The 275,308-nt window shown below is 46.1% G+C and overlaps 17 protein-coding genes across 45 annotated transcripts in view; 7 read left to right on the top strand and 10 right to left on the bottom strand.

Moving 5' to 3' along the window:
• Nucleotides 1–11,992, top strand: part of CFAP251 (cilia and flagella associated protein 251) — a 14,040-nt gene extending 2,048 nt beyond the window's left edge. The window contains exons 3-22 of the mRNA XM_026719453.2: nucleotides 1–535; nucleotides 693–833; nucleotides 912–1,021; nucleotides 1,904–2,012; nucleotides 2,541–2,621; nucleotides 3,300–3,377; nucleotides 3,808–3,852; nucleotides 4,819–5,030; nucleotides 5,377–5,568; nucleotides 5,739–5,986; nucleotides 6,664–6,815; nucleotides 7,155–7,328; nucleotides 7,740–7,924; nucleotides 8,261–8,375; nucleotides 8,475–8,638; nucleotides 9,437–9,527; nucleotides 9,980–10,123; nucleotides 10,610–10,838; nucleotides 11,304–11,405; nucleotides 11,680–11,992. The exon at nucleotides 1–535 is cut by the window's left edge and continues 8 nt beyond it. Of these exons, the coding sequence (XP_026575238.2) occupies nucleotides 1–535; nucleotides 693–833; nucleotides 912–1,021; nucleotides 1,904–2,012; nucleotides 2,541–2,621; nucleotides 3,300–3,377; nucleotides 3,808–3,852; nucleotides 4,819–5,030; nucleotides 5,377–5,568; nucleotides 5,739–5,986; nucleotides 6,664–6,815; nucleotides 7,155–7,328; nucleotides 7,740–7,924; nucleotides 8,261–8,375; nucleotides 8,475–8,638; nucleotides 9,437–9,527; nucleotides 9,980–10,123; nucleotides 10,610–10,838; nucleotides 11,304–11,405; nucleotides 11,680–11,846 (3,274 nt within the window). The 3' untranslated portion in view covers nucleotides 11,847–11,992. The remainder of the gene's footprint in view (nucleotides 536–692; nucleotides 834–911; nucleotides 1,022–1,903; nucleotides 2,013–2,540; nucleotides 2,622–3,299; nucleotides 3,378–3,807; nucleotides 3,853–4,818; nucleotides 5,031–5,376; nucleotides 5,569–5,738; nucleotides 5,987–6,663; nucleotides 6,816–7,154; nucleotides 7,329–7,739; nucleotides 7,925–8,260; nucleotides 8,376–8,474; nucleotides 8,639–9,436; nucleotides 9,528–9,979; nucleotides 10,124–10,609; nucleotides 10,839–11,303; nucleotides 11,406–11,679) is intronic.
• Nucleotides 11,993–13,421: 1,429 nt separating this feature from the next.
• On the top strand, nucleotides 13,422–24,911 carry BCL7A (BAF chromatin remodeling complex subunit BCL7A). The gene is made up of 6 exons (XM_026719315.2): nucleotides 13,422–13,785; nucleotides 18,858–18,939; nucleotides 20,047–20,143; nucleotides 21,099–21,266; nucleotides 22,272–22,393; nucleotides 22,844–24,911. The coding sequence occupies exons 1-6, from the start codon at nucleotides 13,694–13,696 to the stop codon at nucleotides 22,916–22,918; spliced, it is 636 nt and encodes a 211-aa protein (XP_026575100.1). The 5' UTR covers nucleotides 13,422–13,693; the 3' UTR covers nucleotides 22,919–24,911.
• Nucleotides 24,912–28,430: 3,519 nt separating this feature from the next.
• MLXIP (MLX interacting protein) lies at nucleotides 28,431–49,429 on the top strand. The gene is made up of 15 exons (XM_026719310.2): nucleotides 28,431–28,933; nucleotides 36,277–36,383; nucleotides 36,901–36,980; nucleotides 37,383–37,472; nucleotides 38,023–38,064; nucleotides 39,205–39,349; nucleotides 39,783–39,866; nucleotides 40,721–40,803; nucleotides 41,772–42,417; nucleotides 43,537–43,664; nucleotides 44,355–44,456; nucleotides 44,868–44,995; nucleotides 45,270–45,393; nucleotides 46,424–46,553; nucleotides 46,655–49,429. Exons 1-15 carry the CDS (start codon nucleotides 28,494–28,496, stop codon nucleotides 46,774–46,776), a joined length of 2,451 nt encoding a protein of 816 aa, XP_026575095.2. The 5' UTR covers nucleotides 28,431–28,493; the 3' UTR covers nucleotides 46,777–49,429.
• A 14,413-nt stretch (nucleotides 49,430–63,842) lies between these two features.
• On the top strand, nucleotides 63,843–76,390 carry LRRC43 (leucine rich repeat containing 43). The gene is made up of 12 exons (XM_087912993.1): nucleotides 63,843–63,960; nucleotides 65,058–65,339; nucleotides 66,034–66,144; nucleotides 69,112–69,251; nucleotides 70,497–70,735; nucleotides 71,504–71,679; nucleotides 71,822–71,945; nucleotides 72,813–72,955; nucleotides 73,481–73,642; nucleotides 73,813–74,004; nucleotides 74,282–74,384; nucleotides 75,059–76,390. Exons 1-12 carry the CDS (start codon nucleotides 63,874–63,876, stop codon nucleotides 75,193–75,195), a joined length of 1,896 nt encoding a protein of 631 aa, XP_087769119.1. The 5' UTR covers nucleotides 63,843–63,873; the 3' UTR covers nucleotides 75,196–76,390.
• On the bottom strand, nucleotides 76,097–80,647 carry DIABLO (diablo IAP-binding mitochondrial protein). The gene is made up of 6 exons (XM_026719312.2): nucleotides 80,505–80,647; nucleotides 79,382–79,502; nucleotides 78,628–78,759; nucleotides 78,334–78,444; nucleotides 78,041–78,137; nucleotides 76,097–76,814 (listed from the first exon to the last, which is right to left on the bottom strand). Exons 1-6 carry the CDS (start codon nucleotides 80,552–80,554, stop codon nucleotides 76,594–76,596), a joined length of 732 nt encoding a protein of 243 aa, XP_026575097.1. The 5' UTR covers nucleotides 80,555–80,647; the 3' UTR covers nucleotides 76,097–76,593.
• A 1,456-nt stretch (nucleotides 80,648–82,103) lies between these two features.
• LOC113448603 (uncharacterized) lies at nucleotides 82,104–83,917 on the bottom strand. 2 transcript variants are annotated; one of them, XM_087913325.1, is made up of 2 exons: nucleotides 83,709–83,917; nucleotides 82,104–82,422 (listed from the first exon to the last, which is right to left on the bottom strand). In XM_087913325.1, exons 1-2 carry the CDS (start codon nucleotides 83,781–83,783, stop codon nucleotides 82,240–82,242), a joined length of 258 nt encoding a protein of 85 aa, XP_087769451.1. In that variant the 5' UTR covers nucleotides 83,784–83,917; the 3' UTR covers nucleotides 82,104–82,239. The 2 variants fall into 2 exon arrangements, with proteins under 2 accessions (XP_087769451.1, XP_087769452.1); XM_087913326.1 differs by having other exon boundaries at nucleotides 82,104–82,418; nucleotides 83,691–83,822.
• A 1,369-nt stretch (nucleotides 83,918–85,286) lies between these two features.
• VPS33A (VPS33A core subunit of CORVET and HOPS complexes) lies at nucleotides 85,287–96,176 on the bottom strand. Of its 4 annotated transcripts, XR_015739624.1 has the most exons (14): nucleotides 96,040–96,176; nucleotides 95,003–95,068; nucleotides 94,668–94,795; nucleotides 94,020–94,209; nucleotides 93,796–93,912; nucleotides 92,981–93,155; nucleotides 91,961–92,154; nucleotides 89,298–89,424; nucleotides 89,022–89,089; nucleotides 88,446–88,583; nucleotides 87,827–87,964; nucleotides 87,542–87,710; nucleotides 86,212–86,456; nucleotides 85,287–86,086 (listed from the first exon to the last, which is right to left on the bottom strand). XR_015739624.1 is itself a non-coding variant. In XM_087913323.1 (13 exons), the coding sequence occupies exons 1-13, from the start codon at nucleotides 95,847–95,849 to the stop codon at nucleotides 86,263–86,265; spliced, it is 1,728 nt and encodes a 575-aa protein (XP_087769449.1). In that variant the 5' UTR covers nucleotides 95,850–96,176; the 3' UTR covers nucleotides 85,287–86,262. The 4 variants fall into 4 exon arrangements, 3 of the variants coding, with proteins under 3 accessions (XP_087769449.1, XP_026575096.1, XP_087769450.1); XM_087913323.1 differs by having other exon boundaries at nucleotides 85,287–86,456; nucleotides 95,826–96,176; XM_026719311.2 differs by having other exon boundaries at nucleotides 85,287–86,456.
• A 1,472-nt stretch (nucleotides 96,177–97,648) lies between these two features.
• On the bottom strand, nucleotides 97,649–149,309 carry CLIP1 (CAP-Gly domain containing linker protein 1). Of its 11 annotated transcripts, none has more exons than XM_087913313.1 (29): nucleotides 145,326–145,669; nucleotides 141,686–141,809; nucleotides 140,933–141,091; nucleotides 139,105–139,670; nucleotides 136,711–136,835; nucleotides 135,804–136,020; nucleotides 132,365–132,562; nucleotides 131,533–131,636; nucleotides 131,002–131,062; nucleotides 129,280–129,315; nucleotides 126,759–126,863; nucleotides 124,718–125,662; nucleotides 123,604–123,720; nucleotides 122,872–122,929; nucleotides 122,650–122,733; nucleotides 121,803–121,959; nucleotides 120,878–121,043; nucleotides 119,934–120,149; nucleotides 115,602–117,887; nucleotides 114,131–114,268; nucleotides 113,015–113,121; nucleotides 110,946–111,060; nucleotides 109,569–109,621; nucleotides 107,431–107,451; nucleotides 103,696–103,813; nucleotides 102,686–102,827; nucleotides 101,859–101,908; nucleotides 100,282–100,406; nucleotides 97,649–99,647 (listed from the first exon to the last, which is right to left on the bottom strand). In XM_087913313.1, exons 3-29 carry the CDS (start codon nucleotides 141,024–141,026, stop codon nucleotides 99,425–99,427), a joined length of 6,627 nt encoding a protein of 2,208 aa, XP_087769439.1. In that variant the 5' UTR covers nucleotides 141,027–141,091; nucleotides 141,686–141,809; nucleotides 145,326–145,669; the 3' UTR covers nucleotides 97,649–99,424. The 11 variants fall into 11 exon arrangements, with proteins under 11 accessions (XP_087769439.1, XP_087769438.1, XP_087769440.1 ...); XM_087913312.1 differs by having other exon boundaries at nucleotides 141,675–141,809; nucleotides 145,326–145,448; XM_087913314.1 differs by lacking the exon at nucleotides 145,326–145,669 and adding an exon at nucleotides 144,398–145,070.
• Nucleotides 149,310–150,861: 1,552 nt separating this feature from the next.
• ZCCHC8 (zinc finger CCHC-type containing 8) lies at nucleotides 150,862–159,827 on the bottom strand. 2 transcript variants are annotated; one of them, XM_026719384.2, is made up of 14 exons: nucleotides 159,453–159,827; nucleotides 158,135–158,177; nucleotides 157,771–157,845; nucleotides 157,303–157,408; nucleotides 157,024–157,101; nucleotides 156,599–156,702; nucleotides 155,849–155,914; nucleotides 155,063–155,123; nucleotides 154,813–154,955; nucleotides 154,092–154,234; nucleotides 153,681–153,802; nucleotides 153,086–153,169; nucleotides 152,844–152,958; nucleotides 150,862–152,648 (listed from the first exon to the last, which is right to left on the bottom strand). In XM_026719384.2, the coding sequence occupies exons 1-14, from the start codon at nucleotides 159,613–159,615 to the stop codon at nucleotides 151,843–151,845; spliced, it is 2,109 nt and encodes a 702-aa protein (XP_026575169.1). In that variant the 5' UTR covers nucleotides 159,616–159,827; the 3' UTR covers nucleotides 150,862–151,842. The 2 variants fall into 2 exon arrangements, with proteins under 2 accessions (XP_026575169.1, XP_087769436.1); XM_087913310.1 differs by having other exon boundaries at nucleotides 150,862–152,474.
• Nucleotides 159,828–160,754: 927 nt separating this feature from the next.
• RSRC2 (arginine and serine rich coiled-coil 2) lies at nucleotides 160,755–169,472 on the bottom strand. 3 transcript variants are annotated; one of them, XM_087913311.1, is made up of 11 exons: nucleotides 169,335–169,472; nucleotides 167,183–167,339; nucleotides 166,757–166,800; nucleotides 165,958–166,035; nucleotides 164,395–164,607; nucleotides 163,390–163,533; nucleotides 163,133–163,255; nucleotides 162,733–162,812; nucleotides 162,244–162,476; nucleotides 161,820–161,909; nucleotides 160,755–161,399 (listed from the first exon to the last, which is right to left on the bottom strand). In XM_087913311.1, the coding sequence occupies exons 4-11, from the start codon at nucleotides 165,963–165,965 to the stop codon at nucleotides 161,217–161,219; spliced, it is 1,074 nt and encodes a 357-aa protein (XP_087769437.1). In that variant the 5' UTR covers nucleotides 165,966–166,035; nucleotides 166,757–166,800; nucleotides 167,183–167,339; nucleotides 169,335–169,472; the 3' UTR covers nucleotides 160,755–161,216. The 3 variants fall into 3 exon arrangements, with proteins under 3 accessions (XP_087769437.1, XP_026575137.1, XP_026575136.1); XM_026719352.2 differs by lacking the exon at nucleotides 165,958–166,035; XM_026719351.2 differs by lacking the exon at nucleotides 165,958–166,035 and having other exon boundaries at nucleotides 164,395–164,585.
• Nucleotides 169,473–170,031: 559 nt separating this feature from the next.
• Nucleotides 170,032–203,566, top strand: KNTC1 (kinetochore associated 1). Its single transcript, XM_026719345.2, has 64 exons — nucleotides 170,032–170,149; nucleotides 171,181–171,331; nucleotides 171,864–171,984; nucleotides 172,561–172,676; nucleotides 173,239–173,311; nucleotides 173,629–173,706; nucleotides 174,217–174,251; nucleotides 174,792–174,902; nucleotides 175,188–175,281; nucleotides 176,449–176,501; nucleotides 176,725–176,837; nucleotides 177,269–177,326; nucleotides 177,444–177,542; nucleotides 177,834–177,877; nucleotides 177,973–178,038; nucleotides 178,362–178,437; nucleotides 178,727–178,843; nucleotides 178,932–179,021; nucleotides 179,116–179,184; nucleotides 180,006–180,067; nucleotides 180,170–180,281; nucleotides 180,513–180,653; nucleotides 181,043–181,099; nucleotides 181,204–181,305; nucleotides 181,475–181,591; nucleotides 182,483–182,626; nucleotides 182,733–182,831; nucleotides 182,923–183,026; nucleotides 183,833–183,938; nucleotides 184,061–184,195; nucleotides 184,597–184,719; nucleotides 186,033–186,099; nucleotides 186,216–186,283; nucleotides 186,399–186,685; nucleotides 187,065–187,237; nucleotides 187,872–187,969; nucleotides 188,370–188,511; nucleotides 189,062–189,118; nucleotides 189,384–189,547; nucleotides 189,790–189,894; nucleotides 190,373–190,501; nucleotides 190,610–190,726; nucleotides 191,031–191,140; nucleotides 191,909–192,110; nucleotides 192,502–192,591; nucleotides 193,420–193,591; nucleotides 193,738–193,796; nucleotides 194,468–194,681; nucleotides 195,296–195,369; nucleotides 196,130–196,340; nucleotides 196,626–196,735; nucleotides 197,341–197,390; nucleotides 197,813–197,891; nucleotides 198,443–198,561; nucleotides 199,009–199,144; nucleotides 199,274–199,369; nucleotides 199,981–200,037; nucleotides 200,204–200,258; nucleotides 200,411–200,474; nucleotides 201,196–201,325; nucleotides 201,484–201,573; nucleotides 201,660–201,802; nucleotides 202,580–202,670; nucleotides 203,214–203,566. The coding sequence occupies exons 2-64, from the start codon at nucleotides 171,200–171,202 to the stop codon at nucleotides 203,247–203,249; spliced, it is 6,642 nt and encodes a 2,213-aa protein (XP_026575130.1). The 5' UTR covers nucleotides 170,032–170,149; nucleotides 171,181–171,199; the 3' UTR covers nucleotides 203,250–203,566.
• A 278-nt stretch (nucleotides 203,567–203,844) lies between these two features.
• VPS29 (VPS29 retromer complex component) lies at nucleotides 203,845–209,339 on the bottom strand. The gene is made up of 4 exons (XM_087913309.1): nucleotides 209,189–209,339; nucleotides 205,604–205,795; nucleotides 204,651–204,886; nucleotides 203,845–204,251 (listed from the first exon to the last, which is right to left on the bottom strand). The coding sequence occupies exons 1-4, from the start codon at nucleotides 209,189–209,191 to the stop codon at nucleotides 204,134–204,136; spliced, it is 549 nt and encodes a 182-aa protein (XP_087769435.1). The 5' UTR covers nucleotides 209,192–209,339; the 3' UTR covers nucleotides 203,845–204,133.
• A 365-nt stretch (nucleotides 209,340–209,704) lies between these two features.
• On the top strand, nucleotides 209,705–217,035 carry RAD9B (RAD9 checkpoint clamp component B). The gene is made up of 11 exons (XM_087913306.1): nucleotides 209,705–209,813; nucleotides 210,709–210,779; nucleotides 211,295–211,438; nucleotides 211,685–211,799; nucleotides 212,781–212,880; nucleotides 213,075–213,181; nucleotides 213,744–213,850; nucleotides 214,147–214,211; nucleotides 215,404–215,526; nucleotides 216,253–216,376; nucleotides 216,656–217,035. The coding sequence occupies exons 1-11, from the start codon at nucleotides 209,780–209,782 to the stop codon at nucleotides 216,782–216,784; spliced, it is 1,119 nt and encodes a 372-aa protein (XP_087769432.1). The 5' UTR covers nucleotides 209,705–209,779; the 3' UTR covers nucleotides 216,785–217,035.
• A 2,662-nt stretch (nucleotides 217,036–219,697) lies between these two features.
• PPTC7 (protein phosphatase targeting COQ7) lies at nucleotides 219,698–235,205 on the bottom strand. Its single transcript, XM_087913308.1, is given in 7 exon segments — nucleotides 219,698–221,572; nucleotides 221,920–222,049; nucleotides 222,793–222,916; nucleotides 225,645–225,843; nucleotides 226,937–227,116; nucleotides 234,554–234,709; nucleotides 234,712–235,205. Coding segments are annotated over 7 exon segments (891 nt in total). The 5' UTR covers nucleotides 234,755–235,205; the 3' UTR covers nucleotides 219,698–221,513.
• Nucleotides 235,206–241,104: 5,899 nt separating this feature from the next.
• TCTN1 (tectonic family member 1) lies at nucleotides 241,105–251,405 on the top strand. The gene is made up of 14 exons (XM_026719337.2): nucleotides 241,105–241,525; nucleotides 242,391–242,511; nucleotides 243,958–244,088; nucleotides 244,632–244,804; nucleotides 245,022–245,106; nucleotides 245,887–245,996; nucleotides 246,224–246,244; nucleotides 246,945–247,070; nucleotides 247,798–247,923; nucleotides 248,233–248,315; nucleotides 248,633–248,773; nucleotides 249,146–249,299; nucleotides 249,667–249,792; nucleotides 250,095–251,405. The coding sequence occupies exons 1-14, from the start codon at nucleotides 241,231–241,233 to the stop codon at nucleotides 250,236–250,238; spliced, it is 1,836 nt and encodes a 611-aa protein (XP_026575122.1). The 5' UTR covers nucleotides 241,105–241,230; the 3' UTR covers nucleotides 250,239–251,405.
• Nucleotides 248,218–260,725, bottom strand: HVCN1 (hydrogen voltage gated channel 1). 10 transcript variants are annotated; one of them, XM_087913301.1, is made up of 9 exons: nucleotides 260,592–260,710; nucleotides 257,566–257,719; nucleotides 256,052–256,187; nucleotides 255,878–255,949; nucleotides 255,031–255,263; nucleotides 254,032–254,136; nucleotides 252,984–253,215; nucleotides 251,632–251,744; nucleotides 248,218–251,204 (listed from the first exon to the last, which is right to left on the bottom strand). In XM_087913301.1, exons 5-9 carry the CDS (start codon nucleotides 255,223–255,225, stop codon nucleotides 251,139–251,141), a joined length of 711 nt encoding a protein of 236 aa, XP_087769427.1. In that variant the 5' UTR covers nucleotides 255,226–255,263; nucleotides 255,878–255,949; nucleotides 256,052–256,187; nucleotides 257,566–257,719; nucleotides 260,592–260,710; the 3' UTR covers nucleotides 248,218–251,138. The 10 variants fall into 10 exon arrangements, with proteins under 10 accessions (XP_087769427.1, XP_087769424.1, XP_087769428.1 ...); XM_087913298.1 differs by lacking the exons at nucleotides 255,878–255,949; nucleotides 260,592–260,710 and adding an exon at nucleotides 259,645–259,734; XM_087913302.1 differs by lacking the exons at nucleotides 257,566–257,719; nucleotides 260,592–260,710 and adding an exon at nucleotides 259,645–259,707.
• Nucleotides 260,726–261,310: 585 nt separating this feature from the next.
• Nucleotides 261,311–274,977, bottom strand: PPP1CC (protein phosphatase 1 catalytic subunit gamma). Of its 3 annotated transcripts, XM_026719340.2 has the most exons (8): nucleotides 274,636–274,977; nucleotides 266,821–266,952; nucleotides 265,969–266,199; nucleotides 265,076–265,180; nucleotides 263,863–264,086; nucleotides 263,232–263,366; nucleotides 262,486–262,546; nucleotides 261,311–261,709 (listed from the first exon to the last, which is right to left on the bottom strand). In XM_026719340.2, the coding sequence occupies exons 1-8, from the start codon at nucleotides 274,688–274,690 to the stop codon at nucleotides 261,696–261,698; spliced, it is 957 nt and encodes a 318-aa protein (XP_026575125.1). In that variant the 5' UTR covers nucleotides 274,691–274,977; the 3' UTR covers nucleotides 261,311–261,695. The 3 variants fall into 3 exon arrangements, with proteins under 3 accessions (XP_026575125.1, XP_087769423.1, XP_026575124.1); XM_087913297.1 differs by lacking the exon at nucleotides 262,486–262,546; XM_026719339.2 differs by lacking the exon at nucleotides 261,311–261,709 and having other exon boundaries at nucleotides 262,381–262,546.
• Between the last annotated feature and the right edge of the window lie 331 nt (nucleotides 274,978–275,308).

The following is a 275,308-nucleotide window of genomic DNA, read 5'->3' as shown; positions in this document are numbered from 1 at the left end:
AATCAGGACCCCGACACCTGACGATGAGGAGCCCAAAGAGCAGGAGCAGTCGAAAGAAACATCCCCATCTTTAGAGGTTGCTGTAGAAGACAATCTCTTTGAAGCTGGCAGAGAGGATGACCGGAGTCCTGGCACCAGGGATGATGAAGGAGGCCCAGCTAGCACTGAAGAACTCCCAGAGGCCAGAACAGAAGAAGGTAGTCCTGGACCTGTGGAACCGGAACGAGCTAAAAGCGTCTCCCCAGAACCAGCGTCCTCCAAAATGAGGAGGCCCAGCAGCAGGGCAGGTTCAACAACTGCCTTGGAGAGTGAGAAGTCCAAGATGTCCTTCAGAAGTCAAGAACCACCGAGCGATAGTGAATTGACCAGTCTAGAAACAGGGATGGAGACTTCCCAAAAAGAGAGCGAGACGTCCAGGACTCAAACCACCGCCAGCAGTGCGACTGGGTTCCAGGAGGAAGATTCTATGGTCTTGTCGGCCTTCCCAGGGATGCTGTTTGAGGAGAAGACTCAACCGCTCTCCGATCACCCTCTTGTGAGTCTGGGTGAAGGACAAGATGGCACTAGAACCTTTCAACATCTGGATTCCCGTACAAGCCCTCTTGTGATTTGTAGTTGGGCAGGCCTTCTGATTGGGCTAGTCTGGAAGGGATGTCTTGGGACAATGATTTTGACTTTGACGTTTCTTCCAGAGCTTGTCCTGGGTCTTTGGCTACAACAGCCACCTGCCTGTTTTCAACCTTCTGGATGAAGATCAGCGGGTGCTGTTGTACGTCTCTGCTCACACCGCCGTGATCCATGACATCTTGAAGAATAAACAGTACCTCCTGCAGGTAAGACCCAAGTTCTCCAGGTGGTGCAAAGCAACCTCAACTACAAGGATGCCTCCTGAGGCCTCCCATGTTTCTTAGGGACATTCCAGTTGCATCTCCTGCGTCTGTGTCAGCGATGACCGGCGGTGGATTGCCACGGCCGACCGAGGTCCTGACAGCCTGGTGATCCTCTGGGACAGCTACTCTGCGTAAGGTTCTGGCGTCTGCAGGATGAGTTTCCCCTGCTCTTGATAGCAGGCCATGGTAGCTCTTGATCTTCAGGATTGCGTTGTCTCCTTGAAGCCCCCAACAAAATGTTGGTCAAGTGCAGTGACCATGAGAGCAGGAATTCTTTGAACGGAAATCTTATTTCTTGCTGTAGGACAGAGGCCTTCAAACTCGGGAAATTTTAAGACTTGTGGCCTTCAGCTCCCAGAATTCCTCATCCAGCATGAGGAATTCTGGGAGTTGACATCCACAAACCTTAAAGTTGCCAGGTTTGGAGACACCACCTCCCCCTATTATAGAATCAACAAGATTCACCTCAGTTTTATCTTGTTAATAGACTTCACCTTCAAAGGCATTTGCTGGTCCAAAATTAGCTACCCGATGGCTTGATTTTTTGGCCGCCCAGTTCAATTAATTGTTCCAACAGAAAGGAATATTTGTAGCTCAGGATTATTCTGTAGAGTTCCTGGTGCTCTCTGAGCTTGGTTGGTTTCGTGTAGATGTCTCATTACCCAACTAGGTAATAACATCAGTGGTAGAAAGGAGAGGAGTCTGAGGACTGGAGGAAGGAGGAGGGAACGGGAGGAGGAGGAAGAAGAAGAGGTGGAAGAGGAGGAGGACTGTTGGTTCCTCGATGCTCTCTGAACTTGGTGGTTGGCTTGTAGACCTTTCATGACCCAACTAGGTTACATCATCAGTATTCAAGTAATCATGTTCAGGTACGTAATAAGGGCTATGCCAATATCTGGAGGTCTCTAGACCTAGTCTGATAGCTCTACTGAGTTCTCCTCCCAGTTCAGATGTTTAAGTTGGCACCCACAAAATTGACTCCACTTAGCCACAATGACAGATGTCTTCTTCAGGATTCCTGTCCACACCATCTTTGATAGTCACCCTGAAGGAGGAGTCGGCGCCATCACCCTTTCTCACGACTCCAAGTTCCTGGCTACCGTTGGAGCCGAAGAGGTGCAGGTAAAGGAAGCCTTTGCGTGTCTCAAATGTTGGAGAGCAGTTGCGAGCAAGGCCAGTCGTAACCTGTGGGTAGGAACACCGATCTCCTTGTTGTCAACTCAAAAATATTTCTCTGGGTCTTTAGAGTTGTCAGCGGAAAGGGAGTGCGGAAAAGCAATGCATACCTTAAATATTTACATAGATAATTGCTAGGCGGCCGAAGCTTCTGGTGCGCACGATTATTACTGGAGAGCATGATTGGTGACTCTTGGCTATGGATGTGTCCCATTGGAGAATATACATCGAGGGGGTGGGAGGAAGACCAGGGTCAAGGGGGAAATGAAGGATGCGTCCGAGTTGGCTGCAACCGGGAAACGCCAACATGTCAACTCCTAATCAATCAATCTTTTTTTACTCTGAAAGATGTGGCTAGAGACTTAAAATTTGAATGGGGCCGCATGACGGAGTGCTGACACTCGTCTTTAAGAAATGTACTCTGTCCTCCTGCCCATCCGCCAACCATCCATGGGGTTGTCTTCCTTATCTCAGAAAGTTTCGATTTGGAAGTGGACCACGCTGGAAACCAAGCCATTCTGCAGTGTGGAAGTCCCACCTCAGTTTGGATTCCAGGTGAGACCTTTCTGATTGTGGGCGTGCAAGAGAGACACAGAGATTACCATTATTATTTTTTTCCTTTTTTTTTTTTTCCCCCCTGTGCAAAATTTGGCAACATTTCGGCAGGGCATAAATACAGGTTTGTGGGTCAGAGGAAGGTGGATAAAACGATTCAATATATTGTGTTTTGGTTCTAAAACATTTTTTTTTTAACCAAATTAGCATTGGCTTCATTCTACTTTTTTTTGTTTTTTTGCTCCTGAAATTCCAAGCGTGGCAAACTTAACCGACGTTTCAACACAGCCGCTGTTTTCACTTCCCAAATGTTCAGCGATAACATTCCCTGAGTTGCTCCATTTATGGATCTTATTTGGTGGAGTTTTTTTTTACCTGACCCATGAAATGTTGGCAGGGGAGGAAAAATCTCTCCGCCCTCCTCCTAGAACTCCGTTCCAGCTTTATTTTGACAGGAATGGAAAAGCAAAACAAGGGCAGCTGTTGGTCCTGGCAAGGAAGAGCTTAAAAGGCATCTCCTGCCCAGCTGGGCGAAGCCACGGTTTGGTGCCACCCAAGTTTTGCCTTCAGCCAGAATGGCTAAAGACTCGGGAAGCGAAACTGTGCGGGTGTCGTGGTGTGTTCAGGTACGCAAGGGCATTTTCGACGGGGATATTCAAGATGGTGTCTTTCTTTCAGAATTACATTGAGTTCAGTCTCCAAACTCCGAAGGAGCTGGTGAGCAACAGCCAAAGCCAAGTCGTCTTCTACTTGTGGGTAAGTAAAAGTGACTGAGTAAGTGAGACACACACACACACACACACACACACACACACACACACCCTGCTCTCTTTGGGTATCTTACCTTCTTAAACCTGTGTCCTCCAGGGAGGATGGGAGGGAGGACCCTCCCTAAAATTCCCAGCCCGCAGGGTCGACAGAATTCTTGATGGTCTGGTTCGGGCTTTGAAGGATGAGGTCTTGGAAGGATGTCCTTGTGTCTTCCATACGTTGGCGAGGAGGTGGCTTCTCGGGGGTTAATGAAACATTTAGAGCAGGGGTTCGCAACCGTGAGACTTGTGGACTTCAGCTTCCAGAATTCCCCAGCCAACGTGGAGAAGTCCGGGGAGTTGGAAGTCCACAGCTGTTAAGGTTGGACTGCTTCGATTGACAGGTTTATCCTTCTCTTCTCTCTGTGTCTTTCTAGGAGGATAACACTCTGCTCTATCACGCTCCTCTCTTGACAGACAAAGTAAGTCCCCCCCCCCCACAAAACAACCTGAGATTCTGAAGTGCTTGGGATGGAGGGTGTTCTTTGCAGGATCTCAGCGGAGAGGGGAGCAAATTGTAAAGGGGGTTTAAAGACCCCTGGAAGCCAAGACGACCTTCTCCTTCTCCTCCTCCCCCTTCCCCCTTCCTCCTTCTCCTCCTTCCTCCTCTCTCCTCTTTTCTCCTTCTCCTCCTCCTTCCTCCTCCTCCTCCTTCCTCCTTCCTCCTTCTCCTCCTTCTTCCTCCTCCCTCCTCCTCCTCCTCTTTTCTCCTTCCTCCTTCTCCTCCTTCTTCCTCCTCCTTCCTCCTCTCTCCTCTTTTCTCCTTCTCCTCCTCCTTCCTCCTCCTCCTCCTCCTCCTCCTTCCTCCTTCCTCCTTCTCCTCCTCCTTCCTCCTCCTCCTCCTTCCTCCTTCCTCCTTCTCCTCCTTCTTCCTCCTCCTTCCTCCTCCTCCTCTTTTCTCCTCCTTTCTCCTCCTCCTTTCTCCTCCTCCTCCTTCCTCCTCGGCTTACAACGGTTCCTTTAGTGACCAAGCTTGCAACTACACTGCAAAAGAGTGACTGACGACCGTTTTCCACACTTTCGCAGCATCCCCATGACCACGAGATCAAAATTCAGACGCTTGGCAACTGGTTCATATTTATGACCGTTGCAGTGTCCTAATCCCCCTTTTGTGACCTTCTGATGAGCCTATGGGGCAGCCAGGTTCACTTAACAACCATATGACTAATTTAACAACAGAAGTGATTCACTTAATGGCGGCGGGAAAGGTTGTTAAAATGGGGCAAACTTGCTTAGTAGCCATCTTGCTTAGCAACAGGCATGTTGGGCTTGATTGTGGCCGTAAACCGAGGACCACCTGTGTATACACCTGGTCGAAGTTGCAGACCCAGGTTTTTGGAGTGGCTGTTTTCAGGGGCCTGATTCCTGGATCGGTGATCCCCCTGCAGACTTTCAACAAGGCGGTGGGATTCTTCAGCCAGTCCTGTTTCCATTTCCGCACTTCCCAAGCGTTGACCGGCACCTCGGAGGGGAAGTTAGTGGTCTGGGACACCATTTGCACGCCCTTGCAAGCTAGGTGTGACCGACTGTACAACATGAAAGCCATCAAGCTGGTGCATCTACAGAAAGATGCTATCACCGTCCTGGTCATCATGGACGAGTAAGCGGGTCACGACATAATGAGGGAAAGAAGTGGAGGACGTACCCTAAACCCAGGGGGAAACGGCGGTATAGTTAAAATGCTATTTTCCTCTTTTGGCCAGCAGAGGGTGCTGCAGCTAAGCTCACCATCCCTCTTTGCACCTGTTCTGCCTTTGGAGAGCAGGCGCCCCGTAAAAAAAAACCCTGCTCAGTGCAATTCACAGAACTGAATTTTTTATTTTATTGTTCAATATTTATATTGTCAAATTCCAGCCCCCAAACAGGCGGTTCTTGAGGCCTGGTGGGCTGGAAAGTAGGGGGTAAAAAAAAAACCTGACTTCTTTATCCTTTGATCTTCTTCCCAGGTTGTTCGTGACCTGCGACATCAAAGGCCACATTAAATTCTACGACGGGGACCTGCAGCTGACGCACTGGTACAGCCAGTTCAAACTGGGACCCATCCAGTCTTTCTCCTTCTCCAAGAAACCTGCCTCCCCTGAAGACGTCACCAAGTACCCCGAATCGTGCACTTTGTCTGGAAAACCCTTCATTGTTCGGTGAGCGGATCTCGGCGCCCCGTAGATATATATTTTTAAAAAATCCCGTTGGCCATGATGGGGGTTGAATGAATGGAACACCCCCCCTCCCCTGCAGGTTTGGGAAAAAGACCCCAAATTTCTTTTGGGTTGGAGGTCCAACATTTGCAACCTTTTGCTCCCTGAGGCAGGAATTTCATCCTGGCGACCTCGGATGCGTTGGTGATTCACGTCAAGACAGAGGGAACTCAAGTCACCAAGTGCCTGGAGGAACCCAAGGACCCTGTCCACACTGTCGTCTGCCACCCTTGCAAACCTCTGCTGGCCAAGGGCAGCTACTGTGGCCTTCTGAAAGTCTGGAGCTACCTCCTCAACAAATACCTGGTCAGCCGGATCTTTAAGGGTGAAAGCATCAGCTGCCTCTCTTACAATCATGATGGTAATTGTCCATCCGTCCTCATGTTTTGGTTGTCAGGGTTGCAAGTAAATACACCCCTAGCAAAGAGAACTCGGAGGCAGGCAAATTCCTCAAAGAATAATATATTAGGACATATCATATTGGCACAAACCGACTCTGGATATTCCCGCGGTTAGGGTTAGGCATTTATTTCAAGCTTAAAACTCCCTTGCAGCTCAAATCTTGTCTACTGCTGATTGCCAAAATGCCACAGCAGAGGTCTCCAAGCTTGGCAACTTTAAGACTTGTGGATTTCAACTCCCAAGAATTCCTCGCTGGCGGAGGAATTTTGGGAGTTGAAGTCTGCAAATCTTAAAGTTGCCAAGTTTTTGGACCCCTGTGCTAGAGGATCCTTTGGAGAGCAATGGTACCTTTTAGGCAGAAGCTACCTGCCTGTAGTTTTGTCCTTTGATGGTATCCTACCTCAGGATGATGCTTTCATGGGCCTGTCCTGCATCAACGATCGGTAATGGTCTACTAAAGAAGGACCATCCCGCATGGTGGACACTCAAAGTTGTTTGAGGTCGTTTTGGAGAAACTTGATGGAAAGATTTGGTTATGAGGACTGTCACGGCTTATGAACAAACAGCCTCTCAATAATGTCCAGAACTTTATCGGATTTTGGACCAACAGGTTCTTTTTTTAAATGTGCATCTTAGGTTCTCTTCTAGCTGCTGGATTTCTGAGTGGATGTCTTTATATTCTTGATTCCATCTCTTTGGAAAACGACCATCCGGACCCTTTCCAGTACTCAAAAGGACCCATCACCATCATGAGCTTCTCCCACAATTCCGAATATCTCGCCACTGCTGTGAGTAGTGACCAACTTCCTCTGTGTCCTCGTCCCACTTCTGTATCCTACAGGCCACCCGTGGTTCTGGCTCTTAACCTCGTGGTTATTATTACCTTTATTGTCAAAGAGTACAGCATGCACAATGAGATTGGCTGAGCCTCCCTTTGTGCACCCCTCCCAACGCAACTCCCAGGGAGGACAGAAGCCCCTAACTCAGTCCCAATCTTATTACGCTATGTGACCTTGTAGCTGTCGGCGAAAGAAGGGTTTTCTCAAAACGGGCAACTTGAAAATGTGTGAACGTCAACTTCCACGATACTGATTTTTCTTCCTGGTCGGCTTTTTCTTGTCTTTCAGGATGAAAACTTGTCGTTGAATGTTTACAAAAAAATTGCCGTGGACGAAAAGAAAGTCTGGGACCGCCTGGCTGCCCTCCGCTCCCACTACAAACCGATTCGCACCCTTCTTTTTGGGGTATACCTAGATAGTAGTGAGCCGAGGCTCTTAAGTCTCGGAGAAGACCGGCTCTTGGTAAGTCCAGGGGTTGGGCACACCTGGTAAAAATTGGAACACCTGACTGGAGTCTCTGCCTGGAAAGGTTTCAGGATCAGGCAATCCTCGGGAGTTGTTCATTCAGGTTGGCCTAGAGTCAAAGGAGGAAGGTGGGTTCCAGAGGACAAGATGGGAATCAGGAGGATTCTGGATCCGTAGCGAGATATGGCCACCAAGTCCCAACCTCAGCAGGAAGACTTGGTTGCCTTTTGAGTTGGGTACAAGTGGCCAACACCTAGGTCAACATGTGGGCCAACTCAGTTGGATGAGTGGTGGTCCATTTGCCAGATCAACAGACCCAGTGATGCCACTGTGAAATGTCTCCCTGAAGAACAACCAAGCCAAGACTAGTTGGTGTGATTGTTGGATCTGCATTGCTTGGTTTTTCAGGTGGAATACAACTTGGCGAATATCGTCAAAGACAAACTGGAGGTAATCCGAAGAGACCGGATTGAGCAGAGCGCGGTCCCTACATACATCGCTTGGTATCCCCCAATCACCACCGAGTACTTTTTCCTCACTGCCAACAATCACTACAAAATGAAGCTTTATAACGTGACCACCAAGTTGTGCAGGTGAGGAGAACTCACCTGGGGAGAATCCCTGCATGGGTGGATGTCTGCAAAGGGTCAGGCTCTGTCCTGTAAGGAGGTGGGGTTGGACTAGGAGTGGGAGACCCCCTCAGTCACAGACACACACAGTGAGTAACTTTGGACTGGCATCTCCTCCGGGCAGTAGACCCCCATGGGGTTGTCATTGTAGAAGAAGAAAGAGAACTGGAAGTCTACCAACCATGACTTAGGGAAGGTTCTTCCTTGGGGCGGTACGGCAACAGAGCCAACGGGAGAAGGGTCTGTGCTTGGAATGCATTGGTTGGGCTGTCAGGCTTTTTCATGACATGCTTGTTTTAGGAAGACTGCCTTGGGACCTACCTATGGTTCTCCTCTTCAGAAGTTTGCCATCCTTCCTTTAGGGGAGGATCAGGAGCCTCAGAAACGCTACATGGCCTACATCACAGAAGACAAGGTACTGGAGGTGACATGAAGGGACCTTTCCTTTGCGTCTTCAAATTCCTCCAAGCAGGGCTGGAGAGAAACTGGTCTTCCTCTCCATCTTCTCCTCTAGGTTGGCCTCCAGATCTTGCCCGTCGATGGGAACCCGCACAAGTCCTCGGCATTCATTTGCCACCCTACAGGGGTGGCTGACCTCACCTGCTCCTACACCGGACGCTACCTCTTCACGGCAGGGGGAAGCGACTCCACGGTGATGAAGTGGGACGTGAATCTCGAGTAAGTGTGAGGGCTCCTTTGAGGGGAGGGAGGTAATCCCTGGTTGGCTGGGGAATTCTGGGAGTTGAAGTTCCAAGTTTCCAAGGTTGAGAAACACAGAGCTAGAGATTAGGTTTGCTCAGTTCCTCCAAGGTGGGGAATGATTTGATTTCTTTCTGGCAGAAGGGAGGCAGGTGAGGAACCAAGAGCTTCTCTGCAGGGTTATTTATTTGTTTGTTTGTTTATTTATTTATGAATTTATTTATTGAATTTATTTATTTAGTTTATATTGCCACCTATTTGCCCATGGTGACTCGAGGTGGCTTACAGAATGTAAAACCATCTTTAAAACAAACAAAACTGTCAGTGTTCCAGAAAACTTCCACTCCAACCAATAACTCCAAGAGACAGAAATCCTCTCAAAAGTTCTGTTTTATTTGGGGAAACCTGAATCTGAAAGTTCCGGGCTTCCTTGTAAGAAGTCAAAACTACAAATCCACCCCCTGCACCCACCATCGCATCACATGCCCCAATCACCATCCATCCCAACTTGAGACATTCCCTCACTCAGGTGCAGAAATAACATGACCTTGACTTAGGAAAAAAATGTTGTTATGTCTAACTACATAGACTCCAAGGAATTCCCCCCCCCCCCATTTTCCCAGGCTCAAAATGTGGCAGTGTGGGAGCAACTGTTCTCAATATGGCTTCCAAAGCTGACACAAACAAACAAACAAACAAAAACAATAAAAGCTAACAGAATCAAATAAATTTTGACCAGGGTACCCCCACACACACACACCCTGCCTCTTTCTCCAGCGCTCTGGATGCTGCCGTCTTCCTGGGTGGCAAAGACCTGGTCCCATTTTACAACCTGTTGGAAGGAGGCAGGGATGGTGCGTTTTTCAAGGTAAACCTGCTCGGTTTGGCTTGGTCCAGGTAACGCCCCCCCCCCCCCAAAAAAACACACACCCTGGCACAAACAAGCGGCCGTAAAATAGAGGGATTCAGAAAATAAAAACCTTTCTGGGAGGATGGGGGGAGGAAAGGGACACTAAAGGCTGATAGAGACAGGCGCCAAATGTTGTATCACACCTGTAAAACATCTCATAAAAGTTTTCCTTGTATGCAGTGGCCAATGTTAATTTCCTGTTGGTGGTCCAGAGCTTTTGCCATTTAGGCAATTCAATATAATAACTGAAATTGTTTTTTTGCCCAAGCCACCCTAAGGAAACTGCTCACTTTTTAAGACCCGCCTCACTTAGCAACGGAAGGTTTGGGCTCTATTGTGGTCGTAAAGTGTGGACTCCCTCTGTTGCACGCTCTCTGGTTGCACACTCACGATCCTTTCTACACGTTCAGGAGCTGGAAGATTATTTTTACTACGTCCAGCTGGTCCATCAAGGCATCAACACCATGGAGCCTCGGGAGGTTTCTACACGCATCCCCTTGGAGCAGGTCCCCTTTGTGATCCGGGCGATGGGGTTTTACCCCTCCGAGGATCAGGTCAGTGGGTTTTCAGGGGGTGGGATGGGGGTCTCAGGGAGTGGATCCTTAAGCGTCTTGTTTGACCTCTGAAACCCAACGACTTCTTGCTCCTGACTTCTAACAGTTCCTCAGCCCTAGTTCCTCAATCTTTGGTTTGGAAGGATGTCTCCAACCACAGTTTGGAACTTGTGGGAATGGTGGGTTGTTGTTTTTTTAACCAGGCTGGCCAGGATTGCAAATTAGATGAAAAGGGAAGTGGCCCTGTTCTGCAAACTGGGTTTGAAAGATGGTCAAAGGCCATCTTTCTTACGATATTAGAAGGAATAAAACAATACAGAAAAGCGAGACAGATATGCTAAGAATGCTCCAAGAATAAAACACTAGGAAAATAAAATGAGCAGCCGATGAAATCTCCTTGGGGCTCGGCATCCATCCTACACGGCCAGGTTTTGAAAGATTCCCCCGATCTGATGAAGGTGGCACCTCGTTCTTCCCTCGTTTTAGATTGAAGACATGCTGAACGAAGTCAAATTCGGTGAGTTTTTGGATACTGGGAAGCAGGTCACCCATATTAATTTAGGGGACTTCATCAAACTCTACGTGAACCATCGGCCTGCCTTTGGGCTGGCCTCGCAGGAAATCCAGCAGGCCTTCGAAATGTTGGGCTATGAGAACAAGGACCACGAAGCCACCATCAACCGAGATGACCTGCTGTTGTTGCTGCAACACAAAGGTGTGTGTGTGTATGTGTATTATCGACTAAAAAAATACTTCTTTGGTCTTTTTAGTTGCCAGCAGAAAGGGAGGGGGGAAAGCAGTACATTCCTTAAATGCTTCAGATAATTGATGGGCAGCCAAAGCTGTTGGCATGCAAGATGATTACTGGAGAGCCCGATTGATGACTCTTGGCCTATGGAGAATATACATCCAGGGGGTGGGGGGGAAGACCAGGGTCAAGGTGAAATGAATGATGGTTCTTAGAGTCGGCTGCCCCCAGGTAACGCCGACATGGTCACTCCTAATAAATAATTTTTTTTTTTACTCTGACAGATGTGGCTAGAGACTCGTGATTTGAATGGGGGTGGTTTGTCGGAGCCTTGACATGCACGTTGAGCATGCAAGACCTTTGGAAGTGGATGGTTCTTTTCAGGTCAGGTGACCATTGTGCTTTCTTGGTTGTTTTTATTTTTTTGAGCAGGGGAGCATTTCACCGAAGAAGAGCTGGCCGAGTATCTCACCACACTTCTGGGCTTCAACCCCGAGGGTGGCCGTGTGGAGCTGGGCAGCTACGATCCCTCAGGTGCTGAACCCCAAACCCCTCTTGTAAAAAAAAGGGGGGGATCCTTGGCGCTTTGTGGGTACCTGGTCTGATTCCACACCTCTGCAGGCAAAAGTCCTCAACTTAACAGCCGGTAATGGAACCTTCTCCATTAGAGTTGTAAATTATGACAAAAAACGTGAAGACGGGCCACCCCCATTGACCGACCTGATTCGGGGACCTTTAAAGTGGTCTTGTAGATTCCTTGCATGGTTTCCAGGTGGCACCAAATCCTAGCGTCCATTCTCTTTTGCAGGTTCAGAGGACATAATTCAGGAAGAAATCCCCGAGGAAGTGACAGCAGCTTACTTCACCAAGGAGATCCTGGCTTTACCGTTGCCAGAACCGACGGAGGTGGTGACGGAGGCGCAAACCCCCGACGAGGCCATGAATGGCAGTTTATCGTCCCTGAAGGCTTCGTGATTTGCATCCTCGGTCTTTTTTGCCTTGGATTGTCTCCCGTCCTCAGATTTACGACTGATCGTTTTTGAAAAACAAACGTTTAGTTTCAATGTCATGGAAAATAAAGTTTTGAGGATTTTATTTATTTATTTTTTTAAAGAAAAAACACTTGTTGCAGACTTTGTATTTATAAAGCCTTGGGAAGTTCTTGCCACTCATCCCAAATGAGAGGTGCCGAAACAGGCTTCCCAGATCTTTTGAGGAGGTGGTCCCTGTCTTAAAAAACATTCATTTAGTGACTGTTTAAAATTACAGCGGTCCTGAAAAAAAGTTGCCTAGCAACCACCTGGTTTAGCAATAAAATCCATGCTGGCTGGTGAATTCTGGGAGTTGAATTCCAGCCATCCTAAAGTTCTGGTTGGGAAACACTGTAAATTTCATAAACAAACAAGAACATCCCTATCCTGAGGAAGGAATCCCTGCTTCTATTTTCTTTCCTCCCCTCTCTCCCTGTCTCTCTCATCTATCTCTACCTACCTACCTCTGTCTCTCTAATCTATCTGTCCTTAGATATCATCTAATCTACCTATCTCTCTAGGTATTTCTCTTTTAATCTCATATTTATCTGTATCTATCTCTACCTCTAATCTATGTATCTCTCTAATCTTTATCATCTATATCTACCTACCTCTATGTATCTCTCCCTAATCTCTATCATCTAATCTACCTTATCTCTAAATCTTACATCTATCTATCATCTATCCCTATCTATCTCTCTTTAACCTCTATCATCTATATCTAACTATATGTATCTCTCTCTAAATCTTAACATCTATCTCTACCTATTTCTAATCTATAGCTCTCTATATCATCCATATCTACCTATCTCTTTAATCTATGTACCTCTCTCTATAAATCTCTTATCTCTAGTCTATTTCTCCCTATCTCTCTAATCTCTATATCTACCCATCTCTCTCTAATATCTCTAGACAGTGAGATCAATCAACCAATGAAACTTTCGAAAAGAGATTGGACTCCCATCTGTCAGAAAGGGTGTAGGGTCTCCTGTTTGGGCTGGCGGTTAGACTAGATGACCTACAAGGTCCCTTCCAACTGATTGTTATCTGATCTCAAGTCTATCTCTACCTATCTCTCTCTAATCTGTCTCATCTATATCTACCTATCTCTCTTTAATCTATCCTATGTATCTAAATCTCTTACGTCTAGTTACCTATCTCTATGTATCTCTCTCTAATCTCTATCATCTCTTATCTACAATCTCTCTCTCCTCTCGTGTCACGGCTAAAAACCAATACAAAGAAGCCAGAGTCTTTTTATTTTCAATAATATATTTATTTTTTATTTTGTTTATTAAACTTATATGCCGCCGCGGAGGGCATCGGCCAAGGGAGAGAAAGGTGGCTCAGGAGGGACCACGAAGCCCATCTTCCACTCCGCTCTCCCCGTCGGCTGCCGCGCTGACAGAAAAGGGCGGGAACGCCCGGGCCCCTCCCCTCCTCCAACCTTCACCCCCACCAGCGCGAGCCGGGGCGGGGATCGGCGCCTGCGCGTCGTGTCCCGCGCCTGCGCAGTGCGCTCCGCCCGCCTCTCCCGCCCACCGCCTCGGCTGGCCTCCCTGGCGGCCTCGGGGCCTTTCTTCCCTCCTTCGAGGCGGGGCGGAGCCGGCCGGGAGGCTTCATTGTGCGTCCGGGCGCCGCCGCCGCCGCCGCCGCCAGCCAGGCCGGGCCTCCCTCTCCTCCTCCTCCTCCAGCTGCTTCTGCCCTTCCTCGTCCCCTCAGCTGCCGAGCAGAGCCGGCGCGCCGGCGCCTCAGTCGGGGTCCCTCCGCCGCCGCCGCCACCTCAGCAGCATGTCGGGCCGGTCGGTGCGGGCCGAGACCCGCAGCCGCGCCAAGGATGATATCAAGCGGGTGATGGCGGCCATCGAAAAAGTGCGCAAATGGTGAGGAAGGGGCTCGGGGGGCTGCGGGGGAGTCTCCGAGTCTCCCCACCACGGAAGACCCCCGACCCGCCTCAGAAGGGGCTCTTGTGGGCCTCGGGAGCGGCGACCCGGGGCTCTGGACTACAACTCCCATCGGCCCTTGGCCGGCTGCGAGGGACGATGGGAGTTGAAGTCCTGCTGTTTCTCCCCCCACTTTGGAAGCCCGGATTCCGCCTCCATTTGGGGCGGGAGGGGGGAGGTTTGTTTCTCTGTTCGTGCCCCCTTCTGAGCCGTTTTTTTGGGGGAGGGGATGCCCCCCCTCGTGGCGTGGCCCCACCCCCACCCCGGCCACGAATCCACGTGGCTTCCCCTCTGGTGGGAGCCCCTCCCCTCGCCTTGACCCTCCCTCCTGCCCAGCTGAGGGTCCAAGGGTCTTGCTCCCTGGGCCCTTCCTGAAGGTGCTGGACAGCAGTTGGGCGGCCTCTCAGGGACGGAGTAGCCGGGCCACAGTGGGCTCGCCAAGGGTCCCAGTGGAAGAGAAGGTCAGCAGCTCTCAGGGCTGAAAGGCCTGTGGGGTCCTTGGTGGGTTTCAGGCGGGCGTCTCCTGACCCGGCTAGGTCACATCATCAGTGCTAGAAGGTGGTGGGGGGGCTTTGTGGAGAGGAGGATGAGGAGGACTATGGGGGTCCTTAGTGCTTTCTGCACTTCTTGCTGACTGTCTCATGACCCAACTGGGTAATATCACCAGTGCTAGAAGGGAGTGGGGTATGTGGAGAGGAGGAAGGAGATGAGGAGGAAGAAGAAAAGGACTGTGGGGGCCTTGGTGGTTTCCTTGCAGACGTCTCCTGACCCGGCTAGGTCATATCAACAGTGCTAGGAGGGCGGAGGGTTGTGGAGAGGAGGATGAGGAGGACTATGGGGTCCTTAGTGCTCTCTGCGCTTCTTTTCTTGCTGACTGTCTCATGACCCAACTGGGTAATATCACCAGTGCTAGAAGGGAGTGGGGTATGTGGAGGATTGTGGGGTCCTTGTTGCTCTTTGAGCTTAGTGGTTTTCTTGCAGGCGTTTCATTATCCACCTAGGGAGCATCATCAGTGCAAGGGATTGTAGCGAACCTCACTCCTCTGCACTGATGATATTCCCTAGTTGGGTCATGAAATGTCTGTGAAACAACAACCACAGGACACCAAGGGCCCCACTTTATATAAAAGTTGTTTTTGGGGTGGGGTACCGCCCAGGTATATTGGGATATTCTCAGCTGCCAATGCTGAATAGTGAATGTGTGGTTTTCACCACGCAAGACATACTTTGTCATTAAGGTGTGACTTCGCTGTGTTCTCTAGAAGTTGTCCTGCTTCCTTCCATTGGTGTTCAGGATGCATTTCTCTGGTGTGTCCTGTTCCTTCTCCCACCCCTTTAATTGTTAGCTTAGGATATTCTTTAAAATGTCCAAAGTATTTATGATACAATATTCTTTTGAGAACTGCTTTGTTCTTTTAATTCTGTGCTTCAAGTCAAAACTTGCATTTCTTGTATTGTTCTGTTGATTTAAATTCTGAGCAGAACCAGAAAGAAGCTACTTGAATTTGTCTGATATAATTATATTTTTGTAACCTTAGTAAATCCATCCTTTTTTATTGAATGTTTGCAGCATGTAACAATTGCATGCTTTTGAGAAAGGTTGTGTGACTTTTATTGTGGAATTTTGTATGGCATAATTGAACATAATACAGTGAAATGGTTATTCAGACACAGTAAGCAATCATTGTGCAGTTTGGTCTTTCTGGATCAGATGACATCTTAAAATGTTCTTCAAGAGAAGTTTAAACAACTTCATTCAGTTGCATTATGCCTTTGCACAATCCATTCCAGTTCTTAAATTGCAATTTTTCTAGGTGATTGTTAAAAACAAGCAGATCTTGAAAGAAACACTTTCTCTTACAGAACAATTGATTACAGGTTTTTTAAAAAATATGTAATTTAATCGAGAGAGCAATCTATCTTGCGTTCTGCAAGGAATCAAGATGCCTTATCGCCCTCCCAATAGAGAAATTTCAAACAAGAAAAACAGACACTCAGTGAGCGTATTTAGAAACGAGAGAACTGATGCTTTGCTGGTTTTGCATGGCCCTTGATTCCCCGTGATAAAGGGAAGGAGAAAATACCCATCTTTCTTTCTGCTTAACAAACAAACCTGGAAAACTTTTGGCTAGTGTTTTCAGTTGCTATAGTAACTGAGCAGGTGATCCTAGTATAGTAGCTCATTCCTTCCAAAGGAGATTGTTGATGATCCTGACATTTGAAAAAAATTGTTCAAGCCAGTAATTTCTCTCTCTCTGCAGGGACCTTGGATTTATTTCTTCCTAATAAGTCAACCAAACTGTTCAGCTTGTCTTCTTGGAAGACAAAAGACCAGTTAGCTGCTTGTAAATGTATAACGATGAATTGATGAGAACATCAATGTTCCGATTTCGGTATTTTTTAGTGGAAATTTTGGCATGAAATTAAAAGCTACACCAAATTGCATTGAAAGTCTGTCTGTAGAAATGTGCTATTATGTTAAATAGCACAATAGAAGCCAACTTGTACCAAGTATTCCAGGCAATACAAAATGTGATTAAATCAGAACTGAAGAAGCCCATCCTTCAGGTTACTCAGAAATTCAAACATAAAATTGTGAACAATTTCGATTTCTGAAGTTGTGATATGGCATCATTTCGTTTTCTTACTGGACGTGATGAATTTTAAGTGTTTCCTGTGGTGGCTTATATTGATTTCTGTGTGTTTAGACATTTCCACGAGCATAATATAAGTCAGTGTGTACAATTTTCAAGATGAGGTTCAAGCACTGTAAGTGTTAGGATTGCTTGGATCAAAGCTGTATTTAGTTGCAATTAAAATTGCAGAGTGTTTGGGTCTATTTTTTTTGTAGGTGATGAATTTTCCATCTGTAATAATTAGAAAAATATTTTAATTACAGGTGGAGTGACGAGTTTATGGGTAATTCTTGTTCCCCCTCCAATTATTTTGATCAACTGGGTAGCAACGTAAAAGAGTTGGGGATTGTGCATATGCTAATTTTGTGGGGGGAAATCCTTGGGACTTGCTAATTAGTCTAGCTAGAGTTTGGGCTGTTGCCACTATTTCTTATTCACTTGGCAGAAGCAGTCCAAAATGTTTCATAGCTCCGGGGCTTGGGCTTTACAGATCCAAAATAAGATGATTGTTTCATAATTCCAGTCGTTCCCAGGGGAAAAGTTAAAGGCAATGGGTTTGAAAACAATACTGTATAACAGACAGCCTTCATGGGAAATATTTATATCTGGCAGCAGTTCACTTATCTGAAAATTTAGGAACCAAGAAACCATAAATTTTCTCATGTATTTTTTCCCAGTACCCTTCTACATGCTGATTGACAAAGCATGTGGTTTGATTACTTAGGATGGTGTATCAAGATCATTCTTTAAACTCTGATTGAACAGACCTAACTCCTCCTAAGCATCTAAAATTCATTTTAGACACTTACTTTAAACACTTGTCTATAGTGTGTTTTGAATTAAAACATGTGACAGAATATTCCTATTAAATACAGAAAACTACGGTCTGTATCATATATAAGGCAGAAATCCAGTTTGAAGAAGAAAGCCCTAATGCCTGTTTTGTCCTCTTCTAAAATGGAGCTTAATCATTAGGATGTATGTGATTTGTGTAATACCTGACACATTGCAACCATCAACAGGGAGATTTAATTTAAAACGAGCTGTGGGCTGGTCATGATGGCATGCTTTTGTTTGGCATCATCTCAGACAAAAATGATGCAGGCTTTGCTTTGTATGCATAGCCTGGAAGCCTGAAATATTGAAGCTTAGGACTTTACCACTGGTGGTCTAGGAAGTTGCCGAAGACCCGAAAAGTGAAGTGGTTGAATGTGTTAATAATGTTCTTCCATGGTGACTGGAAAACATACTGAGTGAACGCTGGCAACTTTGGATACCCAGAAGATTCCGCGGCCAATGTTTCTTTGAGATGTTGGATGGCTTGCTGTGTTTGCTTTAGATCAACTGTTGAGAGCAGATACATGTTGCTTCCTTCCTTGAGCTTCTGCTGCTACGAGAATTGGGAAGGCTTTCAGCAAAGTGGCTTCTTCAACACTTAATCTAGCCCAACCTCTGGCTGAATCCTACAGATTTACGGTGTCATCTTCACGGGGCTTGGTTAGATGGAAGATTTTTGGGGTCTTTTGGAAGGCGTTCTGTAGAGATTTCTTCTGGATCCGTGTGCATTTCTGGAGCTGAGTTTAGGGGGGCAGGGCGGTGCTGTACAGCCTTCTGTTTGCCAGATGGCTCTTTCCCCCTTTATTAGATTTATTTATCTGCTTAGCACATCGTGAAATGGGAATGTGAAGTCCTATCTTGCAAATATATTTTTTTTTACCCAGTGTAGATGCTGATTGGGCATATTTTGAAACATGTAAGTTTGATAATATACCAATATATCATCTGCAAACCCAACTGTACTGGGGAAGCTGTGTATTTAAGTCCTGTTGAAAGATCATGTTTAATATCTGATTAAATAATATTGATATGAGTGGTAGTTTGATCCAGGAAATTAGAAATCCTTAGCATTGTCTGTTAACATGTTTACACAAGAGATGTTTACCACGATTCACCTTGTGCCAGAGGTGAAAAATTGCTTTTATAAAGCAGAGCCGCTTGCATTAATGCACCTCTAATCTCCGAATTAGTATTTCAACAATACTGCTGTAGGTGATCTCTTAGAAAGACTCAGAAGTCCCTGATGGACTCTTTGTTGCTTCCTTCATTTTCCTGGATCAAAGAAATGTCCTTGAGTCTCATTTATTGGTCTTTGACAAAACCAAATAGTGTGGAAAGAAAAAGGTAATTTAGAAAGAGATGTAACTCTTTTTAAGCAATATATATATTTGCAGTTTAAATCCCTCCTGCTTTACGTCCTGTTTGCCTGCCCCTGTAGGCGTGAGGCTTATTCTGTGCCTTCTCTTTGTTGCCTGTGTTTTGCACAGAGGCTTTGAGACCATCCGTGTAACCAATATTTATAATTTTGCCACCTTCCAGGGAGAAGAAATGGGTGACAGTTGGCGACACATCCCTTAGGATCTACAAATGGGTGCCAATAACCGAGCCCAAAGTAGATGACGTAAGTATTTCATGATGCCCCCTTAGTATGAAAGTTTAGAGAAAATGATTATTTTGCCATCGTAAATAACAGTGTGTTTGAATGTTAAACGTCCTTTCCTAAAACCTTTGTCTTACGTGAAACTTTGCAGTGAGCCCTCGGTTCTCTTGATGGCAAAGGCCTTAGGAAAAGATTCCCTCTCCCCTTGTGGGAAGCCACACTTTTCAGCTCACCCTCAGCCTCTTGGGAATTGCCGGTTACATCATACGAAAGAGTTCAGCAACACCTGTCTTTACAGTTACCCTAGAACAGTAAACGTTACCGTGCACCTAGGCGCAGCTGTTGTGTTTCCACCCATCTCGCCTGCGGAGGTGCCCTCAAAGCGGGCATCCTTGGGGCCTGTCATCTGGCCATCTGCCTCTGATTTTGATGGCGTTCGCCCAGCCCTCCTGCTCCTATTTCTGAGCTCCCTTTCGATCGTCTGGGTTTTCTTTCCGCTCAGCAGGCTCGGTATATTGAGAGCGCGGTGCAGCTGGCACTTTCTCCTAGGAGACCAATTACGTCACCTTCTAATTGAAAGTGCTGCATCCTTTTTTCATCCGTGGTTTCTCTCCCTCCCTCCCCCCGCACAACGGATGCTATTGTCTTTCTCCGCTGCTTTATCTTTTGTAATGGTACTGGGGGGGACGGGGGGGGGGGCAGAAGCTGGCCCTTACGCATCCAGCAAGGTTTGTGGTTCTTTGTTGACCCAGTTACTATCACGACTAGCGTGGATATGAGTAAGTGGTATTAAAACCAGTGGACAAGACTTGACACAAATTCAGCCCGTCCTTCAGATCGTATCGCCATGTATAAAAACTTGCGAATGTCGTAAAATGAAGATGTAGAAAGAAACATAAGTGTGTGGGGGGGTATTCTTTGAAGCTGTGTGATGGATGATAGACGCTTAAAAAAAAAAGTTCCACCTTTCTGTTTCAAATCAAGTTTAAAAAGGCAGACAAAGTAGCCAGCCACAAGGTGGCTTAGACCACCAGCCCAGGGGTGACAGTTTGGAGGCTCAGGCTTCATGGGAAAAGGCCTCCCCTTCAGTGTAGCCCAAACTTACCGTCTTCCTCTCCCGCCTCTCAGAAAGCCAAGAACAAGAAAAAGGGCAAAGATGAAAAGTGCGGTTCTGAGGTGACGACCCCAGAAAACAGCTCGTCCCCTGGGATGATGGACATGCACGGTGAGTGGGGGAGGGGCGGGAGGGGGGACACGAGTGCCGAGGGCAGCCAGCACGACGGGAACACCAAGCCGGCCTTAGGAGCAATTTCAGGTTTAGCTTTGAAGAGCAGCAACTGACGAGGGGCAGAGTAAAAAGGCACCATCGAGGCCAACAAGTCTGCTGATAATTATGGCACTTTATTTTTCCATAGTGCGGTAATCCAAAAAAGCTGTTTATATAAACTAATAAATAAACATAGACTTTTATTTGGTCTTTTATGTAAATCTGTATCCCTGCATGTCTCCCCCCCCTCTCAAAAAAAAAAAGTATAAGTCCAGTCACCAGCATGATGAGAAATGGGGAATTAAACCCTCTGGGATCTGGCATCTTGTCCCTTGTGTGGCTCTATGAAATGAAATCGTGCTGATTTCATTTTGGGCCCTTTTAAAAATAAAAGTTTTTCAAATTTTCATGTCATCTAAGAGGCCGCTTTGAGATCCGGGGCGCCTATGTCCCTGGGAAGCCTCCAGTCTGATAAAGTTGAACCTGAAAAATTAAGATCTTTCTCCCTCCTGAAGCATGTGTTTAACATTTAAAGTGAATCATTACAGGTTGCCATGGTTACCCTCCGTTGAATCTGTAATTTTCCCACTCTTGGATGTCTCTCTGAGAGGACAAATGGGTGCAGTGGTAGCTTTTCTTATCCTCCTTTGGCAAGTGCCTGAGCGAATACTGTGCTGTCAGCATTCGTGCCCTGGACAATTTTCTTATCAGGGCTTACCTGTTGGAGTTCAGCTTCTGTAATCAAGCACCCTGGGCACTGAATGGCCCCGCATTTCTCCTTTAGTCACGCAAATTTGTGAAAGGCAGGGGGTATTTATTTCGGCAAGTGTTGGGTTGAAACCTCATCCCCTGGATTTCGGTGCGTGCTGATCTTCAGCCTCTTTCACTGAGCCAATTGCTCTTCTGTTTGCAGATGACAATAGCAACCAGAGCTCTATAGCTGATGCTTCTCCCATAAAGCAGGAGAACAGCAGCAACTCGAGTCCTGTGCCCGAGCAAAACTCAGCAGGGCAGGTAGACGGTCCTGGCTCAAAGTCAGACGATACTCCGACGGATGCAAAAGAAGAAGCTGGCTCAGAAGGTAACGATGGGGCTCCTGGGACTTCTTTTCCTACAAAGAGGTTGGTAGACAGGCCGCTCTCCGTTTTGTAGATGATCACCTCTTGGTGTTAACTCCCTACCTTTTAAAAGCAACCCTCACCTTCCTACCACACCAGAAACCGGTTCTCCATTTAATGCCTTCTTTATTCTTAAGAGACAACTGGTTGACCTTGTGTTCTTCATCAACTGGCTCACGGAAATTGCATCTGCTGAGCCACTGGAAGAGATCAAATATTGGGTTGTCCCTCTGACAATTACTTAGTTATCAGGTTGAAGAGCAAGCTGGACTTTTAAGGCCGGGAAATTTATTAAAAATGGAGTTTCACAACAGCTCTTTTCTCAACCATGGCAACTTTACCAAGCAGTTTCGTTTTCTTTTTCCTCCAAAAAATCTTGAAAGACACAACAGGAACTTTGTCCAGCATACAAATTTGTCATTATTATTGGGGCTTTGAATTCTGGATCACAAATTACCAGCTTGAAAAGGAGTTACATTCACACCTTGCATCTCTCCCACAAATTATTTGTGACACAGAAACACTGTCCAAATGTTTCCAAAGGGTTCTGAATCGGGCTGGTTGTCTTTCTTTCGCATTGTCTAAATTAAAATACTATACCTCCCTCTAGTGGTGGATCAAAAGTCTTTAATCAGCTGAATTCTATATAGTTCTGCTTTTTTTAAAAAAAAAATCTGGATAAGAAGTTCTGTGAGCGTTTATATTAGATGAAAAGTACAGCTTCAGCCTTTCAATTAAAAGTTATTTTAAATCAAGAACCTCTTTTTAAAGTGCTTAGCGCTTGCCATTGGTAATTTTTGTGTAATCTTCAAGAACAAAGCAAAACTGTCTGTCTTCAGAACTGCAGTGGCAGTAAAACTCAACCAAGTTCTCTGTAATGTCTCTTCAATCTGGTGATAGAAGCAAATTGAGAGCACCAGAAGGTCGAAGGATTTGAGAGCTGTTTTCTTGCCATTTTTTCCCCCCAGATGCATCTGATGAACAGAATTCACAGTCTTCAATGGAGAATTCCATCAATAGTTCAGAGAAAGTTGAAACGGAGCCTTCAGCGGAAAATGACACAACCACAGAGACATCTAAAAACTCTCAGGTAATGAAAAAGAAAATCCCTCCTCTTTTTTTATCCTGCTTTTCTGCGTCTCTTGTTTCAAAGTTAAGCTGTAATTCTAAATCCATGGAAGCCTGAGACAACCTCTTAGCTAATTTCAGGTCTTTGGATTGTTCATAGCCGACATGGAGTGTAAGTTTCAAGGATGTTCTCTTGATACACTTTGCAAAATTTTCAAAGATTTCTTTAAATACCCATCGTGATATAGGGAAAAGCCACACAAATGGCTGTGCACAATGATCTTCCCATGTGATATTGTACAGAAATAAATCCTGCAATTTGGAAAACTATAAAATTAATTGTGGTCACACCTTTTTAATAGTGGTGTTATTTTTGTCCTGAGATACAAAAAATAATCAGTTGATTTTATTCGTTGCTAATGCTAATACTTCTTCCCCCCCCCTTTTTTTTTTCCTCTTTCCCTGCATTAAGGACTCTGAAGGAGTGCCACCTCCTAAAAAGATGAAAGTGGAGGCTCCCTCTCAACAAAATATGGATGAAATATAAACTTTAGATTTTTCCTGGGCGGTTTTTATGTAAAGGTACATCAGTGGGCTAAATTGTCGAACAACTGTACATAAGCATCTTCTCTTGGACAAGGAGGGGACTCCTTTAAACTTTTCCAGGTTACCAGGCGAAAATCCAAGGAAAACCAAGCAAACGTTTAATCTCTTCAGACACTGAAAACTTTTTTTTTTCCCCCTGTGAAGCAAAACTGTTGAGCATTTAAGTTACTGTCTCTGAAATGGTTAGAGTAAACACTCAGGAGGGGTCGACGCACTGTTTCTAATGTCAGAATTACAATTATGCTGCTGATGTATTTTTTTCCCCATTCTCTATTTAACATTATAAGATATTTAAGAATGGTACAGGTCAGGTATTCTCTTCACATGTGAAGTTCACTGTTCTGATGTGATGTCTCTTGTTTTGGGGTTTGGGGTTTTTTTTTTTTTTTGTGTGTGTGTGTGTGTGTGCCTTGTGTCCCCAAAATGGAAAACAAAAGCAAAGCAAGGCTAATTTTGCAATTTCTCCTTTGCAAAGTGGCCTGTTTGTACAATGCCATACAAAATGTGTTCCGTTGTTTTTTTAAAACAAATATTCTGGTGCTTACTGTCCTGAAAAGAGATAACATGAGAGAAATTAAGAAGCCATTTTCACAGTTGGAGGACGGGTGGATCCTCACCAAGGATGCTTGATTTTCCTGTACCTCCAGGGCTCACTTCCTTTTTTGAATGCAACATTTCAAGGATAAATTTTCCTAAATAAGTAAACCTCTCCTGCACACTGTCTTGTGTGCCTCCCAAACTTTCTTGCTTTACAGACTTTTCGTAGTGGAATAATGCGTCTACAAGGCTGCCCGATGTAGCCTTCTTAAAATTGGTCGACTGGTTTCTGACGTTCACTTAAATTAGGGTTTATTTGGTTACAAAAGCAAATTATGCGTTTTAAGTGCTTGAATCCTTCTTGTGGCTTCGTTACAAATGGATGCACGCTGAATGGCAGGTGCAAATTCTGAATGGATCTATTCTCCGATCATTTTTAAAGATTGAACTGGATTTCACCGTTTTGTTCTTTCACGGGATGTTGACTGTTGTCCAACATTTGTGTACTTGAGGCTCCTTTGTCTCAGGATCTGCTTGTAAATACGGCTTTGTGATTTTCGGAATCTCTCGTTCAAACAGCTGTGTCCCCTGCACACTTGACTTGGCCACAGAAGCTGGTTTAATAGCAGCTGAAAAGGGCAGAACGACTTATACATTTGGGGTGCTTTTATGCCAGTTACCGGGGGCAAAATTCTTGTGAAATCAACGGATCTTCAGTCGCAGCAGATTTGCACTTTGTCATTTTCCAATGGGGCTACGTTGCGGCTGGACTTGCTTGATCACACACCGTGCTTTGCACACTTAAGGCCTGGATAAGCTCCTACAGCATCGTTGGGTAAGTGGGGGAATATTCTCTGCCTGTAGGAGAAATGCTTACAAAAAGTAAAAGGTGGCAAATGAGAACAAATGCCTTTCGTCAGGGCAACTATCAAACAGTTACGCCTAGCTTGCTATGAAATTAGTGGGTGGCTTTTTTTAAATAAGCTTCCAATCCAGACACTTCCCTTAATAATTGCTCGTTTGAAAAATATGTATTTCTGATTTCTCCGACGGTGAAAATGGCTTTAGTTTTGACTACTGTATTGCATTTGCAAATTATGAAGAAGAAGGAAAAAAGGGTTGGGCGAAGGGAAGGTGTCAATTCTGGCCTTCCATCAACTGTTTGTAGAGGCGTTAACTGCATAGAAAGAGGCCATGCATTCAAATTTGGGAAGATCTTCTCATTTTTGTGTTGAAATAAATATTTGCATCTCATCAAAATTAAATTTTTCTTGCAAATTATTCACGGCAGCAGTGTGCTCCTTAGAAAGTCTCTTCGTGCCCGGATCACAGATTCATTAACTATCCGAAAGAGACATTATTATTTGCACAATATACAGAATTAAATGCTAAAGTGATAACGTTTTTTTCCCCCTTTTCTCTCATTGGTGTATCTGCTTCAGACGTGGCGATGACCGGTATGGACATGACATCCATGTGTAACCAGGGTTTGCGGGGGTTTTCTTGGGGGGGACATGTCAACTGATCTATGAAATAGACAAATATATATTTTTTGAAATTAAAAATAATGTAAATTATGTAGCTTTTAATTGATCACTCCAACGGTCCATGGGTCTGAAACCACCCTGTCCAATAGGCGCTGTCTATAGAAGCTTCGATTTTTGTGGTTGTTCTTTGATGGTGGTTTTTTTTTTTTTACAGTTTCCAAGGAAGCGAATAGGCTTTTTAAAAATTTTAAAGCTGAATCCTGTACTTAAAATGGATAAAGGATATATAGATATATAGTTATATAGATATAAGAATAGCACTAAAATACCTCAACTCTTTCATTTGGTAGAAAAGATCTATTGGCGTTGCTGACATTTTGATAAGCTTGGTGATAAAACTGATCTTCTTGATCTCTTCCCCTGGCCCACTGCCTCTGGTTTTACATGAGATGGAATTCTGCAGCAGGGGAAAAAATATGCTCAGGAGTTGAACTTTGAAAGCAAAGCGCGCTCATTTTGTCTTTCCACGGCTCAGAAAAAAATAAAAAATCAACCCCAAACCCAGAGCCCTCAATTGGGCGATTTGAATCTCCATCCCCAACGCAGGCAGCCGGGTGGAGGCTGAGAGAACTGAGAAAATTGTACGAATTATTCCTGTTAATGTCTGTGCGTGCCCCATTGGAACAGCTGGGGAGGGAAGGGGAGGGGTGGGGGTGGGGTGGGGGGAATGATAACATAGACCAGATATGCAGAATTGTACAACGGGGTCTAGGTTGTGCTTTGTGTTTTCTTTCGAAGTGCCTAATGACACAAATAGGCCCTTCGGTAGCGCAGCTTCTTAACGCTTTGAACCCGTTGGAAGGTTTAGCGTTTGAGAACCAGCTGTTCGGGGGGGGCGTGGGGCGGGTTGGGAAGGTCTCCTGTCTCTTCAGTCCAGGTCCCAGATCCAGCTTCTTGGCCTGCCTTTCTTGGGACGCAGTTCCAGCAGCTGGTTTTGATTGCGTATCCTAAGTGGTGGGAAATAACTGAGATTTGGCATCACAGTGACTGGGAATTCTCATGTGAACAGCAGAGTCCTCCGCCAGGCCTGCGGAGTGTGTGTGGGTGTGTGTGTGTGTGTGAAATTGTGCAGCCCCCACCGTATCCCAACATTAGTCAGAAACATAGCTTCCTAGCTTACATTCTGGTCATTTGTCCCTCGAAAAGCAGGTAGACATAATACTAGCAAGGTAAATGAACTGACTTGGATTCTAGATGGAAGCTATACGAGCAGGCAGGTTGTTTTATATATATATATATACTGTTCGTTTCTGAAATTCATAACATTTTGGGGAAGAATTGTTAAAACATTCCAAAGGGGAAAAAAAAGTGCAGGCACTTTAAGAACAACCAATAACGAGGCAGCCTAAGAATTACTGGCTTGATGGGTGGGTGGGAGACGGGTGCCACAAGGGGCGAGCTTTCTTCCCCCCGAAACATGGATATTTCTTCATACGGTATCTCAAGGCCCGCTAGCAAGGTGTAAAGAATTTGGCGGGTTTCATTTTTTTCCCTCCTTTTTCATTTTTTTTTAAACACCTAATCGTTTTCCCTACCCCACCCCCACATCTCCAATGATTTTGTGTGTGTTGTACAGCAATATAATTTTTTTCCACTTATTTATTCCATCGGTAGCTATGGTTTGTACAATGTACAATGATTTCGTTTAGAAAAATAAAAAAAAACTTCAAATTCCGACACTGCAGCGTGTGACGCTTTTTCATTACGACCGTGGTCGGGTTCGCTTCCGGCGTCGAGCTTGGGAAAAAGTGGGCTCCCTTTTGGGGGCGGAGTTTCCCCCCTCCCTCCGTGGGTCAGAGTTTTCTCGTGATCATTTATTTAATTATATTTGGGGTGGGGGGGACTTTCTGCAAAATTTCTGCCCTTGAATAATCGTAAATCCTTTTGTGAGGTTTAGAAACCGGCCATTGCTCCCCGTGACCATTCCACCGAAATAAGAGTTGTGTGTGAAATATCTTGCTCTGCTTTGCTCTTAAACCTGTAGAATTTGGGGGGCCTGGGGAGGTGGCCTTGCAGGAGGGTTGCTTGCCTGGAAACCTGGGCAGGGCCCCCTTTTTGCACAGCAGGACTTGAGGCAAAATGGGGAGTGTAGAAAAGGAGGGAGCACCCCCCCCCCCAATGCTTTGATATGGGTTCTCTCAGTACGTATTGCATTGGAAATAAAAAAAATTGGCCAATGTTTAATAAAAATCACTTTTGGGGGGGCCTCGCAGAGTCTTGGGTGTCCCCAGGGCCACATTTTGCAAACCGCTGCTTTAGTCAACCTAGAGAACCAGCTGAGATTGAGGGGCTTCACAGCTAAAGAATCCTCCAGAGCGGAAAAGCTTTCGCTCGGCAGCCCCCTCCTCAGTTTTCAGGGGGTCCAGGGGGACCCCGAGCTGGGCTGCAGAGAGGTTGAGACGGAGGTTATGGGGGTCCTTTATTTGCCCAATGGGGGAGGCTGGTCTTTTGGGGTGGGGGGCTTTGCCTCCAAGTCTGGCCCCTGCAGGGGAGTCTGAAGAGCCCGAAATGGATCCCTTGTGTGGCACTCTGTGTGCGTGTGTGTGTGCATGTGTTTTGAATCTATCTCACCGTGTCTATGTGTATATTTGTGTTTTGTGTATCTATATTACTATGTCTATGTGTGAGTTTATATGTTTTTGTGTCTATCTCTGTGTTTTGTATCTGTATATCTGTTTTGTATCTATCTTTGCTTGTGTCTGTGTGTATATGTGTATCTGTTTTGTGTATCTGTGTGTGTGTTTATCTCTGCGTGTTTGTTTGTGCCTCTGTGTATATCTGTCTTTTGCATCTGTGTGTGTGTGTATGTGTGTGTGTATCTATATATATCTATATCTGTGTGTTTTGTGTTTGTATATCTATTTTGTATCTATCTCTGCTTGTGTCTGTGTATGTTTGTGCCTCTGTGTATATCTGTCTTTTGCATCTCTGTGTGTGCATCTGTTTTGTATCTATCTCTGTGTTGGTGTGTATTTTTTTCTGTGTTTTGTGTAGCTTTGTGTGTGTGTATCTCTGTCTCTGCATCTGCCATCATCAGGCTTCTGTATTGTGTCCGTCTGTGAGTCAGACTTTTACAGCTGTTTTTGTAAACACACAGATATGTATATCTCTGGGTGTTTTGTATCTGTGTGTATTTGTGTGTGTCTGTTTTGTGTATCTGTGTCTATGCCTCTTTTGTGTCGATCTCGGGTGTGTGTGTGTGTGTGTGTGTGTGTGTGTGGTGTCTGTGTTTGCGCGCTTGTGCCTCTTTCTCTCTGCCCGGGCGGGATTGCGCGCACCCTCCCGAGGGGCTCAGGATGCGTGGCATGGGCGAGGGGGCGGGGCCGAAGGGGGCGGGGCGGGGCGGGAGGACGTCGGGGGCGGGGCGCGGGGGCCCAGGCCCCGCCCACCCGCGAGGGCAGCAGCGGCGGCGGCGGCGGCTGAGGGGCGGCGATGGCCTCCGGCGTGTCTCTTCGGGCCGGGCCGGCGGCTCCCCTTCCCCGGCGACCCGCGGCGCCCCGGCCGTCCTCGCCCTCGTCGTCGTCGTCGGGCGGCAGCGAGGAGGACGAGGCGGCGGCGGGGGCGGCGGCGGCGGGGGGCGGCGGGCAGGGGGCTCCGGGCGGGGGCCGCTCCTGCTGGGGCTCCCGGGGCGCCCAGATCATCCACTCGGGCCACTTCATGGTCTCGTCGCCTCACAGCGAGCACCCGCCCAAGAAGGGCTACGACTTCGACACCGTCAACGAGCAGACCTGCCAGACCTACCGCTTCGGCGCCTGGGCCCGCCGGGAGGCCGCGGCCGGGGGGGCGGCGGCGGCGGGAGGGGCCCGGGACGGCCGCCTCAGCATCGACGCCTCGCTCACCAAGCTCTTCGAGTGCATGAGCCTGGCCTACAGGTGGGGAGGGGGCGCTGACGGGGGGGGGCTGCTCCGGGGAGGGGAGGGGAGGCAGGAGGGGCTGGTTAGAGAGGCAGGGGATGAGGGGCTTTGGAGTACCCAGAAGTGAGGAGGGGTGGATTTGGGGAGGGGAGAGAGGCAGGAGGGAGGGAGAGAGGTCAGGGGGCAGGGAGAACCCCGGGAGGGGATGAGGGGCTTTGGAGTACCCAGAGGGGAGGAGGGGTGGATCTGGGGAGGGGAGAGAGGCAGGAGGGAGGGGACAGAGGTCGGGGGCGCAGGGAGAACCCCGGGAGGGGGATGAGGGGCTTTGGAGTAGCAACAGCTGGTGGGGGGGGGGGAGATGAGACAGGAGGGTTGGTTAGGGAGGGGTCAGATCACACGGAGAAGGGGATTCTGGGAGGGGGATGAGGGGCTTTGGAGTAGCAAGGGGTGAGGTGGGGCGGATTTGGGGAGGGGGAGGCGAGGCAGGGGACAGAGAGCAGGCAGGCAAGGGGGAGGGGGCCCTTTGGAGCAGGGAGGGAGGGCTGAGGGATTTGGGGAGGGGGATGAGGGTCTCGGGGAAGAGGAGGGGAGGACAAGGGGTAAAAGGAGTTCCTGGGGAGGGGGAGGGGGCTGCAAAAGGCCCAGGGGTCAGAACTGGGCAGCAGCTGCTGGGACCTAGCAAAGAAAGTACCTGGGAATTTTGGGGCTCCTTGGAGGAGAGTCACCCCCAGATAAATCGGTAGCAACAACCACAACACCCTTTCCAGCCCCGATTGAGGGGCAGCTTCCCCCAATAATTATGGGATGGTAGAACTCTGCCACGGTGAGCCAGTGCCAGCCTGTTTCTGAGCGCCCCAAATGAGGCCATGTGACTCAGGTGTGTGCAGCTGTCAGAACTGGGTCGTAAGAAGCTTTGGAGGGGAGTGTTTTGTTATAACTTTGAACAGTCGCTAAGCGAGGACTACTTGCATTGCTGAAACAAAGAACAGGACTTGAAACTGGCACCTGGTGGCTCTTTTTCCCCTTTGGGGGGGGTTCGTTTTTTAACATTTCTGGGTTTTTTTTGCTTTTAAACTTCTTTCCGTTCCTTCTGCCTTGGGAGTTGCCTGTTTACTAGCTTGTTGTTTAAGGACGGGCTTATATTTTAAGTTGCATTTACGATCATCCCAAACAAAGCATTGGCATGCGCTAAAAAACAACAACAACTCCTCTTTGCATCATAATCGTACCTGTAAAATGCAAGGCAACAATTACAAACCGAAGTCTTGTTTTCTTTTTATTAAAAAAAATAAAAATAAATGGGGCTGGATCTGTGGTTGCCACAGGGCTGCCTGAAGTCATGTCTGTTTTCACCCAGTCACAGCTGTTAAGTACAGTTTTCCGCTCTGGTTTGAAGCGGATCCCATATTAGGAAGTGCAGTTCTCAGAACGGGCTTTAAAAGCGTATTATTTATAAGGTGGGATTCATCCCCAGAGGAGCGATTTGGCAAGGAACATTTTACGCTTCAGCGATTTCTTTGCAGGCTGGTTTGCTTTTGTGAGTCGGGGTGAGAAAATAGGATGAAAGCATCGTTGGAGGGAGAAGTTTGCTGGATCAGACCCAGAAGCCAGTTTGGGGTTTGTTCCTCCTGTGGCTACTGAGAACAAATATTTACAGCAGTTTGTTTAGTGACCGAAGTTGCAGTGGCACAGGAAAAAGTGAATTATGACCATTGTTATTCAGATTCAGGTAGTCAGAGTCGGCAGGGACCTTGTAGGTCATCTAGTCCAACCCCACCACCCAAGCGGGAGGCCCTACACCATTTCTGACAGACGGCAGTCCAATCTCTTCTTGAAGGTCTCAAGGGATGGCGCTCCCACAACTTCCCACAATTACCCTTAGGGCAGCGTCCCCATGATGATGTGGTTTATATTCGGCTGTTTGGGACCTGGTTCGTACTTACGACGGTCGCAGCATCCCCTGATCCCTTTTGCGACCTCCTGAGGAAGCCAGATTCACTTAGCAACGCCATTACTAATTTAACAAATGCAACGATTCACTTAACTCTGGCAAGAAGCGCCATGCAACGGGGTCAAATTCAGCTGCAGGAATTTTGGTGTTCGTATGTTGAGGGTTCCCTGTCTTGCAAACGGTGAGCGCAAGGATTTTGCAAAAGTCGGTCTGTTCGGTTATTACAGGGAGGGGGAAAGTTTTCCCTCTTGGACACATGAATCACCGCCCGGTGGGGAGGTTAGGTCGGTTCAGGACAGGTGAAAAACGCAACACGGGATGTGATTGTAGTTTTTATTTATCTTACATTCAATTTATCTGCTGTCCAATCTCTGCTAGAAGCAACTCTAGAGGGGTGACCATTAGCCTGATTCGCCTTCTGCGTGGTTATATTTTCATATATTTAATATTTGTCGCTTACTGGAGATCACCTGTTTCTGCAGATTGTTCTCTCTCTCTTTTCCCCTTTCTCCTGCCCTCTTTCCCTTTATCTCTCCTTCCCTCTCCCTCCCATTCCTCTCCCCCTCTTTCCCTCTCTTTTTCTCTCCCCCACATTCTCCTTCCTTCCTTCCCTCTCTCCCTCTCCCTCCTCATTCCTCCCTCCCTCTTTCCGTCTCGTTTTCTGTCCTTCCCTCCATCCCTCTCCCTCCCATTCCTCTCCCCCTTTCTCTCTTTTTTCTCTCCCTTCTCCTTCCTTCCTCCCCTCTCTCCCTCTCCCTCCCATTCCTCCCTCACTCTTTCCCTATTTTTCTCTTCCTTCCTTCCTTCCTTCCTTCCTTCCTTCCTTCCTTCCTTCCTTCCTCCCTCCCTCCCTCCCTCCCTCCCTCCCTCTCCCTCCCTCCCTCCCTCGGAAGGCTGTGCTGCTTTTAAGCTGGCCAAGTGAGATCTTTCAGGAGATAAGGTGTGTGAATGCTTTCTGGGGAGGAGGAACAATGCCGGGCCCCGTGAGGTGTGACCTCCAATTCCCGACCTTTGTTTTGTGTCACTAATGTACTTCCCAGCGAAAGCTCTTTTCCTGCTGGCGGCCCACTTCGTTTCCTGTTTATAGAAAGGGTTTTTTTGGCCTGTTGTGCAATACGAGGCCCTGCTGGGTCGCTGTAGCCGATTCCTACTAGAACTGGAGTAAGGCTCATTTCACTTGCGCGTCTGTTTCATTTTAAACACAGGCACAGCCCAGGGTTAAAACGGTTGAGAAATATTGCCTGGAAAGGCCGACCCGCCTGCAAGCAGGGCTGCCTTTAACCTCTTTGTTGATGTAGAAAAATGCAGTTCTGGACGGGCTGAAAGTAGGTGCCACACCTTATAGCAAACAGGCCAGGAGAGCCGGTGAGCTTATTTTGTCCTTGCTGTGAATAAACAAAAGTGCGAAAGAGTTCAGGTGCTTTCGCGGCTTCCCACGTGGGGAAAAACACCTGGGCGTTCAGGTCAGAATGAAAACAGATTTTTTAAAAAATCGCTTTCTTCCTTTCCTTCTCCCTCATTGGACTTGGATCCCTTGAATTTGGAGGAGCCTCTGATCCCTGTTGTACGCCCCCCCCTCCCCTTCCTCTGGGGTGTGGTACGAAAGGAAATCAGCATGGCCTGTTTAGGCTGGGGTGGAGGGTTGGACTGGATGACCTACAAGGTCCCTTCCAACTCTCGGTTGATCTGTAAATCTCTGCCCTTCCGTCTGCTTTGCTCTGTTTCTCATTTCCACACCCAAGTGGCCTTTTTTTGGCATTGGGGAGGGTTGGGGGGAAAAACCCCCCACCAGGGAGGGAAAATGCTGTCTTTCATCCAGTTATATGCCCTTTGTTTAGAAGACGAGGGAGAGATTTGGCTCAAATTGTCGAGCTTGTCAACTCTTCTGCGTTGCAGGATAAGAAAAGTGCCCCTTGATAAGACGGGCCACTCCAAAGTATTAAGTGGAGGCTGTTTGAACTATCATCGCTGGATGCTGTGCAAAAAAACGCCTGCGGTTTAGATAGCTCCCTGGCACCTGGTGGGCCGGGCCAGGCCGGCCTGGCTTCTTGGTAAGCCACTCAGGGCTTGGTCTCCTGCTGATAAGGGCCAGCCAGGAATCTGGGGTTTGTCCTACAGTGGATGCCTGACGGGGTGGGTCAGAGGCCGTCCCTTCGCCTCCGAACACAAGTGGGATCTTTCAGCAGAGATCCGTCGCTGGAGGAGACACTGAACAGACCAGACAGCCGTTGGTCGGATTGGTATAGGGTGAGGGTCTCCCACCTTGGCCCCTTTAAGGCTTGTGGGCTTCCAACTCCCAGAATTCTGAGAGTTGAAGTCCGCAAGTCTTAAGAGTGGCCAAGGTTGGAGACCCCTGGGATAGGGTCTTGTTTGGGCAGTGGGTTGGGCTGGAAGACCCCCAAGGTGTTTTCCAACTCAGAGAGAGGAGAGGGAGGGAGGGAGGGAGGAGGAGAGGTGGAGAGAGGAAGATGGAGTGGGGGAGAGAGAGACCGAGGGGGGAGAGAGAGAGAGGCGAGTGGGGGACAGAGATGGGGAGGGAGAGGAGGGGAGGGATGGAGAGGGGAGGGAGAGCAAGAGAGCAAGAGATATGGATGGATGGATAGATAGATGATAGAGATTAGAGAGAGGGGGGGATGGATGGATGGATAGATAGATAGATGATAGATAGATGATAGATAGAAGATAGATAGATGATAGATAGATAGATAGATAGATAGATAGATAGATAGATAGATAGATAGATAGATAGATAGATAGATAGATAGATAGATAGATCGATCTAAGGATTTTGTCTCTGGTACATAACCTCTCAGTGTACATGCAAAACAGCAAAGCAATAATAATCATAACAAGGACACCAATAAGAAAAGGTAGAAGAACAGATGAGATATGTGAATAGAAATTAATTAACTTCTGCTTTAACATATTAATTAAGTAATTAAGTAATTGAGGTCTGTTAAAGCAGAGCGGGGCAACTGTGGCACCCATTACAACCCGCGGACTTCAACTCCCAGAATTTCTGGCTGAGGGATTCTGGGAGTTGAAGTCCACAGGTCATAAGGGGTGGGCTTTAACACTGGATAAAGACAGGGGAGAAACCAGTGGAGGGATGGCTTGGAGCCCCCTCTCTTCATTCATTGCCACCCTATTACTGGCTTCTTGGTCAACCCAGAGAGACTTTGCGGCAGTGTGTGAGAGGTGAGCTGCTGCTTTTCCCGACCATTTGAACCAGATCCTCCCTTGCCTTTGATGTATTTATAGGCCGTCGGCTTGCATAGAGGACCTGACGTAACCCCGCAGTGGCAGAAACCGGTTTCAGGTTCCTCCACCTGTCGTATGTCAGAAACCTCTCCTCGGTCACGAAGCCGCCGGCCTTCCCCAGCTTCCTTTCCTCCCGTCGGAGAGGGTCGACTAATGAAAAATCGGGCCGTGATTGTTTTGCAGAACTGCCCACACCAGCCCTCTTCGAATGTGGAATCCACCCGGAATTGCCACAAACCCTGAATGTTAAACCTAAAAGGGCTTGGACGATTCGTCTCTTGCTGCTAAATCTTGCCCACGATTTACTTGGTTTCCCAGGAACTCGGTGGTCGCAAACTTTATGTGGGAACAATTGTAAGCCCCATCCAGGGCTCCTTCTCCACCTTCCAACTCCCTCCTGGCCCTCCGATCTGATTTCCTTTGCTCAGAATGGCCTGGAGGGGGCTGGACTAGAAGACCTTCAGAGGCCCTTTTCGCCTTTTCACTGATGAAACGTTTGCTTGAAGAAAGGTGGCTTAGTCTTGGATTCGTACGTCTGCTTCCCCGGAAAAGAAATTAGGCTTCTCTTAATCTGCATGGTGGCTAAGAGACGCTGAGCTTGTCGATCAGAAAAAGTCGGCGGTTCGAATCCCCAGCGCCGCGTCACGGAGTGAGCTCCCGTTCCTTGTCCCAGCTTCTGCCAACCTAACAGTTCAAAAGCACGTAGAAAAATGCAAGTAGAAAAATAGGGACCTCTTTGGTGGGAAGGGAACAGCGTTTTGTGCGCCTTTGAAGGCGTTTAGTCCTGCCGGCCACACGACCACGGAGACGTCTTCGCAGAGCGCTGGCTCTTCTTCGGCTTTGTGACGGAGATGAGCAGCGCCCCCTAGAGCCGGAAACGACTACCACACAAGTGCGAGGGGAACCTTTACCCGTACACAGTAACCTAGGAGGAACTGTAAATAGGAGCCAAAAATATATTGCTTATTTTGGGTATGGAGACCACGCACTGGTTTTAGTTTAGGCCTTGACCCTGGGAAAGATTTCTAGCAAGTGGTGTTTACCATCCAGGAGGAAAGGGAAGGCGCGTAGCTTTTGAAGTAAAAAAATTGGGACCCTGGCAGTCAGTTTTCTTTTCGTGCGTTGCCCGTTTTCCAAAGCCGAGCCCGGACTGAGCAACCCCTGGATAGGACCCCTATTCCACCCTGCAAGCTTCAAAGGAGATTTTATGCCCGAATGATGGAACAGAAGTGGAGGCAGCTGTCGCGCCCGCCCTGTCTAGACTTAAACCCCGTCACGCCTGTGAGTCCTTACAGGATTATTTCAGGGATAATGTCATTAAAGAGAGGAGCAGGCGGGCGAAGGAGCTGACAGCCGAACCCAGAAGAGAGCAGTGGGGTGGGGTTAGTTGGGGGGGCTGCTGAACTGGGAGACAGCCAAGAAACCCAAACCAGGAAGGTTGAATGGGAAGTGGGAATTGATGGGGTCCGTCGGGTAGGAGAAGGAGGGACGTTACGGCCTTTCCCAAACGTGCACATTCCCACCTTGGGGAACATCCAGCTCAGAATTCCTTTGGCCATGTTACCTGGAGAATTTGGGGGGTTGCTTTTCCAGCCTACCTGCTGAACAAAAGCTTGGAAAGAGAAGTACCTTCCTGATTTTTCAGGACCTGGAACAGGGTTTCGCCCCCCTGGGCAGCTTTAAAAGGTGTGGACTTCAACTCCCAGAATTCCCCAGCCAGCTTGCTTGGAGTTTGAAGTCCCCCCATGCTGGCTAGAGAATTCTGGGAGTTGAAGTCCACACCAAGGCTCTTGCGAAGGGTGAGAAACCATCCTTTGGCTCAAATCAAAATAATCTGAAAATAATTGCTGTCCACATTTGAACAACTCGGTAGCACAATTCTTTTTCTTGATGGAAGCTGCAGGGTTTTTTTTTTTTTTTCATTTCCAAACCATAAATGCTTATTTTCCCCCCCCTTAGAACAGGCTCAAGCTTCGGAATACCTCCCAATGGTTGAAGAAAATGCGACTTAATTCCAGAAAGCAATCATCTCTGGGTGTTCCAAAAGTGGGGAACTTTTAAACCTTTCTTTCAAAGGTTTAGGGAGGGCAGACTTCAGAGCTAGTGACTCGTCTTTGTCTTCATGCAAATCTGTTCTGTTTTGTTACAGCGGGACCTTGGTTTCCCCCAAGTGGAAGAATTTCAAAGGGCTGAAGTTATTGTGTCGAGACAAAATACGACTCAACAATGCCATCTGGAGGGCTTGGTACATCCAGTGTGAGTAAGGCGCAACGTCGTCCCGGGAGAGCTCTTAAAACGAGCCGCCTCCGTGTCCCGGTTAGGGCCAGAAGGAGTCCAGTTATTTCCAAACCGCTGTCGTTTTGGAAGGGAAGGGAATTTTTAAACCTGGTTTTGCAAACAGCAAAGGGGAGGACTGGTAAAAAGGAACTAAATCTTAATCTGTGGTCGGAACCCTGGGAAGAATTTGTAGGAAAGGAAAACAGTCTCCCTCAGTTGATCAGAAGGAGAAGCGATCTCCCGGTCTGTTTTTGCTTGGATTCCAGGAGAATTGTAGTTGGCCTCTCTTTCTGACTCACTTCCTTCCCTGGGCATAATCTTTTTGGTCCTGGGTTGCTTTTTGTGGAAGTTTTATTCTTGTTCTAATATTGTTTTTAAAAAAATGACTAGGAGAGGCGTGCGTTATTAAATCCTATGGAAGAGAATGCCTGAAGTTGGAAATATCAAACGTGCCCACCAGGACCCCACCTGGAAAAATCCTCTTGCTCTCTTTCAGATCTAGAGAAGAGGAAGAACCCCGTGTGCAATTTTGTGACCCCTCTGGATGGTTCTGTGGATGTTCCTCAGGTAGACCAGGTGGGCACATGGGAGCCACTTGTCCCGATCTCCCTCCTTCTGAACCAGTGGGGTGCTCAGGTTCATGGCCTTTAGTGGCTTCCTTCCTGAGACTCTGCCATTTGGGATTTCTGGGTGGGGGGAGTTTGTGGGGAGACATCCATGGACGATGCAAGTGATCTTAGACTTCCACCTTAAGCTGGTAAAGAATTGAGCTGGTTGCATTTGGTTGTGTTGAGTTGAGTTGAGTTGGTTGCATTGGGTTGAGTGGATTGGGTTGAGCTGGTTGCATTTGATTGGGTTGGGTTGAGTTGAGTTGGTTGCGTTCGGTTGGGTTGAGTAGGTTCTGTTTGAGTTGAGTTGACTTATCTGAAATTACTTTGATATCTCCTGTTCCTACCATATTTCTTCTTTTCCTTTTAGGGTAGCAGAACAAATGAGAAATATTGGAGGAGGCGTATTGACATAGTCATCCGAGAATATCACAAGTGGCGAACGTACTTCAAGAAAAGAGTATGTCTTCTTTAGTTTTTGAACGGTTGACATTTTGGGTAAAAATAATTCCGTTTTGCCAGGGAGTTGCCTTCTGAGCTCAGCTCGTCAAGGAGTTGAACAGAGTTGGAAAACTTTACTCTTTGCAACAATACAAGCTGACCTTCTGACATAGCATCTTCTAACTTTCCCCTGTCTGCTGGGTTGGGACTTCACATTGTCGAATTCCCAGCTAGAGGCCACACTAACTGAATCGATTCTCTTGTCAAACAAACAGGCCAGGCTCAAATCAGGCAGCTTAATCAAACAGCGGATAATATAATAGAGTAATATTTTGGGAGGAAGGGTCTTCGAGGCCCGAGAATAGCTGGTCTTGTTTTGTATCTGGTCTGCATAAATTTGGGGTATCGGCTGTGGCTGGTAGCCCTGTGCTAAATCAATTGGGATTCTATGAAATGGATGTTTTGAATTCTGTTCCAGGTTGGAAAATTTCAACCTCCGTTCCTTCCTTCTCTTCTTTTAGTTTTGGTTTCATTTTCAATTATTTCCATTTCCTTCTTTTGTTTTCCAGTTACAAAAGCACAAAGATGAAGACCTATCCAGTTTGGTCCAGGTAAACATTATTTTGGCTATCGCTTTTTCGGTTCAACCTCCCTAAGTGTTTCAATGAGCGTAAGACTGGGAAAAAAAAGCCCAGCTTTTATCTCTAATGGATTGAATACAGGATCTGCTCCTCCTGAATGCTCAGGTAGAGCACTCTGGAAGCTGGAGGTTTTATAAAAGAGCCAAATTGGAGGGAGGAGGGAGGATGAAGTCTACCGTAATGAGCAAAAGAATCCAGTAAACCTCTTTATTGTTTGAGTGGAACACTTAATGCTTTTCTTTTGACTCTTGGCTGGTTCTCTTTTCCGTTCCAATGGGTAGCCAGGATGTTCATGATTTTAAGTCTATTCCTTTTTTAATTTGAATTTTACACAGTTAAAAAACAACGCAGATATAAAATAACAGAACACAAATACAATTTTTGCAGTGTTGTGACATCTACTTCCTTTGTTTTGTTAACTATCTACTATATATGTATATATATATATTTGTTTATTTATACTGTTTTTCTTTTATTCTTACTATCCTATCATCTGACCAATCATACCATTTTTTCCAGACTCTATAGTATTCCTTCTCTTCCCTTTCTTGTAATTCAAACGTGAGTTTTGCCGTTTCCGCACAATCCATAGTTTTCTTTAAGATCATGTTGTCAAACTGTCTAGTTTCCAGCTTTGAGCATCAATTATTCTTGTTGCAGTTAGGATGTGTACAATGAGGTATTCGATTTCTTTTTAAAATGTCCCTCTAATTATCCCCGGCAAAAAAACACTTCAGGCTTACATTCTATTTGGGATCCATTAATTTCTTGCAGCCATGTTCTAATTTAACTCGACTCCTAAGTAGGTATCCAAGCCATGTGTCTTGGATACCTTGGCAATTTTTAAGACTTGTGGATTTCAACTCCCAGGATTCCTGACCGGGGAGGATTCGGTGCTAGCTGGGGAATGCTGGGAGTTGAAGCCCACAAGTCTTAAAGTTGGACGCTCCTGTTTTAAAAGATCAAAACCAAACTTAGCCCTGGAATTCGTTTTCAGTCTCCTTTCTCTCCTCCGAGGAGCCGCGACTGTCCCCCGTCCTGCAGGACCCCCCCCTCCCAGTTCCTCCAATTCCCCTTTTCCTGTCCTTTCACCTCCCTCTCACCCCGCAGGACGATGGCTTCTTCAAGAAAGACAGCCCCATGGAACTGGAAGAGTTCTTCACCACGGACGATTACATGTCGGGATCTTCAGATACCCTCTTCTCCACCCTGTCTAGTCACCAGCTGGTCACCTGGCCAAGTTCGAAGGAGAGAGGTAGAGCTTTGCTAGTGGCTGCCAGTCCCAAAGGCGTTTTTATTCGGGAGGCAACTGGACTTCCCTGTTTGTTTTTCCTTCGACATTTTGCTTCTCATCCAAGAAGCTTCTTCAGCTCTGGGAAGGGAAGGGTTAATATTCCTTGCAGGCAGCTGGTCCTCTGCATCTTTTGAGATAGGGTCGTTGAGGCCACTTGGAGATGAACCTCCAAGTGGCCCCCGAGGATTCTCTAAAAGGATGCAAATGACCCCCAATCCTCAAAAATTGTCACAAAATATCTCCCCAAGCCTACATAGATCATTCTCAATTTACACCAGTTTGTTTAGTGACCCCTGAAGTTATAATGGCACTGACAAAAAGATGGTTTTCATACGTTGGCCCTGCTCCCTTCATGCGCCACACATCTGTGTTTTGGTTTTTCACATGTTTCTAGCGCACCTGGGCAATGCCGACATGATTCAGCCGGGACTTTACCCTCTGCAGCCCAACTGGATGGACACTTGGGAGTTTTTCTCAGGTAAGCGCGAACGGTTCTGATTCGCCAATCTGTGCCAGCAGCGGCAAAAAGATCCCCGTGGAATTGAACTGGCTGAAATATTGTCTCAGTCACCAAGTATTATGGGGTCCTGGGAGGTCTCTGAGCTTACTGGTTTTCTGGCAGATGTTTCATGACCCAACTAGATAACGTCATCAGTGCACCGAAGGCGTTACCAACGTAGAAAACGAAACGTTTCAAGGAAACTACTAAGCTATGAGACCACCAAGCACCCCAGAGTTCAACCCTCGGCTATATACGCAGGATACATACAATGAAATTCACATAGAGACCAGACCCAATACATGCACACACATGACAATCCCCAAACAACCCCCCCCCCCGCCCACCAAAATTCCACGCGTCCTAAAAACACACAAGCACCCCCACAACAGACCAATAATACTGTCCAACAGCTCAGTGATGGTTGGTCCTTAAGTTCATTGTTAAGCGCAATTATAGCTCTGGAACAAAAAACTGTTCAGGAAACGTGTGGTCCGAGTTTGAATTGTTCATATCTTCTGCCAGAAGGCAGCAGTTCACAAAGATTGTGAGCAGGATGGGTAGAGTCACTGAGACTGTTGTGCAACTTCTTCAAACTTCCTCAAAGGGCGAGATGCGAAGATGTCATCCAGGGCTGGTAGCTGGAGCCCAATGATCTTCTGGGCAGTTTGCGTCTGTAGTCTAGAAATTTGAAATGTAAATAATCCACCGGTCAGCCTGCTGAGGTTTGGCCCCTATGGGCATTTCGTGCTTTCTGACTGAGCTGGCTTGTTCCAAAAGAGCAGAGGGGATATAAAATGAGGATCTGATTCTTTTCCTTCTGTCTTGACCAGATACCTTCACCTCTTCGGCCATCACTACCTCCAGCCTGACATCCAGTGCCTCTTTGCCAGGGGCCATCGAGAATTGTCCCCAGGTGAGAAAGGGATGAGGTGGGGCAGGACATCCGAGCTGACTAAGGGTAGCCAGTGTTTTCCCCTCAGTTCTGCGTGACTCCGCATGAGTTTTCCATCCTTTATTTATTGCAGTATTTTTCAACCTCGGCCAGTTGACTTCATCTCCCAGGATTCCTCAGGGTCTGGCCTCTCTAGAGAACAGGCTCTATGGTTGCTGGAGCTCAGTGGCTCAGTTTGGTCAATCCGGGTAGATTTAAGGGTAGATTGCAGGAGTGATAAATACAATTTTATGTCATTTTATCCTCTGATTTATATATTTATGTATCAAATTATTATATTTTATCCTATGTTTTATATATTTATGTATCAGATTATTGTATTTTATCCTATAGCTGTGGTATTTTACCTTACTCTCATTTTAAATTATTTAGAATTGTATTGGTAATTGTGTTTGAACCTATATGCTGATATGGCCTATAGGCTAATAATCAATCAATACATACATACATACATACATACATACATACATACATATAAATATATATATAATATTTTAAGGTAATGTTTCTCAAACGTGAGCACTTTAAGAGGGGTGGACTTCAATTCCCAGAATTCTGCTGGCCAGGGAATTCTGGGAGTTGAAGGTCCACCCCTTTTAAAGAGCTGAAGGTTGAGGAACACGGGTGAATTGCACTTTTGTTACCCCTGAGTGTATCATAATTCATATTCTCCAACGGGACACCTCCATAGCCCAGAGTCATCCATCCTGCTCTCCAGTTAGAATTTTGCGCGGCAGAAACTTCGGTCGCTTAGTTACTATCTTTGAAAACATTTATGGAATGCACTTTCGGTTTCCAACCTGCCGCACTGCTCCCCCTTTCTCCCTTTCTGTTGGCCGCTCTAAAAAGACCATAGGAATATTTTATGAGTTGACAGCATTGATATTTATATCTATTGGATCCTTAACAGGCCGCCTTTCTCTTTTCAGGCCCCGAGCCTCTCCTCGGCCTCTTTACGCAGCCCACTTCCGACGGTGAACCTGGGAGAAGAGCTGGTGCCCCCTCCGGGGCCTGACTCCATCCTCTCCGCTGACCAGTGCCTGGGCCTGAAGAACGAGGACCTCTCCTGCCTGCAGACCGCCGGCTTCCCCTCCGACCTACCCCTGAGCGGCAGCCAGCCCCACTTCCTGCCTCGCTTCCCGACTCTGGGGCTGCCTCTCCAGGCGGAGGTCCCGTCCCAACCGCCGCAGCAGAGCCTTCTCTCCTTGAACCCGGAGCTGGCCCTGCAGGTGCCGCTCTTCCCTCCGGCTGAGGCAGCTCCGAAATTCTGTCCCAGCAAGCCTTCGGTCATCACCCACACCGCCTCAGCCACCCCCACGCAGAACGTGCCAGCCACCACCTTCAGCCACGGCCCGGCGGGACTCTTGGCCCCCCAGCAACCCGGTCCTGGGGGGCCATGCACGATGGCCACTCTCCAGGCGATGGTGGTCCACCCGCAAACTGTTCTGCAAGCGCTGACGCCCTTCGTCCTGCCCGTGGCGGGCCCTGGGCTGCGGGCCAGGAAGCCCCAGCAGATTGCGCCCGCCCCCACGGAGCCCGTGCCTTTGATGTTGAATAGTGCCTTCCTTTCCACAGGTGAGGAGGGGCTGTGGGCTTGGTGGGGCTGCTCCTGGCCCCCTGCAGGTGGTCTCAGGGCTGTGGCACTGAACCCCAATTAAATCACGAGTCTCGAGCCAAACTTCCAAAACTTCCAAAGGATTTATTGGGAGTAAACATGCCGGCATTGCCTGGGTGTATCCTAATTCATATTCTCCAATGGGACACATACATAGCCCAGAGTCATCAATCACGCTCTCCAGTTAGAATTTTGCGCGGCAGAAACTTCAGTCGTCTAGTTACTATCTTTGAAAACATTTATGGAATGCAGTTTTGGTTTGCAAGCTGCCGCACTGCTCCCCCTTTCTCCCTTTCTGTTGGCCACTCTAAAAAGACCATAGGAATATTTTATGAGTTGACAGCTAGACCACAATTTCTATTACCAGGGGAGACCTTTGTTAAGTGAATCCTGCCCTGCTTTATGGCGGTTATTAAGTGAGTCACGGTTAAAAGAGAAATAGTCTTTTAGCTCCTGAGCACGTACAAAGGGACTGTGAATTGAATTCTGCATTCTTTCTTGTCATTGTACGTATATACACAGTATACACACAACGAAATTCAAATTCGCGTATTGAGCGCAGTAGCCACAGTTAATACAAGCAGGTCCTGGACTTGATGACCACAGTTCAGCCCAAAGCTTCCGTTGCAAAGCAAGACGCAAAATTTCTCTTGCTAAAGCAAGGCGGTTGTTCCGTGGGTTTTGCTGCATTTTACAACCTTCCTTGCCACTGTCGTTAAGTGAATCAGTGCAGTTCAGTTAGTCACACGGTTCCTAAGAGGAATCTGGCAAGCCTCTGAATTTCCGATCCGACCCTGGGGATACTAACAACGGTCGCAGGGGTGAAAAACGACCCTAAGTCAGTTTTTTTTTTTTCCGTAACTTCCGACGGCCACTAAATGAAGCGTTGTGGGTGTTGGGACTGATTTCATACTTCAGGGAAGAGAGATTGGTCCTTTTTCTGCCACTTTTCGCTCTGCAGGAAAAGGCAGGCTAGATAAGCAGCGATTAAATCAAATCTCTCGTGCCGCTGTGGCTTAGCTGACGAGCTCTGTGTGTGTGTGTGTCTGTGTGTCGTTGTCGTTTCTTCTCTTCCCAAGTCCAAGACTGCCAGCCGTCCAGACAGGCCTCTCCCCACCCGTCCGAGCAGGGCCTCGGCCCTCCGTCCCCACAGAGCAGCAGCCGGTCCAGGAAAGGAACCCCTGAGCCTCAGGTGTTCCTCTTCAAGGTGAGCTGAAATCTTTGTCGTCGTTAGTTGCGAAGTTGTGTCTGTCCGACCCATCGCGACCCCCTGGATCCTGTTCCTCCGGGCCTTCCTGTCCTCTACCGTCCTCCGGAGTCCACTGAAGCTCACGCCGGCTGCTTCAGGGACCCCATCCAGCCCCCTCTGTTCCGACCAAGGCTTCCTGAGGTGCCATAATTAAGCACACGCTTAGTCCAAGTGACTCTTGTTTTATTTCAACGCTGGGGACGCGTCCAACGTTTCAGCACCGTCCCTTTCCTTCCCGGGAGCGAGGATCTCTGGATTTCTTGGCTGCCCTCCCCGTCTACGGTGATCTTGGAGCCCAGGAAAATAAAACCTGTCCCTCCCTCTCTTTCTTCAACCATCTATTCGCCAGGAATTGAGAAGGCTGCGTGCCATGACCTTAAGTTTTCTTAATGTTGAGCTTCAGGCCAACTTTTGCACTCTCCTCTTCCCTTTCTGGTGGCAGAAGGTTCCGAAGGTTTTAGATTCTAAAGATCGGGGAATGGAGACTAAAGGAAAGTCAAGGACTGCTTTGAAATGAAACGAAAGTCAAGACAGATGGGTGGGAGGAAAGGGAAGCCCAGCTGTGGAATTCTGGGAGTTGAAGTCCACCTGTCTTAACCAGGTTAAAGTAACGTAATGGAGTGGGGGATTTTGTTTTAATGGACACAGAGTCGCAGAATGAAGCATATCTCGGCCGAGCAGAAGCGGAGGTGTAATATCAAGATTGGCTTTGGCACCCTCAACAGCCTGGTCTCCCCAAACTCTAAATCGGTAGGTCAGTTCTTGTGGGGCAAGGGGTGGAATTCCCAAAAAGTTTTCCTTTCCTTTCCTTCCCTTCCCTTCCCTTCATATCTGCCAGGCATTGCATCCTTCAAACAAAGGTCTGTGTTGGGAAGAGCTGCTTCCAAATACCAGCCAAAATGAAGATTTTATGGGGTGTTGACTTCCTCCCTCCCTCCCTTCTATCCATCCACCCTCTCCTTGTTCTTATTCCTTCCTTCTGTCCATCCACCCACCCATCCTCCCCTTCGTTTCCTTCCTTCCTCCTCCTTTTCCTCCCACTCTTTCCTTCTCCTTTCCCCTGAACGATTTCAGGCCCAGGGTGGTATCCTTCCCCCCTGCCCCTCCCTCCACCCCACCCCTGAGCTCGGTCTGGACCCTCTTTTTCGGTGGCCCCCGCAGATCAGCCACGCCCTGACCCTCCAAAAGACGGTGGAGTACATTGGCAAGCTGCAGCAGGAACGTTCGCAGCTGCAGGAGGAAGCCAGGCGCCTTCGGGAGGAGGCAGTGGAGCTGGACGCGACCATCAAGTGAGGACTCGGAGTAGCTACGTATATATATAGAGAGAGGGGGGGGTCGGACTAGAAGACCTCTGAGGTCCCTTCCATCTCTGCTATTCTATTCTGAGTCCCTTTTTTCAGTGGCGTTATAACTTTTGAGTGGTCACGTTTGTAAACTGAGGAATTCCCGTGAAGAAATTCCACCTGTTTTTGTCCGCGCGGCCACTGTGACTTTGGGTTTTTCGGTTCTTCCCTCTGGTCCGAAGGTTTTTTCCGGCCTTTTCTCCCCTCCTTCCTTCTCCAGGTCCTGCCACCAACAGTTGCCTGCCACGGGGGTCCCCATCACCAGGCAGCGCTTTGACCAAATGAGGAGCAAGTTCGAAGAGTACGTCCGAAACCGCAGCCAGCAAAACTTGAAGTTCTGGATCGTATCCTGCTTCGGTGTGTGTGGGCGAAACCAGGGGAGACCCAGAGGCCGAACGTGGGAAGAAGAGAACTGGGGTGTAATTTTTGTCGAGGGAGGGGAGAGCCCGTCGAGGTGCCACAGGGGGAAGTGGGAAGGGGAGAGGACTGGTCCTTTTGGAAGGTACACTGCTCCTGAACCTGGAGTCTTTATTGGGCTCTGCCGTGGCGCCCGCCTTGTCAACTTAGCTTTCCTAATGTCCTTTTTTAATCCATTTTTAAAGCTGGCTGGATCCTTGCTGTGGATTTTAAGCCGTGGATTTTACAGCTTTCATTCTGAGAGGCCCGAATACTTTTTTAGAATGGTGGGGGGGGAAATGGGATTCGGAGCAGTTCAGGTTGGATGGGTGGAAGGAAGGAAAGAAGGAAGAAAGGATGAAATGAAAGGGTGGATGTAATGGGTGGAAGGAAGGAAGGATGAAACGGAAGGATGGATGTAATGGAAAGAAGGAAAGGAAGGAAGGAAAAGAAGGAAGGATGAAATGAAAGGATGGATGTAATGGGTGGAAGGAAGGAAAGGAAGGAAGGATGAAATGGAAGGGATGGATGTAATGGGTGGAAGGAAGGAAGGATGAAACGAAAGGATGGATGTAATGGGTGGAAGGAAGGAAGGATGAAATGGAAGGATGGGTGTAATGAAAGGAAGGAAGGATGAAATGGAAGGATGGATGGAAGTAAAGATGACATGGAAGGATGGATAAAATGGATGGATGGAAGAAAGGAAGGATGAAATGGGTGGAACTGGAAAAATAGTAATTTCTATGGACCCTCCCCAGTTTGCGTTCTTGGCTGACAGCGCTCTCCAACTCCCGATAGTTCTGGAGAAGGTTGAGGCGGCCCAGAAACTTCATAAACCAGTAAAGCTGGCAGGAGTTTTTGCCTTGATTTAACCTGCCCCGTTTCCCGGGAGCTTCCCTGCGTTCCAGCCCCTCGACTGACTGCCCGGAAATCCCAACCTCTGTTCTGTTTGCACCTTGACCCCTAGTTTTCCTGCAGTTCAGCGCCATCATTGAGCCTCTGTTTGAAACCTTCAACGAGATGGTGTCCACCACCAGCCTGCAGGAGCTGAACCGGACAGCCTTCTTATGGCTGGACAAGCACTGCTCGCTCCCGGTCCTGAGGCCCAGTAAGTTGAGTTGCTCGCGAGACCTTGTCAGTTGTCTCTCTGGATTGCCGTGGTAATTAACTGGGCCGGTTGGCTTGTTTTGCGTCCTTCTTTCTCCCCAGTGGTTCTGAACAGTCTCCGGCACCTAAGCACTACAACCTCCATTCTCTCCGACCCGTCCCTCTTGGAAGAGCAAGCCAGCCAGGCCTTGGGCAAACTCCACAAAGCGTCTGGAGAAACGTAGGAGAAGATGCTGTCAACCACAGCGGGCCATCCCTGCCTCCATAGAGACCTTTGTCATCTTCTCCAGTCGGGGGCTTCCTCCAGAGGTGTAGGAACCACCTTCGCCGGGCGTTCCTGGCCCACCTGCTGGCTGACAATACAAGGATTCGCTTCCCCATCTCCCCCCACCAAAGTTGAGGGCACCCAGCTGTAGAAGGAGGCCTCGCAAGCTTCCTTGTGTTGACACCACCCTCAGAGACAAGAAGGCATCCAGACGGGGAGGACAGAAAGTTGAGGTTCTCCCAACACCACCTTTGGGTTTGGCCGAATGTGAAAAATGCAACTCAGGGAAACTCCTTCCAGCAATAGATGCCCCCCTTCCACGCAACCTCTCTGAATATATGCAGTAGGAATAAGCTTTCTCTCCATGCTAACCTCCGTTGCAAGGGGCGTGCGGTGGTTTAGAACGCAGCGTTGCGGGCAAAACTCTGCCCACAGCCTGGAGTTCGATCCTGACAAGGCTCAAGGTTGACTCAAGGCCAAGATATCTCCTGGCTTAACTGAGATGGAAGCTGGGATCTGGAGAACGCTGAGCCTGCCAGATGTTGGGCAGAGCAAACACTCTTGAGAATGGGCAGGCAATTTTGGAAAGAGCCTTGGGGACAGAATGGAGGCGGCTAAAGGAAAATTCTCTCTCTGTTCTCCCCCCAAACTCCACCCCAAGACTTGAGGTCTGCAGAAGAAATTCTAGTCAATCGATAGAAGTGGGGTAGAGAGAGAGAGAGAGAGAGATCTATTTTAATTTAACAATTTTATTTTATTCAAAGGGTTAAAATCCAAAAGAAAAAAAAAAATTGAAGAGCGGCAAAACAAAACTGAACAAAATCGTTGAGGAAAAAAAATGTGAATTAAAAAAAAGGACAAAAACGCATGATTATTATCTCCCGTATTTTTAACCATGATACCTGTAATAGCGATCAATTTTTCCCCCCTCCTCTTAGACAATAATGGTTCATCAGAAACTTGGCAGCAGAAGAGACTGTTTGCTCTTTGACTCAACTCTTGGGCTCTTGAGTCTTGACTCAACTTTGGACTCAGCCCCTTCCCCATAATCCAGGGTCTTGGGGGAGGGTCCCATCTGCCTTAGAAATGCCCAAATGTCTCAGGCTTTATAGTGGAGCTTGTTTCCATGGCTGTACTTTTGCACCCAACAATGCAATTTTTCCCCTTCTTTGGGGAAGAAGAATAATTGGAAAGTGCAGGAGAAGAACAAAAACGCATCGTCAGCTAGAGAACATAAGACAACCAGGTTGAATTCTAGCCAAGATCTCTCGTCCGGGCTCGTCTTCCGGCGGTAGCCATCCCAGTGTCTCTTGGAAGCTCACGAGGAGGACACCTCGTGGGAATGTCCTCTCTTCATATCTCCAGTCTCACTTCTTTGTATGTGTATGTGATCCCTACAAATCTTGGAAAGTGGCCTTCAAAGGAGCAGTTCTGAATTTCCCACCGGGATTGTCCCATCAGAAGTTCTTGAGTTTTGGCTTCAAGTAAGGAAGATGCCCTACGTCAACCACTCCATACGATACGTTCTACCAGCCTTGAGGGATGAACCACAGTGACTTTCCATCCACGGAGTAGAACAAGATCGGTAAACAAATCTTGATAGCACGGAGGGATGCCGTTGACCCAAACTTCTGAACTTCATGGAGGCAGAGATCATCTGGGTTAGATGAGATGGTTCTCTCAAAGCACAATAAAACAGCGGGCTCTGATGTCCTTCAGATCACAACTGTTGAAAAGGGGTATCTTGATTCAAGCTCAGAAATGGCCCTCGGTTGAACCAAAATCCACCCCATCTCCAGGCACCAAGGGAGAACAGTGTTCTACCTTATAACCGGTTCATCTGGACAACTCTACCGCTATCTACAACAGTCTTTCTTGACCTTGGGAGCTTTAAGATGGACGGACTTCCAACTGCCAGATTTCTCCAGTCGGCTATGCCGGCTGTTGAATTCTGGGAGTTAAAGTCCACTAAGCAGCTGGAGAATTCTGGCAGTTGAAGTCCATCCATGCTGGCTGGGGAATTCTGGGAATTGAAAGCTGCATCCAGGTAGCCTTGCCTTGGCTCAACTTCACCTCTTCTCTCTTCTACTACAAACTCCACAGTCATTTTGATCACCTGGAGGGAACAGAAGAGAGGTGATAACTGAGTGTGCTTTGGAACAGCTTTGTAAAGTTATTGCTAATGCAGTTTCAATATCGTTCTGTGGGGGTTTGCGGTTGATTTTAATCTACAACAAGTTAGCCAAAAAAAATGCATTTCTTTTTAGCAATGCAATCAGGATTTTTAGCCTCTGGGGAGATAGTTTTACCTGCATTGTGCCTGAAATCATTGTCTGGACAGTCTGTGCTCCCATCTGCAAGCCAAGAAAAAAGAAAAAAAAAAGATGAAGTTTGTGTAACGAATATATATTTGTTTCTTCCTCGTTTTACCAGTCGACTTTTTGGGGAGGCTGCAGAGTTAAGCCGCTGCCTTGTTATCTACATTTATCATGCATGAAACTTCAATTCTGTGGCAATTGCTTGCGTTTCGATTTTTCGATAACGTCACTGCATTTTTGGTTTTTTTTTTTTTATGAGACAGCAGAAATAAAATGCTATTTTTGAAGAGAAAAGAGTGGTTTTCTTCCAAGCTTTAAACGTAACTTTGTTTTTCCCCCATCAGCTCACCTTAGAATTCTAGTCGATCAGGTTCCGAAGTGTGCAAGGTTTGGAACCCAGCTGCAGAAACATCTGGGGCCATCTTCCATGTAAGCCACCCCCGAGGTGGGAAAGTCGGGGAGCTTTCACACCTGAGCCATTTCCCCTCACACAGTTTTTTTAAAAAACATGGTTTATTGAGTTACAGAGTATTGTAAGAGACAACATAGAAAAGTAATTAGAAAAGCAGTAGGAAGGGGAAAGGGGGAAGAGAAGTGAGGAAAGAAAACGAAGCATTGACTTCCCACTCTCTTGCAGTAAAACAAGGGACTTCAAAACTTGGCCAAGTTTAAGACTTGAGGACTTCAACTCCCAGAATTCCTCCTCCTCCAGTCATGTTAGCTCAGGAACTCTGGGAATTGAAGTCCACAAGTCTTAAACATGCCAAGTTTGAAGAGCCTTGTTTTAAGATATTTGAACTTCAACTCCCAGAATTCTTCAGTCAACATGCTTTAAGATGCGTGGACTTCAACTCCCAGAATTCCTCCTCCAGTCATGTTAGCTCAGGAACTCTGGGAGTTGGAGTCCACAAGTCTTAAACTTGCCAAGTTGGAAGACCCTTGGTTTTAACTGCTTGATTGTTGGCCTAGTACAAGGGTCTTCAAACTTGGCCAAGTTTAAGCCTTGTGGACTTCAACTCCCAGAATCCCTGAGCTAACATGACTGGAGGAGGAGGAATTCTGGGAGTTGAAGCCCAGAAGGCTTAAAGCTGTCAAGTTTGAAGACCCCTGCAGTAAAATAAGGCATTAGCATCAAATCACAGCTTTTTGCTTTTTCGTCATAGTACGAACAAGGCATTTCTGTAAAGATCTATCCGTCTAATCTGTAAAATCTAAAATCAGAGTTTCATTCTTTTCCATTTCGAGCACGAGGTTCAGAAGCGGCTTCCATGTGGAAACAAAAGTATTTCTGTTCTTTTCTTTAAATCAAAATGGTCAATTTCGCCGTTTCCACCAACTCCATCCACTTCAACCATTCTTCCATGGTAGGAATCGAAGGGACCTTCCAATTTTGCGTGTGCAATCGTCTTTGCTACCATCAACATACATAGTAACAAAGTCCCGAATTTTTTCTCCAACATTTTTTTTAAGCCATTTTATTTGGGGGGCCTTCCACCAGGATTCTAAAAGAGAGATTTTGGAGACCCTGTGAACTTTCTCGCATTCATGTGGTAGACAAACACATCCTGTTTAGATCAGCTCAAAGGTTTCAGAAGTCGCTGAGTGACAAGAAGACAACTTAGTGTGGTTCAGATGCGCTGAGCCTGTGAGGTGTGTAACCCTGCCGGCTGCCTAATTTCTCAGCCTTGTAAGATGCACATAAAATCCACGCTTGATGGACCCCCGTGGCATGTTGCAGAGTCTTCTGGTCTTAATTGCCAGGTGGGTTATGAAAATGGCTTGTCCAGAGACCTTGAAAGTTCCTTTTCCTTCTCTGGAGACTTGTAAGTAAACTTGGGCTGGGCGGATAAAATCTTTGAATGAAATTTTTAGGATCTGAAATACACGGGAGATGTAATTTGTAAAACTGGACCCGTTGGCATGATTTTTGACAGCAAGAATGGCATGAGATACCTGTGGGCAGAACTCTACCTCGCCCTCGATTGTGAGTTGCTAAAAGTCACTTATCTGGATGTTCTTCCCTTACGGGTATTCCTTGACTTACGACTGTTGTGGTTCGCTGGCAGCCTGCACAGATGGCAGTGGAATTGGACAGTGGGGAAGAAGGGGGACCAGTCAGGGAGTCTGGAGAGGAGTTGTGTGCTAACTCCAGAGCCTCCGGAGTCTGGGAGCAGCAAGGCAGAAGAACAAAGGGAGCCTGTTCCCAATGCGCATGTGCACAGAGCTGCTAGAAGGCGAGGGCAGCTGAAACAGAAGGGGCAACTCTGGAATAAGGCTGGGAGGTGATTGTCCCTCCCACAAGGGATAAAAGTCAGGCCTAGGTGACAAAACCTTTGCAGGAAGCAAAGTCGTTTGATCGGTTCCGAGTCTTCCTTGAAGCTCTGTGTACTTTGGTTGGTTTTTTTTCTCGTACTTTGGTTGGTTTCTTTTATAGTTAATTGGATACTTCTGTACTGGGCAGCGCTTCACAGGAAAGAAAGGTGGGTGCTTATCTCGAGGGACTGTGTGAGATTCATTCCCGGCTGGGAATGCAAATAATTCCCAGTGTTTGCAATAAAAGAAGACTTGTTTTTAAAATAAGCATGTGCGTAATTACGGTCTCGGAAGCCTTGGTCAGAACATGTTTGTTTAGTGAATGTTCGGAGTGTACAACAGCACTTTGTGTGACTTAATTGTCTCTTTGCAGCTTAGCCACAGAAAATTGGGGCTCCATTACAAGTTTGTAATTTTTATTTTCGCTCATCAAACTTCATGGGGGAGTTAGTAGTGGGTTCCAAGCTTCTGGAATGATTTTCAAGAAGGTGGAATTTAAACCCAGAATCCAATTTGAAATGGTTTGGCATCTTAATCGACGAGAATAACTAAAACCCTGGGAGGCAGAAATAAAATAACTGAAATACTGCATTCAAACTGCAAGAAGGAAGCATTCTGTTTTTGCATAGAAGTTTATTTATTACATATAGATACTGTTTTTGCTTTTAAGACATGATTCACTTAGAAGTAACACATGTTAATTGAAAACAGTAAAGTTAATCTTCAGTAGCACCTTAACAGCATTCCTTAAATTAAAATACTCCCACTCAAGAATACATTCCTTCAGTTGATCATCCAAACATTTTAAATAGATTTAAATAGAATAAAATAACTGGTTTCTCTGTGGAACCAATGGAACCGATTCTCTAATAAATAGTAAATGAATATTATTCACTATGATTTAATTTAATATAAATTATGTAAAGTTATAAATATATAAAAATAGCATAAATATAATAAATTACATTCCTTAATCTAGTAAAATCCAGGTGCAGGTTTTTAATCCCCTTTAGCTTTACACACTTCAGTTAGGCTGTCCTGTTCTAGCTGTAATTTTGAACTCAGAAGTTTGTGCATGAGAGTTTTATATAGTTCAAAAACGTAGTGAAACATGTTCTCTCTTGAGGGCCCTTCGTTCTCTTCGCTGTACTTGGGACAGTTGAACTCCGGCGCTTTGCCTGATGGTCTTTCCGAGCAGGTGCGATTCGCGTAGTTCTTCTGAAGCTCAGTCAGCAGCGTGAAGGAGCCCATCACGGGTTTCAACAGTCCATCTTGCCGATGAATGTCCTTCAGCCAGACAAACAGCTCTTTGAACTCACAGATGATTTGATATTCTTCTGACAATGTGGTGAAATTGCAGCTGGCTTGGGAAAACTCAGTTTCCATTTTTGACCTCGCTTCCGAAGACAAATGTTTCTTGTCGACCTACAGAAATGGAAGCAAAGATTTGCATCGGTTAAAGTTGGCTTCCCCCTGCCAACGGCAGCCTACATTTTATTGTCCTTCTGAGTAAAGTGGCTTCTAGAGAATTGTCTCTCCAGATGTTCCCCTGGGCTTCATGTCTGTCCCCCCGAACCAAACTAGAAAGAAGCGAATATTTTGGAAGAAGTTCAGAGAAGAGCAATTAAGACGATCAAAGGTCTGGAGGCTAAAACATACGAAGAATGGTTGCAGGAATTGCATTTGGCCAGTCTCAAGAAAAAAGAAAGACTAGGGGGGACATGATAGCAGAATTCCAGTATATTTGAGGGGCTGTCACAAAGAGGAGGGGGCCACCTTATTTTCCAAGCCCCAGAAGGCAGGACAAAATGGTGGAAACTAATCAAGGAGAGAAGCAACCTGGGATTGAAGAGAAACTTAACCATGAGGACAATTAGCAAGTGGAACAGCTTGCCACTAGAAGTTGTGGGTGCTCCAACGCCGGAGGTTTTTAAGAAGAGACTGGACAGTCACTTGTCTGAAATGTTATAGGCTCTCCTGCTTGAGCTGGGTGTTGGACTAGAAGACCTTTTAAGGTCCCTCCCAGCTGATTCTAATGGTTAATGTCTGAAAGCCACTCTTAAGAACTAAGGAGCTCTGGGCTTGCACGAGAAAGAGACGGATGGAAAGACAAGACATCTCAGTTTGGCCTGCTAAGCGGGAAGGAGGAATCTGCCCAGGGTTTAGGGTCTCTACTTCTAACAGCCAACCAGGGCAGGGGGCATCGGTCCAGCGTACTTACGGATTTATAGTCTTGAAGTAACGCTTCTGCTTTACAGTACAGTTCACTCAACTCCCGAAAACCTTGCTGTGGTGGGGGTGTAGTTGGCATTCCTTGGCTGCCCCACAGGACAATCACCAGCACGGTCATTTCTGTCGGGAAAGCAGATCAGTGAATTATGAGTCAAGGCCGTGATTTAAAACGGTGGGTTTCTCCCTTCGTCCTGAGGGAGCCCAGGAATCCTGCGGGTCCTGTAGGAATCTATCAGAAACGCTTCCTCCGAAAATGGATCCCTTTGTCCTTCTCAATTGCTTCAGAGCTGGATCTCCAGGAAGTGGAGGTAAAGTCCAGCTAGAAATCTGTCCATTCCTTATTGCTGATGATCAGGAGTAGAAGACTGAATGGACCGTCCCAATCCTGAAAAACTCCAGAGGGCTTTGACCGCCATAATTTTCCCTACGGCCTTTCGCTTTTTTTTAAATAATGAGGCATTCGAAGGAAGGACCCTCTTGGTACCCCAGGCTTATGAAAAGATTCATATTTGGTTAGTGGTTTAAAAATGCTTTCTAATCACCCATATTAACCCCTGGCATGGAAGTTAGCCTTTGGCAATTTTATGACTAGTGGACTTCAGCTTCCAGAATTCCCCAACCAGCATTCGGGAAGTTGAAGCTGTAAAGTAGACAAAGGGGTTGAACCGCAGTGCCCTGGCTGCTTCCATCAAATCGATCCAGGGTCTTCCCTGACTTTGGAAGCGTTCTGATCCAAGTTCTGGATTGGCTTGGAAGAGGTCCAGCCTTGGCATAAAAACAAAGAGGCCAGGAAGATCCCTGCTCTCCCCCATCAGCAGTGGGGCAATTCTGCAGTCGTGGCCATTTTGTATTGCGAAAACCCTACTTTGTAACTGAACTGGGCATTGGGCCGCAAATCTTGATGTGGGCTTACCTTTAAGCATGGTGAACGAAGTGCAAGGAGTCAGAAGTCTTTTTCGGCTTTGGCTGGCCTCTTCTGAGTTGGCTTCTCTGCTTCGGCTGTCGGTTGCACCGTATTTAAGCTCCCTCCTGAGGAAGATAACTATCTCGTTTCCTACCCCCGACAAAGCGCCTGCGACTCATTGCGATCAGTTTCCTAAGATAATCCTTGATCGATTTCCCACGTGGGACGTGTCTGGGGACACTTGCTGTGATGATGTCAGTCTGACAGATTTGCTGGAAGTCCAAAAGGGACTTTGACGACCCTTGGATGGTTCTGTCCATCATCTTGGTTGGGTTGACCCTTCCTTGCAGAGACCCTCAACCTTGGATTCTGCTGACCCCAAGCAAGAGAAGAGCATTTATTTGAACTCATTGATCAGATAAAGGGGAAAGGACTCCATTAGACCCTAATGTCCATTTTATGATGTTGTGTAGGCTTACATTGGGCATGGGTTTTGGCCACTCCATCCAAAGTCGGCTAAGTTGACCTCTAGTCAATTGAAGGTTTATTATAGTATCTAAACATTATTATAATATAATAATATAATAATATATTATAATATTACAAGCTCTAAACATAGTTCATCTTTTTTTTTTTAAAGTCCTCTCTTTCTCTTTAGGCCACGGAAGTTACTCAAAGATATACTGATAATGTAAGAAATCAGTCAGCCTTGTTGTAATCAGATCTGGGTATTTCTTTTCTCTCATAAAGGTGACTGACTGATCCTTTCCACCCACCCAGGAATTATACCGTGGTGCTTTCATTTAATTTCCATTTGAAAAAAAATTCCATTTTACTTTCTAGAAGTGGAGAAAATCAAAGACGCATGACATGGCAGATCCCGAAACTTTCTCTTATTAAAAACAGAGTCAAATCTTGGTTTCTTTGTCCAAGGCTGGATGTAGTACGCTTATGGTATATTTACGTTGAATTGAAAAAAAAAAAAGTTCCTATTATTAACATTGGATCTTGCAATTAAGCAATCAGTAGGATCTTATTGGCTTTTAGAGTTCCAAGCAATATGTCCATAGCAAGCAGAACTCCGAGGCAGGTCGATTCCTTAAAGAACAAGTTTACTGGGTAGATCATATTGGCACAGAACGGTGAAAACTGACTCTTAATGGTTCCCACAGTTTTCACCTACTTAAAAATAAAAGTTTCTCCCCTTTTCCCAGTCAGTCAGTCACATGGTCCAATTGAAATGCTCTCCGGTTGCTTGGTAACTTCACTCCTCCTCTCTCCAGCCACCTGTGGGAATGTCCTTGGTTCCCAGAGGAAACTATTGTCAACTCAAAAAACATTCCTATGCCTGTTTTAGTAGTTGCCATAAAAAAGGAGGAAACCTGGAAGCGCAGGGCAGCATTTTGAAAGCGAAAGAACATTCCGACTCTTCTCTTTAAAAAGATTGTAACTAAACTACCAGACCTTTTGCCCAGGAATATATTCAATTGGAGAATCTGATTTATGACACACCCAGAGGGGAGGGGGGGAACAGGGTCACAGGGGATTGTAAATGACGTAGGTCAGAGTTGGCTTCATACAGGGCAGTGCCAGCAATTAAATCCTTTGAAGTTTCTTGAAGTTTGGCTCAAGAATCATGATTTAATTAGGGCGATTGCTGGAATCCTGACAATCATTTTGTTTTGGCTACAATCCCCCCACTGCCAGCTATCTCTATTCCCCCTTCTCTAACCCTCATCTCCATTGTGGCAACACTGAAGCCTCAAAGATGGCCTTGGTCAGGCCAGCTTCAGAGTTGACCAATGGCCCAATGGTGTCCATCTCACGTCTTCCCTCTTTTTCCCAAAATCATTTTAAGGTCGCCGACAGAAGACAATATTCGTTGCTCGGGGTTGAACAGTGGGGTCCTTGATGCTCTCTGAGTTTGGTGGTTCTCTTGCAGATGTTTTATGACCCAACCAGGTCACAACCTCAGCAGCACCTAGCAAGAAAACCAACCTCAGGGAGCACCAAGCACCCCATGGTGCAGGTTCAGATATGGGATGTGTGTTTTTTTAAAAGTAATTTAAATCATTTTTCTAGAGCCAAAACTAACTTCATTATCGCAGAAGGTCAGCCGGGATTTCTCCTAGACCACCTGCACAAAACCTGAAATGCATGGATTTATTTTTGCACATTTAATTTCTTTAATAGAAAAAAAAAATTCTCTCCTTGAATCAGGCAGTGAATTTCGAAGAAACTTCTGGGGTGGCTGCGTTTTTGAAGGCAGCTAAAGCCGCTTCTTTTCTTTAGTGGATTAACTTGTACCTCAATAACTGCATCATCTGCAAAGCAATACATTTTCTCAACTGTTTTATGAAGATTCAGTTATTAGAAATTCTCCCATTTTTATTACTTTGGTGGTCCTTCCTTCCTTCCTTTCATCTCTCTCCCTCTCTTTTCTTTCTTTCTCCTTCCCTTCTTCCTTCTTTGTTTCTTTCTTTCATTCATCCTTCTCCTTTCTCCTTTCTCTTTTTTCTTCCTTCCCTCCTTCCTCTCCCTTTCCTTCTTTCTTCTTCTGCTTGCTTTCTTTTCTTTCTTCCTTCCCTTCCTTCCTTCCTCTCATATCTCTCCCTCGCTTTCTTTCTTTCCTTCTTTCCTTCTTCTTTCTCCTTTCTCTTGATCTCTTTTTTTTCTTCCTTCCCTCCTTCCTCTCTTTCCCTTTCTCTCCCTCTTTCTTCTTCTGCTTGCTTTCCTTTCCTTCCTTCCTTCCTTCCTTCCATTTCTCCTTCCTTCCTTCTTTCTTCTGCCAACACCAATGAACTCTTGGGGAGTTTACTCACACCCCAGACTGGAAAAACTGTTCCTAGCTTCAGTCGTCCGGCCCTGCAGAAATAGGAAGAGAGAAAGAGATATCAGATGGATGATAAATGTTCATTTGCCCCATGAAACCAACATGACCACAAGCTGGGGAAGGAGGGGGAAATTCAGTTATGCATTTCTGCCAGGGACGCGAGCAGGAAAATCCAAGGGCAAAAGTCGAATTTTAAGAGAGCCAGCATGGCACCCAAGCATGAATGAGGTTGCAATTTGAATATTCCATTATCGACTTAACAACCGTTAATTTGAATGACCCTTTGAAGTTAGGATGGCACTGAAAAAAGGTGCCACTAAACTTGATTTTCACACTTAAGTGTCCCGTCCAACTTCCGACAGGGAAAGTCAGTTTGGCAAGCTGATTAGTTTAACGACTGTGGGACTCACTTGACGGCAAGTGATTCGCTTAACGAAAAGGGCCACAAAGGGTCGTGAAATGGGGCACAACCCCCTGAACAACCCCCTTGTTTAGCAACAGAAATTTGGGGTGCGGTTGTGGCTTTAAGTCAAGGACTGCCCTTCTTCTCTACCCTCAAACGATCGTAGGAAAAGAGACCCCCAAAATGTGATTGTGGTGCTTTGAGACAATCCAAAACACACACAGAGTTCATGAACGTCTCCTCAGGAAAATGTGGTTTGCCAGCAGCAGGTGTGGACGGCTGAGGTGTCGGAGAGCGAGGACTCCGATGAGGGGCCTGCGTGTGAGGCAGGGATGGGGCCAGGACCATCAGGGAGTGGAGTGCGGCCTTCGGAGATTGTGGAGGCTGGCAGCAGTGAGGAAGAGGAGCCCGAGGAGCCTGTGCCCAGCGTGTCTGCGTGCAGGGCTGCTTGAAGGAAAGAGCAGCTGCAGCAGCACGGGTGACTCGGGAGTAAGGCTGCAAGGTCATGGTCTGTCCCTTAAGAGATAAAAGCCAGCTGAGAAACCGGAGTTCTTTGCAGGAAGCAAATAAGTTTTTTCACTCAAGCCTGGTGGACATTTGGATTCTCTTAGTTGGTGTTTGGAGACTTTTTGATTTATTGCTTAGTAACTTTATCTGGTGTTCTTGGCAGCCTTGCAAAAATTATTAGTTATTGTTTATTATGAACTATCAAACCTATTATCAAATGTAATAGAAAGTAATATATTTACTGTCATATTAGTATGTGTACTGTTTTTTTTATTTCTGTATACTCGTAGGTTTATATCTTTTTAATCCATTGCAAATAAAGTTCATTTTAAAGCTCAAAAAAAAAAAAAGGAATATCTGAGTTGGTGTTTGGAGACTTTTTGATTTATTGTTTCGGAACTTTATCTGGTGTTCTTGGCAGCCTTGCAAAAACTTAGCCAGGCTCTTCCTTGTCGGGGCTAATGAGTTGGAAGCAGCCTTTGATCTGTGAAGAAACGGGATTCGTGAACGAAACATTAAAAGGTTGTGCTGCTGCCTTTGTCTCGTGTTTGCTCTCGTTGGAACCAGGTTTGGGTCAGAACACAATGTCAGGGCAGCTGGGATGGTCTCACCGCAGCCACACCAGAAGCGATAGGTTGGTTAGCTTGCTTAGGTATCTTAACTACAAGGTCCATCGTTGGCAAGAACCACGTCTGGAATACAGCATCCCGGTTTTGGTTGCCAAGATGTTGAGACTCTGGAATGAGTGCGGAGAAGAGCAAGATGATTAGGGGACTGGAGACTAAAACATACGAAGAACGGTTGCAGGACCTGGGCCTGGCTAGTCTAGTGAAAAGAAGGACCAGGGGAGACAGGAGAGCATCTTCCAATATTTGAGGGGCTGCCCCAAAGAAGAGGCGGGCGGGTCAATTTATTCTCCAAGGCACCAGAGGGCAGGAGAAGCAGCAATGGATGGAAACTCATCAAGGAGAGAAGCCACCTAGAACTAAGGAGACATTTCCTGGAAGGAGGTTTTCAAGAAGAGACTGGATAACCATTTGTCTGAAATGTTGTAGGGTTTCCTGCCTAGGCAGGGGGTTGGACTAGAAGACCTCCAAGGTCCCTTTCAACTCTGTTATTCTGTTATCCCACTTGCAATTCGACCGCTCCATTTTTGTTATGGTTTTACCTTGATTTTGTGTTATGGTATAGCTCTTGATTTATTTTGATTTAGTGTTATTGTATGACACCTAAGGTCATTAAAAAAGCACAGCAAAGAAGGTTCCTTTTGCGCCAACTCAGGAAGCTCAAAGTGCCCAAAAGGAGCTGCTGATCCAGTTCTACAGAGGAAGGATTGAGTCCGTCATCTGCACCTCTAGAACTGCCTGGTTTGGTTCTGCAGCCCAACAAGACAGATAGAGACTCCAGAGAGGAATTAGGACTGCAGAAAAAGACAATTCCTACCAACCTGCCTTCTTCCATGGAGGACCTGTATGCTGCACGAGTCAAAAAGAGGGCTGTGAAAATATCTCCACACCCCTCACATCCCGGACATAAACTGTTTCAACTCCTTCCCTCAAAACGACGTTATAGAGCCCTGCACACCAGAACAAGTAGACACAAGGAGAGTTTTTTCCCTGAATGCCATCAACTAATGCTAAACAACTAATTCCCACAACACCGTCAAACTATTTACCAAAACTGCAATACTATTATTATTATTCTCATCCTTCCAATTACCTATCTCCTCCCACTTATGATTATAACCTTGATGCTTGTATCTTTATTATTGTTTTATTTGTTTCCTAGTGTGATTTGATTGCTTATTAGTAACCTATGACTATCACTAAATGTTGCATTTTACGATTCTTGATGAATGTATTTTATTTTTTCTTTATGTACACTGACAGCATTTGCACCAAAGACAAATTCCTTGTGTGTCCAATCACACTTGGCCAATAAAGAATTCTATTCAATTCAATTCTATTCTATTCTATTCTATTCTAGTCACACATCTTAGATATATGCTAAATAAATAAATGAACGAATGAGGGAATTAATGAACTGCAAGCTTCTGGAATGATTTTCAAGAAGATGGAATTTAAACCCAGAATCAAATGTGAAATTATATGACAACATAAGCAGATGGGAATAAGTAATATCCTGGAAAACAGAAATAAAATAACAAAAAATATAGTTTCCAAATCATGATAAGGAACCATTTTCTTTTTTTGCATATTTGTTTATTGCATATAGATTAAATACATTAAATACATGACTTACTTAGAATTAACATATATTAATTTAAAATAATAAATTCAATGTTCAGTAGCACCCTAACTGCATTCCTTAAATTAAAAATACTCTCACCCAAGAACATATTTTAAATACATTCATTCAGTTAAGATAATTCAAATATTTTAAATAGATTAAAATTTAATAAAATAATTGGTTTCTCTGCCAAACCAATGGAACTGTTTCTCTAAGAAATACACAGTAAATGAATTTTATTATGAAATTATATTAATTCATTTAGTAAAATTCAGTTGCAATTCCTTAATTAATGCATAACTCCGCACACTTCAGCTGCAGTTTTCTGTTCCCCCGGTAATTTTGAACGCCAAAGGGTGTGAGTGTGGTTTCTGTAGAGCTCAAAAACATAGTGAAACTGGTTCTCTAATTCGGGCGTGTCACTGCTGTATTTGGGGCAGGTGATCCCTGGAACGTTGTCTGCCGATGCTCCTTCCGGACAGCTTTGTCTCACATGGCTTTCCTGCAGCCTAATCAGAAACTGGAAAGAATTCTTCACGGATTTCAGCAGCTCCTCTTCGGGATAGTTGCTCTGCATCCAGAGAAACAGCGCGTTAAATGCCCGGAGAATTTGGCATTCTTCCTCTGCTTCGGTGAAATTGCAGCCCGGTTGGGAAAACACAGAGGCCAGGACTGGTCTTGTTTCAGGGGGCAAAAATTTCTTATCGACCTACAAAAATGGAACCAAAGATTTGGGTCAGTTCAAGTTGGCTTCCCACCCACTGCATTTTATTGTCGTTCTGATGAAGGTGGAGAGATGGCCTCATCTCAGCTTTTGAAGGGAAAAGGGGAGTTTTGTAAGGTCCCAAAGCCACTCTTAAGAACTAAGGAGCTCTGGGCTTGCACGAGAAAGAGACGGATGGAAAGACAAGACATCTCGGTTTGGCCTGCTAAGCGGGAAGGAGGAATCTGCCCAGGGTTTAGGGTCTCCACTTCTAACAGTCAACCAGGGCAGGGGGCATCGGTCCAGCGTACTTACGGATTTATAGTCTCGAAGTAACGCTTCTGCTTTGCAGTATAATTCCATCAACGCCCGGAGACTTCGCTGTGGTGGGGGTGTAGTTGGCATTCCCTGGGTGCCCCACAGGACAATCACCAGCACGGTCATTTCTGTCGGGAAAGCAGATCAATGAATGATGAGTCAAGGCCGTGATTTAAAACGGTGGTTTGGTTCTTCTTCCAAAGAGCCCAGGAGTTCTGCAGATTCCACTTTCCTCTGAAAACTGATCCCTTCCTCTGCTTCTCAATCTCTGGAAAGCTGATTTAATCCAGGGATCACATCCAACTAGATCTTCTCCTTACTGCTGATGATCAGGATTAGAGATTGAATGGATCATCCCATCCTGTTTATCACACACCCCTTTCCCAATCCTGAAGCTCTCCAGATAGGTTTACCCACCTTAATTTTCACTGCGGATTTTTTTGCTTTTTTTAAACTCCCCAAATCAAGGCCCCCAAAGGAAGGACCCTCTTGGTACCCGAGACCTATGAATATCCCTATTTTATTTGATTAATGGTTAAAAGGGCTTTCTAATTACCCATGCACAGGGATGTCCAACTTTGGCAACTTCAAGACTTGGGGACTTCAACTCCCAGAATTCCCCAGCCAACCATGTCGGCAGACCTTACAAATTGCCAAAGTTGGACATCTCAGCATCTTCCACCAAATCATCTCTGCTTCTGCGCTTATTTTGGGAGAGTTTGAAACCAGATTCAAAGCCTGGGGTTGATTTTGGTAGAAGTCTAGTCCAGACGTATTTTAGCTGAAAAAAATAGAGTGCGTACGGATGAAACGATGCCATCCATTGAACTCCAAATCTTGATGTGGGCTTACCTTTAAGCATGCTGAACGAAGTGCAAGGAGTCAGAAGTCTTTTTCGGCTTTTCGCTTGCCTCTTCTGAGTTGGCTTCTCTGCTTTGGCTGTCGGTCGCACCGTATTTAAGCTCCCTCCTGAGGAAGATGACTATCTGTTTCCTATTCTTGACGAAGCGCGAGTGATTGTGATCAGTTTCCTAAGATCACCCTCGACAGAGGTATCTGGGGGCTGTTGCCATGATGCTGTCAGTTTGAAAGACTTGCTGGAAGTCCAGTTTCCACTGGTCCGATATCCCGAGATGGGTCTGATTGTGGTGGGCATAGTGTCCAAAAGGGACTTTGACGACCCTTGGATGGTTCTTTCCATCATCTTGGTTGGGTTGACCCTTCCTTGCAGAGACCCTCAACCTTGGATTCTGCTGACTCCAAACTAGAGAAGAGCATTTATTTGAACTCATTGATCAGATAAACAAAGGGGAAGGGTCTCCATTAGATCCCAGTGTCCATCTTGTGAAAATGGAGTGTTGTGTAGGCTTACTTTGGGAAGGATTTTGTCCATTCCACACAAACTTGGCTAAACTGAAGGTGGATTATAGCATCCATTGGGATTACAAGTAGTCCTTGATTTACAACATTCATTTAGTGAGAAGGAGAATTCATAGCATGGGACAACACATTTCTCACTTAGCAACAGAAATTCTGGGGTGAATTTTGGTCATAAGTTGTGACCTATACCGTTTAACGTATATTGTGTTTGAATCTCTAATCATGGTTTGATTTGATGCCTCTTCATTGCATCCTATGTCCTCTTTGCCTTTTCCTGCTGTACGTTCTGTAAGATTTAAAAAAAAGGACTAAAAGTTTGGAGGCAGGGGAGTTAAGATAAACTTATCTGAATATATTTAAGATAAACTTCAGACAATTAAGTTTATCGTTATCTAAACTTAATTCATCTGCCTCCAAATTCCAGAATTGTATTTTTCCGGGTACTTTTCCCCACACGCACCTAAAGAGGAAGAACGTTGTTGAGAAGGGCATTGTGTGACATCAATCCGATGCCTTCCACCAGCCAAGTCATTTTCAGAAGGGTTCGTAACGGAAAGAACACCACAGAATGATTTTATTTAAATAAAAAATAAACATCTATCAGTTGAAAGTACAGTGAGGAGAGCGCCAACTGCTGGCGTTTATCTCTAGTAAGCTCTCCTGCCAACCCGGTACCAGGATAGCCTCTGAAATGGGCCAAGTTGGGTAAAATCGGCACAGATCGTGGCTGTTTTAAAACCCAGATTGGCAACCTGCAGGAGAGACCCCCCCCTCTGACCCCGGCCCCTTTAAGACCAGCATCTCCCTCCCCTGGCGTCGCTGGGCACCCCTAGCAACCAGATCCCATATCCTAGCAACCGAAGACGCTGTCCGGTCCTGCAGCGGCCGCCATGCCATGGAGGGGCTGAGTGCCTCGGCTGCTTTTTGGGACCACCTGCGCACATTGTGCCTGGACCAGTTTCCTTGCGGGGTGGGGAGCTGGGTAAGGGGGCACCCTTGAGGGTATCCCCCAGGAAGAAAGCCAGGGCAGGGTCTCGGAGGGGGGCTGGAATCTGTTATCCTTCCCCCCTTTCCTATTACCTATTTCCTTAGCCTCTTAAGACTATAACTTTGGTGGTTTGTGTCTTATAATTTATGTGGATTGCTTTTATTTCGTATCTTATGGCTATCACTGTATCTGATGATTTATAAAGATTGTGTTTTATAGAATTCTTTTTTTAGAATAGAAGAATAGAATTCTTTATTGGCCAAGTGTGATTAGAGGCACAGGGAATTTACCTTGGTGTAAATGCTTTCCGTGTCCATAAAAGAAAAGAAACATTCGTCAAGAGTCAAGAATCCTCAGGTTCAACACTTAATGATAGTCATAGGCAATCAAGTCACACTAGGAAACAGTCCATATAAATCGTAAGGATACAAGTGACAAAGTTACAGTCATACAGTCCCAAGTGGGAGGAGATGGGCGATAAGGAGTGATGAGAAGATTAGCAGTAATAGTAGGGCAGACTTTGGAAATAGTTGGACAGTGTTGAGGGAATTAATTGTTTAGCAGAGTGATGGCATTCGGGAGAAAACTCCCCTTGAGTCTAGTTGTTCAGGTGTGCAGTGCTCTATAGTGTCGTTTTGAGGGAAGGAGTTTATCTCCAGGATGTGAGGGGTCTGTAGATACTTTCACAGCTCTCTTTATGATTATGATCGTGATTTATCGCTTTATCGCTCCGTGTACATGCAAGCAATAAGTGATAAATCATGATCGCACACTGCACACTGCAGCGAAGACAAATTCCTCAGGTGTCCAATCCCACTTGGCCAATAAAGAATTCTATTCTATCAAGAATTCTATTCTGAGGGGCACTGGAGATCTCACTGCCCATTATCCACAGCCAAGCCCTTTGAGGTTTCATGCCAACGTTTGGCTGATCATGGCTTATTGCTCAAACCACGGTTAGCCAGGCCAATAAGAGGCCCTCTTAGGGCTTAGCACCAGGAGGCAGATGCCTGCCATCTGCAGCAACTCTGGGCATCGTCCATGTTCTGCCCTTCAATGGCTTCCCCCCTTCTGTGCCCCCCTTTCCTCAGAACAAATCCCGCTTTCCACCTCGCCTGCCTCCCCGACTCCATGGTCTGCCTGCTCCCCGACCGGTCACTCTCCTCCGGCGCAATGGCCTCCTGTCGCCCAATGAAGAGACAGTGGAAGCCCTGACGGAGTTTCTGCGCTGCCCAGACTCCCCCTGGGCCTTGCCCCCCGACTGCAACCCCCCCGAGCAGCAGCTGCGGGAGCTGGCCGTGCAACACCCCCAAATCGTCCGTACTGGCTTCGTCTGCTGCTACTTCAGGTCTCTCCGGATCGTGAACAAAGGGGTAAGTTGGGAGGGCTCTGCTGACCCTCAAATCTTTGGGGTGAAATGTTCCCCTTCTTTAAAATAGGTCTAATGTGCTGGCAGCCCCTGCCGAACACTGGATTGATGGCTGGGAGGGTTTTCTCCTTTGGGTGTGTGTGCTGGCTTGCCAAATGAGAGAAATGCTGGTTAGATTTGATCTCATCACCTGAGACGAGTACATGGTGTCAGCTTTGGAAGCCATATTGAGACCAGACGTTCCCACGCTGCCCCATTTTGAGCCTGGGAAAATGGAAGGGGGGGGATTTCTTGGAGTGTATGTAGTTAGATAAAATAACATTCTTTTCCTAAGTCAAGGTCATGTTATATCTGCACCTGGGTGAGGGGACATTCTCAAGTTGGGACGGATGGGGATTGGGGCATGTGATGCGGTGATGGGTGCAGGGGGTGGATTTGTAGTTTTTACTTCTTGCAAGGAAGCCTGGAACTTTCAGATTCGGGATTCCACAATTGTGTCAGTTTACTAGGCAGTTAAAACAGAACTTTTGACAAGATGTTTCTCTGTCTCGGAGTTATTGGTTGGAGTGGAGGTTGTCTGAAATGCTGACACATAGCTTGAATTGGAAAGCTGGTCTAAAGGGTTGCTTGTGGGAATATGGGTCATCCGAATTGACCTCTGGGTGTCCCGAGGCACATTTTGTCAACTCCCCTTTCAGGTGACGGAAATCGATGTGGGTTTGTTAAAGTTCCCCAATTTGGAAGAGCTGATTTTGACGGCCAACCATATTAGCACCATTCCTGCTGCTAATCTCCCTCCAGGCCTGAAGGTAATTCAAAAATTCCTTTTCTCTCTTGTGTGTGTTTTTGTAAATCAGGTCATGTGGGCTGTGATTCCTAGTGGAGAGAGCACAACCCTTCGCCATTAGACCTTTATATCAGCACGATCACCTTCTCCTCTAAAGAACCGAGGCGAACAAATTTATTTCATTTAAATGAGACAGTCCTCAACTTATAGCTTCACTTAGCGGTCTTTCCAAGTTACAATGGCAATGAAAAAAAAGTGACTTGCGACCAGTTTTCATCCTTATGTCCGTTGCAGGATCCTCACCTGGACATGTGATCCAAATTCAGCTGCTCGGCAACTGGCATGTACTTTTGACTGTTGTAGGGTCCTCAAATTATTATTATTTGTAACCTTCCCTGCATCTGACAAGCACAATTCAATGGAGGGAAAGCCAGATTCACTTAAGGACCTCCTGATTAAAAGAAAAGGTTCGTAAAATAGGGAGCGACTCCTTAAATGACAGAAATTTCAGGCTCCATTGTCTGTCTGTATTTGGATCAGAACATCAGAATTTTTTTGGTGCGGGGAGAGATACAGGCAAGACCAATATCAGGACTTCCAACCATAGCCAGATTTAAGCCACTGAGACTCGCTTTTAGAGTGAGGTAGATGGCATATAAATTTAATAATAAATAAATGTATTTATTTTATTTTATTTGTCAAGCAAGTATTAGATAACAGGTATAAGAATAAACATAGTTATGAATACATGAAATGGAATCAAATAAAAAAGAAACAGTAGGACAGGGACGGTAGGCATGTTGGTGCGCTTATGCACACCCCTTACAGCCCTCTTAGGAAAGGGGTGAGGTCCATAGTAGACAGTCTAAGGTGAAAGTTTTTGGGGTTTGGGGAAGAAACCACAGAGTCAGGTAGAGAATTCCAGACATTGACCACTCTGTTATTGCTGAAGTCGTATTTCCTGCAATCAAGTTTGGTGCGGTTTACCTTGAGTTTGTATCTATTGTTTGCTCTTGTATTATGATTAAAGCTGAAGTATTCATTTGCAGATAGGACATTGCAATGTATGATTTTATATACTATACTTAGATCAGACCGAAGGCAGCGTAGTTCTAGGTTGTCTAGGTCTAGAATTTCGAGTCTGGTGGCATAAGGTCTTCTGCAACGGGTAGAGGAGTGGAGAACTCTTCTTGTGAAATATTTCTGGACTTCCTCAACTGTATTATTATCAACTACGTAATGCGGGTTCCAGACTGATGAGCTGTATTCAAGTATTGGTCTAGCAAGTGTTTTGTATGCTCTAGTTAGTAGTGTAATATTACCAGAGAAAAAGCTACATAGGATTAAGTTAACGACTCTTAATGCCTTTTTGGCTATATAGTTACAGTGGGCTCTAGCACTTAATTGCTACTCCCCATGCAATCCTTAGTTACACAGTGGGGCAAAAATTACACAAACCCCATGACCTTATCCGAAAGAGCGTAATAAAGGTGAGATACATGCCAATAAATAAGATAATTTTTTTAAAAAATAAAATTTCCCAACTTTTGTGAGTGGGTGAGTGGGAAGGTTTTAAAATTAAACAGAATTGGGCTTGATTCATTCCTGGATGGATGACGAGATCCTGGCGGGGAAGACAGGCGAAAACCCTTGCGAGATCTTCCGGGGATAAAAGGCTTTTCTCTCAAGCGTGGAAAGTGATAAGAAAGTGTTTGCGGAGTCCAGAGGAATTGAAACACCCTTTTGGAGTCTCCCTTCCGTCACCTCACCGTATTTGGGCATGTGGTAAGATGAGGTTTCCTGTCGGTCGGAGAGAGGAGATAAAATGGCTTTTATCGCCGGCTGGCCTTATCTCGTGGTTAAAAAATGCAACATTTCGACTGGAATGAAGCTGGCCCAGCATGGCCATAACTCTGATGGTCGTAAAAACAAGTCGATCACAATTTTGAGCCCATGGTTTTTTGTTTTTGTTTTTACAGTAGTCATTAAGCAAAGCGACGCTGCCGTTGGCACCCTTAGTAATTGATTTATTGTTTGCCATAGTTGTTGAGCGAGTCACTGCAGTTGTTAAGTGAATTATGCAGTCATTAAACGAATCCAACTTCCCCCCTCTTGACGGTGCTTGTCGGAAGCCAGCTGGGAAGGGTGACAAATGGTGATTAGGTGAACCCGGGATTCTGCCACCGTCAGAAGTCCATGCCAGTTGCCAAGCCTCTGAATTTGGATCACGTGGCTGCAGGGATGCTGCAAAGATGAAAGCCAATCTTAAGTCCCTTTCTTCCGTGCCGTTGTAACTTTGAATGGCCACTGAATGAATGACTGACGTGGTGGTGTAGTTGGTTAGAACGCAGCATTGCAGGCTAATCCTGCTGCCGGCAGTTCGATCCTGACCGGCTCCAGGTTGACTCAGCCTTTTGTCCTTCTGAGGTCGGTAAAATGAGGACCCAGATTGTTGGGGGGCAAGAGGCTGACCCTGTAAATCGCTTAGAGAGGGCTGTAAAAGCACTATAAAGTGGTATATAAGTGCTATTGCTTTGTTCTGCCTTCCTTCCTTGCTTTCCTCCCTTATAATCTTTCTCTTTCTCCTTCCTTCCTTCCTTCCTTCCTTCCTTCCTTCCTTCCTTCCTTCCTTCCTTCCTTCCTTCCTTCCTTCCTTCCCTTCCCTTCCCTTCCCTTCCCTTCCCTTCCCTTCCCTCCCTCTCTGGAAGCACAGGGGTTAGAATGCAATATTGCAGGCTAACTCTGCCCACAGCCAGCAGTTCGATCCTGACCGGCTCAAGGTTGACTCAGCCTTCCGTCCTTCCGAGGTCAATAAAATGAGGACTTAGATTGTTGTGGGAGCAAGATGCTGACTCCGTAAACCACTTAGAGGGAGCTGTGAAAACACTGCGGAGCGGTCTATAAGTCTAGGTGCTTTTGCTATCGCCACTGCTCCCTTTACTTTTCACGCCTTCCTCCCATCCCTCCCTCCCTCCCTCCTCTCTTCCAGGTGCTGGAGCTTTGTGGCAATGAAGTGCAGAGTTTAAAGGACCTGTGCACATCTCCCCCAGCCGGACTTCAGCATCTGGGTCTCGGCCACAACTGCCAGATTGGCTCCTCGGAAGAACAATTTTTGGCAGCTGCTTTCTGGTAAGCACGAAGGGAGCCGATTGCAGGGAGGGTCAAAAGAGATTTCCCCACCCACCCTTCTTTAAAAAGGGGCCGTTTCCCCCAGATCTGGATCCTTCTAGTCACCCTGGAGGAAGGAGGGCAGGGGAGGAGGCTTCACACAGGATGGAGGGAGCACAGTGCGGGAGATGAGCCGTGTCTCCCCTGCAGTTTGAGGTTTCCCTTCAGGCATCTGGAGGTGCAGAGAAGATGTGGCTGAAATTCACCCTCAAACGGAGGGTGGAAAAAGGGCCTCTGTTTTCTCCAAGGGATAATAAACATTCAAAGGGTTTGAGATGTGATGAACAAAGGAGATTATATTTTTTTTAAGCCTAGCCCAAACTCTCTTTGAGGGATTGGGAGCTTTAAGGGGTCCTTGGTGCTCTCTGAGCTTGGCGATTTTCTTGCAGACGTCTCATTACCCATCTAGGTAGCCTCATCAGTGCTGCAGCGATATTGTCACCTAGTTAATTAATGAAACGTCTACAAGAAAACCATCGAGGTCAGAGAGCACCAAGGAGCGCTCCTTTCAACCCCGGGCTACCAACTTTTGTCATGCCCCTGTTGGAATCTGATTCTGAGGGGGAGTTGAGCAGCTGACAGGGAGTGGGAGTGGGGCTCCGGTGGCTGTGGAAGAAACTGGGGAAGGGCACAGTCCAGCTGGGTCTTCAGAGGAAGACCCAGGCCCACCCTCTCCTCATCCTAGGGTACGCAGGGAGGAACAGAGAAGGGAGCAACGTGGTTTATGGGGGAGGAAAGGGCCCTGATCCCCTTCATGCGCTGCAGCTGGGAAAACAGGATTTAAAATGGGCGTTTGCGCACAGCGCCTTGCTGAAAGCAAAGCATGAATTATTTTGGTTTGTCAAGTCTTATTTGGGTTCCAGCGTCCTCCCAGCTGTGTGTGTTTTGTTATCTTTTGAAGGCTGCAATTCCTTGTCCTTCCCTGTCTCATTAATTGTTGCAGTTGTGCTTTGTGTTGGTTTTTATTTATAATTTATATGTACTTTGAGTTCTGATGGAATTTCTTCCCTTTAAAGACTGTTCTTGGGAGGATTTTTTCTCCAGCCGATGATAACTGGACATTGGGGGTCAAGTTGGAAGGTATTAAAGTGACTTTACCGACTTTGGGGACTTTGTTGCTTTTGTGCCAGGCCCCTTTGGGTCATCACACCAATATTCTCCTTGATGAGGAGCTGTGTTGTACCTACCTATTTTCCTCCTCCTCAGGCCCAACCTCGTCTCCTTGGACTTGTGCTACAACAATTTCACCAACCTCTTGAGCCTCCTTTCCACACTTTCCACCTTGAAAAAACTCCGGGTCCTCGTGCTGCAAGGAAACCCCTTTGCTCTCCTGCCGGGCTACCGAGGTTTCACCATCGACAGCCTGCCCCACCTCTCCGTTTTCGATGATGTCATCATCACCCCGGAGGAGAGGCACAATTTCCTCAACCTGGCCACCTTCCCAGGTGAGTTTTCCTCCCGTCCTCAATCCCACCATGCAAAGTTCTGCTTGTGTAAACCCAAACAGGAGCATCGTTGGCCAGAAACAACCAGGACTTCTCCCTGGCCTTTCGGGTCACATCTCCTCGGGGTTCCTTTCCTACCCATCAGGGATTTATATTGGTGAAGAGAAAGTCCCACCAAGGGGTTGTATTTCCCCCTGCTAAGGCATCCTCTTTCCTAGCCTTCCTTCGATGACTTCTCCTAAGGTATGGAGAGGAGATTGGCAGACTGGACTGCCGAGAAATTCTGCAGATTTTTCGCCTCATTTGCCGATGGCGAATTTCTCCTCTCCTGTTTCGCTGATCTTTTTGCAGTTTAGGAGAGTTTTCTTACGGTCTGGCAGCATCTTTTTCTGACAGGCGGATTTTATTAAACCCTTTTAAGAAAGGTTTTAGCTTTTCCATACGTTTCGTGGAAGGTTGTTTTAGGCGGCTGGAAACAACAGCCTCCGTAATTGAACGATAGAATTCCATCTTCTTGAAAATCCTTCCAGAAGCTTGGAGCGAACGAATTCCCTCATTTGTTCATTCGTTTAGCGCCTACCTAAGATATGCGAACCGTACCATATAGAAGATAAAACACTAAATCAAGGTTAAAAAATATTGGCAGACCGCTATCCTGTCAACTCCAATCTCCCCAGTTGGCTAAACAAATTCACATGACGACTCCTCCTGTCTGGAGCTTGGAGAAATTCAGACTTTTTTTTTCCCTTCCCTCCCCGGCTTTTCCAGAGATCTTGCTGTTGGATGTCCAGCTGATAGTCACCCTTGGCAAAATGCGAGGGGTCCCCAACCCATTTAACCCCGAGGACTTGGAAAGCAGCTCTGGCTCCCCGATTGTAAACTATAGTTACTACGTGACGTATGAATTTGCCAAAGGAGAAAGAAAAGAGAAGGCAGCCGGGAAGGTAAGAAGTCTTTGGAACTTTTTAATCCTTTGTTTCTAAGTTATATCAGGGTGCGTGATTAAAAACAGGGATGCCCTGGCTTAAAATAAAAATAAAAATAGAAAAAGCATTTGAGGGCACCACAGGGGTGTTTCTGCTCCAGCACAGAGGCACGTTGTCTGGAAAGGACGCGGCGACCTCGCCTGGGGTGATGGTGGCTGGAGAGACAGTCGAACCCGTGTCTTCTAAGACTTCGCCCAAGTCAGACCTGCAGCCTGAGCCGGAAGGTGCGTAACCCTCTTGGTAGGATTAAACACAGCAGGTAGGAAAGAAGGATCTGCTCCTTGGACTCTTTGGGGTGCCAGGAGCCCAGTTTTTGAGAGCCTCACTGTGGCTGCAGGATACACAGAGGTGGTTTTCAGCAGGTTCTGACCAGTTCTGGAGAACTGGTAGCGGAAATTTTGAGTCGTTCGAAGAACCGGCAAATACCGCCTCTGACTGGCCCCGCCCCCATCTATTCTTTGCCTACCAAGTCCCAGCTGATTGGCTGGGTCATTATTGGTTGCCCAGCATAGGAGAACGGAGCTGGAAAGCAGGTTAGTGGAGTGGGGAAGGAATGGGGATTTTGCAGTATCCTTCCCTGGCCACGGCCACAGAACCAGTAATAAAAAAAAATATTTTTTTTTGGAATCCCACCACTGGAGATACGTGATCCATTGACCGTCACAAAATGAGCAAGGTTTATCCAGCAAGCCAGGCCGCGAGAACGAAGCAAGGTTAGCAGCCTGGCTTCCCAGCCAGTTCAACCGGTTGTGGGAAAAGACTATTGTTTTTTTTTTTTTAAAAGGCAAACAAAACACCAAAAAATGTTGTGGAAGGCAGAGCAGCTCACATTTCCCCATAGTTTTCTTTCTGTGTTTTTCACACCTGTCAGTTGCTGACCTTTGCAGAGAAAAACATCTGGTTTTCAGTCTATGCGTCGAAGACTTCTGAGTAACTGAGAAATTTGGAGAATGAGGAGGAGGGTGAATCCCTGGTTGGTGGCTTCAGCTCTCCCCTTACCAAAATGCGTCTGCAACCCAACGGTGGACGGAATGGAAAGCTGGTAACCGTCGCTGGTTGGACGGCAGGTTTCTTTCTTCTTGCCCACTTAGCAAATACACACTCTACCGCCAAGAAGGGCTGGACGGAGACCGCCGTCGACTGGGACTACCGAAAAGAGCACCTCACCGAAGATCTGGTGTCTCTCAAGGCTTATCTTCTGGCCGGAACCACCGTGTCGGTGGTTCAAGAAAAGGTGTAGTAGTGCACTCCCTTAAGTTTTGGCTTCGAAGAAACTCCACCTTGGGCTGGTGTGGGTGCGAGTGTGTGTTTTCTTAAGTGCCTCCTGCCATCCCGTGTGTTTCTTTAAACTTGGTTTTCCCAACTTGGACCAAGTTTTTGTCCTTGTCTGCGATAAGAGACATTTTTGTCTTCAGCTGCAAGGCTTCCTACTGTCCTTTCCTTTCCTTCCTTTCCTCCCCCCTCCCACTACTCCCTTTCCTTCCCTTCTCCTATTTTCCTTTCCTTTTCCTTTGCTTTCCTTTTTATCTTCCTTTCTTTTCCTTCCCTTCTTTTCCTTTCCTTTTTATCTTCCTTTCCTTTTTTTCCTTCCCTTCCTTTCCTTTTTATCTTCCTTTCCTATTTCTTTTCCTTCGCTTCCTTTCCTTCCCTTCGCTTTCCTTTTTATCTTCCTTTCCTTTCGTCTTTCGTCCCTCCCTCCTTTTCCTGTCCTCTCCAACTCTCTCTTTCTTCCAGAGCAACAAAAACACTCATTTCGCAGGTTGTCTCCTGGCCCGTCATCCCAACTCTTGAAGAAAAGCCAGGCAAGAAAGGAAAAGGAGCGAAAGAAAAAGCCGATTCGGGAAAGGCAGAGAAAGAGAAGGAGAAGGAGAAAGAGAAGGAGAAGGAGAAAGAGAAAGGGAAAGGGAAGGACTCTGGAAAGGTAAGGCTGTGAGAAGCAGAACATTGTGTTTTGTGTCACTTCCAAGATTGGCGGAGTGAAAGAAACAGATCCAGGCAATCAGCATCCACGGTGTGTTTGTGGGAGGCAAAAAAAAAGGCCAAGAAGGTGCACAGAATCCTGCATTAAAATCCCCTTCCGTGTCCAACTAGGCTGGGAACAAAAAGAAAAAGAAATCCCTTTCCCCAGAGCTCCGAAGCGACCCGCCCATCGTGAAGATCCTGGGATCCTTTCACATCAACTTAGAAAAACTGCTAGCAGGGGACTCGGTGGTGGAGACCGTCTGCAATTTTGGGGTACAGATAATCGAGCGGAACGTCACCCCACCATCACCCAAAGACAAGGTGAATGTGCCTTTTCAAAATCCTGTTGCATTGCGTGGAAAGGTACTTATTTCCTCGGTTGGTGGAGCTGCTCAGCTCAGCAAGCAGTGGCGAGCTACGTTCAATAAAAATGAAGAAAAAAAAAACCAACCCAATATTGAATGAACAAAAAGCAGCATCAAATAAAAACGGGGAAAATGATATGAAAGAAAAACAATATGAAGGAAAAATGAAAGCATGAATTAAAAAATAACATAAACAAGGAATGTTATGCTGAAATCCGTCTTCTATTTTGCAGGAGGGTAAGAAGGGTGCAAAAAAGGACCTCAAAGCCAAACCTGGGACTGACAGTGTAAACTCCAAAAAAACACCCCCGCCCCCAACTCCGTCCCCCGTCAAAGGTAAGCTAGGAAGCTGAAACTTCTGGAGTATTTGCACCTGTGAACATATTTTAACAACCAGAATGACACAACTCTACAAGTTCTTTGGATTGCAAACCTCCTGGACTCTCACCCAACACTGAAACATTAAGTGTATTCAAAAGGGGTTAGCTTCAATATTTGTCTTTTTTAACTCCTGTCCTTCCACCCCCGTAGTGGTGTACGAGATCTCACTGGCAAGTTTTTGCTGCCATCCTATGGACTAGAAACTTTAAAAAGACAAGAGAGAAACGACGGGCAAACCACCGTGCCCTGAACTCCTGTTGCCTGCCTATTATACCTACCTCCAGGTTCTAGGATTCTGTTGACCAACCTTTCTGGACCTTGGCCGCTTGAAGGTGGTTGGACTTCAATTCCCAGCGTGCTGGCTGGCCGGGGAATTCTGGGAGTTGAAGTCCACTCCTCTTCGAACGGCCGAGGTTGAGAAAAGCTAGGGCTGGTTTTCTCCAAACGGTGTGCCTCGACACTTTTGAGAGAACCTCAGCCTGTCTTGAGAGCCGGCCGGAGGTTGCCTTGAACGTTTCTCCACATGGTTTCGTGCACGAGAACGTTCACACGCGACGCACAGGTCCAGAGAGGAAGCGGTGAACCTGGGCAACCGCTAACGGCGGGATTGATTTCGGATCTTTTTGCAGGAAAGGGGCGGAAGAAGGATTCTTCAGAGGGCCCCGACCAGCAACTTGGCCAGCCTCTGACTGTGGAATTTCAGATGCAACACATCAAGTGGGACTCCGCTTCCTCCGCCTTAAAAATGCTGGAAGCCTTGGAATAGGCTTGAAGAGAGCAAGACCGGTTTCCCCTTCGAGGCTGCTCCTTTCTTGAGGGCGATGTTGCTTTACTGAAAGGGATAGAATCTATAGAGCAAGGGCAGACTTCTTTTGCTCCTCCATTGGACCAGATTTTCTGTCGGCCGGGGAATCCTGGGAATTGAACTCCACCCATCTTACGGCTGGCAAAGAGCAAACCTAGGAGCTGACGGGCTGTTTCTCTTGCTCAAATCAGCACCCACGTTTATGCATGACCGCATAAGGCCTTGCATAAATTAAAGGACAAATGCCAGGAGCTCAACCTACAAGCAGACATAATGCACCTGTTTTAGCTCAACGCAAACTTAACTCTGCTAAAGTGGTTCCAAAACCTGGCATCGTCGGAAAAGTCAATAAAATAATTAAAGAGAGGCGTCCTATCTGCTTGACAACATTCCAATTGTTGTCTATTTCACACAGCCCCCGGTCTGAATTCTGAACGCAGCTGCTTTAAAGAGTTTGTCCTAAGTTAGGGGTCTCCAACCTTGGCCACTTTATGACTTGTGGACTTCAATTCCCAGAGTTCCTCAGCCAGAAAGTTTTCCCACCTCCACTTTGCTGAAGTCAAGATTTATTACATCTACCGCATTACCACCATCTATTATTAAGTTTATGAAAGAAATGTGATAAAGTTGCCTATTGACATTTCTTCTTGTCCCATCCATGCTGAATTTTGGGTAACTCTTTGCTGGCTGAGGAACTCTGGGAGTTGAAGTCATCCCCACGTCTTAAAAGTGGCCAAGGTTGGAGACACCCCTGTCCTAAGTGACTCCCTTTGGCTACAAGCCAAGCCTGGTCCCTCAACCATAACAACGGATGTGTTTCCCAGTGCACTTTTCGCCCTACTGTTACCACAAAGGAGTCAAGTTTTTGTTCCTTGGATTTTTATTTTAAAAATGGGTTTGGGGAGAATGATCCCCGAGTACATCACTAGAAAAACAACCAACCACACAAAAATGACATTTAGGCTCCAAACGGTTAAAATTCTCCACAACTAATCTTTGAAATTTCAGGTAGAGCGTTTTGTCCTTCACAACACAAGCACCTGTCGCTTTTTTCCTAAAATAAAAAAGGCAACACAAAGACACAGCCCTTAAGTGATTACAACGTGCGATTACCTCAATATAGATTCTGGCGACGGATGGATCATCTCAAATCAGCCCTCAAGCCCCAGAAAAATCACCCCCTTGGTAGAATTATCTCGCATTTGCATAGCTGTGAATTTAAACAGACAGGAAACAGAACCACCTCGGGCTCAAAGCCGAGGGCCAACCAGGCTGGGGAAGCCAGAGAGCCACTGAGCGCGGCATCTTCTCCGTGGTGTTCTTTCCCGCCAAGCAGGATCGTGTCCATGCCAGCAACCCTCAGTCTTCACGAAGGTAGGCTTCCTCTGTCTCTGTCTCTTCCCTGACAGCCTGCTGAGTGGTTGCCAGCATAGGTTCCTCTTCCTTCAACTTCAACAGCTCCTCTGTCTGAGCCTCGGCCAGCTTGGTTTCGGCCTTCTGGGACAGCTGCCGGGCTTCGTGGACTTGGGTCTTGACGAGCTGGATGTGGTTGTGGGTTGACACCGAAGCTTGGTCGGCCCCTGAAGAGGAGAAGGTTGACTCAATGACTTTGGGTTTTTGTTACAGAAGCTGCCTGCAGAGTTTGTGCATTTTTTAAGGCCACTCAGATGATAGTAAACCCAACGCATATTAAAGAGGATAGGAATCCAGCCATGCTAGACCTACTGATGCTAACGGGAGTAGGATTAACAACTCCCACCGATTTAAGTGGACTCTCATGTCTACCTCTAGATTTAACCTCACAATATGTACACCTCTCTTGGTGGTATAAAGCTAGATTGGTCTTGTAGCCCTCATTTCTCCATTAGGGGAACGATGATTGCACATTTTAAAATGAATACTGTCACGCCCCAGTTGGAATCTGATTCCGAGGGAGAGGTGGAACATCTGATGGGGAGTGAGAGTGTGGCTCCGGTGGTTGTGGAGGAAACCGGGGAAGGGCACAGGCCAGCTGGGCATTCAGAGGAAGACCCAGGGCCACCCCCTCTTCATCCTAGCGCACGCAGGGAGGAACGGAGAAGGGAGCAATGTGGTTTACGGGGGAGGAAAGGGCCTTGATCCCCTTCGTGCACTGCAGCTGGGAAGACTGTTTAAAACAGCAAACTGCGCATGGCAAAGTTGCTGGAACAAAGCGTGCATTATCTTTGTTGAGGCTTATCTGGGTTTTGGTGTCCTCCCAACTGTGTGTGCCTCATTATGTTTTGGAAGTCTGCAAGTTATTATCTTGGTCTATTGTGTTAATTATTTCAGTTTGGTTTGTGTTGGCTTTTTTATTTCTACTTTATCTGTATTTTGGGTTTGGACTGCATTTCTTCCTTTCGTAGACTGTTTTTGAAGAGTTTGATCTCCCGCCAAGGATAATTGGACATTGTGGGTGAAGTTGGAGGCATTAAAGGGAAATTTATCTACTTTGGTGACTTTTGTTATTTTTGTGCCACGCCCCGAGTCATCACAAATACACACACACCTTTATATCACATGCATGAGTGCCTCCTCAAGACCACCAGGCCAACTGGAATTCCTAATATGCTTTTAGGAGTTAGTGAAATGTTAAGGCGTATTTCTGAAAGTCTGAAGGGATTTATGTAACTCCACTATAGTTCCAGTCTTTTGGAGACTGTCCAGTGTTTCTTGATAAAACATTTTTTTTTTTGACAGGTGGAAAAATGAAGAGAGTATTTGATTCGGTCAACAGTTTGAAGAAGGGGGAAAAGAGTTAAAATTAAGAGGCTTGCACATATCTCACCTGACTGATATGCTGCTTCTGCAGCCATCTCTGAAAGGCGCAGGGCGGTCATCCACCTGGATTCTAATTTGAGATATTCCTGCTGCTTCGACGTCATCTGAACAAAGCCAGGATTAAACCATTAAATCTGGCGCACCCTTTGCACAGCTTCCAGATCATTCTCCTCTGAGGTTCCTTAATTATGGTCACCCCACTAGATATTACCAAGGATTTGACCCTCTTGGGTCCATACACAACCCTGTTCAGATGCCCGAGTCCCTGAAGGGCAAAAAGCACAAGATCACGTCGCTCACCTCCACTCGGGCCCCGATGATTACTTGCCAAACAGCGTCTTCTTCTTTGGAATTCATTTTCCCCAGGAGATGCGTGTATTTTTGGTACAGGGACACCAATGTGTAAACCGCCTGTAAATAACCCCAGCCTGTTAAGGTTGTACTTGTCTAGAGTTTAACATTCACTTTTTACTTTATGTTTGGTAATTGTAGCCCACTTTTTTGGAACCAAGCTTTCTTTTCTAGAGTGGCTTAAACATACAGTTGTATTTGCACCACCCTGCTGGATGTGGCATGCTGAAGGCGTCTTCTTACCGTTGTATATTCTGTTAGCGCATCAATTAATGCGTAAGTGGTTTGAGAAAGGAGCGTCCCGGTGCTGTCAGTTACTAAAGAGACTGCTCTTCGGATCAAGGATTCATTGCTTAGAGAACCCGGATCGTGTTTCTGAAAGACAAACATTATGTGTCGCTTCAGAAGCAGAATGACTTTTCCAAACTGGCAGAGAAGGAAAGAATGTGTGTTGTCATTTAAAAAACATACAAACCTAGGAACTGTTAAACAACTGGAATCTCATGTCAACTGTAAATGTTAAGAACATAAGAAATCGAAAGGTTTTGCTGGAAAAATATAGGGAGCAACCAATAGCAAAAGAAATTTCAATGAATCTGGGGGTTCTTACTGCTTTTTAGCCTCTTGGCTAAGATTAAGTGATGGATTACTATACATTTTAACTGCATAATTTCAGTAATTTCTGCATGCAACTTGGCTATTGCTGAAACTGATTTCTACTGGGCTCTATGTAGCTGTCCCTCACAAAAGAAAGCAATTTCTCAGTAAATAACCAGCAATATTTTTAAAAAAAGTTCCATTCTAGCATTACAAGTATGTGTGTGTGTGTGAATAACCTTTTCAGTCTGAACACCTGCAAAAGCTGTTAAAAAAGGGAAGAAAATAACAAAGACTTAGGATACAGTGACAGATTTACCTAAAGAAGGCAGCAAAACTAAACCTAAGGAGCAGCTCATATTCTGGCATCAGAACAAAACGGGGTTTCCCAGGAAGCTACCTGTGCAATGGGAATAGCGGCCAAGGTCATTCCAAAGCCCAGAGTGGCCATTTTCTTCCATGGCGCCCTCAGTCCAGGCACGCACTGTGTCCTCACGCTGGAGAATAGCGGAAAGTTCCGTCTGGAGGAAAAGACACGCAGCACGTTAAGAGAGCGTGCGGGGGGGGGGGGGAGAGGGGGAGAATAAACCAACAGCCCGAATCCAATGTTTCGAACGCCTCCTTGCAGCAACTTGTGTAAGAAAAGCGGGGCTTCAGAATAGAATAGAATTAGAATAGAATAGAATTCTTTATTGGCCAAGAGTGATTGGACACACAAGGAATTTGTCTTGGTGCAAATGCTCTCAGTGTACATAAAAGAAAAGAAACATTTGTCAAGAGTCAAGAATCATCGGGTCCAACACTTAATGATAGTCATAGGGTACAATAAGCAATCAAGTCACACTAGGAAACAGTCCACATAAATTGTAAGGATACAAGCGACAAAGTTACAGTCATACAGTCACAAATGGGAGGGGAACCGTTGATAAGGAGTGATGAGAAGATTAACAGTAATAGTAGTGCAGACTTTGGAAATAGTTGGACAGTGTTATAAACTAATTTCAAGTGGCACAATTGGGAAAGTGGGGCACCTCTCTTGAACCCACAGCACAGTTTAAAAAAGCAACATATAACAACAACAACGAGAGAGAAATCTGTCTAGCAACGGAGGCCAGTAGGTCCAGGCCTTTCTCTTTACACCTGAGCCGACTATGAACTTTTGTGCAGGGGGAGCTGCCTCTGGTTTCCTCCTCCAGCCCCACAGGGTGGGATAATGGGGGGCAGTTTCCTATCCTAACCCGCCCCCCCAACCCCCGAGATCCACATCAAGCCCCCTTTTCGGGCCCCCTTCTGCATCCACAGAGCCACCCACCCACCCCAATAGGGAGGACACCAAGCAAGGAGGCCTCGCACAGCAACCCCCAATGGAAAAGCCAGGCGAGATAGGGCTGCGGATGATGGGAACTGAGGCCCCCCAACCCGGAGAGGCCGCTCGTCAGCCGGCGTAAGGGGCCCCCAAGAGCCCGGAGTTCCCAAGGAAGACGAGCCTCGGCCTAGGAGCTCGGGGAAGAAAGAGAAAATACCCGAAAAAGGCGCAGCAGCGCCATAGCCAACGGCTCCTCGCCGACGCCATCTTGACTCTCTCTCTCTCTCTCTCTCTTTCAATGGCAACAAGGCGCGCAGGAAATGACGTCTTCTACAACGCCCAATAACTACAAGAGCGGGGAGACAGTTTAGCCCTCCTCCTTTTATGTGCCCACCATTACGTCATTCCGAGTTTCCTTCCTTGGCCCCTCCTCTTTCTGACCACGCGCACTTTATTGTGATGTCATCGTTTTCTTTGTGTTCCGCTCTAGGAAGGAACGTGTTTGCTTCAACTTCCAATGGAAAGCGAAGGTCTGCATCATAGAGCTATCGAGATCTAGATCGTCACACCATAGTCGGAAACAGAAAAAACTATTTTTTTAAAATTGAGGGGACGTGCGCATGCGTCCTAAGGACGTGTATTTATTGGAGAGCGCGCATGCGCCCCTTCACCCGTCACTTGAGTTTAGTACAAATTTTAATGTTACTAATTTGCTCCTCTTAACGCCAAAATAAAATTTTCCAACTTTTCAAAGGGGTTAAGCAGTGGATCATCATAATAAAAGCGAATTTTCAGAATGTTTCGAAATTACTTTTAATAATTATTTTGATTTCTATAATTATTTTTATTATTTGCACATTCCAATATAAGGCGTCTCAGGCATTTCACTCATTATTAATTGGCTCGCAAGATCTAATTAATGTATATTTTGCTGCTGATAAAAACTAACTAAGTCATTATTAACTTGATATTGAGGTCAGAATTAAACTCTTCTAAATCCTATGATTTTACACACTCATTCACACATTTCAGTTTATGCTTTGCACAAACAAAAAACAGGCATTGATATTAATCAAGTCAACAAGCTGGGTGGGAATTTGTGCTAAATCAGTCTGAGCTAAAACCTGCCAGTAACTCAATTATTGGGCAATTAATTTCTCGTGAAGTGAAACTGAAGCATTTAGAAGTTTCAGACAAAATACCTGTATCTGTACTTTTGTCACTTACATAAAGGATTGGAGTTAAAGCGTATGTTAAACTTTATTAATAAGAAACGTAAAACAGTAAAAAAGCAGCTTTGCTGTTACTTAACTTTTACCAAGTAAACATTTATCCACCTCTCAGAATGCGTAGGACTGTGTACACGTTCAAATCTCCCATTTTCCAAAAGCTTAGACATTGTAAGATGTAGCAATGTGAGTTGTTTCGCTTAATTTTTTTTCAGCGTTTAACATAGACAATCCTAGACTTGTAAATAATTTTATTGAGCTGTTTTTGGAAGAGGAAGCTGTCTGACACCGGAAATATCAAAACCTCATTTGAAAAAAAATAAAATAAAATTCAAAAGTGAAGATCAGGAGTTAAATTTCAGTGTTCAATCAAAGCGAGGAAAATAAGTCGAGAGACATCAAAGCGTTTTTAACAATATCAGGAAATAAAAGGCATGATACAACTTGCCAGCTTTTAATACGGATATCCCCACGAGATTATATAAAAGGAAAAAAAGATGGATTGGAGAGAGAAAGTGCCTTAATAAGTAACCGTCTGAGATTCTGATACTCAAGGAATAGATTTTAAAAAAAGAAAACCTTAGACTGAAACTGAGTAGTTTCTTTAAAAAGCGCCAGGATTATCACGAAACAAAATTAAAGTCTGGCAAAACGCTGGAAGAAGGAAGGGATCTTTTGTCCAGCTGAGGTCTCCAGGCTCCAGGCAGAACCACAACACGGGGGTCACTTTAGCACCAGGAAGTAAGTCGTCCATCCAGCCAACAACAGCGCTCCAAACAAGACGGTGTAACTGAAAAGCACGAAGGCCAGGAGTTCCTTCAGCACCTTCAGGAAATGGAGAGTAAAGGATTCTTGAACCATCCTGGATTTCAAAGGTGGCGGGGAAAACTGCATGGGAACAGCTGGGTTTGGAAGAAGGGAGGGGACAAAAGAGAAGGACAGAATGAAAGAGGCCAACGAACGGAAGCTGGCTGGTGATCTAAACAAGGATTTGAAGCAAGATTGCAGACAGAACTACGGGGTTAGTTCTGCCTAGGATCCTCGACGGAAGACCACCATCGAGCCCATTTCTGTCGCTAAGCGAGACTTAGCTGAATTGAGAAAGAAGCTTTATTGGGCATCGTGTTCTGCCTGGTGAGTAAATTGCCTAGGGTTAAAATATCGGTCTGTTTGGGAGTGAAGTCACTGGAGCAGCCGCCTCCAACCTTGTCAACTTTAAGCCTGGAGGACTTAACTCCCAGAATTCCCCAGCCAGCAAAGCTTGACAAGGTTGGAGGTGCCTGCACTGGAGGATAATTTTGCAAGCTTTGCTCATAATTTTTAGGAGAGCTAATGCAAGCGGCCAGCCTGATAGGATTCCAGGCTGTGCAGCCACAGAAGCTCAAGATATATAGCTAATATATCCATTAGTACCAACTAAACCCAGTCATCAAAGCAGTCAATTTTTCCAGAGGGAGGCCCCTTTAATATTTAATGTTATAATTGCATCTAATGGATGGGCTGCCGGGAAAACGATGTTTCTGGTTTAGCGATTATCTACAAATAGTTTGTCCTGCATCTTTCCATCCACCCAAAATAAGGGCAGGGCTTTAAAATCAATCTCCCCATCGACATGACTGCAACCCTGTAATAATTAGATAGTGCCTAAACTTTATAAAAAGCTCATTTTCAATCCCCCAATTTTTAGAAACATATGGTCGGGAATCTAATAAATGCCTTAAAGATGCTGCCGTTATCTTTATGAAGATTTGCAATATTTCGCTCTGAGCCCGTTAATTATACTGAATTTTCCTTTTATAAGGAGAAACCTACTGACAGGACAGCTAGTAATTAATCTCAGTTTGGTCCCCAAGGTGGAAAAAAAAAATCAAGCCAAGAGCTTGCATGCTGCTAATTGAGATTATTATTATTTCCTTCCCCAACAAGGTACATATTTGATAGCCAGCAAACCAAGGACCTGCAATATATTTTCTTTAAAAATAATAATAATAATGCTTTCAGAGAATTTCCTGAAAATCCCCAGAGGTCTGCTTTTTTCAGTAGCAGTGCATGTAAACACTTGTTTGGACGTGAACATTATCTTGCATAAGATTACAGTTCTTATAATTAAAATGCCACACCTATTAAAAAATAATCAAAGTTAATTATATTTCGATGCAGATTAAATTTCTCACCTTTTTTGGGAGGATGAGGTTAGAGGATCTTTTTTGTGGGTGTTTTTGAGCGGGTGTTCTTGAGCGAGCGGCTTCTGGAGGTGGCTGGACCATCTGAAGAGGCAGCACAAGGATGCGCTCTATTTATACACCAGACGAGCGAAGTACTAAGAGGTGTGGTCAGAGAGTAATTCTGCAATGGGATACACAGATCTTCTTTGTTCTTCGCTGCACGGAAAAATATATATATATCCCGAGGCTTTTTAAAAATGAAAATAGAATGGAAGTAATGAGGAAAGTGTTTTTTTTTTAAAAGGATGCTTCAATACTCGCCGCGATGAAATACACTTGTGTGCAAAAACACACAGTATAATAAGTTTGTTATCCTTTTAAGATACTATTGGAGCTTTCTACTTTTCCAAAATAGTACAGGGTAGGTTTTTAATCTCTAGCCACTGGGTAGTATAAATCTAAGGATCCGTTGTTGAGAATGTGGGAGTAACTTTCTTCCCACTGTTGCAATGATAACTTTTACTACGAAAGGGAGAATTACATGCTGAGCTGCAATCTTACCCAGATACACTATGCTTATTAAAAGAGATGTGGTTGTTCAACCCAAAGCGAATTATGATGACAGTTAAATATATACAGAGTTAAAAACGGCATGTTTTCCAATTCAACATCTGCTTTAAATCTTACATCATTTGGTGCTCAGGTCCATGTTTTGCTCAGCCACTGTTTGTGTGTCTGTGTGTATTTGTGTATGTGTGTAGCAACAGTCACTGGGCTCCAATCCCAGCAACAGACCGAAATTCAACTCTGCTGCTCCTGTCAGTGGGAACCATGTGGCCAAGTCCTTCGGTGACATTTTGCAGATGTCTCTGATTTGGGGGCTATCTTCTCTCTTGGCTATTTGAACATCCTTCGTAAATTTATTACGTGTATGTTGGTTCCCTCAGGCTTAAAATGAAGAAAAAAGGCAAAATTCAGAGGTGCTGAAAGTAACATGGGGGGGAAGGCAGGAAAATGGCATAAGGCACACAGGCACTCTAGAGAAAACTTTGCTTCTGCTTATAACCAATTTTTTAATGGTTTTTTTGTAGTAGAAATCTTTGCATTACGCCTGTCTCTAACCTGAAAAATATCTCACTGCTCTATTTAAAGTTCTATTTCCTTCTGCTTAGCTGGCTCTTCCTGGCTATTACACTCAAAAAGGTCTCAATTATCGCCCCCCCCTTTCTTTGGCTTAGACATCATGGCTCAACAAATGGACTCTAAATTTAATCAGGAGCTCTTATTATCAAATTATTAGCCTTGTGATCAGCCAGACTTTAACCAAAAGTAGTTCAAAATCAAACTACCCAGGAAGCCGTTAGCATATAATTATCTCCCTTGGGACTCAGTCAACACTGTCCAGAAACAAGCTTAACTTTCCTGATTCTCAGGTTTTGTATTCATGGGGCTGTGGCACTCTGGAGAATGGGGAGTAATGGCGGCTATCGCAATAATGGCATTTAACGGGAGAGAATCGTATTGTTTTCACAATGATAGGGAGAGATTCTGCTGGCACTAATGTAGAAACTGAACACGTTCAAAAAAAGCAACCACACACACGTATAGGCTGGGTAATGCCTGCGTTTGAGTCTTTATAATATTTATCTTCTCGGATTTCAAACATGATATTCCAGCACTTTTTAAACACGCTTGTTTGTTTGCGATTGAATGAGGTTCGATTAAACAATCACCTCTCATATTCTTCTCCCACTATTCTCAATAATGATCAGTGCAAATGAGTTTGTTCAATACTGAGGGCTTGTAAGCATTTAAGGAGTTATTAATTAAGAGAGCAGGATTTTTCAAAATTGGCAGCAAAGCAGGATTGCTGTAGAAAACTGCAAGAAACAAATCGAATTCCTTGAAAACAAGAGGATTGGGATAGAGCTGTATAACTTAGTGGTTATAGCTGTTATAGATTTACAAAGTTCCAAGCTTTAGAATGGCAGCCTAAGAAGGAAAATGGCTAGATTACAATTTACCAACATGATTAACTGCCTGGGGAGAAAAATTAAGAACATCTTTGGACTGAAGTAAGAAAACCAAGCTAACTACAGGATGGGAAGGAGGAGGAGGAAATATTAGGACAAATGTCCTGAAAGATGGTGAGATATACACCAAGGAAGAAGGGTTTCGAAACTGTAACAACAACAACAAAAAAAATCCGGGAATGACACTTGTGAATGACGCAAGGGAGAGGACCGAAATGCAGACTGCCAAGCTGAACTTTCTTTCTGGGTCCACATTTGTTAGAAAGCAGCTGAGAAACCATCTTCCTTTTCAATTTGGTAAGTCCACAATCCCCTTCTCTCTTCCAGAGGCATCTGTTTCTTCTGATGTAGTCCAGACCAGGGGTCTCCAACCTTGGCCACTTTAAGCCTGGAGGACTTCAAACGCCCAGCAAAACTGGCTGGGGAATTCTGGGAGTTGAAGTCCTCCAGGATTAAAGTGGCCAAGGTTGGAGACCCCTGTTCCAGGCGTACATTACGCACCGCGATCCCATCTCGATCGAGTCCTGCTCGGTCTAACCCGGCTTCTCCTAAAAAGGAGGCGGCTCCAGCTTCTCCATCAGAGACTTAATCCAGCTTGTCCCGTTGATCAGCTTGGTGGTGGCGATGACGTATTCGGTGCCCCCGTCCTCCATCTGCGAGAGGAAGCGGAGGGCTGCGATTTCGGCGTACGTCACGCCTCCCAGGAAGAAGACGAGAGTGACACGGTTTTCCCCATGCTGACCTGGAACGATCATGAGGAAAAATTGTGCATATATATATATATATATATATATATATATATAGAGAGAGAGAGAGAGAGAGAGAGAGAGAGAGAGAGAGAGAGAGAGAAAACTGCCTTCACAACTCTACGTTGTGCTTTGCTGCTCATTTCCACCCACTCAACTGTTCATTGAACAATGAAAAAAGTGTCCTGTCAATGCTATTATTGGAGTGTGAGCAAACGAATGTAAACAAGGAGTCCTCAACTTACAACCAGAATTGGGACTAGCGTTTCTGTCGCTAAGCAAGGTAGTTAAGTGAGCCCTGATTTTACACCAGTTTTTAAGCGAAACGCTGCAATTGCTCAGTCAATCTGGCTCCCTCCACTGACTCGTCAGGCAGATAAGCCAAGCGACCGAATTTGATCACATGACCATGGGAAGGACAGGCGTAAGTACGAGGACTTCGTAACTCGCTCTTTTTTTTTTTTGGTAACTTTAAGCGGTCGCTAAACAAATGGACGTTAAGCCAAGGGCTCCCTGCAATACCATCATGGAACATTTGCCACACAGGAGGAAATGCGAAGTGCAATGCAGAATTTAAATGTGATTCTTCGTCTTCTTCTTTTAACGACCCCATAATCCCTTGCGGGGTGGAGACTGGACTATGGAATGGAGCTAGAAGAGTGTGGACTGGCCGGATGCCCTTCCTGTCGCCAATACGGAGTTTTGGTCAGCAGATATATTCTCACTGTGCCCAGAGATAATAGTTATCTGCCTCTACCTAGGATCGAACCCACAGCCTCCTGATTGGGAGGCGACAGCTCCACCTCTAGGCCACCCCAACCGCTCCCGAATTTGCCACCACGCGATTGATTAAACGTAATCAAGGTTCTTTGGGTTATTGTAATACTTTGGAAACAACTGGGTGCCTCCCACAGTGACCAATCACCCCATTTATATGGCCACTGGAACCCCCTAAGTCTACAAGAGGCAACCGGACTGTGGCTGTGGCTCTTATCCACAGTCCTGGAGCGCTTAAAAAAACATATTCCGGTTGAACGGTGTGTGTGTGTGTGTGCGTGTGTGTGTGTCCAAAGAGACTTACGCTTTTTTTGAAGTCCAGTTGGCAGCTGCTGCCTCTCCTCGAAATGTGGACCAGGAAGTATTTTTAGGACTTCTTCAATGCTCCGCCAACCTGGCCGGGCGAGCAACTGTGCCAGGCGAACGCTTAGAGGTGCATAGCCGCTGTAGACGTAAGAGATATCGTTCGGGTTCTGCAAAAACGAAAAAGCAAAGAAGGGATGGAATTGAAGAGTAACAGCAGGTTAATGTGGGGCCCCTTTGAAAAAGCTTCTCTTAAACAGGCTGCAAGAAGCCGAGGTGAGCTTGCCTGTTCGTTGACGTCGTCCATCCACAAACGCAAAGTTTTCCGGATGGTTGGGTAGTTGTTTCGACTGCCCAGCTGAGGCTTCAAAAGTCCAGCTTTTTCTAGGTTATTCAAGGTCAGGATGTGTTCGTAGCCGTAGGTCTGTAACAAGCACGAGGGCCTTTTAGCCTCAATATATTCATTTTATACATTATTTCTGAAATGTAGCCGCTGAGGCCGTAGAAACTGTCTACCTGCCAGATTGAAAGGGAAGGGGTGGGGCGGGGAAAGGGGATTTTCAAATCTATGAATTCATTTCAGTTTTCCTTTCAAGGATTGGAAAGTCCAGTTACGCCATTAAAAATGATTGATGACCTCTCACCATTTCTAGCCTGCACTTTTAATCTGCAAACAATTTTCAGAGGAAATATAGAATTATAAAGGACGAAAAGAGGAAGAAAAACTGACGATTGCACATTCAAGGAAAACGAATAAATCATAAAGGAGGATAAAATATCTCGATCTTTTCGTTGATTTTTTCTTTCTTTCCTTATCTGCGACTGTTTTCATTTGACAAAATGCTCTAAATTTGTTTCAGGCCTTCCCCAAGCCGTATCAATATTTGCCCTTGCAAAAGTCTAACCTGGAGAATTTCCTTCTTGTAATGATCCAGGACCTTCTGTTTTAAGCCGCTGTTGCACACCGATTGCAGGCAAACGAGCCTTAGTATTTTAATCAAGGGATACTTTCGGGCAATACAATCTTCTATGTAACTGTTGATCTGCGGAGAAAAAAAATTAAATTTTTCAACAAAAATCACGAACTTGCATAGTAGAGGTTACCTTCTTTGCAGAATTATGTGCTGAAGCTATGGAAGAACCTTCATGCCAACCATCTTGGGTTTCAAAAACGTTTCACGCCAATCCGACGAACCTTACACAAGGCTACCTTTCCACCTGTGGTTTCCGTTCACACCTATGCTGGCTGCAGAATTCTGGGAGTTGAAGTCTTATAATCTTATAAGTGGACAAAGTGGAGAAACACTGGCTAAAGGACTAGTTTGGACCACAGCAATCTGGGTTTCAAAGATGCTTAAACCCCAAATTACGGATGCCAGTTTCTTGGGTGAATGCCCCTCGCCAGCTAAACATCCCTTCAATTCCATGGGAAATTAGTTTATGCAAAACACACCAGGTGTTTTGAGGAAACATTGGCCTACCTTATCAGTATCTATGCCGGACATAAATTCTTGCTCCACCGTTAAATTATCGAAGAAGTCTTCGGAGGCTTACAATAGAAGAACAAAACAAGTTGTAAAGAAGTGACGATAACGGGATCCTGAGCTATTTTAATAGCGAGGATACCAATGAGATCTGGTCAATGGCCAATATCGCGGGAAGAGATTAAAACTGGCTTGGTCCGATCCTCGTTTAAGAGGGGAAACCTACCCTCCCTTATGCCCATCCCCCGAAAAAGATACTCTCGAGTTACTTACTGGTGATATCTTTCACGAGCTCTGCGATGGAGGTGTGGTTGGCCAAAGAGCTTCTGGCAGCCTGCATGTGCGGCAGCTGTGAGACGAATTGCTTGATTTCCCCCACGGTTTTGGCGTGGTGCCTTTCCTAAGAACATAGATCAGGGTGTCCAGAGCCACTCATTTTATTTACATCCTGCCTTTATTCTTTTTTGCAAACAACTCAAGGCTGAGAACATATCCAACACACCTTCCTCCTCCTATTTTCCCCATCATAACCACCCTGTGAGGCGGGTTTGGCTGAGGGAGAGGGACTGGCTGGCTTTCATTCCTAAGGCAGGACTAGAAAGCTCTTTTCCAAGTCTAAGGTGGGCCTAGAACAGTCTCCCTCTTCCTATAGCTTCATGCCTAACCACTAGGCTGAAACTGGCTGTCCTTCCCTCGTCCTCACAGCTCTATTAATCTTGGATTCTACCCCTTTTACCCAACAGCTAACAATCCCCTTCGCCTTCATTGAGATTGGCAGAAATCACAACATGTCATTTTTTTTGTATTACGAGAAGATCCCCTTCTCCTGTGTCAATTTTTTTCCTCTCCTGTCCAATTACTAAAGAATGGCCGAAATTGTCCAAAAAGCAGTGACTTAAATCCCCTGAACTCATCCAGTTTTATTCTTGATCCAGGAGAGACAATGAGGTGTTTGTATTTTTCTGTAGGCTGAAAGGAAACGGTGCTTGGAACAAGAATCCTTTACTGGGAACCCTCAAAGTGTCAACTGGCTCACCTAATTCAGTGACGTTTATACGCACAACGGACTTCCCAGCACGCCAGCAAAACTCAAAACTATTGCCAGTGGAAGAAATGGGCCGCAGGAAGATACTCCAATTTCTAAAATTTATTTGCTTTTAATGACGATCCATCTGCTCAAGTTTTTCTTAAGCTCTGCGTTTTCACCCTGCCTTTTTCCTTTCTTTAAAACCTTGTATTTTGGACTGAGAATCTCGGTGGGGAGAAAAAAAATAATAATCCAAACCTGCAGCTTCCTAAATTCCCCTTCCCTCTATCGACCGAGAAATGATCATCTGGCAAATCTCAGGCGGTTTTCCGAAGTGGGATTAGGGGAATTATCTCCATAGCAATGAAAAACAGAGCGTATTATCACCTCTTAAGGACCGGATAACCGCAAAGTGTAATGATCTATTAATTAACCTACCGAAGTTCATAATCTATATCCAGCTTTTTCAGGGGAGGATGTGTGTGTGTGTGTGTGTGTGAGAGAGAGAGAGAGAGAGAGAGAGAAACAAAAACTGTGCAAATCCCACACACTTACTGATGAGTGCAAAAGCGGAGGGAAGTGTCAACACTATGAATGACGAGCCCAGGCAGGCAGACCAGAAGGCTGGCCTTTAATGGGTCTCTCCACTCCGTGTAAGCTGCTGTTTCATTATCACCTATTACATCTGACGATGTGACGTCCCCTTTTCCTTCCTTCCAGTGTAAAAATACAAATATCCCTCTCGTATCAATTACGGAGCTCGGATCCTCCTGGCCCAAGAGAGAAACTTTTTCATTCATTTTTTGAAAATGTTTCGTTTCTCTTCCAAGAAGCTTCTTCAGCTCTGAATGAATGGTGGAGAATGGAAGGATTTATATTCCTTGCTGACAGCTCTCAAAAGACTTTTGTTCAGTGAATCATCGTGAATCAAGTTAGTCAAAAACAAACATAAACTGGCTTCCCCATGGCCTTTGCTTGCCAGAAGATGATGTGGTTCGCCGGCAGCCGGCAACAAAATCGGACAGAGGGGAAGAGCGGGGACCAGTCCAGGAGTCTGGGGAGGACTTGGACAAGGGTCCTGCATCCGATGCAGTGTTGGGGCCAGGACCATCTGGGAGTGGGGTGCTGCCTCTGGTGCCTTGCAGCAGCGAGGAAGAGGAACAAAGGGAGCCTGTTCCCAGTGCGTGTGTGCGCAGAGCTGCTAGAAGGTAAGAGCAGTTGAGATAAAAGGCGTGACTCTGGAGTAAGGCTGGAAGGTGGCTGCCCCTCCCCTAAGGTATAAAGGACAGGCAAAGGTGAAGAAACCTTTGCAGGAAGCAACGTTGTTCGCTCTGTTCAGATTAAACCTCGAGGCTCTGTGTGGACTTTGTACTTCAGTTGGTTTTTTTACAGTCAATTTTTTAAGTTGTTGGCAGCAATTCAAAGGATATAAAGGTGGGTGCTTATCTCGAGGGACTGTTTGGGACTCCTTACAGGCTGGGAATGAACATTATTCCCAGCGCTGAAATTAAACAAGAGTTGTTTTAACTAAGTGTGACCTTAACTACAGTCTCGGGAAGCCTTGGTCAGAACCGAAGGCTGCAAAAGGTCACACTGCAACCGTCATAGATATGAGTCAGTTAGCAAGCACCTGAATTTTGATCGTGTGACTACAGGGAGGCTGCAGTGGTTGTGTGAAAAACAGTCACTTTTTCAGTGCCGTTGTAACTTCAACCAGTCCCTAAATGAACCGTTGTAAGGACTACCTGTAGTGGATTGGTCACAACCTAGTTGGATTCTAAGAGGAGAAGATGGATTGACGTGTTTCTTCTGTCCTTCCTGGGCACAGGAGATGTGGCTGGCTGGGGAACTCTGGAACCTGAAGTCCACAGGGCCTTCCAGTTGCCAAGGCTGAGCATTGCTGTCCTACCTCAAAAGCAGCAGAGATGATTTTGGCCTTCTTGCTCAAGACGCTGCCCACGGCATTGAAGTTCTTATCCCGGATCTCTGCGTACAGCTCCTCTGCGGAGTTCAGCTGCAGCTTCTTGGCCTCAGTGGGGAGCTCCTTCGCGGCCTCCCCCTGCTTCTTGGGGGCAAATTTTTCGGGGGGAAGTTTTACGTAGGCTGCCAAACATCACAGAAAAAAAGGAATGAGACAGATGTTTTAAAGAAAGGCCCAGGAGAGACATATCGAAGATATACAGCTACTCCTCGACTTATGGCCATAATTGAAACAAAAATATTTCTGTTGTTAAGTAAGACGTTTGTTAAGTGAGTTTTGCCCCCCTTTTTACAACCTTTCCTGCATCTGCTGTTAAGTGAATCATTGCAGTGGATAAGTTAGAAACCTGGTTGGTTAAGTGAATTTGGCTTTCCCACTGTCAGAAGGGGATGATGTGACCTTGAGACACAGAAACGGCCACACATATGAGACAGCTGCCAAGCGGCCGAATTTTGATCATGTGACAGTGGGGATGCTGGAAAGGTGGTAAGTGTAAAAAACAGTCCCCTTTTTAAGTCCCTTTTTCTGACACAAAATTTGCTAGCAAGCAAACTCACAAAATTAACTCACAACACACCATGTATGTAAATATTGAATTTTTTATTAAAAAGAAAAGCAACTTTTACTCAAAATCAGACAAAGCAGGCAGGCAGATTGAGTTGCTCACAGAATCACAGATTCATTCAGAGATCTATCTTTCTGCCATCAGCTACCTGAGTCTATCACATAAAATTTGACTGCAAGCAAACCCATAAAATTTGCTAGCAAGCAAACTCACTGAACGAACTGTTGTAGGTCAAAGGCTCCCTGAATATGACTTGATTTTAGGAGCTCAGAATGGCCTATGGAGCCCGCTTCCTCCAATTTTCCCCCTCACAGCCCTTCGAGGCAGGCCTGGCTGAGAAGAACTGACAAAGTTTCTACCTTGTCGGTTAGAATCTTACTTACTGTTCTGAATCCCATATATTTCATCAATCAGGCCCTCGTAGGTCAGCTGAGTAGCCAGAGGAGAGATCAAATCCACATTGCGATCCAGCAGCAGCAGGGTATCGAAGACAGGGAGAATGGGGTTCTGGATCCCCGAAAACTCCCGCTTCATCCGGATCATCATGTTTGCCACATGCTGCAATCCAAAGAATCCAGGAGATTACAGACCAGGCCACCAAGAAAGATCAACATCACAAAGACCGGGCGCCTTTAAAGCTACGCTTCCCACACCCTGCTCTGCTGACCCAGCTCCCAGTTCCTAAGCATCCAAGCCAAGCAAAAGCCCCTTCCAATCCAGCAGGCCAACCTAGTTTCCACCACCTCTGTCTTATTTCAGACATTGCTTTTGTTCTATGCCCAAATTAGGTGGCAGACATTCTACTGTTCCGAAGGTTTGATCATCTGGAGTTAGGATTTCGTGTTGGGCTGCTCTTCATCCGCAACAAACCTTCAGTTCGGCATCTAAATCAGAGCTATCCAATCTCGAGAACTTTAAGACTTGTGGACTTCAATTCCCAGCCAGCCAAAATTTGTGTACCAGGTTGATCTCAACATAGATGGAATCTAAGAGAAGAGGGATGAAGTATTTTTTGTCCTTCCTGAGAACAACAGAGGAGACACACACACACACACGTGGCTGGCTGGGGAATCCTGGGAGTTGAAGTCCACAAGTCTTAAAAATTGCCGAGGTTGGACATTGCTGGTTTAAATGATTCGAACAAAGAGGCTGGCAGGAAGCCAAACTGAACAGGACAGACTTTCCGGCTTATTTTTACCCGTGAACATTCCCCTTTTCCAAAGATGAGCGGGATGGTTCCATAGAGAGCCTGGAGCGTCATGAGTCCTTTTGCTGCATGGTAGAGGCTGGTCTGGTCATTTTCTAAGTAACATTCCTACGAGAAAGGAAAGTCGCTCTCAGTTTTCCAGGAAGCCAGCATTTCCTGCCACCAGAAAGGAGGCCTGGAGTGGCCTCCTTAGTTCTCTCTGTGGGAATTCTGACCTTAAAGGCGTTTTCTGACTCCATGGACAGAAGATCTCCATCAAAGGGGATGAGGTCCAGGCTGTATTCCTCTCGGTGAACAAAGCAGTGCAGCACGCCCAGTTCTTTGAGGCGCTGCTCGCATAACAAACTGCGACGCGGCACGAACAGGATGTGGAAATCCCGCTGCGGACAGCGGATTTTATCTTCGCTGGAAAAAGAGGAGGAACTTTTATCTGATCAAGCCCAGTTTTTAATTTTAATAGTCTCTGGCCCAGTTCAAATGTCACCTCATCCATCCATCCACCCATCCAATATATATAGCACTCCGTGTCTGACTGTGGCAACTTTAAAGACTTGTGGACATCAACTCCCAGAATTCATGAGTCATGGCTGGCTGGGGAATTCTGGGAGTTGAAGTCCACAAATCCTAAAGTTGCCGAGATTGGACACCCCTGATTTAGATGAATAAGGACCCCCAATTCAAAACTGACTCTGGACAGTGTCAGATCCAAAACAGATACAAGACCTATAAACTGATTAAAAAAAAGAATAAGCAAAACTGGGGAACAAACTTATATTCTGATCCTCCTCCACCAACATAAACAGTAGTTTGTCCTGAAAAAGCCCACAGCCAACCTGGACTTCAAAATCCCCAGGTGACCTTACCTGAGGATATTGTCAGCAATTATGTCCATGAGCTCTAACTTGGGCCTGACAAAGAAAATAATGTTCTTGACATCACCTGGTGGAAGGTGACCTCCCTTGAGAGTGAACATTTTCTCCACCTCATGTTCCTGAAAGGAAATGATCAAAACAGTGACGAAAACCTTCAATTTGGTTTGAATATTTGAGAAAGAGAAGGGGTTTGGGGCTCAGCTTGCAGCTAGAGGAATATAGCAAGCCTTTTTTGAAATAAAGGATTATCGCTTTCATTTTTCAATGAAAGATCTCGTGCATTATCACATTTCTAGCATTTTTTGTAACTCTTGCCCATATCATACCTTCAGAAGAGAATATTGTGCAATCAATCCAAAGGGCCCAGTAAGATACTCATCCCATACAATAGCCTAAAGAAGAAAAAACAGATTTTTAAGTATGTCACAACATTTCTTCAAGAAGCTGAGAAACACTCTGAAGGATGTATAAATATATCCATGTATAATAAATACCAATAAGTAACACTAATGAATCCAAAATTTGACCACACAATTGTCTCCAGTGCAGAAGCTCTCAGTGTACATGCAAAGCAATACATACCAATGAATAACAAATGATAATTTAAAATAGCAATGTGCAGTATCAATCTAGAATATCAATGAATAACAAACAATAATCTAAAATAGCTATGTGAGGTATTAATGTAGAATAATACCAATGAATAACAAATGATAATTTAAAATAGCAATGTGCAGTATCAATCTAGAATATCAATGAATAACAAACAATAATCTAAAATAGCTATGTGAGGTATTAATGTAGAATAATACCAATGAATAATAAATGATAATTTAAAATAGCAATGTGCAGTATTAATGTAGAATACCAATAACAAATGATAATTTAAAATAACAATGTGCGGCATTAATGTAGAATAATATCAATGAATAACAAATAATAGCCTAAAATAGCAAAGTGCTGTATTAATGTAGAATAATATAAATGACTAACAAATAACCTAAAATAGCAATGTGCAGTATTAATGTAGAATAATACCAATGAATAACAAATGATATTTTAAAATATCAACACATAATAAATACCAGAGCAGGGCATCAGTGCATAATATGGATTGAACAACAAACAATGAAAATTAAAAATACCAACATGCAATACACCGCAGAATATCATCACTGCACTGTCCTATCGAGGGATAACAAATAAGGATCGTAATACTTAAAAATAATACTTGAGAAGATCAACGCAGAATAAATCCCAACGCGGAACGACCTCAGCGCATGAGAAATACCGACCAAAACGCGGAAGGGGGGGGGGGGGCGTTATTAAAAATAGGGCCCATCATCCCCGGGCCCGCGCTGACCTTGGATCCGGCGCATTTGTCGAGGAAGGCGCGCAGCTCCCTCCGCCCGGCTTCCCTCAGCGCCGTCAGCGGGACGCGGCCCGAGCTGAGGTGAGCCGCCATGGCCGCCGAGGCGCTGCGCAGGCCGCGCCCACGCCGGTCACGTGAGGCGTCGAGGGGCGGGGCCTCGGGCTAGCCACGCCCCTCCGGTTCAAGGCCCTCCTGCCTCTTACCTGGCCGCGCAGGTGAGGCTCTCGGGGGAGGAGGATGCTTTAGGGGAGGCGCCCCGGAGGTTTTTTGGGGGGAGGGGGTCCTGCCGTGGGGGGCAGGAGGCAAAGGAAATGCCCCCCCACGACCCGGCCCTTTCCTGCATTGCCACACTTTAGTTTTGCAACTTGTTTTTTTTAAGAGTGGGGAGGGGGGACTTCAACTCCCAGAATCCCCCAGCCAGCTTGGCTTTGATTTTTTTTTCTCTCTGCCAGCAAGTGAGCTTGGTCAAGTGCAGGTGTGTGTGTGTGTCCAACTTTGGCCACTTGGAAGACTTTGTGGACTTTTAACTCCCAGAATTCTCCAGCTGGGAAAAGAATTCTGGGAGTTGAAGCCCACAAGTCTTCAAAGTGGCCAAAGTTGGACACCACTAGTATAAATAAGGGGTTAAAGGCAGGAGGGTGACGATTGCGTTTTGGCCTGTAAGAAGGCGTGCGTCCCATCCCTGGATCTTTCAAAACTTCCTTAGATGTTGAATTATCCTGTTGCAATTCTGTGGTCCCATATTACTGTGATTTTGTCATAGTTTCAGTTTAATATTTTATCTTGTATATTATATTGCCCATGTATCTCTTTGTCTATCTATCTAATCCTTTATATCTCTCATCTTTTATGTCTATCATCTAAATCAATATGTCTATCTCTGCCTATCATTCATCTACCCATCCTTTGACATCCTTATGTCCGTCCATCACTTATCTTTTATATCTGTCTTATTTTATATCTATCATCTCTCATCTTTATATCTGTATTCTATCTCTCATCTCTTTTATGTCTATCATCTCTATATATCAATCAATCTGTCTATCTCTATCTGCCTATCATCCATCTATCCATCCTATATGGACATCCTTATGTCCGTCTGTCCACCCGCCATCTATCTCATCTATCTTTTATATCTGTCTTCTTTTATATCTTATCATCTCTCATTTTTATATCTTTCTATTTCTACCATCTCTCATCTATCGTTATCTATCTATCCATCCATCCATCCATCCATCCATCCATCCATCCATCCATCCATCCATATATTTCTAGCTATCCACCTCTCCCATCCATCCAATCTCTCTCTCTGATCTGCTGTTTTACTTAAACTTATATTTATGTTTCTATGTATAATTTGTTTCATTAGTTGTATATCAACGATTGCATGACCTCTGTAGATGCCGCATGCGAAATAAATAAATAAATTTAACAGCTTAACACTTTCAAAGTTGATATGTCTTTAAACAACTCATTCCGGCAAATCATCATCAGGCTGGCCAACATAAGCCAGCATTGTTGTTCAAGCAGCATCTGCTGCCCAGGATACCAAGCGCCAAACACTCACAAATAGTTGGGAAAAAGAGGCGGCAAGACTGAATTGTAGAGAACACTCCCTTTATTAAAGATACAGTACAGTTGGTTTAATTTAATACTGACTTCCCTGCTTTTTTAAATGACTATACCCTATAATACATTCTTTACTCCAAAGTTCAAACAGTTACACTGATTTATTTTTTCAAAAAAAAAATCCTCGTAGGCCAAATACTGATTGTAATTTGGGAATAGTTAACAACTAGCACAGATTATGTGCTTCTCCATAGGTCTGTGTGTGCATGTAAAAAGAAACACAGGTAAACCCAAACAGTTATAGAAGAATTAAAATCTTCCATTACGCAAGGAAGGCTGATAGTGTTTTCTTTACATTTCTTTTTGTAACATTCAAAAGAAGAGAGTGTGGCATCATCTTTGTCTCTCTTAGAGTACAAGGCATTTACTCCATGACGGAGTAACTCCACAGGAACGCCCCAAGCATTAAATTAGCATGAAAACAGTTTCACTCAGAAATATGCTCCATTTTAGACTTCTTAAAATGTTCTTGTAAGGTACCAGCTTCTTAGAAACTTCTCCTTATTTCAACATGGAGTTTTTTTCTATTTTACATTCACCTGGAACAAAATTGCAACCCAGGGGAAAATAAATAAATTACATCTTAATTGGTTTTAAAAAAGGGTCTTGATTTCAGGACAGACATTTGATAAAAATCTGTTAACGGGATATAAACTGTAGCCAGATGATTTGTGTGTGGGGGTGTCCTTTTTTGGTACATGCAAACTTGCCCCTTTATCCACCCCGCTCAAACCCACCCCAGCCAGAAAAAAAAAATCTCCCAAGTTTTTTGAGGCTGTTTAAGTCATTAAATCAATTTACAGTACACAAAAGCCCTCTTTTTCAGAATAACAGAAGCACTAAAGACAATCAAATTGCTTTCCAAAATATAAATCTTTGTTTTTCTTAAATATATTTATATATGTACTTATGTACAACTCTACAGAAGCTGAAAAAACAGGGAGAGATTTCCCAAACGCCCAGCTGGAGAGGTTTCGTAAGGGGAAAAAAAATAATATTTCCCCATAGTGGCTGACCCTACTTTGTGGTATTTTTTTTGTTTTGCCTCGACAAAATCTCACACCATTAAAAGAAATCCCGCGGATAGGAAGGCACTACTTCTAGGTCTTGCACCAGTAGCACACGCACAAAAGTTTGCTCACGCGTGTCGGTTGATCGAGAGATCACAAAGCCGAGGAAAAACACAAACAAACAAACGTTGGAAAAATAAGAAAATAATAAGAGCTCGCCTCTTAAACCCATTCCAGTGTGAGAAGGTTACAAACGCTAAAAGAAAGGTACAAACGCAGCTTGGAGGAGCGTAGTAGTGCAAATAGGAAAATGAAGAGCGTAATTTCAAAGAGCTTTAAATGAGCTAAAATAGAACTAGGGGGGGCTTGTTGGTTTCACACCCCAACTCCTCTCATTTCCTCCCCACCCCACTCCCCCAAATTAAGCCACGCGACCGGAGGGCAGTTTCTGGATGCAAACCCAGGAAATGAAATTTCTAAAGGAAAATTGGCAGCCCCTGTTCAATTATTTATTTTAATTCCATCGTAAGAAGGGCGGAATAAAAACTATCCTGCTTGTGGAAGACCAGATCCACACAGCGTCTTTTTAAAATTCTGGGTGGCTGCTGCAAGGGATTCTGGGAGGAAAGAGTGCCGGTCTCCTCTCCTCCTGGCCCCACCCTTGGAGGTGGGCGGTGGAGGATGAGGTCCAACTAGCGCCCAAAGCAACGTTCATTTCTCTCCGCTCCTGTCCTCTGTCAGAAGGTCTCATCATCGTTGCAGTTGGCGGTCCAGTGGCCAAACATCTCGCAAATGGTGCAGTAGGGACGTTCCTCCTTCCGACTGCCGTGGTACGTGGAGTGGGGAGGCTCCTCGGGCGCCTGGGCTTGCGTGGGGCAATCTTCGGTGTCGTGGAGGTCGAAACAATCGCAAATGTCGCAGAAGAGGCGAGGCTTCCTCTTGACTTGGTTGTCTTCCTCGCTGTCGAGACAGAAACGGTTTAGGAAAAGGTTGGGAAGACTTCACGGGGGATGATTCCTTGAGGAACGTTGTTGAAGGACAGGAGCTAGCAAGAAGTTGGGATTTTGGTTTTTCAATACTCCATGCCAATGTTCCTCAACCACTGGCCGCTTTTAAGAGGTCTGGACTTCAACTCCCAGAATTCCCCAGGGTATGGCTTCTCTAGAGAGCATACTCTATGGTTGCTGGAGCTCAGTGGGTTGGTTTATCCAACGCTTTAAGCCAATGTTCCTCAACCGTGGCCACTTTTAAGAGGTCTGGACTTCAACTCCCAAAATTTAAGAGGTCTGGACTTCGACTCCCAGACTTTCCCAGAATATGGCCTCTCTAGAGAGCACACTCTATGGTAGCTGGAGCTCTGCATCTTGGTTTATCCAACGCTTTAAGCCAATGTTCCTCAACCTTGGCCACTTTTAAGAGGTTTAGACTTCGACCCAGCTCTGCTGGCTGGGGAATTCTGGGAGTTGAAGTCCAGACCTCTTAAAAGTGGCCAAGGAGGAGGAACAATGCTTTATGCCATCTAGCTACGTCCACCATAAGCCACTCCAAGTAAAACAGCCACCCAAACGCCCCCCCCATTTTTCAGACCACCAACCTATCATAGTTAATAACTTCTTCCTCGTCTCCGTTGAGAGCCGCCTCGGACATCTTGTTCAGTTTTGATTTCAGTTCAGCGTTTTTACTTTGAAGATCCACAATGACCGAATTTAAGAAGTCAATCTGATGGGTTGAGGAAAAGAAGAACGAGAAGTGAATCTCACCCACACGAGGCCACCTGGATCTACCAAGCATTTTGGGCAGTTGGCCATTCTAAACAGGAGACATCAATTTTTCCCCAACAATATGGCTAAAACCTCTGTGATATCTGCTCTCAATTCATCTTTGCTTGAAACTAAAACCTCCCTAAATGCTCTAACTGGTTGGAAGTTATGGCTGACCTCCTAAAGGATTTGAAGTTCTGACAGTCACAACTACCCTCAAAAGTCACCTGATCGGTTTTGGGCAATGCATTCACATTTATGGCGGTTTGCAGTGCCCTGCAGTTTTTACGGTATTTGGGTTTGCTTAGTGATGCTGCCAAAAAGGTTGTAAAATCAAGCACGTGCGCATGGCCCAACAACCTGAACAAATTACAACCACAATTCCAGGCTCAATTACAGTTGTAAGTCAAAGATTGCCTGTTATCTTGGAAAGCAAAGCACAACAACAATTCATTTAGTGAATTTAACAACCAAAAATTTGGGCTCAATTTGCTGTCGTAATTCAAGGACTAGCTGTCAAAAAAATAAACCTGTCTTTTGATCTGTAAAATGGGACACCGCTAGGCTTGGAACCCCACTAGCTCCATCTCCTTGGAGGGGGAGAAAGAGAGCAGGGAGGAAACAGACCAAGGGAAAAAAACCCAGCAGACACCCAAATCCCAGGGGGGGGATAATTCAGCCCCCTCCCTTCTCCCCTTCCTCCCTTTTGTTACCCAAAAGAACAAGGGTTGCTTCTCTTGAGAGGCTGAGGGGAGGGGGAGAAGAACAGCACCCTTGCAGAGGGACCCCGAGGTTATTATAACTGAGAAAACTTATTGTTTATTTTTTAAAAATAAAAGAGAAGGAGCTGAAACGAACCATTTGCTGATGGCAGAAGATTATCCCCAGCCGCAGATCAAAGCAAGAGGCGAAAAGGGGAAGAAGGAAGTAAGGAAGCGGGGAAAAAACACACATAAAGAAACCAAATATTAGTACGTTAAGAACACGATAAAATTCAACCTCAAGCATTTGGGGAAGTGGGGAATACAGTCTTTTTTTTAAAAAATGGTGATGTCAGCTTTGGAAGCCATATTAGCACCAGAAGCTTCCACGCTGCCACATTCTTGTGCCTGGGAAGACGGGAGGGGGGAAATTGCATGGAGTGTATGTGGTTAGACATAATAGCATTTTTCTTTAGAGTCAAGGTCATGTTGTTGCTGCACCTGGCTGAGGAGAAGTTGGGATTTTACTTATTGGAGGGAAACCTGGGACTTTCAGATTCGGGATTTCCCAGATGTGCCAGTTTACTAGTCTAATAAAAGGGAACTTTTGAGATTCAGAAGATGCCTGGTTCAGAGTTATCTGTTGGGAGTCGAGTTTTTCTGGAACGCTGACAGATGGAATGATACAACCAAGAGGACGGAAGCCATACCTGGCTCTCCTGGGCGTCTTCCTTTTGGAAATCGCCACTCGATGAAACGTCTTGGACAAGAGGGAAGAAAGAAAAAAAAAACAGGTTAGAAAGACATGAAATGAACACTATCCTGATTTTTTACTCTGACCTTCATCAGGGACAGGTGGGATTCTGGACTCTTTGGGAGCGATCAGTTGACTTGGTCTCAGGAGGCCACATCTGGCTGTACTTTTCTCCACGTTTGGATCAAATCAGACACTTGGGAGTAAGGCAGAGGTTCCCAAACTTGGCAACTTTAAGAATTGTGGACTTCAACTCCCAGAATTCCCCAGGGTCTGGCCTCTCTCGAGAACAGACTCTATGGTTGCTGGAGTTCGGTGGGTTGGTTGAACCAATGCTTTAAGCCAGGGGTCTCCAACCTTGGTAACTTTAAGACTTGTGGATTTCCACTCCCAGAGTTCCCCAGGGTATGGCCTCTCTAGAGAACAGACTCTATGGTTGCTGGAGCTATGCTGGCTGAGGAATTCTGGGAGTTGAAGTCCACAAGTCTTAAAGTTGCCAAGGTTGGAAACACCTGCTTTCAGCCAATGTTTCTCAACCTTCAGCACTTTAAGAGGTGTGGACACAGAACCTTGAATTCTGGGAGTTGAAGTCCACCCCTCTTCAGGTGGTCAAGGTTGAAAAGCACTGATTGGTTGCACTTTTCCAAAATGCTTGCATTCGGTGATTGGAAGGTCACACCCGGGGACGTTGGTTGTGTCCACTTGAGGAAAATCCCCATTAAACTGGGCTGCCTGAGGAGACCCAAAGCGGCCAGGTAACCTACATTCCAGAGCTGGCTTTACCTGAAGAGCTTTTCTGGCTCTCTTTGAGCTTCTGCTCCAAATTCTTTACTTTGATCTCAAGTTTAACCTTATCGGATTCCAGGGACTGAACGACTGAGTGCAAATTCCTCGCCGTGGCATTCTCTCCACGGAGCACCGAGACCTGCAAAAGTCCAAAAAGAAAAGGGAAATGTGAATTGAATAACGTCATGGAAGGAAAGAAATAAAGGATACGCAGATAGTCCCTCACTTACAACCACAGTGGAACCTGAAATTTCTATTGCTAAGTGAACCCTAAGGAAGGAGAGAGGGAGAGAGAAGGAAGGAAGGAGGGAGGGAAAGAGGAAGGGAGGAAGCGGGGAAGGAAGGAGGGAAGGAAGGAGAATGAAGGGAGGGAGGAAGGAAGGAGGGAGAGAGGAAGGAAGGGAGGGAGGGAAAGAGGAAGGGAGGGAGGAAGGACGGGAGTTAGATGGAAGGGAGGAAGCGAGGAAGGAAGGAGGGAAGGAAGGAGAATGAAGGGAGGGAGGGAGGGAGGGAGGGAGGAAGGAGGGAGAGAGGAAGGAAGGAAGGGAGGGAAAGAGGAAGGGAGGGAGGAAGGACGGGAGTTAGATGGAAGGGAGGAAGCGAGGAAGGAAGGAGGGAAGGAAGGAGAATGAAGGGAAGGAGGGACGGAGAGAGGAAGGAAGAGGGGAGAGAGGAAGGAAGGAAGGGAGGGAAAGAGGAAGGGACGAAGGGAAGGAAGGAGGGAAGGAAGGAGAATGAAGGGAGGGAGGGAGAGAGGGAGGAAACGCTGAAGGAAGGAGGGAGAAGGGAGGAAGGAGAAGGGATTGAGAGAAGAAGGAAGAAGGGAGGGAGCGAAGAAGGAAGGAGAATGAAGGGACGGTGGGAGGAAGGAGGGAGAAGGAAGAGAGGGAGGGAGGGAAGGAGAAATGAAGGAAGGAGGGAGGGAGGAAGGAAGGAAGGAGTTGTGTTTTGTGGGCCACCCAGATATGAGGGGATGCTACAGTTCACACACTTCTACGTGTTTGTACCTCATTTCTGAGTTTTTCCAGCTCTTCGTCTCTCTCTGTAATCAAGGCACTAGTAACACTGATGGATTTCTGCAACGAGGCTCTCTCTTCATCGTTTTCTTTTATTAACTTGGCTTCTCTAAAAGAGAGGGTCGAACGATTTCAGAAGAGTTGTTGCATTAACCTTTTTAAAAATCACGTCCCCCCCGTCCCCACCCCACCCACCCCAAAAAGAAAGAAAGAAAAAAAAAAAGAAGGGATTAGCAGCGTCGGGGCTTTTCTGGAATTTAAATTGTCCTTTAACTGAGCGAAGTTTTTACAGCTGGCGTTAGTGATGGGGGAAAACTTTGCAACAGGAAAACAAAGTGAAAAGGTTTTACCTAGGGAGATTCATGCCAGAATCTGCATATCACCGTATCCATTTCTGGTTTTTTTTTAAAAAGTTTTTTTTTTAAAAAAGAAAGATGTTAATAGGACTGGGAGATAAAGAACTGAAAAGGGAGGGAAAGAGGGTTGCAGATGGCGAGCCTTACATCGGTTATTCCTCAGAACGGTACTGAACAGGCCACGAAAATGCATGCAAAGCTCAAACACACGCACGCACACACACAAAACAGTTGTCGTGCAAAGCAGGGATTGTGCTGGAATTATCAGCTGGTCCTCCCTAAATCCTGTTTATTTAAAGCTTCCAGTTTGGGGGGCCATTCTGGAGCCTCAGCTGAGGTTTAAAATTACAATCGATTTTTAAAAGAAAAGTCAACGCCGATAGAAGAAAATGAGGTTCAGGATTGAACTGTGGAGTTCCTGGGGCTCTCTGTTTTCTTGCAGACGTCTCATGACCTGGCTAGGTAATATCATCAGTGCTGTAGGGGAGAAGGGTTTGCGGATTGGAGGAAGGAGAAGGGGAGGGGGAGGAAGAGGATGGGGAGGTCCTTGGTGCTGAGCTGGGTGGTTTTCTTGCAGACATTTCATGACCTGTTCAGTGCTGATGTTGTTACCTATTATGTCTATCTAATGACCTCCATGTTCCTGATGATGTTACCTAGTTGGGTCATGAAACGTCTGCAAAAAAAACCCATCAAGGCGGGTTCAACTTCATTAGGCAAAACTTGAAGAACTGACAGGCGGATTGAACTGAGATTTTTTTTCACCAAGGAACTGTAGGAAAGCGTGGTGGGAATTCCCACTTCGGTGTGTTTCTTCATCTCAGCGTCTTGAAGAGGGGTGGGACTTCAAGCCCCAGGATCCCCCAGCCGGCGTTGGGAATTCTGGGAGCTGAAGTCCACCCATCTTCAAGGGGTTGAAGTTGAGAAACACTGTCCGATCGAACCTTTCCACCAGACTTTCTCAGAAGGTATCACCGGAATGGCTTTACGATCCCTGAGAGCGGGAATCAATCCTGAGCAGAAAGGAACCGCTGTTCGGTAAGCAAATCAAAATCTAATAAACGGTATAAATGAAGAGGGGGGAGAGAGAGAGAAGGGAGGGGAGGAGAGAGAGAAGAGAAAGGGGGGAGGGGAGGAGAGAGGGGGGGGGTGAGTAAGGCTGGGAGCTGACTGCCCCTCCCATAAGGGATAAAAGTCAGACAAAGGTGAAGAAGCCTTTGCAGGAAGCAAAGTCGTTCATTCTGTTCGGATTAAACCTTGAAGCTCTGTGCGGACTTTCTACTGTGGTTGGCTTTTTACAGTTCACTTGGCACTTTAGTTGTTGGATTCAAAGGAGAGAAAGGTGGGTGCTTATCTCGAGCAACTGTTTGGGACTCATGACCAGCTGGGAATGAAAATAATTCCCAGCATTGAAATAAAACAAGAGTTGTTTGGACTAAGGGTGTGCTTAACTATGGTCTCGGGAAGCCTGGGTCAGAACAATTCAAGGCAAAAAATCGACAGACTCTTAAGAGATGTTCTAGTTGAAAAGAATCCCAACAACCAGCAGGGGAGGTGGGACGGCTGCTACCCCCCGAGACAACTAGACAACAAGCAATGATGGCAGGCGCATCACAGAAGGCCTTTCAGAAGCAAGGCAGATGTTCATTCGGGGTCACAGAAGCGGCAAAAGGGAAAATCTGAGGTGCTTGACACAGAGTCACACCGCCTCACAGATGGCTGAGATCCCGTTTGTAAGGCCAAGATAGAAGGTTACTGTTCCCAGCACAGCGAGCCTCCTACCCTGTGGTTTTCTCCGGGGGGAGGAAATAAGCGGTGAAGGAGTCAGCCTGGCTGCAAAGAGGATTTTTTTGGGGGGGAAGGTCAATGATGAACCAACTGGGGGAAGGAAGGAAGGAAGGAAGGAAGGAAGGAAGGAAGGAAGGAAGGAAGGAAGGAAGGAAGGAAGGAAGGAAGGAAGCAAGCAAACTTGGCCACCAGGCTGGATTGTTTGAGGAGCGCAATGTGAACTTAGTGGACAACCAGCTAAATAGGAGCCAGTTGTGTGCGGCAGCAGCCAAAAAAGCCAACGCAATCCTAAATTGCATCAACCGAGGGATACAATCCAGATCAAGGGAGGTACTAACACCACTCGATAAAGCCTTAGTAAGGCCACACCTAGAGTCCTGCATCCAGTTTTGGTCCCCACACTATAAAAAGATGTTTGAGGCTCTAGGAAAAGTGCAGAGAAGAGCAACCAGGAGGATGAGGGGACTGGAGGCTAAAACATATGAAGAAGGGTTGCAGGAACCAGGCTTGGCTAGTCTAGTAAAGAGAATAGAATACCTTTATTGTCATTGCATTCTACAAATACAATGAAATTTGAAAGCTACTCCAGCTCAGTGTCCCAAACACCACATCACAATCACACTACAGAGTATTTAAACATTAAAATAATTAAAATAATAATAATTAAAACCCTAGCCTAAAACCTATCTAAAACATATAGTAAGTTAGATAGTTTAAAATGCCACATAGGGCTAAATCACAAGTGCGCTGTTCGATTCAAGACAATTACTGCCCTGGAAAAGAAACTGTTTCTCAATCTATTAGTCCTCATTTTAAGACACCTATAACGCCTCCCTGATGGTAACAGTTCGAAATATGAATGTCCAGGATGAGAATGGTCTGTGGAGGACCAGGGGAGACAGGATGGTGATGATCCCACCACCTTCTTACAAAAAAAAAAAAGACCAGTTACAGCTAGTCCTGAACTTACGACTGCTGTTGGGACTGGGAGTTCCGTCGGTAAGCGAAGCAGTTATTAAGGGGTGGCGGTCACATCCTATTTTACAATCATTTTTGTTGCATTGATGACGTTACCTAACTTGAGTCATGAAAAGCCTGCAAGGAAGGTGCCCAGTTCAGACAGCAACAAGGGCCCCCATGGTTGTGTGTGCAGTTGTAAGTCATTTTTTCCAGTGCCGGTCACTAAAAGAACAGTCATTAAGTCGAGGACCCCCGTGTTCTCAAACTCAAGAGGCATAATTTCACAGATGGGAAGAGCCCACTTAAAAATAGTTTTGAACCACTCTGGGAAAGAAGGACCTCTATTAATTTTAGAGAGTTAAGTCAAGGCCACTCTAAAGGCCAACTAAAGGCCACTCATGGCTCAGCCCAACAGGAGCATCTCTTGAGTAAGTCTTCTACAAGGAGTAAATTTCACTTCACCCAAAGGATTTGGCGTGTGCTTCATTTCTGAAGATTATCAGTGGGCACGATCGTAAAACATTAATTCCAAACATCTCCTGCTAAGTAAGAAACACCACCCAGATTTTTCCCTTGCCACAAAAAAGGAACTAAAAAGAAATTGCAATAACGAAGCAAGTACCTTAAAGTAATACTGGGCAAGCTTTAAAAATGCAAGATAACAAGAACCACATGTTAGAAACATGGCAGAGAAATGCGAGATACAAGTAAAGGAAGAACTAAATTTGCACCCAAGTCGATTCTGCTTGTTGTTATTAAAATATATATAGAGAAATATATATATAAAGATTTAACACTGCCGAGTATTTTACAAAACCAAAACTCAAAAAAAAAATAAAAAATAAAATTCAAAAACCAGAAACTAACGAACAAAAACAAAAAACAAAAGCAAGACACGGAGGTAACAAAAAGCAGCCAAAAAATAATAATATATATATGTACAACCATTTCATTGGAGGAAAATAAAAAATAAAAAAAGTTATTTATTGTAACGTGGATAGACTTTCTTTAGTCTTACCATTAAAGACACACAGATATAGCAAGGAAGCAGAAAGGTAGGAAGGGAAGAAAGAGATTCAAAAAACAGCGCAGAGCCAAGTCTGACAGTCAGCAAACCCACAAGGAGTCGAAATAACACTGAATCCCCCAGTTTCTTACCTCCACCTTCCAAAGCTTCAACCTCGGGGGCTGAGAGAAAGGGAGGGAGGGGAGAAGGGGAGGAGCCTTATGGTAGGGAGAGAGCAGGGGAAGAGGTGGGGGGCAGCATGACACCCCCGCTTGCAGAAGTTGCTTGTTGCCTGCCAGGGCCAGCTCACGTGCTTAGAATCGTAGAATAACAAAAAGTGGGGCGGGAACCCTGGAGATCATCTAGTCCAACCCCGTCACGAGCAGGACCAAGACCCCCGAGGAGATCCTCAGAGGTGGACATTTGAGGCTCAACAGCTTCAATCAGCCTTTCCCTCCTGGATAAAATAATCCGTGGCCGAATAAAGATGTTTGTTTGTTTTTTTTAAAAAAAGAACGCAATACAGGTAAGACCTGGAGTTACGGCCAAAATGGAGCACAACCTTTCCGCTGCTCAGCGGGACGGTTGTTAAGCGAACTTTGGCCCCATTCAAAAAACGGTCCTGAGTGATTTTTTTTTTTTTTAAAGTGGCTTCTTCTTTGTAACTTCAAAACACTCACTAAATGAACTCTCGTAAGTTGAGGACTGTCTGCATACGCAGGGGTGGGATGCAAATGTTTTTACTACCGGTTCTGTGGGCGTGGCCAGGTGGGCGTGGCCATGTGACTGGGAGGGCGTGGCTTTTTCTTTTTTCTTTTGCAACCCCGCCTCTATTTTTTTTGCCTCCTGGGCAAAGCAGTAAGACAGGGAGGGGGAACCCAGAACAGCTGATTGTCAGAACAGCTGATTGTCGGGAAAGGGGAAAAAAAGAAAAGAAATAGCTGGTTTTTTTTTTTTTACTACCGGTTTGGCCAAATTTTTTACCACCGGTTCGCCAGAACCAGTAGAATACCACCACTGTGCATATGGTATCTCACATATATGTTTCAACTGATGTTGAGTTGAGTTGAGCACTCCCTAAGTTGACTTAAGAGAGAGGGAGGGGCCCAAGGCCACCCAGTCGGCACCATGTCTAAGAAAGAGCTAGAACTCACAGCCGCCTGGTCCTACCAGCAATAAGGAACCCTGCATAATTGGGGATCAGAGTCCTTCCTGAATTAAAAATGTCCTCCGGGGTCGTCAAAGGGAGCTTCCTTTTCAGGCTTCTAAGTTTAGAAATTATTATTATTATTATTATTTTTGGGTGGGTGGGGCGGAAACCTCTCCATGAAGAATTTAGAAGCTGGAGGAAGAGGGGGCTTTGGGGTTTTGAGACAAATCCGTGGAAATCCCCCCAGGGAGGCTAAAAATGGCTCTGAATTAAGCGGGCATGGAAAGGCAGCGAAGTGAAGAGATCAACCAAGTTCTGAGGATGAGCTAAATTGTGTAAAAGTTTCCAGGAATCAATGCTTCCACCACCCAGATTTTAGGGAGGGGGAAGGACACAGTAATGCTTTGATGTATTTTTAACGTAATGTTCTACCTGCCAATGATGTTTTGAACAGTCAAGGTGCAACGCTAAGATTATTTTAAGCGCAGAAGAGTAGCGGGGATCAAAGAATTCTATTTGAGATTAAGGTTCTCTCTCTCTCTCTCTCTCTCCTTTTTCCTTTCTAAGTGCCTACACGCCCGAGAGATTGTGCAAATCAACTCACCTCTTTTTCATCTCCAACAGCTGGTTATTCAGGACCGATCTCTCTTCTTCCAGCTGGAAAACCAGAAGAGAAAGGAAGAAAAAAAAAGAGGGTTTTTGTCTATGAAGGTCTCTCTTTCAGACCATATACCCCTCCTTTTTTTTAATTTCTTGGGGTCTTGAATCTATTCCACATCTTTTTTTGGGGGGGGAGTATTTTATTTAGCCACTTCTAAGGCTTTTAGCAATGTAGTTATGTAACCAGCTCTGCCTTCTTATAATTTCATTCATTATTAATTTCGTATTTACAATGCCACCCACTTCAAAGACTCCAGCAGGTTAAAGATCCAAAAATAGAGTTAAAAGCAAAGAAATAATACCTGGCAGCCCTGATTAATAAACCCAACCACAGCAATAACAACATAACACACAAATACCCCCACCCCAAAGGGAACAGTACTGCCTTAATCCTCATACAGCTTATTATTATTAAAAAGTAGCATTAGAAGATCCTTTTTAAATCTTATTTCTCCCATCCTCTTCTTGCGAGGGAGCATTTTCAAACCTTAAGCCCCTAAAAGACATCTACTGCTCATGTTAAAAGGCCAAAAGAAAGGATAATGAATAATTAAAAGATCTGAAACCTCTATCCTATTCGACCAAGAATATGGCCAGAATCTAAAATAACCCCCTTGTCAAGCATAAAGAATCAGGAACCACACACTAAGTTCCAGTTAAACTGCTGGCTGGGGAATTCTGGGAGTTGAAGTCCGTACATCTTCAAGGGGAAGAGGTTAATAAACTCTCCTTAAGTGCCCCTAAAGCGAGAGCGAGCACAGTTGAAGGGACTTCCACGCACATACTTTTTCAACATGATCTTCCTAAAAATCCATTTCCTCCCAGTGCAAATTTAGGGGGACTCTGGATGTACCCTTGAAAATGAGCCTGGTTTGCTCCAGAAAACACACCTTCCACTGAACACCTGGGAGTTCTGGATGCTAACGTCCTCAGGGATTTGGGAGGTACAGGCAGGGGGGTCCTGCCATTCCTCCCCCACTCCACCCCAGTTTCGGGTCAAGGTGGAATCCTTGCAAAGGACTCGCTTTGCACAGCCGAAATCAACTTCCCCTCGCCGGTGAAAGCAGCCACCTCCCTAAAAACTTCACGCCTCCCTAAGACGAGCGCGAGATTCCTCGTTGCCTTCTCTTATAACTCCTAACAAGGCGGCTTCTCCCCTGGGATTGGCACCTTCCCTCATGCCCCTCTGGCAGCCCTGCCCTCCTTCTCCTCCTCTCTTCCACATCCACGGGTCCAGCATCCCAGGGACCCCTCTGCACCCCGCCCCCCACCCTCCTTCTCCCACCCACCCCCCAAATCCGAGGCCGGAGCATCTACCTACCTTCTGGTGACTGGCGGGATCCCCTTTCCCCAACTCTTTCGCAAGTTTGAGGTTTTCTTCTTGGAAGACGGCGAGCTGCTGCGATTTCTCCTCTTCGGCCAGTCTGAGCACTTCCCTGGGAGAGATGGGGAAAGGCAGCAAGGGTTACCATAGGAACAAGGAGGATGGAAAGGAAGGGAGCGAGACGGGGGGGGGGGAGGCGGGGGGGGAGAACAGACCGACTTGCAAACTGCATCATGGTTTGTCACGGTTTGTCGAGACCGCCAATAAAGCAGCAGCACCCCAAGCGCCCAGCCTCCGTCTCCTCCGTCACCCAAGGTAGGGCGTGCTCGTTTATGTCCCCTTTGGAAACCGAGCACCCAACAGCCGTCCTAGTTAATCCCACGGGCTCTTGCCAAGCCTCCGTTATCGGATGGCGAGGAAGCTCCCTGCGATGCTGGATTCGGAGGCAATCCGGCGGTGCCCGGAGTCTTGGCTGGCAGCCATCAATCCTGCCAAGCAGGCAGGCTGGGCTGGCTCAATAAAAGCTCCATTCACTCCCGTCCCATTGGCACAGGCTCACGGATGCAACCACGGAGCTCCGGCTGAGCCCGGCGGCCCTTGCGCTTGGGAGAGAGCGCCTTCCTCTTGCGGGAGACAAACGCACGCCTCTCGAAGCCCTGGCTTGTCCCCAGATTGTGTGAATGGGGACGTTGGGTCCCTGAGCATCTCCCGCCTGGAAACGCCTGGATATTTTTAGAGTCCAGCGTCTCCCTGGGTCCTGCCGGGCACATCTCAGCGTCCTACATTCCTTGCAAGTGAATTAATCCTGCTGCAAAATGAGATTCCGTGCTATCCAGATTGGCTGGAGCGAGCGTGCGGGAACAGTTTGATTTGAAAAGCCTGGGCTAAAACCTAATCAAAGGAGGCAACGGGGATTACCATCTGCTTCGCAGGCTGCTGTTGCGCGAGCTGCCTGCGTGCATCGTCAAGCTATCTATTTTTAGAAGAGATTTGAGGAGATTTTTCAAGCGGCAGAGCGTTATGTTTGTAGAAAAATAATAATAGTGGGAGTGGGTGTCTCTTTTTTTGCACAGGCTGCTCACACATCCCTGAAAACACTAAAATCGTATTTTCTTTGGTGTAAAACATAAAAGGAGTCTCGGAGTCACAGTTCATTAAGAAAAAGGCTGCAATTCTACTCCTCGATTTACAAGCAATCATTTAGTGACAGTTCAAAGTTAAAACAGCCACTGAAAAAGTGGCTTCTGACCAATTCTCACATTTAAAGACATTGGCCATGCTATCAAAATTCGGGGGAATTTTGGAAACTGGTGTGCATTTACAAGGTCATGTGCAACCTTCCCAGCTGGCTCCCAGCAAGGAAAATCCAAGGAAGGAGCCACTTAATGACCGTGTGGCTCGCTTAACGGCCGGACCGATTCACTCCACCACCACGGCAAAAAAAATTGTCAACTCTTATAACTGTCTCAGCTAAGAAAAGAAGTTCTGGTTTCAATTAGGACTAGTTGCACTGCGCTGTAAAAGACTTAGGTTTCAAGTACAATCTCATGACACACTCCGAAAAGCATGGGTTTTCCAGTCCGACGGATCAAGAGATAAAACAACCCATAATAGCAATCTCAGAATAAGCATCAAACAACCCCTTTCTCCTATGATTGCACCTGTAAAATGAACGCACAATGAAGTTGGTTTATTCTGTGTAATATGGAAAGTCCTGTTCCAGAGGACTTCTTGCACAACATCTACCATTAATGATAATAACAATAATAATAATAACAGAAGTATGTATGGCATTTCCTGGACATTTTCTGGAGAAAATACACCAGGGAATACTCAGGGGAAATGTGCCCTCTTTAGCCAACTGGGACCAAAATAGCAATCTCTGAGCAGCTTCGCCTGTTTAAAAACGCAACCCGGTTTTTGTCTCTTGTTCTTTTACCCAGAAACAGCTGCAAATCCTGGCTATTTTTGTTTAGGCATGCTGGCTTTTTCTCTGCGTTTCCTCTCCTTCCCATCCTTCCAGTAAACCTCTTCCCTTCCCCACCCGCAAGTAGAACAAAACTCACAATTCTTTTCGGAGTTCTTCCACTTTTTGGCTCTCGTTGTTCAGACGTTCCTGAGATTTGCTGAGCTCCTCTCGGTTCTTCACGTGGCTTTCTTTAAGAGTGTCCAGCTTGAGAGGGGAGGGAAAATAAAAAATAAAATAAAAATTCAATTCAGGGGGTCCCAGGAGGGAAGAAACGGTGACCCACTCTGATCTTGACCCTTTTTTTCATTTCTCTTGAAGCAGCTGCGTCAGGCGTGAGCACTGCCTGAGGGTGTAGGACAGCTCATTTAGCGGGGAAGGAGCTAATTCTGAAAATATTGTCTCTTTGGGACCAGGATATGTGTGTGTGTGTGTGTGTGCGCTGGTTCTGCCACAGTTCGGATCACCTGCAAGGTTTGGCGTCGCCACGTTTTCATTTTGACCCCTTTGTCTTCTCATCAGCCTCTAAGTCTTCTCTGTCCATAAGCATTGGGGATGTGGGGGAGAATATATTTTATTTCATAATAGATAAATCTCTGGCTACTCTGGAAGAATTAGAACTGGTGGGTGGATTTAGCCATCTGCCTGGAAGACACGGAGTGGATTCCGTCAATACACACAACTCTTCTTTCACTTTCCAATTTCTCAATGGAAAAACGGAGAGTAAAAGAGGAGATCGCTTGATTAAAAATCTGTGGGGATCTCCCTGTTAACGGTTGGGCACGAGATCTCTGCTCATGAAGCCTTGGCTTTGGATCAGCAGGTCCTCACCGGGTCTCAGTTGATTAAAGAGAGCTCAAAGTCACAACGGCACTGGAAAAAAGGGACTCAGGACTGTTTTTCACACTTACATTGTGTGTAAGCCTCGGCCCCAAGGTCGCACGATCCAAAATCCAGATGTGAGCAGGGCAGGCGGATCAGGGGTGCTCAGTTGGGGCGCAGGCACGTGGGGGAGTCAGGCTAGGCAAGCCACGAGGGCCCAACGTGCCACATAGGAAGCGGTTTGGTGGCGTGGCCAGACAGAAGTTACCACCGGTTCCGTGACCCACACCTCATCACCGCTACTCTGGAAACGGTACAAACCAGTTGAATACCACCTCTGCTGTGGACCTAACCGGAGGAAGGAAGTTTTGGCAGAGATTTCATTTTTATTTACCTCTTTTTTCAGCTTTTGACTGAGCTGCTTGGCATCTTTTAAGGAGGCCAAGATTTCCGTCTTCTCTTTATGAAGGGCGTCTTTCTCTTTGGTCACTTGTTCCACTATCTGCAAAGCATCTTCTGCTGTTTTTGCAGTCTGAAAGATTTCAAACAAATCTTTTAAAATCTTTTTAAAAAGAACAACAACCCAGGTCAAGTTCCTGAGCAAAAGATGTTGAAGGTGGCGGCAGGTTTACCATTGGGGGACAACCTGGTGTCCTACGGAGCTCTCTCTTCCGTAAACTGAGCCACTGTGATGGTGGTTCAGGATGATGGGAGTTATAATCCGAGCTCTCTGCAGGTGTCCAGGTTGCCCGCCTCTGACTGCCTACCTATCACAGCGTTTTTCAACTCTGGGAACTTTTAAGAAATGTGGACTTCAACTCCCAGAGTTCATAGCTGGTTGGAGAATTCTGGGAGTTGAAGTCCGCGCTTCTTAACGTTGCCAAGGTTGGGAAACGCTGCTCTAGTCAATAGTATTTCTCTAGAGTAAACAGCAAGTCAAGGCCAAAATCCAGCCGCTGCTGGAGTGTCAAACCAATCCTTCTTCTTCCAGCATTCTCGTGCCAGAAGCACAATTAAATCTACTGTTCCATGCAGAAATTAAATGACAACCCCATGCTAGTATTATCCAAGTGAAATCGTGGCTCCCAATTCAATTATCTTCATGAATTATTATTATTTTTTAAATTACCCATAACCATTCAGGACAGAGCTTCATCACCAACAGATTTCTACTTTTTTTTTTTTTTTTTAAAAAAGAATATTAAAAACCAGAGCAGTAACAACCACGCCTCTAAATTTGGGGCACAAGAAGAGATAATTGAAACATTTCAATAATACCTTCTAAGCTTTAAGATCGGGATAGTTAAAGACAGAACAGCGGTTGGAATAAACCTTTAGGTTTTAATGAAACGGGAGATAGGAACGATTCAGCCTTCAGATTTGTCCTCTGTTGGTGGTGAAACACAAACACGATTGTGAATAAAAAGGTAACCAGCTTTGCAACGTCCTTTTTGCAAGTTATTCTGCTTAAAAATCAGTCCGCTTGGAATTTTGATCTCATTCTGGGACAAGGGTGAGAGGGAGGCGTCACCCTTGAGACACCAATTTAAAACAAGACCACGTCCAATTCAAGTGGGGATCGCATCCCATTCATCAGGCCTAGGCGCCTTTTTATTCACAACGGAAGAGCTGATTGGAATATTCAGCCGTGGTGAGGCCCTAAAAACTCCTCCGTCACACCATTCCAGCTGCTGAAGAGCGGGGTTTGTCCCTCACCCCCACCAATCCGCTAAATTGGCTACTTGCAAGAGAATTACGAAGGGTGCTCCAAGGGTGCTCAAACGTGCAACATTAAGTGCAGACACGGGAACCGTTAGTGGTGGGTGTTAGTGAGCGTAACTGGGCTGATTTAGCAGTTTCGATACCTCAAATCTTTGCATTACCGCCTGAGCCTGGAGACCTTCAATGTCTTCCAGTTTGACCACGAGCTCGTCCCTCTCCTTCTGAAGCGCCTGGCATTTGTTCTGAGCCACCAGAAGGTTGCCGGACATCTCACTGTTGGCCTGGGCTAGAAGGGTGATCTCCTCGTGCAGCTTGTAGTAGTCCTTGGAGAACGCCTCCTTCTCCTTCAGGATCTCCTCCTTGATGGTGGTGAGATGTTTCTGCTCCAGAAGCAACATCTCGTTCTCTTGAAGCAGCTTCGCTCGTTCCAGTTCGCTGGCTTGGTGGCTGGAACGCAGCTCTTCCAGGATCTTGGAGACGCTGCTGTGAAGCTCCTGCAGCTCCGCTTTCGACTTGGTCAGAGATGCAAACTCCTTCTTCAGCTTCTCAATGTTGGAGGCCAGCTGGTCCGTCTCGGCACCGAGGACCTCTTTCTCCTTCATGATTTCTTCCAACCTGGACTCGCTCTTCAACTTCTCCCGCTTCAGCTGGTCCCGTTCTACCAATAACTCCTTGTTCTTTAGCCTCAGCTGTTCCTGCTCCGTCTCCAAGAGACTTATGGCGTTATGGAGTTGGGTGTTCTCCACCAGAAAGGACTCCTTCTCCAACGTACGACCTTCCCGCTCGATCGTCAGGTTATTGTAGATGGTTTTGAGCTCCTTGGCCAACTTCTGGCATTCTTCTTGCAACTGGGCCTTCTCTTTAGTCAGGACCTCCTTCTCTGAAGAGCTGCTTTTAAAGGAAGCGGCTAGGAGCTGCTTGGCGTGAAGCAAGGCAGAGTATTCGTTTTCCAACACGGTTTTGGCACTCTGGGTCTCTTTTAAGATTTTGGAAAGCTCAGCTTTATATCGGACGAGATCCTGGTTCTCAGCTATCTTCTGGTCCAGCTCTCGCTTCAGGGTTTCGGCACTGCCCTGCAGCTTGGCCTTGTCTTGGACCAACATTCTTTTGGCAGAGATGTCCAACTCGTGCTTCTTCTTCAACTCGCACAGGGCTTTGGCGGCCGACTGCTTCTCCGCCAGGAGCTCAGCGCACTTGGCTTCCAAAGAGGCCTTCTCCTTGAGCAGGCTCTCGTTCTGCTTCTTGAACTTCAGAGACCTCTGAGAGGCCACCTCCTTCTCCGCGCTCAACTGGCTCAGCTTATCGTTCAAGGTTTTCTCCACGAGGGCCGCTTCTTCGGAGGTCTGGGCCAGCTTTTCCGACAGGTTCTTGTTTTCGTTCCAAAGTTCTTCCCTTTCGGCTGCAAGTCTGCTCTCGGAGCAAACCAAGGTCTCCTTCTCTTGCAGGAGCTGAATCAGCTCAGTGTCCGTCGATGCCCTGCTGGCTTTAATCTCCTCCAGAAGTTTGGAAAGGCTAGCGTGGGAGGCCTCCAGTTGGTTCTTGTCTTTGGTGACCCGTTTAAGCTCTTTATCGGATAATTCCAGTTTGGACTGCAGGCCTTCGCTTTTCAGCTGGAGCTCCTGCTTCTCCAACAGAGCCTGCTCCAAGCTCTTGCGTATCTCCTCCTGATGGATCAAGAGCGTCTCCTTGTCAGACTGCAGGTCCTGGCTGCTCTGCAGGAGAATATCCCGTTCCCTCTTCAAGGCGACGTGTTGGCTTTCCAGGTCCAGATGTTTGCCCAAGAGCGAGTCCCTCTCGGCAGCCAAGGTGGTGACTTCCTGGAGCAGCTCCTTCTGGTCCCTGGCCATGTCTTCGTAGGAGCTCTTCAGCTTCTGGATGACGTCGTCCTTGTCCTTCAGAAGAGCGGCGTTTTCCTCGGAGAGCTTCCTCTGACAATCCTCCAGCTCTTCCCGTTGGCTGACATGCTTCTGGCATTCCTGGGCCAAGCTCTTGCTGCGGGCTCGGAGCTCCTCCACCTGACCGAGGAGAGCCGCCTTCGACGTGCGTAGAGCGTCGTTCTCTTTTGTGATCTTGAGAAGGTCTTCTTGGGCGGCCTCGATCTCCAGGAGCAACCGTCCCTTTTCGGAGATCAGCTCATCGTTCTTCTCCTTCTCTTGCTGGGTTCTGCTCTCCGCGTCTTGTTTCTCCTTGACTGTCCTTTTGTTCTCCAGATGAAGCTCCTCGTTCACGGTCCACAGTTTCTCCTGATCTTGTTTTAACAGCCCAATCTTGGACTCCAAGTCTACCAGCTTGGATAACAAGGAACCTTTCTCTAACTTTAAAGCATTCCCTTCCTGCGCCAAGACTTCCTTCTCGGCTATCAAGGCCCTCATCTCGTCTGACATAAGTTCAATCTCTTTTCTGGCTGTTGCTAACATAGAGGTTAAGGACTAAATGAACAAAGCACAGGGAGAAAGGGAGACAAAACACAAGAAAAATGAGGTCAAGCAGACGAGCGTGGATTAATAAATAGCATGCCCAAAATAAGGCTAAGCGAGTTTATATATTGACACCCAGAAAGCCCTGCTTAAAGACCATCCAAGTCATTTTAGACGTATTGCAAGGAACGCTTGCATGAAATAGTAAGGCGTTACATCAGGTGTCTATGGAGATTCTCAATCATCCAGGTCACAGTTGTCCCAAAGTTGTTTTTTTCAAGAGGCACCTGGACTTCCTGTTTTTTCTTGGAAGACGTTTCACTTCTCATCCGAGAAGCTTCTTCAGTTCTCAGTTCAGTTCTTCTTTGGAGCTGAAGAAGCTTCTTGGATGAGAAGCAAAACGTCTTCCAAATAAAAACAGTCCAGTTGCGCCTTTGGGACTTTTATATCATGTATTAATTTATTTTATTTATTGATTTATTGACTAGTCCTTGGGCCATATTGAAGTGCAGAATTCCAGAAAGAAATTATTACTAAGATTTGATCAAAGCAATTTAAAATGAAATTGGAATAACATACATTCCAAAATGTAACTGGGATAAAATGCAATATTGATAAAATAGGATAAAACTATATTTCGGTGTCACCCCTGCAACCTACCCCAATCAGTCCCACCTATGCCAATCTCAAGCGAACCATTTTGCTTTATACCGTGCTGTGTTAAATGTTATTTTCCGATTCTGGCCGCACATAAGGTAAATTGTTTTGATGTGGGGATCCCAATGGGTCATTTGTTTGGTATGTAGACCAAGGTACCCAGTATCTCTCACCTTTTTATGCAGGCAACGATCAAATTATTAACTATTAAGAAGTGGGATTCAATGCCTGAATTATCCCGTCATCCGCTCGCCGACTCATGAACTGCCAGCAAGCAAGCTGTGAGATCTCACACCCGATGTAACAACTGTGAGTTCATACTTGAGGAGTTCAGAGCAAAAGACTTCTCCAAGGTGACATTTTCTCTTAGCCAGGGTAGATAAAGTTCATCCTTTGGAATGTGAGGATTTATACTTATTTTTTGTAGCTTTTGCCTCACTTTGCCAATGAATATCAGTGATATGTACCTCATCCCTAATCCGTGTGTCAATATATACACCTCGTATCCAGGTATAGGAATGACCAAACACAAAGCTTAAAGCACAGCGATGATAATAATGGGAGATGAATGGCAGGAATAATTTTCAAGGAGAGGCAAAATAAAAAGACAATTAGGACTGACTTAAGTAGGAAGTTAGGCAGTGAGGAACACCGTTAAAGCTAACCTCGTTCCTGGCACAGGGGAAGAATAAGGAGTTTTTTAAGCATCCCAAGAAAGCCTATAAAATGTTAGCAAACAAGAAGAGCGAAACCAGGAAGGATTTGGAGGCCTAGAGCGGAGCTTCTCAACCTTGGCCCCTTGAAGACCTAAGCTGGCTGGGGAATTCTGGGAATTGAAGTCCACCGATCTTAAAGGGGTCAGGATTGGAAAACCTCGGCCTAGCAGACAAGCAGATCTGTTTGTGGTTCTGAGGACGACCACACTGAATTCACCGCTCCATCGCTGGAGGCTTTTGAAAAAGAGATCAGACAACCCGTCTGTCTGAATGTTACAGGGCTTCCTGCTTGTGCAGGGGGGTGGACTAGAAGATCTCCAATGCCCCTTCCCACTCCATTATTCTCTCTCTCTCTCTCTCTCTCTGAGCTTGGTGTTTTTCTTGCAGACGTTTCATGACCCAACTAGGTAACGTCGTGAGTGCGAGAAGGGAAAGAAGTCTGCAGAGTGGAGAAGAAGGGGTAGAAAAGGAAGACCCTGGGGGGTCTTTGGTGCTCTCCGAGCTTGGCGGGGTGGTTCTTGCAGACGTTTCGTGACCCAACTAGGTAACTCCCTCAGTGCAATGGTAAAGAAACGTCTGCATGAAAGCCACCAAGCTCGGAGAGCATCAAGGGCCTCTCAACCTGGGCCTTCCTCAACAGGACAAACCCGCCCTGCGCACGTCCAAGACGGAGGCGTCTACGCACCTTGGCGTGTTCGGCTTCCTTCTTCAGTTCCTTGGACTGTTTCTCTAACTCGCGGTTGGCCTTCTGGGTCTCCGCGAGGAGCTGCTCCTTCTTCTGAAGCTCCCTCTGGAGTTCCTGGAGGGCTTCTCCATGCCGGGCAGCCGTTTCCAAGCGCGTTTTCTCACTGGCGGCTTGCACGCGTTTATGCTCCTCTTGGTGAGCCGCTATTTCCTTCTCCTGCAAAAAAACCGCCGGCAGAGGAAGAGCAGTAGCACTTAAGACTTATATGCCGCTTCACGGTGCTTTCCAGGCCTCTCTAAGCGGTTTGCAGAGTCAGCCTGCTGCCACCAACAATCTGGGTCCTCATTGGACCGACCTCGGAAGGGCGGAAGGCTGAGTCAACCTTCAGCCGGGCAGGATTGAACTGCTGACAGTGAGCAGTGAGTTAGCCTGCAATGCTGCATTCCAACCACTGTGCCACCACGGCCCTCCCTTCCTTCCTTCCTTCCTTCCTTCCTTCCTTCCTTCCTTCCTTCTCTCATCTTCCTTCCTTCCTTCCTTCCTTCCTTCCTTCCTTCCTTCCTTCCTTCCTTCCTTCCTTCCTTCTCTCATCTTCCTTCTCTCATCTTCCTTCCTTCCTTCCTTCCTTCCTCCTTCCCTCCCTCCCTCTCCACCTAACAATAGCACTTAGACCAGGGGTGGGATCCAACCGGTATAACTACCGGTTCAGTGATATATTTTTGCGTACGCATGATTTGTTTTACAACCATCATGGCTTACAAGCTCTCTACTGTGGATGTAAGTGGAGAACCACTTCCACCCAGCTTCGCCTCTGTATGCAAGACTGTGTTAAACTTATAAGGATTTCTCGATTGCCTGAATTTGGACTCTTTGGGGAAATCTGCCCCCCTCCACCCCAAGAACCCACCAGCCTTCTGTCCCGTCCCCCCTTCCCCTGTCCTTACCAGGCTGCCTAATTTGTTCCTCATTTTCTGCTGCTCCTCCTGATGTTGTGCAAGCATCTCTTCCTGCTTCTTTTCAGCCTGACGGGCCGCCTGCTCCAAATTTTCCCGCAGCTGAGACGTTTCTGTGCTGGCCTTGGTGAGCTGGCCTTGCAGCTCTTCCACTTGCCTAAAATTGACACAGCACAACGAGGGTCAGGGTGACAATCCCAGAGGGCGGGTTGGAGAAGGAGGGAGCTTAGATGATGGTGGACCTCGTCCAAGATGTGCATTTCATGGGTGAGATTTTGGCTCAACTCTTTCATCTAAACCAACATGGAGAAGATGTGCAGAGGTCAATCTCCCCATGTCTGGACTTCAACTCCCATAATTCTAAAATTTGTGGACTTCAATTCCCATCTCCAGCCAATATGGGGGAAGACGTGTGGACTTCAACTCCCATAATTCTAAAATTTGTGGACTTCAATTCCCATCTCCAGCCAATATGGGGGAAGATGTGCGGACTTCAACTCCCAGAATTCTCCAGCCAATATGGGGGAAGATGTGCAGACTTCAACTCCCAGAATTCTCCAGCCAATATGGGGGAAGATGTGCGGACTTCAACTCCCAGAATTCTCCAGCCAATATGGGGGAAGACGTGTGGACTTCAACTCCCAGAATTCCAACATGTATGGACTTCCACTTCCAGAATTGCTGGCTGGGGAATTCTGGGAGTTGAAGTCCACACATCTTAGAGCAGCCAAGGTTGAGAAACCGATGCTTAAAGTATTATTCAAGAGCTGGAGACCATAAAAGAAGCAGAATTGACAAATCATTATTTTTTCTGGAACAAAAAATATAGCTTTAAAAAATATGGAAGACCTCCCCAAGTTATTTGTCCTAGGGGCAAGGGGCCTGGAGAAGTTCCTTTAGAGGGGAGTGGATTTACTTCTCTTTGAGTCGTAGGGCGTCGTTCATTTTGGTCAGCTGGGAAGAGCTGTCGCCCGAAGATTTCATGATTTCCGCCACCTCGTTTTCCAGCTTGGCTTTAGCCTCCACCAGCTGCTGCTCTCGCATTTCTCGTTCTTTCAGCGACTTCTCCATGGCTAAAAGCAAGGAGATGAGAAAAGGGGTTTCACAAAGACATCTTTCTTTCCCACAAGAATTGATGGGGGGGTTTAGAAAAAATGTTAAGGCAACATATAGATTATAAGAGCTATTTTCGTTAGGCGTAGTACCAGAAAAATAGGATAAAGGGAATGTATATTTAAAATGGCACATTTTGACAGCAGCAAGAATTGTATTTGCACAACACTGGAAAAAGGAGGAAACACCTGCAGAAAAAGATGTAGTTAAAAAAAATATTAAAGTGTGCAGAAATGGATAGACTAACGCTGAAGATAAAAGAAGACACGGAATTTTTTCGAATTTGACACTTGTTTTATCAATCGTTGGATAACAGGGGTGGAAACAGGGGTGGGATTCAACCGGCATTACTACCAGTTTGGTAATTTTACGTTCTGCTCTGGCCGTTGTTTGTAAAATGGAGCAAAACTCACTTAACGGCTGCCTTGCTTAGCAGCAGAAATTTTGGATTCAATTGTGGTCATAAGTCACGCATTACTTTTACTTGGAAACTAGCTTTGGACGTTTTGTTCGAAACTGGGGAAAAGTATGAAAGTTGGCTTTGAAGTTGGAATGGTTTTGCAATCATAGGAATGGCTGCAAACGTGAGCAAACATGCGTTAATTTTGAATTCGACTGTAGTGAAAAAAAAATCTGTGGCTTTTTCTTGCCTGTTAAATGGGATCTCAGCTGATCGACTTCACTTGACAGCTGTGTAAACTGCTTTTCTTTTTGGTTTAGTTTTTCAAGAGTTTCTAAAAAGAGAAGAAAATGCAAAGAGTTCGGTCAGAGTTCGGCCCAGTTTCTTAAAGAGAGAAGCTGCTTATTATTCGGAGAAGATTATTTCATCCTTTCTTCTACCTGCCACAAGGTTGCATTTGTGAGAAACGTACCTTGCATAGATTTTTGTACAATTTTGGCCTCGTCGGCGCCCTTCGTGAATTTTTCTTTCTGGAAAAGGAGAGTGAGAAGTACATTTGGCTGAACAAGAGCAACATAACCACACTGAACAGCGAGTCGCAACGCTACGTACTTTTGAGATGCAAACAGCCCGAAGCAACTTTTAAGCCAGGATCAAAAAATGTTATTTTGAGGCTTTGCAACATTTGGCTAGTCTTTTAAGGATTAAAGCAAGCCTAGGAACTTTATTTGACAACTGCAAATCTCCAAGGTGTGTTTTCTGAAGGGGACTGGAGGGGGGGGGAAAACACTGTCTGTACAGGTAATCCTCAACTTACGACCGTCATCGAACCCCAGTGGAGGTGGAGTCAAGAGAGCAGTTAGCCTGGAATCCTAACATTCTCATCAGCAATCTAAGTCGAGTCCCTCTTGAATTCTGTTTGTCTGACACTGCACATTGCAAACTCTCCTGTTCAAAGGTTGGATGGCTGTATCCTTTCCTAGACTTCCAACAACTACTCATGCAACGTGACAATGCACGGTCCTAGGATACTCTGATCACACCACTGTAAAAGTAGCTCTTTTATTTTGGGGGGGACCATCTTACCTTAAAAGAACTCAATGTCTCTGAAGTGGGATAGCTGAGAAGCTGCCAACTGCCCTCTCAAAGCCCTGAAGCAAAGCTCTGGAGTGGATTGGGCCCCGGGCCCCGGGCGGTTACTCACCAAGTCCTCCAACTCTTTTTCCAAAGAATCTTTAAGTTGGTTGACGGTGCCCAAGTGTTGCTCAAGATCAAGTAGCTTTTTCTCCCTCACTTGCAGTTCTTTGACTAGACTAGCAGCCTAGCCAGGTGGACCAGGGGGATGGATGTAAAAATGTAAAGGTTACTCAAAAGAAGCAGAAAAACAAACCAAAGCATCTCTTGAGAAGCACAAATAAAAACATAGGGCCAAAACAAACTTTGATGAACAGAAAATGAAGGGAAGGGCTTAATACACTGGGATGGCATTCAGACACGACGCTGATGGCATCTGGAGAACTTTAGGAAGAGAGGAGCCGTTGGAGAGATCTGGAATTTTTTTTATTCTAGGCTCTGTTTCTAAGTTCTGAAACCCATAACTTGCTTTTGAAGGAGAGGCATCTAACTGTCTTCTCCTCAAAGTGAAGAAGACAAATATGAAAGCTTGACACTTACCCTGCTTGATAGCCCTTTGGTATCGGGGGGAAAATCCAGACCCACCTTTCTAGTTGGAATTTCAGATTTGGAACTATGGTCAATATCCAGAATCTCCCAACTTGGCAACTTTAAAGACTTGTGGACTTCAACTCTACGCTGACTGGAGAACTCTGGGAGTTGAAGTCCACAAGTCTTTAAAGTTGCCAAGTTGGGAGACTCTTGCTCAATATTATCCCACAATCAAGATGTCACCCTAAACAGCCTTCCATAGAAATTAAAACTAAAGACCCATTTCAACCAAAATCTCACATCTTCCCATGCATAATTAAAGCCGTTTGGAAGCTAAGCAGAGACTCATTTTATATTCTACAAATTTATCTAAATTCCAATTAACACCCCAACAGATTGATGGACAACTCCACAACTTGTAGCAAATTCCATTATGGGAGGATAATGCTGTTTTAAATATTTCCTGTTGTCCCTCTGTGGATAGAACATTTATTTTGGGGGGCGGGGTGTCTATTAATTCATTCAGAAAGCTTGAAATAAGTTCTCAAATGTGCAAACAATAGAATCCCTCAACTCAACACAAATCAATGAAATGAGGGAGGGAAGAGACAAACATTGAAGCAAAATGACACAGAATGGATGTTGGTACACACCTGGCTACTTTCATTATTTCTGTCATTTTCTAAACTCTGTATCTTTTTTTGGGCGGCTTCGTGTTCCTCACTGAGTTTCTCCAACTCCAGTTTACCTTCAGAAAGGGCCACCTGAAGGCTATCCAGGTTCACGAACTTTGCTTCAGCAGCTTTGATCTTGGCTTTGAAGCTATCAATGATCTTGGTTTGCTCCACACATTTCTCCTGGAGGCCTTCTAACTCCTTTACCTTCGTTTCGGATTCGTGCAGCTTGTTCAGAGTGTCCTCCATTTCCACCAGGTGCTGATCTTCAGCGCTTTCCAGCTGGGTCTTCAGCACCTCCAAGCTTCTCTCCTTCTCCTCCGTGACCTCCAGCAGCTGGTTCTTCAGGGCTTCGATCTCGTTCACCAGGCGCAACCTCTCGCTCTCCTGCTTCATCTTCAAGTTAGACGCTTCGCTCTGATGGTGCTCTCTCATCTTCTCGACTTCCACCTTCAGCTCTGCAAACTCCGCTGCCTGAAGGCCGGCTCCTTTGCTGAAAGAGGTCTTCAGGTCTTCCATCGCTTGTTGATGAGAGTCTATGGCAGATTCCAGCTTAGATTTCCACAATTCAACCACCTCTAAATTCTCTTTGTGGGCCGTGTCCAGCTTGGCTTTCAAGGCGTTGTTCTCTTTCGCCATCTTTTCGTTGGAGGACAACAAGGTCTTGATTTCCTTCTGGAAGGACTCCTCACTGACCTCAAGTCTGTCCCGCAGGGACTTCATCTCCTCCTGATGTTCCTTGTTCACCGACGCCATCTTCTCTTGCAAGGTGCTGATTTCCTGCAGCAGCTCAAGAGATGTGTCCACGTTGCTGGTCACTTTACCGGACTCCAATCTTGACCGGAGTTCGGTGACTTCCTTCTCCCGCAATACTAGATCTCGTTCCAGTTCCATGATTCGAGATTTTTCAGATACAGTGGCGACCTACGAAAAAACAGTATTAAAAAAAGGAGCAGAGAATATTATAAAAGAATGCATTCAAAGGGGTAGAGAGGCATTCTAAATACTACAGTACTAGCATGACGTCTTCTGTCCTTCAAAGGGGCAGAGCACGCTGGTAATCTACCTTTCCCTATTTTTATGACACCGTTAGTGGAATCCCACATAATACTATAAAATAACAACTTTCAACTCACAAAAAAATGTGTTGGCTTTTTGTTTAAAGCGAACATCCTCTTGTGGGCTCAGAAGTAAATCTTGATTCCAAGAGAAAGGTCAATCATCAGAAATTAGTGATAAGAAAAACGGACAGTTCAGATCAAAAGCTTTCAGCTGCAGCTTGCTCATGATTACAAGTTTGTAGAACTCCTTAAAGGGTTCCTTAAAGAGTGAAACTCTTAAAAAATGTTAGTTCCACCACTGCAGAAAATTGAGAGCCATAAAACGTCAAGCCATCTCCAAACCACTTCCGTGAACAATTACCCACCAAAGCGTTCTCCACGCGACTTAGAACATGGAATAATCAGAGTTGGAAGGGACTTGGAGGTCTTCTACTCCAATCCCCTGCTTCAGAAAAATGGTTGTCCAGTCCCTTTTGGAAGACTTCCAGACCTTCAAGTTCAATCAGGAAGCTAAGATGGTCTTCACCGTATAGATGAAGGATAACTGAACGTCCATCAGCTCCTGAAGGTTGGTTAACTTACTCTTGAGGTTCTGGCATCTCTTAGGCTTGTTTTACATTTATGACTCCTTGCTGCCTTCTGTGAAGTTATTTTACTGGGACTTCACAACAGCCTGAAAGCTAGTCCACCAAGAGGGATTTTAAGTTTAGCAGGACTGAATGTTTAGAGACACGGGAAGGAGAAATCAAGTGGTCGCATCAGAAGGGAATATTTGTAGCTTGGGGTTGAACGGCGGGGTCCTTGGTGACCTCTGATGGACCCCTCAAGCGGTGGGTTTTCCAAAATACAACTAGCTCCAACGTCATAAACCTTCCCCACGGAAAACTCTCAAATCGCTTTCACACCGACACGCACGCACCCCTTGGCCACCTTGATGGAAACATAGTGAAATCCATTACCCTAGTGTCTTCTAACTCCCTCTGGAGTTTGCCAGCTTTGGTCTTTTCAAAGAGAAGACTCTGCTCAAGCTCCTTAAGGCGGGCATGTTCCAGTTTGGTCTGCGTCTGTTAGTAAAAAGGGAAAGGAAGAGAACACAACAGTGCCACCATCACATGCCAGCATGAGAAGAAAGAGGAGCGACATGCAGGAGGCGCCACCGGCTGTCTTCTACCAGTGAGGAACAGCAGAAGATGGAAGGGTGGGTGGAAGAAGGGAGAGGGTGACCAAAAGGGAAAAAAAAAGGAAACAATGAACCAGGTGAAAGACGGACTCGGGAGATGGAACTCGGGGCTGTCATGCCGAGAGTCAAAGGATGGATGGACGGAAGGAGCACAACACACAAACAAAAAGCGACAAAACCATGCAGCCTGATTGGCGTGACGTTTATCAGCACAAATTAGGAAAAGTTAATGCTCTGTCAGTCACGGTTTATGCTCCTGGTGGGTTCTCCCTAGAAGAGGACTTGTTTTCCCAGGGGAGGGGGGCGGGCAGGAAGAAACTTGGCGATTATGTTGGAGGAGGACCACTTTTAGCGGATGGCGAAGAGGGCCTTCTGGGTAAGGAGACTGAGAGAAGACCCTGCCAGGATTAGCGCTCTTGGGGAAGAGCGGGATGAAACCTTTGGATTGGATGGGCCCCCAACACGAACCAGGGGCAGGTTCCCTCAGCCCAACCTTCTTCACACGCCTCTTTGGATGGAAAGAGCTCAACTAAACGGAGTAGATTCCCCTCAAAAGTTTGACTTAGAAGCTTCTTGGCAACGTTTTAAGATTTCACAGGAGGGATGATTGAAAGGAAGGCCAACAAATTGGGGCAAAGCTTCCTCAGCGTCAACAGCCGAGACATGGTCCCTACTTGCAAAAGGACGTCAGGCAATCCAAGAGCTCTAAACACAAATATCATTGACGTGTAGGAAGCAGAGTCCTTAAGGACTTCAGAAGAGGTTACTTCTCTGACTCCACCACGTAAATCAAGGGTATCCTTTGGGTTACAAGTCCAAACTCCTAAGGGTCTTCAAAGTCAACAAGGAATCCCCTTCTTCTACAGGCCATTACGATGATCCTTGAAATACACCCTTCTCCATTCGGGGCCACTGTTGAGCATAAGGTGTTTCACTAGAAGATCTGGTTGTTGGGACAAATTGGGAAGATAAAGGGAGCAACACAGGCGACATCCCAAATTTAATTGGCCCTTCATCCTTCTACTCCAGAAGCACACTAGACAGATTGAACAAGGGGAGACCAACCTATAAAATGGTCAATATCCTATTTTTTGCTAACGAACCCTGAAGAAATAGATAACTTGATGGTCTCCAGCCAGCATGGCCTGTGGATTAGGAATTACAGAGGCTGTAATCCAGGAGAACTGGAGATTCTACTAGACCAGATCTTGCTCCAATCAATGGAGAACCTGTACAGGTGTTTGTGGCCTTGAGTCTTCTACAAACCTAGCAGGGTTTTTTTTTTTTAGATGTCCCAAGACCCTTGTTTTCTCCCAAGAGTTGGCAACTGGATTAAAATGGGAGGGCAGGGTCAGAGAAGTGGACTGTGATCTTCTTTGCAAACGCTCAATTCAATCAATATTCAAACGCAAAGGATTTCAATTGGGACGGGGTATAAAGATCTGGGTGCAGAAAGAAAGCGTTCACAAAAAGAAAAGGAAAAAAGGGAGTACGTCTCATGCAGATTTCATTCAGCTACACCACTACCTTGATTTAAGAAGAGCAAAATAATAATAATCATCATCATCACAATATTTTGCTGTGCAATCAGAACGCACAAGGCCACACGGCAAGACGGAAGCGCCCGCTAGAGAGGGAAAAAAAGCAGACAGGATCCTCCAGAGATCTTCTTGGAAACGAGGCTGACTTTTTTATGTATAGGAAAAGGGATGGGGGTCCAAAACGTCCTTCAGTCCTTCCTAAGAGTCACGCTACACACTCGTGCAACACACAGTACAGGGGATATGTAATCTAAAAGGGAGGGTGTCTCACAAAACCACTGGAGAGCAAAGCTATGGGGGGAAAATGAAGAAAAATAAACAGTTTTTCCATCCTGATTCCTCTTATTAATCTATGGAATGGGACCCACTCTAGGAAATCACCCAACTTGGCCTGGATCTTGGTTAATCAACCAGTTCAAGGCTTTGAAGCTCTGCAGCGAAGTGTCTTACAAGATGCTTGCAAGGTTGAAGCATGAAGGACGCCGTGCCAAGTTTGAAGGTTTATATAAAAGCACAGCTTTTCTGAATCCTCCTTCCCTCCTCATCTTCTGCTTCGGACCAAGGCCCTACATTTTTAAAAACCCACAAAGGTTCTTCAATTTCATGCAGGCACAGAAGGGAGCGAATGCCCCCAGAACAATCTGCGTTGTTAGTGGTTAAAAAGCACCATCGACAAACGCTTTATTGGGAAAGATTCGGGGGTTAAGACCGGGAGAAGGAAAGCGGGGGGTGTCTCCACACATTCAGAGGTCCTCTTACATTTTTTTCAGGGTCTTCAGATATGTCTCTCTTTGGCTATCAGCAAAAATTAAGACAACATGAGTTCAATGGAATAGTCAACGTGACGGTTTCAAAATACAAGTTTTAAAAAAAGGAAGCAAACCACCCTGCGAGGGGAGACGGGGGAAATTTACAAGTGCTAGCAGCTCTCAACCAAATTATTATTATTATTATTATTATTATTATTGGTCCGGCTTGGTAGGTTGGTTGCAGTGCATGTGTTCCACAAAAGGACAGCGATACAGCACCTGCCATCAATATTTCTGTCCTTGTGGCCGCAGTGCGTATGTGTGATGGGCTGGGCAAGCGGTGTGAACTCCAGTCAAGTTCATTGTGCGAAATGACTCAGAATGTGCAAGTTTGGAATTTGTAGGAAGGGCCTTGGATCTTCTCGTGGACTTAATTTTTGAAACTTCCCAATGGTCTAATGGACACGGGTTCCACAAGGGGAACATGGCGGGTTCTTTGTGGTTAAGGGGAGAGATTGAGCAATTCTGACGTTCGGGAACCGGCCATCTTAGGAATACAGAAGATTTGAGCACAGGTTGCCCTCCTTCAGCGACGGGCAACGCGGTTGTTAAGCCAAGCAGTCGCTAAATGAGACCATGATTGCGCTTATGATCTGACTTCAGCATTCCTTCGCTTTGCAGACCCGCGAGGATGTCTTGCCAAGTTGCTTTTTCATCACCGTCCTAACTGCAAAACAGTCGCTAAACAGGACACTCGCTAAACAAGGGTTACCTGTATGTACTGTATCTCAAACTCATAGTATCAGGAATAACAATACACACACACACACACACAGAGAGAGAGACAAAGAACCACGGGCTGAAAATGAGCATTCCTTGAAAAGTCCAGATAAAATGGAGGGGTGGAGAACATAAAAATAGATGATCCTAATATGAAATATTAAATTCAAGCCTTCTGCTTTCAGTCTGGATTATCGGAAGCTCAAGCATGTCAGTTTCCAACTTTCGCATGATACACGAGATTAGGGGGGGGGAAAAAGCATTTACTGAACATCTTAAAAAGAGGTTTGTTTTTGGAAATCAGGCAGCAACATGACACAAAAGCATGCTGAAGAGGATGTGAATTTAGCGATCGAACGGCGTGGATTTAGCGTGCAAAACCAGCAGGGCCTGTGGTTTTCGCAGCTGAAGATCGACTTGCAAAAGTGTTGTGCGGAAGAAGGCTGGGAACACACAGTTCAGACGTCCGGGTAGCCATCTGACTGCTTACAACCCTTCCCAAAGAAGGACAGGATGATATTCAAAACCAATGTTAGCTGTGCTGCGTTGTGCTGGGGTTCTCAGCCTTCATTTTTAGCACTGATCTTCAGGCCTATCAGACCCACTGCGAGTTTTAAAGCTTTTGGCGCCAATTCCCAGTGGGGTGGTTTTAACAAGTGTTTTATTTTTTTATTAGGGATTTGGGGAAAGGCATCCAGAAAGGTTATTGAGCAACACGGAAGCGAAACATGAGAATGAAAAACGTTACTTACTCACAGCGGAGACAAAAGAATTAGAAAGAAAAATCTAGTCAAATGCGAGAACACTCAGCTAGCAAAAGTTAAGCCACATCCGGGGTCCTTTCAGACGTGATAAGAATCCACCTCTTTTCTTTACTCTCTTGGTAGCTTGCTACGGTATAAGCGCTTTCTTTTCTGTGTAGCCGGTTTAAGAGAAGCGGAGTCATGTTTACCTCCAAATCACCTTTGGTAATAGACTCTTCTTCTACCCGGAACTGAAGATCTTCAACCTTCCTGTGAACAGTTTTAAAAAAGCAAGACAGGGAAGATAAGGAGGGAGGTTATCCAGCCTATTTCTCATATTCTGGGGACAATTAAGAATCAAGCATCATAGCGGAATAATTCTGATTTTCTTTTTAGAAAAGATTCGAGATCTTGTAAAATTCAAGCCAGATGTTTATGGATAAGATACTGTCTCTCTGCTCCCTTTGTGGTTGTAATTCTACCTGGATTGTGTTAAAAATATCCATGTAGAAGATTAAAAACAAAACAGCTACAGGATTTTTTGATCCCCCCACGGTCTGGAGTAACCTCTTACAGACAGAGGATTGAATGCATGGATCACTGCTGATTTTTCCCAGAATTCCCTTCCCCCTTCAAGCCATTCCTGGATTATAATCCCAGCGAAGAAGAACACGTTGGCTGGAGAGCTAGCTGTACATAATTTTCCCAATTTTTCCTGCTTGCCTGCACCTTTGATTTACCTTTTCTCTTCCTCCAACTGGTTCAGCAATTCTACTTTTTCTCTATCAGCCGCTTCCACCAAGGCTCGCAGTTGGTCCATCTTGGCCTCCATTTCCAATATTCGCTGAGTAACAGAAAAGCGGGTGAGAAAAACGCCTCTTTTTAACTTAAATGAAGCTACGGTGAACGAGCTACGCAGAAGACGCACTGAGCCCCAATCCAACCCGAGCTATTTGGTCCTCCCAAAGTCTAGCCTTCGTTTTCCCCAAATATGACGTTCCCTTTTCATCAGAAATTTTAACTAAAATCTGGCAACTTTTTTTAAAGAGCTCATAGAGTGGAAAGAAAGAACGAGCAATGAATTTAGCAAACGGACTTCCGAAATAAACCAACTGTTGCTAAAATGATCGAATCTCTCTGGGTAAAACAGTCTTGGTAGTATGGAACCTTTTTACTTCTTTATTCTTTTGTACAGAAAAGTGGCACCAGGAAGGGCATCTGCCAGTAAATGCTCAGCTCCATCCAGTCACCCTGACTCTACCCCAAATTAAGCGGGGTTACAGGGTCATGAAAAGAGAGGAATCTTTTGTACAGAAGAGAGATCTGATCTTCCACATCTGCCAGCTGAGGTTGGGAAATTCCCAGCTAGGCAGGAAGGAGGGGTCAAGCAGGGAACTAGTCTTGAGTCCTTACGCAGCTACAAGGGGCATAAGCCTGACCCTCTTTAAGTTCTACTATCATTTATCTGGTCGTTCCCCAGGGAAAGATTTTTGTACTATGGGCAGAAGGCAATGAAGTTGCCGGTTTGGACTTGCCAGAGTGGCTCCAAACAGGCTAAACCCCTCGGCTCACCTGATCGTGCCCATCCCGTGCCAAGGCAAGCTGCTGCTCTATCTCCCCAACGTGGCTAGTGGCCTTGGCCACTTCCGCTCGCTCCAAATCCCGCTCGGCCAGGAGCTGTTCTATGTGCTGCTGCTTCTCCTTCAGAGCCTCTTGCAGGGCGGTGGTGCCCGAGATCTTCCGAGCATACCGAGAGGACGTCTCTGTCAACTACAAGAACGAGAGGAGGATTTTGAACAGGCCAGAAGGTGCTGAGGAAGGTCCAAAAACACACACCGGTGTTGCGAACACCACCGGCGTCTGGAGTTTGGATTTGAATCGGTGCAGCTTTGCAGGTGTTGGCCAGCGGATCTGCTGAATTAGGGCCAAATATTTGGCAGAGAAATAAAGAAGAATATTTGTAGCTTAGAATTGAAATGAAGGGTCCTTGGTGCTGTCTGAGCTTGGAGGTTCTCTTGCGGATGTTTCATGTTTCACCCAACTAGGTCACATCTTCAGTGCTACCGTCCTAGCACCGATGATGTTACCTACCTGGGTCATGAAACGTCTTCAAGGAAAGAGAGCACCAGCGATCCCTCAAATAAAGGGAAAAGTAAGAGCCAGGAGGCTCTTCAACAGGAGGATCTCGGTGGGTGGATGTACAATAGTGCAAACAGACTGATTTTTCTTTTCGGCCGGAAGAGTGCGATGGGATATCTCTGCAGGATGCCTTCTCTCAGAATTCAGTTCTGATCCGTGATCAGATGAGAGCAAAACTTGGGGCTGAAAAACTAGGGCGAGGCAGAGACTTCCAAGCTGCATCCCAATTGGGGTAATCCTAACCGGGATAGGGCGGGGGTTCTCAGCCTGTGTGGTTCGCAGACCCCTGGGGTTCTGCAAGGTTTGCCTAAGGGGGTCTGTGAAGGCTTGAAAAAAATGTTATGATTTAAATCTTGAGTTCTCTGGCCACAAAAGATATTTAAAGGAGGTCTGTTGTGAAGAATAGATTGAGACCCTGGGGTGGTTTTTTTTTTAAAAGACCCTTAGCGAACCAGTGTTGTTTGAACACCAGGAAATTCAGAATTAAAGGCTCTTTTTAGACTCGCTCCCTAAAGAGGACTGATATAAATAATAAAAACGACTGGAAACCCCAATTCTGGGTCCATGGTGTGACCTTTGGGTCATAAGCTGTGGAACAATCCCCTATTATTGTCCAAAGCGGAGAATTATGCTGTTTATTCCACATTAAGGTAAGCAGTGGCCAAGGAAGATTGGCCATCCGCTGTCCCAAAAGGTGCTTTTCCATGACTTTCTTGTTTTTTTCTTTTGAAGACATTTCACTTCTCATCCAAGAAGCTTCTTCAGCTCTGCACACCATCAGCTGTGTGTCTCCCAACCTGGGCCACTTTTAAGAGGTGCACAGACTTCCACTCCCAGAATTCCCCATGGCTGGGGAATCCTGGGAGTGGAAGTCCCTGCTCCTCTTAAAAAGTCGCGAGACGCTGAGCTAGCCGCCATTTTAGGAAAACACTTAACTTTGCTCCCACGCTACGTACTTCCGCCCTCCTAGTAGTCAAGAAAGGAAGTGAACATACCTGCATAGCAAGACTCTTAATGCAGCATTCAGGAGAATAGGAAACAGAAGTGTTCAAAGAGAAACAAAAGGTAGCTGGCCTCAACCTAAGCAGAAGGAGCCTACAGCAGATTAGCTGGTTAAGCCGCTAAGCGTTCCCTGGCGCGCGCTAAACATAAAAACCGTCATTCGGTTAAACCGGAGAATTTGCTCCCTTATCCGAGCCAGAACCTGGGATCACATGCAGCAAAAAAAAAGAAAGAACAACCAAGGGGCCTTGCCAAATTTGGCAGAAGAAGCTACTGGGGGTAGGTGGGGGCGGGGGGGAGTTTGCAAATTCCCAATTTTAAGCCCTCACTCGTTGGGGGAACAGCTGCAAATTTTCCTGCAGGTGATTCAAGATTCAGCCCTTTATGTTTAAGGCTAAGTATTAATATACGGTGAGTGTGAAGTTAATAAAATATACAGTTTGCAAGGCAACCAGATTAGGTTTAAGGGTTCACAACTCAAGAGTAAAGAAAGAGGCTCTTTTTGGGGGGGTGAGACAATCCTTCCATTTAGACAATACAGGCCAGCCCTCGACTTACAACAGTTCCATTTAGTGACCAAAGTTGCAATGGCACCGAAATAAGTGACTTATGGACGTTTCTCACACTTGTGGCAGCATCCCTTGTGGTCACGTGATCAAAATTTGGGCACTTGGCAGCTGACTCGTATTTATGACGGCAGCAGGGTCACGGGGTCTCCCTTTGTGACCTTCTGATAAGCGAAGTTCACGGGGAAGTCAGATTTGCTTAACAATCGTGTTCCTAACTTTAACAGGGATTCACCTAACAATTTTAGGCAAGGAAATGTGTAAAACGGAGCAAAATCCATTTAGCAACAGGAATTCGGGGTTCAGTTGTCATCGTAAGTCGAGGACTTTACCTTTACATTGGTCAGGTGAATTTAACCATTTAACCACTAGTGCTCAAAGTCAGCATCTGGGTATACAAAATTAAAACCACCCAGCCACCGTCACTTCCATCTCTCCCTCATATATGCACACTTAAGCGTAGATACTGTATATTTGTGTTTTTGTCTTCAATTGGCAGAGAGATGCAAACCCACGGTACAGTTTGCAAAATGCAACCCCATGCACCTTTATTCATTCTCCATATATGTTTTCTCCATATAGATTCATTCTCCATATAGATTTTCCACTTTTTTTGTACAACGCTCTCTGAGAATAGCTCTGCAGGCGTGCACATATCTGTATGGATATATTTATTGCAGGCATATTATTGCAGGTATAGCAATAGCACTTAAGACTTATATACCGCTTTATACTGCTTTTACAGACCTCTCTAAGAGGTTTACAGAGTCAGCCTCTTGCCCCCAACAATTTGGGTCCTCATTTCACCTACCTTGGGAGGATGGAAGGCTGAGTCAACCTTGACCCTGGTGGGATTTGAACTGCCAAATTGTAGGCAGCTGGCTGCACAAGTAGCTGGCAGTACTGCACTCTAACCACTGCACCACAGAGTCTCCTATGTCTCTGTGTGTTTGCATGTAGAAATATTACTAACCTATGCATGTGGCAGATTGTAAGCTTAACAAACCAAAACATAACCTCTCTCTTATTTTATTTTTTAAATAAATGTGGTTAGTTTGGATTAAAAGTTAGGATAACAGCTTAGACACAAATGCTTCTATTCCACAGGGCTTGCCAAGTTTTTTTTCATGCATGCTTTGAAAGATCGGCCCCATTAGAAGGCAAACGAGCAGTGCAGAAACAGCCAAAACGAGCAATGCAAACGCACGTGTGTTTGTGTGTGTGCGTGTGTCAGAGAGAGACCCACAAAAGGGGCCTGCTTCTGCTCTAGGGTGGTCAAGCACGCAATACGAAAAGAAACTTACTAGTCCCGCACGGCTTGGCTTGCTGCTTACAGAAGAGGCCACCGAGCTCAGAGAGCTGAGAGACGAGGCACTGGGGCTGCGCTTTAGGCTGGTGGGCGTGGGGAGGACTTTCCGGATGGCGGGCTTGGCTTTGGCCGGAGTGGTGGACGGGAAGCCAATCTTGGTCACTTTGTGCACCGGAGCAAATAGGCCGTATTTGGACTGGCACTGGAAATACCTGAGGCGAGGAGAAGGTGAGACCCAGCCGTGAAAACAGACTGCACAGAAAAATCAAACACGGCGGACGACAATCCGTAAATAACACTACCATTTCTTCAAATAGGCTTATAATTCGCTAAGGCATCTCTCCTTCCAATGTGAAGCATCAATGCCTCGGTCTAAAGCTGTCAGGAGTCCAACATGCACCCCCATTCAAATTATAAGTCTCTAGCCACATCTTTCAGAGTAAAAAAAGATTGATTGATTAGGAGTTGACACGTCGGTTGCAGCCAACTCTGACACATCATTCATTTCACCCATAACCCTGGTCTTCCCCCCCAACCCTGGATGTATATTCTCCAATGAGACACATTCATAGCCAAGATGCATCAATCAGGCTCTCCAGTAATAATTTTGTGCGCCAGAAGCTTCGGCTGCCTAGCAATTATCTGAAGTATGTAAGGAATGCACTGCTTTCCCCCACTCCCTTTCTGCTGGCAACTAAAAAGACCAAAGGAGTATTTTTTTAGTTGACACTGGGGTTATGTTGGTTTGTCTACGCAAGATCTTTGTCCATTTGCGGGATATTTAGTCAAGACTCCGTGGTTTATAGTAGTTTTGTGGACTTCCACTCCCGGAATTCCCCAGCCAGCAGTCAGGGCTGATCTGAAAGCCGGCTATCCCAATTCTCAGATGGACAGGATCTTACCTTGTTCCAGCAACGGCGCCATCGTTCTTGCCCAGGGGTTCATCCAATTCAACGCCACACCATTCCCCCTTGGCGAAATCCGTCTCCCCCAAAAAACGTACCACGCCGGCTTTCGTTCCCCCCACCTGGAAAGAAAGAAAGAAAGAAAGAAAGAGAGAGAGAGAGAGAGAGAGAGAGAGAGAGAGAAAGAAATTTGAAAGGAAAGTTAAAAAGAAAGTTGGTAAAAAAAGAAAGTTGAAAAGAATTTTGCACTGTCTTTAAAAAAAATATATTCTCCAGCTAAATTAGAACTAAAACTAAAATTGGCGCTCCAACTATGACGTTTTTCTGCTCCCCAGGCTGAAACCTCGCCAAAAATAAAGACTGCCACCTTTAGCCAATTCTAATAAAGACCAAACCTAAAATAATAACTTAGCTCTTCAGGATTTCCTCTTCCACATAAAATGAGTTATTTTGGAAATTTGTTTGCTTTGGCCAGTGACACGACCGGCTACGTTGGCCAAGAATGGTTCGGATAGTTTAACCTCGGCAGGAGACCAAGCAAGGAAACAGGGACATTAACCAAAAGCGTGGAACTTATTTTATTATTTCAGTTTATTTTGTAGTTTGGAGCTTTCTTTGCCTCCAGTATACAGCCACAAGCAGAGATGGATTCACCCTCAAGCTGCCAAGCTGGAGAAACGCTACTCTATGCAGTTTACTTCAAAATAGAATAGAATAGAATAACAAGAGTTGGAAGGGACCTTGGAGGTCTTCTAGTCCAACCCCCTGCTTAGGCAGGAAACCCTACACCACTTCAGACAAATGGTTATCCAACATCTTTTTAAAAACTTCCAGTGTTGGAGCATTCACAACTGCTGGAGGCTGATTAAGGGTTTGTCCTGGTTCAGCAAAGAGAAAACAAACCCTTTAATGCTTTGATAATATCTTGCGTGCAGGACGATTTTATCTTCATTAATCTTGCCAAAAGAATGATCTCACTTCGACTGCCCTTTTTTAAAACCTACCGTGCCCAAAAGGCAGCAACCTGTTGGCGCACGAGATTTGCAGGCCCAGCAATTCTCACCCTACCTGGAAGCGGCAAAGCTCAACCAACAAATGAAGTCATTCCTCAAGGTGGAGGTTTAGAGAAACTTAATCTGCTTTTAAAAATAAAAAGTAAAAAAATCTAGACGGGTGGATTAAAAATGTTCTTTTCACCAACTGCAGAAACAAGGTAAAGTGGAGGAATCGTAACACTCCACCCAAACGGCATCCTGACCACATGTTGAAAACAGCTGCCCTGGGGATTTTCACTTGCATCCGGGGGAAAAAGCGCTAAAAAAATGAAAGAACAGCGAGAGATTTTGCCAAAATCTTTTTTTAGTAAAGCATGACACCACGTAACTCAGAAAGGGGTGATGCAAAGCCGAAACGAGCCAAAACAGCTGACCTAGATCACCAGACATTTATATATATATATATATATATATTTCCCCCCCAGACTGGGAATAGGATGGCAAGTAGAAGGAAAAATAAATAAAGGTTTACAACATGATTGTGGCTAAAAAGGTATGACACAAGATCTGCTGGTAAATTAAATAAAAACAGAACGTTCTTTCCTTAAAGAACTGAGCTGAGAGAAATAGGGGCTTTCCTTATTTTTGTTTACAGTGCAGTTACAAAAAAAAACCCACTTCCTGATTAGATTAGATGGTTTAAAGGCATCTGGAACAGTATTCTTCAATTTAGCATCTTTAAGATGTATGGACCAACTCCCAGAATTCCCCAGCCAATATGGGGGAAGATGTGTGGACTTCAATTCCCATCATTCTAAGTTGTGTGGACTTCAAACTCGCAGAATTCTGGGAGTTGAAGTCCACAAGTCTTAAAATGTGTTAAGGTTGACAGATACCGTTGTAGATGCAACACCTTTCATTCTTCCTTCTGTACAGGCTTTAAAAACACAAACTCCAGCCCATTTTCAACCACCACCTTCTTTCCCAAGCTGAGATGTGAAACCTCCATAAATACTAGATTGATGCTCGTGTTGTTCCTGGCCTCTCCAAATGGAGGATTCAACAAGCTCCTTTTCCATACAAAATATTCCCAGTTCCCAAAATACTAACCCAACAAGCTAATCATATTCACTGCGGTAAATAAAGATCTCTCAGGGATGAAGAGACCACAACCGCACAGCATCGAAAAAGCTTCTCTGTTGACCTGCTAGATCTCCAAGGACCTCTTCCTAAGCAGATCCCAAGGAAGAGAGCGGAGATCCCCTAGGGAGCTGGAGATGTCAGAGGAATTAAGAGGATCTTGTTGGGGGGGTGGGGGGTGGGGTTGAAGCTCGTCGCATTAAGCCAAACCGTCAACACACCAACGCAACTCCAAAGCAGCAACTCGACAACTTACCAACACTCTGTCTCCCATTTTGAGTTCTCTTTCGCCTTTTTTCAAGGAGCCGGCTTCCGAAAGGTTCGAAATGGATTCGCTGGGGGTTTTAGAGAGGTTGCTTGCGTGAGAAACGGGTGTCTCCTTGGTGGCCAGAGGAGACACCTTCTGAGGTATGCCGGTGTGTGGCAGGTGGGCTGCTGCTGAAGGAGAAGACACGAGGCTGGCCGCCGAGGTGGAGGTGGGCGACGTGGCCCGAGAGGCGTGAGACACCTGGGTCCCGTTGGATTCATCCTCGCCAACGGCCTTCCGGGCGAGCTTCGACGGCCTGGTGAAGATCCCCCTCAAGGGCTCACACTGGAAGTATCTGACTCCGGCCACGGAGCCGTCGTTCTTTCCAATGGCCTCGTCCAACACAATCCCTGCCCACTGACCCGGAGCAAACTGGGTCTCTCCCAAGAACTGGATGAAGCCGGGTTTATTTCCGTTGACCCAAATACGCTCCCCGATTCGGAAGTCGTCCACAAACTCATCCGGAGCTTCTGTGGTGGGAGGCTTTTCGATGGCCGGGGTCTTTTCCGGAGAGGCTGAAACAGGAGGGAGGAGGAAGAGGAAGAGAACGTCACAGATAGATAGCCACGTTAATGAGAGCGGTCCTCCGCTTACGACCATACTGGCCCGGAGCGAACCGCGCCTTCCTTTCATGATCGCTGGAAAACGGGTTGTAAAACTGAGTCGGTTGTGTGATTGACTGGATTTACAACTATAATCGGCCGGCCCCTGGGGTCAATGCATAAAATATTTCTAGGGTCTTTTTAGAGAGGCCAACAGAAAGGGAGAAAAGGGGAGCAGTGCAACAGCTTGCAAACCGAAAGTGCATTCCATAAATGTTTTCAAAGATAGTAACTAGGTGACTGAAGTTTCTGCCGGGCAAAATTCTAACTGGAGAGCATGATTGATGACTCTGGGCTATGGAGGTGTCCCGTTGGAGAATATGAATTAGGATACGTCCAGGGGGATGGGGGGGGGGGGAACCAGGGTCGAGGGTGACAATGAATTATGTGTCTCAGAGTTGGCTGCAACCAGGCAGTGCCGGCCATGTTAACTCCCAATAAATCCTTTTGAAGTCTTGGAAGTTTGGCTCGAGACTCATGATTTAAATGGGGTTAAGTGCTGGAATCCTGACCCCTGGTTATCGTTGTAACTTGAGGACTCCCGGTACAAAACTTTTCTTGAAGAGTTGGGAGGGAAGCCCCCTTGACATGTCCCACACAAAGAGGAGGAAGAAAGTGGAGCGCAGGCAGTCCTCAACTTACGACAGTTCATTTAGTGACCGGTCAATGTGACTGAGGATTGTCTTTCACACTTATGACCGCTGCAGCATCCCATGGTCACCTGATCAAAATTCAGACACTTGGCAACCAACTCACATTTGTGACGGTTGTCGTGGCTCAAACTTATGTTATATTTGTGACCTTCTGGCAAGTAAAATCAACACAGAAGTCAGGTTCACGAAACCACTGCATTACCGATGTGACAGCTGCAGTGATTCACTTAACAACCGCAAGCAAGGTTGTAAAATGGGGCGAAGCTCACTGAACAAATGTCTCGCTCAGCGGCAAAAACCCGGGGCTCAGTTATAGCCATAAATCGAGGACCCACAGCATCACCCGTGAACGAAACTTCCTTCTTTTTGCTCTCCCCCGTTCTATCCGCTGCAGTCCTCCCTCCCTCCTTTTCCAGAGCTATTTGAACCACGAAGCCTGCGACAGAAACCCGAGATGGCACGGAGAAGGTCTCCGTCTCTGGCTTCTATCATTCCCCAGGACGAATCATCTTACGGCCTCACCTGTAGCCGCAGGTGAGGCTGTTTTGGCCAGCACGCTTCCCGGTTTGCTGATCTTGCTGGGGGCTTTCAGCCCGCTTGGTTTCAACATGCTCATGGTCGGCCGGTCGGGACGCAATCACTTTCTTTTCCCAAACATATGGATCGCTCTCTGGGTTCAACCTGCCAATCAAGGGCACCGAGAGGAGAAACATTAACCTCCGTTGCTCCTGACTTGCAGAGAAATTCTGTCCATCATCCCCAACCTCTTAAGCAAAGAATCAAGTATCATAAGATACAACACTTAGTGATAGTCATAGGTTACTCAATAAGCAATCAACTCACACTAGGGAACTAAATAAAACAATATAAGTCCTAAAGATACATGCAACTAGGTTATAGTCATAAGTAGGAGGAGGTGGCTAATAGGAAGGATCAGAAGAATAATAGTAATACAGTCTCAGTAAAATAGTTTGACAGTGTTGAGGGAATGAATTGCTTAGCAGAGTGATATTAATATATATATATATTATATTAAGTTACATGTTACATTTGAAAATATGGTTCCAAAAAGTTAAATAAAATCCTCAAGAAAGCAGGCAAGAGAACAAGGAAGCCAATAACTATCTGCCCTTCCCTTCTCCACACCAGCACCAGAAAAATCCAATTTTAGCCTCCTGGCATAAGGTTATGCATGTACAAAAAAAACCAACCGCTCAGGATGGCCGAGCAGAGAGAGCGTTGTGATTCCTTGGCAACTCACAACTTCGCACCCACCTCGGCTAGAATTCCTTGCTGAAGATCACGAGATGACTTAGCAGCATAATGTACAATCCCTGTGCGGTGCCCCAATCTGGATCCTTGAAGATAAAACGAGGTTTTTCTTCTTCCTCTTTGGTTGCTAAGAAGGGAGGGGGGAAAAAATACAGAATAATTTGGATCGATCGGAGGAGGCCCGCCGTGCAGGCTTCTTCAAAGAGAAAGCTCAGATCAGATGTGTTGGGTTTTTATTTCTTTCCTTTCTTGAAAAGAAGAAGAGTTCTGGCAAGAACTCTTCGCAGCGAGAAAGGGAGGGATTATTTTCAACTCAGAGAGCACAGCAGCAGCAACAATAACATCACCAGATCAAGGAGCTTCAAGTAACTGGATTATTTGCAAGAGGTATTTGAAACACAGACAGGGCCTGGGAAGGAGCTAAAAAATGGGCGGGTGACGCACTGGAACAAAGAGCAATGAAAATGGCTTACTTACAAGCGGTGCTCGTTCCAAAAAGGAAGAGGAGAAGGTTTGAGCAGATGGAAAGAAAACCTTTGCTTGGTCAGCCCTGTTCTTCAACCTTGACTTAGGTTAGGGGGAGGCAGCCTGTGGCTGGCAGGAAGAGCCCAAGGTCCTGCACGCCCTTGCGTTGAGGTAGAAACTTGGCAACTTTAAGATTTGTGGACTTCAACTCCCAGAATCCCTCAATTCTGGGAGTTGAAGTCCACAAGTCTTCAAAGTTGTCAAGTTTGGAAACTTCTGTGTTAAGACAATGCCAGTGTCAGCGTTCCAGAAAACCTCCACCCCAAAAAATAAGTCCAAGACAGGCATCTTCTCAAAAGTTCTGTTTTATTATAAACTGGCACATCTGGGTAATCTCGAATCTGAAAGTTCCGGGCTTCCTTGCAAGGAGCATCTTTGGGGGGCGAGGTTGACCTCTGACCTCTTCATCCAACTGAAAAGTGATTCTGAGCCCCAGATTACATTTTTGCGGAAACTGTGGGTCAACCAAAATAGTCCTCAACTTATAACCACAATTGAGCTCAATTTTTTTTGTCGCTCAGTGAAACAAGCGAGTTCGTTCCATTTTATGACCTCTCTTGACACAAGTTGTTAAGTGAACCGCTGCAACTGTTTAATTAAGTCAGACTGTGAACCTGGCTTTCCCCATTGGTTTTGCTCATGTGACCCCCCCTGCGACCGTCATAAAGACGAGTCAGCAGCCCAATGTCTGAATTTCAATCATGTGACTCTGGGGAGGCGACAACAGTTGTGAACACTGGTCCTAAGTCACTTTATTCAGTGCCGCTGTAATGTAACGGTCACTAAACGAACTGTTGTAAGTCAAGAACTTGCAGATGTCCAAGAACCTTCACTCCAAGCCAAAGTAAAGATTGGACAGCTCTGAACATTACCTGCCTCAACCATGAAGAAGTTCTTCCAGCACTGATATGTGGGGCAACGTTAACATCTAAGACCTCCAGGGAACTGAATTCTGGAATGGTTCAGGAGGCGCTTTGATGGGCGCGACCTAGAATTCCCTCGGCTGGCGCTCTTTAATTGATAACACCAGAATGCAGAGTTCAGCCTGATTCTCTCCCCCTTCCTCCCTTTTGTATTATGAGGTCACTGGCTCTGACATCATCCACCAAGCATTCAGGAACGCCCACCACGTCCCTTGGAATGCCACCACAGAAAGACGGGCACTGCCACCCAACACTACTGGCTTTGTTAAACGCGTCCCTCGGAAGAACGGAAGGTTCTCGATGGGTGCTTGTCGTCCATCTCATCAAGGGAGAACAGAAACAGACTCAAGTTCCTCTATTGTTGCCAGGAATGGCAAAGCGAGAGCAGGAAGCGTAAACAGAGTGTAACGAGGGAAGTATATCAATCAAACTACAAGTAGCCTAAGCTTGGCTTTAGTAGACAGCGCCAACTCCGTCCAAGAGTTGAGTTTGGAGACATGCCTCGAAGCAAAGTAGAAAGGGTGGTCTCAGGGATTGAGGTGTAAGGCAAGGAAAGAGGGGAGGGATTAACCCTAGCTTTAAGTGGAGACCCTCAGAAGTCTTGTGTTGGGAAACTGCCCGCTAGGCTGGAAGGAGGAGTCAAGCAAAGGCCTAGCTTAGCATCGCTGCATAGCCACAAATGACATGACATAACCCAAAACCTGACGTGCTGAGACCACTATTCATAAGCTAACTAGGAATTTTCTCCGGAAGCCCATCTCTATAGGGGATTTAGAGACAGACCTTCACACAAGGGAAGTATATATTTGAAGGAAGGCAAAAGACACTATTGACGACGGGAAAGGAAACAAAGAACTGGATCGGAAGAGGTGGGTCCGTTTTGCTTGACCGCTAAACAATTGGTTGATTAATCGAGATTAAGAAGCTGTTCTTCCATGAGGCCCCATTTATATTCTTTAAATCAGGGGTCTCCAAATATGGCCCCTTTAAGACTAGTGGACTTCAATGGGCTGGGGAATTCTGGGAGTTGAAGTCCACAAGTCTTAAAATGGTGAAGTTTCGAGACCCCCACCTTTAATTCACCATTTTAATTTTTGGCTTTAGCAAATCAGCCCCAAAATGGATTCTAACTGTTGCTACAGCAACAGGTTAATGGCAAGAGTCCTTTTTCTAGCAAAGCTTAAGACTTTAGCTAGTTGTTACTTTCTTTTGAGGGGGGAAGAAAAAGCAAATATTTATGCACCTCTGAGCATAAAAATAAACTCACCCAAAGCATCTGGACTGACTTGACTTCTCTGAGGCTATATCTCACCAAGCTTGCTATTAATAGAAAAATACCGCTTGTTTTTACACAACTCTTGTTCTCCTGGAGCCTTTTAAAAATAGACAAGCAGGAGTTTGACGGGACTCTGGGAGACCATCCGCTGGAATATTTCAAATAAACAGGCTTCAAAGCATCCAGAGATACCAGACAACAAATCAGGGTTCGAGAACGGGCTTCTCATGTAATCATAAAACAATGTGCTAATTTTGCGCTGTGAACGCAGACGCTGTTTCAATAGAGTAACTGACAAATTGGGGTGGGGGGGGAAATCCCACTTTTAATGAACAGAGAAAACAGAATCACAGATTGAAGTCTAGGGAACTAAGGTGTGAGCTGCTAACACTTTGAATCCATTTGTCTAGATCAGTGGCGGCTAATCTTTTTGGGCTCCTGTGCCAAAAACTGTGCACGCGCTTGAGTGTGCTTGCATGCCAGCACCCAGAAGGCAATGCGCGCAGCTCCCCCATGCCTCCTGAGCATGCAGGCATGATTTTCCCCCGCCGTCCCCTTACCTACACTGTGTATCTCCCAGCTGATTTTTGGGCACTTTGAGGCCCTTTTCAGCCTCCCAGAGGCTCGAGGGAAGCCTCTGCAGCCTTTGGAGGCCGAAAAAAGGGCCCGTTTTGTCACTTCCGGTATTTCTGGAAATACAGGAAGTGACGAAGGAGGAAGAGGAAGAGGAAGAGGAGGAGGAGGAGGAGGAGGAGGAGGAGGAAGAAGAAGAAGAAGAAGAAGAAGAAGAAGAAGAAGAAGAAGAAGAAGAAGAAGAAGAAGAAGAAGAAGAAGAAGAAGAAGAAGAAGAAGAAGAAGAAGAAGAAGAAGAAGAAGAAGAAGAAAAAATAATAATGTCATGAGCCAGAAATTCATCTACCTGCCTTGTAGGATTCCTTCAGCTCTGCTCTAAAACGGATGAGGCTCGTGACCAAGAATAAGTCAGGCTCCCGAAATGTTTGCTATCTCAGAGGCAAGCCAAGAATGGAACTTTCACAGCTCTTTTCTTTCTGTTTTCCAACCGGTGGAAAAAAAAAAATAGGCTGCAGCAAACCCAGACCAATGCCAGCTTCCTAGGAGCAGGCAATGTGTCGGAATGCCAAAAAGCTCCGTCCAGGCGCAGCCCGTTTAAAAAAACAAAACCAAAACCAGTTAAACCGAACCCAATTCCAAAGGTCAGGAACGCCCAAGGTGAACCGCCTGCCTTTCCTTTGCCCATTTCCAGAACTGATGGAAGGAGGAGATGAACCTCTGTGGGTTTTATTTTTTTTTTTCACCCGCATTTCAAGCAGGTTTCCAGGAAGAAAATCCGGTGAGAAGTTTGACAAGCAGGCAAGGAAAGGAAAATAAGAGAGAGAGAGAGAGAGAGAGAGAGAGAGAGATTTTCTTCTGCCAGTCCCAAGCAAGGAAGAAGCAGGTTAGGAGACACAATAGTGGATACACCCTAAATTGCTTCTTTACAACAACAACACTGAAAAAAGTTATGCCCAGTCCTCAGACTTTCAACCATCGCAGCATTCTGACAGTCAAAAACTAGACATTTAGCAACCGGCATATATTTATAATTCCGTTAGCAATCGCAGGGTTTCACTTAAGCACCGTGGCAAAATCAGGTGAAACTCACTTAACAACTGCCTTCAGTAGCAATTCCGGCCCCCTCGCAGTCGTAAGTCGAGGGCTACCTGCATTAGGGAATCACGACAACGCTGCCTGGGCGGATAATGTTTTGCTGCAAAAGAGGCAACGCAATAAAGCCATGAATCACGGGGCAGAAATACCACTGCTGCCATCACCTCTGGGTTGCGTTCCATAATGGTAACACCGCGAGTTACAAAACCTGTATTGTGATTTCATCGATGCTAATGAGGATAGGCGTGGAGCTCAAATCTACCTTTCACCCCACAGAATCCAACCTAGCAGCTTTTAAAGCTACGATTCTACTTCATTGGTGCAAAACAACTCCACTTATTTAGAAAACTGTTCGGTTTTATGAAGACACTAAGACAGGAATAGCGCAAGCGTGAAAGCGTAACACGTTTCCTTAGTAGACTGGGGGAAAAAAATGAGAATATTTCTGGTAATTGTCATCCAAAACGGTCGAGGTTAAATGCAAAACCTTAAAACAGTTCAACTACAAGGTTAATTGCAGCTTTCCAAACACTTAATTTTGTTTAGACTGTTTCTTACTTAACTTCCCTTGGGAAAATTAAATTTCTCATGCCTTCTCTCTCTTGACTAGCTAAAGATATTGGCCGCCCCCAAACTATAACGGCCAGATAAACCCATTTTTAAAAAAATTCTGGCACAATACAGAGGTACCTCCATTTCAAAGTGCAACAGGAAACAAACATGTTCTTTTCGTAGCATCTCTCTCTAGATCTATGAGGTTAAAAGATGATATAATACAGCACAGCAATTTGCTTTGCCTGTTTTTATTTATTGCAAAATCCATTTCTCAGCTTGTATTCCTTGAAATTTCACTGATTTTGGATTCTTATCTCACGAGCCTAAGTATCATTAATGAGGCTATCCTATAGCTTTTGGTCATATTTACCTTCTGCACAAAATGCACCTTATGGTTTAGAAGACACAAAAATCTACTTTGCAAAAAAAAAAAAAGAGAGAGAAGGAAAGCTATCTTTTCCTAACTTGTACAAAGTCCAAAGGAGCTGTAGAAAAAACAAAAACAAATAAACAACGAACCGGCTTCTACTGAACACCAACAGAATGATTTCATCTGGTGTTGCAAAACATCAGTGAAAATGGTATCCCAAGAGTGACAGAATAAAGTGAAGTCAGAAGAAAAGCTCCCCTGCACAAAACACACATACACACAAAAGCACATTTTTGCATTTAAGCAACCGGCAAATCGAGGCACACCATTTGGTACCCTCTACCTGGGCTCCCCATCCTCCAAATTCTGGCCGTCCTGGGCAAGGACGTCCCAAATAAACCTTTTAAACCTTTGTGGCAGGAAGGAAGTCAGCCTGTCGCCTGCCGCCTTTGGCCAATGAGGCTTCCACACACACAAACACACACACACACACTGATGTCATGGGAGAACTCGCACACCAGTTGATTGCGGCATCTCCTGCACCCCCCCCTTCAGATAGCGCTCTGGCTGACCCCAAGGAGCTGGCCAGGCCAAAGGGGGCAGAAGGACCTGGGGCAGCAGCAGTGGGGGGCGGCTCTTCTCTGGGGTTTCTCCTTCTTTCCTTCCCTCCCTTATGTTTTCTTCCTTTCTTCTCTCTTATTCCTTCCTTCCTCCTTCCTTCCTCCCCTTTATTTCCTTCCTCCTCCTGTTCCTTTCTTTCCTCCCTTACTTTTTCCTTCCTTCTCTCTGCCTTCCCTTTCTTCCACTCCTTCCCTCCCTCCGTCTTATTTTTCTTCCTTTCTTCCCTCTTCTTCCTTCCTTCCTTCCTTCCCTCCCTCTCCCTTATTTTTCCTTTCTCCTCTTTCCTTCTCTTCCCTTCCCTTTCTTTTCTTTTCCTTCCAGCACAGATGTCATCCAAAATGGCAGCAGATCCGATGACTTGCACCACAATCTTCCCACAGATCAAGGGGGGTAAACTAAAGAAAGGTGTTTTTTATTTTATTTTGCCCTAGTTCCCCCCCCCGGCCCCCCCCATGAGACCCCCTTGAGGAGGAAGGGCACTCTTGGGACTCGGCCTGCCCCTCCCTGGTTTGCACCCCTCCGGCCTCTCTGCCCGCAATGCCTCCTTCCATTTGCCTTCTGGGGGGCCCTAATTGCACCTGGGGGCCCTGGCAGGCCTCAGCTTCCCAGAGGAGTGGACTTCAACTCCCAGAATCCCCAGTCAGCCGTGGGAATTCTGGGAGTTGAAGTCCACCCGGCTTCAACTTGCCAAAGTTGAGAAACCCTGGAGTTCGGGCCTCAAAAAAAAAGCCAGAGAAATCTAGGAGTGACCCCCTTTCAGACAACCGGTTGATCTCAAAAGAGAGCACCAGACCCCCCTCCCCATTTTAATGTTATTTCCCGACTGAAAAGATTGAGAGGAGGGGGAAGCAGAACTCGGGCCACCCCCAGCCCCCCCAAAAGCGACCGAATCCAAATCCTCCCAGCCATAAAAGCTCCCTCACCCTCTTTTCACAGGCCAGGTGGGAAGTCTCCCCCCGGGGAAAAAGGGGGCAAATCTTCTCCACACCCTCCCAGACACCCCAAAATGAAGCCCCTCCTAAAAAGCAGAGCTCCTCTTTCACACGCACCCCGTCCTGGGGGAGAACAATACATTCTCTGCCTGCAGCTTTTTCACCCCAATTCCTTCAGGAAACGGGCGTCTCCCCCCCCAAATGAACCACAAATGAACAATTGGCAGCCAACCCTGGGCTTCCTCAGACACCCCCCCAAATCCAATCCAATGCAGGCCTTGTCTCCCCTCATTGTCCTGGCTGCCTGCGCCCCCAATATTCTGAGGCCCAGCAGCTCCCCTCCAAGGGTGGGGGTGGGGGGTGCAAAAGGGGGTCCTGCACCCCAAAAGGAAAGACCGTTTCCAGCCCCCTTTCAAGCGGGGCGGGGAAGCCGCCGGGGTGATCCAGGGGTCTCCCATCCCCTCAGAAACAAAGCGGGGAGAGGGAGGGAAGGAGCCCCCGAAGTGGGGAGGGGGGTTGCGGGGCCCAGGCATTGGGGAGGGGGCGCCTCCCAAAGGCCCCGCTCTCGCCCCCCACACCCGCCCGAGGACCCGACAAAGGCGCCCCTCCGACCCTCCGCCAGCGGCCAAGACCCCCGACTCGCCCGCCCGCCTGCCTGCAAGCCCCTCACCCTCCTCCTCGGCGGCGGCGGCGGCGGCTCCGTCTCCCTCGCCCGCCTGCTGCCCTGCTTCCTCCTCCTCCTCCGGCCAGGCGAGGCGCGGCGCGGCGGCGCTGCTGGCGGCTCCCTCCCGGCGGCAGGGGCGGCCGCCAGGCGGGGACTGCGGAAGGGCGGGCCGAGGGAGGCTGCCCGCCGCCCCGTCTCCCTCTTCCCCTCCTCCCGTTCCTCCCCTGGCCTTCCCCCCTTCTCCTCCTCCTCCTCCCCCTTCCTCTCCTCCTCTGTCCTCTTCTTTGCGCCTTTCCTCTTTCTTTCTTTTCCTTCCTTCCCTTCCATCTTTCTTTTCTTTTCCTTTCTTTTCCTTCCTTCCTTCCCTTCCATCTTTCTTTTCTTTTCTTTTCCTTCCTTCCTTCCCTTCCATCTTTCTTTTCTCTTTTCCTTCCTTCCCTTCCATCTTTCTTCTTTTCCTTTCTTTTCCTTCCTTCCTTCCCTTCCATCTTTTCTTTTCTTTTCCTTCCTTCCTTCCCTTCCATCTTTCTTTTCTCTTTTCCTTCCTTCCCTTCCATCTTTCTTCTTTTCCTTTCTTTTCCTTCCTTCCTTCCCTTCCATCTTTCTTTTCTTTTCTTTTCCTTCCTTCCTTCCCTTCCATCTTTCTTTTCTCTTTTCCTTCCTTCCTTCCCTTCCATCTTTCTTTTCTCTTTTCCTTCCTTCCCTTCCATCTTTCTTTTCTCTTTTCCTTTCTTTTCCTTCCTTCCTTCTCTTCCATCTTTCTTTTCTCTTTTCCTTTCTTTTCCTTCCTTCCTTCTCTTCCATCTTTCTTTTCCTCTTCTTTTCCTTCCTTCCCTCCCTCCCTCCTTCCTTCCTTCCAACAGCTTGCCTTCAGAAGTAGTGGATGCTCTCATCCCTGGAGGCTTTCAAGAAGAGACTGGACTGCCACCTGTCAGAAATGGTGTCGGGTCTCCTGCTTGGGTGGGGGGTTGGACTAAATGACCTACAAGATCCCTTCCAACTGTGCTTTCTTTCCTGCGCTCAATAAAGATAGGAAACAGAAGGGCTCTCTCCAGTCCAGGCAAGCCAGTCGGAGGCTGGGCAAGTTTAAACGAAGCTCAAAACACATCCATTCAATTAAAAACTTCGGTTCTTAAAGCCAGCCACCCATTCAGGCCAACGTGCTTTGCTTTAACTCCACCGTACCAGTCTTGAATGTTTAATTAAAGCCACACGTTTGAATTTGCAATAAAATATTTGGCGTGGCTTCGTCACTGGAAAGTGAGGGTGTGAACTTATTTTTCTCAAACCGTGGCCCGTTTTGGATTGTCAGGTCTTCAAGGACAGGAGAGAATTCGATTCGCAGGTATCTTACGGGGTCATTGGGTGTCAGGAGGCGGGTCACCCAAGGCTACTGGAGGTGGGTGGGAAGGAATAATTTATACACACCTTTTTCCGGATCGAAACGATTTGGGAGAATGGAGAGAGAGCCATCTAAATATCTTGCAAGAAACCTGTGATGAAAGAAACACTGGAAACAACTAGTACTCTGAATAAGAAGCTAATTACTCCAGGCATGCAGGGTTAAACCAGGGAGTGTTATTTATGGCTTTACGTCAATATTTTTGATTGCAAAATTTCCTTTGCAGTAACTAAGTGCACAAACTTATGAAAAAAAAAATCTTTTTATTAAACCCCTGTACACAAGCACAAATATATGTACAGCATATTCAAAGATGACGATGTTACCAAAACCAAAAAGCCGGTGTCGTGTTTTTTTTTTCTTTTTTAAAAAATTAAAATCCCCTCAATCACTTAAAAAAAAAAAAAACTTTTCAAAAAGGATGGAAAGAGGGCGGTTGACTGATTCCTGATTATTCCCGTCGGATCGCCACAAGAATTTTGAGGGGAAGCATTTTTTAAAAAATCCCCAAAAAACCCAAGGTCCTTTCCAAAGGACAGTAAATGTATTTCGAGAACTACCAGCTCCCAATGCAAAAAGCTTGGCAGAGACAAGAAACCTTGGTTGGTAGAGAGAGGCAGGGATGTATTTGACTCCAAGTTGAAGAGGGGAAAATTCAGGGGTCTATTTAATGCAAGGTTGGAGAAGATTCACAAATCTTTTTGTGTATTTGTGGAAGATCAGTCCTGCTTCGAGGTCAAAATGGAAGCCCGTCCCCCCCCCCGACTTTCTTTAAAAACAAAAAAAAAATGGTTTCAGGAAGAACACAACACTTTCCTTCTCTGGCTCTTGATTCGTGCTTTAAGGCAGGGGTGTCTCCAACCTTGGCCACTTTTAAGACGTGGGGATGACTTCAACTCCCAGAGTTCCTCAGCCAGCAAAGAGTTACCCAGAATTCAGAATGGATGGGACAAGAAGAAATGTCAATAAGGAGGCTTTATCATATTTCTTTCATAAACTTTTCTTAATAATAGATGGTGGGAATGCGGTAAATGTAATATATCTTGACTTCAGCAAAGGCGGGGGGGGGAGGAGAAACCTTTCTGGCTGAGGAATTCTGGGAGTTGAAGTCCACAAGTCTTAAAGCAGCCAAGCTTGGAGACACCCCTGCTTTAAGGGCAAAGCATCCAAATCCTGGTTTGTTTGGGTTTTTTGGTTTGTTTGTCCCTGGCCCGAGTTGGGCTGTTAAAGGGAAAGTTTCTTATTCTTCAGCTGGCTTCTTGGGTATTTTTTCAGCGCGCTCCTTATCCGGAGGTAAGTCCCGGTGGACTCCGACATGTTGTCGTATTCGAAAGGTGTGATCCCAGCAGCAAACTTGCTCATGTCGGGAACGAGGCCAGGAGGCTTGGAGGAAGGCGACTCGCTGGCATTGGGAAGGGCGGGAGCGTCGCTGTGATTCAGGCAGCCGGCGGGATCCGAGGAGCAGGTTTGGTCTTGGCTTTCAGAGTCTGTGGGAATGGCTTCCGCCTCGGTTGTCAAATCCACTAGTTCAATGGCCTGTTGAGGACCAGGCTCTTCGGCAGCCTGGGGTTCCTGCTTGGGCTCAGCTTCGGAGACCTCTGGCGGTTGGGGGGCTGCTTCCTCCAGGGGAACGGAAGGCTCCGTCCTGCAGGGGGTCGACGTCCCAGAGTTGCCGGCCATGGGAGTCCCGGCTGGGAGGTCCGAGTCGCTGTTGGCGCTCTCCGCCTGCTCGAGGGCCGCCCAAATCAACCGCTGCTGCTCCTCCAGCTCCTCCAGGGTCAAGGTATCTTCATCCATGGCCGAGTCCTCCGGCCGCGGGGCAGACGGCGTCCAAGGCGGGGTGTCGCGAGGCAGGGCTGCTGGCACACAAGACAGCGGTTGAGGTGGAGGAGAAGTCAGGCTGGGGGGGGTCCCTGGCGGGGTGCCCTGCGGCAGAGGGGGGGGAGTGGCGGTCAGCGGAGACCCCGGAGGCAACGGAGGCTGGAAGTGGAAGCCGTCGTAAGCGGGAGGGCTAGGGGGCATTTCTAGATCTGAAAGGAGGAAAAGAGCAACGGCTTTAATCACTCGCCTGCCTCACTCGGGGCGGAGCTAAGCGGGGTGGCGCTTCGGACAGGCGTCGGTGGGCTCCCACCAGGAGCTCGTGGAATGGAAAGGGGAAAAAAGCAAAATGGGAGGGGGGGAAAGTTTTTAAAATAGCCATGGGGGTTTTAAGAGGAAAGTTATACCAGAGTCGATCTCCATGTCAGCTGGTGGGATTTCAACGCTGCTTCCTTTCTGCCGTTTCGAATGATGGGAGCTCTGGCGAGAGGGAGGCCTTTTGGGCCTGGATTTGAGATTGGCCTGAGGGGGGGAAGGGGTCAGAAACAAAGGAGAGAAAGTAAGAACCCCAGAGGGGGAAACCCACCCACCCCCCAAAAATAAAGGTTTCGCTCCGGGGAAGCAAAGCAGCGTGCTTAAAAATATTCACCGAATGGTAAGTGGAAAGATAATGAGCAAAAATTTCTTTCTGCTGGGATGGCTGAAGAGGTACCGAGCCGAACATCCGCCATTCCTGCACCCCCCCGCCACAAAAAAAGGAAAGAAATTATTAGGAAATCAAAGAATAAATGTCCAAGCTTTATATACACGCAACGGAGCTTTGCTGTCTTATCGTTAATCGAAAGAACAGAGGCAAGAAAGGAGCAGCTCTAATCAAGGGTATGATATGCTGTGATAAAACACACAGATTCTCTTTCTGTCAGTCCTTCCCAAAGGCATTTAAGACAAAATGGGAGCTACAGGTATTCTTCGGCTTATGACCATGTGGGTTGTTAAGCAGGCCACCACACGACCAATTTAAATGCCTTCCTTGCCGCAGTTGTTATGGGAATCCATTGTCTGCAAAGATGATTATTATTGTTGGTTTGTTTCCTGCTGGAAAACGAAAGCAAAAAATACCCGAAACGTTTTCCAGCCGAAAATGTTATATATATGCTGATCACGTGACTGCGGTGCACTGCACAAGTCGGTAAATGCCCAGGTGGAAGGGCGGGATGACAGCACAAAAAAACGGGGCAACTTACGTCTGCGACCCCACTTGGAGTGGACATGTTAAAACCTGGGTAGTTGATCAACTTGGAGAGATCGTACGTGACCCGGGGATTCTGCTGGTGGGGCTCCTCCTCTGCCTCACTGCTGGGCGACGCTGTAAGAAAGGCAACGTCAGTCCTGGAAGACATTACTGGCAAAAGACATAATCCAGCTGCTCTCCGGCTTCCGGCTGTTTTGGCACTGAAGGCTGGAATGCGGGGACACCTTTATTTAATCGAACAGGCCCAACAAGAGCTCTGAGGAACAATCTCTGCCCATCTCTGCCCTGACCAGCAAGTTAGCCACGGGTTGAAACTGGGCGGCAAAAAAGCTCAGGCTGTCCAATCAACACGTCACGCTAAGCCACGGTCTTGTACAAGCAAATGGGAGAATCTCCCTTTTACCTTTTCCGTCGTAGAGCGTTAAGCCGGATTTCTCCATCTCTGCCTCTTTCAGCCAGCCTGGAGGATAACCCAGTTGCCGCATGCGATAGATGAAGGGAGGAAGCGTCTTCTCGGTGACACCGAGGGCATCCTGGAGTTCCTCGCTGCGGGGTGGGGTGGGGGGTAAGGGAGGTCAGTTTAAAAACAAGGAAATTTGAGCCACGGTTTTGGCAACGTTGGTTTCAGACTGCCGACTGAGAAAACGCAAGGATCGTGCACGTTAGAGTCAGGTAAGGAAGTCGCTGGATGTGTTGTTTCTTTATCTGTGTCCCTGTCAACTAAAAAGATATTCCCTTTGGTCTTTTTAGCTGCCAGAAAAAGGGTGGTGGATAACAGTGCATTCCCTAAGTGCCTAGATAATCACCCTGGCAGCCCAAAGTTGTCGGAGCGCAAGATTATTACCGGAGAGCCTGATTGATGACTCTGGGCTATGGATGTGTCCCATTGGAGAATACACATCCAGGGGGTGGGGGGAAGACCAGGGTCAAGGGGGAAATGAAGGGTGTATCTTAGTGTCGGCTGCACCCAGGTAACGCCAACATGGCCACTTCTAATAAATCAATTTTCTTCCCTCTTTCTGATTTGAATGGGGCTGGATTTGTTGGAGTCCTGACAGCCCCTTTTTTGCGGATTTGCAGTTGGAAATTGTGGACTCAGTGGTGACTGTTGTGACTACTTGTACCTGATTATTCCTGGTTTGAAGCGTCCAAACCGCTCTTCCACTTCATCCGCGTGGTACCTCTGCTGGAAATTTGGGCTGCCTGTTTCCCCGCAGGCCTCCATAAAAGCTTTTCTTTTTTCATTTATGCGGGCAGAGTTTCGTGGCTAAAATTAGGATAGGAGGGAAAAACAAAGACCGTCAGGAAGCTACCAAGCCCTGATAGCCGCCGCCAGTAAGGCTACCAAAAGCACAGATTGAAATATGTCTTTACCTGTGGGCAATCTTTCATCTGGTGATCTTCAGAGCCACAGTTGAAACAATGAGATTTGGGCCTGTTTTATTAAAAAAACACACAGACACACAGCACACATTAGAGCTGTTGACACTCAGGGACTTTTTTTAAAAAAAGAAACTTGCTCTACTCTTCTTGGTGCATTGTTAGATGTAGCAGCAGAAAAGGAGCAAATCAACTAATGCCCATTTACAGCTTTAAAGGTGGAAAAAGTCACACCCAGCACAGCGATGAAATGGTACTGAATATATCAACAACCAAGCAAAATTTGATGTCAAATGATGGATGCCAGGAGAAATTCTAAGTCGACTGTGAGGCAGGCAGCAAAGAACAGTGTGGCTCTTAAGTGTTGCCCCACAACTTTTGCATTGCTGCCAAGGAATATTCACAGCTGGGCCTTTTCAACAGTTAACCAAAGAAAAACAAGCGTTTTATCAGAGTTTTGCGCTGGAAGACAGAACCTATAACTGAGATAAAAATATACATTCTATAGGCCACCTGTGACAGGTGTTTCCAAGATTCTGATTCTCTTGAAAGAGACAGGTAGCCATCAAAACTCCTGTTTTATACCTCTGTGGGGATTTGAGGATACAAATGTTATCTGTGTTTGTTTTTTTACGTGCTCATATACCATTTCACCTTTAAAGTCCAACTGAAAAATTTACATTACAAAGTAAATCCTAACCCTTTCTATTACTAACCTATCACAAGACATACTTTTAAAAATAAAACCAGAAACATTTGTAGATTTAAAGAAATACAAACCTTTTAGACTTTACTTGTATCTCTTGCCCATCTAGAGAAAGAATCTGCGTGAAAACTTGCTGGTATCTTAAGAATTCAATAAGGAATTGCCATCGTATCAAGCAAAATGCAATCATAGGGTTTGTATGCATGCCTAGATAATATTAGCCACCACCCAAAAGACACAAATTGGTTTTCGGAAGAGGGCACGATCAGAATTATTATCAGCTACATTATGATAAAACATCTGACTGAAAGTTTATCAGTCTCAAGACTGGATGTTTTTTTTCTCTGCAAATTTTGTCTGATCAATGGATCATCAACAGATGAAAACTAATCAAGGAGAGAAGCAACCTAGAATTAAGGAGAAATTTCCTGACCGGGAGAACAATAAATCAGTGGAACAATTTGCCTCCAGTAGTTGTGAACATTCCAACACTGGAAGTTTTTTAAAAGATGTTGGATATCCATTTGTCTGAAATGGTCTAGGTTTTCTGCCTGAGCAGGTTGGACGAGAAGACCTTCCAACTCTGTTATTCTGTTAATGTCAGCCCCCTGCCTTTCCAGAAATGTGACAGCGTTTTAAATCAGAGCAGGAAATTCCCCCCCCCCCAAAAAACAACAACAACATTTGATTCAAACAAATGATGACAGACTTAGGGCCCTAAGATGTGGAAGATATATAAATGGAACCCAATCCGTTTCAGACTTATTGCATTAAGTAGCAAGGCTTGACAGGGAAAGGGAAAAACAGTTAACTAAATAGGATACTTGGGTATTTCCCATCCATCTGTGAGCTGAGGATTTTCATTTAATATAGGCTGCCCCAGTTTATCAAGACAAAAATTGGTAAAATAGAGAACACTTCCTATAACCTGGAGAAAGAGTCAAAAAGTGTCAGTATTTTAATCAGACTAAAATAGCATACTAAAAATGTACTTAAATATTTCACAAATATCAAGTTCTGACATAATTAAGTACATTAAATAAATGGCTTGAGAATATGGAGATTCCCAAGTAGTATTTATACGTTCAATCAATTAATGGAAAAACAAAGTTACAGGACTAAGAACAAAAAAGAAAAAAAAGAAAAGATATTTACACGGGTCTCTTTTATCAGTTACCAATTATTTCCTAATGCCATAAACTAGAAAAAACTCAAACCACTCACAGCACAGAAAGAAAAAGGAACTTACGCTAAAAGCCTCTTTGACTTTTTTGGACACATTTGAGCTTGTTACTTTTTGATCCTCTTCCAGGACAAAGCTAGAAGGCTAATAGAATGAAAACCAAGTTTACAAAGTTAAATCAACGTTCTTGAATCAAGTCGAGCAGTATCGGCACAGTGAGGGGTTTGTGACTGACCAGCCCCATGAACAGAAATAGGTGGCCTCTAAGACAGACAGACGAGTTATCTTTCATCACACGATGAAAAGAACTTTTATAAAAGAATAAGCCCATCAACAGATAAATACCTGAGGCTTAACATTGAAGCAGGCCTTGTCCAATTCATTCCTCTGCTGCTCCTCGTATTTCTGAACTAAACTGGATACAAACTCTTCTATGTCTTGATGATATTGCCTATATAACAGATTATCAGAATATAGAACGGATCGATTGTTCTGTTTAGTTTTTTAAAGCCAACAAGACAAGACTAAGGATTTCTGATGCTGCATTTATACATAAGGAATGATAACATTTTTGTGCCACAAACTTCTCTCGTACAAAAGAACAGGTGGACTGAATTCCCAAAGCAAAAGCTATACAGGTAATTAAAAAAAACTATTGGTAGATTTCTGCTAGCATGGAACAAATTCAGATTTGTTTCCACACTGCATATTGAAACGAATCTCAAACATTTAAAATCTTGGACACAGGGAAACTATTTTTTTTTAAATGTCCATTCTGAAAATGAACTCAAGCAACACAAGGAAGGTACTCACTTTGAAACGGTATTATTCATGAACAAGATCTGTAACAAAGGTCCATCAAGTTTACAGTCATCCACTATTAGTCCACTAAAAAAAATAAAGCATAAAGGTTACAACATGAAAGTAATTTCCAGACCCTTAGCAAATAACTGTGGTGTCAATTCATCAGATATTACAACCCTTTCATTTACTATTTTACCCTCTGTTGTTTTTACACTAAGAAGGTAGTTTTGGGAGCTTGGAGAGAGATGAGCTCTGTTTTCCTCCCTGGATCTCTTCTCAATGCGTTTCCTAGCCTTGACCAACCATTACAAATCTACCTAAGGACCCTCTCCTTGTTCAAAACATTGCAAATAAGGGAGAGGGTGAAACCTACCTTGGTCGAGTCAGGATGTTCAGTTTTCTTCTGAGTTCCTGATGTGAAAATGATTAAGGAATTGCAAGGCACAGTAACAGGGAGTGAAGCCAGGAGAATCCCTGCAGCCCCCTCTCTCCAGCCCTCATTATTCTATCCCACCTTTTTAAACATATGACTCAAGGCAGAGAAAATACTTAATTCCCCACCCTCCTGGCCTTTGAAAAGAATTTGAAGGCCTGGCTTTGGCTGCTCGCCTCGAACTTGCCACACAAACTTGGGATTAGATGATGATGATGGTTATTATTTTCACAAAAAACAAACAAGATAACTATGCTGGGTTTTGAATTACAATCACTAGTCGAACACTTCTCAAGTGTTTAGGACTGCGTGATGTATTGGCGGATTATGCGAACAGATCCCAGCAAATGGCATTTTTATTGTTCTTGTTGTTTGTTGTTATTGTACTATTATCCCACTATTATCACTTTATAAATTAGCCCATTGAAGGCTCTTCCCTCCACCTATCTAGCTTTAAATCATTCCATCCTTGTTGCAACTGCCTCCTATAAATACTTATATGCCTTTTAATGAGATGTAATATGGATACATGGTTATGTTTTTAATTGTACTCCGCCCAGGGATACTCTGGGAGTGAGAGAGGATGTCTATAAATCTGTTAAATAAACCCACCTGCCTACTTTGTCCCCCAAACAACAACCCTGTGAGGTGGGTTGGGCTGAGAGAGAGGACAGGCCCGAAGTACCCCAACCGGGTTTCCTATCGACAGGCAGTCCTCAACTTGCAACCATCCATTTAGTGGCCGTTCAAAATTACAACGGCACCGGAAAAAGTGATGATTTGTGACCGTTTTTCACAGCAATCCTCGTGGTCCCTGGATCAAAAGTAGGATGCTTGGCAACTGGCTTGTACTTATGACAGTTGCTGCGTCCCAGGGATCAGGCAGTCCCCTTTTGCAACCTTCTGACCGGCAAAAGTCAACGGGTAAGCCTAATTCCCTGAGCAACCAACTGAAGGACTGCAGTGATTCACTTAACGACAGTGGCAAAAAAGGGTCGTGAAGCGGGGCAAAACTCACTCAGCCAAATGTCTCGCTTTGCAACGGAAAGGCTGGGCTCCGTTATGGTCGCGAATCGAGAACTGCCTGTACTTAATCCGGATTGGGGGGAAGAAATCCCATTGGGGACCGGGGGGGGGGTGGGGGGTGGAGAAGCGAAGCCTGCCCGGGTCCCCTCCCTCAGCGGCGCCTCCCTCTCCCGCAGGAAGGCCGCTCCCCGCCCGGCCCGTCAGGTGCTGCCCTCGCCCGGTTGCAAGATATTCTCCGCCCGCAGCTGCCTAACGGTCTCCTCGGAGTCCCTCAGCCGCTCGCGGAGGTCCGCCGCTTCTTCCGCCGGGCCGGGCCTCAGGTCGGAGGGCGCCTCCTCGTCGGCCTCCAGCTGCTGGAAGAGCTCGCGGTCGCCGAAGTCCACCTCGGCCGCCATCTTGGCGCGCGGGAGGCGAGGCGCGGTGGGCGAGGCGGGGGAGGAGGCGAAGGCCGCCGCGGGGAGGCCCGGAGAAGGCGCTCAGGACCGGGCTCCGCCGCTCAACCCAGTCTCGGGCTTCGGCCGAGGCCTTTTTCCACCTCACAGCGCTTGCAAGACTACGCCGCCCGGCATGCAACGGGGCGACCGTTACGCTGGCTGCCCATTGGCTCCAGGAGGCTCGAGGATGCCGGGAGTTGTAGTTGGACGCGGTGCATGCTGGGAGCGGAGGAGCATTCCCCAGGCGAGGTTGGGAATGGGTGTGGCTGCTCCAGCCCAGGATGATGGGACAGGGGGTGCCCGCCAATTCAGATGCACCAGGGAAGGCATGCAAAAAATAATCCAAAAATGTATTTAAGAACAGACCATGCATGTTACGTATTTTTTAAATTTAATATATTTAATAAGAGTATTATCAGCACCTGCTACTTTGATATAAAAAAACTGCCTCTGCAGATACCATCAATCACAGCACACGCTTCCTGGTTTGTTTTTGGCCAAATTCCAAATAAAACTGCAATTCTGAACACTTGTGATCCTCGAACACGTTGGGGATTTTAATCCGTCCGCCATCCCTATTCTCAACCTGCCTCTGTTGGGCGTGGGGAGATATTGAGGTTTAATATGACGGATTAGTCAGCCCGGGGCATTGGTGATGCCAATATCAAATTTTGGCTATTTATAAGAGGCTGTTTCCTCACATGCCTGAGGTCCTTTCCTCCACAACTGCTGCCACCTCTTGTCTTACGTTTAATATTTGTACAGGACTTTACATTTCGCTTTTTACATTCTGTTAAAATATTTCCTGATCTGGCAATGGCTATTAAAACACAGTATCTTTGAGGGGTTTATCCTACAGTATTCAACTAGAGCTTTCACAGAACGAAACTACTTAAATCGGGGAGGAAAGAATTGTTGGATAAGACGAGCATAATTAGGATATAGTATTTTGATATAGCTAACCAAGAACCTGCAGTATTCTTGGTCTGCTACTTAAATTCTATCCTCTACTTTCCTGCCTCAGGATGAGCGTTTATCTAAAAAATATACTCTGTGAAATCGTGAAATAATTTATCCACTAAACTTAAATACAATACTACTTGAGAAAAAAACATGTTTTATTAACCAGGTTGTTGCACTGCATTTATGTACCCAACGGGCCCGTTCTGCTAGTTTTTAACACCAACACAATGTGTTTTTATGTTCCAAGAGTTGAAAATAACTGTACAAGTTTAAAGTACAAAAAAGTACACGAGAGAGACACAAAATATCCGTGTGGCGAGTTCACCCTCGGCTGTTCTGTTTGAAAACCAAAGTAGAAGCGTCCTTCTGGAGCTCTGGCGTGTGTATAATGGAAGTGAGTATAATAACCTGATTACAACATGGGACACCAGTTATCACTGATCTGGTATTTACAAAAAAAATTGTAATGTCAATAAATAAAAAGTCAATGTTAACACCCATGCAAGCTAGGATGCCAGCTTTCGGTGAACGAGGAGGAAGCCAACATCTCAACCACGGAATCTTGGTCGGAGTCTCAAAGCTGCCCGAAGGCGTTTCCCTCAAACGGCGTCCATTCCTCGCATCGAAGACGTAAAACCCAGCCCCATTCCTCTTTGGGTGTGTGTCTGTGACCTGGCCATTTCGTACTGTGCATCCAGGTTGCGGAAGACTTCTTCTTGCTGTTTCAAAGTCTTATAACTCTCCTCGTCCACTGAACTGCTGCCCCCGGCTTCCTCCTCGCTCTAGGAGAAACAGAAGAGAAGCATCAACCGAAAGGGCTCGCCGAACCCAGCTCAACAAAAGCACACAACAAAGATTCAGGGGCAAAGCTTCACTGCAACGTCTCCATTAATGTTCCCATAATTTTCACCAGCATAAAAGCAGTCTCTTCCCCAACTGAGCTTCTCCAAATCTGCTCTGAAAAGTTGCAGTATATAAAGGATGAAATCAGATCCCCTGGAGATCGTTTTAATCCAAATCTGTATTTTCCCACTGTTTGAGCTTATCATTTAACTCATCCAGCTACCTCGAGAATGGGACTTCACTCCATGGACCACTCTGAAGTGTTGTTTCTTAGCCTGTAGGCCTTGCCCAAGACCACACAGGTCTCTTCACGCTGATCTTTCTGGCATAAAGACATAGCTCATTTTAGAAACACTTACCTTAATACCCATCAACTTCCTAAACTTGACGTTTTGGTCCTTATTTCCGAAATTCAGTTTCTCCCAGATTTCCGCAGATTGTGATTTATCCTATTTAAAAAAATGAAGTAAAAGCCAACATGTAGCAACTGGAAAAAGATTTCTCAAGTAAAAAAGTAGTTTTCTCTTTTTTACCGTTCCTCTCTAACCCATTCACCCCCTCTCAAACTTTCAGTACACAAGGGCTTATTTAGCAACTAGTTATTATATCATCTTGGCCATTTCTGGTCCTGTGAATGAGCCCTTCAAGGTTATTTCCATCTTAGAATTCCAAAAACGGCGAAGAGCTGCACAGCCAGGCATAGCCCTGATCTGCCTCCGAAAACATTACCGTGCAGACTCCCCATGGGTAACCCATCAAAGGTAACACCTAAAGGAGAATTACCCCTTCTTTCTTGCCCTGCCACAGCATTTTCCTCTTCTTTTCCTGCTCGGCGAACTTCATGGGGTTCACTGCTGCTGGGTTGTAGTAGCTGGGAACGGCTATTCCTGTCTCGGCCAGAGCCTTCGCTTGCAGGGCTGCCATCTGAGCTGCCATGGCTATTTGAGGAGTGACCTGTGTCCCTGACGCCAGGAGAGCTGCGACGTTGATGACTGACCCGCCGGTGGCAGCTGCCGCTGAAACCAAGAAAACCGTTATTCTTCAAAAAGAAGAATGGTGCGGCTGTCTAATACGCCAGCTTCACAAGTCATAAAAACTTGTACAAATTCTTTTGGCAGACAGTCTTTACCAGATTTTGTCCAAATACGTAACATTCTACTTTTTCTGGCATTTTTAAAAAAGGTAGAATAGGAAGTCTAGAGACAGATCAAAATGAAATAAAACTAGTGCTGTGTTATTAGCGCCATTTATTTTAAAGGGAAGTTCAATTACCGGCGACCATTTCCTGTTGCTTCTGCTTTTCAACCAATTCTTTCTCTCTCTGTTCTTGCAATTTCTTTGCTCTTTCCAACCTAGGAATAACAATGCAGAAAGACGTGAAAAGGGTTTTTTTCTCATTTCCCGACTTCAGTACTGTACTGTTCATTTAGAAACAAAGCAGCAAGGAGAAGCTGAAAAAGCCGCACGCAAGTCAAAAGATTACCTAGTTCTTTTCTCTGTTGCTGCTTCTCAGTTTGATTTCAACAGATACATTTGATGAAAAAGACAAAGGGGCTGAAGTACTTTCCCACTTCCAGTTTCACAGTTATTAATAATGTGTGTGTGTGTGTGTGTGTGTGATGAAAACCACCTTAGAAAAAATGTCAAAGAAAAATCAAAATGTGCCTCGTACCTTCTGGCCAAGGCTTCCTGAGCATCCATCGCTGTATTTCTTCCCCTGAAAGGCGGGGGGCTCGGAGTTCGGCTGTGACTTCTGCTGAACCTTCGTGGTTTTTCGGGTCTCTTCTTTCTTTCCCTGTTCAGAACCACAGAGGTTCATTTTTCCTTTCTTCACAATTATACATCAGGCCACAGATGAGCCTGAACAGCATGTTCTCCCATTCCCTATCACTCCCTCTACATTTTATCCTTTAAAAAGCATCAACACACCTGCTCCGACTCCTGGTTCTGCTTCTGCTGGGGCTTCTATGCCTGTGTCTGGATTTAGATCGAGATCTGGATCTCACACGCCGCTTTTTCTCTCGACTTCGGGAGCGGGATTTTTTTCTATCGCGGCTTCGACTACGGTGCCGCCTGGAATCACATGCCAAATCCCTGTTAATGTTTCCAAGTTCGACTATTCCATTTAATTACCCGCAAATAAAAGTATTATCTGCATTATGTTCCGCTTAGAGTATTTTTTTTTTAAAGATAATTGAGAAAGTCTTTAGGCTTATATTATTTAGCAGATATTCCCCTGGAAGGAGTGCAGAAACACGAGTCAGCATTGCTATTCTACAGAAAAATCCGTGGCAGAGGTTAAGGCATAACTATTGTAAGAAAAGCAATCCAAGACATCCTCAATCTAGTTAACTATAAGAGTTTGTATCTAGGCTGAAGAAACAAATACAGGTGGTCCTCGGCTTACGACCACAATTGAGCCCACCATTCATGTTGCCAAGTGACAAATCTGTCAAGTGAGTTTTGCCCCATTTTACCACTTTTTCTGCCACATTTTGATAAGTGAATCTCTGCAGTTGTTAAATTAGCCTCATGGTTGTTACGTGAATCTGGCTTCCCTGTTGCCTTTGCTTACGGAAGGTCCCAAAAGGGGATCACGTGACACACGCACGGGACATTGCAACCGTCATAAATGTGAGTCAATTGTCAAGCATCCGGATGTAGATCACATGACCACAGGGATGCTGCAATGGTCGTAAGTGTGAACAATGGTCGTAATGCACTTGGGAGTCACTATGTGAATTGTTAACCTGTGGTGGCCACAAAATCCAGTTACAAAGACACATAATGTTCTACCCCCACTGCATGTTTGTTGAGAAGACAAAAACATTCACCAAGTAGGCAAATTCACGGCTCCCCTTCTTTCGTGAGCGGGGTCAACCGTCTCCGGGATCCTTTCCAAACTAACCACCAGGAAGGAAACTAGGAATCTACCTTTCCCGCGAACGAGACCTTGAATGGCTGCGTCCCCTGGAGGGCTTCCTCTCCTTGCGCTTGTGCCGATCCTCGCCATTCTCCGAAGAGTTCAGGCTCTCTCTCCCTTTATCTGAAAAGTGGTCTTTGTCGTTATGCTCTTCAGCTCTGTGCTTCTTGGAGGACTTCTCTTTGGACCCATGTCTTCGTGCCTGTTTTAAGAAGAAGTTGGTTCTTTCAGGAAAATAGTGCAACAAAAAGAGTTAGTATGGGCATTAGAAGATCAAGAATGATATGTTGTTGTTGATGCAACATTAGTAACCTTAGGAGCGTGGCCCCAGTCAACTGAGATCTCTTTTAACATCACCACCATCTACGCAATGTTGCAGAGGTGAACCTACCATTCCTCCCCACCCCCTTGCTTGACTTAAATCTTGCTCCACAAGGTTAAAACATCTCCTGCCACAAGCCAGGTTTACATCACGAGACGGAACAGCTGTTCTGAGGGTTTGATGGCCTCGTCCACAAAAGAAAACATGCTGCTCTCTCGGCACCCCAGAGAAATCTTTAAAAAACTCATCCAGCAACATGGCAGGAGATTTACAGGCCATCCTCCTACAACAGCCAACCTGAGGTTTGGTGGTACAGTGGATCCCCAGCCCAAATCTTGTCTGTCAGGTAACCAGCGTTCAAGCCAGACCATGTTTTGAATCTCCAACAATTTGGGCTCTTTATAAGACACTTTACCATTCAGTGTTTAGTTTTCTAAAAATTTGGGTAAAGGTTTTCTGCAACTTTCCTTTTCTGTACTTTCACTACCCAGATACATTTTTCTCTATAAATTCTACTGGAAGTGGAACTTAGAAGCAATTGCACAGGAAATCCTTAACATTTTCATGTAATTCTTTAAGTCTTTCAGGTCCTAGTAACCTCACTCAAAGCCAATATTACACACATATAATTCAATCATTTACTTATTCATTCATTACACCATTTTATTCTAAATGTTAAGCCACCACAATTATTATTTTAACTTTTATGGTTAAATTTTAATATGAAATTGTTTGGGTACCCACTGAAGGTTAAAGAAGGAGTGTAAAGTACTTCTTGTTGCATACTGAAAATGAGAAAAGCTCACAAAGGTGGAACAAACCCAACTGTCAAGGTAGAGGTATATTTATGGACTGTGGTGGATGTTTTTCTAATACCGTGTGATGTCCATATTCTCTCCTCTTCCTTTTTGGAACATGTACAATTACTAGAACTAGGAATAACCCTTTACTTAATTAGTCCTTAAGCATTACAAATTAGGACAATCACCTAAAAATACTGGGTCAAACATCAACAGAAAAATCGAATTCTAACAGCAGTTATTCCCCTGGAATTTAAAATAAAAAAACAATAGAGTTCTTAACTAGTTTGAACTATTTCTATTCCCTCTATTATGAGGGAAATACGTTTTGAAAACATAATGGAATAGTCTTCTAAACATATAGCATGTACTTTAAAAACACCATTATATCCAATAAAACTGATTTAAATTTCTTTGCAAGGGAAATATGAGTTTGAATTACTAATAGTTACCTTATCATGAAGTAGGCTTATAATTTTGCTATCTGAGTCTGGAGCGTCTTCAGTTCAGTCTCTTCGCGCATTAGCACGCTGAGTATGATTTATTATAGAAATGTTATCATGTGATCTAAACAATATAGTCAATTTCACAAATATTCTCCTACTTTTTTTTTTAAACAGAGCTTCCATTGCGGGGAGGGGGGGGAAATCTCTGATCCCACCTAAATAAATTTTACCTAATGCTCTATCGAGCAGAATGTTCCAGTTACTGCTGATGCTCCTGAGCCGAAACCCCCTCTGCACCAGAGGCCGGTCATTCCCCTAGCAATGTTCCTAACAATGGCTTCCTCATCTCAATCCCCTTACTTTGCCTTCAAAACCATTTGTTTCCATCTCTGTGACTCCTCTCCTATGGACAAACCCCACCATAGGAGAACTCCAATTATGTCCTCACCCAAACAGTGACAAAAAACTTGAGGGTGGAGGTGAAATGAGATGGGCAAAGATTTTTGCAAATGCTTAGCTGAACTCTGGTGAATGGAAGCTCTGTGAGAAATCAATTATATTAAAAAAATTTATCATGGTAATTTCCACAGTAAATCTCCACATGAATTTTTTTTGGGGTCAACTATTACCTTTTCGTTATAAAGATGGCTTCATTCATGCTTCATTCACTCCAAGCACTTTCTGAATTTACTTTTTTTTTTGGTACTTACCATTTAGACAATTATATCTTAAGATTTATACATGCTATGACATACTTGTAAATATGTCCTGCACAAATACCCAAGCACTACAAAGTATTAATTACCTCTTTGCTTCTGCTCCGACTTCTGTATTTTTTCCCGTCATTATCTAAAGAAAAAAGCATCTATTAGTCACCCAATATAGTTTTTAAAATATCATCCCCATCGACATAAGTTCCAATCCCTGTGATATTAACGCTTAAGCTATTTTACAGATTTAAAACAGCTGGAACTGTTAATATTTGCATCCTCCTTCCCTGATACAAGGCTCTCTTCAGCATAATTCTGAGGTCTATTTTACTAATTCACCATTCTATCTTGAATATAGAATGTTATCATTTATGACTTACATTCCAAAAAGTTACATTTTGAATTGAAATATTTTAAAGTGACTGAGATTGCAAGAAACTACAACCTTAATTAAGGCAACCATTAAACCACAAGGGTGTTTCCACTAGCAAAATTTAACAAACAGGTAGAGACTTTCATACCGGATTTTCGTTTTCTTTCTCTTGATCGGGAACGTGACCTTGAATAATGGTGTTTTGAAGTTCTAGGTGAACTGGATGCATCTGATCGTTCCTTTTTCTTCTCTCTCTCAGGAGATGATTTCTCTGGGGGATTTGCCTCTCGCTCAGAATCACTAGCCTAATTTAAAATGAAATAACTTTTAAGATTTGCAGTACAGTGACTGTCTACTACTCTTCCGTCAGCCATGGGGCACTACCTCAAGTTCTTTAAAATGACTCGATTTACAGCACATATTACATTAATGACAATAAACAATATGTCTGACTTCCTTCACACTTAAATTCACAACTCTTAATAGCTTTCTCTAGAAACTAAATTACCCTCCTCATGACTATTGCAGCAAGTCTGAATAATACAAATTTGCCATTAAATAATTTCTTATCAGGCTGGATGAATAACTAGATAGGGGTGAAAAACTAGATAGAAAAAATGCAAAGGATTTTATGACAGCTGTGCTTTACTTGGGACTAAAGACCTGTTTATATTTTAGGAATATTCCAAACAAATTAAACCCCAGCTGAGAGTAGAGCACTTAACTGGAGCTGTTCAACCCCAAGGGCTTTAAAACCAGGTCATAAACAACATTTAACATTGTCAACTTAGAATAGCATTAACCGATCAATAAAAACATAAAAAGCATTGTTGCTAAATAAATGCTAAGGAACCATAAGCTCCTAAACGCTTAATTTTATGCAACCTTTATCATGTGTTTATTCCGAAGTCTCTGAGGTCCAGGTTAAAATATTTACTTATAGAATACAAGCCCCCCTGAAGTTCATAGCTCCCCCCACCCAGAAAGCTATTGGAACTTGATACCATTAATTCAACTGCAAATTGGTGTATTACTCATCCCACCTTAGTTACCCTGTAAGAATTATTATCATTTTCACAAATTACACTCAAAACATCAAAGAGAACACACAGCATGAAGAAATAAATACAAATAAAGGAGGTAGGGTTCCTCCCCCTTTCGTTTGCCCGGAGAAGACAGGACCCCAGGGTCACAAAAAGATACCTTAAAACCATTAATGTAGCATCTTCCTCTTCCATCAGGAGCAGCTACAGAGGGCAGAAGCCAAACTGTCCTACTGGCACCTCTTTTTTTTTTTATCCCCAATCTCTGCCGCACATATACATCCGTATATGTATCTTATGTGAATCATATATATATATACATACATACATATGTATATAAAAGATTCACATGCGCCCAGCATACCAGCTACTTTTCTTAGAGTTATACTTATAAAAGAGCCGCAAATGGGCCTGGTCTCCTCTCCCATCCCATAATAAACCCTAAACAGCCCTCCACCACCCAAGCCTTTGCATCCATAAACACAACCTGTTCTTTTCCACACTGATCATTTACATCCCATAATAAAATTTGATTTAAAAAAAGGCTTCAGATCCATACATGTCAATGCGTACTGAAGATGTATATATACATCTGTATCTACATACACAAACATACACACATCTATTTGTAGGGGTATATGTATCTATATACACATCTTTTATCTCCATTCCTTTTTTATCTCCCTCTTTTATCTGCCTTTTATCTACCTCTATATACTATATCATATCTCTAATTTTTTATATAACTCTACATGCCTATGTCTTTTTTTTATATATTTTTATATATCTTTTTAATATATTTTTATATCTTTTCTTTTTAATATACCTCTATAACTTTTATCTTTTTTATATTTATGTTTCTTGCTTTTTTATATACGTTTATATCTGTCTATCTTTTACCTGTCTCTATTTCATTTTTATCAATCTATATCCACCCATCCACACCCGCTTTAACCCCACAAAAGCCCCCCCACCATCCACACGTGTATGAGGCGTGTAAGCCAAACATGGGAATGCCGACACTCGCTTCTCCCCATGAGGCACCCGGTTCGAGGCCCGGACCCCCCCACCGAGGCCGCCGGAGAAGCTTCGAGAAGCCGCGCTGGGGGAGGGGTACCGCCTCCCTCCTCCCCCCTCACGGAGGCCCATCATGGCGGCCGGGCGCCATCTTGTCTGGCGCCTTCCATCCGAGGCGGCTCCGCCCGCCGCCTGGGCCTCTCCCTCCGCCAACCCGGGAAGCCGTCCGGGGAGCCTCACCGCCATGCCGGGGTGCAGGGGAGGGGAAGCGGGCCCCGAGCGGGACCTCCGGCTCCTCCGCGGCTTCGACCCCCTTCAGCGAGCAACGCGCAGCGCCTCAGCAACTGACTGGACGGGCAGCCCTCTCAGCTCGGCCCCGCCCCCTGCCTGGGATATGCCCGGATGTAGCCGGGAGAGAGGCGGGAGGAAGAAGAGTTCCTCTGCGCCTGCGCGGACGGGGGAACCTAGAGATATACCTGGTAGAATGGAGCGGTTGATAGTTTCTCTGCTTTGGCTCTTTTTACGGCACTCCTGCCCCAAAGAAGACGGGGCGGGCTCCGAATAAGGAACCGTAACATTAAAACAGAAATATGATCTGATCGCTCTCTTTCCCTTTTTTTTTCTTTAAAAAAGAGAATGTAGCCTCCCTTAATATGTCGGAGTGATTTTTCTCGGTTGCGCCCAATCCTCCTCAGTTTTGCCCTTTGAGGGGCCCGAATGACCTCGAGAGAGCCTGTGGAATGGGCCCCCGAGCGTCCCTCACACAAGGGAAAGGGAATCACGACGGACAAAGGACACCTCTACCCTCTTCCTATCTCCCCGGGTTGGGGGGGGGGGCGCCCTCTTCGTGGTGAAGTTTGGCCCTCGCGGTCCGCCGTAGCCGGCTAAGCCCCGCCTGCGGACCGCAGGGAGAACTCCCGCCAAATCCAAAAGGTCCCTTTGAATCTCCGGGCGGTTCGGTCGCTGCGCGGCTTCCTCGGGAGCGGCGTCAGTGGGTAGATGGGACCCGTCGGCGGGCTGGTCTTGCCGGACGCCCGTTAAGAGCTGGGCGACAGGTGGGAGTTCACCCGGGGAAGCTTTGCCCAGCCTGGGAAGAGCCCGATCGGGAAATATATATATATATATATAATATAAAACTTATATATATAAGGCAAGGAAGGAAAGAAAGAAAGAAGAAAAGAAAGAAAAAGGAAAGAAAGAAAAAAGAAGGAAAGGAAATATATAATATAATGTAATGTAATATAATATAATATAATATAATATAATATAATATAATATAATAGTATATATTTCTTTCTTTTTCTTTCTTTTCTTCTTTTCTTCCTTCCTTCCTTGCTTCCTTTCCTTCTTTTCTCTTTCTGTCTTTCTTTTCTTTTTCTTTCTCTTTTTTTCATTCTGTTCTTTCTTCCTCTCTCTTTTTCTCCCTTGCTCCCTCTCTCTCTCTCTCTCTCTACATATATAGTACTAAACAGTCCTCCCGCTAGGGTTGCACCAAACCTGCCCCATATTTTGGGAAGTGCATGTCTGTTGTTTTGCTTAATAGCTTCTCTTTTGCTTTGATTTAATATAAAAGTCATTATCAAAAAAGTTAAAGGGTTTTTGCAAAAATCCATGGTTAAAACCAGAGAGGTGCAATCCAGAACAACGACATTATTACCTGTGGCCGTTGAATGCATGTGCAGGCGCTTATTGGTGGGTTTAACGAGGAAAATATTAATTTTAGAGAAATGGAGCTCTGGAGCACAGAGTGAAAGTTATTGATTGTGCTTTGGCTTTTAAAAAAAAAAGTCCACGCAGCTTGCTTGAAGCAGGAGGAGATTTAGAAATTCACGCTGGTTGTAAAACAAAAATCTTAACTTTCCTGCATTGAGGAAAGTTCCCCCCAATAAATGGGTGACGTTGCAAACTCACGAATGAAGGCAAATATACGTGTCCCAGATTATGTTGAAGGATTCAATCTTGTTGGGTCACCGATGATCGACCCAGGTTGCATCCTGCAACGTTGCAAACCCAGACCGCCATTTCTTTCTTTGCTTTAATGCACGTTACGGCCTCATTTGTTTGTCTTCTGACTTTGGCCGGACAGAACATCGTCCTAACCGAAGATGTGGGACGACGTTGAGCTCCTGACGAGTGACGATACGGGCAGCGGGCAGCTGAGCATACAATCCAGGCAAGAATGTGGCAGCGCGCTCTATCAGATGAACACGCTGGTGAAAATAACCTCATCCAAAAAGGTAGGACAGCCTTAAGGACCCCCATCACAAGGGTTCTGGGGGGCAGTGGAAACCCACAAGGCTCAAATCAGGACAAGCGCATGATGCTGTCGCATCTTCTCTGGGTTGCATGGTGGCCGGTTGCTCTCTGACCCAGAAAAACATAACCTTTAGTGCAGCAACTTTAATTTCAATCCAAAGATCTAGTAACTATAAAAGAGAAATGCACAGGCCTACAACTCTATTATATAGCAGTACAGGTTGTTCTCAACTTATGACTGGCCACTTAACAACTTCAAAGTTATGACCAACCTGAAAAAGGGGACTTACAACCTAGATTTGATGTTCCAGACTCCATTATGGTTGTAACCTGAGGACTACCATTGACGTATAGTTGCAATGTGTGTTAGTTGTTGATAGCTGCACTAATTCTTTTGTTTTAATCTGTTGACGCACATATAACAAGCACGCAGATCTCATTCGTTCCTTGTGTGCTTTTTTATTCCATTCGTCTACGTGGACTTTCATTATATATATTTTTTAAATTGTTCAGGTTTTATCTAACCCGGAATTAAATGCCTACAATTTGAGTGATGGCTGCGTGTTGGTGGCTGACAGGACGGTGGTTGTACTTGACAATATTTGTCAGTCTCTTCAAATGTTTATTCATTTTGGTGAGTTTCCGGCTGAGGCCAGGAACTATGGATCTTAGTGGCAGATGAAGTAAAAAATGTATATTTGCAAGCTTGGATATATATGTCTGTAATCTTCCTGTTTAATATTTTAGATTTTATATTCCATGTTTTATATTTTACTCCTGTGTTCCTTTTTTACTGAAAGATGATATGAATAGACAGATAGATAGATAGATAGATAGATAGATAGATAGATAGATAGATAGATAGATAGATAGATGGTGTTAGAGAGATGATAGAGATGTTAGAGAGAGAGGGAAAGAGAGAGAGATGAATGGGTAGTGAGATGGATAGCATATAAAATAGATGATGAGAGAGAGAGAGGGAGGGAAATACCGTGGATGGATGGATTAGATAGATAGACCGATCAATCATATAGAATTACTGCTGAAAAATGTCTTAAGTTGAATAATATGGAAATCGCATGTTTACGGCTTTTGCAGTTTCCCAGAGTATCTTTTAGTCATCTTGTGGTTGTTTTTAAATTCACCGTACTGCAGTGTTTTCTTTTTGGGGACCCACAATAACACGTGACTAGCTTTTCAAACCTTTCAGAAACGGAGGTGGACATTGTTGGCTTGTGTCAAGAAGGCCAGTTCCTGGTCGCAGGTGAAAGAAGTGGGAACTTACACCTGATTCAAGTATCTTCAAAACAGACCCTGCTAACTAAGGCAGGTTGCTTATATCTTGCCCGTTCTTGTAAAGCATGTCGCTTCTTTTATTTGAGAAATAAAGGTACAGAATGCTGAGCTATAGTTTTAGCACCGCGTGAGGAAGTTCTGAGCTCACCCATTCCTTAGTCCTGCTTCCCTTTTAGCATATCTAAAGAGACGGAAAGTTTTGTTTTTCACAAAAATCAACCGTAAGAAAAAGTCGGTCTCTAATTTTGCAGCAAACTTCTTTCTCTGAAATACGATTAATTTGTCTTTCAATACAAGTATTTCTAATAACAATTAACCACAGCTGTGATTTAATTTAAAAATGGGATTAAAGACTTCTACTTCCTTCACACTCCTGTGCTGATGGGATAGAAAATAAGAACTCTTGCATTTGTGCCCTCTCTGAAGTTTTTTTTTTAATTATTTTTTCATAACAAGCCAAACCAGATACTCTTGGAAGTTTCAGCCTCCATCAGTATACGAGGATACATAAAATCATTACTTAACTCTAGTTCCTCTCAACACCCAGCTGTCATTACAATGATGTGTTTTCTTTTTGTGAAACCACATCTAGGCGTTAGTTCAAAGTTCTTTCGACGAAAAGGTCTTTTTGGATCTCATTCTGGAAATGGACAGTTCCGTAGAAGGTAAGATGAATACCTTGGAAAGTGTATTTTGGAAGCCAAGATCACAACTCAGGTGATCTGGTCACAACTCAGAATTTGGCCCGTGAAGAAAACGGTGAGGATTTTGCTGCCTTGTGGTTTCCTCTGCAAAATCTTAAAATTGGGCTTCTGTTTATATACCCGATGTAATTATTTTGGTTCACCGTTCAGAGGAAGTGGAGTTGTTTTGATTCCTTGTTCATAGTTAGAGATTAGGTATTCCTTGACTCAAAAGTACACAGATGGAGTAATCAGGGATGGGCATGCCGCTTGATATTTTTTTTCTGCTTAATTTATAGGTACCTATCATGCATTTATTCTGACTAGCAAAGGTTTTTTCTGTATTATGCATCTCCCACTTGCCAACATTCAGAAAGGTAAGCCAGGACTTTGTAGATTCCAAACATACAGGATGTTAAGAAATGAAACTTTCCTTTTCATATTTTCTGTTCTAAGGACACCAATATCTGAATTTTGCAGATATAGCTGGTGGCAGTTGCGTTCATGTTGTCACAGCTGTTGTGTGATTCAGCCCTTGTGTGTTTTTCCTGGGTGTTTTGTGAAGCTTGATAGCCACGGACACAATTCACAATTACAATTTCCAGATTTGAGCCAAATTGTCACCGAGTTTTCTTGGAAAATGGTAGCTGTTGGGGACTTTCCGTAGGCCCTTCTACATTGTCTCAGCTATCAATTTTTATGTTTAGCATTGTATTTTTCCTGTTCGTTTGTTCTTTGCCTGCCTGAAATGCTACAGGGCACCTTGTCACTGCTGCACGAAGGATTAAGTATTTCTGAAAAATTGAGATGTTGAACAAAGGTATGATGAAATGACATTATGGAAAGCTTTTCTAAAGTATTTCTGATAATGTTTTTCCTTTATGCAGCCATTATCGAAATGGACATCAATGCTGCCAAGAAGGTATCCGAGGCTCTTGATCATTATTAGTATTGTAAATGTTGCTTTTAAAAAAATCTGAGTGGGACCCAGAGCCAGGTATGCCTGCATTTTCCAAATTTAGACCTCCCTTTTCTGCCTTTCTGACGGATGTTTCTATTCACAAGGCAGAAAGCCAGTCGTATCATTTTAAAATATAACATCTCCTTCAAGGTGGGGGGCTATTTCTGGCTGTCCTGGGGACATCACTACAAAAACAATTCGTGTTGGCAAGATTTGCCAGGCGCTGCCAAGTGAGGGATGCATAAAAACAGCAGATGTCCAGTGCCAATTTAAGAAGCGTTCTTTTCACACGGTACCTGCTGAAGCTCAGCCTTGCTTCGTTTAGGCCCAGCTGAGCATGCCTCTTTCTTTCAAAACATAAACAACACGCATCTAAGTCTAAGAGATGATTTGAGGGACTGCGAGGTTTCTGTGCTTGAATTCTTTTGATTGTCACAGATTTTACCTAAAGCCTGGATTACTATTGCTAAGCTATCTGAGCGGCTGTCTTGTCTTTAACAGTTACAAAGTCAGGTGGAAACCTGCTTCATTTCAGTAGAAGATTATCACACTGCTGGCTGCTTTACTTCCGTGACGAAGGACACCGCCAACACCTTTGCGCTGATAATAGGGGTAACACAAACATTATTCGAACGTTGGATTAAGGTACAGTTTCCACTGGCTTTTTTCAAAAGCGTGGAGATTACAACATGATCATTCCTGCACATAGCCCTGAATTCGGAGTAGGAAAAGTTGGCAAAACTTTGGATTCGTGCAGGACCTTCCTGTCTTGAGGTGCCTTGGTCTGAGGAGGTGGCCTTTTGGATGCCTGCCTGAGATGAAACAGGAGCTGGCTTGGTTTGCAAACTTCTGCCTTGAAGCAAAAGGTTTCTAACACCAACCTTGGCTTTCTTAAAGGGGGTTGGCAGCTGTGCGATGACGGTTTGGGAAGTGAATCCTGCTGAAAAGCTGGTCTCCATTCAAAATGTTGGTGATTCAAGCCTGATTCAAGGTAGGGAATTTGGGCGTTCGCAGCCTGACGGGTTTTTACCGGGCTCTTTAGGTTCTTCCAAAGTCTTTGGGACTTGTTTAAAAGGACAGATACGATCTAAAATGCCTGATTTGTTTGGGGTTAATTCCTACGGGTAGCCCTTACGTTACGAACACAACTGAGCCCAGAATTTCTGTGGCCACGGCCTTTCTTGCCACCGTTAAGCGGATCCCTGCTTTTGTTTTAGTGAGCAAGACGGTTGTTAAGTGAACCGGGCTTCCCCATTGGCTTTGCTCCTCAGAAGGGCGCAAAAGGGGATTATGTGACCCGCTCCCCCCTCCCCAGGGACACTGTGGCTGTCATAAATATGAGTCATCAGTGTGAACAATAGTCACAACTCCCTTTTTTCAGTGCCATTGTAATTTTGAACAGTTGCTAAGCGAGCTGTTGTAAGTGGAGGACTCCCTGTGTAATGCAGGTAATCATATCCTCAGGACTCCAACAAATCCACCCCCATTCGAATCCTAAGTCTCTAGCCGCATCTCAGAGAAAAGAAAATTGATTTATTAGGAGTGACCATGTTGGAGTTACCTGGATGCAGCCGACACTAAAATACACCATTTCCCCCTTGACCCTGGTCTTCCCCCCCACCCACTGGATGTGTATTCTCCAATGGGACACATCCATAGCCAAGAGTCATCAATCAGGCTCTCCGGTAATAATCTTGCGCTCCGACAACTTTGGGCTGCCAGGGTGATTATCTAGGCACTTAAGGAATGCACTGTTTTCCCCCAATCCCTTTTCTGGCAGCTAAAAAGACCAACGGAGTGTCTTTTCAGTTGACACACGTGCTGATTGTTTTGTTTAATTTTCTTTGGCTTTTTAAGAATTTAATTTATCATGGAGGGGATTCTGTTTAAGCCCGGGAATTTCAGAGAAAGGATAAGGAAGGTGCGATTTATATTCTTTCATTGCTAACAGTTCTGGCAAAATACTTTCCTCGCCCTGCCCCAAATCTTTTTCTTTTTTAAAGTTTTGGTAAATTTGCTCATCCTTCTAAAGCTCTTCCCTATTAGCAGAAGGGGGTTATTTTCAGTGCTGTCCTTGGGGCCCTTACCGTTCAAAGGCTTGGCTTTCTGGGGAGGAAATTCATCCGTTGTGTTTTGACGTGTCTGTTCTCCTCTCCAGCAGCAAAGAAGCTTCAAGTTGTGGAGAACTTGCTGTTCGTCTTAGACAACGAGGCACGTATGATTTTTAGAAATAGCTCGGATGGGAGAGCTCTTTCCCACATCTTCAGTAAGCCAGGTTTAATAACCGTTGATCCGTTGGGAAAAAAAAAATATTTCCCAGGCTTCATTCTGGCCGTACGGTGAGGACAAACTTTAATTGTGACAAGTGCTCTTTAATATGTCACGCGAAATGTTAAAATGGGTATTTTTCTTTTTTCTTTTCTTTTTTGTGTAGGATGTGCTGTCCTTGTGGGACTTCCACTCGCTGACTCTGACTTGGGAATGCCCTGCTGTTCCCATGGAAGAATTTCTTTTGACCTCCGAATCGGATTTTTCGGCAGGAGGAGGGTAAGGTCTCCCTTTAAGCCACACCCGGCGAAAATGGTTGAGCTTTAGGCCTCCTTTCTTCTACGGGCTGTAAATTTCAGCGGGGAGGAATAAAAAAAGCACCACATATTCCTTTTAAAGGCTGAAAAAATATGTCAGCCTTCCCTGGTTGGAGGCTTAGCTCATTACAGTGATCACTTCTCAATGAGAAGGAAATAGTTTTAAATTAGAAGGACTTGAAATATTTGATGGTCATTGAATGCTTTTCCTTCCTTCCTTCCTTCCCTTCCTTCCTTCCTTCCTTCCTTCCTTCCTTCCTTCCTTCCTTCCTTCCTTCCTTCCTTCCTTCCTTCCTTCCTTCCTTCCTTCTTTCCTCTCCCCTCCTCTTCCTGATTCCCATCTTCCTTCCTTCTTTCCTTCCTCCCTTCCTTTCTTCCTCCTCCTCTCTCAAGACTGGGGAATGCCAATCTTAAGCTGGTTGCTCTGACAACACCGGACCATATTGAACAGGTATTTACCTCTATTTTTTTTTTTAATGTTAAAAATATCTTCTGTTGAACCTGGTTGACTTTTGGCTATAAACAAGGCTTATTTTTTCTCTCCCTTTTATTCTCCCTGTCTTGTTAGATGAAGAGCATTGTGGTTTTTTCACTGCCAGCCATGGACCAGCTGTATGCTCTGGAAGTCACCCCTGTTTCCACACTGGTGCAGAGTGTCATAAATACGGTAGGCACCTCTGATCTTTGAGGCTGTGAGAAAACACGAACAGGAAACCCGTCCTTGGGGGAAATGTGCATCGGATTTGAAAAAAAACAAAAAGCCACTTTCCAAATTGGGCTTGCTTTCAAATGCGTTTTATCTGGAAGGAATCCCAGTTTGTGGGCTTCTGAATTCTCATTTAATGGTGCCCTACGGTTTGTGTTTTGGTGATCCGGGAATAAACCACAATTGAAAGATGGTGACCTAGCTGGTGATTATTGAATTGAAGGGAACCACTAAGATTTCTTTCTCCCACAGGATACGATTTACTTTATGGAGGGGATGTACGAAAACAACCAAAAGTAAGTTTGCTCTTGAATTATATAAAGAACGAGTGGAGATTGGCTTCCCCGTTGTCATGACCACTCTTATTTTTAACAGAGTTTTTCCTTTCTAGATCTTCGGCTGATCCCGTCTCATTTCTCCTCATGAGAAGCTTGACGGAAGCCTTACCCGAGAACAGGTAGATATTATTTGGTAGAATAGCAAGTAGCTATTCTGGAATATACACAAAAGCCATCTCTAAGCCTTTGGGTTTGAGACCCCACATTTCCTGCTCAAAGATGGTAGGGGGAAAACAACATTTTATCTCAGGACATATTGGCAATTTTTTGGGCGGCTGGGCTTCAATTCCCAGTATTCTCATCAGTGGTTATGCCGACTGGAATTCTGGAGTTTGAAATCCACCCACTTGGACTTTGCCAAGGCTGAGAACCCCTGAGCTAAAAAGACCTTTTTCTTGCTGACGTCAAAGGACTGGTTGGTAAAAGGTATTTTTCTCCTTAGACTAAGCCGTTTGCTCCACAAGCATAAGTTTGCCGAGGCGGAGAGTTTCGCTCTGCAGTTTGGACTGGAAATTGAGGTGACAGATTGCTAATAATCCTCCTTCACTTCCTGCTAAAGGGGGGGGGGGAGGGAGGGAAGTGATGTCATACATGTTGTGACATCATTGTGCAAATCGTGCCGCTTCCATCATTGGGCATCAACGGTGATGTTGTTATCGAACGGGTGATGTAAAAAGCTAACCAGCCTCCCATTTGGGGGATATTAAGTTAGCACAGAGGTCCTTGCTGAGCACTGGGAAAGAAATAGTTTAAAGGGGCAACTAAAGTACTTTTTAATACCTGGCACAATTCTTTTAACAAATGCAGCTTGTCTACAAAGTGAAGGCGAACACTATTTTGGAAAGATTGGCTTCTGGTTGTGAGGATCAATCAGCCTGGCTAAAACTTGTACTTCAAGCAAAGGAAACCTTGAATAAAATAAAGGTAACTGTTTCCTATGTGCATGGTAAATACAAGCGTTCAGAAGGGGTAGATTTAGCCTTTTGAAAACACCACATTTCTTTCTCCGCAGGATAACTCGTTTGTGGTCAGGTATTGCATACATACCCCTTGGCCGACCTACGAAACCACCCAGGAAATGCTGAATTTTGCTCGGATGACGGTAGGTTTGTGGTTGGCGCATCCATAGAATCAGGGATTTTCAGGGATTTGGGGCACCAAACAAGAAATAACGTATTTTCACGATCCCTTTTTAGATCCTAAAGAAAGAAGATGCATCTGTTACCCATTTCACGAACGTGGATCCTGCCTCACTCCTTACAGAGGTAAAGAGAACCCAACCACGTCATAAATCTGTGGCTTCCTTATGGTTGTGTGCCAAGTTTCAGATCCAATATAGCCGAGGTCCCCAAACTTGGCAACTTTAGGACTTGTGGACTTCAACTCCCGGAATTCTGGGAGTTGAAGTCCAAAGTGTTCTGACCCAGGCTTCGTAAACCGTAATTATTCACAAACTTGTTTTAAAAGCAAAACCTATTTTATGGCAACGCTGGGAATTACTTGCATTCCCAGCCAGAACTAATCTTAAACAGTCCCCCAAGATAAGCACCCACCTTTTAGTTCTGTGGAATGCTGCCAAACACAGAATTATCCAATTAACTAGAAAAGAAACCAGCTGAAGTACAAAAAAAAACCAACCAAAGTAACGCAGAGCTTCAAAGATGACTTTGAATGACTTTGCTTCCTGCAAAGATTTTGTCATCGAGGCCTGACTTTTATCCCTTCTGGGAGGGGCAATCACCTCCAAGCCTTACTCCCAAGTCTCCCCTTTCGTCTCAGCTGCTCTCGCCTTCCAGCAGCTCTGTGCATACGCACACTGGGAGCAGGCTCCCCTGGTTCTTCTGCCTCGCTGCTGCCAGACTCAGAAGGCTCCAGAGTCAGCACCCCACTCCCAGATGGTCCTGGCCATTGGATGCAGGGCCCTCGTCCGAGTCCTCATTCTTCCCCACTGTCCGATTCCATTGCCGTCTGCACCGGCAAAATATATATATATATATTTTCTCAGGACCTGCTACTGAATTTTTTCACTCGTGTTTTTCTGCTTTTTGCGTGTTTTAACCTTGAAGGCTTTTCTGCTTTTCCCCAGGTGCTGCAAACACAAGCGAAACTGACTACCTTTTATGGGGCTTTCGGGCCAGAGAAATACAGGTGAGGCCCTACGTCTGTTTGTAAACAGGGCCTCCCTTTCCACGTGTGGGTTGCCACATTTCGGCACAAGAGAACGTTGATTGTGCATTTTTCCCTCCCCAGTGGAACGACGTGGTTAGAATTTCTCAACAATAAGAACATCGCCGGCTACATCCTTTTACAACTCAAAGCGGGAAACCTCTCTTCCGCTCAGTATCTCTGGCTAAGGCATCAGGTAAGTGGCTTCCAGGTGTGTTTGTTCTGTCCTATAGAGTTGACTATTAAGGCATCTAGAACACCTTGCATATTGGAGGCTGGTGGCTTTCTCAGATGTGCAGGAGGGTGTTTCTGAGCCTTTTCTTGGTCTCAAGAGGCTCTTCGCTGGACACTAAGCCAGCAGCTCCGCAATCTCCAGTCCATATTTAAGCCATGCAGTCTCCGTTGAGACGCCATCTCTCTCCTGCAGGCGGAATTGGAAAGCAGCTTCAGCCAAGAAATGCTGGATGACTTGCTTGAATCAATCCCTGGGATGCTGCCCCAAGGGCTGGCTCTGTGGCTGAAGCAGGTGGTTCTTCCTTTCGTAAGGCGAGTTCTACCTCATGGACAGGTAAGATCCCAGAAACCCCTGTGAGGAAGAGAAAGAGATACGCCTCTCATGGCCGCCTATATATAGACAGCTTCTTAAAGTGGTAGAATCCCAGGGACCCAACCTCAGTCTTAAAGCGGCAATGGCCATGCTGATTCCTCCTCCTTGGATCAGCCTTACAGCAGCCTTGCAACAGCTGTTCAGCTATTAAATCAATACCGTAACGGATTCACTGAACAACGAAGTGGTAAAACTGGAGCAAACCTTAACTTAACAACTGTCTTGCTTAGCAACGTAAGTTTCGGGCTCATTTGTGGCCCCAACTGTGGTCCCACCCAGGGAAGAAGATTAGATTCTGGATAGAAGATTAATACGTAACCCAGCTTGGTAACTTCTTTTACTTCCTCCAGAAACGAGTAGCAAAGTGGTTGGAAGAACGTGCTCGAAGCCTAGAACTGACTGACAAAGTAAGCGCATTTTAATGGCCCTCAAGTCTTTAGAGTCGGCGTTATTCTTCATTCCCATAGACGTGTTCGATTAATCGGGGGCTTTTTTCCCCCCAAAAAAACAGGCCAACTGGCCAGAAAACGGTCTTGAGCTGGCACAGGTGTTTTTTACCAGCAAAGATGTGGGCGATATCGAACTGGCTTCTTTCTCCCACTGGGATTTTTGGGTAAGTATTTTTGTCTAAGGCCGGCTGTGGGGGGGTGGGGGGGGAATTCTTGAAACCCCCCCCCCCCAGCTTAAAGTTACAAAGCTTGAGAAACACCAGATGGTACACAAAGGAGAAAAGGGAAGCTTTGCCACCAGAAAACGAGACTCGGTTGTGTTTGGCTTTTCAGAAGGACAGCGAAGACAAGGAGATCCGCCGCCTGATGGACCTGGTCAGCGCCTTACAGGATTTGGTAGATCTGTACAGGAAATATAACTGTAGGCTGGCTCTCTGCGATTTTGAAAAGGTAGGAGGGAAAATAAAACCCACGTGGAGCTGAAAGAGAGTCTGGAAGTATCTGTCAAAAGTTTGGGGCGAATAGCGTAATCCTGTCATTGGGTTGACACTGAAAATTTTAACTTTTGTTGGCTCATAAAGCAATGGTACCCTCACAAGCGTCTCTCAGAATAGAATAGAATTATTGGCCAAGCGTGATTGGACATACAAATAATTTGTCTTGGTGCAAATGCTCTCAGTATACATAAAAGATACATTCATCAAGAATCATCAGGTACTTAATGATAGTCATAGGGTACAATAAGCAATCAAATCATAGTAGGAAACAGTCAATATAAATCATAAGGATACAAGCCACAAAGTTACAGTCGTATAGTTATAAATGGGAGGAGATGGGTGATAAGGAATGATGAGAAGATTAATAATAATAGTAGTGCGGACTTTGTAAATAGTTGGACAGTATGGAGGGGATTACTTGTTTAGCAGAGTGATGGCGTTGGGGAAAAAATTCTCCTTGTGTCTAGTTGTTCTGGTGTGCAGTGCTCCATAAAGTCTTTTTGAGGGTAGAAGTTGAAGCAGTTTATGTCCAGGATGTGAGGGGTCTTTAGATATTTTCACAACCCTCTTTTTGACTTGTGCAGCATACAGGTCCTCCATGGAAGGCAGGTTGGTAGTAATTGTTTTTTCTGCAGTCCTAATTACTCTCTGAAGTCTGTGTCTGTCTTGTGTCTAACATGATGAATATGATAAAAATGAGAGCAGGATATTTAAAAAAGTAGAGAATAAATTATAGCGAAGAAGACTTGTGCTCAGCTGCCAATATTGTATGGATCCCCTTGTCTTCTGAACAATGATCGGCCTTGGTTCTTCCCCCACCCCACCCCCACCCCCCGTCCTCTAGGAAACCACAAACACAATTGTGTTCCGTATGCTTGACAAAATCCTGGCAGCTGAACTCATTCCTGTGGCTTTAGAGAAGTACATCGAACCATACATGAGTCACCATCATCTAGAAAAAGATGAAATTCTCCTGCGGTACATAAAGGTAGAGAGAGAGACACTTTCCTGATCTCATTCGACTCTGTTGGGTTGCGGGTTTTTTTTTCCAAAACTCCCCCTGCCTCTTTCTGAATCCTTCACCGCCTCCCTAGGACCTGCTGCTGTGCCACTGCACACAATCGTCCTCCATTTTCGACACATCGTGGGAAGCGAAGGCCATAGCCGTCTTGGGCTGCATGTCCGACTTGGAGGTGAGTCGGGCCCAGAGAACGAAGCTCGCCACTCCGAATGGTGGGATGGGCAATGTTTTGAGTTGGGTAACAGTCGGGTTTTCCTTCCCAGTTGATCTTCGAAGGGGTGCTGGCCATCATGCATAGCGCCGTGGTCCCGTGGAGCCCCGGTGTGGAAGACCTAGTGCAGCGGTACCTGGGTATGGAGCATGCCAGGTAAGAGGGGGGCGCAAAACTCCATATCGGGATTCCGGCATTGATCCCCATTTAAATCATGAGCCTCGAGCCAAATTTCCAAAACTTAAAAAGGATTTATTGGGAGTTACCACGTCTGGTGTAGCCGCCTCTGAGGCACACCATTCACTGTCACTCTTGACCCTGGTTTTCCCCCACCCCCTGCCCGTATCATAATTCCTATTCTCCAATGGGACACCTCCATAGCCCAGAGTCATCAATCATCAAAAATTCCAGTTAGAATTTTGCTTGGCAGACACTTCGGTCACCTAGTTACTATCTTTGAAAACATTTATGGAATGCACTTTCGGTTTGCAAGCTGTTGCGCTGCTCCCCTTTTCTTCCTCTCTTCTGACAACTCTAAAAAGACCAGAGAAATATTTTATGCGTTGACACTCCGCTTTAAAGATTGCGATGACTCCAGAAAAGAGCCTGCAGCCTTTTCTCTATGGGAAGCGAAGGGTTTTCTGAGTCCCACGATGATACGGGTGCTTTAAACCTCTTAATGACGCATCAATGAATGAGAAAAACAATTCTCCTCTGCCAAAGACAGACACAAACACACACACACACCCGCTTCTCACTTAACAAATGTCCTTTAAGGGCAGAAGTTTGGGCTGTCAGTTGAGGATTACCTGGGTTGGCTCAATAGGCCATTGGAGAGCCAGCGGTCAAAGCTCTGAGGTTGCCTTGCTTGGAGGGAGTTTTACCCCACCCGTGACCTCCCTGCCACCCAGTTCAGTCATCTCCATGGTCCACCGCAACACTGTAAGGGCCTTTTCTGGCAGGGTGAAGCTGCTTGAGGAAGGTTACCGGCTGATGGAGATGAAAAAGCTTCTGCGGAGCTACGGCATACGAGACACCAACCTTTTAAACGATAAGCAGATGATTTTGGTAAGGAACTTCAGCCCACTCGTGATAAACGCTCAGAAATATCTCATAATTTTAAGACAAACAAACGAAGAACCTTCTCTGTTGATCTGATCTTTGCTTTTTTTTTTTTTTCCACCCTCCAGATGCTGGCCAAGCACATCCTTAAACAGGACACACCCTCTGCTTTGAGAGACGCCCTGAAAATCATAAAAGCGTACATGCTGCCCGCTGCCGAAATCTACGTTTGGAAGATCGCGGACCTCATCGACAAGGAAAAGGTGTGGATGTCTATAACTAGAAGTATGCCAATATAGCCAACAGGAGTACAAATAAGCTGGCCTAAAGATAAATTTAGTTAACATTTAAAAAAGAGAGAGAGAAATTAACACACTGCGGATTCCGCTCCAGTCACATTTATCCTGTTTCTTAACCACCGGTAGTAGCAATGTTTCAAGATGGACTCGCTCAAGAGTAGAAGCCTTTAACATCCCTGTTTAATATTCCTCAAACATCTGTACTATCAGGGTAGGTCAGGGGTCCCCAAACTTGGCCACTTTAAGACTTGTGAACTTCCAACTCCCAGAATCCCTCAATTCTGGGAGTTGAAGTCCACAAGTCTTCAAAGTGGCCAAGTTTGGAGACCTCTGAGTTAGGACATAATCCTCGGACGTGCTTACAGGGGGAAGAAGTTCTGGATCTACTGAAGTCTCTGCCTCCATCCGAAGGCGTGGAAATTGCAGAGAGAATCTTGATTTGGGGGAAAATCGAATTGGAGGAAGAAGCGGACACCGTTGAAGAAAAGGTTCGTCTCTGTGTATGGTGGGGAGGGAGGAATCGTACAATAGCACCACAATTATTCTTAGAACTGTGACCGGTTTGTGGTGGGAAGCTTTGTTAAACATTAAGGGCCCTGTTTCTTCAGGGTCCATCATTGGCCAGAATCTGCACATTGACAAATAAAACCAAATTCCGCTTGCAAATAAGATAGAATAGAATCTCTTTATTGGCCAAGCGTGATTGGACACACAAGGAATTTGCCTTGGTGTAAATGCTCTCAGTGTACATAAAAGATACATTTGGTGTTGTACACCGGCAGCAGGTGTGGATGGCTGAGGTGTCGGAGAGCGAGGACTCCGATGAGGGGCCTGCGTGTGATGCAGGCATGGGGCCAGGACCATCAGGGAGTGGAGTGCGGCCTTCGGAGATTGTGGAGGCTGGCAGCAGTGAGGAAGAGGATCCCGAGGAGCCTGTGCCCAGGGTGCGTGCACGCAGGGCTGCTCGAAGGAAAGAGCAGCTGCAGCAGCACAGGTGACTCGGGAGTAAGGCTGTAAGGTAATGGCCCCTCCCTGAGAAGATAAAAGCCAGCTGAGAAATCACAGTTCTTTGCAGAAGGCAAAGAAGTTTGATACTCGAGCCAGGTGGACATTAGGAATATCTGAGTTGGTGTTTGGAGACTCTTGGATTTATTGTTTAGTAACTTTATCTGGTGTTCTTGGCAGCCTTGCAAAAACTTGGCCAGGCTCTTCCTTATCGGGGCTAATTAGTTGGAAGCAGCCTTTGATCTGTGAAGAAACGGGATTCGTGAACTAAACATTAAAAAGTTGTGCTGCTGCCTTTGTCTCGCGTTTGCTCTTGTGGAACCAGGTTTGGGTCAGAACATTCGGTGAGGTATCAGAGCCTGACTTGGATGTGTGAAAAGATGAAATTGCTATCCCAAAGAGCAGCCAAACCATCTTCAGGGTTAGATTAAGGGTGTTGAAATGATTAAAGTTGACTCAAGTTTGTCTACGGAGATTCTCAGTCATCCAGGTGCTGGTTGTCCTTGGTTGCTTTTTCCAAAAGCAACTTTGTTTTTCCTTGAAGACGTTTCGCTTTCTCATCCAAGAAGATCCTTCAGTTCCCTTCAGCGGCGTCATTCAGTCAGAACTGAAGAAGCAGCCTGGATGAGAAGCAAAAGGTCTTCAAGCAAAACAAAGAAACTCTTTAAGTTGCCTTTTGAAAAAAACACCTTTGGTTTGACTCAGGTTTATTCTGCTGAAAACAAAATCGTTTTGTTCCTGTCCAGAGAATCTGGATTCTTATGTCTTTCTTTTCCTTCTTTCGCTTCGCCAACAGAAAATGCACCTGCGGCTGAAAAAGGCTTTGGTAGAAATTCTCAAATTCCTGCTTAGTCTCCAGAAAGGTAAAGGTTGCACAATTCGTGTTTGTTTGTTTTTAAATTGGGAACAATTCAATAACCTTTCTTATTCTTCCTGCCCCTTGCTTTTTCCCCCCCCCTTTCTTGTTTTTGGGGGATAGAAAATCATTTGCAGAAAGAAGAACGTGAGAACGATTTAGAGACCTTTAGAATTCTGGTAACTCTGCAGGTGAGACCAAGGCGGGATTGAAAACGGGAGCGTTCGTTGCACTGGTGGTGGTTGTGAAGGCCGGCTTTCGTGCCCTCTCCACCTTTTCCTTTCTTTTTTCCCCCCTCTCCTTCAGGAGAGCTTCGACACCTGCCTTTCGCTCAAAGACTTTTGCGATCCCTCGTGGACGGCTCAGCTCCTGGAAGACCACATCCGAGCCTACGAAAAAGCAAGGAGATGCCGAAATGATCGGGGAGGCGGGGAGACCAAACTGGGGGATCCCAGTGCAAAGAAGGAGTTGATCCCAACGAGATTGTACAGATTGGGGATCCTCCTGCAAAAGTCAGAGGCTGAAATGGGGGCAGAGTTGGCTTTCCGAGCCTTAGACGATGGGAAGGTCGAAGAGGCACTGCGGATCTGCAGGTGAACAAAAATAAAATTCATTCGGCAATCAATGTCCCGGTAATTATCTATACATGCGGGTGCTTGCCTATTGTCAACTGCCTTGGTAGGCCTGGGATTCAGAACATAGAACAACACCGTTGGGGAGAAGCTTGGAAGTCTTCTAGTCCAAGGAGGAGACCCTATAAGACAAATGGTGGTCCAATTTCTCCTAGAAGACCTCCAGTGATGGGGCACCCAGAACTCCTGGAGATAAGCCGTTCCAACTGGTTACTTGTTGCTAGGAAATTTCTCTTTATTTCTGGGTTGCTTCTCTGCTTGATCCGTTTCCATCCCACGTTTCTTCTCTTGTCTTCTGGTGCTCAACCCCTTCCTTTTTCCTCCCTCCAATTCGCTTTAGTTACTTTTATGAATCCCACCATAACGAAGAGGCAGGGCGGCTGTTGTTCCTGGTGTCTCAAAAACTCTGTCACATGTTGGGGTCCAATATCCCTATGGTGTTGCCACAAGGACAAGATCTTCCAGATATAATCTATTACATGGCTTGTCAAGCAGCTACACTCTGCGGTCCGGGTAAGTAATTAGCCTTTGCTTGTTTAACTTCTGGTTTTTTTAAAAAAAACTTCTCTAAATCATTACATGATGATTCTCAAATTTATTTATTTTTAAAAATTGGCCTGCTGTGAGGTTGCTGGATTTTTCTCCTGAATCTTAAGTGAAGAACCAATGTAGGGATAACTCACGTTAAAATAAAATAGCAGTGGCACAATAAAATATCTCAAACATTTAAGCTATTTTAAGCAAGCGTATTGAATACAACTTTTCTACAAACCTTTTCTAAATCCCATTTGTTATCTCATTAGACAAGATTAAAAACGTAATTCAGTTGAAAAATCTCGGTCTATTTCTTTGGTTCTTCGCCACCTAAATCTGCATGCAGGTTTTCTGGATCTGTTGGGGGTTTTTTTTCCTCCTTTCTGAAAAGATTTCAATCTAGCACATATTATAATGGCCAGTTGTTGCATATTTTTTTTTTGAGTACAGAAATAAAACTTCCAGAAAGCTGGAATCTGAGGGATGTGATCGCATACAATATGCTGGCTCAGCTGTGTCTCCTATTGTCCTCAGGATAAAATTTAACCAGTCAGGTAAAAACACAAAATGTCTTCCTTTTGAAAAATATCTTTATTCTTCTCCTCTTTCCCAGATCTTTTTCTAGATATCTTGGAGTTTTGTAAATACACTTCATTTGCCCGTGAAATTTATGCCAAATGCCAGATGGAAGATTTTGGGTTTATACCACAGGTAAAGTAGCAATTGTTCACTTTCACTGTATTTACTAAGACGTTGTTCCTGGTGGTTGTGCCTTAAGAGGATTTCATCTTTGTCTTTTATAAAAATGTTCTATTGTTTTATTCACATGTTTTATTGTACTGTGAGTTGTACAGAGTTTATAGGTCATTGTATATTCTCCCCTTACGGAGAGACTGCCAGGGAGGGTAGACCATTTTTATGATATGTTTTCTTAACAGGGATATTATTATCCACTATTAATGTACTATATAATATGTCAGTACTATTTTTTAATATATTGTAAATTGTGATGTCTATTGCTTTATTACTTCACCGTAATAAAGTCATACTCTATTCTATTCTTTTATAATAAAAAAGTAATGATGCTGAAGTAACGTTCTTCTCTGCTTAGGCAGCCTGTCTTGACACCGATAAAGATCCTTACGGAGACTGGACGTTTGAGGATTTCTTTACTGAAGATGGGTCCGTCCTCGACACCCCCGCCGTGCTACCTTTCGCGTACAAAATTGCTTCCTCCCTTGTGCCTCTGGCAGGTAGATTCAACCTCCTCCACCTCTCTTTCAACTTTCACAGTGATGTGTCAGAGTCGGCTGGCTGTCGGGATTCTGACGTGTGCCCCGATTCAAATCATAAGTCTCTAGCCACATCTCTCAGAGTAAAAAAGATGGATTGATTAGGAGTTAACACGTCGGCGTTTCCCAGTTGAAGCCGACTCTGACACATCGTTTATTTCCCCCTTGACCCTGGTCCTCCCCCCACCCCCTGGATGTGTATTCTCCAATGAGACACATCCATAGCCCAGTCATCAATCATGCTCTCCAGTAATAATCTTGTGCGCCAACAGCTGCGGTTGCCAAAGCGATTATCTGAAGCATTTAAGGAATGCACTGCTTTTCCCCACTCCCTTTTTGCTGGCAACTAAAAAGATTTTTTTAGTTGACACCTGTGTTAAAATTCCACCCAGAAAGCTTTGGGCCTCCTTCTGCAGGACGTGAATTGCTACACGAGGCTCAACAGTGCTGTAAAAGATCTCCAACACGTGAGGCCTCGGGTTACCCGTTAAGAAATTCTCTTGTCTTGCAGAATGGAAAGCTTTTCCTCTGGAATCTGCCAGCCTGCCGTACTGTCCATTCGAACAAGGTACTCCAGGAGGACGTAGACTGAGCTGCCTCATACAGTTCGTAGAGTTTGAGTAAAAGATGCACAAGATAAAATGGGCAAGACGTCAGCGGCAGGAAGGATGGGTTACCCTTCTTTCTTTGCCTTTCCCTTTGAAAACTTGAATATTTCTGCAACTGTGGGTGGAAAAGAAAACCTCTTAACGACAGCCAAGGGTGCAGTGTGTTAAGATACGTGGACTTCCAACTCCCAGCCAGCCCTTCCTTTATTTATTTTTTCGCTGTAGGAAGAAACCGTTGTCGTTTGTGCAAGCATACGATCTTCGCCCTGCTTAGCAGCCTCCAAGAAGGCAGCCAGTACGAGCTGGCTTTAGGGCTGATCTGCTACTCTTTCGGCTCCCTGTTTCGTCACATGATCTCCAACAACGTAAACGACACGCTAAGTAAAAAGGTAAGAAAGCCAGTTTGGGGTAATGGTTAAGGGGAGAAAGCAGGAGATGATGGTGAGTTCCAGTCCTGCCTTTTTAACCTACGAGAGCTGGGTGACTTTGGGCCAACCCTCCTCACGGGGGTTATTTTTGCCGGCAAAATAGGAAGCAGATGCGTTGGGTCTACTTGCCACCTTGAGTAAGTTGTCAAAAATATTTTTTTTTAATTGTTACGGTTCCGCCTTCTGGTTTCGTGTCCCGTCAGCTACATGGCCAGAAGATGCTAGAAGAAGCTTGCCCGTTTCCCCTGGCAGTGATGCAGAACTTGACCTCGGTCATCCAGGGCATCGCGACGGCTTTGTTGCACAAGGTCAGTGTCAAACTCATAAAATATATCTCTGATCTTTTTAGAGTTGCCAACAGAAAGGGAGAAAGGGGGAACAGCGCAACAGCTTGCAAAACGGAAAGTGCATTCCACAAATGTTTTCAAAGATAGTAACTAGGTGACCGAAGTGTCTGCCAAGCAAAATTCTAACTGGAATTTTTGATGATTGATGACTCTGGGCTATGGAGGTGTCCCATTGGAGAATAGGAATTATGATACGCGCAGGGGGTGGGGCAAAACCAGGGTCGAAGGTGACAGTGAATGGTGTGCCTCAGAGGCGGCTACACCCAGGCAGTGCCGGACATGTTAACTCTCAATAAATCCTTCTTAAGTTTTGGAAACTTGGCTCGAGACTCAGGATTTAATTGGGGTAACGGTACCAGATGCCCTCCTGGGGAGGGAGGGAGCGAGCGGGTGGGGGGGAATTGTTTCAGTTAATTGGGTGGGGCTCTTTTTTCCACAGGTGTTCAACAGCCACCACGTGGATCATCAGCTGGCCTTTGGCTACTGCACCCTCTTGCCCAGAACCGCGATATTTGGAAAACTCTGGGACATTGTTGACCAAACATCACAGAACTACAAGAAGATCCTGGTAAGTCATGAAGCTTGTTTGGAAAAAAAAAGACGGACCAGGCAGGATTTCAGAGCTGGCGGGCCCCTCCTCAGCCCACCGGTGCCATTTCTCTCCCCCCCCCCCCAGGCTGTAGCTATTGTGGGGGCCCAGCTAGCTCTACACTATGAAGACCCCCAGGAGAAACAAGCTTTTGGAGACTTGGTCACGGACGCCGAATGGGGCATTGAGCTTGGAAAGCTTGGGGTGAGTCCCTTTGCTGAAATATTCAGGTTTGGAATCGAAGTTTAGGGTGTAATTCTGGCCACTTCTGTTCACCCCAGGGTTTTGCACAAACTGCTGCTTTCTGTGCACGTGGTCAGGTGTTGCTGCCTTCCTCTCTGGGTTTGGTTGCCCCGAAGAAACAGGGGAGGCAAAAGGTGGAATTCAGATCACAATTGATCCCTGTGTCAAGAATTGGGAGACCTGGAATGGCAGGTCAGAAAACAGGAGTCCCTAAAAGGCATTTTTGGCTAAACTGAGTGCTGACCTGGGTGTTTTTGTGGGAAAGATCTCTTTCCAGAATATATTCAGGACGCCATCGGTGAGGAAGAAGGAGCTTCTAAGGACTCTGGTTCAACACCCAAAGGCAGATACCAGCCTCATCCTGAAATTCTGCAGGTAAGGAAGCTGAAGAAAAAAACGCCCCTTTCATTCTCTGTGCTGAAGACGAGAACTTCAAGCCAGATTCAGACAACCAAGAAAAATCTGGAATTACATGTGGCACATTTTCTGACCTTTCTTATACAGAAATCATTGCATTTCACCAAATAGTTGATTCGATTGGGGAAGTTTGGGCCTTGCTTCCTCCCTGATTCCCATCTCCTTCCTTCCCTCCCTCCCTTTTCCTCTCTTCCTCCTCCCTTTTCCTTCTTTCCTTCCTTCCCTCCCTCCCTTTATCCCTCCCACTCTCCCCTTTACTTCCTTCCTTCCTTTCCTTCCTGATTCCCAACTCCTTCCTTCATTCCCTCCTTCCCTTTTCCTCCCTTCTCACCTTTCCTTCCTTCCTTCCTTCCCTGATTCCCATCTCCTTCCTTCCTTCCTTCCTTCCTTCCTTCCTTCCTTCCTTCCTTCCTTCCTTTCCTTCCTCCCTGATTCCCAACTCCTTCCTTCATTCCCTCCTTCCCTTTTCCTCCCTTCTCACCTTTCCTTCCTTCCTTCCTTCCTTCCTTCCTTCCTTCCTTCCTTCCTTCCTTCCCTGATTCCCATCTCCTTCCTTTCTTCCTTCCTTTTCCTTCCACCCTGATTCCATCTCCTTCCTTCCTTCCTTCCTTCCTTCCTTCCTTCCTTCCTTCCTTCCTTCCTTCCTTCCTTCCTTCCTCCCTCCCTCCCTCCCTCCCTCCCTCCCTCCCAAGTCCTTTCTCTCTTTTCATTTGTTCTGCCTTTCAGGACCTTCCACTTAGGTACGGACGCCCCCCTGCAGCTCTACATTGAAACCCAGTTCCAGGATGCCGGCCGGGGGAAAGGGGAATCGGAGCAGGGGGCCGGGAAGGAGCCTCACCTCCTGGCCGTGGCCAGAGCCGTCGAGACCATCCCGCTACTCAGCAGCACCACCGGCTTGGTGACCAGCCTCAGCGCAATGCTCCACAAAGTAACGTCACGTCGTTTTGCAGGACGATGCTGGCTTGATTTAAGCCCGGGGTTCAAAATTTCCCAATCGTAGTTATCCAAACCCGGTTAATACGAAGGGTGATAAAGGCCAAGAGGGGAAGGGGGCATATATTTGAGCTTGAGGATGGGGGTGCTGATGTGGGTAGGATAGTGGATACCCTAACTCCGGGGTCTCCAGCCTTGGCAACGTTAAACCTGGAGGACTTCAACTCCCAGAATTCCCCAGCCAGCTTTGCTGGAGGACTTCAACTCCCAGAATTCTGGCTGGGGGATTTGGGAGTTGAAGTCCTCCAGCGAAGCCGGCTGGGGAAAGAGGCTCTCTAATCACAGCGTTGCTGATCCTTTTCCTTCGCTTTCGACTGGGAAAACAGGTGGATCCTTATAACTATGAAACCATCGGAAGCCTTTTGACCGTGATGGACAGAGCTGGAGGTCAAGCGACGGGTTTCCCACTGAACCGGGTAAGGAAAGGCCAGGTTTAGTCTCACCGCAGGAGAATGGCTGGGGAACTCCGGGAGTCGGAGCCCACGAGTCTTCAAGTTCCCCAGGTGGGGGAACACACTGCTGTAGGGTCAGGAAGGTGCATTTGGGGGTCGGGGGGAAACGTGCAGGAGCCGTTCCCCGAACAAAAGGGGCTGAAGGAGGTTCAATGCCACGATGGAATCCTGATTATTTGTTGTGGAACAATCATGAAATAATGAAAGGCTGAATCAGAGCCTCCCTTAATCTGCTGCACTATAAGGAGCACAGCTGGCTTTCGAGAACGTGTACAGGACTTCTGGTTTCCTCCTTTTTTCCTTCTTTTTTTCTTTATCTCTGTCCCTCTCTTTCCTACCTTCTTTCTTTCTTTCTTTCTTTATCTCTTTCCTTTTTTTCTTTTGTTCTTTATCTCTTTCCTTCCTTCCTTTTTTTCTTTATCTCTGTCTCTCTCCTTCCTTTCTTTTTCTTTCTTTATCTCCTTCCTTCCTTCTTCTTTATCTGTCTCTCTCTCTCTCTCCTTCCTTCCTTCTTTCTTTATCTCTGTCCCTTCCTTCCTTCCTTCCTTCCTCCCTCCCTCCCTCCCTCCCTCCCTCCTTTTCCTGATCTGGTTTACCAACTAGGTCTGCCAATATCTGAAAGCCATGTTTTGTCCCAAGAATGTTGGTCTGTCTGTTCCGTTAGAACACGCTGCGTCAATGCTGAGTGCGACGTTATTTAGGGGCTTGTGTTGTGTGTATCTGTAGCTTCTTTAAAAAAAAAAAAAAAGAATTCAGAGAAGAAGCTCGCATTGTTTCCTCTCTTGCTCCCAGGCCAACATGCTCCTGAAGCACTTGAAATCCTACAAGAGATGCTCCCCTCCTGGGGATCTGGAACAGCAGTTCCTCTTCGACCAGGGGCTTCGCCTCTCTCCAGCTGCTCAAACCCGGCTGCCTTTCCACCTGATCTTCTTCAAAACTTCGCAGTGCTTCTGGAAGATCGTTTGTGAGTGCACGCTTGTGTAAAAAACAACAACAACAGAAGACCTTATTCATAAAGGGATTTTTTAAAAAATGTCTTTGGATTTAAGAGCTGCGTTTGAAGCTCTCGCTTCTTTCCCCCAAATCACTGCTGATTTTATTTCCCCACAGCTGCAGAAATCAACCAGGAATCCTTCCCGAAGCTGCTTTTGATATGCAAAGTCATGAAGGTAACAAGGTCTTTTGCCTTTTGCCTTTTGTTCTTCCTCCGAAAGGGAGAAAGGCAAACGCTTCCGTGAAAGGGTGCAGAAAGATGCTTTTGACTGAAGAAACTTAGTAGGAACATCCTGCTTTGGCTCAAACTTCCCAGCCGAGACTGAGGCTTAAATCCATCCGAGAAAGATATAACAGATTACAGACAATCAGAGTTGGAAGGGACCTTGTAGGTCATCTAGTCCAAACCCAAGCAGGTGACCCTACACCATTTCTGATAAAGGGCAGTCCAGTCTCTTCTTGAAAGTCTCAAGTGATGAAGCTCCCACAACTTCCTAGGACAACTTCTGTTCCACTGGTTGATGGTTCTCCCTGTCAGAAAGTTTCTCCTTATTTCCAGGTGGAATCTCTCCTGGATCAGTTTCCATCCATTGCTCCTTGTCTGGCCTTCAGGTGCTTTGGAAAAATAGCTTGAGTCTCTCCTGTCCCCCCTGGTCCTTCTCTTCCCTGGACTAGCCAGGCCCAGTTCCTGCAACTGTTCTTCATATGTTTTAGTCTCCAGTCCCCTCATCATCCTGGTTGCTCTTCTCACATATAAACCGAAATTTGCTGAAAAAGTTTGCTGCATATGAAGTTTGGGGCCAGCTTAACAGGTGCCGATTTCACCGCGCTGTTTATTTTTGTCCAGGTTTCCTTGGATAACCTCCATGTCTCTGCCCTGAACCACATTTTCCGAGAAATGAAGCCAAAGCTGGTAGCAGCAACCACCAGTGGTCAGTTGTGGCCAGTGGACAAGAGAACGGAGGAGACCATGCAGGCTGTCCAGTCTTACTTACTGTCGAACACGAAGCCGGAATGGGCTGCAGCGCTAGTCCATCAGATAGCCCAAGAGCTTCCGACAGGTTGGTTCCAGAGAGATGCTGGTTTAAGAGTGGCTAGCGGTTAAAATGCTGGGCTTGTTCGACCTGAAGGTTGGCTGTTCAAGACCCAAACACTGCTTGATGGGGTGAGCTCCCGTTCCTTGCTCCATCTCCTGCCCATCTAGCAGTTCGGAAGCGTGCGGATGCAAGTAGATAAATAGGTACCACTTCGGTGGGAAAGGAACAGCGTTTTGTGTGCCTTGGCATATAGTCATGCTGACCACATGACCATAGCAGTGTCTTCGGACAACACTGTTTCCTTCATCCTGGAAATGGAGCTAAGTACCATCCCCTGAAACTGGACGTGAGTGGACAGGCAAACCTTAGCTTTTAAAACTGGGTTAAGCCATGGTTTCTTCTTTATTAAATAACCTACCATCGGCAGGAGTTCCTCAGCAGACCAATCACTTCTGGGCTTCCCTGAGATCCCTCCTCTCAACCACAGATACTTATGAAGCCAACTTAATTGTCCATAGCAGGTCTTGAGTCCTGCAACGTCAGTCTTCTGCCTCTGTGTCCGGAGAGGCTGGACATTGAAACCCAGACAGGAGGCTGTGAACTTACGGACGTGGTTCTTTTCTCTGCTTTACCTCCAGGGCCCACCAAGGTCCAGACTTTGAAAATATGCCTCGGCTTAGCAGAAAAATGGCTGAAGGATCCAACAATAACGGTACGGAGAAACCTTTCCATGTTTTTAAGAGAAGAGCTTAGAACTGCACACCGAGATGCATAGTATGAACTGCTGACGATCACTGTCCCGGTCTGTTCCGTTGGGTTGAAAAAGAAACCTAGGAACGGGGCACTGGGAATTCCAGCAAACTTTGTGGCTCCTTCCCTGGGAGTAATGGTGAATTTAGCTGCCTCTCCTGCGGGTTGCTTTGGGAGTTTAGCTGCTCCAAGTGCATGTATCCTTTGCCACGGAGGCTTAGCTGCACTCCCATCTGTCATGCAAGCATACACACATACACACATACACACTCCTCCATCACTGGGCGCTTGGGGCGGTTAGTGTGAGTCTCCACCAGAGCTCTAAGCAGCCATTCATTTGCCGCCATCTTCTTTTGCAACAAGGGGATTCGGGAGTTAGTAGTTAGGCATTTGGCTGGTTCCTGTCTGATCACAAAATGCACCACGACCGTTAGATTCCACTGGGGGCTTAAGGGACACTAGAGGTGGTCTTCCTGCAGACCCACCCCGGGGGAAAGGGGTGAATAAAGAAAGGCCTGTGGTTTTAGGCTCTTCCCCTGTTTCATGACGAACGGGGAAGACAATTCAGAGCACGAAGCTGGTCCCTCCTGAACAGGTGAGCTCTCCTACCGCTTCCACCTGAACGGCTGCGGAAAGCAGGTGCCAAGGGGAACAAGGGCAGCAGGAGCCGGCGTCCCAAATGTCGAGGGGCTCAAGGGAACGTTTGGCCTTCTTCTTCAAAGGAGGAGTCTCGCGAGAAGGCCCGGCTGCACCTGAAGAGGCTGCAGGGGCAGCACAGGAAGGCAGCCACGGAAGCCGTCTTGGCAGCCCAGAAACTGAACTCGGAGGACCACCGGAAGCTCCTCGGCAAGCCGACCAACCTGATCCTTCGGCTTTATCAGCACGCCAGCATCGCTGAGAGAATCCAAAACCCAACTGGGAGAGACTATCCGGGTGAGCTCAAGCGCGGCCTCCAAGCGTCATAGAGTAGAAGGGAGAGAAGAGCCGGGCCTGCCTCAGCTTCAGCCTCCGAGCCAGAAGGATCCTTAACTCCGTTCGGGGGGAGAAAGGTAAACTTTACTAGAAGTCCAGTGAGTGACATGCAGTAAGTCACTTGGCTTCTAGTACAGCTCACCTTTCTCACCCAAACGGAGTCAAGGATCCTTCTGACTCGGAGGCTGAAGTGGAGACGAAGGAAGGTGTTGTCCTTCACAAACTTGTCCTCTTCTCTCTGGGTAGATATCCATGCTGCTGCAAGAGAAATTGCACAAATTAACAACCTGGAGCTGAAGAAAATCTGGGACACTCTGCTGGAGAGATGGCTGTGTCCGAACATCCTCCCGACAGGTGTAAGTTCAGCCTCTTCCGGCTGGCCGGCCTGCCAGGTGTTCCGGGGTGGTACCACGGACAGCTCCTTCTGGCCTTCCGGATTCGCAGCCGCTGAGAACATCTTTCTTTTGTTCAGCGTGTCCATCACCCCATCCTGGCCAATTTCTGGAGCCTGCTTAGCACCTTTTCAGACTGACATGTTTTATTAAAAGGCATCCGCTTTCATTCTGTAGCTCACACCCAGGCAGGAAACGTCTCTCACACACACACGCACACACACCCTGTCCAGTAATGATACCACAATGCTTGTCATCTACCCAATAGAGTTAATTTCCGAACTCCGGTGAAACAATAAAAGCGAATGAAGAAATCCTGGAAAAGGCATTTTAAACAAGGCAGCGAAGCTAAATTAAATTAGAAAACTTAGGTACAAATGCTCAGGGAGAGAATTTTGACCCGGCCTAGAGAAAGCAAAGCCACTTGGTTCCTTTTTCTGGCTTCCTACATTCAACAGTGACAGGAAATCTTCCAAGGGAAGAGCATCCTTCGTTTTAATTGAGTTTGTTATCGGAATTCAGCTTCCCAAAATCAGAGGGTTTTTTTCCTCCCCATTTTATTTTAAAAGGAAGCCTGTGAAGGTTCTGAAAGTGTTCAAGAGGACGAAGACTTGAAGCGGTAAGCTGTGGCTGGTTAGCCCAAGGTTTTGTGTGTGTGTGTGTATGTGTGTGTGTGTGTGTGTTTGTTTCTTCCCCTTCAACAGTGTATTACTTCCATTTGTCAGAAATGGTGTAGGGTCTCCTGCTTGGGCAGGGGGTTGGACTAGATGACCTACAAGGTCCCTTCCAACTCTGACTATCTGCATCTAATTGGTGGCACGGAACCTGCAAATTTCCAATCTTTTAGAATGCAGCTGGGTAAAGCACAGAGTTTTGTGACTGTTCAAAATTACAATGGAACTGGGTGGAAAAATGACTTTTTCACACTTAGAACCGTTGCAGCATCCCGATGATCAAAATTCATATTTATGACGGTTGTAAAGAGGATCATCCAGGTTGTTGAGAAAAGAAAAAATGCTGATTTCTCCCCCTCCCTTGCAGGATCATCTACCTTCTTCAACTTTACCCAGTGGATCATCAGCTAAGGATTCTTTACGAATTTGCTGTGTCTGCCGCTTCTGTGAGTCCCCTTTGTTATAATTACTTCCTATACTATAATTCAGTGTTCCTCAACTTTGGCCATTTAAAGAGGGGTGGATTTCAATTCCTAGAATACTGGCTGGGGTATTCTGGGAGTTGGAATCCACTCCTCTTAGAGTGGCCAAAGTTGAGGAAAATAATAACTGACCCTTTGAAATAATGTTTTCTCCGTAAACATGCAAAGGTTGCAAGGAAATTCTACGAGTAAATCTGTGGTATATGTTGGACGCTTCCTTAGGAATAACATTTAAAACTGTGCATGCAATTTAAACCCCACAAGGGCCACCATCACAAAAAGTAATCAAAATAAAGTAAAATCCTGGATAGGATTTGCACCTGGCAAGAAACGTTCTTTTGGGCCCTAATGCTGTCTATAGTTCAAACCTCTCTTTAGCCATAAAGGCCCAATTTGAGAAGCGTTAAGTCCTAAATTGACTTGCCCAGTTCCCTCCCCAGCACCCACCCCAGAGGGTGACTGAAGAGTCACCTTTCCTGGAACCCCAAAAGACACGTTGTCTCCCCTTGTTTCAGCCCATCGGGGTCAACCAGCTGACCTTCGCCCACCGCAGCCGAGCTCTTCGCTGTCTACTCTTTCTGGCGGATCCTGCCGTCATTGAATCGCTCTTCAAAACCCCCATGAGGAAAGTCAGGTGAGGGGTCACCATCTCCCATTTGGGGTGAGCTTAGCGGCATTCAGGGTGGGTGAAAATCCATCTTTAAATGGATTTTTTAAAAAATTGAAATCAGATTTTTTAAATTGAAATCAGATATTTATTTATTTTTATCAAATTTTAATAAAATGCTTTTGGAGTAAAAAAAAAAATCTATCTAAAGATAGTTTTCTATTTAAGATGCATTCATAATTTAGTTTATTCGGCATGAAATGGAGCTTACTTATTTTTAGCATGAGGCTGTACAGGTCTCCAAACTTGGCAACTTTAACTCCCAGAATCGTCCAGCCAGCATAGGAATTCTGGGAGTTGAAGTCCACAAGTCTTAAAAGTTGCCAGGTTTGGGGACCCCTGGGCTAAGGTAAGAGTCTCTCATAAACCACGCTCACCGTATCTGCCACGTTCCGTTTTTCTGCTTCCTAACAGGAACTTCCTGAAATGCTTCGTTTACCTGGCACAGCTGGAAGCTTTGAACATTCCTTACACCTACGAGTCCTTCCACAGGACGTCGAAGGAGGGCATGATTAAAGGGCTATGGAAGAACCACAGCCACGAACCCAAGGTGATGCCGGCTGGGGAATGCTGGGAGTTGGAAGTCTACCGGGCTGTGAAACTGGCTACTGTTGAGAAACAAGAGGTTGCAGAACGGGCATTCGACCCTGCACTTTCCCACAAAAACTTCCACTTTCAGGCAGTGAAACTGGTGGCTCAGCTTTCCTTGGATTACAAAGTACATGATCCTCTGCTCTGGAACGGTCTGCTGCAGAAGCTCATGGGCTTCAAAATGGTAAGGCCCGGCCTTTTTCTGCGTGATGAATTATGGAGCACTGAGAAATATCGAGTACTGTTTAGGACTACAAAATGAAAAAAAAAAAGCAAGCTGTATCTATGCCTGCAAAGATTGTTAGTTACGTTTGCTTAATTCTGGTTTAGAGGGGGGGAAATTTAAAAAAAAACCCATTAAGTGGACATGGGTGGGTTTTTTTTAGGAAAAAGGTTATTTACAGAGTGTCTTGTCATCTGCTTAGCCGAGAAAGGTTAAAAGTAATCAGCATTTTCTCCCTTAGAACTATTCGCTAGTTATTGTAAGTTATTTCTGAGACCCTTCTAACGCTAAGAACATTCTCCTTTTCTGTCTTAATCCAGTTTTCTTTTCTTTTTCTTTTTTTGCACTGTGTTATTTCTAAACTGCAAAAACTTATCAGCACCAAGTTCTTTTACTGATTGCAAGTTGGGGAGATTTGCCTGTAGGATTGTGGCAATCAAACCTCGGTTAATTTTTGACTTGTCCACTCTTGCCTATCAGCCCAACTATTATGTAAAGAGCAAAACAACTCAGGTTGTTGTCATTGTGCTCCATAAGATACTATTCATGTGTTTTACTCTATCGCATTTCAGGTCCATTATTTGAGGAGAGTTTTAGTGGAGATCTCTGGCATTTATTCCTTATGGCCGGTGCGTAAATTTCTACCGTGTTAAGCACATAGTCTTTTAAATTTCTTACGTTAATGAAATAAATCATAAATTTGCCAACAGAAAAGGGTTTTCATGTTTCACCATCCACTGATTGCTTGAGTTTCATTCTCTCTGGAATTTTAAGATGCTTTTTAACGTTCTGCAGATCTCAAATTACAGCCGAGCCTGGCAGAGTGTCATTCTGGGCCCAGTTCTTTCTGGTGAGTGTTTCGGATTTTTTGGCTATTTTCCATCATATGGAAAACCAGGCTTCAGAAGCGATGGCACCAATTCAGCGACCTCTTAGAGTGGAGTGAATTCTCACCTGCAGAAATGTTTTCTCTTTATGTGTCTTTTTTCTTTAAAAAAAAAGCTTTAGGTCCACCCAATCTCGACCAGCTAGAAGCCTGCCGCAAGAGTTTCAAGATGCTTCTGATGTAAGCGGAGGAACATTCTGGGGAGGGTCGTGTGTGTGTGAGAGAGAGAGAGAGACCGGGACGCCAAAATATAAAAATATTTGTAGTAATTGGAAGTGGGAAGAGCGGCTCCTTAGGTCGGATGAGATGGTGGGATGGTTGGTTTCACCGCAATCATTTTTTTTACTATAAGGGTGGGGAGAAATCAGGTTTTTTTTATCAGTAATAAAAAGAGAAGCTGTTCTTGGTCAGCCAACTCAGATAAGATAGATAGATAGATAGATAGATAGATAGATAGATAGATAGATAGATAGATAGATAGATAGATATTGTTGGATGGATGGATAGATAGAAGTGGAGAGAGGTAGAGATGCTAGACAGACAGACAGACAGACAGCGATAGATAGATAGATAGATAGATAGATAGATAGATAGATAGATAGATAGATAGAAAGATATAAAAATAGATAAAGAGAGAGAGAGACGAGAATAACAGAGTTGGAAGAGACCTTGGAGTCCAATTCCCTCCCTAGGCAGGAAACCCTACAATGTATGTATGTATATCTTCTCCACCCCTTGGCCTCCCATGTTGGGTCTCTCCCTGGAAAACATGCTACAAGGCAAAACAGCAGAAAGCAAACACCAAAAGAACCTGGGTTTTAGGCTCATAAATCCGGTTCTTTGGTGAGTTGATTTTTGTTTTTTTTTGCGGCTAACATAACTCTTTCCCGCCTCCAACCAGGTGTCCCGTCTTGGCGGATCTGGATTTAACTGGGATCGCAAAGCGATTCGCCCAGTTGGACCTGACGGGTTTGGCTTTAGGATGCCTGGTGCTGATTCCTCAATGGGAGAAAAGAGCCCAGCAGATCCAGGTGAGCGAAGGCGCCTGCCTTCCCACACCCGGCGCCCCTCCCGATTGTGCGACGGTCGCCACTCCCACAATCGTGGCCCCCTCTTCGCGTGACGAGATCCGAAGCATTTCACGCGCGTGTTCGAAGAGAAGTGACTCTGTTTCCCCCCCTCTGGACAGGCCTTTCTGTCCTCATCGGATCTCGAGCAGGTGCTGCAGCAGACGGAGGAGCACCTGAGCCTGGGCGAGGCAGCTGGCGTGGCTTCACAGGTAGGCAAAGGGGGGAGGGGTTTAAAAGACAACCTGGCAAAGTTGACCTGCTTGTCTTCCGGAGTAACCTTCCCCCCGTTTTGTAGGTGAGGAGTTCCATCCTGGACCACATCCTACACCAGGCCAAGGAGGACTTGGCAGAGGTCAAATATTTCCCCTTATTAAGGCTACGAGAAAGGCATCCTGGCCAAGTGAAAGGCCTGGTGGAAAAATTGGTAGCGAAGAACAGGTAAGCAAAGAGAGGGGCGTTTCCTACATTGATGGCTCTGATTTGGTATTCCTTCAGAAGATGAAGGCTTTTTTAAATCGTATTTATATCACACCTTTCTATCAGGAATCCAGGGAAGCAGACACAGCACCTGTCAGTCTTCAAGAATCCTTCTTCTGCTTGTCTTTCCGGCTGCCATAGAAACGGGGAGGAGGGAGGGAAGACTAATTGGGCTTTGTGGGGTGGGGAAGAGTGCTGGAGGCCTGAGAGGCAAACTGTAAAACTCGGGAAAACTTTCTTACTTGCTTATGGGGCAGCTGTGGCTTCTTATCTATTCAGGCCACGGTCAACTGTCCTGGCCAGCCAGATGTCTGAAACACCAGCTGAAGATGCCTCACATGACATTACACACATCTCAGATTGGATGGCCAGTTTGAACTATTGTGGGTGGGAACGCTGCCATGACTTTTTTTGGGTGGGAACGCTGCCATGACGATTTTCACGCCTAATGCCTCAGATCTTGAATTCGTTTGATGCTACCACTTGGATTTCCAGGAAAAGTCCTTTCCTCTAGAACCATGGAGTCTTAAGGTTTTCTTTCTTGGAGTCTCACTGGAGCCTCACCTGACAACTTCCTCTTCCTGCCTTCCCCTTATAATATAGCAGGTGCCGAACGAATTCACAATTGCCTGGGGAAATTTTTCTGGGAAGCTCAGCTTTCCCATACTTTTAAGGGAAAACAGAGGTCTCTTCTCTGCAATGTGTGTCTTGCAAAATGCTCCTTTTGTGGCTCTGCAGGGTGGAGGATGCAGCCTCTCTAATAACAGAATATCTTCAGAAGCCGGAAACGTCTCTTCCGTCAAAGCAGACGGCTTCCGAGGTGGTGAAGGTACTTGGTTTTGTGTTTTAAATCGGCTTGAAAGGCTTATTCGGGAGTGAAATGGTGCTAACCTGTTTTTTCTGCCAAAAGCACCTGTCAGCTTTGGAAGCCATCTTGAGATCCGATGCTGCCATGTTGCCACAAGCCTGAGAAATGTGACCATTTTTCACACTTACAATGGTTGCGTTCCCATGGTCATGTGATCAAAATTCAAACAATTGGCGGGTACTTATGATGGCTGCAACATTCTGGGTGATCCCCTTTTGCAACTGTCTGACAAGCAAAATCCAGGGAGAAGCCAGGCTCACTTAACAACTGGGGTTACTAAACACTTGCAGTGACTCACTTAATAACTATAGGCAAGAAATGTCGTAACAAGTGGGGCAAAGCTCCCTGAACTAATGTCTCGCTTAGCAACAGCAATGTTAGGCTCAATTGTGGTCGTAAGCCAAGGACTAACAATATATCATAAATATAACGTGGTTTTAAGAGAAACTTGTCTTTATCTGATCCCTGGATCTTACCCTGGGCATTTTATTAATCTCCTTCCAGATGTACTTGAGTGAGCTGGAGCCAACTCTGCTGTAAATTCCCCAAAGAAGATGGTATTTCTTGATCACCTCATCATCTGGATATACAAAACTTAAGATGTTAGTCTCAATTCTACTGAAGACGAACATGACCAACGTGTCATTTCTCTCTGTGTACATATGCCAATTTTATCCCAGGAAACACGCTTTCCACATTTCATGGGTGTTTATACAAAATGTATCTGGCAAACTCACTCTGTATCCCTTGGGTAGTCCCATATAATAAATGACTGAAAGTTCTCATAGAAGGAGAGATGCAAAGAATCTCTGTGTTTTAAGAAGTAAATACAAATCAATAAATCTGTGAAGACGTGGCTCTCCTGCTAGCTTCTTCGTTGACATTTAAGGCACAAATCTCTTTTACACACTTTAAATCAGAGGTCTCCAAACTTGGCAACTTTTTAAAGACTTGTGGACTTTAACTCCCCAGAATGCTGGAAGTTGAAGTCCACAAGTCTTAAAGTTGCCAAGTTTGGGGACCCCTGATTTAAATTAATGCTCTCCGGGGCCATTAAGTGGCTCGGAGATGAAGCAAGCCGAAGACCAACATATCTGAACCACTGCCATAAATAATCTTAATAATCTTGATCAAATTGAAGTTGAATAACATCTTTATTATACAACAGTTCACATGAACAGGTAGAATTCTGCTGCGCACGTTGAGTAGTATTTACAAGCAGGAGCCATTTTGAGGGCCCAAAGGAGAAAAAAAAAACCAAATTAAACCAAGGCAGATGTCAGAAGTCAAGGGCCGTAAACTTAGTTGCCTACGACAAGCTAAGAGAAGCCGCCTTGTCAACTCACAAGGCTGCAAACGCTACGGACTGTTGGGTACAGATTGCAAAAAAGGGTTGGAACGAGTTAGGGGAGGCCCACTTGCTTTCAGCATTTCTTGTACTCGATTCTTTCCACTTTGACGTCGTCGCCAATCAGCTGATAGACGTAGGTGACAACTGTGGAGGCCTGGATGTCCATCAGCACAAAGGAAGGAATGATGTTGCTGGGAAAGGAACCGAAAACAACCCGTTATTTTGCTGACGGTGTCAGGAGTTGAGGTTTGGGTGGGTGGGGAGTCTACACAGAGGGGTGGGATTTGAATAACTTCACCGGTTCTCTGGCTGGGTAGATGTGGGCGGTTGGTCATGGGGCTGGGTGGGTGATGTCACTCATACCCTGCCCCGTCTCTTGGCCACTCGCCTCAAAGGCAGAGGTAGGAGGATTCGGCCCGGGCTGTTTTTTTAGGCCGAAAACAGGCTGAAAAACGAGTAGGCACGGGGCCAACCAGTGGTGGGATTTTCCAGTTCGCTGAACTGCACAGAATCTTAACTACCGCTTTGCATGAACCGGTGTGAACCAGCAACAGCCCTGCCTGTCTACCCATAATAAAAGTCTAACTTACTTTTCCAAAGCACTGTAGGCCCCCGTGGCTGACCCTGGGTTAATGTAGAACTTGTTTTCGTGTTCAAACGCCTCGAATTTGTGCGTGTGGCCTGAAATCAGGATGTCGACGTCAAACTGCCTCTGGAGGAGAGCGAGGCTGGCCACGTCGCCCCAGGGAATGACTTGATGGCCGTGGATCAGCCCGATCTTGAACTGCCCCACAGTGACCACTTTCTGTTCGGGATAGTTCAGGTTCTAGGATTGAAGGCAGAGCGTGAAAACGAGACAAGTGGAAGAGACTTTGGGCGTCATCCTCTTTCAACCCTTGCAGAGGAAAATGTCCTCTTCTCTCTTTTTTTGGCGGGGGGGGGAAGGGGGAAGAATCTTCAGGCACTGTCCCTTGTAACAAAGTGGCTGAATCAAGATATGAGGAAGATGAACATGATGGCAATATTTTAGACACCATTAGCTGGACAAAAGGGAATGATTTCTTAAGTTCTCAGGGAAGTAAGATAGTATTTGGATGTGGCTCAGGCAGATACATCCCTAAATCACTGAAGTACCAAAAACAGAGCAAATTGGCAACAAAACATCGGGATTGGCAGATTGGCACAATTCTATTACGCAATTCAATCGCAATAAAATAAGTTTTCAGGTGGAATTGGTTAGCTGGTTTGGTCCACGGAAGGCAACATTTCTCAACCTTAATACTTGAAAAGGTGTGGACTTCAACTCCCAGAATTCCCCAGCCAGCATTAGGAGTTGAAGTCTACACATTTTCAAGTGGCCAAGGTGGAGAAAATTAAGACAATAAGTGATAATAGAACAACAACACAAATCTCCATAAACAGGCCTGCAGGGTCAATAAATTATTTACAGAGAATTAATTCAGCCCTCAGGGATAACAGAACAGGCTGATAAAATACCCAGACAGAAATCCCAGTTTGCAGCAGCCTTGTCAAATGTCGTTACCTCATCAAAATCTCCTCTCACAACATGAACGTCGCCAGCCAAGGTCTTGAGGTAGTCATAGCTCTCCTTCGTGCAGAGGTTCCCGGTGCAAAGAATGTGCTGGATTTTGCCCGGAACCAGCAATTTTTTGAATTTAGCCGGCAGGCTGTTACAGCGGTGAGGAATATTAAGGTCGCCCAGAACTAACACCAACTTAGGACAAGAAAGAAGAAGTGGTTAAGTTTCTAGCAATGCACCAACCAGCTTTCCAGCACTGGAGAGAAAGAAATGCCCCTCAAATCGAGGCAAACCTGATAACTTCTAGAAGATTTGCAAATCCCGTTGCAATTGTGTATTATTATTTTTTTAAAAAAAACAAACCAACCATAAGTAACTTGGATTCACTGCAGATAAAATCATGACACATTAGACTGGAGGAAAGTAAAAATAATGACTCAATCCAAATTGTTTCTTAAAATTCTTTGAATTTTGAAAAATATAGGCAGACTTTTCCCTATGTACAACCATTTGAATGAACAGGCCGTAAAATGTGAGACAATTGCAAGTTGACCATTGCAGGGATTATTCAGAGCTACTTTTTCACGGGGCAAAAATATCCCGTCCTTTGAAGTATTTCGTTTTAAATAGATGCCTTTTACACCAAAGGCCACCAGCGTATCTTGCTGGTTGGCTGTGCCACTACTGGACAGGTTGCCAACTGCCCACTTTCTGAATTTACAAAATGACACCTGCCAATCACATGGCTCTATGGTTGATTTTATTGAGGGAGAAGACATTCTGCCTTATGGATGTAGGGCGGTGTTTCTCACCCATGGCAACGTTAAGCTCTATGGACTTCAACTCCCAGAATTCCCCAGCCAACATGGTGCCCTCCAGATGTGTTGGAAATGCTGGAAGACACCAGCATTTGAGTTACAGCAAGGTGATTGAAACAAGGCAAAGCTTTTGACCTCAGCAGCCATTGGCCAGACACCGTCCTTTAAATGCTGCTACCCTGAAAGCTGCTAAAAGAGTTATCACCTACCACCACTGCCAGCAAGAGGCCAAGATGAACCAACTTACTCTGTGCCCAGCCTTATGGGATGAAGAGGTTGATTGCAGACAAGAGCAAAGGATGTGGGGCAGCGTGGGTGGAGATGGGATGGAAAAAAATAGGGGTGAGACATGAACAGTGTTAAATTAAAAGAAAGCAACAGAAAAAGGAAACATCTCAAGCCAAATTAATAGGCAAAATCACCAATGAAATCTGAATGTTAGCAAAGGAAATGTTAAAAATAAATCCGATTTATGCAGGTAATGGGTTATCCAATCAACTCTCCCAGCAGTTTCCCATGTTAACCTCCTATTTGCAGAATAAGCCACAAAAATATTATGCACATATTTTACAATCTATGGTAAAACGTTTGATAAAAAGAGCAGGTATGCCAATTTCATCGTGGATTCTGCTCATTTTAGCGATGGAAAGATAAGCACGGGGTGGAAATGACCCAAAATATCCTATACAAATATAATGAAAAACGCTTTACGGATGCTTTCCAAATAGCTGTCACGTGAAAAACAACGCCTGGGGATATTAAGTGATGAATAACCATTATATAAACCGCATTTCTAAAACTTGGATTTTTGTCTGATTGTCATTTCACTCTATTGGGGATGTTAAGAACCGTAGGAACTTCTTCCCAATTTACTGCTGCGGCTTTTGAAGCCGATCTCTCATTTCTCTTCAGAGAGACGGAGGAGTCGAGCGCTGGAACTCCTTCCTCAAGTCCGAGCATTCTGCTAGTGGGATCTGAGGATTTTGCAAAGCATTGGTCCAAACTTCTCAAGCTTCTCTGCAGCCACGCAGTCTAAAAACAATCTTGTTTGCATATGAAAATTTTCAAATAGCTGACGCCCCAAATTAACAGCTTCACCCTTTCCCGATACTCCCAGAAGGATGTCTGCAAACATACACATAAACTGGCCTTCCTGAAACTGATCAGTTCTTACCTTATACCAAATATTGTAATAATTTGTGCAGCGTAAAGCGATCGCACCAAGACCTTAATAAATAAAAATGGACCCAACGGCCCTTTTGCAGCTAAATGCCTCCACGGATAAAATGCACTGTACGAATAAATATTAGCACTTATTCTCACTTCTCAACATTACAGAGAATTTCCTACTAGGATGTTACACACCGTGGCTCGTTTCACAGGTGGGTCGTAATAGTTCCCAGGGTTAGCCAAGCACCATCATGATAGGTAAGCTGTTGCCTTTCGTATCATGAAAGCAGGTGAGTTATAGGTATAGTCCTTGACTTAAAACAGTTCAATTTAGTGACCGTTCAACATTACTGAAAAAAGGGACTTATGAGTGTTTTTCACACAACCACTGTAGCATCTCCATAGTCACGTGATCAATATTGAGATGCTTGGCAGCTGACTCATATTTGTGACGGTTGGGGTGTTTCCCAAGGTCACGTAATCCCTTTTGCTACCTTCTCACAAGCAAAGTCAATGGGGAAGGCCGAGTCCCTTAACAATCATGTTACTAAAGTAACAACTGCAGTGATTCACTTACCAACGGTGGCAAGGAAGATTGTAAAATGGGGCAAAATTCATTTAAGAAATGGCCCACTAAGCAACAGGGCTCCATTGTGGTCGTAAGTCGAGGACTACCTGTTTGTCGTGCAGGCAGATCACCAGAACTACCAGGAAGGTGAAGCAAGAGAGTCAGAAGACAGAGAGAAACCCCCGGGGGCTCAACCTTACCCCCAAATTCCCAGAAGTGTTAACTTGAGAACAAAAGGTCCAACCTCTTCCCTGATTAGGTTAATTGGGTTTTTCTGAAGAAGCTTCCATACACCCAAGGGCTAAAATTCCCATTTCCCCCTAGGAGAAAAATAACCTATAAAGTTTGTTTTTATATGTATAGTATTAGTGTGTGTGTGTGTGTATGTATGCATGTATGTATACACAGACACACACAAAATACTATTACTATACTATTATATATAGCATAGTATATACTATGTGTGTGTGTGTATATATACACACACACATACATATAATATACACACACATACATTTACTGTAGGTCACATACTGTAGGTCACGTACATTTACACATACATACATTTACTATATATGTATTTACTATACATATACATACATATATAGATAGATACACACATACGTTTACTATATTTATATATATACACACCCACGAACATAGATAGTGTATAGTATAAGATATATAGTGTATAATTGAAAATAAGCAGAATATTTATGTAAAATAACCAAAATTGAATGTTTTCTTCCTGGGGAAGGGAGGGGGGAGGAAGGGGGAGGGCTCATTCAATGCAACCGATTTACGACCTGTCTGGGGTGCTGAATTCGGGCCTGGAGCCAGATTTAACCCCCAAAAAAACCCAAGGGCGCCACTGCCACCCTCCCAGCTGGGTGGGGATGATGGGAGTCGTTGTCCCACGCAGCTGGAGGGTGCCCCGGCTGGCAACGCGGCCAGATCAGACCCAGTCTGGGTATCCCCCGGCCCTTTTGGGGGGGGGAACCTCCCCACTGCCCCCCTCCCAGAACGACTCACCATTTTGGCCTCTGCTTTGGTCCCCCCCTTTCCACCGCTTCCGGTGAGCCCAACCCAGAAGGCCGGAAGTGCTGACTACGGAAACCGAGAAGAGGCGAAAGCGGCCACTACAGTAGAAGGAGCCCGTCGGCCCGACTTGCAAGGCTGAGGAGGCGAGTTCGTCGATTGCAACCCTACATGAGCGGCGCTGTTGGGTCGCTGAGTGGAGGGTGGAAGTCCAGCAAGGGTGGAAGAAATAAGAACTTGGCATGACAGTGCTCAGCACGCCCCCATCGTACGCCGCTTAGCCAAGTGGCGGATGATGGAAACTGTAGTCGTGCTAGGAAAGAGTGCTTAAACGGAGCGGGGTTGTCCACTGCCCCGCATATGGCGGCATCGTAAAAGAGCCGGAACATGCAGCTCCAGCCAAGAAAGGCCCTTTCCCCATCATTCCCACCCTCTAAGGCCTCTCCAGCATGTCTTGAGTTCTCGCGATATTTCCTCCGGGCGAGATTTCCCGCTTTTTTTCCTTGAGGCGGGGACTTTTCACACGTTCTCTAGACACGCGTGCTTTTTTTGGGGGGGGAGGGGGAAATCGCCCTTCTTTTCATAATGAAGTGTGTCATTGGGGGCGCCCGTGTCAGAGGTATACCTCACTGCTTCATAAGAGGAAAAGAAACGCAGTTTAATCTTGCCAGATCCCTCCAAAAATCAAAAATTCTCAGCCATAAATGAATATGTGTGTGTGTAATGTGTATTAAATGTGTGTGTGTGCATGGATATATGCATTATATATGTGTGTATAATGCGTATGTATGTATATATGTATTTTATATACATATAATTACTTTGGACAATGAAATGGTCAGATATGTATGTATGCATATGTGTGTATACGTATATATGTATGTATGTATGTATGTATGTATATGTGTGTGTATGTATGTATGGTATTCAGCTTTGTTCCAGTATTTTCCCACGTCCTTAGTTGTGCTTTTAAAGTTGTAGCTAAATACCCACGAAAACACACACACACACACACTCACATATACATACATGCATACATTGGTTCCCATTTCATTGTCCAAAGCAACCGCACGGTGCAGTTGCTTCATAAAATTATTTGATCATAAAATATCAAAGCATTAAAAATTTGCAACAATTAAATGTATGGTAAGTATAAGACTCAGATAAAGAGCGCAACTCAAACGGTAGTAATGCTAATAAAATCAAGTGGGGTGATGGGGGAAAAGAGACATTACATGATTATGGAATGAATTTAGAGTATGACACCTATTTTAAAGGGATACATTCAGATGACCAAAATTTCTGCGGAGTTGAACTCGTAAATCAATCGAACTCAAGGCAGTCCCTGTCGGCTTGCTTGTCGTGCAGCACTTAAACTGAATATATTTTTAGGTTCCTTGTGCAATTGGGCTGCCTTCCCGAATGTGCTTAGCTAAAAGTCGCTCTCTTGTCCCCTTCCAAAATGGTTTATTATGTTTGCAACATTAACACCCCTTCCCCAACCTTCCCCGCAGTGTTTGGAAGGGCTCTGCACGCCATTGCGAGAATCAGCGATGAATTTTGGATCGACCCCAAGGAAAATGGAGTGAGTTGATCCTGGATGCAGAAGAAAATAACTTTGGAACTGAGCCATGGGTTCCAGGGAAATCCATTGTCAACTGCCATGTCAGGGTGGGGCTACCCAAGCCATCCGTTGTTGATTAAGGCAAACCGCTGTTTTGCTCAGAAGGGCCTCATTTGGATGGGAGCCTTAGTACCAACTGCGTAATGCAGCTTTCTTTCCCTCACGTGCCCTTAAATGTTGCTCAAAATTCAATGTGCAATATACAAGCACACACTTGATATTTATGCAATGCATGCTAGGATTTCCCTCGTTAAGTAACGAGACCCGTGTTGCAAAATCTAGTGTTTTTCCTCTCACCATCTGGAAAATCCTAGCACAAGTATAACAAAGTGAACAGCTGATGTTTGGGTTGTTAAGAGTTAGGTTGAAGCAAACCAGCGCCTTCCAATGTTGCCATATTGTGCATTTTTGTTCTTGCTTATCTGTAACTTAGGAGCAATACAGTTAATATAGATATCATTTTATCCTATCCACAGCTTTTTTTGAAGACGGTAAATAGTTCCAGATCGGCCTATGCCTGTGTCTTCTTTTCATCCACGTTCTTCCAAAATTATTCCTATGGAAATGAACGGAGCCCGAATGGTGACATTGTTCAACTGGCATGTAAATTAATAATCAAAGTAAGTTGGGGGAAAAAGAATTTATTGCCGCTGGTAAAACTTGAGGGGAAAAAAGGACATCACTTTTTAACATTAATAATCAGGAAGAATTAAATTCTAAAAATATACAAATTACTAGGCCTGAAAAAAAGAAGATTTAAGCTGAATCAAACAGTTGTGCTGCATACTTTTTGACTGTGAGAGGATTCTGCAGTCATTATTTTTCCTCATGAAATCCCTGCTTTAATTCATTTTTTTTCATTTCAGGCCATTCTGCCTTTATTTCGATGCTTGCACACCCTGGAAAGAAATGTGGAAAAGTGCAACATTTACACAGACGTGAACGATTGCCATGTTGTTTTTAAGCTATTCTGCAAACACGGTAAGTGCATGGTCTGTTTCAGACTTGAAAGGCAACTTTAAAAATGTTATCGGTCAGGATCTAAAGAGCTCCTCTCTGGCTTGGCTTTGGGTTGGAAATATATTGACTGTGGTGGAATTTTCCAAGGAAGTCCCTCCGCTGTCCCCAAAAACTGAGTCCCCGAAGGGAGCGTGTGAAATGAAATTTTCTGCTGGACTTGAATCCTCTGAAAACCTTTTGAGATAAAAATGGGGTGGCTTACAAAGACGGGCTCACTTATAGCTTAACACCCTGGGATTAAATCAATAAATGGCATTTGTGTTACAGTTATTAAATATGCTACAGATGGATCAGGTGGCACCATATTTTTTAATTAACCTGGCCCTTTCGGAAAAATTCAAACTGTGTTTTATAATGTCCACCAGAGAGCAACAAATGGCCTCTTTTTTTATCAGTGCAGGTTTGCCATGGAGCTGGGTAGTCATATGTTATGAAAAGCAGTTGATTGATTTTGCTGTGTGAAGAGGTCGTACATTGGGGGGCGGAGGAGGGAGAAATAATTATTTTATTAAGGTTCTGTTAAGTGGGTCCTAGGACAGTTGCTAAATTCAGCAAGCATCTGCATCCATCACTTCTTGCTTCGGCGAAGATGGGCTCATGCGGAGAAATTGTCAAATCTTGCTTTGGGAGAATTATTTTTGTTTGACCTTCCGAGGGCAGGTGGTTTTCTCCTCATCTTACAGGGCCGAGAACTCATTTAACGCAGTTCAGATAAAGGGAAATAGTAGCTCAGGGCTGAGAGGAGGGGTCCTTGGTGTTCTCCGAGCTTGGTGGTTTATTTGCAGATGCTTCACGACCCAAACTAGGCAACACCATCAGGGATATTATCATACTTCCTATTTAATCAAGCTGAAATAAAAATGCTCTACTCGATTCATTTCACATTGGTTTGGGGCAGCCTGCAGGGAGACTTGGATTTCAAACCCTATCCTTTTCCATCAGGTGTCGTGAAAACTCATAGCTTAGCTTTCCAGGAGTGTGAACCTCTTCAAGCTGTGTTTGCAAAACATTTGTGTACCAATGTATTGAAAGTCCACTCCAGGTAACATAATAGGCGTATTAACCATGGGCTTGTTTTGTTGCGGTTGATCGGGTGTATCGAATGAAATGTGAATGGTTTTTTGTCACTGAAGGGATCTTGGTTCTATTAATTCAGAGAGAAAGAGAACAAAGAATTTAATAGGAGCGGCCCAATTTGTAACCTGAATTAATTATCCAGGGTTTTGTACGTTTCAGGCATCTGTCTGACATGTTGATCCACTTTCCGACGTACCAAGAAGAAATAACTTTAGGTGTAACACCAATGAAAGTTTGCTTCAAGACTTATGCAGAGGATGAGATGGGTGAGGATTGTGCTTCCACGGTGGGATTAAAGATACAACTTGTAATATCCCTGAACACAAGAAGTTCTGTAAGATATGGTCATGACATATTATACAATCAAATAATGTCTACTAAATATTCAAACAGCAGAGAACAGAAAAACCTTTTTAAAAAAACAATAGTGAAATATATTGTTATTCTTCACCCTTTTATAAACAATAGCCACAATGAAAGAAATATTCAAAATTACCCTGACAATGGCGCTCAATTTTGCTATTGATTTAATAGTTAGGAAGCTGTCATTTTAGCACCTAGATTCAGCACGTGAATCCGATCTGTAGTTTATTTATCGTGGTTTGTATTTTCTGATATTGGGAATGGTTTTGCATTGACTTTCAGATATATTACTTTGTGGTATGTAGTAGCTGAAGGCTCACGCTTTACTCTGCTTGGGATGGAAATGGTCACCAGCCCTGGGTTGTACACTAATCAAACTTCCATTAACCATTCTAAGAATTCTCAACAAACCTGTGTTTTTCAAAGTCATTTTTTTAAAAATCCTGCATCATTTTATTTCGACAGAATTTGCAAAGGCAACGCACACGGAGATTCATCTGAGCCCTGCTGAATTTGAATATTTTCAAGTCGGAGTAGATTCAGAGGTCACATTTTGCCTTAAAGAGCTTCGGGTAATATGGTTAATTCTGCATTTCATAAATATCTGGTGGAGTGTCTCATTTGGACAGCAGCATTAGGAAAGGATAGCGGAGCAAATGCTACTCAGATATTCTTTTGATGCTGTTCTTTTATCAAAGCTCAGCACCCCACAGAATCCAGCATTTTATATGCAGCCATGGCTGGCCAAATGTCTCCAGGTAGCCCTTAAATCTAGTAATAAACGCTGCAGTGGCAAGCACTGAAGTTCATATTTTCTCTTCCTCCCCCAAGAGAAGTGAATTAACTCCGCTCTTTCCCTTATGTTTAGGGTCTTCTGGTGTTTGCAGAAGCTCTCAGCACCCCAATCTCCATTCACTTTGATGTATCTGGAAAGTAGGTAGATCTTTATCCTTTAAAACTTCAAAAGTTTAGCGAGAAGGAATTTAAAACTACCTCAAGTGTCCACAAGAGATGCATCTTGTACATAAATGCATTTTTATGAGATTTATGGAATAGAAATATACACTTCTAAGGATTGCCCTACGCGCATCGTACAAGAACCATATATAACATGGAGAAGCATGCACGCTAATAGCATGACAGTTTTGGTGGAATTTTTCTGGAAGAAAGGAACACGGTGCTGAGAATAACCTGTTTATTGCCATGATCATAGGGTGCCTATTTTCCGAGGCAGACCGTTACATTAGAAAGACATTGATAGTTATTTTGAGGTTGAGGCGGGAAACCAGATTCAACATGTTTTGGGGACATGTTTAAACAAAGGAAAAGTTTTCAGTTGCAAACAGTGGTTCTGCTTTTGTAGCAAAGCAGCCAAGTTCCATTGTTGAGGAGATAAGCCAGCATGTGATTGATCTTGATTAAAATGGAATTCCTGGCTTTGGGAAAACAAAGGTACCTCTCTTAAGACTGCCCTCTCTAAGAACCTTTAGACCAGGGGTGTCCAACCTTGGCAACTTTAAGACTTGTGGACTTCAACTCCCAGAATTCCTCAGCCAGCTTTGGAGGAATTCTGGGAGTTGAAGTCCACAAGTCTTAAAGTTGCCAAGGTTGGACACCCCTGCTTAGACAGACAGGTAAGGCTCCAGCACTGTTATAACCCTGATGGGATTAGAAGGCCTATTTTGGTAGCAGGAACATGTCTTGCATCCTGCAGGTGCCTGGGGCTGTTAATTTGCATATGCAAATAGGGGAGCAGGAAAGAGAGGGAGGAGGGAAGAGATTGCAATAGGAGGCGGGGTGGGGTGGGAGAAAGAGAGGCAGGGGAAGCTACAAATATTCTTTTTTATTCGGCGGTGGGGAGAATTTGCCGCTTTATTTCATTATTTCGGCATCTCGAGGCCTGCAATCGGCGAATGAAAAATTGAATGCTAGCAGGGAACGTTGTTGTATCGCGCTAAGATGGATTGGCAAACTATGGTTTAGTCGGGGATTGGGGGAGCGGAAATACGGATGCAATTTGGGAAACTGTTCCATTCATGCATCTGCCTGGGAGGCGAACCGGCCCCTGCATCCCTTCAGATCCATCCTATCCCGCTCTCTCTTAGCATGTTTTTTGCATTTCAAGGCCCCTCGCCTTCAGCATCGAGGATACGGCAATAGAGGCCCTGTTTGTTTTGGCCACTTTATCCGACACCGAAAGCTGCACAACGGCCAGTAAACCAACCTGCCTTGAGCAAAGCCAAAACAGGTAATCTTACTTGCAGGCCAGGTTTTCTTCTAAAACACTCCATTTTAGGTAAAGGGGCCTTATCTCTCCCTCCCTGGTATGGAGAGTGGAGGGAAAAAAGTCAAGTTCTTGGAACGAACTTCCTATTAAAAAATATTTTTGTCCTCATCCGAAAAATATCCCAAGCAGCAATATGTGTATTCCAGGGTCTGCAGGCAGCCAAGTCAGGCCTTTGGCAGGTCTGTCTACATGCCAGAGCAGAAGCCAGACTGAGAAAAAGTCCCTCGCGGTGACCTTGGGGGCAAATTACCTTTTTCATCCAGTCAAACGCAGTTACAAACAATCGTAATAATTTAAACTGCCCCTCACAACGTTCAACAACGATGTGACTGAAAGCCACAGAAGACCCTTAAATAAGCAAGGGGAGTTTGCACGTAAGGAAACAGCCAGCAGCTTGTTTAGCAAAGTAACTGAGAGGTTGTAATCCATTTCTGTTGTTGTCTTTACAAATGTCTTTACAAATCTCTTCCCTACTTAAAACTGTCCGATCCTGCCAACATCTTGCCCAAATACGGTGCGTGCAATGCATCTATAGGGCCTCCACTCGGCAGAAAGAAGATAATCTTAGGACAGGCCCCAAGGAGCCCTTAGAGGCCCCTCCAAGACAAAGCTCCAGGGTGAAGCGTCTAAAACCAGGCACCGGAAGGGAAAATCACAACACAAATCCATCTGCCTGGTGTTTTTTAGGGGCCCTGCTGCCAGAGGGAGAAGGAATCAACACATCACCAGTTGCAGGAGAAACGCGTCCACAGCTCCCTCGGAGGGCTCTTCCACAGGAGAGGAACAAACACCTGGTCTCAACTATGATAAGGTAAACAAGGAATCCCTGCTGGTGGAAGGAGAGAGGAGAATCGAATTGCCTTAGTGAATTCGATCCGGTAGCTCTCTCTAATCCTAGCGAATTGGCTGAAAACGGTTGGGAAAGAGAGCGAGTGGCAAAGAACGGAGTTTGGCCCGGCCTTCCGGTAACGAAAAATCACCCCGAGATTCAGTGCGATCCAGTTCTTTGATCCCACTTGGTTACCGCTACATGCAATTCCTAGGTTTGGCTCCAGGTCCCAGCGATGATTCCTTTATTTTTATTTTCCAGTTTCATTCCTTCTTTTTCGGAGCGGTTTCCCCTAACGAGCAAAGCCATGCCAATTTGCTTCACAATTTGGCAACGGTGAGCGACGCAGAAGAGGATGGCGCCCACGGGCCGCGCTCTCCTACGTTTTAGCCCCGGGATGTTCCTGTTGGTGAAGCAGGCAAGCAGCTCAGTTTGGCCTGCAGAGAAATGCCATCTTTGCTTATTTTAGGCGTTCCGAGTTACCCAAATGGACGCTCCTGCTTCTTATTTTACCAACTGTTTTCTGCCAAATGTTGTTTTGCCTTCAACCTGTGGATATTGTCGTAACTTTGTTCAAAATCCTTTAGTTAGTTGGATGGGATTACTAAATAAACAAACCAACCCCAGGGGGGTGTATCATATTCAGAGGCCTTCCTTCAGTCTGGGAAAACTTGCGAGAGATCCGTTTAGGAGCGGGTTGTTTGTTTTTTTTTCTTCCAAAAACCAGAGTTAGTATATTACAATCAACTTTAAAAGCACCGTAGGATCCTGTATCTCTCGTACCTCAGCAACCAGATGGAAAGTTTTGGAAGCGCGTTCAGCCATTCGGTCGTCAAGATGCACCCGGCAGTTTTAGCCTTTCTCAAGCCGGCAGTTACCCAGGGCAACCTAACAAAAGGCAATTAATCACACCCTATTGATGCTGCCAGGGCTCCTTCTTTAAGAAGAATGAGAAGGGAGGCTGCTCTTGAAAGCAAACTGAAACCAGGAAGAGAAAATGGAGAACAATTTCTCTAGCAGCAGAGCGCTTATTAAACGCACCCCAAACATCCATAAAATGCTTTTTTTGGGGGTGGGGGAGAAAGACATATGTTCCTTTGCTGCTTCCACTGAATTCCTCATTGTACACAGATTTTTCAAGATTTTAATTTTAGTGCATCCCTGTTGCTGAGGACATGACCTGCCAGGAACCACCGGCTAAACATTTGTGCAACAAGCATATATTGTACGAAAGATCAATATGTCCCATTTATATTGCCCGTTTCAACAATGCAACACTTTTTAGGAATTTTGCTTAGTGAAAGAAAATTAAAAGGCAGACATGCTATATATGATTGGAATAGATCTTTCTTGGCTTTTAGAGGGGCCGTTTTGAGGCCTGATGATCTAAATTTCCCAACCTTGGCAGGTTGAAGATGTGCGGACTTCGACTCCCAGAATCCCCCTCCCAATTCTGGGAGTTCAAGTCCAAACATTTTCAAGCTGTCATAGTTTGGAAGCACTGATCGAAATAGAGGGGTGTGGAAAGACAACAACACAACCACAACCTTGTCTCGACAGACACAATTCAAGGAAGCCCCCCGTATATTGTATAAATACTATATTTATTAAATATCTTTACAGTTCATTTAAATGTATTTACAGATAACTATTCTCGCACAAATTATACTCCAGACATTCAATTCACATAATTAAAATTTCCTTTTTAAAAAAAAAAAAAAAAGGTAAGTTACAGGTCACGATAGTCTCATTTAACAAGAAAAAATGGCATCCTCATTAGATCAGCTACCCTCGTCAGGAGAAGGAAATTAATAATTAAAAAAAAATTAAAAATGCAAAAACCCAGGGGGTCTGGATCGCGTCTGCTTTCCCCGCGGTGGGAAAAGCCATTCCCACGATTTCTGATCTCCGCTTCCTCGTGGACGGGTTTTTTTTACCTCCTTTTTTTAAAATCCCTCTCCCCTTCCAGTCCCAGATTCCAAGTTGCTTTCTTTTTTTCCCCACTTGATCTTTGCAACAGAGATCGGGTGGGGAACCCAGCTCTGGATCGCACGGCCGCCACCAAAGGAAACGGAGCCCAAGATGCGAGCCCCCACCCTACCTCGTTGCACCTGAAACCGCAATGGCGGGCATTTTCAGAAGGCCGACCCCTGCTCCCATGAACCAGAGGGGTCTCTCACACATGCCCTCCCCCAAAAAGAAGGTTGGGGTCTATCTCTCCTCCATCCAGGTATCCCCAATTTTAAAGAAAGGAAAATGGAACGTGCCAATTCCTAACCCCAGTTGGCCGCCCCAAGTAAGAAGCAGCCCCGGCTTGGAGGGTCAGGCGTGAAGATCACTCGCTTTTTCCTTTCCTTTGTGGGGGTTTTTTTCTTCCTTCTTCTTTTCCTTTTTTGTAAAAAAATAAAACTCTTGTGCGCAGACAGCTTTTAAGTTCCCAAGGAAGAAATCAGGGTCTGTTGGGATTGAAGGCTCATCTTAAAACGGGGGGAAGGAAGGTGGGGGGAGATCTCAAGCATGCAATAGAATTTTATAGCACAGTATTGCTTTTAAAAAACAGATGGCCGGAAAGCTATAAACTCCACGGGGGTCTTTGGTGTCCCAAAGGGGAGAAAGGATGGGGGGGGGGCAAGTTTTAAATATTCAATTTGACCATGGCTTGAAAACCAATTTTTTTTAAAAAAAAATGGTCCTAAGGAACAAATAAATGGCTTTACGGATACCGCGAAGAGTAGAAATTGCTTTAAAGGAAACAAAACCAAGGATAAGCCCCCCAAGGCGTAGGAATCCCATTGCTATGTCTAAAGTAGAGTGGCTCCACCTTGGCAAGCTTTTTAAGAAGGGTGGACTTCAACTCCCAGAATTCCTCACAGCTGGCAGGGGGATTCTGGGAGTCGCAGTCCAACCTTCTTAAAAAGCTGCCCGGGTCGAGCAACGGTGTTTTAAAGCACCTTCCCCCTTCCTAGTCAGCCAACAATTGCAGAAAGGCTAAAGAAGACGGCAGCGAGAATATAACCCCTGCTTGATGGCCTCTAGGAGACCCAGGACAATGGGAAAAACGGTGGGGAGAGACAGTAGCTCCTCAGGGTTTTGCTCCAAATAAGAGATGGCACCAGCAAAATGCAAATTCCCAATTAAGAGCTTACCTGCCCCTCCAACGAAGCGGGAAAGGGGTTGCATAAAGACCTACTGATATACAATTTCTAGCAGAAGGTATTTAGGTCCAGCTGGTTCAGGTTAGGATGAGGGGAAGGGGGGTTGAAATGGTTTGTACAACGTTATAATGGGCCGTGTTTTTTTTTTAACTATTATGCCATTTTCATCCATTCACTGTATGCCACCCTGTATCCGTAACCCCCCAAACCGATCAGTTTTGTCAAGCTACGTTGTTAAGGCAATCTGGACAAAAGGAAAAAAAAAGGTGATTTAAAAGAAACCTGGAAAAGTTGGCTTGGAACAGCTTCTAAAAAATGAGTTATTATTATTATTTTTTGCCCCTTATCGTCGCAAATGAAATGCCTGTTAGAAGCAGGATGCATTGAAACGAGCCACATGTACACGGTACATGTTAAATTATAAATAAAAGCCGGAGACAATTATGCAAATGTACAGTACAACCACCAAAAAAAATAATATTTAAAACAGGCTGAGGTAACCTCAAACGTACAGTTTTAACAGAATAAACCTGGCAGTAAAAAAAACCCCTTTTTTGTGAGTTTTTTTTTGTTTTGTTTTTTTAAAAAAAGGACGGTTGTTTTTACTCGCCGAGATTATCAACTAAACATCAATGTGACCCAACTTGCTGTATAAAACATGGCTTTTTGTTGCAAAGGACTTCTGTTTCTCCTGCAGGCAAGAACAACAACCAAAAAAAAAAAAAACACACATTATGAAAAACTGACCGAGATTTTTATACATACCTCTAGGCGTTATGTATAAATAAAAACAGCTGTTTTTTGTTTCTTTAACACAAGCTTAGAAAAACGGGCTAGGGGAACTTATAGCTACTGAGAAAATCGAACTGAGTGTGTGTCGATGCGGAAAAAAAAAATAACAATACAATTCTACGATATTGCCAATTAGCAATTAGAGCCCTGTAAACATGGACTTTCTCGAGGACCCAAACTCACCACCCAAATACAAAGGCTGCCCAGTCGGGTTTTGCTCGCGCAGCGTGACGGCTGCTGTTGGAACCCCAACTCAGAACCGGGGTTCAACCTCCCTCGACGCTTCTCTGCAACTGAAGAGAGTCAGGCGATGACCTGGCAGAAAAACTCGAGCTACGAAAGGGCCCCCCGTGGCCATGCCAGGTATAATAACGGTTTAGCACCTTCACAAACTCTCTCTCTCTCTCTCGCACATGCGCACCACAATTCAAGACGAGTTGTGCGTTCCAAATTGAGTAACAAAAGCTCCTGGCTAACATCACACAGACCCAATATTTTTCAACCTGGGTGACTTGAAGATGGGCGGACTACAACTCCCAGAATCCCCACCCACCCAGCACAACTTTCAAGTCACCCAGGTCAAAATGTATCGAGCGCTGCACTTGGAAAGCCTATGGAGAATTCAGTGGCAAACGCAAGTTTTCCAACATGTTAAGGACGCGTTGACCTGCCGCTGTTGAGAAATGGGGCTTTTTCCAGCAATACCTTTCTCAGGACCTCACGGAGGTTCTGCTTGCCGATTTTGGAACGAACAAAAAAAAGGCCCCTTCCCCAGAATTAGTTTGAACACTACGCAGAGCCAATTTGACATTCTTGTTTGCTCGCCTTTTCTTCAGAGCCATAATAAGTAAAGGTTATTCCCTCTTCAGCCCCCTTTCCCCCACCCCGCTTTCTACGCGATAACTCTCGAGTCAGTTTTGAAAGACAGGCTTCAAGTATTGAAAATTCTTCATTTCTTGCTTGGAGGTGTCCCCAGGTGTCCTCCAGCTGAGGTCTTTGGGCCAGGGGTCTTGACTGCATCTTGAAACAGGCAACGGGCCTAAGGTGTGATTAGCCACTGAGGTCAGATGCAGAGAAAGAGAGAGACTTCCTGCCCGCAGGAAAATAAGTGCGTGTGAAGCTGAGAACAGCTGGAGACATACCAGTCTTTAAAAGCAGGGTGTCACAGCTGGTCAGTCTGTGTATTCAGCTACTATAGAGAGAAGAACAGTGATGTCATCGGGTTTCCCACCTAAAAAGCAAGGCGTGGAGAAGTTTTTAAAGTATTATAAAAGGATATTGAGACTCTGAAAAGAGCAACGAAGAGGCTACAACATACGAAGGACGGTTGCAGGAATTGGGCCTGGCTGGTCTAGTGAAAAGAAGGTCATGGCATGACATGACAGCAGTGGGTGGAAACCAATCAAGGCGAGAACCAACCAAGAACTAAGGAGAAAGTAGCACAGGAGCTACCAACTTCTCTCAGTTCTGCACACTTCTGCAAGCTTAATTCTAGCCCACGTGGCCTTGTGGAGGAGCCCTTGGAAGAAACCCAACCCTGCAGGAGCCTCGACTCCTGGCTGCTCCCGTCGCTCTTACCTCGTACATTCAGTCCATTGTCACATGCGAACTGTGCAAAGGGAGACATATAGTTTGGATCGTAGGCCAGCTCGTGGGCTTGCTCAGCGATGCTGCTGGCCGTCTGCTGGATGCTTTCGTAATTTGAGTTCTGGGTGGAAGGAGGGGGGGAGAGGACTTCAACGGGCTTGTCTATTTCACCTGTCAACAAGCATGCAGTACAACAGGACCGCTAACACAAAGGGATTGCCTTTTCCTGCAAGGCGGGTCCACCTTGGGGAAGTCAAAAGGCTAAACAAACCACGGACAAATCCCGGCTCCTTCTACGGCGGCCAATTTGAGTGGATCCTGCAATCCCGCAAAGCAGATTTTTAAGCTCTCCCATAGCAGCTGGCCTGCTTTAGGAATTACAGGGGATGCCCGGAGAGTAGATTAAAAGATAAACCTGCCCTCAACTTTTAAACTTTTACTCGGCTTCTCCGGATTTGTACCTTTGAACCCCGAGGAGAAGAAGTTCAGAAGGTCACAGACTCACGAAGCAGAGAGGAGCGGGGAATTTCGCCAAACCCACCGAGATCTGGTTGCACCCGGCCATTTAACGCCGAGGCAACAGGGGGAAAAGTTATCTTGTGCGTTTTTAATTTCTCCATGGTGGGACTCACTGCAGCCGAGGTCTCCAAGCTCGGCCGCCTTAAGACTGGTGGGATTCTCCAGCCAGCATAGCTTAACTCTCTTGCAATCCCTTCCTCTGCAATCTCTCTCCACTTTAGGAGAGTAAGACAGAGAGAGAGAAAGCAGGCGTGGCTGGCTGGGGAATTCTAGGAGTTGGAAGTCCCCAAGTCTTCAAGGGGCCAAGGTCGGGGGCCTCTTCCCTGCGAGGTCGTCTCCTCTTACTTTTAGTTTCTTCAGCTCCTGGAGGATCATGTAGTCGGGCATGTTGTCAAAGAGCCCATCCGTGGCCGTCAGGATGATGTCCCCCAGCTGAACATCGAAGGTGGTGCTGTCAGCAGCATCCGGGCTGAGAAAACATCGAGGAAGGAGAGAGAGAGAGAGAGAAAAGGTTGAAAGGCTCGGGGGTGTGTGTGTGTGTGTGTTTGTTTCATGCTTAAGCTGTACAAGAAACGGCGGTTCATTCTGCGCCGGCCAGATCCTGCAGCCAGCACCCTCCAGGTTCCCTCCGTCTAATCCCAGGGCTGCTTTTTCAGGAGGCGACAGGACTTCCTTATTTTTTGTTTGTCTTTGAAGACGTTTCGCTTCTCACCCAAGAAGCTTCTCCAGCTCTGACTGGTTGGTGGGGAAGGGAAGGATTTATACTCCTGGCAGACAGGTGGTCGTTTGCATCCTTTTGGAGAGCCGTTGAGGCCACCAGAGGACTCAGGCTGGTTTGAAAGAGGGGTCAGAGGCCACCTACATCCAAATTGAACATCCCTCTCTCAATGGGGGGAGGGGGGGAAGAGATATGATGTCATCTATCTCCAGTCTTCAACACGGTCCTTTCAGCGGTTCCAAGAAGGCTCCACACCCCCATTGGCACCACTCAGGTGACCCTGAGGACACAGAGAAACCTCCAAGTGGCCTCAACGCCTCTCTAAAAGGATGCAAATGATCAGCTGTCTGCAAGGAGTATAAATGTCTATGGAGATTCTCAGCTTTTTTTCAAGGGGTTACTGGACCTTCTGGGCTTTTCTTTGAAGACATTATGCTTCTCATCCAGGAAGCATCATCAGCTCTGACTTAATAGTGGGGAAAGGAAGCATCGAGACTCCTTGCAGACAGCTGGACATTTGAAAAAGCATCTTTAGGACAGGCATGGCCTGCATGACTGAGAATTTCGATCGACGTCTCCAGCCTAATCCACACAGAACCCGGGGCTTTTCTGAATGGCCTTAAGACGAGCGCGAAAGGGATGCTTGGCTGAGCCACTGAGGGAGGTTGGAGGCACCCAGGGCCAAGGAAGGTGCCTTGCCCAGCTCAACACTTCCCAGAGACCCCCTAGGAGGGTCCCCAAAAGGAATCCAAACACATCATCGCTGCAATTTCCCCCCTCTCTTGCTCTGGTTCTTTGCAGGACGCCTGTGGCCTTTGCCACCGGGAGCTCCAGTCGGACAAAATGTGCTTTTCCCTGTCAGAGCTTGGGGTTCTGCCAAGTGGGAGTTGATGAGGCATCCAGCACGGCTGGAAACTTCAAGGGAGATGAAATACAAGCGGCAGTCATGTGCCTCCCTGTTCTGGCTGTCAGGAGGGGCTGCCTCACTGCAGGAATATGCCAGCAGCAGCAGCAGCGGCAGAGCCTTTTCCAAAATAGGAGGAGGAGGAGGAGGAGGAGGAGGAGGAGGAGGAGGAGGAGGGAGGAGGAGGAGAGGAAGAGGAAGAAGAAGGGGAGGGGGAAGAGGAAAAGGAGGGGGAGGGGGAAGAGGAGGAAGAGAAGAGGAGGAGGAGGAGGAAGAGGAAGAGGAAGAGGAAGAGGAAGAGGAAGAAGAAGAAGAAGAAGAAGAAGAAGAAGAAGAAGAAGAAGAAGAAGAAGAAGAAGAAGAAGAAGAAGAAGAAGAAGAAGAAGAAGAAGAAGAAGAAGAAACAAGCCAAGCAGTCTCCCAAGATTTGAGGGGCTGCCCCAAAGAAGAGTTGGGGGTCGACCTAATTTCCAAAGCCCCAGAAGGCAAGACAAGAAGCAACGGATGGAAAACCATCAACGGATGGAGGTTTTTAAGAGGAGACTGGACAACCATTTCTCTGGGACGGTATAGGGCCATCTGCCTGGGCTGGGGAGGGGAGGGGGTGGACTGGAAGACCTTTGAGGTCCCTTCCCCCCCTAGGAGTTTATGATTCTGAGATTGCTAGATCGATGAGGAGGATTGGAGAGGGCAGGGCAGGGTAGAGGATGATGAAGATGGAGGCAGGGAGGGAAGGAGGCAACAGCCGGCCTCCAACAGGGCTTCAATGCTGGAGAGATTGGAATGGTATGGGGTATAGGGTGGAAGGTTGGGCTAGAAGACCTCCAAGCGCCCTTCCCACTCTCTTATCCTGACCTGTTCGGCACCCCCCACCCCTTCCATCAGCAGGCCAGCAGCCTCCACAGTTTTTTTAATGTTTTGTCTCTCACATTCCTTCACCTCCCATCCCTGCAATTCCGCGATGTCCTCTGGGTGCAATACGGCATGTTCCCCGGAGAGGTTTTAAAACTAAACACACTCCCTACCGCCGTGTCAATATTTCCCCTCACAACACAGAACTTTGCAAACAAGCTGCCCGAAGGAGGGAACGCATCAGCAAGGCCGCGAGGGGGTAAAAAATAGCTGCCAGAAATTAGCCCTGGGAACCGACAGAAAAGCAGACAGGGAGGCAAGGACTACGGCATGGGAACCCCAGCAAGAAGAATTTAATCCACTTAAATCAGTGTTGGTTCCGCCTCGGGAGCTTTCAGATGGGTGGACTTCAACTCCCAGAATCCCCCAGCCAGCGTGGCGACCTTAAGAGGGGTGGACTCCAACTCCCAGAATCCCCCAGCTGGGAGTTGAAGTTGAAGGTGTCGCCATGATGGCTGGGGAATTCTGGGAGTTGAAGTCCACCCATCTGAAAGCTCCCAGGACAAAAACCAGCAGCTAAACCTCCCAGGAGGCCCCACTCCAATCCGGTCTCCACCAGGTGGAAACACACCTCCTCCCAAACTTTCCCTTAAAGGCCCCACCCCCCCATCCCCCCGGGCAGGTTGCCTTCCCTTCTCCTTGCGCAGGGGGAGAAAGCCTCACCTGTCGCTGAAGACCACGCCCTCGGCTTCGGGTGGGGCAATGGAGAGCTGGAAGGGGGTGTTGAAATAGTGCTGCTGCTCATCGGAGCGGTGCACCACGCGGCCCCCCCGGACCACCAGGAAGCCGGAATCGCCCAGGTTGGCGGTGTGCAGGCGACGGGTGCTGCGATCCAGGACGACGATGCAGGCCGTGCTGCTCCCTGGGGAGGAGATTCAAAGGGTCACCTGGTGGGAAACGCCAGCTTGGCTGCTGCTTCTACCTGGGCGGCTGGCCCAGGCGGTCCTTGGCTCACCGTGGCTCGTCTCGAGGTTACGACGGCACTGAAAAACGCGGCTTAGGGCCAGTTTTCACGGTTTAACCTGACCATTGCAGCACCCCTGTGGCCGAAATTCAGATTCTTGGCCGGTGACTTGTATTTATGACCGTCACAGCGTTTCCCAGGGGTCATGTGAGGGACTGGGCCCCCAAAGCGACAGGGTCTGGACGGACCCGAGGCGGCCATTCCCCGGGCGAAGGCTGCCGGTGAGACATGTCATGGCAAGGGCTATGCCTCCTCCGGGGATCAGCAGAGGACACCTAAAAATAAGCCCCATTAAGAGGGAGCTGCCTTGGCAGAGGAGCCTGGGATCAGGTGAGGGGCAGCGAGCGGAGCGGAGCCGTCACTGGGCGAAAGGTCATCCCCACATTCCCTCGGCCAGGCTGGGTTCGAGATAACATGGAGATGCGCAAGGACTCCCACACATACACACACACCCTGGTTCGTAAACACCCGGGCAAACGCTAGAGGCAAACTATCGGGTTCCCTTCCTTAGCTGCACCTGGGAATGCAGCGTATAAAAGAGGAAGTTGGGCACAGCAAGTGGTTGGGAGCAAATCGTGAATTTATCTGGTATCCTGGTGGCTTATCGGTGTTTCTGGCGTCTTCCCAACTCTGTTGAGTTTTGAAGTGCTTTCGATCTGAAATTCCTTCTCCTGCCCTGTCAAGTTAACTACTGCAGTTTGGTTTGTTTGGATTTTTAGTTAGTTTGTATGTACCTTGTTTTGGGGGTTTTAGTTACAGTTTGTATGCACCTTGTTTTTGGACTGAATTTTCTGCAGCTCGAGGCTGTTCCTGGGAGAGTTTTTCTCCAGCCTGAAGGTAACCAGGACACTGGGGGCAAAGTTGGAGCTAAGAAAGGGACTCCTACGGATTATCTGTGCTGCCTTTGTGCCACACCCTGAGTCGTCACAACCAACCTCAATGGGAGAGGAAGCTGGAAGGGAGGGCCGCGGGGGGGAGGGGCTCTTCTTACCCAGCAGGGGGGCTTTATGCTGCAACAGCTCACAGTAGCTTGCAGTGAGGATCCCCACCGGGTGGCTGGGCACAAACCGTCCTTCCTTGACCAAACGTTCACAAGTGCGCATCAGAGTCCCTGAGAACTGAGACGGGTCGACACCGTAGTCTCGCCAGCCTCCGACACCGTCTGCCACGCCTTCGGGAGAGAGAGAGAGAAAGAGAGAGAAAAGTCAGTCCTTTTGCTGGTTTGTTCTTGCTTTAACGGCATTTGTCATCTAAACTAGATTTGTACATCACTGTGTCAGGATTCCGGCAATCGCTCTAATTAAATGATTCTCGAGCCAAACTTCAAAAAAACCTCGAAGGATTCATTAGAGGCGACATGCTGGCCCTGCCCAACTCTGGCCTATGTCATTTACAATCCCATGACCCTGTTTCCCCCCTACCTACCGGGTGTGTCATAAATCAGACTCTCCCATTGAGGAGAGTTTTTCTACAAAGTCGCTCTCCTTTCTATGTAGCCACACGTTTACAAAAGGCAGAATAAAGGGGGACAGACGGACACATTTGCAGGAATAAACTTTGCATGGCACCAAACACCCTTGCAGCACCAAACTGACCCTAAGGAAAAAGCAGCAGCAGAATTAGAAACCACCACCAGGCAGAGAAGGGGAGGCGGAATGCAGCCTTTTTTTGGGGGGGTGGGGGGTGGGGGGGAAGCCAGCTGACTTGACTTCAACCCGGGATGAAAAATCTGATCTTTTAACCACAGTTATGAAGATCACCACACAAGCATCGCTCGGGATGCTGCATGAGTCACTAATCAGGAAATCTGCTTAGGGCACATCTCTCCTGGAAGAAAAAGCCACTCCTCTCTGGCCAGAAAAGAACCGATTTATTACATAAAATGAAGGCTGGTAATCTGCAAAATGCCCTTTCGTTTATGTCCCCGGATGAGAAACAGCAATTCAAGCGGACAGCGGCCTGACCCCGGAGATGTGCCAACGTGTTGCAGGCAGCCATCAACCAATCAAATTGGGGCCCCAAATAGTCGCGGGTGTGGCTGTCAAGTTTTGTTTCTTTTCTAGTATTTTTTCTTTCTAGTATTCCCATCAGCACAGCAGCGAAGGGCTCCTTTCTCTACACCAGACGGAATAAAACAATTGCAATGCCTGCTTGCCTGCCTTCTCTCATCTCCTTCCTTCCTTCCCTTCCTCCTCTCATCCCTCTTTCCTTCCCTTCCTCCTCATCCCTTTCTTCCTCCTCCTCCCTTCCCTTCCTCCTCTCATCGCCTTCCTTCTCATCTTTCCTTCCTCCTCTCATCCCTCCTTCCTTCCCTTCCTCCTCATCCCTCCTTCCTCCTCCTCCCTTCCCTTCCTCATCTCCTTCCTTTCTTCCTTCTCTTTCCTTCCTTCCTCCTCTCATCTCCTTCCTTCTCATCTTTCCTTCCTCCTCTCATCCCTCCTTCCTTCCCTTCCTCCTCATCCCTCCTTCCTCCTCTTCCCTTCCCTTCCTCCTCTCATCTCCTTCCTTCCTTCTCTCTTCTTTCCTTCCTTCCTTTCCTTCCTCCTCTCACCTCCTTCCTTCCTTCTCTCATCTTTCTTTCTTTCCTTCCTTCCTTCCTTCCATACATATCTGCTGAACTTGGAACTCAAGAGCCCAGCTTGCTCTCCAAATGACGACCCAGAGGGAGAATCTCTGCCCTGCCTCTTGGCTGACCCAAAGCGCCTCAGGGTTCTGGATGCGCCCATAAAACAGAGCGGGGAGGGTTTTTGCTGCCTGCCTTCGGTCCGTTTCCGTGTTTTTGCAACCTGCAGAGGCGGCGGCCGCCGTGGTCCGCGTAGTTACCGCCTGTGACACGTTCTGTGCGTGGATTATGACGACGTGGCCAGCGGCAGAGGAGGAGAGGAGCGCCGAGCCACCCAAGGCCGAGAGGGGGGCAGGTGCTGGGGAATCGGCAGAAAGCTCCCAGCACCCCCAGACTGTTTGAGGGTTTTGATTTCCCATTTGCCAAAAGCCGCTGGCGACCAACCTTTCCACGAAACGCTGCCGCGATGCCTAGAAATGTCAAAGGGTTTTTTTGGCATCAGCCGGCAATCCACACCTCCGCAAAGCCAGCAGCTGCGATTTCTCAAGGCTAAGGGAAGATTGGCGGCCGAGCACCACGAATGCCGAGGTCAGCCCGGGAGGGATAACTGACAGCAACGGTGGCAAAGTTCAGAGGCCTTCCTGGGTGACTTTGCCTTCCAGCCTACGGGAATAATCCCTTCCTGTGTCTGTCGCCCAGCTGTCCTTCAAACGAGACTTCCTGGTTTGCAAAGTCAATTGCATCACGACGCTTCTTTCTCTCCCCCGCCCCCTTCCTTCCTTCCTTTCTTTCTTTCTCTTTCATTAAGCAAGGTCGCTCTGGTGAAACTGGCAATGAAATGGTGGGGAAAGGGGGGGGGAGGAGAGGGAGGTGAGAAAGGGAGGGGGAAGGAGAGGGAGAGAGAGGGAAGGGAAGGAGGAGGGGGGAAGAGAGAAGGAGGGGAGAGAGGGAGAAAGAGAGAGGGAAGGAGGGGGAGCAGAAAGAGAAGGAGAAAGAGGGGGAGAGGGAGGGGGAAGGGGGAGAGAGGGGAAAGAGGGAGATAGAGGGGGGACAGGGGGAAGGCGGAGAGGGAGAAAGAGAGGGGGAAGGGGAGAGAGGGAGAGGAAAGAGGAGGAGAAAGAGAGAGGAAGAGGGGAAAGGAAGGGGGAGAGAGGGGAAAGAGGGAGATAGAGGGAGGGGGAGAGAGGAGGAAGGCGGAGAGGGAGAAAGAGAGAGGGAGAAGGGAAGGGAAGGGGGGAGAGAGGGAGGGGGAGAGCACAATTTCGGGCCGAGGCAGAAGGATGGGATGGGCACATCCGTCAGGAGGGCTGAGGAAACCTGGGCTGCCCGGGGAGAGGCGCCACCTTGAAGGTGCGCTAAGAGACAACGGCGCTCTGGACTTCCGAACAGGCGTGTGCCGAAGGAGGCCGTCCTGGCCACTGTTTTGGTTCAACTGGCAAAGTCACCTTCAGGTGTCTCTTATCGGAGGTGGGCGCTCCCAGATCCCAAAGCCACAGACCGATTTCAGCTGCTAAGTGGCTGACGTGGGAGCAGGAACAATTCAAAGGCAAAGACACACACACACAGAGACACACAAACAGCCTCTTAACACCCTGCAGCCGCCCCTCTCTACGCTTAAATGTTGCCAGCCTGGAGAGGGGCTTGAGAAGGCAAGGCCTCCTTAGATCAGCCTCCCTCAACTTTGGCACCTTTTCACAGGGGTGGACTCCCATTCCCAGAATTCCCCAGCCAGCCACGCTAGGGTATGTTGTGTTATGCTGGGTGGGGAATTCTGGGAATGGGAGTCCACCCCTGTGAAAAGGTGCCAAAGTTGAGAAATCCTGCTTTAGATGAACCCAGGGCATCTCCCTCACTGAAGGAAATGTTCCTCAATTAAATATCTCTGATTATTTAACCCGAGAGACGCCTCTTGGGCAATGCTTACCAACTTCCCCCTCTGTGCTCAGAAATCAGGCACTTCCGCCCTCTTTTCAAAAACGTGTTGTCTTTCCAGGTGGGTCCACCTGATTAAGCTTACTAACTGGCCTGGCATGTAGCTCTCCTTTTTAAAAACAGATCTTCTAGAATTTAACTCAGCAGAGGAGACAACTCAGGAAGAGAACCAGGCAGATCTGGTCCACGTTTGGTCATCGTAACTCCACTCTAGCTTTACTCTAAATTCTCTCCCCAATGGAAGGCTCACCTTGCAGAATTTTAAAAATGTGTTCCTGGTGATGACAGGAGTGAGTTTTTTTAAAAAAAAAATGTTTAAAAAATGATGGGTGAATAAGCTTTTTTCCCTCTCACCTAGAAAACCGATCGCTTTTCACAATCAAAAGCTGAGAAATGCGATTCCAAAAGCCACATATCTGCAAATACGGATACTATGCAAAGGTGTGCTGGGTTTCATCTGCAAAGCTTTTAATTATTTGGCAACCGATATTACGGTATACTATCACCTCCTCCAGGTGCAACCTTCCGACCCAATTCACCTGTCTTAAGTTGGGGTGTCGAGAGTCTTCCCCCGTTTATGAAATGGGGGGAGCGGGGATTCCTTTGGCCCTTCCATCTATCTCCCTGGAGTAACTTCTCCCTCAAGACTGAGGTGGCTCACCTCTGGTGGCCTCCAGGACAGAGGTTTTCCCACCTAGGATTGTGGCTGGATTGCAGAGATAGGAGGTGGACAGATGTTTTTATAGATCACTGGTTTTGCAGGGGGGGATTGTAAACTGAAGGGACAGCAATAAATACCGCACATAAAACACAGGGCGTAAGACCCAGGATTCCCCAGGGTGCCTGTATGATGCTTGCCTTACTATATGGGGTGACTTAACCTGCCAGGCCATTACAGATGCTTCTACGTTGTAGGCGAGGCCTGAAACGCAAGGAAGATCCCGACGGCGTCTCTAAAGCCAGCCTGCCGCTCCTTCCCAAAATCCTGGAGGAGAATTTTAGGACTTTGTGCCCGGAGGACCTGGGCACTTGGCAAGTCAAAAGGTTTGGGCCTTGGTGGGGAAGACGCCCCGGTTCACAGTTCAGTCTCATGCGCAGAGCAAACTCCTTGACCGGTGGGGGTTTTTTTTTTTGGTTTTTTTGGATCACCCTGATTACACAACTGGCAAAAGTTGTTTGTGGGTGGGTTTTTTTGGTTATTTTTTTTTTTAACTGCCGGTCAAACCAGGTCATGGCTTGGTATCTCGTACAGGTCTCCCCACCCCCCCATAAAGAAATAGCTCCTCCGACTTTTCCACACCCTTCCCCAGCAAGCAGAGGCTTTCCAAGCCGAATGCCAAGAAGGGAGAGAAAGGGGAGAGAGAAACTCTGGGCCTAGGTGGAAAAAAAGAGAAACAGGCCTTTTAATAAGGCCTGGTTTGGGGGGGGGGGGTGTTTTTTTCCTCCCCTTTTCCTTTTTGGCTAAAGAGACTCCAAAAGGATCGAAACATGCCAAAATAAGCGATGTGTCATCCGTTGCATCTGAGAAGCATAAATTAAAGGCATCTCAAATAGGGAATCACGGAGGAGCTGTGGATGGCAAGGAGGGAAGGGAAGAGGTCAAGCGAGGACACTGGGAAAAGCAGGCGGCGGGGAGGTGGAAAGGATGCCATGAGGTAGCCCCTCTGCACGTGTGCACACACACACACACACAAACCCCCACTAAAAAACACAGCAGAGAGACCTAACCGAGAAGTGAGAGCAGCAACCGGAATCCCCTTTATTGTATCTGGGCTGCAAGCAAGAAATTGCCACCTTTTATTCCAACCCACCCGGCTCCACCTGCAGCCCTCCCTGGCTGAAAGGGAGATCAATTGGGGAGGGGGAGGGAGAGGGGAGGGTCCCCAGGTACCGACACCACACCAGTCACCCACCTCTATGCCCCTCTGGATTGTAGAGGCCGGCTGGGCTGGGCCCAGCCTTGGCTAAAAAGCAGGTATGGAACACACCATTCACACCCACCAAAAACCCCACCACCAAGCGGCTAGAAGGCGCCCCCAAAGCATTAAACCCATCTGCAGGTATTCCTCGGACTTACAACAGTCTGTTTAGTGACCAAAGTTACAACGGCACTGAAAAAAAAGTGACTTGTGGCCGTTGTTCACACTTACAACCATTTGCAGCATTTCCCATGGTCAAAATTCAGAGGCAAGTGACTCATAGTTATGATGGCTGCAGCGTCCCAGGGCCCCCCCCCCCTTTGACAAGCAATGTCAACAGGGAAGCCAGGTTCACTCAACGCCCTGGTTGCTAACTTATCAAGCTGCAGGGATTCACTCAGTAATGTCCCCTCACTTAGTAAGGTCGTAATGCGCGGGGGAGGATTGAGCGTGGTGGAAGTCCCTCTCTGCGGTGGGTGCGGTTAGCAGCCTCAGGCCCTGCAGCGCCATTAATGAGGGGAGGTGGGCTGCAGGGAAGGGAAGGCGCCCCAGAGGGGCAGCCCTCCAACGCAGCGCAGAGCCAGGATGAATCATGCCCGAGTCCGCTTCCGCTCAGCCCAGGTGCCTCTGCAGGAGAGAGACGGCCGGCGCGGCAAAGGGCCACAGGTGGGGAGACACCCCCCCCCCCCAGAAATCCGTCCCACACGGGGCCTCCCGGCCCAAAGGCAAAAAGCACTGAACGGGAAGAAAAGAAAAGGACAAGAACCGAAAAGGCAGCCTGCCCTGCAGGGCATTTTCCTCTCTAGGGGCCCCGCAAGGGCATTTCGGCAGCGGTTCCTCCAACGGGCCTCAGATCCACGCCTGCGTTTCTTGAGTGTCTCCTCCCTGGGTAAAGGCTGCTCCGGCCATGGTCGTAGAGCCCATTTCACACACAAGGGAAACGACCCCCCCCCATTTAAACCCGCATCCCGAAGCGCCAACGGCCGACACCGTAGCCCGGAATTATTCTGCGGTCCCGAAGGGGCCTGGAAAGCCCCCTCCCCTTCCAGGGGGGCTGCACTTCTTCTCCAGCTGCCGCCAAGTTGGAGGGAGCCCCGGAACCCCGTGGGACGGGCGTGGCAAGCCCCGTCTGACCTCTGGCACTCCGCCCAAGGTCATGCGGGTGTTGCCCGCCCCCGCTTGCGGGGAAGCCTCCCCTCCAAAGGGCTCAAGGTTACGGGAGAACCTTCCCCCCCGCCTTGTAGTCCAGAGGGGCAAAGCAGCCCTTGGATACGGGGCGGCTTTCCAGTAATAAGGCAGGCTGCCACTCTGGCCCTGCCGGCCACCTCTTCGCGGCCCTGCCAAGGAGCAAAGGAAGCGGGGATTGGCAGGCTTGGCTGGGAGGCTGCCAGCCGGGGGCTTCCGAGGATGGGAAGCAGCAACCGCAGCAGCAGCAGCAGCATCAGGCCTGATCCGGCAATTAGCCGGCTCTTCCCAGCGCCTCTAGATATGCAACCGGGGCGGCTCAGCAACTGCTACCTGGGGCTGCTCTTTTCCCAGCGGGGAGTCGGTGCAAGCGGGGAGGAAGGAGAGGAGGAGGAATGGGAGGGAGGTCAAGAGGAGAGAGAGAGAGGGAGAGAAGGAAGGAAGCAGAGGGAGGGAGGGAGAGAGGGAAGAAGGAAGGAGGGAGAGAGAAAGATGGGAGGGAAGGAGGAATGGGATGAAGGAAGGGAGAGAGCAGGAGAGGAAGGGAGGAAAAGCGGAAGGGAGGGGAAAGAGGAGATGGGAAGAGAAGGAGGGAGGGAGGAAAAGAGTGGAAGTGAAGGGAGGAAGGAAGGATAAGAGGAGAGGGAGAGAAGGAAGCAAGGAAAAAGAGAAAGGGAAGGAGGAAAAGAAGGAAAGCAAAGGGAGGAATGGGAGGAAGGAAATGCGAGGGAAAGAAGGACAAGAAGAGAGGGAGGGAGAGAAGGAAGCACAGGGAGGGAAGGAGATGAAGGGAGGGGAGGAAGGGAAAAGAGAAAGGGAAGGAGGAAAAGAAGGAAAGCAAAGGGAGGAATGGGATGAAGGGAGGGAGGAGAGAGAAGGAAAGTAGGGAAGGAAGGAACGAAGGAGGCACGGGAAGGGAAGGAGGAATAGGAGGGAGGGAGGGAGGAAGGGAAGCAGGCCGAGAGGCGCCCCCTTCCCAGCGCCCCCTCCCCATTTCCAGGCCGCTCACCCAGCACATCGGCCGTGCGGTGCCGGGCCACGAAGCAGGCGTCGTCGCCGTAGCACATGCCCTTCTTCAGGATGCCCTTGCGGAAGTCCTTGCCGAAGCCGCAGCTGGCCGTCACCAGGCTGTAGTCGCGGGAGTCGGTCTGCGAGAGGCCCCCAGGACGGCGCGGGCCACCAGCCGCCCGTACGAGAGCACCGAGAACATGCTGGGGGGGTCGGCAAGGCGGGGCCGGGAGGAGGAGGAGGAGGAGCCCCCAAGGCCGGAGGGGGTCACCGGCGGGGGTCCCGCGGCCTGGGGAGGGCGGTGTGTGTGGGGGGGGTTCAGCACCGGCTCAGGGCCGGGCCGAGGCCCCCATGGCGGCCCCCTGCTCCTCCGGCGGGCAGCCCCCTCCTCTGCGGCGGAGGCCCGCGGGGCGCCCCCGGCCCCCCCGCCAGAGTGGGGGAGGGGCCCGCGAGCCCCCTTCCTCGACGGCGCCGCTCTCTGAGGGGGGGGGGAGAGCCGGGCGGTGGGGGGGGGCTCTGCCGCTGGTTCGCTCGCTGCCTCGAGGGGGCCGCCTTTCCTCAGGCGCTCAGGGCCGCCGCCGCCGCCGCCGCCATCGCCCGCCTCGCTTCGCCGCCGCCGCCACCGGCTCCTCCGGGGAAAGGAGAGAGACGAGCGAGGTCAGCTCCGCCTCCGCGCCGGCCCGGAGCCCGTCTGCGCTCCTCAAGCATCCGGGCTCCCCAGGACTCCCGCCCCGCGCGGCCCTCATTGGCGGCGCGCCCCTCTGGATTTACATACCCCCGCCCTTCCCCCGGTGGCGATTCGCCCGCCTTAGGTGTCACTCTCCGGGGCTACCATTCGCGTCTGCGGACTACCGGCCCCGGCATGCTGCGCGGCGGCGGAGTGGCCCGCTTCCCCCGTCTTCGGCCGGCGCAAGCCTTGCCGGGAAGTGGTGTTCCTTTCTAACCCGGAGCACGTGCGCCGCCCCGGGAGCGGGTCACCTTCCTTGCAAAGCAGGAGGCGGGGAGCAAAAGTGAAAGTGGGGCGATGATCGAGTCGGGGGGGGGAGGAAAAGCCCCCGCCCCCCACGTGCCCCCCAAATAATCAGAGAAATCCTGACTCTCCTGCACTTGCAAAACCAGTTTCTCAGTCTCTTCAAGTTTTAAGATTGTGTGTGTATGTATATACAATTCATATATATAATATAATTGTATATATAATATATATAAATAATTATAAATAAATCAGAGAGAGAGAGATAGATACCCACCCACGCCGACTTCAACTCCCAGAATTCCCTAGACAGCAATCGTAGCTGGGGAATTCTGGGAGTTGAAGTCCAGATATATCTTAAAAGTCGCTGAGATTGGGACATCCTGCAGAAGAGGTTGGCACTGAGGGAGGGCATCCTCCCACCATTGCAGAAACGTTCAAGCTTTCAAAAGGAAAAGCAAGAAGGAAACCCTGTCCTGCTGATTTCTTGCCCATTTATCTTACGCATATTTACTCAAAAAGTAATCCGGCTGGATTCAGTTAACTTTCCTTAGCAACACTTGAAAAGAATGCAGCTGTAGGTCGAAAGCTGCCCTCTCTACCATGCCTGTATTTCTCTCCCAAAGGGATTCTTAATCTCCGGTTTAAAAGGCGCCACGTTAATTAAACATGTCATTTCAATCTGTGTTTTTCTATACGTAGTTTTTTTAAATGATGCTTGAAAAATCAGTGAAGGGCTCCTATGGGTTTTCTTATACAACTTTTGTTGGCGAGAAACAAAAGGGAAGAATTCCAGAAATATCATTGTGTCAGGTTCTTGCAACCACAATGCTAGAGAATTAAATGATAAACTGGTTTCTTGGTTGTGGCTTGGCGGAATGTAGAAATCTCAGTTAGGGTGTCTTGTTCAAGAAATTGTGGTTTATTGCAATGCCTCTTTGCATGAATGCTGGGGAAGAATGAGGTAGAGGGGAACTTTGAGGAGGGCAGATGTGCCAACATATTAAATTTTTCATCGGGCCTTGCTAAATTACCTTCACAGACATAAACAAAAGCCTAGGGAGATCTGTCAGGGGCCAAGTACAAGAAGATCTGGACAGAGGGAGCAAACAGGATGAGTAAATGGAAAAATGACATATGCTTTGCCTTGATTTAGGAGGAGGAGGAGGAGGAGGCGGAATTCTCTGTGGCACCTGAAGATTGAGCAATTTTGCAAATTTAGGAAGAAGGGATAATGGTTTCATTGGCTCAGGAAAACTACCAAAATGGTAGAGATTCCTCTTAAGAGGAGCCATATGCTGAATGGAGGCTGATCTCTTTTGGCAGGAGAGCAATTTTGCAATCACACAGTTGAAGTAGTCCTTGACCTACAACACTTGTTTAGTACAGGACAGAATAGTGACCGTTCAAAGTTACAACAGCACTGAGAAAAGTGACGTTAGGGCCGCTTTTCACACCACCTTTGTAGCATCCCCACGATCAAAATTCAGCCAACTGACAACTGACTCATACTTATGACGGTTGCAGCATCCTGGGACCTTCAGAGAAGCCAAGTCAAGGGGGAAGCCAAATTCACTTAATGAGCTAACTCAGAAGTCTCCAAACTTGGCCACTTTAAGACTGGTGGACTTCAACTCCCAGAATTCTCTAGCCAGCATAGCTGGCTCTCTTGTAATCCCTTCCTCTGTAGTCCCTCTCCACTATAGGAGATTAAGAGAGAGAGGAAAAAAGCAGGCATGGCTGGCTGGGGAATTCTGGGAGTTGAAGTCCACAACTCTTAAAGTGGCCAAGTTTTGGGGACCCCTGACCTAACTTAACAACTGCAGTGATCAAATTGCACAACTGTGGTGAGAAAGACTGTCAAACGGGGCAAGCCTCACTTAACAAAGGTTTCGCTTAGCGACAGAAGTTTCGAGCTCAACGGAGGCCGTAAGCCGAGGAACACATTGTGCAGATTTCTCAAACAGTCAGGATGCTTTACGGAAGCCGAGGGATGCTCAGATCTCTTGGGGCAGGATGGACAGACAACACAGGAGGGCAGTTTTGCAATCCGAGGGCTGAAGTGCCAACGCCTCCCCGTTTTGAAAAGTACCACCTGGAAGTCGATAAAAATCTTAGCCAAGAAGAGGTTTCACCACCCTTTGATGTGTCTTCATTCCTCGTCCTTGGCATGCCATTTTCAGCCCTAGAGGACCCGGAAGCCAGATTGCAATCCTGCCTTGCCCTTCCCCAACCGTCCCAGGGATCTAATCGGCTCCATCTCAGCATTCTTCTTCAGCTTGAATGGCTGCTCCTGCCGTTTTCTAATTGCTATGCTTGCATCAAATGGTTTCTGGATTCTTTTACAATGGAATGCTGGCTGTTTGAAAACGCCCTCTGTTCCTCATTTGCAAACCACGAAAAAATAATAATAATAATAATAAGCACAATTTTCACTCCAGCTTTTTCCAAGTACAGAGAATCTAGGAGTTTGCTATACTGATCTTATCTTCCTCCGAAATAAATGGGTTTCTTCTTCACCTACTAGAGCTTAGAGAGTAGTAGAGTTGACCAACCTTGGCAACTCTTAAGGCGTGTGGACTTCATTTCCCAGAATTCCCCTGCACCCACTGAGTTGAAGTCCACACGTCTGACAATTGCGACGGTTGGAAAACCTTGTTGTACAGGGCTTCAACCTGCTTTTCCTCTTCCTTAAACCTTGAATCCAAGGCAAGCCCAGCCTGCTTCAAATTATTTGTGGACCACGCTGTGCAATGGACTGCAAGCCTTTTTACAATCAAATTGTGTGTGTGTGTGTTTTAAAGCCCAGTGCAGCTCCGACATGCAACATTCCTTGCAAAGCAAAATGTTGTTTTCCAACCGGCAACGTGGACTTTGAATAGGGAGGACCGTCTTCCTGCAGCATCACGGAAGGCCTGCACTTTGCTCCTTTTGAGGAGGGAGGGGGGGACAATTTGGGAGAATCCGAGAACATTTCAGGCCAATTTGTTTCACAAGGGAGTAAATTACTCTTTGTATACATGTCCTAAAACTACAACCAGAACTGAGCCCAAAATTTATGTTGCTAACTGAAAAATTTGTTAAGTGAGTTTCTTGAAATGAATCACCGCAGTTGATAAGTTAGGAACCTGGTTGTTAAGTGAATCTGGCTTCCCCATTGCTTTTGCTTGTCAGAAAGTCACAAAAGGCCTCATGACCTCAGGACATTGCGACCGTTATAAATACGAATCCATTGCCAAGTGCTCGAATTTTGATCATGTGACCATGGGGATGTTGCAATGGGCATAAGTATGAAAAATGGTCGTAAGTCACTTTTTCAGTGCCCTTGTAATTTTGGTCACTAAAGGAACTGTTGTAAATTGAGGACTACAATGTATTGTATACTCATTAGGCATAATGTTGCATTTAGCAATAGACAAACAAATAGTCCATATGATTACATCAGTTTATCAATCACCCACCTCCCTAAAATCCAGGCAATCTGCAATGACACAAATTAAAATTGTAATTGCATAAATCAAATCTCTCCAGACAGTTTGGGGACTACAATTCCATCATTCCCCAGTGCACAAACCCACAGGTGTTACACAAGCGCAGCAGCCCTCTTTTCGGCTACACTCTTGAATAAAGTGTAACTTTAAGATGTGTACTTCCCAGAATTCTCTGGTCTCCATGGGGAGTAGGGAATTCTGGGAGATGAAGTCCACACATCCAAAACCTGCTGGGGTCGAGAAACACTGCTCCAGCATTTTCTATGAGGAAATATATTTCTGGATGTGAAGGTTTTATACGGCTATGATTGCCAACAATCATCCGCGGTCCTTTATCTACATTTTAATTTCAAACCAGAGAATTTGTGATTTTGTCACTCAACAACAACAAGTAAAAATCTGGGAGGAGGGAAATACTAGCAGTGAAGATATTTGGCTGAATTAAGAATGGAAGATTTTTGATTAAGAACAGTCTGCTCCACGGGGATCTGCTATTCCTAATAACATGAGTTGCATATTAGTTGCTTCACGCTCATTTTGTGAGATTTTGGAAAGTCTGAGGCTGACTTACATAACCACATACTGAGCTTGTTAGTCACTAGGCTCATGACAGGCAAACAGTGCACATGGGGTGTGTATATGTGTGTCTCAAACTTGACCAAACACAGTTAAGTACACTTCTGTAAAATGTGCAAAAATTGTTCCTTCAATAATACCAAAGATGGATGCGAGGTCAAAAAAATGTTTTGTTTTGTTTTTAAATGAGAAGTTTGGGGTTCATTATTAAGTGCTTTGGTTTTATTGTATTGCGAACAGTTGCTGGGGTGCATCCACAGTTTCGTTGTATTTGTACAATGACAAGAAAGTTCTTCTAATTGTAATTCTAATCAGTTCTTACTTGGGTAAGAAATGAGTCACCAGCTCACACTGCTGGCAAAACGTGACAGTGGTGGAAAATTTGACATTTGCACAAATGCTAAAACTTTTTTTTTTAAAGTTTCTTCGTTTTGTCCTATGCAGCTGGTATTTTTCTAGCTTTCTTAGGACTGTCAAAATACCTTCTGGTACCGTACCCCCTCTGCAGTTCAAATGGTGAAGCTACACAGGAACATAAAACACTCCCTCTCGGGGACTTGATAGACAAAGGGAAATTTTCATTTAATAACCAGACAAACATTTAATTCAATTTTACGGTGTAGAAGCCCCAAGCTGCACAAGATTCTGGATGGCATACACAGTTTTAAAAGCAAGAACAATCACGAAAGTTGGACATCCAGCCAAAACAATCCATGACCAAAGACAACTCAACTCTGCTGTATCCCAAGACTTGGAAGAATAGCCATGTTTTTAGCAATTTTCTGAACTTCGTTAGGAGTTATTTAGAGAAAGCAAGGGCCCTTCAAATCCAGCTACTCAGATGCTGATTAAATTTTTCAAAAATCAAAACACATTTTTAAGGGGTCCTGACTGCTCTGAGTTTGGTTGCTTTCTTGCAGACATTTCATTACCGAACTGGGTAACATCATCAGTGCTAAAAGAATAGGGTTTGCAGGGAGGAAGTGGAGGAGAACTGTGAGGTCCTTGATACCCTCTGAAGTTGGTTATTGCAGATGTTTCATTACCAAACTAGGCAACATCATCAGTGCATTAATTCATTTTAACCCTGATTTACAAATATTCTTCTATATAAGTATCATAACTTTAAGCCTCCTGTGGCCGGTGGAATTCGTGGAGTTGTAGTGCACAGATCTTAATTTTGGGGTGTCCAATCTTGGACACCCCAATTTAGCCTTATGAGTGAGCCGTTAACTGTTTTTTAACCATTATCTCTGCCTGTGACATCTCCATTCTTGTTGAAGCCTTTCACAGCCCCATCAGGTCCCCCAGACTAAATAACAGGAAGCCTAGCTGGCAAAACTGATACCCCAGTAAAGTTGTTATCATCACTTGAACAATATAAACCAGAATTTCTGGGATCCTGTGGGAAGTGGAGCAAAACCTGGTGAGACTACAAGTCCCAGAATTCCTAACGAGGGGAAAAAATATGCCACTGGAGTGTGGATACAACGTTAAGCCGTTCCCTGGCAACGCCTTCCCGACATGCTTCGAGCGCAGTTGATTTCCCCCATCGCCTCCGAAGGCTCCCTGCGTACCTTGCGCGTCTCCATGGTTACCAGCTCCAACTGAGGCCTAGGCCGCTGCGGCCTAGCAGGCGGGATGAGGCGACCAGGCGGGCCGGCGCCGCCACTTCTCCTGAGGCGGTCCGTTCTCTTCCTCTTGCTGCTACCCGGCGTTTCCCCGTCCACGGCCGGGCCGACGAGCGAAGCCTCTTCGAAGCCGGCCACCAGTGCGGGCGGATCCACCGCGGCGGGGTCGACAACAGAGCCCCCTCCTCTTTCGCCCCTCAGCCAGGCGATGTCGACGGCAGGCCCCGTCGAGGCATCCAGCCCGCGCCTCACGTCTCCCCAAACGCCGTTTCATGTCGGCCCGTGGCCGGCGCCCGTCACCAAGGGTGGGTCTCCTGTCGCACCGATGGAGCCTTCATGGACAGGAGCAGTCATGCCGGGGCGCTTCCCGCAGAAAGGCGAAAGAAGCTGGCGGGAGGAGAGGGGGGGGTCTGGCTGTCCCTTCCTAGCTGTGGCAGGCGGGACTACAGTTCCCAGCATCCTAGGCCATAGGAAGCAAGCCCTAAGGGATCTGGGAGTTTTATTTATTCTTTTTTTTTTTAATTTATTTGCCGCCTATCTTGCCATGGGGCTACACTAGGCGGCTTATAACAATAAAACGGAAAAATGATAAAAAGGGTAAAGATAACGATAGCAAAGGAATAAAAACCAAAACAGTGGAAGTACAATAATATATTTTTTCTTAAAAAGAAAAAAAAAACGTAGTCATCGACATCTACGGCCCTATTTCCATGCATGGTTTTTCTCCTTGGTGAATCCCAGATGTATACATGGCTATAAGAAAAGAAACTTTCATCTGATTTTTTTTGGGTTCAGTGGCTCTGAGTTGAAATAGTTCATGCAAAATGATTTTTAGTGTTTCTGGAAGTGGGGAGGGGGGGGGGCATGCATATTTCATAAACTATGGTTCATCGCACAGTCAGCCAAATGTTCATTCTGAATTCTGCATTTTTAATCCACCCATCAAGTCCTTTTGAGGACCTGGGATAGGCGTATGTTTTTTGATGATATCTAAGATATCCTAGCAGATTGTCAGCGGTTCTGAATCAATCTACTTTTTGCAATTGATTGATGTGAGGTTTGTCAATGCCAACTGTGTGCAAGGGGTGCTCCAGCTGTTTTGAAATTGCATTCAAGGTTGTTATTATTACTTAACTGTTCACTACCATTCTTGTCAAATCCGTTTTTCAGTGACCGAGCTCTGCGTCTGTGACCTGCTGGAGAATCAATGTGACGTAAACTGTTGTTGCGATCCTGTTTGCACAGCTGCAGATTTTAGCGTCTTTACTGCCTGTTCGGTTCCCGTTATCACGTAAGTGTACACGTTCTAGAGTGACGCACATGTGCATTTAGACGTTTCCACAAAGATCTCTAATGCACTCTGTTTGAACTTGCCACATCAGAATAGCAAATTGAGGATGCAGTCCCTGGGGCATTGTCTCTTGAGATTAAAACAGAAAGAAAAATTATATTCATAGAATGAAAATAGGACCTGGTTCAAATATGCAGCTTTTGAAATGGCACAGTCTTCTCATAAAATAGTCTCGATGCAGAATACAGAGGCCAGGGATGTTTCATTAAAAGGTTTACCGAGGTGTGGTGCCTGTGAAGTGAAAAACCAGCACACTGGGGAGAAAGCTCTTCTTAACCTGGGAGGCTTGCTTGCAGAGAGTTTTTTTTTTTTTGCAGTTAGGTATATAGCGGATTTCAATCATTTGAATGCTATTCAAATTAAATAGAGTCAAAAATGCAAAACATGAGATAAAATGTTTTGCATTTGCTAAATTCCGCATTAGCACTTTACATAACAGAATTGCCCCTTGCTTGTATTTCTGTGCCCACTTTAATGTGTCTGGATTCAAAAACAGCAGAGGTAGAGTATTTGTCTACTTCTCCATATTGGAACAATACCTGTGTGGCCACCGAGATGTTTTTAGGGGTGCATTTTTGAACACTGGGTGTACTATTAATAACCCATTGCAATCTGCATCCTGCTTGATTGTTACTTGTTTTGTATGCCATTTCCTTTTTGGCAGCCTACCCACTCTCCTTTCCACAACTTCTTTCTCCTCTGCTGTTCTTATGCATTGTGAATTTGACAACCAAATTAAACCTTTGTGGATTAGCGATGTCCTATTTAAATATCAATATGCCAGCGAGTTTCCTGGTGCAGCCTCCCAACACAGATTTTGCAGCCTTTTTCCACAGAGCCATCTCTTCCTCACAGATCTGTTCAAAACCACCAGATTCATTTATGCAATTGCTTTCTTTTCCCTCACAACACCTCAGTGTGTGTCTCCTTGCAGAAAATTGTCCACAGCTCTTTGGAATAAGAATTGTGCCACCACAGGGATTAATCCCATCTTTTATTTGCCCCCTGTGCCAATTGCCACCTACACTCAATATTTTGAGAACTGTTAGATATATCAGAACTAAAGCTGACTCCTAGATGAATTTTTACCTATGAAATGAAGTGCCCACCTTATCAATAGAAAGGCATAGGTTGATGGCGGGTCTTGGTTTTTGGAAGGCACGGGCTTAACCTTTGACCCCTTGTTTTTACATTGTCTAAAATATTTTTCAAATCCATTTGTGCTATTGATGTGGTTTGATTTCGGAGGGTTTTTAAAATCGTTTACCTGCCTTGTTTCGACAACCGTTTTTTTTCCAAATGGATTTTTCCCCTGTCCACGGAGGAAAAAAGGCATTCCTGTATGTAAAACAGGTTAAACCGTTGACAAGCTTCTCTCTTCTCTAGAGGTGACGGGCGTTTCTGCAGACAACCAGAAGCCCTCTATTCCATAGATCAATCAGCTCAGCCTCCAGAAAGGATGTTTCAGCTAGTCGAAAAAGTCAACCCCTCCGTGTTCTGCCTCCAGACCTCCAACTGTAAGTGGAACAAACCGAAGCCTCGGTGAATATGTCACTCTCCGAGGATACGCAAACTGATGGGATACGATAGAGCTTGAAGGGGGTTCAACAGGGTTTGAAAAAACACAGTCACTTGTAGAGGCAGGGGGCCATCTAGACCAGGCTCCCCAAATTGGGCGACTTCACAACTTGTGGACTTCACCTCCCAGAATTCACCTCCTCAGCCAGCCAAGTTTGGAGAGCGTATGAAATGTTTAATTCAAATAAAACGGCTTTTTTGTGTGTGTGATTATGTCCAAGACTTGCAACATCAGTACAAATCCTGTATAGTTTGCCCCCACCCTGAAGAGCTAAGCCAAAAGGTGAAGCTTTATTGTTCCAGTGTATTTCCTTTCATTTTTGAAGAGAGAAGGGTAGCAATGGGTAGCAATTAAGATGTTGAACAACAAGTAGCAAGGGGTTTTTTTCCCCACAGTGCTCAGGACATGCAGGGAAATGCTGAAATGCTGCCCCGTTGCAACGGGATGTACTAAGCTTCTCAAACTTCTTTTCTTTTTGCAGACAAAGCTGGCCTCTCCTTCCAAGCTCCAGAAATACCCACTCTGCAGAATTTCGATAGGCTCCTTCGAGAATTTGACAGGGGCAGTAGCTTTGCGACTGGAAAGGATCTCGTGCTGGAAGCAGAGTCAGAGACCCCGCGGGAGGCTGGCGCAAACGACACCCGCGGATACAAAGTAAAGAGCCCCTCTTGGCCCATCCCATCTCTTGAAGCCACATTAGATTTTGTCCAGGAGACAAATGCGGGGACTTCCCACGGTTGTCTCAGCCGTTTCCCACAGCCTGATAACTCGGGATTGGAGACGGCCGAGCAAAAGCTTCCCAGGGTTGAACGGTGGCCGTGGCTCCTTCTTCCCGGTGGGAAACGAAGTTTCTTCTCTTTTCCGTTAACAGTTTAAGGATCTCATTCAAACAACCGACGGCTTTCTGAGGCTGCCTGCTCCACTTCTTTCCCGCTGCGCTCACGACAACCCTGCAGGTCAGAGAGCTACTTCTGGGTTGGTGTTAGGGGGACGGACACACTGGGTAAAATGTCACGTTTTGCTCTGATTTTCTAGACTGGGGGGGTCTCCCATCAGCGCCATCTCACACCTTCCTGAAAGAAACCCAACCAGATGGCTCTGCTAAAGCCACCTTGTCTGGCTTCACAATTTCTCCTTTTTTGGTTTGAAGGATTTGTGTTTCTAAAGAGTTCCAGGCCCAGGGCTGTAGCATCTTTGAAACAGGGGCCCAAATTTAGTGGTTGTGGATGAAATACAAACATGAGGTAGGGCCTTAAAATTGAGCTGAGCTGGAGGCAGGATAGAAGATCCTAGGATTGATAAAATATGCCTCCATTTCATTTCTGCCTCGAGCCCTGGGCAGCAGCAGTTGGCACCCAGTTAGAGAACCCTTACCACAAGCAGCATCCTCGGCTACATGGAGCTGCAGCCTGATACGGAGGTGGGGCGTTTGGATGAGACAACCCTAGATGAGGCTTCTTTTATCATAAGTTTCTAATCTGAATTAATCTGAACTTCCTTTGGTGCCCTTGGAGCCCAAAAGTAGAATAGTTTCTAAGTCAATAAGGGGGAGCACACAGGCACATTCATTACAGAAATGAAGAGTGTGTTTTTTTCTCTAGAGAAGGCAGTTTGTTACAACGGAGTCCAGTCTAAGCCAGGCATTCTGGGGCTTTGGATTTAATCCCTGAAAGGGATCTAATCTCCACCAAACACGAGATTTCCCTCTGAACCCTGTTCTTCGCTGCTTTCTCCAGGCTTCTTAATGACCCAGGCTGAAAAATGCAACACAGCAGTCAAAGTGGATGAATGCGGCACCCTTCCTGAACTCAGCATGCCGTTTTACACCAATTTTAGCATTTTGGCGGTAAGCGCTTATTTGGGGAGCCTTCTCGAACGCACAAAGCACAAAACTGGAAGGGTGGGGCGTGAAGTCAGAACTGCTGGTTTATTTTTCATTCCAAGAGAAAAAAAAGAGTTTTCTGGCACAAATGCCCGGAGGTTAGGACACGGCCCACCCGCGTGTCTCATTTGTACAATACTCGGCTTCACCTGAAATGTGACTTCTTCTTTTTTTATTATTATTCCCATTAGGTACCCAATTCGAGCCAAACAGTAAGTTTAATTTTAATTCCCACTTTGAGCCCTTGATAATGCATCTGTAGGCAGATTGTACTTAATGATACTTAATGGCAGCTCTCCCACTGTAATTAAGAAATAATGGGGCGGTTATCGCTAGGTAGGTTTTCCGAGTTGACATCTCTATTTTGGTGGTGAATTTTAAAACCGTTGCAAAGCAAACTTGCTCTCCTTGGAAGGAGGCAGCGCAGCCCAGAAGAGGAATCTGGTCAGGGCAAAGGAGAAAAGACGCGGCTGGTGTTTCTCTGCCGTCTTGGCTTCCTTGGGAAAAATGGAAACTAGTCGCCTCTATGTACGAAAGTATTAAGATTTTTCTTACCGTGCATAATTAGTAAAATTTTACTTTAAAACATTTCACCCATTCCAGAACGGAAAACTTTTTCCCAACAGAGGAAGTTTTTTAAAGGGTTATGTCCATTTTTCCTTGAACACCTGTCAATTACATAGAGAATAAGGGAGAATATATTCTTTTCCAAATAACTTTCCTTGCTCTTTCCTGGGACTTCCTTGTCACTCGTGTGTATGTGGTTCAAGTCATAGATTTTGCTAACTCGCGGTTTAATCATAGTTTGAACAAACCGCACCCTAGGCCTAAACCCCCAGCCGTAATGTCTGAAGCCTGCCTGTGTACGAAATAAACTTGGATCAAGTGGTTGTTGCTTATGAATCTTTTCAGGTTAACCTCACCATCCAGTCCATCACAATTCAGACGCCAGAGGGGCTGCGCACTCGCCTGGCCAACGCAGACGTTGTGTTGCTCCCTGCATTAAATAATCAGTCGTGCAGCAACGTCATTCTTGAGGTAGGCAGCTCTCACCATTTCATGCAGGGACGACAAACTTTTGCACTTAATCCCAGAGAAAACGCGGAATGTTTCACAGTGTCTTCACTACCTCGGTTAAAGCTCTGTGCTAAACCAAGATTTATGTCTGGCAGGTCCAACCTTTTGGCTTGCTTGGACTGCCTTGAGTGAAGAGACACATATTGCATGTAAAATTAACGCATATAAATCACATAACGTGAAAAGTTTACGATCTTGTGGGGCTGCATTACTAGCTGCCCAGGGCTGCGTCCTACCCATGGGCTGTGGGTCGGACATGCATGGTTTATGTTAACCGTGGACGGTTTATGAATCATCCCGGGTTGGTTGAGCCTAGCAGAAAGCCTACCTAGATTTATGGAGGCCTCTACTTTGCTGCATTTGTTGAACTAAAATGCTGAAACAGGAGAGAAAGAAAGGGCATTTTTGTTCAGCTTGATTATGGCACCTGGAATGTGGCCCTTTGGGAGATTTGGCCGGCTTCCATCCCGGGAAGCTCCGAAGCCTTGGCTTTTCTCCCAGGCTCTGGGCTGGGGTGGCCAGAGCATTTTCGTCTTACTGACCGGATTCGCCATCTTGTTTCAGGATTTTATTCTGATGATAGGAATATAAAAGCCCTATAAAAGCCAGATGGTTGCGAGCCACCTGGAGTAAATTTGGAGCCAGGCAGCACCTGAGTCAGACAAAGTAAATCACCCTTGCTTTTCAGGCCCGTTACCTCCTAACCTTTACCGAGGCAGGTGAAATCGTGGAGGCAACCATCTCGCTGGTTCTGGGGACAGTTCACAGCAGTGCCGTTTTTCTGCAGCAGGTGTTTGCCATCCGTTTCATACAGGTAACTCCTAAGTTATGTGAATATATATATATTTTAATATTGAATCTCCCCCAGAGCACTGGAGACTTCACACTGGAAGACAGATATTTCTCAAAAGGAAGGGGGAAGCATTCAAGATTTATATTTAAATTTCCACTGTGATTTGGTTTGAGTCCCTATTTCTCATTGCTGGGTCATTGTAATAATAAAAATAGCTATTTAATAAAGCAGTCCCTACAATGCTAAGGGATTTGTGGCCTGGTATTCAAAGCAAAATCCGTCATTTGCAACATTTACATTGGTTTTTTTAAAAAAAACTTTTTTTAACAGCAAGCTACTCGGCCTGTTCCTTTCAGCGGAAGCCCAGGTTATCTCGTTGGGTTACCAATAAGAGCTGGATTTAGATCAGCTGGATATCCTTTTTTAGTCCATAAGCATGGGAAAATGATCAACAGTCCCTTTTTTCAGGGCCATTGTAGCTTGGAACTATCACTAAACGAATCTTTGTAAGTCAAGGACTACCTGTAGCTGGTATTGTGGAGCTTCGAACCAGTTCTGCTGCTTCTTGTACTAGTTCTGCCCTCATGTCTGCGAGCCACAACTCATGATGTATATATTGTGCAAATCCAACTAATTGAGGCTAATTTAGTAGTCCAGGATTAAAGAAACCACCCATAAGCCCGGCTGCTGCACCAAAACTTTTTGTCTTTCCTTCACTCGCTGCCTTCACCTCTGGAGTCATTCAGAGTTTGAATGAAGGAAGCCAGCTGACCATGATGAAAAGCACCACAACCCAGGATTGTTTCCAGGCAGAAGGGAGCCGAACCCCAGTATTGTTTGGGTACAATATGGTGTCCGGATGCAAAGTGAGGTAAGGAATAAGATGGCTGCGGTTCTGACATGTTGTCTCCCCTCTTTACTTGGATGCTGGGAAGGTGGATCATTGCAACAACTACTCTGTCCAACGTGGTAGCCGCTTTTTCTGGTCCCAAAGGCCTCAGGAATTGCTAGGGGGGCTTTTGTGGAGGGGTGAGGAGAGGGGCTTCTCGGCCCACATCTGGAAGCCGCCACCTTGGGGAAGAGCCCTCTCGTGGTCTTTCCCCTGCTTGCTTCTGAGTTATTGATAATCTCATCCCAACTTTCAAAAGAACACAAGCCCAGTTTCACTTCACTTTTTCCCAGGCATATTGCATAAATTTATCAGGCCGCTGGGATGCTTGACAACGATTTTCTTTCCTTGAAGAATTACCGAGGGTGCCGAATGTACACTTCTGGCTCCAGAGATCCTAAGGGTGTTGAAAGGCCAAAATTTTCCAGACTTTGTGGCCTCTTTTGGAGATTCCTTGCCTCAGAACAGACTGGACTGGGTCGAAATCTCTTACAATGCCACCAAACCGGTAAGAAGTCGGGCTAACATCTCACTGGATGTTTCCTTCCTCCCTCGAGAACCGTCCTGGAAAAGAAACAGTACCCCAAGACTATTTGGGGGGGCATGCAAATAGGCTACGTAACAACATATATCCTATGTAGGCAAAGTTATTTAAAAAAAAACAAGAACAGGAACCCCGAAAAAGATGCTGGGGAATTTACCGATGTCCCCAAGGACTCAGGGTGACGCTTTCATTCTTATCCGCTGACTCAAACACTCCAAGCCCCGTTGACAGGACAAAGTGCAGTAGGTGATGCTTAGCTGGAGCTGGGGGGGGCACCCCCCCTCATGCAAAGCAGGTCTTGTGACCAGCAAGACTTCTGACTCTTTTTCAGGCCATCTGTGAAATCCCCGTGTCCTTTGAAGTGGAAGTGAAGTGGACTAAATACGGCTCCTTGGTTAACCCCCAGGCTAAAATCGAGAGCCTCACGGTGATCATAACCACTGCTGCCTTACCCAAGGTGGGTGGTGATCTTATGGGAAGTTGGCGGGGGGGGGAGTAGAAGAACACTGGCAGCTTATTTTTAACTTTAGCACACTCATTCCGTGATCGCAAGGGGTGGTGGGTGGCTGTTAAGGCATCTGCCTAATAAAACTGGCATTCTCTTCTGAAAGGCATCTTGGAGCTATGCTGGCTGGGGAATTCTGGGCATTGAAGTCCACACATCTTGCAGAGGTTGAGAAACACTGGTCTAGATCCCATTTGGGGTGCAGGGGGGGGGAATGATCTGACTAACTCTCTCTCTCTCTCTCGCTCTCATAGGTCAATTCAGGAAGTGAAACCATCGTCCAGATCCTCAGCTCCGTCTCGTTTGTGGATATCTCTGTCCCTGCACAGCCAGGATACAAAGCTTGGCCCACCATTGAGGCCCACCTGCCCTTCGATTTTTTCTTCCCTTTTGTTTAAAGCCACCTGCGGAATCCGAAGATGCCGGCTTTGTTTTGTTTCTTTCAAGTGGGAACCTTTCTTCAGATCCACGCTGAAGTTGAAAACAGTTGCTGCATCCAAGTGAGCAGAGGCCAAGGTTGTTTTCGGCCGGCATCCACGTTGGGAAGACTGGGATTAACGGTGGACCTTGGCAGAGTTTGCTCGACGATCATCTTCCTTCTGCTGCTGCTAGTTCATCAGGGCCGAGTACGGACCGAGGCACAGATCCTGCCAGGTGCTACTGCCGATGGGAAGGCTGGGAAGGGAAATCCATGCATTCAGCAGGCCCCAGGTTGGAGAACTTGGCTTGCTATGTCCCGAGTCAAGTATAACGGGGTCTTCAGGGACTTAAGATGCAGCCTTTAACAGAGCCCAGATGGCAGATGCTCAAAAGGCATCAGGAAAAGAAAGGATTAAAATTCTGAAACCGGGACGTCGGAGAAGGATTCTGCCCTTTAAGAAGCCTCTTCCGCCTCTCACAAGGGTAGCCTTTGAGAACTACCGGAAGCCACTTCCAACCATGGATTTGAATTTATTACATTATTTCCACTAAGCTCACTTGTGAGCTGTACAAGAGAGAACGGCATAGCTCATTTGATAGGGCTGGAGCTGTTCTACCACGCCGGGTCTCCAGAAGAGATCTAGGCCAGCCAAGTCCCAGTTGGGTGCCCTCCAACCAGCCCCGCCTCCGCGCACGATGGGGATGATGGCAGGAGGCAGCGTCCACTCTATCTGAAGGGCATCAGCTTCGGAGGAAAGCAGCCCGTGCTGATAAATAAATGTGCCAAAGGATATATTTACAAGGTCACCCTGTAAACAGAGAGTAGCTTCTCGGGGCCAAGGAAGAGATTTGGCCGCCGTAGATCCAGGTCAGGCCTCTTATTTGGACTGGCTGAGGAGCCCATGTTGCTTCAAAAGACTGTTCAGCCTTTCGATTTCTGTTTCCTGTTGAAGAACAAGAAATGAGGTGATTTCCTGGGCCCCTCAGGCCTGGATGCATGTTTTTTATCAACAGCCCTTTTCCATTTTGGTGATGGGGGAACGGGGGACGTGCAAACAGAAGAAAGAAAGTGGGATTGAAAAGCTCCGAGGGAAACCTAGGACCAATTACCTCTTCAGTATTGAATAAAAATAATCACAGCTGAATTTTCTCAGCTATCGCTATTGATTCTTTTCCTTTCATTTGTTCCTGGCTGCATTTTATATTTCATGGGGAAAAAATAAACAAAAAACACGAAGGGTTCTGGGCTCTTGTAAGAGCAAAGTCAAAGCTGTGCCATTACATTGGAATACATTTAAGGGCAAGTACCCTAGAAATCTCCTTGTTTCTGCTGGGTCCAGGGCAATCCCCCGGAAGGCATTAAAAACTCACCTTCTCTGCACAGCTGCTTTCCAGCTGCTGGACTTTGGCACTCAGCTGCAAGTTGGCTTGCTTCAGCTTGGAGATCTGCTGTTCTGAGCGAGTCTTCACGGATAAGATGATTCCTGCAGATGGAATTGAAGGACGGGACAGTTTACAAAAACTTTTATGGGCCAGGCCTGAGGGCCGCTTGAACGTGAGCAGGGCAACGTATTTACAGCAAACATCCAGCTTCGGAAGCCGTGACAGAAAAGGGGACGGAGGGCTGGGGTTGTATAAACACGGACAAACCTGGAGGCGAACTCAGTCCTCAAAAAGAGGGAAACTGATCCAGGAGAGGAGCGACCTGCAACCAGGGAGAGATTTCCCGGCACCGAGAATGATTAATCAGCGGAATGGCTTCCCTCCCAGAGGTCGTAGGTGTTCCAACACGGGAGATTTTCAAGAAAAGATCGGACAGCCCTTTGCCTGGCCTGGTCTAGGCTTTTGCTGCCTGAGCAGGGGTTGGACTAGAAGACCTCCAAGGTCCCTTCCAAGTCTTGTTATTCTCTTACTCGGGGGTCTCCCGTAGGATCAGGCCTCTGAAAGCCCACCCACGGAACCAACGGGCTTTGTCAGCGTGGGAGTAAAGAAGGCAGCAAATCCCCTCCCCCTTGTGACTGTAGGACTGGAACTGTGTCCCTTGTACCCTTACGATTTATATGGACTGTTTCCTGGTATGATTTGATGGCTTATTGTGCCCCGTGACTATCATTATGCGTTGGACGTGATGATTCTTGACTCCTGATGGTTGTATCTTTTCTTTATGTATACTGAGATTATTTACCCCAAGACAAATTCCTTGTGTCTAATCACACTTGGCCAATAAAAGCTATTCTATTCTATTCTACTCTACTCTACTCTACTCTGCTCTTATTCTATCCTATTCCTGTTCTGTTCTGTTCTGTTCTGTTCTGTTCTATTCTATTCTATATTCTATATATTCTATTGTCTATTCTCTCTTCTATTCTCTATTGTATTCTCTCTTTTTTCTTCTCTTTTCTCTCTATTTTCTTCTCTATTCTGTATTCTCTATTCTTCATTCTCCATTCCCTATTCTATTTTCTCTTTTTTCTATTCCATTCCATTCCATTCTATTCTATTCTAAAGAGGAAAACAGGATGGAAATACTCAAGGTCGAGTTGTTCAAGAAGAACCAGCCGTCTTTAGGTCAGGGAGCCAAGAGTTTAGCCAACCCCAAACGTTCTAAAGGAGGAGGAAACTCCCACTCGAGGGTCTCAATCCTTCTTGGATCAAACTGGACACCGTCCTGGAGTTTAGTTCCCAATATTGCTCTCCAAAACCGCCCTGCTTTCCAGCCGTACCGTTGATGATCCTGGCCACCCGCCACAGCCTGAGCAGGATCAGCAGGCCAAGCGCTTCAAACTGATGTTCCTTGAAGAGGACCACAATGTCCAGGATGAAGGAGACGACGACCACCAGGGCGTCCAAGACCTCAAACTTGTGGTGGAAGAACTCCAGGCGGTAGGCGAAGAGCTTGAAGCTGACTTCCACCAGGAAGAGGGAGAGGATGGAAAGGCTCAGGTAGTGAAGCACCTGGGGGACACAGAGGGGAGGTGACAAAAGCCGCCCAGGATTACAACGGGGGAGTTTGGCGGTGGCGCAAGACACGAAATGGCTCTTCGCCTTTTTAAAAATGATTATTAGCAGCCTTGGGCAGGAAGATGCCATGCATTCAGGCAGCCCTTGACTTAACAACTGCAATGGAGCCCAACATGTTGCTAAGCAAGACAGTGAAGTGAGTTGGGACCTTTTTTTTTCTTTTTTCTTTTGGACCCAGTTAAAAGAACCACTGCTGTCGTCAGCTTTTCTTGTCGGAGGCCAGCTAGGAAGGCCCCGCAGGATGATCACATGACCTTGGGAGCCTGCAACTGTTCTAAGTACATGCCAGTTGCCAAGCCCCCAATTTTGGATCCCATGACCCCGGGGATGCTGCAACAGTTGTAAGGGTGAAAAGCAGTCACTATTCTCGGTTCCCTTGTAACCACTAAACAAGTGGTTATAAGTTGAGACTCCCTGTATAAGATTTCAGGGTTTTTCCCCCCAGTTTTTTGCACCATTAAATCTTGGTCTGCAGTTCTACAGCTTCTCCTTATTTTGCCCTGTTTTCCGATCCTACAGGACAAGAAAACGGCACATAAAGTGCTCTTATCCAGATAATCTTCAGTTATCTGGTTTCTTGAGTTCCCAGCAGTCTCATCCAAGCTTATCTTTGCACGAAGGATTCAAAATCTGCTCTCTTTTGCTTTTTCAAAAACAGAGACCCTGGCTAAGACTCCCACCAGAGCCTTCTGGATGATCCCAAGGCACCTCCTGCCCAGAGATGCTCCTCTCTTCACCCATTTTTCTCACCCTTGGTGCGATTTCCTCTTTGTCAGGGTGAATGATCTTCAGATCCAGAAGCAGTTCTCCCAGCACCAACACGGCATCCAAGATCACCAGGCAAACCACCACGATCTGGGATGAAAAGGGGAAGCATCCAGGTAAAAACGATAGCATGTGTTTGGAAGTCCATCAGCAAATGTTGAGGTCGGTTCCCTCAAATATAACTGAAGCCCAAACGCACGAATGTGTGCAGGGGAATGGGGAGAACAATTGGGACCATCCCAATTTAGCATTTCTCTAGCCTTTTCCCAAAACAATGATTGAAAAAAATAAATAAACAGTGATAGTGAAAAGCAGCTCTCCTCAGCCTGGGCCACTTTCAGATGTGTGGACTTCAACTCCCAGAATTCCTCAGCCAGCATGAAGTGCCCACATCTTAAAAGTGGCCCAGGTTGAGAAGCACTGATTAAAGTTTTGGCCTCCTGACTGGAAAACCAGGACTGGTAACCCAACTCAGATAAGCTAACAATAAATAATAGCCCAATCAAGGGACCAGCAAATTCATTCCCGCCAAAACTGATAGGGCAAGCCACTAGTACATGAGACCAAACCCCGCTCCCTTACTAGCACTGATGGTGTTACCTAGTTTGGCAATTAAACATCTACAAGAAAACCACCAAGCTCAGAGAACAGCAAGAACCCCACGATAAACCTGCTTGAAAATGTGCACAGAACCGTGGAATGCCTTGATTTACTTACACAGTTTGCTGAATAAACCAGGATTGGCTAGCCTCACTGCTAGTTATAGCAGACAAAGGGATTTCTTTGGTTTTGGTCAAACGTGGCATACCTGGGATTTGGATACGACTGTCTGTGACTTACAGTGCAAATCCAATCAAATGATTAAGGCCGAGTGGAACACCCCAGCGTGTCAACCCAGCAACCCAAGATGATCAGTATTGTCCTGTGCTTGTGTGACACCGAACTCAGACAAGAGAGCCCCTGGTGACAGACCCCCATCCATACCTGGAACTTGTGGGATTTGAACAGCCTTTTCATAATATCTCTAAAAGTTGGCTGCCGGGCCGCCGATTCGACTTTAACCGCAACCTCTGGTGCCTTCCCTTCTCCTTCCTCTTCTTCCTCCCATTTCTTGTAGTCGTTGTTCCACTGGGAAGTGTCATCTCCCACCACCGTGAAGTGTTTCAGATACATCGACATGGTGGTCACTCAAAAGTACATCACCCCCCGGAGAACAGCTGCAGAAACAGATCCTGGTTAGTCAAGGCTCACCTTCCTAGGGGTCCATTCATGGACAGGTAAAAAGAGAGAGACAAGAATGGAATCACCCAGCTAAAGTGATTGTTCTTTCAGGGGTGTCCGAACGTGGGCACTTTAAGACTGATGGACATCAACTCCCAGAATTCCCCAGCCAGCCGTGTCTGTTTCTTTTTTCTCTTAATCTCCTAAAGTGGAGAGAGATTGCAGAGGAAGGGATTACAAGAGAGCAAACTCTGCTGGCTGGAGAATCCTGGGAGTTGAAGCCCACCAGTCTTAAAGTTGCCGAGTTTGGGGACCCCTGATTTAGGTTACTGAGTCCAGATCCCTACTCAATGTAAGGCACCTCCCAACAGCCCAGGCACAACTCAAACAAACCTACCAAAGTCACCGACAGTCAGATAACATACAATTTTAACAAATCATCCTCAGGAAATTTCCCACTTCCCTAATTAACTACTCTACCCTTGACTCATGCACTCAATGCAGGTTCAATTTGTTTCCAAGAAGGGCTCCCACAGCACTGACAAAAGCCCAGGAGTTAAGTGCCTCCTTTTTGAAAAGAAAGAAGAGGAAAAGGGGTTAAGAAACCAACCTCTCCTACGGGACACTGCGAGGAGAGATAAAATAAGGGGCCCTTTTAGCGGAAGCCATGTGAAAATGCTACCTTGAAGAAGAAGAAGAAGAGGAGGGGAATTAGGATGCATCACCCCCAGGCAGGAAGCCAGCCCTGATCCCCAGAGCACCTGCAGAACCCTCTGCCTCTTACCGTGTCCAAGCTCTCTTCCTCCGCCCGCCGAGCCTGTCCCTCTTCTGCCAAGGAACCTCAAGCCCAAACGAGAGGAGCCCCACCAAGCCCGCCCGGGAGAGAAGGCCGCCTGCCGCGCTAGAGGGACCTTCGCTGGCTTGTAGGAGAGACAAAGGAGAAGCAAAGGAAGAGAAAAAGAACCACCCCACGTTTCCTGTTTGCTTTACTTTGCATAAGACGTTCCTGTCGCAATCTTTGCTGCTGATAAAACTGCGGGAGGGGCGAACGAGGGGAAAGCCCACCCGGAGTTTAGCCAACCGCAGCGGCCCTCGGAGGAGAGCAGTCGCTCCCGGCATTTGTTGTGGGTACAAACCACGGCTAGGACGGTTCTCCTTGTCCTTGGCTGAGATGGCACCTGCGTGCCGCACGAAGAACCCCGGTGGGAAGTGCCCGCAAAAGGAGGACCCGCTGGGAGGGGCAAGGTCTTGCTAAATCTAGCCCAAAGTGCAAGCACTTGGCTTCAGTGCCAATGGAGAGAACTGGTTGGCGCCGATGCCTGCTCTGTTTATGGTCCCATAGGGGGTCAAGTAAATACCAGTCAATGCTGGTTTTTATTTCTTAACATTCGAATGCACCTTTTCTTTTATGGACACCGAGAGTATTTACACCAAGGCAAATTCCTTGTGTGTCCAATCACCCTTGGCCAATAAAGAGATTCTATTTCTATTCTATTCTATTTTATTCTTATTGTACCCTATGACTGTCATTAAGTGTTGTACCTGATGGTTGATGAATGTATATTTTCTTTTATGTACACCAAGAGCATTTGCACCAAGACAAATTCCTTGTGGGTCCAATCACATTTGAATAAAGAATTATTCTACTCTACTCTACTCTACTCTACTCTACTCTACTCTACTCTACTCCTATTCTACTCTTATTCTACTCTTATTCTATTCTATTCTATTTGTGTTCCTGTTCACAAATAGCTTCCAGGTGAATGGAAGAACAGGTTTGCATGGCTATGCAGAGGAATCGTAATCTAATCAGAATCAGGAATTACACCCTCCTTGTCTATTTGCTGCCCAGAGGGTTTATCGCAAATATTGTCTAGCCACAAACAGACCCGCTTTCCTCCGGGGGCTGGGGGAAGAACGCCTGGTTTACGAAATCAGCAAGGAAATTCTCTTGAAACGCTGAAGGTTATTGCCAAACGGTAGCGGTCTATTCTGAAGCACTCGGGAACCTCTCGGTGTTTTTCCCCCAAACAAGCGGCACGTAGTTTGCTCTTTCTTCATCTAGAGCGGCCCCTGCTCTCCCCTCGCCCTGAACTTGAACAGGTTGGGCTAAACCAACACAGGTGGGAGCATCAGCTTAGGGCAAGGTTACACAATCCGCAATCCTGTCGAACCATTTATAGTAACCGTTGCGTAAAAGGGAAAGCAGTGCCGAGCTCAGCCTCGGAAATTCAGGGTTTTACCTATTTATAGCAGCCAGCTCTTAAAATAGGCAGCTCCGAGAAGGAAAGTACATACCTGTTTCTTGACTAAACCCAAAGGGGTTGAGTTCAAGAACCATCCCAAGCCATTAATCATGGATTACAAACATCAGTGGCTTGGCTGACAGTGGGTGCTTAACTCAGAATAAAGCGTTGCCGGTTGTCTACTCCAGTTCGGGTTCTAAACCCCCCTAGAAAAAGAGGGGAGATAGCTGAGGCAGGAGAACATCAAGGTGGCCTTAAGTTTTCTTGGAAAGCTGCAAGATTAACCCCCTCCAAAACTCTAAAGGAGGAACTTTTCCAGGCATGAAACAATGAATGTTTCACCTGTCCCTGCTCTGGGAAACCCAGATTTCACTTTCAAGAAAGATTCGTGGCAAACCAAACCTGTGGAGAAATCCTAGCTTCGCACAAACCATCACTTAGCCATCTTTCATTCACCTGGGAAGAGAGGCAGATCTACTCTGCTCCTACAACGCTAAAAAGGGGGGGGGGGCTGCCTCCTTGTTTAACCATGGTTTGTTGAATAAGCCACAATTCTCTGCCAAACACAAGGAAATTGCTAATCGTACAACATACGGTTCCTCACAGTCTCTTATCCCGTGTGCTGCTTTCCCAACCTGGCACCTCCACCTTCCAGAATTCCCCAATTTTGGACTTGGAGCCAAAGGCCAGGAGGCATCTCCCAACTCTATTGAGTCCACCTCTCAAATTCTGCTGACCAAGCTTTGCTGACCATAACTCGTCCGCTCCAAAACACCTGGGAAACTCACTGAAGCTTGCAGAAAAATCTGCCTGGTTAAATATTCTTCAGTCTTCCACGGAAACCAACTTTTATTTACTTTTCTTGCAATCCGTCAGTCCCCCCTCCAAGGCCTTTCGCAACTTCTGGGATCTTTTAGAAAACCCCCACCCCAATGACCCTCCTCCCATTTCTAGCCTGTCATGTGAAGGTGGGGCCTCTTGCTTGCTTGTTCCTCCCCCTCCCCAATCTTCAATTAAAATGTCTCTTTTTTTAAAAAAAAGCACTTTCAGCCTCTCTTCCCTGTCCGCATTCTTCCCTTCTCTGCGGGTTCAGCAAAGCTCACTTTATCAAAAGCCCCACACGACAAAACATTCCCCTTTGGGGCAACCCTTCCCAGGCCTTCAGTAAACCCGCCAACTCTGTTTCAAAGCTCCGCTAACATCCTGGCGGAGGTTTTATACGAACCTCTTTAAATGACCCCCCAGCTTCCTTCTATACTCTCTGCGTTTCAGATTCCTTTTCTTCGTGAAAGGCCCCACCCTTCCCACAGTTAAAAAGTTTTATTCTTTATTAATGTTGAAAAACTCTTTTTCTCATTTGAAAAACAAATTTTGCATTTTTCCTCTCTGGGGAGGGTGCTTTCATTTCATGCTGCTTAGCCACAAGCATTTACATTTCTTGAGAACAACCGTCTCTGCAACCAAGTCACACTGGGTCTATTAGAGTATAGGGGTCTCTCCAACCTTGGCTGCTTTTAAGTCTGGAGGACTTCAACTCCCAGAATTCCTTAACCAGCTTTGAATTCCCCAGCCAGAATTCTGGGACTTGAAGTCCTCCAGCAAAGCTGGCTGGGGAATTCTGGGAGTTGAAGCCCACCAAATCTTAAGGTTGCCAAGGTTGGAGACCTCTTGATGTGGACCCGGGTTAGCCTCTTAGGGTGCAACCGCGGGGTGGGCCAAGCTGCATCCAAACGCCGGTCGGTCGGGAACCACCCTGCAAGCGGCGCCCTCGTCCCCCATGGCCAAGCCCGCATCGGCCGCTTCCAGACGAGCGAAGAGGCCTCTTGGCCCGGCTGGCTGAGCCGAGGAGGTTCCGGACCGCCCTTCGCTCCTCGACTCCAAGGGGGGCGGGGGGGACGGGCAGGGAGACAGCCCCCCCCTCCCCCAAACTGGGGAGGGGGTCCTATGGGGAGGGGAGGCGGCCCGGCTCCCAGCCTCGTCCCGGGACTGCTCGGAGGGCGAAGGGGAGCTTTCCCGGGTTGCTCGTGGCGCAAGGGGCTCCGCCTCTCGGGGTCCCCGGCTGGGCTCCCCCTGCCCGGAGGAGGGCGGGCTGGAGCTCCCTCCTTCCCTCCCGGGGCCCCCCTTGCCGTACCGTGCGGGGCCACCAGCCGCTTGGAGAGCCCGGGCTGCCTGCGCCTCCCCCTCCTCGCCTCGCTCCCGGCCCCGTTGGCGCAGAAAGCGCGTCTGGATGCAGGAGGAGGAGGAGGAGGAAGAGGCGGGCAGCCCGGCCGGTCCCCCACCCACCCCACCCCACCGCCCCCCTTCCCGCCGGCCAGAGGGCGCCTCTCCCCGCGGGCGGCAGGCAGCGCTGGCCGGGCTCCTCCGCGCAGCCGGCGGGGGATCCGGGCAGGGGGCTCGGCCGGGTCCCCACATCGAGCCAGCCGGGGCTGGCGAGGGAAGCCGTCGCCTGGCCAGGGAGGGCGGAACCGGCTCGGCTCCGATTTCCAGGCTTTCGGCCCGGCCGAGTGAGCAGCCCGGCTGGGGGGACGTCCCGGGCCAAAGGTCGGCTTCGGCCCGATGTGCACGTTCTGCTGGCCGGCCAGGCCCCCGAACCCTCCCGGGCGCAACGGGCCTCTGGAGGGGGGCCTTGCGGAGGACTTTCCCCCCACCCGCCCCGTCTAAAGCCCCGCTGCGCTGCCCCGGGCAAGGAGCCCCACTCGCCGGGAGGCCCTCGGGGGAGAGCGCCGCGTCCCAGGCGCTGCCTCTCCAGCCTGGCGCCCATCTCCGCTTCGGCGGAGCCTCCCGGGGGCGCCTGGGGTGGGCGCCGCTTCCAGCGCCAAGGCAGCCCTCGCCTCCCGCCGCTTCGGGCTCCGCCCTCCCTTTGCTGCCCGTCGCAGCGAGGAGTCTCCAGCCAGGCCGAGGACGAGCGGTCGTCTTGCAGCCAGTCCGGCCGCTGGACCGGCGAGCGAAGTCCGCGGCTGCCCAGGCCGAAGCGCCCGGCCTCGCGGGGGGCGCTGGAGCTACTCAACAGGCTGCGAAGCGCCCGAAGGACCCCATCCCGTCGCCGGGACTCTCCCCCCCGCCGCCCCTTGGCCTTACCTTCTAGGGTCCAGGCCTGCGCTCGGCCGGGGGAGCCTCGTGGTCCGGCGCGAGCCGCATGAATGGCTCCGGCGGGCCCCTGCGCTTGACCCGCCCGCCGGAGCCCAGCAGCCTGGAGCAACCTGCGAGCCAATGCCCGGCGACTTAGCCCCTCCTGGTGGCACCTTCTGTAAGGCCACCAGTCGGACCGGCCCTTTGGCTGCTCCTGCCTGCGCCCCAAAGGCAGCGGTGGGAGGCCAGCTGTGCCCCATGGGCCCCACTGCCTTGGATGCCCGTTTCTGCAGCCGCCCGTCTTCTTCCCTCCCTCCCGCAAAGGTCGCCTGTTTAAGGGTAACAAGGAGCCTCCTCCGTGGGACACCCCAGACGCCTCCTGTCCACCCAACCCTTCCACCTGGACCGGCCCTGCAGGTGAAGCTGCTTCCAAAAGTGGACACCGTTCCCCACTGCGACCGTCACCTCTGGGTCAGAGGAGGCCAGGGGTCACCCTGCCTTCCATCGAGCACCCCAAACCCCACAGCCCCAAATTTACTCATCCTACAAGGAAAATGCCTGAGGCCTTCTTGAGGCTCCCTTTATTAAGTTCTCACTTTGGACAACATCATCATTATTATTATTATTATTATTATTATTATTATTATTATTATTATTTACGGAGAGGAAGTTTCAAGTGACTTTCCACAAATGCGATGCTGGGGCAAAAAAAAAAACCCAACGCCATGAAAATTTAACAAGTTACTCATTTAATAGGCATTTTACCACATTTGTATTGTACACTGTCATCTGTTTAAAAAGATTACAGGTTTTTCTTTAAAAACTAAACAAACGAACAAAAAAATACCCACAAGAAACTGTGAGTCATAGAAACAGGTGAACACTGGGCTCCCTGCTGTAGTTGGGTTGTTTTCTAAGCTTTGTAGAGAGCGAGTCTTCACGACGCAAGTAAAACAGAACCTAAAGTAATTCTAATTCTCAGGCAAGTCTCCTCACGTGTTACACCTTTCTGAACTGGCTAAAAGAGCACAGTAGCACCGACACTGAATATAAGGGAAGTATCAAAAGTCTTTAATCTCGTACTTCAGCTGCTCACAGCTTTACTCTGCTAGTTCAAGTCGTCCTTCCTGCAGGGGAAAAAATCCAGCTTAAGACACCAGTGCATCTCTACGGGCCTTTCTGACCAGTCTTCCCCTGCACAACTTCATTTCTACAGAGACACAAATCTTAAAATCATGGCTTTAAAACGGTGATTTCAAAGTATACGGGAGGGTTGAGGTGCTGCAATTAAAACAGACATCATACTAGTGAAGCTGGCAAAAGTTGGGGGTGGGTTGAAAAAGCCGACCACGGGACTCATGTACGTGACAAACCCTTTAAAAACAAAAAGCTTTTTACAAGTGAACCGTATCAACGGGATGCGATTTGACCGTCATAACGTTTCCTAGTCACACGGCACGCTGGTGCCTCCTTGGCTCCTAAAATAAAAAAGCAGGCATTGCACATCACCTGGTCTCCACCGCTTCAAGGAGTCAGTTGCACAATTACCCAGAATGAATGGCAGGAGAGGCGCTGTGAAGTGTACAGCCGGAACATCGAGAACAAAAAAATGGTGTTGTGTTTTTTTTCCTCTTTTTTTCCAAAGACCAGTTTTTTGTTTTTTTTAAAACTCTTCTTGCGAAGGGAGAAAGTCTCATTTGCTGCTACATCCAGCAAATACATCCGTCCAAATGAATCAGAAAGAAAAACCACAACACATGAAGTCTAGTCTTAGCAAGCTGACTGACACACCTTACCGGTTTTTGTTTTGTTTTTTAAAAAAATGAAGATTATATACTATGGTACAAGTCCCAACCAGGCAGGCCCGAGAATGCTTATTTCTTTGCTTGTTTTGTGATCATACCCCTGGGTGGCGTTACAGGTCGGCTAGCGTTGGGCTTCTTTTTCTCCGCAGGCTTCAAGATCTGGAATGACAATTTGCTGGTTTAGTGATACAGGTTCTGCAGGCAGCTACTACAAGGAAACCACACACAGGTAGAGAGAGTCACACCGGTTTGCTCAGACCTGAAAAGACAGGGCTAAATTACTCCATCCAAGACCCAGAGTGGACTAGGATCACATCTTCCGCTCTCTCGCTCGGCCTCTCTGAAAAGATCAGTGCATTTCCTTCCGATTCCGTAAGCCAGGGATGGGCACCTGTGGCCCCTTTATGACCTGTAGCCTTCCAACTCCCAGAATTCCTGAGCCACCACATCCGTGGCTCAGTTGAGGAGGCAGCCAAGAGGGTGTGCGCTGGAGTATACCCCAAGCCAGGAGTGGTTTGGGCTTTCGAGACCAGCCTAACAAACCTGAACTCGGATGCAGTTGGGGTGTGTTCGTCCCACAGCTTGCAATGACCCTACTTCCTTCTCTCCAAAGGTCACTTTGGAAAGCAGCGGGGGGGGGGGGGAGGATTCTTGGGAGAAGCCAGCTCCAGGCCAACCGATTAAGGCTGCCCTGGGTCTAGTATGGCAACCGGCAACGCCACACAGAGCCAGAATAATGCATCTTCAAATGGCTAATGCTCAGAAGGTGGACCGGAAGGAAACCGTCACTGAACAACACCAAAAGGAGGGAAGCAAAGCACCCGGGGCTTCGAAGGTACCTTACCTGAAAGGAGCACATTAGAGTCTCATCCACACTCATCATAGCACCTGCATTGTCAAACTCCCCACAGTAATTGGGGGCAGAAAACAGAGTTACCAGCTGCCTTTTTGCAAAGAATTCATATCCATCTTCAACTACCTGTAAAGGCAAAAGACGGTTCTCTTAGTACTGGTGGGGTGGGAAAGAAGGCAAGAAAGCAGGAATTCGTTTTATGGGAAATGCGGTAAGCTCCTTTTCTCCGAAAGTCTGCAAAAGGTTCCACTTGCTGTGAACACACTGACTGAAACTGCCACAGCGCCGGGCACCACAGCGGCATGTCACAACACAGGGATAACACTAGCTGCCCGACGAGCGCCCAAATGGCACTAGCTACCGTGTTCTACATAAAGGTGGGGTGTTTTAGGCAGGGCTAGAAAAAGCCTCAGCGGCCTCTCCGTTTACACCAGATGCTGCGGTTGGGCTTTCCTCCTCGGGAGCCTGTTTCTTTATCCCGCTGTGAGACATGCTCTCTCCGTCCAGCCAGGGGAGAGGGAGAGAGAGAGAGAGAAGGCAGAGGATTCCTAAAGCCAAGCAGCTGCTCTGAATGCCAGAGGCAGAGGGGAACATTTTCTAGGCGCTTCTACTCTCCCTTTACCTGATGAGCTCTGCATATAAGGTCCAAATCGTGTTTATGAAGGAACTTTGCCACCACTTCGGCTCCAAATGTGAAGGACACCCCTCGGTCGTTTTCGCCCCATCCAAGCACATCCTTATCGGGGTCAGACCACAGCAGGTCACAAAGGAGGCCTTGGTCTGGCACATCTGTGGGCCGCATAATTCGTCGGATTTGTTCCATCGACTGGAGATCTGGTGATAAGCCTGGGCAGGAGATTAAGAGGCGGCTGGTTTGAATTTGGGAGATGCGCAAGGCAAACACAGTGCACAACAGCCAGAAGCACACGGGAAGGAGATCTGTTGCCCTGGGCAGTTCTGAGGAAGAGCAGCCGGCCAACTTCACCCGAGAGGTGATGCTCAATTGAGGGACCCAATACAGGACCAGAGGAAGACCAAATATGAGAAATTAAAAACAATTCCTTAAGAGGCTCCCATTTCTTGGATACATATCCAGATTTACTCAGACTTCAACTGGATTCAGGAGAGTAATTTGGAAACATAAGTCCCGAGTAGCACCGATTTAAATGGGTGCAGCTGAAATGAAACTAAACCTGGATCCGATACTAGGAAGACCACATCGTAATTGCAGTCCCAGCCCCTTCCAGAGCAAGCTGTCCCCAAGAGAATCACCGCTTTGGCCAAATAAACTGCTCACAAAACAGACCTCCCTTTGGTTTAGTGCCGTTGTCTCAAATGAAAGCGTGCCCTGCCCTTGCTGAGCCAAAACGTTTTCTTTCACGCACACATCTGTTCGGCTGTAACCTCCCACTCACATCCTCCAAAACTGCAAGCTTGAGGCTTCTGCCTCAAAACATCCTGCAGATGTTTAGATTATAAGGCAGGAATGGCACAACTATTTATATATCATATGGGCAGCAGGAATTGTCTGTGTAGCCTGCAATTATCTCATATATCTCATATATATCTATATATTTATATGTATGTATATATAGATATATATAGTTTTGATTTAAAAAATGTTCCGCAGTCTTCCTACAAAATTAAGGGTCGGTTCAATAATTTTAAGCCTGCTTCCCGATATAAGCTGGTGGCCCTCAAGCCTTGACATAGCTACGATTAAGGAATGAAATGTTGAGTTTTGTCTCTGAAAATATCCCAAGAGTTATAAAACACGCCTTGAAATTCAACTCTGATCAACTATGCGGCCCAAGATGGCATCCAAAATTACTTACCTCCATGGCAGCAAAATATTTTCTCGTCCACAATGGCTGCAATTGGTAAGCAGTTGAAGCAGTCTGTAAAGGTTTTCCACAGCTTGATGTTGTATCTTCGTTTACCTGGGGAACGAAGTCGTTTCAAAATCAAGCGGGACAGAGAAGTTTAGGGGGGAATAGAAAGAAGAAGGAAAAAAACCACCTCCTTCCTATCCCTCGCAGTTACTCCTAGGCCTGATCTGGCTCGTCTTCGGTGAAGACTGGCTTGACCTCTGTAGAGTCCTTGACTCGCAACCATTTCTTTAGTCACCGTTCCAAGCTACACGGAAAAAACTGACTTGCAACCGGACCGTGGACTTAGAACCGCTGCAGCATCCCCACTGCCCCAGGATGCTTGGCAACCGGCGTGTCTATTTACAACGGCTGCAGTGTCCCACCGGGTCACGTGACCACCGTTTGCGACCTTCCCAGCCAGCTTCCGACAAGCATTGTCAAGGGGGAAGGTGGATTCGCTTAACGACGGGGGGATTCGCTCAAGTGATTTGCTTAACAGCAGCGGCAAAAAAAAAAAAAAGTTGTAAAATGGGGCACAGCTCACTGAACCTAAGTCTGGCTTAGCAAGGGATATTCTGATTCCAATCCGTGGTCTTAAGTCAAGGACTCCTCCTACAACTTTTAACCAAAAGGGATGATAAAAAGTTCAGAAGAAAGGAAAGGAACATGATTTATTTTCTGCCTTTGTGACAGGAGACCTTCAGTGTGACACAAAAGATCAAAGACGTTAAGCAGCCGCTCCACTCTGCAGCCCGATCAACGCACAACTCCCTCCAAGGATCGAGATCACTTCATGGTCAACAAGTGAGGGCACCTCCCTCCTTGAGAAAGCCACCCTTCCCTACACGCGTACTTACATTCGTCGTAGAACCCATAAATCCTATTAATGCTAGCACATTCGTGGTTGCCTCTTAAGAGGAAAAAGTTCTCGGGATATTTTATCTTGTAGGCCAGCAAGAGGCAAATTGTCTCCAGGGACTGCTTCCCTCGGTCAACGTAGTCCCCGAGAAAGAGGTAGTTGCTCTCCGGTGGAAAACCACCATATTCAAACAGTCGCAGGAGGTCGTAGTATTGTCCGTGGATATCACCTTAAGCAAGCAGAGGAAAGCAGTTTTCAGGGCAGTTTGGCTCACTAAAGCGAGAATCCAACACAGCAATATATTTTAAATATGCAAATTAAAGGGAGCACTACGTAAGAGCATTAAGGAAAGCAACCAGAGACCTCAGTCAGGTTGTCAACAAGTTTCCCCGTGGTGCCAACATTATTTATGGCTGTGGTTTTAAAAGTAAATTAGAGCCAGAGTGTGAATTTCACCCGTAGTTTTATAGCTGAAGTATATTCTAATGCTTCTGAAAAAGAGGAAATAACTATTTCCCTCTCTCACGTGGACGTGGCAAGGACGAGCAAAGTGAGAGGGAGGAAACTCTATTTAAATATGCAGAACGGCTATGAGACGAGAGTGTATCAAAAATCAAGTACTGTATCTTCCTGAAATTTGTTTCCTTTTAGTTACATCCCATAGTTCCCTTTCAGCACTCTATTCAAAGACGGAGTTTCATCTTCAAGCAACCTGGCTGAAAGAGGTTACGACTGCAATTTTCTAACAGATCCGCCATCCTCAGATACATCACCTGAAGTTACTAGCTAACAAATCCCGTGAATCATTATTAGACTGTTTAAAACACACACACACACACAAGGTACTTACCACATATTTTAAGTGGTGCTTCAAGTTCTAACAGAATTGGTTGACTGAGGAAGATCTCTCGAGATTTCAAGCACAATCCTCTTATTTCATTCTCTTGAAGTTGGACATTTTTACCAGGTTTGGATCCTCTCACTACGTAGAAAAAATATGTGATTATTTGTAGCACATTGTATACATAGAAGTCCAATCAGTTATTTTTATTAGGATGGAGGATTTTGACACCCCCCCCCCAAATCTTTCTTGAATTACATCCGTCAATTCATTTCACACGGACAGAACATTAGGAATACGCATAGTTATTTTTTGACTACCAGCTCAGGCCAACCTATTTTGTGCTGTTGATGTGTATTTTTTTGCAATCAGCACCACATATCCGGTATACCTAACAGTTTATTCCAGTTGCACCTTCTAAAAAGAATGCATTCTTTATTAAATTCAAAATAGCCACTCGGAATAATTGTGGCTGTAACACACGGCTGCTAACGCATTATTAAAAATCGGTAAAGTCCATTGTAATAGGTGGGTATAGTTTAAAAGTGCTTTCTTCATCCAGGCGTAGCTATACTGAAAACTGAAGCTGTTCACAATGTGTGTGTAAGAGTAGTGAATTCATCACCCTCATAGCGCACCATGTTTCAAGATGTCAACCACATTCTCTAACTGCATGTAAAATATTCTCAAAAATATTGAAGGGAATTGTAGCAGCTTTAGATTTGCATAATCAGCAGAACAAAGGATCAAAAAATGCTGCTGACCAATTGCCACATTTGCATAATTTATGCCTATTTCATGCTTGCAGAGAGGGAACAAACTAGATTCTGTGATTATCTTCTCCAAGAGTTTGATTACAAGATTTTATATTCTCTCTCTCATCTGTGTCTTACATCATATAAACAAGCAAAAAAAAAAAAAGTTTAAAGTACTTGTACTGACAGTTCTGAAGAGCTCAAAGATTAGGTTTAACAAGCTTTGCTTTGAGTCAATATTAGAATCAAGCTGAAGATTTCCCAGGAAATAAAAGTTGTGACTTGAGCAATACCGGGACTTGCCCCATAATTATCTTATTCTGTCAGTCATGTTAGCATTTTATAGTGACATTATCAGTTTCATTAGATATTGGAGGAGCAATCAAAATTCCGATCACATATAATCTAGCATAAACTCACTGAAACATTTCCTTCTGCATTGCAGCATGGCTGCTCTGTGGCAGAAGGGATTTGTGGATAACGTTTTTCCAATTCAGCTCCCAAGCTACCACCGAGTAACCCGAAATGTGTTTAACAAAACTGCCAGGTATCTAACAGCAAAGCAGTTATAGAAAAACCAACCCGATAACTATTTAAAAAGCCAACCAGATAATTAGTATTTCTTAACCTTAACTATTAGAATTAAGTGTGTTAACACAGAATAAACTTTCCAGGCATGAAATGTTGAAGAAATATTATTAAAATTAAGTTGAAGTCCAAAGACCAAACTTTAGGGGAAGTTAGCAATCAACAACTGAAAGGAGCATTATGTTGAATCTGTGATCTACAATTTAATTTACAACGTGACCAGATGACAATTGTCCTCACAACTGTCTACAAGATAATTTATGTGCTATTGCAAATTCTCTCAGCTGTTATCCTGCCACAAGGCAGCTATCCAAGATCCCTCCAAATATGTCTAATATGCCAGACTACTGACCATATATCTCTTGCTTTGACTCTACCCGAGGAGCTGGTTTTCACTGAAAAAAACACAAAGCATCTGAATTTTCCAATTCCTCTAATGCAGTATGCAAGATTTCAGTCAAATTGTCTTAATTGCTAATAAGCTGAGAATAGAAAGATTCACTCTTTACAAACCCCCTTCACAATTTTCAGAATGAAGTGCTTTAACGCTGGAGATATAAAACAGGCCCCCTAACTGTCAAAATTGGGTGACCTGAATTGGGTGACCTGGCTACATCAAAGGTGGGGGGGTGGGAGAGAGACCAAGAGGAGACCCTCTTGACTGGTTCAGTTGGAATCCTGCATCATTTTATTCCTTCTTTCTGAGTATTGTTTCCTTTAGAGGCTGTTATGTAACCTTTATATAACATTGTACAAGAACTGGTACCCTGAATTAGCTTACCTACTTCTCTTTTTCCCCCCCTTTTGAACTAGTACAGCACAAGCTAGCATTTTATACTGAAAAGAGAGCTGAAAGGTGAGATAAATAGATAAGATATAGACAAGGCCATAAACTGGAAAGTGAGCCTTACTTATTGTGGCTTTCAAACCTATAATAATCTCTTAAGCTTTGTCTGTTCCAAATATTCTAACAGCATGTGCCCTGAATTAGTGCCAGTTCAAGTGAGTAAAAATATCGCAGATCTGTTTTGCCAGGCAAATCCTAGAGAAATCCGCTCTTAAGCCCCCTTCCCACTTGTGACCAAAATATTCTGAATTTAGTGGAGGACGCAGCTTCCTTGATGAAGAGGGACAGCACAGGAGTTAATCATGGACACCACTCTTGATTTAATAAGCATTTAAACAGCAGAGAGAAAAACAATGGCCTATGGAAAACAACAGGTGACCTCATATTTATCACATGGGAGGGAAAATCTCCGTCTAAATTATAATTCTCCCAGCATAATGTGGCGTGGTGAGTAACTTACACAAATGATACTGTACAGAGCCAGGGAGAAACGAACAGGTAGTTTGTTTAGGAAACTATTAAATTTGTAGACGTACAAAAAATATTTTCAAAATGATTTCCAGAGCAGACCACCCAGGATTGAACTTAACCGGTGCCACAGAATGTGGAGGGACGGGTGGAGGCAACGGAATGGCCTGATGGGCAAGGGATACAGCCGGCTGGCTGGCTGAGCAAGTGAAGCTCGGCCCTGAAGGCAGAGCCCGTTGCAAAGCCGGTTGCTCTCGGTACCAGTCGGCAGACGTAAATCTTACAACCTTCTTCACAAGTCAGTACTGTGCCCTCCCACACTGGCTTCAAAGCAAATCAAAACTTTCACTTCTGCACGCCAAGAGAAAAACATCGACAGGCTTTAATCGGATGGTTGTTGTCTTTCTTTAAAAGGCAAAAAACCTACACAGGTAGTCCTCGACTTACAACAGTTCATTTAGTGACCATTCAAAGTCACAACGGCACTGAAAAAAAGCCATAGTTATGACGGTTGCCGTGTCCTGGGGTCGTGTGATCGCCTTTTGCGACCTTCTGACAAGCAAACTCAATGGGGAAGGCAGGTTCATTTCACAACTGGGTTATTAACTTAATAACTGCAGTGTTTCACTTAACAACTATGGCAAGAAAGGTCGCAAACTCACTGAAAGAATCCTTTACTTAGCAACGGAAATTTGGGGCTCGATTGTGGTCGTAAGTTGAGGACTACCCGCATTGATCTTTTTCAGATCGCAGCTGTTCATTAATTACAACTTTACCTGTTTACCCTGCAAAGAGAGAGGAGGATAGAAACAGCGGGCAGAATCCAGCCAAACCTGCTTTGTTCCTCAAAGCCTCTGGCGCGACGCATATCCTAAGATGCAGCCTATATGGCTTATTAGTGATTTGTTCCAGAGGAAAATATTTATCAACATGGATATAGCTGGTCCTTTGACTACTAGGGAACAGCACTAATTGCAAACTGCACAATCAAAATTAATTAGTTCTGCAGGCTTAAATTTGCTTCCATTGTTCACTAAGCGCTGTGACCATCAACTTTATGCTTTTTTTCCCTATTGGGATTTTTCAGGCCATAGTTATAATTATGGCCCGAAAAATCCTAATATGAAAAAAAAAGCACAAAGTCCTTCACCACAAAGGCATGAAAATACCACAATAACAGGTTGACTCAGCCTTCCAAGGTGAGTAAAATGAGGACCCAGATTGTTGGGCGCTATCGCTATAACAGAGTTGGAAGGGACCTTGGAGGTCTTCTAGTCCAACCCCCTACTCAAGCAGTTCAGGCTCATGCGACTTGCAGGCAGTAACATTTAGCCAGGGTTGACTGCAAAAGAGAAAGGAAGCCCAAGTCCATCTTTGCAAAGACCAGATAAAATAGTTTGCAATGTGCACTTTTATTAGTCATCTATGGTTAAATAAGAGATTTGGAAAGATAATATTGAGAAAGCATGAAAGCCACTTCTTCTAACAGGAAGCCCATAATATTCCACTTACATCTGGATTGTTAAAGGCCCAGACAGGATTAAAATATGTTGCTTTGCAATAAAAGGCTAAGCTGTTCAACATCTACTAGTCTTGATAAGCAAGTAAATAACTAGATTTTCTGGTCATACAGAATAGGTGGTTGAACACACTGTTTCTTTGCAGGTATCCATTGAATCACACAGATCTATAATAGTCTGTAGGCTCTGCCTAAAGACGGAAGATCTAGATTGGAACAGGCTCACCGATGTTTGTCTGAGAACTTGTAGCTTTTCCAACTATAAAATGAAAATTAAACTGGCTGCTCTGAGCACAAAACTACCCCCTTTTTATTGTATTTGTGGGGTTGGAAGTTGAAAGTTAGTTCCCTGCATTAGCCAAATATGGAGAACTGGAGCATGCAGGCAGACTAGAGAGCTTTTAGTTCTAATTATATTTTATAGCGATACCACCCTTCCAAAGTTCAGAAATGATATGAAGCTGTACTTTGTAGAACAAAAGCCAGCACACTTTCATTCTCCTCTTCTTGGATCTGAAAGGAAGCAGGAGGACCAAAGCTTTGCAGCTCTTTTGTAGCAACAACTAAGCCACAAAATCTTACTGCAACTCTTCCAAGAACAGGGTAAATACACAATTAGGAAGCATCCTTCTCTAAAATGCTGAGAGATGCACTTTAGAATAAAATGCCAATAAATGTATTTTAGAGCCCAAAGTCTTTCATATTTGGGGTTAAAATTACCGATGCAGAAGAAAAAAGAATACGACATACTTTTACAAGTAATCAATTCCAAGAGAAAATATATTTTTACAAAATTCTCTCACTGCAGCATAATTTAAATTATATTAATACACGTGTAGCATTAAGTAGCAATAAGATTTCTATTAATAGAATAGGGTGTTAATAGCCCCTGTTTATCCCTCCAAGATATGTATACACAACCAATTTTAACTCACATTGCATTAAATGACACCAAAAATTAATCTATACTGAACTCATGCTGTTGTCATCTGAAATTTAAATTTGTTCAACAAATGAAGAGAGATGATTAAGCAACCATTTTTACTAAGCATGCAAGAACAGCTCTAATAATACTAGAAGGGTTTGATTTTTTAAAAAAAGTTCTATCTAGGCTAATGCCAAACATCTTGAATTTACAAATCCAATCATTTTTTGCATTGCTAATTCTCTTTCAAAGGTCAAATGGTCAATTCTCTTTCAATGGTCAAACCTAAAGGAGAAGGATTAAGGCCCATTATAGAAAGGATACATAGGTGGCCCAGTTCATATTATTGTAGACAGTTTTTTTGATTAGATATTAAATCCCCAAATTGTGTTATTAATCCAGAATGGACTCGGATAAGGCTGGATCAACCCAGTAGCTGCCTTATAATTTTTGTTTGTCGCTGGAAGGAATGTTGGTCATCAGGTCTGTTTACCCAACTCCAAGCTTAATCTAAGGCCAGCCTCCTGCAACTGAAACTGCAGATACCCCAAACGTATAGAACGTTGTACCTTGGAGGCGCCCCAGAAAAGCACTTGGATCAGGCCGCCAAATGGTTCAGATGAGAGGGGCCACCTGGAACCCAGCACCAGAGTTCAGAGTAATCAAAAGGTCACACTGATGTCATAATGCTGGGATTAAAGTCTGTAATTTGTTTGCAAGCAAAAGGTTCACTCCAGCTCAAAGAAGCAGGCCTATTTTTAAAGTTAATAGCCATAATAGACGGGCACAGGTGGGCAAGCAACGTTTTTATATGCCCTCATAATTCCCTGGACCAACAATCATACAGGGTCAGGAAGACTGGGCTAACCAACAATCTCTTTCTGCCCTCCGAGCAAGACTCCACTTACGTTAAAGAGGGCAAAACAAAAGAGACCTACCTACCAGGCACTACAAGTTACTTGTGTTCCTATTCCAAGAACGAGCAGGCTAGAAAGGCATGTAAGACCTCCACCGTCCAAGTATAAAAAGCATCATGTACAAAAACTTTGGGCTATTTGAAAGATGAGGCTGCCGCTGGGGCTCTGAATCTTGGAGGCAGCTCCTCCGGGAGGGGTTTTTCCCTTCCTTTCACAACTTCACCAAAGGAGCGTGATGAAGTCCAGGCATAAGGACTGCGGGATAAGGACATGCAATGTGAACTTCTGGCTACTGGGGAAAGAGGGATATTTATTCCACACCCACTCGGAAATCCTCCATTCCTACTCTCCTTCTTTCCCTCCACTGCAGAGAGGCCTGCTTTCACCCTCATCCTTATTATTTATGTTTACTTCGTGGTATCTCACCCTAGAAGCCTAAACCGATCTATAAAAGCGTTCCCTCCTACCATTTCTTCTCTTATAATAACAACTTAGTAAGGTTCTTGAGTCAAGAAAGAATGCTCAAAGTTATCTCCTGAGCCCATGTTTCACATGTCAGTACTATGCCCTCACGCTGGCTTTGAATCAAATATATCCATCCCAGAATCCAAATAAAATTATGTTTAGCAACTTGGTTGCAAAACCCAGCAATCCAACAGATCCCAAACTGCAACCCAACTAGCAGACTGTTTTATTCGGAGGGCGTCCCAAGGGTGGTTTTTCAATTCAGATCTGAAGAAGCTTCTTGGATGAGAAGCAAACATTTTTAAAGTGGGGGGAGAGAAAAACCAAGGAAGTCCAACTGCCTCTTGGAAAAGGCACCTTTGGGATAACCATGACCTGGGTGATTGGGACTCTCCAGAGACATTTCCCAAAATACACCTTATTTTCTAAGTAAAATCAGAGGCAAAGGTTAAAAACAATATTTGCACCTTGACCCCTTTTCTTCTAATGGATAAGGCAGAGCAGACCTGCATCATCCTGACTTGGCATTTTTCATTAATTACTTACAGTACTGGTGTTTATTTATTTGTCTGTGTGTGTGTGTGAGACATGCACACAAACACAACCATAATTTTCTGCCCTTTATATTTGGGCCAATGATTCAGCCCCCTTTAACTGCCTGCCCATTCATTCAGCAAAAGCCTCTCCCATCCTCTTACCGGACATCCTTACAGAAATTGGGGGGGCGGGAATAAAACACATTAAAGAGAGACACCCCCCCCCCAGGTAAACAAGGCTATATTCAACCCCCCCGCCACACACACAGGTATCTCCTTCCCTCCATCGAGCATCCCCTTCTCTTCACCCCCACAGTTTTGAACCCTCCCCCCAAAAGCCCCTCTTTAAAGTGGGGGGTCACCTTGGCGCCCTCTGCCCGCCCCCTCCCCATTTCCCAGCCTTCCTTTGTCCAAAGCACAACCACCACCACCCGACTCCAAAAGCCTCCCCAGATCGTGGGAGGTGAACCCCGATTTTTTTTGGGGGGGGCAAAGAGACGAAAGGGGGGCGGCCTGCAACGAGGAGGGTGTCTTATTCGGGGGAGGGGGGCACATCTTCAACCGCCCCCTCCGCCGAATTGTTCCGCGGACAGAAGAGCATCGTTTGGGGAGGGGGGGGTCTTACCCCTCCTGAAAGGGGAGGGGGCCCCATCGGAGGGTCTGGGGGGTCGCCGTCCCTCCCCCGATCTCCAAAGGGGCGCAGATCCCTCCCTCTCGCCCTCCCCGCCCACCCGCCGCCCCCGGGCGCCCTCCCGCGCTGCGGACCCTCCCGCCCCCCTCCTCCCCAGAGCCGCCCCTCCTCACCCTCCAGCAGCCGTTGGATGATGCTGTCGATGTTGAGCTTGTCAATATCCGCCATCGCCTCTCCGCGGCTGGGGAAGGAGCCAAGCCGGAGCCCGCCGGGTCGACTTCCTCCTTCGCCTCCTCCTTCGCCGCGGCCGCCCCCGGCTCCCGAGCCGGCGCTTGCCTCCCTCGCCTCCGCCCACCACCGCGACCCTCTCGCCCCGGGTCTCTCTTCCCTCCCTCTCTCGACCTCCCCTCCGCGCCGGTCGCGCCCGCCTCAGCAACCCAGCAGCATCCCCGGCGACGGCGGCGAACAAAATGGCCGCCCCGGCCCTCCCCTCGCCCCAGTCACCTCCTTCGGGGTGGGGGGGGCGGGGGGGGGAGGCGCAGGGATACCGGAGGAAGCGGCCGCCGGGACTTCTTTCTGGGCCAAGAGCGGGAAGCTTTGAGGGAAAAGGAGCGTGGCGCGCGCTCGCCCGTTTTTCTGTCCCTCCCAACCCCGGCCGCGCGCGCGCCACTCTCGCTCTCTTCCCCCCTCCCGTGCGGGCGGCCTCATTCAGTCGCGCGCCCGTGATCCTTCCGCCCGTGGAAGAGATAGAAAGAAAAAGAGCGGGAGGGGGAGAGAGCGGAAAAAGAGTCCCTCCCCCCATCTTTCTCTCAGGGAGCTTCTGAGGGAGAAGCCCAAGAAAGCGGG

This window comes from Pseudonaja textilis, chromosome 15 (assembly GCF_049901715.1).
Source record: "Pseudonaja textilis isolate UNSWEBS1 chromosome 15, rPseTex1.2, whole genome shotgun sequence".
In the NCBI taxonomy this organism is placed as follows: Eukaryota; Metazoa; Chordata; class Lepidosauria; order Squamata; family Elapidae; genus Pseudonaja; species Pseudonaja textilis.
Note: the sequence above shows the minus strand (reverse complement) of the source record. Positions and strands in the feature narration are given on the sequence as shown.

Bases quoted from the DNA above. Each gene is read 5' to 3' on its own strand.
- LOC113448603 (XM_087913325.1), bottom strand. From the start codon at position 83,783: ATGGTCCAGCCACCTCCAGAAGCCGCTCGCTCAAGAACACCCGCTCAA. The intron at 82,423-83,708 runs CTCATCCTCCCA...CTTCTTCCAAAC, and splicing joins CACAAAAAAGATCCTCTAAC to CCAGCTGTTCCCATGCAGTT.
- RAD9B (XM_087913306.1), top strand. From the start codon at position 209,780: ATGAAGTGTGTCATTGGGGGCGCCCGTGTCAGAG. The intron at 209,814-210,708 runs GTATACCTCACT...CCTTCCCCGCAG, and splicing joins TGGGGGCGCCCGTGTCAGAG to TGTTTGGAAGGGCTCTGCAC. The intron at 214,212-215,403 runs GTAGGTAGATCT...TTGCATTTCAAG, and splicing joins CACTTTGATGTATCTGGAAA to GCCCCTCGCCTTCAGCATCG.
- CLIP1 (XM_087913313.1), bottom strand. From the start codon at position 141,026: ATGAGCATGTTGAAACCAAGCGGGCTGAAAGCCCCCAGCAAGATCAGC. The intron at 131,637-132,364 runs GTGAGCCGAGGG...TCTGTTACTCAG, and splicing joins CACGGGATGGGCACGATCAG to CGAATATTGGAAATGGAGGC. The intron at 102,828-103,695 runs GTACAAACACGT...GGACTTTTGCAG, and splicing joins TGGAAAAACTCAGAAATGAG to GTCTCGGTGCTCCGTGGAGA.
- DIABLO (XM_026719312.2), bottom strand. From the start codon at position 80,554: ATGGCGTCGGCGAGGAGCCGTTGGCTATGGCGCTGCTGCGCCTTTTTC. The intron at 78,760-79,381 runs GTAGCTTCCTGG...TTTGTCTTTCAG, and splicing joins CCGCTATTCCCATTGCACAG to AAACACGATCCGGGTTCTCT. The intron at 78,445-78,627 runs GTAAGAAGACGC...GGTTATTTACAG, and splicing joins CGCTAACAGAATATACAACG to GCGGTTTACACATTGGTGTC.
- MLXIP (XM_026719310.2), top strand. From the start codon at position 28,494: ATGGCCTCCGGCGTGTCTCTTCGGGCCGGGCCGGCGGCTCCCCTTCCC. The intron at 38,065-39,204 runs GTAAACATTATT...CTCACCCCGCAG, and splicing joins ACCTATCCAGTTTGGTCCAG to GACGATGGCTTCTTCAAGAA. The intron at 39,867-40,720 runs GTAAGCGCGAAC...TGTCTTGACCAG, and splicing joins CACTTGGGAGTTTTTCTCAG to ATACCTTCACCTCTTCGGCC.
- BCL7A (XM_026719315.2), top strand. From the start codon at position 13,694: ATGTCGGGCCGGTCGGTGCGGGCCGAGACCCGCAGCCGCGCCAAGGAT. The intron at 13,786-18,857 runs GTGAGGAAGGGG...GCCACCTTCCAG, and splicing joins ATCGAAAAAGTGCGCAAATG to GGAGAAGAAATGGGTGACAG. The intron at 21,267-22,271 runs GTAACGATGGGG...TTTTCCCCCCAG, and splicing joins AGAAGAAGCTGGCTCAGAAG to ATGCATCTGATGAACAGAAT.
- ZCCHC8 (XM_026719384.2), bottom strand. From the start codon at position 159,615: ATGGCGGCCGAGGTGGACTTCGGCGACCGCGAGCTCTTCCAGCAGCTG. The intron at 155,915-156,598 runs GTATCCTATTTA...TGAATTCTTAAG, and splicing joins GATGGATGGGAAATACCCAA to ATACCAGCAAGTTTTCACGC. The intron at 154,956-155,062 runs GTAAAGACATAT...TCCTAATTTTAG, and splicing joins AGATGAAAGATTGCCCACAG to CCACGAAACTCTGCCCGCAT.
- LRRC43 (XM_087912993.1), top strand. From the start codon at position 63,874: ATGGAGGGGCTGAGTGCCTCGGCTGCTTTTTGGGACCACCTGCGCACA. The intron at 70,736-71,503 runs GTGAGTTTTCCT...CGGCTTTTCCAG, and splicing joins CAACCTGGCCACCTTCCCAG to AGATCTTGCTGTTGGATGTC. The intron at 71,946-72,812 runs GTGCGTAACCCT...TTGCCCACTTAG, and splicing joins CCTGCAGCCTGAGCCGGAAG to CAAATACACACTCTACCGCC.
- VPS29 (XM_087913309.1), bottom strand. The intron at 204,887-205,603 runs GTAACGACATTT...CTTCAATCCTAG, and splicing joins TGAGAGGAGATTTTGATGAG to AACCTGAACTATCCCGAACA. The intron at 204,252-204,650 runs GTAAGTTAGACT...TTCCTTTCCCAG, and splicing joins GCCTACAGTGCTTTGGAAAA to CAACATCATTCCTTCCTTTG.
- VPS33A (XM_026719311.2), bottom strand. From the start codon at position 96,141: ATGGCGGCTCACCTCAGCTCGGGCCGCGTCCCGCTGACGGCGCTGAGG. The intron at 94,210-94,667 runs GTAAGGTCACCT...CTCTTTTTCCAG, and splicing joins ATTGCTGACAATATCCTCAG to CGAAGATAAAATCCGCTGTC. The intron at 86,457-87,541 runs GTAAGTCTCTTT...TGATCGTTCCAG, and splicing joins AACTGGACTTCAAAAAAAGC to GTCAGCATGGGGAAAACCGT.
- TCTN1 (XM_026719337.2), top strand. From the start codon at position 241,231: ATGAGGCGACCAGGCGGGCCGGCGCCGCCACTTCTCCTGAGGCGGTCC. The intron at 241,526-242,390 runs GTGGGTCTCCTG...TCCGTTTTTCAG, and splicing joins GCCGGCGCCCGTCACCAAGG to TGACCGAGCTCTGCGTCTGT. The intron at 245,997-246,223 runs GTAAGCGCTTAT...TATTCCCATTAG, and splicing joins CCAATTTTAGCATTTTGGCG to GTACCCAATTCGAGCCAAAC.
- KNTC1 (XM_026719345.2), top strand. From the start codon at position 171,200: ATGTGGGACGACGTTGAGCTCCTGACGAGTGACGATACGGGCAGCGGG. The intron at 184,720-186,032 runs GTTCGTCTCTGT...CTTCGCCAACAG, and splicing joins CGGACACCGTTGAAGAAAAG to AAAATGCACCTGCGGCTGAA. The intron at 192,592-193,419 runs GTAAGGAAAGGC...TCTTGCTCCCAG, and splicing joins CGGGTTTCCCACTGAACCGG to GCCAACATGCTCCTGAAGCA.
- RSRC2 (XM_026719351.2), bottom strand. The intron at 163,534-164,394 runs GTAGATTCCTAG...ATGTGATTCCAG, and splicing joins AGGTCTCGTTCGCGGGAAAG to GCGGCACCGTAGTCGAAGCC. The intron at 162,813-163,132 runs GTACGAGGCACA...TGTTATTCCTAG, and splicing joins CAGGAAGCCTTGGCCAGAAG to GTTGGAAAGAGCAAAGAAAT.
- PPP1CC (XM_026719339.2), bottom strand. From the start codon at position 274,690: ATGGCGGATATTGACAAGCTCAACATCGACAGCATCATCCAACGGCTG. The intron at 264,087-265,075 runs GTAAGTAATTTT...TCTCCTGCCCAG, and splicing joins AATATTTTGCTGCCATGGAG to GCTTATCACCAGATCTCCAG. The intron at 262,547-263,231 runs GTAAGGTACCTT...TTGTCATTCCAG, and splicing joins CTCTAATGTGCTCCTTTCAG to ATCTTGAAGCCTGCGGAGAA.
- HVCN1 (XM_026719344.2), bottom strand. From the start codon at position 255,225: ATGTCGATGTATCTGAAACACTTCACGGTGGTGGGAGATGACACTTCC. The intron at 253,216-254,031 runs GTGAGAAAAATG...TGTGTCCCCCAG, and splicing joins AAGAGGAAATCGCACCAAGG to GTGCTTCACTACCTGAGCCT. The intron at 251,205-251,631 runs GTGAGTTTTTAA...GTTCTTCAACAG, and splicing joins AAAGCAGCTGTGCAGAGAAG to GAAACAGAAATCGAAAGGCT.